This window comes from Pelobates fuscus, chromosome 5 (assembly GCF_036172605.1).
Source record: "Pelobates fuscus isolate aPelFus1 chromosome 5, aPelFus1.pri, whole genome shotgun sequence".
In the NCBI taxonomy this organism is placed as follows: Eukaryota; Metazoa; Chordata; class Amphibia; order Anura; family Pelobatidae; genus Pelobates; species Pelobates fuscus.
Genome location: NC_086321.1, coordinates 51,179,350 through 51,467,707, shown reverse-complemented (window position 1 = coordinate 51,467,707; position 288,358 = coordinate 51,179,350). Strand labels below are relative to the sequence as shown.

General features: G+C 40.4%; 1 protein-coding gene across 2 annotated transcripts; it reads right to left on the bottom strand.

Moving 5' to 3' along the window:
- Positions 1 to 145,229: 145,229 nt before the first annotated feature.
- Positions 145,230 to 280,183, bottom strand: PIK3C3 (phosphatidylinositol 3-kinase catalytic subunit type 3). Of its 2 annotated transcripts, XM_063453842.1 has the most exons (25): positions 280,015 to 280,183; positions 278,913 to 279,101; positions 269,058 to 269,201; positions 254,554 to 254,683; positions 240,950 to 241,036; positions 239,607 to 239,702; positions 228,128 to 228,199; positions 227,629 to 227,733; positions 220,670 to 220,762; positions 212,728 to 212,913; positions 209,932 to 210,080; positions 207,202 to 207,292; positions 206,573 to 206,640; positions 205,698 to 205,803; positions 204,527 to 204,643; positions 201,196 to 201,327; positions 200,639 to 200,767; positions 199,687 to 199,756; positions 198,806 to 198,870; positions 197,984 to 198,068; positions 196,830 to 196,904; positions 181,281 to 181,449; positions 173,931 to 174,021; positions 162,838 to 162,963; positions 145,230 to 145,996 (listed from the first exon to the last, which is right to left on the bottom strand). In XM_063453842.1, exons 1-25 carry the CDS (start codon positions 280,080 to 280,082, stop codon positions 145,982 to 145,984), a joined length of 2,658 nt encoding a protein of 885 aa, XP_063309912.1. In that variant the 5' UTR covers positions 280,083 to 280,183; the 3' UTR covers positions 145,230 to 145,981. The 2 variants fall into 2 exon arrangements, with proteins under 2 accessions (XP_063309912.1, XP_063309913.1); XM_063453843.1 differs by lacking the exons at positions 254,554 to 254,683; positions 269,058 to 269,201; positions 278,913 to 279,101; positions 280,015 to 280,183 and adding an exon at positions 247,005 to 247,027.
- Between the last annotated feature and the right edge of the window lie 8,175 nt (positions 280,184 to 288,358).

Here is a 288,358-nt window from a genome sequence, read left to right as displayed (position 1 = left end):
GTATAAAATACGCCATGAATCATTCAAGTCGCGAGTGTGAAGCAAGTTAGCCATGGCCTGGCTTTGCATTAGGGATATCGGAGTAGGGCATTTGTCATTTATGTGTTTGATGTCTAACGAAGGGTCTAGTGTACAGTTAAAGTCCCCACATACTATTGTGTGACCATGTTTCATTCAAGTGATTTTCTTCAGCGCCTTGCGGATAATGGCATTTGTTCACCATTTGGGGCATATAGGGAAGCAATCGTGACTTTGCAGTGGTTCAATGTGCCTGTTAGAATAAGGAATCTCGCTAAGTCATCTGTATAACGTTTAGGTAGCTGGAACACCCAATCAGCATGGAAGTATATAGGGTGTGGAGGGCTTGGGGGTATTGTTTGGTTTGGAAATGACGAAAATTGCTGCTTTTGAGGCTTTCATTTCCTGAACCGCAAGGCACCTTTTGTGTGGGATGTTGAGGTCTTTCACATTTAGGTATAGGTACTTAAACGAGGCAACTGCCATTGGTAGGCTTAATTTTTTGGTTATGGGCAGAGAGGGCAGACGCACACTCCCCTTTGATAGGTATAACTTTTGCTAGCCCTTTTGTGGTGTTGTCAATGTGAGTCAACTGCCAGGTGGTTGTAGAACGACTAGAGTCTCGTGTCAGAGTGATTTTGCCTTGTGGACACTGTTGGGAAGGGTAGGGTTACTGCATAGAGAGATAGATTATAAACTTCTTATGTGAAGTTTGTTGGGGAGGGTAAGAACAGTACCATATATTTACATGAACTTTGCCATTATAACAAAGAATGTGACCAGGTTGTGGGAGAAGGGTGTCTCTGCCCATTAGGCCGGTCTTTAGGGTTGTGGGAAGTACCACAAAAACATTTAAATGCCCAATTTATCACATACATAGTTATCTAATGTAACCAAATTTTAATTGCTATTCCGTCGCCAGAACTTAGTTTTGTCAGATTGAGCTTTTAAGAACTCCTATTTTAAGGAGAGTGTTCTGAGGGGAACATGCTTCCTTACACATGCTTAGTGTTTAAGCGATTTCATTCTACTGTAACTATACTTTAATATATGTGACAGTTAGTCTTGACAGTTAGGACAAAGGACATAGATCAGTATGACATTACTTTAGTAGCTTAGAATATTGCATATTGATTCCATGCAGTTTTCTCATGTTCACCACTCTTGTTAACCTCCAGGTACTATATTATTGTTAGTGAACATATTTAATTTTTTTAAAAATTTAATTTATCTAATTAACGTATGGACTTAGCGTAACTTAAGCACCTATAACAAGTTTGCGTCCTGAATGTACTTGGGCTTGGCGATATGGGTATTTGCCTGGGTGATCTTACGGCCCTTAGGGAATCTCACATTTCTCAGACATTATACCACAGTGGTAAGCGCTCTTAAAGGTACACTAGGACATTTTTGGAATATGTTCAATGCCAAATTGTGATGGGTGTTAGGCGAGTTAGCCATGCTTGCTAGTCCTCAGGGTAGTCACGCCACTCTCCTTCTACTTTCTAGGGGTAACTCGCATGGTGCATTGAGCCTGTGCCAGTGTGTTGTGGAAACTCATGTGTTCCCTAAAGGTAGGCTACTGGCACCTATACAGTGAACCTGCATTGCTGCTAAACAGTTAACAACAGATAACAACCTCAGATTAGATCATTAGTAGCAAGGCTACAGTCTAAAGCTGTGCGCAGAAGCAAGCCTTAAACAGAGCAATAAACTATAACACAGTGTGATTTAATCAGTGGTAAATCTCAAACTCAGTTTGCTGCAATCATTTAAACCGGTGTGTTAGTTATGTTTCAATGGTGAGCCCACCATCTGCAATTCCGGTTATGCTTTCTTAGGCAGTGAGCATTGAGAGGAACCTTGTGGATAGAAATAGGCCCATTCCTTCAGTTTGGCTAAGCCCACCTCTGGTGCCAGAATTGGCACTGTCGTGCCGACCCGCCAGGCCAACAATGTACTCTATCTTGTTGTTGCGGAGAGTCTTGGTAATGGTTATGAACTCTCTTCTTCTTGCCATCGTGGCTGCCGATAAGTCAACAAAGATTGCAATGTTCTGGTAAGGCTCAGTCAGGGTTGGGAGTTTTCTTGCTGCTGAGAGAAGTAAATCCTTAGATTGAAAGTAGTGGAAAAATGCCATGGTATCCTTTGGGGTATCGCTGGGGAAGCACTGCGGTCTCGGTAGTCGGTGCATGCGATCAAAGGCCCAGGCAGTATCTTCTAAATCAGGGACCAGAAGCTTGCAGAGAGTTTTAAAGGAAGTTTTGTAGTTCTTCATGGGTTACGGTGTCTGCTATACCTCGAAAGCGGATATTGTTGCCTCTGAACAATCTTCCATATCAACTAGTCTGAGCTGCATCATAGTTTGTTCTACCTCTAGTTGTTATACTCTATCTGCTACTTCATTGTGGGCTGCGCATAGCTCTTCTGCTTTGTGCTCCAGGTGACTTGTTCTTCCCTCCAAGTCAGCAATTTCTTTGTGGAGCTCTGTTGCCAGTCTGCGAAAATCAGCTTGCAGTGTTGATTTCAAGTCCTGCAGCATTATAGAGGTGCTGTTGTCCGTGACCGGAACGTCATCCAGAGAGAACTGACTAATCATTATCTCCAAAGGCCTGTCTGATGATGGTGAGTACGCTGGGTCATCACCATCTTGCATCTGCTTTAGGCGATCCTTTTTGTTCTGGTGCATAGGATCTGTAATTTTGAGCTGTTTATATGGTGCTATCACAATAAGGGTAGTCCAGACTTGGTTCTGTCACACTTTTTTTTGTAGCGACTCGGCCACTAAGTCAGGCTTTTGGGCTTGGTGGATGTGGAGCTCTCACTCCATGCGACTATTCCCACTGGAAGTTGTCTACGCCCCCCTTTTTTATTACTTTTAATACCACTTACTACTTTTCATGCTCCGGGGTCATATATCACTTGTGGTGAATCACTGGTACTGAGACATTACAAGCTGTCTATTCTTTATATAATGAAGACAGGCGGTATCTGATGGTACTTAAATCCCTATGTTTCATGTGTGCTAGAAAATCTTGCTAAATATATGGAAAAATTCCCCCACCCTAATTTTTGTTTATTTTTAATTTTATCATTTTCTTGTCATTTTTTTTCTCCTTTATGTTTTCATTTTGTTTAAAGTTTACTGTTATTTGTATAATATTTTGAAAAATTCTCTAATAAAAATCATTTTTAAAAAATCATATAAATACTAACTTTCACAAAACTCAGCTATTATTTTGTAATTTCTTCTAGTCAGAAAATATATTCTGGTACTTTAGCCCTGTCAATTCATATACTTATGTTGATCTGTTAACATGACCTTGGCTTGTCTGACTATTTTAACCTGTTTGTAGTTATTCTGTTTTTTTTCAGACGTGTACCTGCCTTGTATATTTCTATCTGGTGCTTCTGTATTTCAGGCCTTGGTACTCTTGTCATCATAAATATCTCCTCACTATCTCCTTCTCCTCCTAGCCCTTTGGTCTCATATCCTTTCTCAATCTACTTCATTCTTTATGTCTTAAATTTATAGATGGTGAGATATAAAATATAGAAGGGATTAACTTAATTATTCATATACTATTAAACTCCACAATCCTTCCCACCCAAATCCCCCCTACCCATGTTTTCCAGTCTTCTATTTGGGTGTATCTGTTTCCTAGATTCACCAACATATCCTTTGCATTTTTAACTGCCATATGACTAGTGTTATTAATTATTGAATATATGGGATTTTCCCTGGTCTCCAATTTCGTGCCAAGAGTTGTTTAGCTGCTGTGATGATATGGAACATTACCATTAGTACTTGTTTGTCATTTTAGGCCCATTCAGGTCGAACAGGACCACTTCAGGCTTGAAGACTAGTTTCATTTCTGTTATTTGATATATTACATTGATTACATGTTTCCAAAATGGATTTATGGATACGCATTGCCACCAAATGTGGATCAAATTACCTTCATTGACATTGCATTTCCAACACCTATCTGATGACTCTGGAAAGATTTTTTTAAAACATTTCGGTGTAAGTTACCATCTGTTTGAAAGTTTGAATTATGTTTCCATAAGGTTTAGGCAGTGTATATGTTTATGTAGTTTATTTAGAGAGCTTATCCACTCTTCTTCTATATGTACTTGTAGGTCGTTTTCCCATTTGTTGATTATTCCTATATGTTTATCATTTCTCTACCTCTCTATAACTTTGGTGCATTTTGCCAGTAAGTTTTTATAGTTCTTTAGTTTGAGAAGGTGTCTGAGATTTGTGATTTTCTCCCTCTTATTTTTAAGAAGATATTCTGAAATAAAACCTTTAATCCGCAGATAATTAAAAGTTTCATTAAGGGGAATATTAAATTCCTCCATAATTTGGTTGAATGACTGTATGGTATGTTTTTAAATTCCCTTATCCCCCCTAGTCTTCCAAGTATCGTTTTTTATATTATCTAACATATCTGAAAAGGTAGAAAATGAAAGCACATCTATTATTCTATTTCTGAGTCCTATGTCAATTGTGAATTTATCCCACCATCTCATTCTTTATATTTTTTTTTTATATATTTTATTTTTCTTAGTTTTTTGGTCTTGGAGAAATTTCTCCATAGTTCAATAACCATAGTAAAACAATATCCTGTAAGTATCTTGTAACATATGCACAATGAATACAGATATCAAATATAAGAGAAGAGAAGAAAGGAAAAGAAAAGAATAGAAAGAGAAGAGAAAAAAAAAAAAAAAAAACAATCAAGAACTAATTGTCGCATCATCATATACAGCTAATACATTTTCAGTAACAATCGTGTTTGGCCTAGGTCACATATAACCTTCATATAAATCAAAAAGGAATAATGAGTATCCTCCTTTGGTGTCTATGTTAGTGCACTTAATCTATATCACAAGAATGACGTTCTCTTCTTTCTGAATCTCATTTAGTTTCCTCAGTCTGACTTATCTATGTTAATTACCTGCTACAGAGGGGAAAGAGAGAGCAACCCTGGTCCTCCCGTACTTATCCTTCGTTATTCCTCGGCCCCCTCCTAACTTGCCTCCCCCTTTCTGGTCGCTCGAAATAGCACTAGTTTAAGTCTGACTTCTTCCCAGGAAATCTTTCCACGGTTGCCAAATTTCTTTATACCTATAATATTTGTCTAGTGATCCCCATCTTAGTTCCTCCATCACATGAAATTGTTCTATTCTAACATACCAATCTTTGGTATTGGGCTGAGTCGTTGACTTCCAGCGATTTACCAGTGAGCTCTTAGCTGCTATCAGCATGAAGTACACTAGAGAGTGTTTAAGTTTACGTTGTGGTATATTAAAATGGTAGAGGAGAAGAGCCTCTGGGCCGAAGGGTAAGGATGTGTCTGTTACCAGATTGACAGTGTTCCAGACCTCTCTCCAGAACCTAGACACTGCCTTGCATGACCACCATATGTGTTGGAAAGTGCCTTTATCTGCATTATACCTCCAACACATAGGGGAGGAATTAGAGTCAAAGCGGTGGATTTCTACTGGGGTGGTGTACCACTTGGAGATGAATTTATAATTAATTTCCTGTAGTGGTATGCTAGAATGTGCGTGAAAGATTGTTCGGAAAATATTTTTCCAATCTCCTTCTTCTAGGTCTATGTCTATGTGTTCCCTCCACAGTCTGGTAAAATATGGTAATTGTGTACAAGTCTGGGTCTGCAGCAGCTTGTAGCAAAGGGATGTTGGCTTAGAGGGCATTTTGTCCCCCAAGCATAACAGTTCAAACTTGGTCTTTTCTCTCGGGGTCCAGGTTAGTAGACCCTGCGCGAATAGGAAATGTCGTATTTGTTCATATTGAAACCTCTGCATGAGTGTGGGATCTTTCCCATTCGTCAAGGATGTAATTGGCATCAGTCCCCCTTCCTTCATCATGTCAGTCAGAGTTATGTGCATCTTCTTGTGTTCCCCTCCCTGTGGTGATAGTATTAGTCCATGTTTCCCTGCTATGAAAGTGGGGTTATTTGTGATAGGGTAGTTCGGGGATGGTGTCGGAGCTATGTCTGGGAGATTGTTTACCTTCTTCCAGATTCGTGTGGTTGGAGTCACTGTCGGATGTGGTGGTGTCGTCCAGTCAGTGACCGATGTCATCAGCCAAGGTATTGCCTTCAAAGATTCCCCAACCTGAGTTTGTTCTAATGTGACCCATAATTTGGAGGCAGGCTGGTAGGACCAGTCTATGATTCGTCCAATGTGTATTGCCTGATAGTATAGCCACATGTCCGGCAATCCTACTCCCCCCTTCTCTTTGGGTCTAGTGAGTATGTTATATCTTATTCTAGGGCGTCTTTTGGCCCATATGAAACGTGTAAATAAGGTCTGGATTTTTTTAAAGAAGGTTCGCGGAATAGCAATGGGGAGGGCGTTCAATAAATATAGCAGTCTAGGAAGGACATTCATTTTGAGAATGTTAACTCTTCCGAACCACCGGAAATGAGGTTTATTCCAGGATTCCAGGTCTGCACTGATGGTTCCCAGTAGTTGTGGAAAGTTAGCTCCGTATAGAAGTTTGTTGTGGGGAGTGATATTGATTCCCAAGTATTTGATGGATTTTGGCGCCCATCTAAAAGCATATTGTGCCTGTAGTCGTGCTTTGTCCACGTATGGCAGTGTGAGATTTAATATTTCACATTTGTCTATATTTATTTTAAAATTTGACAGAGTACTATAGACGTCTAGGAGTCCTAATAGCTTGGGAAGGGACTTGTGTGGGTTAGCGAGTGTGAGTAACAAATCATCTGCAAATGCCGATACCTTGTACTGGAGTTTACCTACTTCTATCCCCTCCACGTCCATATTATTCCTAACCGCATTCAATAGTGGTTCCAAACCCAGAATGAACAGCAATGGTGACAGGGGGCACCCCTGTCTCGTGCCGTTTGTTATTTGGAAGGGGTCAGACATTACACCATTGATCTTCAGCCTTGCTGAGGGGTGAGAGTAGATTGCTTGGATCCATTGCATCCACCTTTTCCCAAAGCCTAATGCCTCCAGCGTTGACAGGAGGAAATCCCAGTCCACCCTGTCGAACGCCTTTTCCGCGTCAATAGCTAGTAAAATAGATGGGGCTCGGTTTCCATGGGCTCCATGGATTAGGTCGATAATTTTCGTAGTATTATCTTTGGCTTCCCGTGAGGGGACAAATCCCGCTTGGTCAGGATGTATCAAGGTTGGGAGCATAGGTTTTAAACGCAGTGCTAACATTTTTGTAAAGATTTTTATATCTACGTTAATTAACGAAATTGGCCTATAATTACTGCACATATCAGGATCCTTCCCGGCCTTGTGGAGCAGAGTGATATTGGCTTCCAGGCTGGGTTAGATGTTTTTGCTATCTCCTCGTTTGATTGTACAATATTGTGATTCCCCGTTCTGATTTGGGGGGTGTAAGTTCTCACCTGCTGGCGCTTTAACGCGTTAGCCAAAAGCTTCCCACACCTGTTCCCGTGAGCATAAAAGGTTTGTTTAGTCCATACCAGTGATTTTTTGGCCTGTGATTGTAACATGATGGACAGTTCCGACCTGAGGGATAAGAGTGTTCGATAGACAGATTCAGACATAGAATTCTTATGTGCTTCCTCTAAGTTTTTGATATCCGCTAACAACTCCGTCTGTCTTTTAAGTTTTAGTTTTTTAAGATATGAGCCCCATTTTATTAATTCCCCTCTTACTACACATTTATGTGCTTCCCACTGGAGAAAAGGGGTTGTGTCTTGTGTGGCATTTTCTTTGAAGTATTGGGAAATGGTGTTGGCAATAGCCTTTTTCACTGTTGTGTCCTGTAAGATTGTTGTGTTTAGCTTCCACTGACCTTTGCCTTGAGCTAAGGAGGGGATTTTAAGTTGTATATGGATCGGTGCATGGTCCGACCATGTGATATTGCCAATTGATGCTAAGGTTATCAGTGAGAGGTCTCTATGTGCGGTAAGGAAGAAGTCTATCCTTGTGTACGTGGAGGCTGGTCTCGAATAGAATGTGTCACGTCTAAACATTTGTTATGAAGGAACACAACTGCAGATTTCGTATAGTTTGAATATTTATTATAAAAAGTAAAAGGTAATGACTTTAATTCCAATTTACAGGTACTGTTGTTTTAAGTAATAAATGATAACTGAAGTCCACAATTATAAGCACTGTAGCTTTAAGTAGTAAATGATAACTGAAGTCCACAATTACAGGCACTGTAGCTTTAAGTAGTAAATGAAAACTGAAGTCCACAATTACAGGCACTGTAGCTTTAAGGAGTAAACGATAGTAAATTGCAGACACTGAATCAATAAAGAGTCTCTTAGTAGAATCAACGGCTTAGGTGATAAGCAGTCACAATAGCTGTTCCATAGACTTTAACCGAAGCAAGACAGATGCAGCTAACTGAGATAAAGTATGAGTTGAAGTTAGCTGTAACGGTTTTGTATTATCGAAGGATTTTGGAGACAGGAAATAACAGCTTGAGATGCAATGCTTATCACAGAGGTTTTACTTAGCTTCCGGCACATAGAACACTGGTTCCCGAGATCTCCTCAGAGGCGTTTATCCTGGATGGAGAGTGTTAAGCTTTTAGTTATGGATTAGGAGAGGTGAAGGGAACTTGCAGAGTCTTTCAGTCCGGTCTGGTAACAGAGGTTGTCACAACGAAGTTGTAGCCGGGTTGTGAGTAAGGAACGTAGTTCAATAATCCAGCCTTGATCAGCTGGTGCAGTCAGATTAAATAGGCAGACCGTGTCATACAGGGGTGTGGCTAGGCTCCGTGGAACCAGGAAGTAAGAGGATACCATAGTTAAGGCATTACAGTACCCCCTCTCTAATGAGCAACCTCTGGGTGCTATTGAGTTGGCTTAGAAGGGTTATGCTTGTGAAATTTGGAAATCAATTTATTAGCATGAACAACAGAGGAGTTTTCCCATGTATCTTCATCAACACCATATCCTTTCCATCTGATGAGGTATTGTAAGGAGCCACGATGGATCCTTGAATCCAGTATACTTTGAATTTCGTATTCTTCTTCACCCTGGACCAATATGGGATCAGGAGAAGTAGTGACATTTCTTTGGAAAGGGTCGGGATGATAAGGCTTTAGCAAGGACAATTGATTGGATCTTTGGCATACAGAACAAGATTTGACATAAGATTCGATAGTTTGGTCTTGACAAGGCCACCAACAGTATCTTTTAGACAATTCAAGGGTCCTTTTCATACCTGGATGACCTGCCAGAGGAGAATCATGAATAAATTCAAGTACTTTAATTCTGAAAGAGGGAGGTACATAAATCCGGTCTTTAAAATAGTAGAGACCGTTTTTCTTGGATAATTTCATTGATTTAGGAAGTTCAAGAGCATCTTCACTGAGACCTTTAATCTCGTCAATAAGAGAAGATAAGATTCCAATGACTTTAGGCAAAGGAGGTTCTTGAGGAGTTTTGTGTTGAGAAAGGACAGCTCCAATTGCAAATTCCGAAGCATCCGTTTCAAGGACATAAGGATATGAAGGATTTGGAAGTTGAAGGATAGGAGCTGTTGTAAACTTTCTCTTTAATTCACCAATGACTGTAGGAGGAGGAGACTCCAGTTCGGTGTCAGAACAACATGAGGTTTTAGCTGGTTCTTTCGTAGACTGAAGAATTGGAATTTGCTGTAAACATGTTTCTTTACAATAATGTGAGTTAAAGGTGAGAGAGAAAGGAAACCATGAGATTTGAGGGTTGTGGTTCCTTAACCAGTTGATCCCTAATATAATAGGAAAAAATGGTGATGAGATAACATCAAATATAAGACTTTCCGTATGAGTATGATTGATGGTTACTTTTAGAGGGATGGATTCATGAAGTATTGGTCCCGATGAGATGAGGGACCCGTCAATCACTTTAACAGGTACAGAAGTTCTTTTACGAACACAAGGAATTTTATTCTTTGTTACAAAGGCTGAGTCGATGAATACTCCATTTGCACCGGAATCGATAACAGCCTTGGTTATAATTCTTTTATTGTCCCACTGTAATACAAGAACGATAGGGGACATTTGAGTATTTGCTGTAGAGGGAAGTACACTTAGGATGGAAGAGGCATGAGACTGCCTTCTGCCTTTTATCCGTTTCAATGAAGGACAATCAGAGACTAAATGAACTTGAGAGGCACAATACATGCATAGGTTTAATTGACGTCTTCGATTTTTCTCTTCAGGAGTGAGGGGACTTCTTATTATCCCTATTTCCATAGGTTCACTTGGTATGGAAGTCTTATCTGGAGCTTTTGAGGGAGTGAAAGGTTTGCGGTCTTTTGAATGTGAAAGGGCTTTTTCGGCATTTCTTTCTCTTAATCTTCTGTCAATGCTGATTGATAGGCGAATTAGAGCGTTCAAATTAGTAGGGAGTTCTGTTCTAGATAATTCATCTTTTACAGCTTCCGATAAACCAATTCGAAATTGGTTGCGCAATGTGATGTCATTCCATTGCGTTTCTATAGCCCATCTTTTGAATTCAGCAATGTAATCTTCAACGGGTCTATTTCTTTGCTGTAGTGTTCTGATTGTTAAATCAGCTGTAGCTTGTTTGTTAGGATCTTCATAGAGAAGAGACATGGCTTCAAAAAATTCATCCAGTGAATCTAAAATGGGGTCATCGTTTTCCAGAAAGGAATGAGCCCATGACATAGGTTCACCTCTTAGAAAGGAAATAACCGAACAAACTTTAGTTCTTTCTGTAGGATAGGATCTAGGTTTCAAAGCAATTAAAAGTTTGCAAGAGTTGAGGAACTCCCTGTATCTGGAACGATCTCCATAGAACTTTTCAGGGTTACACACAGCAGGATCACTAGCCGAGTGCAGAGTAGTATGAGGAGTATGAGTTTGTAAATCTCTGATATAAGTGAGAAGTCTTTCATTAGTAACTTGCAGGTCTTGCACACTTTGGGCTAGTGCATTAACTCTTTGATTCAGCGTAGCTATAGTAGAATCGAAATCTGCTGGATCCATTACAATGGCTGGATTATTCTGTCACGTCTAAACATTTGTTATGAAGGAACACAACTGCAGATTTCGTATAGTTTGAATATTTATTATAAAAAGTAAAAGGTAATGACTTTAATTCCAATTTACAGGTACTGTTGTTTTAAGTAATAAATGATAACTGAAGTCCACAATTATAAGCACTGTAGCTTTAAGTAGTAAATGATAACTGAAGTCCACAATTACAGGCACTGTAGCTTTAAGTAGTAAATGATAACTGAAGTCCACAATTACAGGCACTGTAGCTTTAAGTAGTAAATGAAAACTGAAGTCCACAATTACAGGCACTGTAGCTTTAAGGAGTAAACGATAGTAAATTGCAGACACTGAATCAATAAAGAGTCTCTTAGTAGAATCAACGGTTTAGGTGATAAGCAGTCACAATAGCTGTTCCATAGACTTTAACCGAAGCAAGACAGATGCAGCTAACTGAGATAAAGTATGAGTTGAAGTTAGCTGTAACGGTTTTGTATTATCGAAGGATTTTGGAGACAGGAAATAACAGCTTGAGATGCAATGCTTATCACAGAGGTTTTACTTAGCTTCCGGCACATAGAACACTGGTTCCCGAGATCTCCTCAGAGGCGTTTATCCTGGATGGAGAGTGTTAAGCTTTTAGTTATGGATTAGGAGAGGTGAAGGGAACTTGCAGAGTCTTTCAGTCCGGTCTGGTAACAGAGGTTGTCACAACGAAGTTGTAGCCGGGTTGTGAGTAAGGAACGTAGTTCAATAATCCAGCCTTGATCAGCTGGTGCAGTCAGATTAAATAGGCAGACCGTGTCATACAGGGGTGTGGCTAGGCTCCGTGGAACCAGGAAGTAAGAGGATACCATAGTTAAGGCATTACAGAATGTATAGTCTTTTGTGGTGGGATGGAGCGCTCTCCAGCAGTCCACTAATTGATGGTCGTGTAGAAGTCGTTTGAGTTGTGTCCTAGTCGCATGTAGATGGTTGGGGTGTCTTGCAGTGCTGTCCTTTTGGGCGTCTATAGAAATATTAAAGTCACCTCCTATGATTAATGTCCCTGTAGTGAGTTGTTGAATTTTATTTAATATTCTACGGAAAGTATAGCTCTGGTGCTGATTTGGGAGGTATATGTTCACTAATGTGACTGGAGAATTGCTAATCAGGCCTTGTAAAATAATGTATCGGCCTGAGCCATCTATGTAATGGTTGCTATATACGAATGGTATCGTGGCCCCAATTAAAATTGCCACACCACGAGATTTGCTTTGTGTAAAGTTGTTGTAGTAAGCTTGGGGGTATTGTCTGTTGGATAGTTTGGGCGCTCCTGAACCCTTAAAGTGCGTTTCTTGCACGAAAACCACATCTGCTCGCATTCTGTGGAACTCCCTAAGTGCCATATTCCTTTTTTCAGGAGAATTAAGTCCCCGTACATTATATGAGAGTATTTTTATAGTGTCTATTAGAGGTGGGTTTGTTGTGAAGGTGGTCATGGTAACCACCTTTGTGGCCTTGGCCAATGTCCAGCAGTAAGTAGCTTAGCGATGTATGCGAAATGAAGTAAAGAATAAAAATAACAAAACTAATATGTAATATAACCGGTTAACAAGGAATTTAAAGAACTGTGATTTCTAAGTCCTGAAACCACTGATAACAATTAGTATATCCACTAATTATCTAGGAGTCGGTGCTATATGACTTACTCCGTCAGCCTCTGTAGCTGAGTCGGGATTACGTATCCGAAATTTTACTGTCGTTAATGCACCGCTCGTAACCTTGAGCGGTTACCAGGGGTATGAGAAAACAAGTTTTGTAGAAGCAAAGAGTGAAATTGTGGCTTCTAACTGTATATGCCTGTTGATTTATAAGTTTTGTGTAACGGTTCTCTGCAACCGTTCTAATTACACTTATATTTTAGCGCCGCCAAGCGCGTGAAATGACGTGTTTGAGTCTAGCAGTGAGTGGTTTAGTGAATTACATCCGTTAGTTAGGGCTGTACAATGCAGTAGTCTTATCAGAATCATATATAGAAATACGTGTTTGTTTGTTTTTTTTTTGTTTTTTTTTTTGTTTGTTTTTTTTTTTTATGTGTTTTGTCTTTCCGTATATGACCATTGTGCATAACATGTGCAGCTGAATATCTCTGTCCTTGTAACAGTAGCGAATACCAAAATATTTACCAAGAAATATAAAGTAATATAAACAAATATGGAAGGTATTTTCTGCAACTTCTTAACTGCGTCCCACATTCCCCTACAGCCTTATTTACTAAAGCAGCATAGACAAAGGGGAGTTTAACTCTTCAGTGCCCTCACTCCAACCCCAACTGCCCCGATCTTCCCTTCCTTTAGGTTATATATTACTGTAGTGTGCCCCACATAAAAATGTGATGTAAGGTACAAATGCCCATTCCCCACCAGATAGCACTCTGTGAAAGGATATAATACTTGCGTCCATAGGTGCATGCCCCTCGAGGGTCGTTGCTGATGGGATTACAGTAAGTCCGAATTTGAGTCCGGGGGCCTCCCTCTGGGGGGATGGTAGAATGGGAGAGAGTTCTGTACTGAAAGGTGTCTGAGTGGGTAAATAGTGGGTAGATCATAAGTTCCAGATGAAGAGTGTGCCATTCATGTGTCGTGACCCACTGGTGTAAAAGGTAGCCTTTTCCCGGGTGTCCTCCTCTTCTCCACCGTTCCCCTCCATCTTGCTCGTTGAGGTAAGGCTTGTGTAGCTCCTTGCGACCAGGGGTCATACCAGTCCTGGATCTCCATATGTGGAATATCGAACGCTTTTAGAAAATCAGGCACGTCTTGTATAGTTGCAATGCTGTGTTGCACTCCTTGGTGTGAGACGTTCAGGGAAAACGGGTATCCCCACCGGTACCTAATGTCTTTGGCCTGGAGAGCTTGGACGATAGGCCTCAGTGCTCTCCTCCCTTGGAGCGTCTGCCATGCCAGGTCTGGGAGTATTTGTATACGGGAGTCAGACATATTTAAGGCGGGTGAGTTCCTCGCTTGTCTAAGTATGTCCTCTTTTGTGGTGTAGTAATGCACTCTGCATACTATATCCCTTGGGGTCTCTTGCGGTAATCCCCTAGGTTTTGCTGCTCGGTGTGCCCTGTCCAGCAGCAATGGAGTTTCTGGGGCCCTCTGTAGGATATCATTGAAGAGGGTTTGGAGTATGCCTTTAACATTTTCAGAGTCCCCTTGCATCTCAGGCACTCCCCTGATACGGAGGTTGTTTCTCCTGCTCCTGTTATCTAAGTCTTCTGTGTGGCGCATTATCTGGATTATTTTGAGCTCCTGCGCTTCTTGTCTCTGTTCAATGTTGTGTATCTTAAGCTGTATGTTATCTCTATCCCCTTCTAGGTCTCCCACCCGGAGCCCTATCTGGAGTCCACAATTACAGGCACTGTAGCTTTAAGTAGTAAATGAAAACTGAAGTCCACAATTACAGGCACTGTAGCTTTAAGGAGTAAACGATAGTAAATTGCAGACACTGAATCAATAAAGAGTCTCTTAGTAGAATCAACGGTTTAGGTGATAAGCAGTCACAATAGCTGTTCCATAGACTTTAACCGAAGCAAGACAGATGCAGCTAACTGAGATAAAGTATGAGTTGAAGTTAGCTGTAACGGTTTTGTATTATCGAAGGATTTTGGAGACAGGAAATAACAGCTTGAGATGCAATGCTTATCACAGAGGTTTTACTTAGCTTCCGGCACATAGAACACTGGTTCCCGAGATCTCCTCAGAGGCGTTTATCCTGGATGGAGAGTGTTAAGCTTTTAGTTATGGATTAGGAGAGGTGAAGGGAACTTGCAGAGTCTTTCAGTCCGGTCTGGTAACCCGGAGCCCTATCTGGCGTACCTCTGTGGCGACCGAGGACAGCTTCTCATTCATGGAGGATTCCATCTTCGCTAGCATGGATGCTATGTCCTCTTTCGAAGGTAAGATTTGTAGTAGATCTTGAAGTGTCGTGGGCCCAATCGGGCAGAGAGATTCGGAGCTGGCAGGGCTTGCCGGCGGAGAGACACGTGGCGAAGATGGCGGCGCCTCTGAGTCCGTCTCTGCTAGCGCTTTCACTTTGTCTCGGAAGTATCGGTCTAGAGCTCCCGTTTTTTTGTTGGAAACAGAGCCCGGTGTGTCCACGGAGGCTTGCTGCTTCTTTTTGTTACCCATAGCTGTATGATTTAGTCGCTCGGCGGCTTAAATTTACTCGGAGGAACGGGAGCTCTGCAAAGATGCGACCGTTCACATGTAGAGTCAGGCCACGCCCCTCCATCTCATTCTTTATATATCTGTGATTTACTTCATGCCTCTTTAATACATTTTTTATTCAAGTCTAAGACCCAAAATAGTGAGGATAGATTACCTACCCCAGTTTGAGTTTTTCCATTTTGTACCATATTTCTTGAGTTGCCGCATTGTTTTGGGAGAGCAATATGTGGAAAAGTCTGCTAGTCAGATAACATTGCAAAATTTCTGGGCACCCCCAATCCTCCATTTTGCCTTGACCCAGCCAAGTTTTTCATTTTAACCCTTGCTTTCTTGCCGCTCCATACAAATTTTTAATGAATGAATGAATGAATGTAGTAAAGATAAGCAATTTTATGGGAATTTTGAGGGGGATCATTCTCCATAAATACAGCCATTTTGGTAAAATATATGTTTTTAGAATATTGATTCTACCCAACCAAGCCAAATCCTTTCCAGTCCCTTAGGGTTTTATTGGTTTGTTTTAATAAGTATAAGAAGTTGGCTTCTATTAGGTCTTTTAGATCTGAGGTAATGGTTATGCCTAAATAATTTTGCCTGTTCTTATTTTCAGGAAGCCTGATATTTTGTACAAGAAAGTTAGTTAATCTTTTGTTCATATTTTACCAATGAATATTGATTTCTCTAGATTAATTTTATATCCTAAGACTTTTATGTATTTATTTATCGCCTTCAGTAACTCTGGGACCGAGATTGTTGATTCTTCTAATATTAATAAGATATCGTCTGCATAGATATTTAGTTTTATTTGTCCTGACATGCTCATAAAGCCTTTTTTTTTTGTTGGGTCTTATTCAAATTGCTAGAGGTTCTAACACTATTATGTACAATAAAGAGGAAAGAGGGCATCCTAGTCTTGTCCTGTTTTTTTTTATATTGAAGTTTTGTGATGTAAATTCTGACCCTGAGACCTTTGCTGATGTTATAGAGAGTGGATATAGCTTGTAGTATTAAACCAGTAATTCCAAATTGCTTTAAGGTAGCAAACATGAAACCCCAATCAACCCTGTCAAATGCTTTCTCTGTGTTTATTGACAGTAACAGTAGAGGGGTTTCATTGTTGTCTCTAATATATTTAATGTTTTTATGAGATCGTTAATTGAGGACCTCCCTGTTATGAATCGTCCCTGCCGTATATTTCTTCTGGTATGTTATATGGATCCCAATAAAAGTTTTCAAATGCTTTTCCTAGTTTTTCTGGGGTCATTAAATAAGTTTCTTTATCCTTTATTTTATATATTGCTCTTTTATGTTTTTATTTTTTAGGTTTATTAGTCATTAGTGCTTCTGGCTTGTTGCCCTTTAAATACCACTTAGATTGTAAGGATTCAAACTGTTTAACTGCTTTATTCATTAACTGGTTGTTTATCTGTTTTTCAGTTTCTGCAATCTTCCTTGCTATTTGTGTGGAGGGTGTTAATTTGTTCTGCTTTTTGTAATCACTTAGTGTTATATATAGCTTGGAAAGAGGCGGTATTCCTTTTTTATTTGCGTTGGATGACATTTTTATCATGTGACCTCTAACTACACTTTTACCTGTGATATCCGTGACCGTGATATCTGTGTCGCTTTATTTTTATTTTCTAAAAATAAAACATTGGTTATTTTCTTAATCTCTTCAACATTAGCATGCATTAGCATTAGCGCACCCCATAGGAAAGCATTGAAAATGAATTTCAATGCTTCCCTATGGGGAATAGAGCGACGCTGGAGGTCCTCACACAGCGTGAGGAAGTCCAGCGACGCTCTAGCACAGAAAACCTGTGCTATGAAGCAGGAAGTGTCCTCTAGTGGCTGTCTAATAGACAGCCACTAGGGGAGGACTTAACCCTGCAAGGTAATTATTGCAGTTTAAAAAAAACTGCAATAATTACACTTGCAGGGTTAAGGGTAGTGGGAGTTGGCACCCAGACCACTCCAATGAGCCGAAGTGGTCTGGGTGCCTGGAGTGTCCCTTTAACTAGATATAGCATGGTCACATTTCCCAAAATAAGGTCAGTTCTGGAATATGAGTTAAATGTTCTAGAATAGCATGTATAATTCCCAGATTTTACTATTAACATGACGTAAAGTCATGGTTTTATTAAAGACACAGAGGCGAGTATTATGCATATCTCTTTCTTTATTACTCTCAGCAGCAAAGATAGAGAAATATAAATACATCAAATGAAAGAAAAACCTGTATAGGCACACAGGCAACCAATCAAATAACAGAGGAAGTGACTATAAAAGGCCTGTGTCTCCCACAATCCCCCTCTTTCTTGCGAACCGAAGACCAGGAAACATGAACCGACATCACACACACCGATAAGAACAGCAAACAGCAACAAACTGAACTTCAAGCTACAAATGAGAGAGAAATATTTTAAAATCCAAACTCCAAACTGAAACTCACCAAATAAATTCATCAGGAGAAGTCTAGGAACTCAAACCTAGAATATAGAAAATTACCGTTAATACCAAACCATGGAAAAATTGAAACTGCTTCAGTAAATATACACAATAAACACATACAATAAGCAGACTGGAATGCAACATACCTGAAAGTCCAACAGCATCTCATCCCAAAACCCAACACCGGGATGGTTCGTGGGAATAATACTCGCCTCCGTGTCTTTAATAAAATCATGACTTTACGTCATGTTAATAGTAAAATCTGGGAATTTTATTAAATACACGGAGGCTCCTATTATGCAAGTTCAAAGCTGAGCCACCATATGAGATGCAATGTGATCAACGGCCTGAAATAGAGAATCACGAAACTCGACATTTGCCACCGGACAACAGCCGGTAAGGTTTCCTCCAAACGACAACCATCCTCTGAGGTCCTGGACATCATACCTCCATGTACCAAGTGGGATGAAACAAACGACATGTCGATACCAGCCAACATAGTAGTCATTAAACCCATTGCGCCAATGTAGGAGTGGACACCAGTAGGTGGGGAGCGCCATAAGGGTTCGAAAGTGAGGTGGTCCTGGAGACGTAGTCCGGATGGAAGCCATAGGCAGGTCTGGTACCCTCACGAAATGCCTGATCACCAGGTCCTCTGTTCTAAAAGTCCACATGACTACCTTCGACATGGTTTTCATCTTGGAGCCAGGGAGGAACAGAAACAGCCTGATAGAATTCCATCGTGAAACCCAAGAAAACTCCACCGTCTGTGAGGGATACAGAAAACCGACTTCCCAACTGCTCACAATAAATTCAAACTCTAAAGCACCGTAAACGGTTAGTTGATATGCAACCGTAACTGGTACCTGAACAGGGACATGACCAGGACGTTGTCTAGGTAGATATTCAGACAGGTATCCCTTGTACCTCATGGTGGGATACCCAGAGGCCGATGAGAGACCGAACAGTAGCCCTAGAAAAACCTTGAACGTTTCCTTCGCCAGGCAAAAACAGAGAAAAAAAAACTGTATTCCGTGCCTATAGTAACCGCTACAGGATATTCCTCCAATCCCAGATTGGCCATCTAATCTGATGCCTAGAGATGATCCCGGAGGCAGAGGATGCCCATCAATGGAAGTGTTGGTACCAAAGTAAAAACAGAGAGGTCGGGGAAGTAGCGAACCCCTCCCCGCCGTTTAGGTACCAAGACTAGGCTAACCTGAAGCTCGGTAACCACAGGGCAACTCTTGAATTGCCCCTAAGACGAGCAGATCGCGGATCTCCGTGGAGCACCACGATTCCAGTCCCCCTGACAGGCAAGTGCAATGGGGCCAAAAATGCTGAACAGGCTAAGATAGCCAGAAAAAAGTCCAGACGGTAGCCCCTCACCGCTTGGAGAAACCATGAGCCTATAGTCAAGGCAGCATCCGTAGTAGAAACTGGGCCAAACCTGTCTGCCACCCGTCCTCGAGGAGGAGGGGAAACAATGGGTATTCATCAGAAGGGCATCCGCCAGATGTGTTACCACGTGGTGGTAGGGACTTAAAATATATTCTCCCCCATGCTGGGAAGGAGAGTGGAGGATAGAGTTCGTGGAAAATCCTGCATATGGAAGAAGGAGCTTTGGGGTGTTCGGAACGAGTCCCATAAATCACGGCCAGACGGGCGGCTCCCATTACGCCCGGCCCGATCAAAAGAAACCATTCTGATTTACTTGGGGCTTATCAATCGCCGTGAAAGTCTTCAAGGAGAACCCCAGTACCTTGACAAAAATTCTGCACCTGAACAGCCTCCCTTCAGCTAAAGGAACCGGTCCGGAGATGGCCACATTCGCCAATCGGGGGTCAACCTTCAAAAGAATCGCCTTCTGGCATTCGGCCGTTACGGCCACAGCAATCTTGCCAATAGGCGATGCAGCCGGCCTGTCAGATTCCCTGAGTTTGTAGCGGAATCAAGTAGAACATATACGTTGTACAGAAAAAATGGGGGGGGGGGGGACCCAGTGCATCCATAAATAAATCCTGAAATTCTCCAGGGAGAAGCCCAGAGCTATTGAGGTTATCAGCCCGATTCATGAAGAAAAACTGGGGACTACCCAGAAGGGATCGGACCCCTAACACCTACCATAATCCTTCTCCACACTCCAGTCAGTAACTGACCTCTTAGTACGTGGTCTAACCCGTATCCACAGTTTGGTCTTTTTAGGCCGACCAGGGGCTCTTATGCGCGGTGGGAGCGCGCCGTCTTTGACCGCCTCAGCGAGTCCGTTATAGCAGGCAGGACCTGCATCAATGAGTGGGAGATGAGGTGATAAGCCTTTGCCGTAGCCTTACGTGCCCCGGGTGAGGCGGGGCAGCAGGGGGTTCCCAATCCCAGTAGAGTAGGGGTAGCCGCAGGGGGACTAAGGGAGCTTGTGTCAAAAAAACTCGGAAAGCGAAGACGACTCTACTCCCAGGGTAGAGATAAAAATATTTATGGCATGGACCATGCCATACTGGAGACTAGTAAGGTCTGACAAAAGCTCCCAGGGGTCACAGACTGCTCTGTTGCCCCTGGGGGAAAAATCATTAAAACGGCCTCCAGGCCAATCACCTTCAGCCTGCATAGCAAGAAGGGTTAGTATATAAAATGAAAATGTATTGTCTACTCAACAAAAACAGACTTGCAAGCCTGCTATAACACATATAGATCCAAAAGGAAAAATATATAATTTATTTAAGATAAATAAAATAAACAGTCAGATACCTACAGCAAGATCAGGTCCCTCTGGTAAGAAAGTTAACTTGTAAATTAAAATCTTAAAATGTACGCTGATGCCCAATAAGAAAAATTAAAAGTATGAACCTAGCAGGACAGGGTTGAGTAACCCACAGTAGGATAAAATGGTTAATTAGACAATATACATATATATAAAGATATAACAGCAAACAAAAGTACCTGAATGGAGGTGTGCACAGTAAAAAAGAAAAAAAAAACAGAGGCTGACAGGGTAAGGGGAGGCCGGCCGGGTATGAGGAGAGGGAACCCAGTAAGCCCGCGGTAAAATCGCGGCAATCCCTGATCCAAGATGGCCGCCGCACGAGGCAGTGGCAGGAGCACCTCGTATACAGCAGAAAACTGCAGGGGAGGTACGTGTGCACAGCACCCACGCGCTCCAACCCGTCTGCACCCGAGGAGCCACTGCTGGCTGGAGCGGAGGCTCGCAAGTGCCTTCCCGACTGCAACACACATGGCCACCCACCAGGAGGCCACCCACAATAAGAGGAGAGGGGTATGAGAGGTAGGAGAACGGCGGGGAAAGCCTGACCGGACAGCAGGGAAGAAAACCAGGCAGGGACACACCACTCAAGCACAGGATAGGGCAAAGGTAAGCAAAAGCCCCAAACAGCACAGCAAAATATATAAGATATACAATTAAAGAAATTCAATAAATTAAAGATTAGACATAGAGTTGAGCAAATGAGTACTTAACTGGTCTGGAGAGCAGCAAAGAAAGAGGGGGATTGTGGGAGACACAGGCCTTTTATAGTCACTACCTCTGTTATGTGATTGGTTGCCTGTGTGCCTATACAGTTTTTTCTTTCATTTTGATATATTTATATTTCTCTATCTTTGCTGCTGAGAGTAATAAAGAAAGAGATATGCATAATAGGAGCCTCCGTGTCTTTAATAAAATCTAGATCAGAGGGATGAAATGTTCTCCATATTTCTCTCAAATTATGATTATTCAGTAAATTTTGCATTCTATTCTCACTTGCTTTCCTACTCTTTCGATCATTCTGGCTTTTTCTATCTTTCAGAGGGTCAACTACGCAGTTAAAGTCCCCCATGATTAGTACCAACCCTTGTTTAATCTGCTCTATTTTCTTAAAGACTTTTGTAATAAAGTTTATTGTAGATTTGTTTGGTGCATAGATGTTAGCTATTGTGAATAGCTTATTGTTTATTTCACATACTAAAATGATGTATGGACCTTCTGGGTCTAGTTCTTCATGTTTAATATTTAGGGAAACATTTTTTTAAAACATGAATGCCACACCTCTTTTATTTTTTATTTTTTCAACGCAGCACTTATAATGATGGGGTATCTCGTTGAACCTATTGCATTTGGGTTTCTTGAAGGGCACAGATTTGTACCCAATTTTTTGTCAAGAAATCTAAAATTATAGACCTTTTACAGGGTGTGCTGATTCCGCGGGCATTTATTGGAATTAACTTAAATTACTTTAAAACAAACGGTAATTTAACATATGCCGAAATGAATGCCCTTAAATCTCTTCGTGATAATCCGCATATTATCATTAAACCCTCGGATAAGGGCGGTAACATTGTAATAATGGACCGCCCTTATTATATAACTATGGTTAACCGACTATTGAGCGATACTAAAACTTATCGCACTTTACAGACGGACCCCACGGGGGAATATATCCTTGAGGCGAAGGGCCTTTTGTCCCTGGCATTTGACAATAAACTTATCACTAAAGATGAGCTTGATTTTATGTTTACTAGGCACCCTACGATATCAACTTTTTATAGTTTGCCAAAAATCCATAAATCCATGACAAACCCTACGGGACGACCAATAGTCTCTGGTACAGGAAACTTAACTCAAAATATGAGTATCTATCTTGATAAAGTAATGAGTCCCTTTGTTTTAGCACTTCCTTCGTACGTAAGGGACACCAAACAGATGCTTCAAACTGTGGAAAGTCTAGTAGTACCCAAAGATGCAGTATAATGCAGTCTGGACGTGGAGGCTCTCTACAGCTCCATCCCACATAACTTGGGTATTAAGAACTTGAGACTTATTTTACAACAACAGTCCAAATTTGCTCAAGAATATATCGATTTTGTATGTGCTATTTTGAATTTTGTACTTACCAAAAACATATTTTTGTTCAATGGGACCATCTACCATCAAATCGTTGGCACAGCTATGGGCACATCTTGTGCTCCATCTTATGCCAATTTATACCTGGGCACCTGGGAGCACAGACTGTCAATAGATGTTCGTCTGACCCAATATATGACTCTGGTATATTGTTGGAAACGCTACATTGACGACGTGCTGGTAGTGTGGCTGGGGTCTACAGAAGACTTTAACAAGTTCGTACAACTGCTTAACGATAATGACTTAAATCTACATTTCACTAGTGAAATTGGGGGTAAACATTTAAATTTTCTGGACATTACATTGTCCCTGCAGGATGAATACATATCCACTACCCTGTTCCGTAAAAAGACTGCCACAAACAGTTTTTTGAACTGGCAGAGTCATCACCCCTACCCTTCAAAGGCTGGCATACCGACTGGACAGTACCTGCGTTTACGCAGGAACTGTTCTACGGTGGATGATTTTAAAATCAAAGCAGCCAACTTAAGAAAATCATTCAAAGATAAAGGGTACCCCAACAGGGTATTAAAAAGGGCTTACTCAAGGGCCTTAAAGTCCGAAAGAAGTGACCTTCTTAAAGACAACAAACCAATTATTAGTCACCAAATCCGTTGCATCGGAACTTTTGATGCAGGTTGGCATACCATGCTGTCGATCCTTGGCAGATATTGGCCAATCCTGACGGCAGACGAACAACTAAAATCAGTGATCTCCCCCTTTCCGTCAGTTACAGCTCGGAGGGGGAAAAACCTTAGGGATTTATTGGTACCTAGCCATTTTGGACCAATTGGCAATTTAGCCAAACCATATCTTCCTAAAGGCACGTATGGTTGCGGACACTGTAGTGCCTGCCAATTTATACCCAAAGACACTAAGATGTTTTCAGATAGTTCCAATCACGAAGTCCATCATGTACAATCTTTCTTCAACTGTCGTACGGAGGGGGTCATCTACCTTCTGACGTGTTCATGTGGAATTAAGTACGTGGGGAAGACCTTCCGCCCCTTTAAATTCCGCATTAGGGAACATGTGAACTCTGTCAGAAGGAGACTGGAAACCCCTATCTCCAGACATTTGAAGATATATCATGCTAATTCATCCAGCAGATTACGTTTTATGGGCATAGAACTTATACCCCAGCCCCAACGTAAAGGTGACTGGGACCGCAAATTGAGACAAAGGGAGTCCTATTGGATTTACAAATTAAAAACACTCTCCCCTAAAGGACTCAATGAGGGGTTCTCATTTACTCCATTTTTATAGTTTAAAGGGTACTATAACATCCACGATTAATAGGCTAGTCACCCTCTTAGAACTATTTTTAAATCCTTAAATTGCTGACTGCGCAATGGTGTATATATGTAAATAATAAAGTTTTTTTGTTTTTTGTCATCTGTTCTTTGGAACAACATTGTGTGTAATCACTAGCTCTTTATCTGACTTAATAGTACTATCCCTTTAATTGAGGGACTGTCATTTAACGCAGTTTAACTAATGGCCCCTCTCTCTGTCTTTCTTTGTAGCTCTTTGCAGCATATGGGTTTGATGTATTAACCCATGTTATGCATTAGCATAACCCTCTAAGATAGTGGAGTTATAAAGTTGGTCTTGCAGCATTCATCCCACCTTTAAGCTTGGGTTAGATGTCGTAATATGATCTTCCATCGTGGGCACTCATAAGTGGTTTGTTTATTTATCTATTAGCCCTCGTTAAGCACCATAATCGGTGTATGTGCGATGTGCTAGTTTAGTGAATAATCCCCTTTTACCAGATTTGAGTGATTGACATGAAACCCCGCCTCTTTGACGGAGCTTCACACTCCCACTTAGCTGGACAGCCCAGCATTGAAGGATTCAGGGCGATTGGATTGCTAGTTACTGCATCCCCTCCCCCTTGTCCGCCTACATTTGACGGACATGCTGTTGAACCTATGACCGCCGCCGAGTGTGTGCAGCAATGAGGATAGGCGGATCCGTTGTGGGATCACCTTATGATTGACCCACACTTCCACCAATGCATAGGCACTACTCGGCTATGATGCGGCATAGGAGGTGGGACAGAATGACACCTTCAATTTGCCCCGATCAGCTGCAAGCCATCTGGTCATGATACGTCGGCTATTTAAGAAGCCTGGGAGCACACAGTGTTTGACTAGCTCCTGACGACGGCGTGCATACACGCTGAAACGCGCGTCGAGCGTTTCCTTTACTTTATTTTTCTTATGTTTGTCTCACACTTTTAGGTAGCACTTTATAGTTTTTTATTAGGTGACTTTTCGGTTTGCCAACGGTAGCAGGCATTTAGTGTGTTTGCCCTAGTTAAGGTGGTTGTATCCACATATTATACTAGGCAGCTATTGGAGAGATATTTTTGGGGGTTCTCTTGTTTGTTACTCCTCTATAGCCCTCGTGCGGGGCTATTCATCTAGTTTTACTATTATTTTGTACTAGTATGATATATCAAGCAAGTTGGGGGTACAGGTTATGATTCATTATCTCTCACCTGTTCATTCTCCTATTACTCTCTCTCTCTTTCCTGTTACCGGGCATTCAAGTGCCTTTTCCGTGTCCAAAGTTGCTTCTCAGGATCCCCTTGTTTCAAGGGTCTCCTTTTCTGTGTAACTTAAATTACAGTTTTCTATCAGTTCTCGGGGCTCTCTCTCCAAAAAGAAAATACATAAAAAATGCGACGAGTTGTTCCAAAAATTTGGAGTCAACCTAAGACATAAATTTTGTATGGCAAAAAAACCCTGATATACAGTATCTCGAGTAATACAGAACATTACTCGGATATGGGTCCCAGATGTTGTGTGGGAAAATCTGACTGAATGTATACGATCTGTGGAGGGCCAACCTTAAGGCACTCCTGGAAATAAAAAAAACTAATGGAAAGGAGTAGGTACAAAAGAAGACCCCACTAATCTAAACCACACACCTTTCAGTTTATTATTGACTCAATCATTATATAAGTGTTTCTACTCACTATTACTTTATTTCCTCATTGTGCAAAACTTATATTATTACTAATCTAACCTCTCTATTGAATATTGTTTTTTCTTTTTTTTTCTTCCTCTTTTTCTGTCCCCTTTCTGTTTCCTTTTTTTAGGTTTTCCTTGTATAGGTGTGTACCTTTCTGTGTCACTATATCTTCCTTTTGTTCTTAATGTTTATTTAGTGTGCATTTTGTTTGATAAAGTCTTCGATATATGGCTCCAGATTTTTTGAAATTATTTGTTCTGATACTCCTCTGATTCTTAAGTTGTCCCATCTTGACCTGTCTTTCAGGTCTATCAGATTATTCTCCATGTCAGCCAGGGACATTTTAGCCGTGAGGCAAACAAGGCATTTGCCTTGGGCGGCATTTTCCAGGGGGCAGCAAATGCCCAGGGCACATTTCTTGTTAGCCTTGCGGCTAACTGACAAGCCGGGCGGGCAGCGCTGGTGGCGCTGGCGGCGCTGGCGGCGCTGGCGGCGCTGGCGGCGCTGGCGGCGCTGGTGAGGGAGCACTTTCCCCTGATCTGTCTGCTCAGCTCCCTCGCGCACCGCAGAGTGATGCTGGGAGCCGGAATATGATGTCATATTCCGGCTCCCGGCATCACTCTGCGCACACGAGGAAGCTGAGCAGACAGCTCAGGTGAAAGTGCACCCTCGCCAGCGCCACCCGACAGACTGCCCAGCAGCCCCACTAGACCCCAGGGAGAGGGAGAAACCCCCCCCCCCCCCAGCATTCCCAAAGGTAAGGAGGCTGGGGGGTCAAATTTTAAAAAAAAGTGAGTGTGTGTGTGTCTGTTAGTGTGTGTCTGTGTGTGTCTGCTAGTGTGTATGTCTGTTAGTGTCTGTTAGTGCGTGTGTGTCTGTTAGTGTGTATGGCTGTTAGTGTGTGCCTGTGTGTGTCTGTGTGTGTCTGTGTGTGTCTGTTAGTGTGTGTGTGTCTGTTAGTGTGTATGTCTGTTAGTTTGTGTCTGTGTGTGTCTGTTAGTGTGTTTGTGTGTCTGTGGGTGTCTGTTAGTGTGTGTCTGTTAGTGAGTGTGTGTGTGTGTGTGTGTGTGTGTGTCAGTGAGTGAGTGAGTGCATGAGTGTGTGTGTGTGTGTCTGTTAGTGAGTGTGAGTGTGTTTGCCTGTTAGTGTGTGTGTGTGTGTGTGTGTCTGTTAGTGAGTGTGTGTGTGTCTGTTAGTGAGTGAGTGAGTGTCTGTGTGTGTCTGTTAGTGAGTGAATGTGTGTCTGTTAGTGAGTGTGTGTTTGTCTGTTAGTGAGTGTGTGTGTCTGTTAGTGAGTGTGTGTGTGTATCAGTGAGTGAGTGAGTGAGTGAGTGTCTGTTAGTGAGTGTGAGTGTGTTTGTCTGTTAGTGTGTGTGTGTGTGTGTGTGTGTCTGTTAGTGAGTGTGTGTTTGTCTGTTAGTGAGTGTGAGTCTGTTTGTCTGTTAGTGTATGTGTGTGTGTCTGTTAGTGTGTGTGTCTGTGTATGTTAGCTAGTGTATGCGTATCTGTCAGTGAATGTGTGTGTGTGAATTTAGAAGGCGGGGAGGGGGGAAGGGTTGGGTGGGGATGGTGAAGGAGGGAGGCACCTGAGTTTTGTCCTCCCTAGGGCAGCACAAAACCAGGATACACCACTGATGTCAGCTATTGATTTTTCTAGTGCTAGATGTTCTTCTTTGTGGACTTTTTCCTTGTATTCCATCCCATTTAATTTCTCTTCTATACCTTGTATTTGTAGATTAAGAGTCAGCAGTTCTTTCGTAACATCCAGGGTATTAACTTGAATTTCCTCTCTTAATTTCCCAAATTGTGCATCAAGATGTCTGAGTAGGTGGTCATATTAATTTCTTCCTTCTCTTGACTCTTGATTTTCCTCCTTTTGTCCTTTATTGATATGTCCCTCTATTGGGATATTTGACAGGAGAGATTCCTCCAGGTTTGACTTATTACCTGGAGGATGTGGTGAAAAAAAGGAAAGGCATTTTTCTGTTTAGTTTTCGAGTTTCTATTCTTTTTTCAAATGCTTGCCATTTTGTGTCTTTTTAGTGGTCATTTTGTTTATTGGTTTATTTACTCTCTCTCTGGAAATGTTAAACTCTTTGGAATAGTATGATATTCCTTTTGTCCTTAACGTTTTCTCCTGGACCCCTCTCCTCTTCACCTTCCTCCCCTTTTTGTCTCCACTTTTATACCCAGTTATATTTTATCTTTCTTTTTCCATTTCACGTTCACTTACTCCTGCTTTAATGGAGTAGTGAATTCAGTGCGAAAAATAGAAAAAATAAGGATGGTGTACAAGGGGTCTGGAAGGAACAGCAAGAGAGAAAAACGGAACAAACCCAAAAAAATATAAATAAGTAAATAAAATAGAAAAAAAAATAAATCAAACAAACAAAAACCACAAGGAAAATCAATCCAACCCACTTAAGACTGTCAGGCAATCAGCTCAGTATTGTGAGCAAAGTTGAATGAACTTTAAATCATATTTTGCCCACTGAGTTCTGCTCTTTATGTTGTCCTATATTTTCCCCTCTTTCTCAAGGGTCCTTTAGTATTCAACTGACCAAAAATGTAAACTGTATTATTTGTACATTCCCCTACTGACTATACACATGCATTTTAATATCATTGGGCTTTTTGAAATATACTCAGGATCTGGTGTATTGCAGCTTGCCGTTTCCTCATGCTGTCTTTATTCATAGAGGAGCTAGCTGTATTGCATAGCTCTGTCCGGCACAAAGGTAAGTAGCTACCTTCTTCTTAGCTCGGCATTGGGTCCTCTTTATTCGTTATGTGGGGATCTGTAAAGCACCCCAAGTAGCATGCCATGTAGATCGAGCCATCTCCTCAGCTCTTGGTCGGCTCCCTCGATCGCCCCCTCAGCCACGTTCCACGAGGACGCACGCTACGCACGTTATGTCATCGCTCCACCCCCAAGTGATACATACTTATTAACACTACTTACTGACCTGTTATTCTGTTTTTTATCTCCTTGTATTTTGTGTTTGAGTCAACCAATGTAAGGATTGTTATTACAGCTTCCTTTCCAACTTATCATTTATCATTTATATCTTTCTTGTAGTTTCTGAGTTATGCTTCTGTAGATAGGCAATCCCTCCAGAAAGTTCTTACTTTATTGTAGGGCCAAGGACCACGCAGCTTTATGTCAGAAGTTTTTGTTTTGTAAAGAGTGTGTGGAATAACTTGACCACAGAATAGACCAGTGTTCCTTAGTATTGCAGATGTTACTGCTCCAAACTGCAAATCTATCCCAGAAACCGATTTAAATGCATACAACAAATGTCTTAAATAAAATGATATTAGGTTTTTTTTTTTTTTTTTCAATAAATAATGTTTTCCTGACATTTACTCTGGGTCTCAGATGCGATTGACAATGATTTGTTGTACTATTTAGAGTGAGTTGTTAACCAGGAATGCTAGATCCAGAAAGCCCTCTGAACACATGAAATGTATGTATTTTGAAACAATACATGAAAAATGAGTGCTTACGTGAAAATTAAATAAGTGAAAATAACCAATAATGATGTGCTGCCCTTTTCTAAGCTGCTGAGAGGTTCCAAGAGTTCCCTGGTGCCATTTGCATATGCAAATTGTTTTGACAACTTACCTGGTGCCAGTTGTCTCTTCATCTGCAGACAGAAATTGCAGCACTGTACAAAGTCCAGCAGTGCAGGGAGGCATACATTGGCTGAGACCACTTAGCTGAGACTCTCAGCCAATGACTCTGGACCTGCATGGCAGGGCTTACCAAGAGGAGCTAACAGAAGCTCCTATCAGGAGCTTTCAACTCCGGAACTAGCTGTGACTTGCACCCAGTGGAACCTATGTAAGTTGTCAAACCATTAGAAAATGGTTTTATTGCTCACCATGGAGCACCAGCAAACTGTAGTAGTTATGGTGATGAGCGTGTGCCTTTAAATACAAATTGAGTCTGTGGGTCCTTAGTATAGAGAGAGATAAAATGTTCTATCTCCCAAATCAACTGTGCAATGGTTGGGAGATTTTATATAAAAATATGAGGAAGGTTCTGACAAATGGTTAAGCTCTATATGTTTGGTTTGAACTGTCTAATAATAACCTGATTAAAAACAACATTTTGCTTAGCTTTTCTTTAATATTAGAGAACAAATGAAGGATAACACAAACCTATGGGCAAATTCTCTTATTTTATGACTTCTAATTTACCCTAAGCCTTTACAGGTTCTATTTGCATTTTCCCTAAAAACTATTTCAGGAAAATATGGCTCTTAAATTATTGATCTAAAAACATTGCAGCCTATAAATTTCCATTCTCTTCCTAACCCCCCTAGCAATGAGTCAGTCATACCAAAGCATTCAATTACTTAGCTCATTTTCTCTATGCATCAGAAACCCATTTCATCCTGGTTAGTTAACTTTGCTGCACCTAAATCTGTTATCTCACTCGGCAAGCCCTCATTAAAACTGCACACCTTGCCCAGGCAATATGAAGAGCAATTAGTTGGATGACAGAATTTATGGCCGCATAATATTTATATCTTGGCAGACTGATTTGTTTTCACCAGAGTAACAGGGATTTTTCAGAAGCAACCCTCATCATTCATTGTTGTCAAATTGGACGACAAATAATGCATTCGTTGATCCAAGGGGTATTAGATTAGGCACTTTCTTGTGTAAACTCTGCTTGTTGCGAAGAATCTAATGTAAAAGGCATATACGGTCAAATATATAAAACTCTAAATTTAAAGAACAAAATGTTTATTTAAAAATGCCTAAATACTCTGTTTTTGTTTTTTTCTTCTGTTTTAGACTTGGGATTTAGACAATAGGATCAACTCTTGAATGCCCGTCTTGCAAAAATACAGTTAGTAGCACACAAAAGCGAAAACAAACTTGCAACATTCCATTATTTTGGCCATAGGGAGAGATTAAAGTGTGGCATTTTTTCTAATCCAATATTTGGAACATCTTTCTAATCCTGTCAGTTTAGTGCTGGTGGCTGGGAATTATAGACATAATATAACTATACATGAACATCAAATAATATATATATTTTTTGCACCGATACACGCAAACATAGTTAATAATTAATTAAATTTAACTGCTTGGAAAAGAAGAAAGTAGTTATATTTGTATAGTTTGCAGATTTTAAAAAAAATTGTTTTATGGGAACTGAAATAGTGCTATAAAATTTAATGATGTAACAGAACTCTTATGAGAAAGCTGTTGTGAGCTGCAATTTATTAAAACCAATAAACAACCTACATGAACTCATAACCTGATCGTGTTTCTTTATTTTTGTGTGACTTCTGAGATTAAAAGATTCTGATATCTAATTGCTAAGGAGAAATACCAAAGCTCCCAGACTGGAAGTAATTAAATCCAACGCTTGCTTTTCTTTTGATTTTTTTATGTAAAGGAAATTTAATCTAATCTGGATAAATTACAATAGGAATGATGGTGCCCACTAGAGGAATGCATACTGAAAACCAATGTAATACACTGTCTTCTTATGATTTTAGAAATATATACTTTTAATTAAAAAAATTTGAAAGATACGTTTTCCATTATATATTTAATAAAGAATGAGCGTTCATAGAAGTAAAACTGTCACAGGGCTCAGTTTACTATATGGAGTTAAAAAAAAAAACTGCCGTACTCGTAAAAAGGAATTATGCTTAACGGTAAAAGATGTGCTATTCATTATACACACCACCATACAAGTCTTACAATCCAACCAAGCACAGTCTACTGAAGGATTTCAAATTATCATATATAAAGCCTCTATGGCTTAAAGAGCCTTCGGTCGTAAGGGTTTTGATTATTTTTATATTGTGCAGAATATTTTTTGGACACCGTTTCTATTTTATTAGAATTGTGGAAGTATGATAGATTTTATTTAACTATGATGCAGAGAACAGAGTAGGAGCATTTGTCAAACCACTAGTAGGAAGAATGGAGACCATTCACTTGGCCTTCTCCGATTAACAGTGGGAATTTAACAGACTTTTATTTCATTTATTTTTTTTATGTAGAATATGAAAGAGAGCCGATTACCTTACGCTATGGAAGTTAGAGAGTCAATTGTCTCTCTAGTAGATCCCAGCATGTATTTTAATTGTTTATTTCTCTTTCAGTACCACAGAAGAGAGCAAGAAACATGTGTCATACAGCTATTGTGACCTGACAGCTTGTTACATTAGGCATAAGATTTAGAGAAGTCATTTTTACACCAGTGAACCACAACACCACCTAGTAAATAGCTAATAAAGTTGCTCTATCTATGATTTCCTACAAATCATTTGTGCTCAAATCTGCAGCCTTATTGTAGGGGACATGAATTAATTACAGCTGATAAATAGCATTTTGGTGTAATTTTTGTAATTTTAAATGTATATTCATGTTACCATATGTATAATTATATAATTATAATGATACTATATTGGGGGAACTGCCTGACAACACAGGCAGCCCCCTGCCTGGGGGGGAGCTGCCCATCAAGCATACCTGGGTCATGTGACACAATGATCACATGACTCTGATTGGCTTGATTGGCTTCAGGGGGACTTCCTGGGTTGTCAGGAGGCCCCAGGATTGTGATCGGCAGCTAAGGTAAGTATTCTGGCCTAGATAGCCAGATTGTTAAGGCATGCTGTACCACTCTAACAGCAATTCAATCCCTTCTTTTGTTTGATGACATAGCACACTCTAACATCAGAATCAGGTTAGGAATGGAAGCAATTGTCCATTTCCTGAATAAAAAAAACGAAACCCATGAATTTGAGCTATAGGTTTGTTCAATCGTAGTATAGTGGATTTCCTTTAAGTACTCCCATACATATTATATATAATCTTTTAAAAGACAGAAAGGGCTTGTATTATCATCTTATTTGTATACCCAACACAACACTACATATGAACAAAATAATAAAAATCTATAACTATATACTAACTATACTAACGGCCACTGACGCTATACCAACCGTACCCTTACCTGCTTATACTAGCTCTAACCATATGCGTACCCTAATCTTACCCTTAACCTCAACCATATACTATATTTAACCCTAAAATAGTATTAACCTATACTCAGCATTAATCCTTACCGTAACCCACTAACCCTAACACTAGCTGTAACCCTACCCTACTCTTACTCCTAAATCTATCCCTAACCCTACCTTAACCCCACCACTAGCCACAACCCTAACCCTAAGGCAATCCACTGCTTATATCAATTCTGATATTAGATATTGGTTTTACCATTTAACACAGTAGATGATGGTAGGTTGCCACTATCTATTGGCCATTTTCATAATTACATTTGACAATTCTGCGTATAATTCTGAGCCCTGGTTTCCAGCCAATTATACATTGTTGCCCACCACCCAAAAGTCTCATCAATTGGTCTAGGGTCTCTGAAAAAGGCTCCAGCTGACTAACAGGAGCCCCAGGTATCCATTGAAACTTGGGGTTAGTGGTGTGATCAGAGAATTAACTCTGCTCACACCGTGATCTTTTCACTTGATCGTCAATTAAAAGGCTAATTAAAGAGCTGTTGGCAGTGCTGGCTTCCAAGCAGCTCATCTAAAAGTCTAGGACCACTAAAAAAAAGTTTGTGTCAATCTTTCTTTTTTATTAGGTTTTCAAGAGAGAAATACAGAAACTAAATCAAAAGTTGGTTCTTGATAGTCGTTAATTTGCATGCATCTGCACATGAGCATTAATAACAATAATTTTTGAAAATATAATTGCGTATTAGTGTCCAGCCTCAGCGTATTAGTGGAACAATCGTTAGGCCATGTTTGTACAAAGTCAGGCATCTGGTCGGCTTTTGACAGTTGTTTCCTAGTGGACCCCAACATATAGGTTTGTATATCAATATATTCTGGGAAAATGTTGCACCGTGACCAAACTCGGTGTTACATAAGGACAGACTTTATGATATTTTTGTGCTGAGTTTGGCATCTGGCGGGACATCTCTACCCCCTGGATTGCCTGACATCTTTTATATGGCCTGGGTAGTCATGTAGTGTACAGCGTGTAACTGTTATCAGCAATTCGATTGTGTTGAGCGGCTTTTGAGGATTGGTGTGTTGCACAGCAGACATTTAATACTGCTCACACCTAATCTGCTTTGTGTTCTAAGCTCCCCTACAGGCATTTAAGCTCACTCTGTGTAGTACAGCACAGAATGCAGTAAAGCCCACAAGGGGTTAAATCCTCTGGTATAATTTCTGAATGAAAAGAATCCTGAAAGATAAAAAACTGTGATATGGATATTTTTTCAATAAGCTTTCTAAGCACTCATGGCCCTTTATTTAACTGTAGCAACGTATCCTGTGTTTATCCTATGTTAACCAATCATCAGTTTGTGGTAAGACTTTTGTCACAGGGATTTGCAAATCTTCATCCATAGATTTATCTTTCCTATATAATGAAGGGAAAAAAAATATTTAGAATTTCTGCCTTTTCCTGATCCTTCTTGATTAAGACACCCATCGCAGATTCCAATAGACCAACTCTTATACTCTTTTTCACCTTTTTGGCATTATCATACTTAACCTTTTGTTTGGTTGGTCTTGCTCTCTTTGGCAATGAGCATTTTCATGTTCAAGTGTAGCCCATCTAATTACCCTTTTGCAATCCCTATTGGCATGCTTATATTTGTTATATGATGCGATTGACCTATCTGATTTATATATTTGTAATGCACTTTTTATATCATATTATTTGACTGTCCAGTGTAAAGCACATATACATTTGTTGTTATGTTATATTGTTTGTTATAGCTTGTTGGCGTTCAACACGGATGGCGAACATATGCGATGTTCGGTCCGCCCCCTATTCGTCATCATTGAGTAAACTTTGACCCTGTACCTCACAGTCAGCAGACACATTCCAGCCAATCAGCAGCAGACCCTCCCTCCCAGACCCTCCCACCTCCTGGACAGCATCCATTTTAGATTCATTCGGAAGCTGCATTCTTTTTTTTTTTTTTTTTTTTAAACAGAAGTGTGTTATATTTGAGCATGCTAGGCTGAACGTGCGTATATCATGGCTAGTTGCACTGAGGGTATGAGTATATAGCAGTACATTGTTGTGAAAGATGGCTGTCATGTTTAGGGTGTAGCTTGCACGTTATCAACTGTGTATTTATATCAGCAGCTCCACCACTAGTTATAAATCAAGTGTGAGTCGCCCCATGAGATGAGACTAGTGAATAACATAATACATGAATGGTTAAGGTAAAGGCATGTAAGGAACTACGACAATAAACTCTTTAGGAGGTGAAATAATGACATGTTTAAACGCTTGCTACTTTACGATTAGTTAATGTGCAGAGAGCAGTTAATGTGATCAAAGGCATGGTGTGGAGGATCGGCTATAGTGGGACATGCTTGGCATGGTGCTGTTTACTGCTTTTGCTCATCCGATCCCTTCTGGGCGCCAGGTGCAGACCCTGGGAGTCCCTGATACCTGAAACAACAAAGGCAAGTCTCTGGCTAAGTGCCGGGTTCGCGGCTTGAGGTGGTGGAAGCTTGTTTTGTCGGGTGGTCAGATCTGTCCCGGTGGTGCTTCACATCCGGTGCGGGATTGTGGTGGCTTAAGGTGGAGGCGAGTGCTTAACGTGGGGCAGGCTCTGCATTTCTGTTTGTGCCTCCGGTCCCGTCTTTGATGCCTTTTGCGTTGGTGGATTTTAATGGGGACTGCTTCGCTTAGCTGTGGTGGAGCTTGTTGGGGCTGTGGTGGAGCTTGTTGGGGCTTCCTGCTTGTTATTTGCTTCCAAAATTGATTAAAGAGTCTGTCCAGCTTAGACTCAATATCCTGCCATGCTTTGCTGGTACCAGGAGGACACGCGGCTGCCGCCATATTGGGAGAGTCGCAGATGAATATGTCAGCCTGGGCGGCTGTGCTCTGTGCGTCCATTAGCTCCAGACAGCCTCTCAGGGGTGGACCGGGATAACCCCCACTGGTCCGTGGGGGGGGGGGTTACGGAGCTCCTGCCGGGAAGTAGCTGCTCCTGGGCATCCCAGGATCGGGAGATCGGCCACCTCTCCCGCCCGGTGAGCACCAGGCCACACTTGCCACGCGGAGGTAAGTAAGACTCTGTCGAGTTGCTGACCGCTATTAAGCATGTCAGGTCGGTCAGGTAGGAACAACATTGCTGAGTCATCCCCTTCTGGGGTGAAATTCGCTTGTTGATAGCTGCTTAAAGTGAGATATTGAGGGAGCTCACACGAAGTGCGTCTTTCCTCCATGACAGCTAGGCCCCGCCCCCCGGAAGCTGCATTCTTAGTGAGAGGAGGGACAGTGTAGCTGCTGCTGATTTAATAGGGAAATCGATAGCTAGGCTAGTGTATTCAGTGTCCACTACAGTCCTGAAGGACTTATCTGATCTCTGCTGTAAGGACAGCACCCCAAAAAGCCCTTTTTAGGACTCGAACATCAGTCTGCTTTTTTTTTCCCCTGTGTAATCTAATTGCAGTTACCTGCTTGCCAGCGTGTGTGTCAGGCTCACAGCGTATACTGTGCCCACTTGCCCAGTGCCACCACTCATATCTGGTGTAATATAATAGCAGTCAGTTTCCTTTACACGTGTGCGTTTCAGGGCCTGCCAGGGCACAGTGTCACACCAGTGCAACTCATATCTGGTGTAACAGTAGTGTACATTAAAAAAAAAAACTAGAAATTTGACTGTGAAATAATAGCACTCAGTTTCCTTCACACGTGTGCGTCTCAGGGCCTGCCAGGGCACAGTGTCACACCAGTGCAACTCATATCTGGTGTAACAGTAGTGTACATTTAAAAAAAAAAAATTTTTGACTGTATTAGATTGAATAGCAGTTAGTTGTCTGCAAGCGTGTATGTCAGGCCTACAGCGTCTACTCTGCCAACTTCTGCCAGTGCACAGTGCCACTCATATCTGGTGTCACAGTAGCTTGCACGCATAGTACCACTAATCGAAAAAAAAAATGACAGGCAGAGGCAGGCCACCCCACAGGGGCCGCCGTGGTCGTGGTGCTGTGATTCCCTTTGGCCCTAGAATAATGTCGACATTGACACCTTTTTTGGTCTCCCCAGAGGGTGTTACCTTTCGAGTATCGCGTCGTACGAAATCGGACTCCACGTCGGTCTTCTACCCCTTTTTCCCTACTGATCCACAACTTTGCGACGTTAGACCTCATGTACCCGTCTCGGCTACCACCATCGCCAGATGGATAAGATGGATTCTATCACTTGCCGGAGTGGATGAGGTCTTCGGAACCCACTCTGTTCGTGGGGCGGTGGCTTCTTCGGCTTTTTCGGCAGGTGCGTCACTGGCGTATATCCTACGTTCCGCGGACTGGTCGCGAGAATCGACCTTTCGAACTTTATACCTCCGCCCGAGCTTGGGGGCGGCCATGTCTCTCCTGCATCAGTGTTAAAAATGCAAAATAGGAAGCCTCCTGTCATGTGGTAAAATTAAAGATTATGCTAGCGTTAGTGTACTTATAATCTTAATTTTAGTAATGACAGGAGGCGAGTATTTTCCCACCCTTCCCACCCTTGGGGAGAAGGGACTCACGTAAGTATACTTGTCTTCTATGTATTCCTTCCTTACCTCTATCTTCCTTGCTCCTCCTAGATATGGGGATATGTTCGGATTTTGTTTATTTCTAACATTACTTGTCGTTTATCGTCAGTTGTTGATAATCAATAGTGTGACATCCCTGTGAAATTGTGTCGGGTCGTTAACATTACTTCAAACAGTTTCCAGACCGGTACCTAACCCATTTCACGTTATTTTTCAGCGTAAATTCGTGGTGTTACAGTTCATGCTCAGGATGGACACCTTTGGACCTTCCTTCAGCAATTAAAGTTTTGTTTATTGGAAAGTCACTCGTTGGTGCATGTTACAAGACCTTGGACCTTTTGGGAACTTTATCCATGATGTTGCTTTTGAAAGAGGGGGAGGAGCCTCACCACTGTGAATACCATACTTCCTATTGCATTTTGATTGGTTAATGTTTTCACTTTTCTTTACTGCTATGTGGAGCTAGTAAAGAGAGTTTAATGCAAAAAACTCGCCTCCTGTCATTACTAAAATTAAGATTATAAGTACACTAACGCTAGCATAATCTTCAATTGTAATATTGTATAATTGTAATATTGTAAAGATAAACAGTACTTTATAAATCACCAAAATACACACAAGTTCAGCTTTAAATTAAATCAGATATGCTTCAATGATATGTGGATCATCGAACAGGAAAAATAGACAGCTTCGCCACTTGCTCTGCTTGATGCCACCTCCGGTGTTCAACTCCTTCCTCCCAACACATTTCTTCAAAACTTTGAATTAAGACAATCAACACAGAGATCTGTGAGTTTTGTGAAGAAAAAAAAAAAAAGACAATTCTTTCATACTTATCCTTAAGTGAAATGTTTCCTGCCCTTTCCTGGGGTTTGGGGTTGGATAGACACCAGATATCATGTGAGTTATCTCTACCGCTGCTTTAAAGAAGGAAATTGTACACTGTAAGGCACTGATTTTCATGCAGCTTTAGAGAAAGCATTTTTTTAATAAAACGTGAGAAATTGTTACATTAACAGGGATCTCAGAGCTGCTTCTAAGTGCAGAGTGTGTTGTTGAACATCATTCCTATGCTTTCTACATGCTTGGTAATTTACGTGTGGCAGAGTTAAAACGTTTGCCTAATGCAGGTCTACATTCTTCTGCTGTTACCATGTTAGAAGAAATAGCCAATGTGGAGTTTTATGAAGATCTACAGCTGTGATGTTGGTAATAATGTAACTACTCAATTGAATTGGGTAAATGTCTAAGGGTACATGGGCTGGTAATATGATCAAGATCTGCACTATATCGACTAAAGAGTACAATTGACACTAGACTAGAACAAGACTATATCAGAACATTGTCAAAAGCAACATAACCATAGGATGAGATTAGACATCTGTTCATGATTGAGTGCAAATAAACACAGTACAAATTCAAAGTACACATGCACACGTAGGCGTTCAAGAATGCATGAATTATCAACAATGTGAGCTTCAAAGACAATTTAAAGGGACACTCCAAGCACCCAGACTTCTGCCCATTGGAGTGGTCTAGGTGCCAACTCCCATCACTCTTAACCCTGCAAGTGTAATTATTGCAGGTTTTATAAACTGCAATAATTACCTTGCAGGGTTAAGTCCTCCTCTAGTGGCTGTTCCTCTATGGAGAGGTCTAATGCATGCGGGCAGCCATTGTCGCGCATTCACATTAGGTCTCCCCCTGCCGGCGTCGGGGGATGAGCATGGGCGAAGCCTGACCCAGCGCCGAGGGACATTGGCGCTGGATTCAGGTAAGTCACTGAAGGGGTTTTAACCCCTTCAGCAACATGGGATGGCAGTGGGAGGGAGGGAGGCACTGCAGGATTGTGCAGTGCCAGGAAAACGGATTTGTTTTCCTGGCACTGGAGAGTCCCTTTAAGTTTGGTCCCTGTACTAATTTAATTCTAATTCAAATTTAATTAAATAACTGTGTAAGTACAATACATTGAATACATTAAATGCATATACATATTGTTTTCTGTAACAATAAATGGGTTAAAACATATTCTTACCTAGACATGTAATACTTCAGTGACATAAACTAATCGGGACAATCTGTTTATGTTTTACCAAAACATGACATTTACCTAGAGGGTTTTGTGAGCTATTTGTTATTATAGTTTGTGCGCTACAAGCTGGATCTTGCTCGTGTTCTTGGAAACATGAAAAAAAAATATATATCAAGCCAGAGGAAATCATAATCAACACATCTGCCAAAATGATTTTGTTTGGTCAGAATCCCCAAAGGTAAATCTGTTTACAAAGAAATGTTTGCATTACATAATGCAATTTCGCTTGCTTTATCTCTTAGCATTTAAAAATATATTTATTTATTTTGTGTTTAAAAAAAGAAATTAAAGGGGCATTCTAAGATGCAGTGGTTATGGTTCACATAGGCCCCTGGCACTGTCTCCCAGTTTGTCTCACACAATTCATGTTATAAGCTTATATCAGACAGTAACATATACTGAGGAAGAATGTCATTGTATGGGTAATAACACTATGGATTGAAGTCAATTGAATCAAATGATTGAGGAGATGCCGGATCACATAACACAACTACAAGAATCACCAGAGGAAGTACAGAGGTATATAATGATGAACTTTGAAGCAGATTGTTTTCTTGGATTTAAAACTTGGTGGTTGTGCTTCACATGAAGTCCTCAGCAGACGAAACATGCAGGTTCAGCATTTGGTTGATGGACTTGGTGGTTGTGCCATAGAGGAAGTCCTAATGAACGAAATATGTAGGATGGAGCATCTGGTTGTTGGATTGGAGAAGGATCCTGTGTGACCTCCAATAACTTCATGTGCTGTATTATTATTTTTTAGGTGTGAGTGAGGACTGCAACTATTATATTTCTTTCTCCTCATTTATGTGTGCTAATGGTGGAATACAAGGCTGATTAAAGGTGATTTATGATATGGCATTGGTTTATTCATTATGTTCATTCAAGGAGCTCTTGCCCACTTGGCTTTTAAATTCAGTTGTTGCTTCCTTAACCCCTTAAGGACCAAACTTCTGGAATAAAAGGGAATCATGACATGTCACACATGTCATGTGTCCTTAAGGGGTTAAAGGGGTTACTGAACTCTGTTTTTTTAGTTTTTTTCCATTTCTTGTGGAAATGAAGGCTCTAACTTTAGAGCAGTATTGCATGTTTTGTTTTCACGTTGTAATTTTCTCAGATGTATTTTACAACGTGTATAACAGTGTATACAACAGTGCAGTTGATTATTTACATAAATTGCAATAATTAAAACAATATATATCTGAGAAAATTAAAACGTGAAAACCAAAACATGCAATACTGCTCATTTCCACACATACATACAGCACCTTCATGAACTACCCTAAGCTGATCAAACACAATTGTATGAGATCCCCTTCTCCCACACCTTACAACAACAAATAAAATGCATAAACCAATAGGTGAAGCACACAATACTTCTATGAACCAGCTGCAATAAAGCCTACAAGAAGCAATAACATGGAGAGGCAATAGTGCAGATTGTACAAATGTTTAAATTATATATACTAGATATACTAGTAGAGAGCAAAAAAATGGGTCACAAGAGAATACTGAGAACGTGCAGCAACTGAAATAGCCTGCCCTTCGGTGGGTCCCCGCTAAGTTCTCAAGCTGGTTTTTGCTCATCTTGTGCCATTACAGAGAGAACATCTCTGAAACATATCAGACTGGTCCCACCCATACGGGCAGTCCAGATCCGAAATGCCAGCAAGTTCCCTCTGCACGAGAGATACAGCAACCCCAGACGATCGTTTCAGCCTTGTTAGGCATCATCAGTGAGGCATAGCTGATATCTCCCTAGTCCCCGTGAGCAAGGGGTCCATGTCTGGATTACCCTTTAAACTTGTGGAGAGAAAAAAAATGGGTCGCAAGAGAATACTGAGAACAGGCAGCAGCTGAAATAGCCTGCCCTTCGGTAGATATACTAGTAATAAGCTTAGACACTGGCTCTAGTGCAGGAAGCAGTAGGATTAATAATGACAATTCTGATCCCTCTACAGGAATAAAACAAGGCTCCATAGCATAATACTGTATTAGTATAAAGTGTATATGTATAAAATGCATATGGTGATGAACCTTGTTGTGACCAGCAGGAGGGGAGAAATGTGCAGTACGCTCCCTTTCTGCCATTTGCCATGAAGCGACCCAGTCGCAGCAATGACTCCTGAAACTGTGGTAGTTACACCACTCCATTTAGAGTTTATGTGGCTTGTGCATTCTTTATCCCAAAGTGCATAATTTTTCTACATTAAATGTAATCTCTCATTTGAGTGCCGAGTCCCCCAATCTATCTAAATCCCTCTGCAGCAAAGCAATATCATGTGCACATTGTATTACTTTAAAGAGTTTTGTGTCATCTACAAACAATGACACATTACTTCCGATGTCTATTTCAAGATCATTTATGAATATGTTAAATAGAAGCATTCCCAGAACAGTACCCTTAGGGACATCACTTACCACATTTGTCCAGCTTGAAAATGTGCCATGTACCAACAACAACTCTCTGTACTCTATCTTCAAGCCAATGTTGTACCCAAGAACAAGAATTCACATCTAGACCAATTTCTTTTAGTTTGAATATTAACCTATTGTGAGGAACCGTATCAAACACCTTGGCAAAATCCAAGTAGATCATATCCACTTCAACACCATGATCTATATTTCCACTTACTTCTTCACAGAATGCAATTAGGTTGGTTTGACATGACCAATATTTTATAAAACCATGCTGATTTTTGATAATAACAATGTTCTTTCCAATGAATTCCAAAATATTATCTCTTAATATTCCTTCAAATACTTTCTCAGTCGCAGGAGTTACGCAATATGTATATCGTTTCCAGACAAAGCTTTTGAACCCTTTTGGAATAAAGGAACCACATCTGCCTTCTTCCAAGTCCTGAAAGAAAATAATCTTGACAGATTAACTACAAAGGTGTCAGGATCCCGCGGGCAGCTGTGAGGGGAGGCTGCAGTCTGCTCGCGGCACTCACCCTCCAGCCGTCCGCGGTCCCCTTCCTGGAGTGGGCTCGGCGGGCGGCATCCTCCCAGCCATGGATGCCACCCGCGTCTTCCTCTACGTCCCCCAGCGGCAGCATGCATGATGCTGCACGCTGGGAGACCGACCATTTTAAGAAACGCCTGGGTCAGCCATCTGACCCGGCATTAAAGGCACAGTGCTTCAATCACAGTGGGAGGTCTAGATATCTCCCACGTGTGATTGTTAATTCTGATTGGAAATTATCCAATCAGAATTAACCTATGGATTTAAATACTTACCTTTCCTGTTCCTCTCTGCCCTGTTGTGGTCTTTGCTTGCTAGTATTGCTACTGAACTTGTGTTTCTGGTTACGTACTCTCTGGCTTGTTTATCTGACTTTGTGACTTTCTCCTACCCTTTGACCTCGGCTTGTTTCTCGTTATTCTGTCTTCTTGTTCCCCTTACTCGGCTTGTCTCTTGACTATTCTTTGTGTGCTTAGCCCGGCCACTCTAAGGTCCGGTACTGCACCTTTTGTGTGTGTGTGTTAGCGTGTTTGGTTCCCGGAATCGTGACAAAAGGTTCACTTATTTCCACACTTAGCTCCTTAAGTACTCGTGCGTGAATACTGTCAGGCCCCGGAGCTTTATTTACAATAACATTCTTTAGCTGCTGTAGCACATTGTCTGGAGTCATCCACCCACAATTTTCTGCAGGTTTTTGCAGCATTCATTTGCATATATATTGCCATAGGATGCTCCTTAACATATTGAGAAAAATTTGTTATTTAAAATCTCTGCATTTTCCTGGTCATCATTAGCTGACACATTCATCTCTGTATTCAGTGTACCTAAACTTTAACTTTTTTTTTTTTTTTTTTAAGAATTTATGAAATTGAAAAAATGTATGAGGTTGATTTTGCAGTCTTTGTGTCAGGATCTTATCTGATGTGGAGTCCGACGTGCAGAGTTATACGCTCACCCTTGCAAATAAACACAGACCAAGGTGACCAGGTAAGAAGCCTCCTGGGCCTTGAGTCTGTGCACGTGGGTTGTGCAGGAATATGCTCAAATTCACAGTACAGGCAAGGACAAGTAGAAGAGTAGTCATGGAAAGCCGAAGTCAGGGGAAGCCAGAGGTCAGAGTAAAAGAATAGAGTTGAGCGGACACCTGGATGTTTGGGGCCGCCCGAACTTTGAAAAAAAGTCCGGGTTCGTGATCGAACTTGACTCCAAACTTGACCCCGAACTCGAATCCCATTGAAGTCAATCGGGACCCGAACTTTTGGCCACAAAAAAATCTTTAAAAGTCCTGGAAAGGGCTAGAGGGCTGCAAAATGAAGCAAAATGGGGGTAAGAGAAGGACAAGTGCCCTGCAAACAAATGTGGATAGGGAAATCACTTAAAATAACATCAAAATTAAAAATATAGCTGAGCCATAAAATAGCACTAGATGGAATCTTTGATTTTAGTTTTGTAAGAACATAAATCAAAATCTAAAGCATGGCTGTCAGGTGGATCACCAGCATTATCCATTTGAGAGAGGGTTGGTGTGCAGGGTATTCTCTTTCATTGTTCAAACTGAGCTCAACTCCTGATGCATGGAAAGAAAGCCTTCACAAGCCCCTGCTATTGTGTACATAGTTTATACTAAGTGACCCATAGGTTGAGGAGGCGTGACCATGGAGGTGTAGGTGGAAGCAGCGGTGGAGGAGGAGGAGGTAGCCAACACTGTTTATATATATATATATTTTTAGTTTTAATTGGGGTAGCCCCCAAAATATTGGGACATACAAAAAAAGAAAACTGTTCCGCAGAGCGACTGACCCGTGCGTACTGCATCTGAAACTCCACTATCGCCTGCTGCTGCTCGCACAGTCTCATGAGGCAGTGAGCGGGAAGGCCGAAGTTACGCTGCAGCACAGACAGGCGAGCAGCAGCAGGGTGAGAACGCCAAAAGCGCGCACAGACGGCCCACACTTTCTGCAGCAGCTCTGATATATCTGGGTATACACAGTGGCATCACAAGGGCCACCTAAAACTCTCTCAACTCACATAAAGCCAAGTTTCCGGAGGAGATCACCCAGCTCGTCATGCTAGAGCACTTTTTCAATGTGCTCCCCAACAAGAAGGCGACAACGCATTCGTATGTCAATCCATATCAACTTTCGATGCCATTGACTGCGCCTACCATGGTGACCACGGGTAATGGGGAATCAGGGTTCGATTCCGTACAGGGATCCTGACAAACGGCTACCAAATACAAGGAAGGCAGCAAGCGCAAACGACCCACTCCCGACGCGGGAAAGTAGTGACGACAAATAACAATACAGGACTCTTTAGAGGCCCTGTAATTGTAATGAGTCCACTTGAAATCCTTTAACTCTGATCAATTGGAGGGAAGTCTGGTGCAGAGCCACTGACCCATGCGTGCTGCAGCTGAAACTCCACTATCGCTTGCTGCTGCTCAAAGAATCTCTCCAGCATGTGCAAGGTGGAGTTCCACCTTGTGGGCACGTCGCATATGAGGCAGTGAGCGGGAAGGCCAAAGTTATGCTGCAGCGCAGACAAGCGAGCAGCAGCAGGGTGAGAACGCTGAAAGCACGCACAGCCGCTACAGTGAATGTCACATCCTGTTCCAAGTTGCGGATCAGTCTGGTGATGGCTTCTGGTATCCAGTACTCTTTTTACTGAAGCTGCATCAGGGTCCTGGTATGTGGCCACACAAACGCTGGTGCTCAACACAAGGAGGCGTGCGGTTACCCTGCACCAGACCCTGCTAATCCATTTCACACTTTGACTCCTAACTTCTACATCAGGCATACTGGGTCCCGGTTGTCCGACCACCGCCTAGACAGTGTCTGGGTCCCGGTCACCAGACTGCGAAACTGCGAATGGCTTGTTAAATCTGTTATGGTTCTTTTTATCACTTCAACTGTTACTTGGATAACTGTGGGAATTCTAAAGATAATACATGCCGACGAGCGCTAGGGGACGGCCGCTCCGCTTTTGCACCCTGCTCCCTCTTATGCTGTGCTGGTGCCTCTGTGCGACCAGCACCTCTTCCTCCGAACTGCACACGTCACTCGCATGACCTTGATTCCATGTGGGGTCTAGGACCTCATCATCCTCCACATCATCTTTCACCCACTCCTCAACCCTGCCCTCCTTGCCGGTATGCACACTGCAGAAAGCCACAGCAGTTGGCACCTGTGTTATTCCAGCATGTGAAGTCTGCAAAGGACATATGGAAATTGTTTTAGAGTTGTATCCAGGAAACATTTTTGCAAAGTAAGAGCCTGGTGTAGAAAGTGTCAGGGCAGTGAAGGGGTTAACCCTAAGTAGAAATTGGTTGAGAACAAGAGAGGATGGAACACTGCCTAGAAATTATACATATATATACAAAAAATAAACAATTTTTATTAGTGAACGAGATACAACGTGAATATTTCGCACATCAACTCTTACACCGCCTGTATAAATACATACAGGGGCATACAGAGATACTATGCAGAAATAGAAGGTTTAAAAAGAGAGACAGACGGCACTTAAATCACGATTGTTATAAAGTAAATCGTTGTTGCAATATCTCTACTGTTACGATCAGTAGTATTTTGTTGCAGTTTGTCAGGCTGCAAAAGATATTGCCTGTGACTAAAGTCAAAAAAGAAAAAAAGAAACCAAGTGCTGTCTGAATATTGTCTTAGAGTTGTAATAGACTACGAGCTATAGTAACGGTATATCCTATTCCTGAGAGGACATCTACACTGGTCTGTAAGTAATCTGTAAACCCAAATATCAGTGAAGAAAGAAAGCAGATAAAAAAGTATGTATCTGTGCCTTCAAGGGCACCTACCAGGTAGGAAAGCTAACTGCAGGAAATAGAAGTACAGAAGAGGAGAGAGGCACTAAATCCTCAAACAATAACTGTGCCTTCAAGGGCACCTCCCTATTGAAACAACTGGCTAGCTAGCGTCTAAACAACTAAGATATTAGCAGAATAATGTGTTGTCTGATACACATTAGCTGATGTCCGTGCGCTAAAAAACGCAGGCAATGTTATAACCACGATTAGTATGTGTGGCTACAACCTCGGTATCCCTCCCGACGTACCCACAACCTATGTGGTTGTTAATAATAATCGGAATATCCCAAAAAGTTGGCTGCAAGTGCTGCAAGTGCAGAGGGTATAGTACTGGGAAGGACCAGAAAAACCCTGATGCGCGTTTCGCCGGTAGGGCGGCTCTTCAAGGGGAACGTGATCATTACGAAGTGGGCTTTTAAATAGGGCGCCCAAACCTTTCATTGGAGTCACGAGAACGTCGACGTCATCAATTAATTCTGACGAGAGACGGTGGTCCAAAGGGACCATATTACTTCGTTCATATTCTGTTGCCAAATTCACAGAAAGTGAAAAAACTTCATGTATCCACTGAATATATACATGGTGTACGGGATCCGGTGGCATGTATAGAGTAAGTGGCATGCCTAAAATGAGTTAATGTGGTTAAACAGTTATGTGAAGAACATATAGTGCCCGATCAGAATATGAACACGGATTGGATTTCATAATACTCTATTATGTGTGATAAGTCAAGTGCATGTGTTAAAAAGGTGTATAAAAGAGCTATATTATACCACTCATCTGATATAGTATTCACAGATTACGTCGCTGGTAATGTATATAACTCTTACACCGATTAATAACTTCATATTCCATCTAGATATAATAGTAAATAACACCCCATTTCGACATATGATACGTCTGAATGGCGGGGGGGGGGGGGGGGGAGGAATTCGTATATAATATGACACTCCTATGTATGTGCATAGGGAAGTCGTTTTATCATGGGAAATAAATCTAGATGACATTCAGAATGTCTTCTCAATAAATCCTTTAACGAACTGTGCCAACAACACTGATATTAATGATGCGTTTTTCGAAATACAGAAACTATAACAACAACACATCAGGAGCTTCTGGGAATTAACAAGTCTAAATCAATATATCCAACAGAAGTTGGTCCCTAGGGGTCTCCGACCAGATATTCTCCTCCCAGATAAAATTCAAACGGAGGAACAACAAAACGAATGGAATGCCATTCTGTTGGATTGTTCTGCCAGATTAATGACCTTTCTGGTCAAACTAGAAACTATACATCTAGAGGAAACTAAGACCAATTTGCAAAATGAGATTGTACAAATAAAAAGGTTCAAAACGGATAACCTCTTTTCACCGATGGAAACAAAATTACAAAAAAAATATCGAACATTTTAGACAGAATCTAAGAATAAAAAAACATACTAAATTCCAAAGAGACTATAACGACTTTAAACAGGGTGAAATTTTCCGTACAAAACGTAAAACACGGAGGTATACCAGCAGCCAGAGAGGCTCTACATCCGCAGACACAGACTGGTCAGACTCTGATATAAGCTCTTCCAGGTCTAGACAAAGACAATACAATAAGAGTGTGCGTAATAACGACCCAGTTCCAAGTCATTCACCTACTAGGGGCATCCTTAGGAGCACTGACAAATCAGTTGCATTTCTAGATGCCCCTATTTCCTCTGATAACATAAACTCCACTGTCTCTAAGACTTTTTTAGGACAGGATCTCCCTCGAGAACAGAGGGGGCGCTTGAGGGACAGGGATCGCTGGGCCTACAAGCGACAAGGACGGGGTCAGAGATCTTGACGTGTAACAGGATCATCAATCTCTCTGATTTCCCATTACAACCACGCCACATCTCTCTTTTAAGTAAAGGCCTCACTTTTGTACCTACTCCAGGTTACAATAAATGTGAATGGTCAAAGGACATCAATCTATTTGGCAGGAAATTAGCACTAAATGTAATGCATTCCAAAAAGGATGCACTACTGGCAAATGACCTTGGTTTAAGCTTGGAGGATTTTGAAGCCTCAAAAATACTGACAGGATTACTTGAGGAACAGAATCCTTCCAGACCCCTGACAAAACTAAAACCTCAGAGTTGGTTTACCCCCAACTTGAAGGATACTCCACACGTAGATCTGTTTGTAGAAATGACCACTAGCGATTTACAAAAAATGCATTTTGAACGCCCACTGGACAATAATTTGTCGATTATGGAACGGAAAGCCCTCAAAGAATTGACAATGTTGGATAACGTTGTCATAAAACCAGCAGATAAAGGGGGCAACATCGTTTTACTCAATCGTGATATGTACATCGATATGTGCATGACACACCTTGATGACGAACTAAACTATAGTGTTCTCCCTGCGGATCCCACTGAGAAGTACATTAAAGACTTTGACTCCTTACTCACTAAAGCGCTAGATAATAAAATTATCAACATAGAGGAATACAAGTACCTACTACTGCACAAACATCCAACGGTAGCCACTCTATATTGCTTACCGAAAGTGCATAAGGACATTAGAACACCCCCAGGGAGACCAATCATATCAGGCAATAACTGTCTGACCGAGCGAGCCAGTAAGTTCGTCAACGAAATCCTACATCCATTTGTTATAGACCTACCATCCTACATACAGGACACCAAGTCCACATTACTGATTCTGGAAGGGCTTCAGGTACCACCGTATACCTTACTAGCGAGCCTGGATGTTGTATCCTTATATAGCAATATCCCGCATAATATAGGTATACAAGCGTGTCGCTCATTTCTTGAATCAGCATCATACGATGAAGCACAGATCTCCTTTATTCTGTCTCTATTGGAATTCATCTTGACCCATAACTATCTTATATTCAACGGCAAATACTATTTGCAAGAGACCTGTACTGCGATGGGTACGACTTGTGCCCCCACCTATGCAAATCTCTTCCTAGGGTGGTGGGAGGATAAAGTATGGAAGGATCCACAATACAGTCTGTACCACAAATACATCCTAAAGTGGTACAGATATATCGATGATATGCTTATACTCTGGACAGGTTCGGTTAAAGTATTTGAAGATTTTGTTAAAACTCTGAATGACAATACAATTAACCTATCACTTACACATGTCATTGATGAAAAAGAACTGATCTTCCTTGACCTAAAGATTCTCCTGATGGAGGATGGTACTATCCAAACTGAACTCTTCAGAAAGCTGACCTCAACAAATAGCCTCCTCCATTGGGAGAGTCATCACCCATACAGGTTGAAAGCATCAATCCCATACGGACAATATCTGAGAGCGAGGAGAAACTGCTCGGAGGACTCGGCATATTACCAAGAATGCCAATCTCTGAAACTCCGCTTCAAGGCCCTGGGATATCCGAATAAAGTTCTCAAAAAGGCATACCAACGGGCCAGTGGGACTAATAGACTGGAAAGCTTAAAGACTACACGCCCAAAAACTAGTTCTTTGACCCCGAGATGTATTGCCACTTTTGACAGTGGCTGGGGTCAAATGACACAGACCTTTTCCAATCACTGGCCTATCCTTGTACATAACCCTATTTTGAGTAAATCTCTACCAAACTATCCATCCATCACGGCCCGGCGTTCTAGGAATCTGAAAGACCTCCTAGTTCACAGTTTTTTGGCTCCTACTCCAACTGAGCCTAATTGGCTCACAACCACGAAGGGAACATACAGGTGTGGCCATTGTAAAGCCTGCCCGTTTATAACCCCTTCAAAATCTACTACATCCACGCAATCAGAAATTATCATTAAAACCAATGCACTGGTCAATTGCAGTACCACTCGGCTAATATATCTGATCACGTGTAAATGTGGCATTCAGTATATTGGCAAAACCATCCAACCTTTTCGTCGAAGGATCCTCCAGCACATTAATTCTGTAAAGAACACTATCACGCCTACTCCTGTGGCAAGACATGTCATAAATTTCCATCATGGCAATACTGACAATTTAAGATTCCAGGCTATTGAGAAACTGACTTTTAACCCTAGAAAAGGGAACTTCAACCAGCAGTTACTTCGGAAAGAATCTAAATGGATATATTCCTTTAGAACCCTCGCCCCACAGGGACTCAACGAGGAGTTCAACTATACACCCTTTATACACTAATAATATACCTTAATCTAGTTCCCATATTTAATAATCTTCTCTGTCGTCATTACTGGCATTTCTTGATCACATGATATGCACACAGTACATTTTCCAGTATATTAATTCTAATCTCCAATGACCATCTGATTATCAATACTCCTTCTAACTACAAAACATTGCAGAAATTGTTAACACCAAGAACGTCTACTAATTCATTCAATTGCATTAACATGCTCTACACTGTACATCTGTTAAGAAACTTTTTTCCATACTCTCATCGTAAAACTAGTTTGCATTGAACATGAGGAAATACCTTTAATGTTCTCTGCATGTGATTTCAGTATTGACCATTATGTCAATGGTCCATCTGTATATTATATTTTCCTCTATATAACAAATAGGACTATTTTTTACATTGTCTTGGTCCTCTATAAAGATATTTTCCCATGATAAAACGACTTCCCTATGCACATACATAGGAGTGTCATATTATATAAGAATTCCTCTCCCCCCCCCCCCCTCCGCCATTCAGACGTATCATATGTCGAAATGGGGTGTTATTTACTATTATATATAGATGGAATATGAAGTTATTAATCGGTGTAAGAGTTATATACATTACCAGCAACGTAATCTGTGAATACTATATCAGATGAGTGGTATAATATAGCTCTTTTATACACCTTTTTAACACATGCACTTGACTTATCACACATAATAGAGTATTATGAAATCCAATCCGTGTTCATATTCTGATCGGGCACTATATGTTCTTCACATAACTGTTTAACCACATTAACTCATTTTAGGAATGCCACTTACTCTATACATGCCACCGGATCCCGTACACCATGTATATATTCAGTGGATACATGACGTTTTTTCACTTTCTGTGAATTTGGCAACAGAATATGAACGAAGTAATATGGTCCCTTTGGACCACCGTCTCTCGTCAGAATTAATTGATGACGTCGATGTTCTCGTGACTCCAATGAAAGGTTTGGGCGCCCTATTTAAAAGCCCACTTCGTAATGATCACGTTCCCCTTGAAAAGCCGCCCTACCGGCGAAACGCGCATCAGGGTTTTTCTGGTCCTTCCCAGTACTATACCCTCTGCACTTGCAGCACTTGCAGCCAACTTTTTGGGATATTCCGATTATTATTAACAACCACATAGGTTGTGGGTACGTCGGGAGGGATACCGAGGTTGTAGCCACACATACTAATTGTGGTTATAACATTGCCTGCGTTTTTTAGCGCACGGACATCAGCTAATGTGTATCAGACAACACATTATTCTGCTAATATCTTAGTTGTTTAGACGCTAGCTAGCCAGTTGTTTCAATAGGGAGGTGCCCTTGAAGGCACAGTTATTGTTTGAGGATTTAGTGCCTCTCTCCTCTTCTGTACTTCTATTTCCTGCAGTTAGCTTTCCTACCTGGTAGGTGCCCTTGAAGGCACAGATACATACTTTTTTATCTGCTTTCTTTCTTCACTGATATTTGGGTTTACAGATTACTTACAGACCAGTGTAGATGTCCTCTCAGGAATAGGATATACCGTTACTATAGCTCGTAGTCTATTACAACTCTAAGACAATATTCAGACAGCACTTGGTTTCTTTTTTTCTTTTTTTACTTCAGTCACAGGCAATATCTTTTGCAGCCTGACAAACTGCAACAAAATACTACTGATCGTAACAGTAGAGATATTGCAACAACGATTTACTTTATAACAATCGTGATTTAAGGGCCGTCTGTCTCTCTTTTTAAACCTTCTATTTCTGCATAGTATCTCTGTATGCCCCTGTATGTATTTATACAGACGGTGTAAGAGTTGATGTGCGAAATATTCACGTTGTATCTCGTTCACTAATAAATTTGTATTATTTTTTGTATATATATGTATCCAGGAAACAGTTTTCCCTATCAACTGACCTCTCAGTTTGACTTGTGAGGGTATTGCCCCAGAATTACAATATTGTTTAAGTACCTCTTAGCTATTGATAACTGGTTTAAATATAGCAGCTTGTTATCTGGTAGTTTCTAGTATAGAAAATATCAATCTGTTTTCTATCACTTAGATCTGTGTAACAAGTGTTGTAGGTGTGAAACAATATTATAAGTGACCGATATAGTAATTTTGAATCAAAGTTACGCTTCGATTTGACTCTCGGATATGAAGAGCAGGCCCCAAAATGTACTATTTAACAGATTAGCAAACAGAAAATTAGAATGTTTACAACTGCGCTGTAAGCGCACTATTAGATGCTTTTATTTGACTCTCAGATATGAAGAGCAGGCCCCAAAATGTACTATTTAGCAGATTAGCAGCAAAACAATTAGAATGTTTACAACTGCGCTGTAAGCGCACTATTTGACGCTTCTATTTGACTCTCAGATATGAAGTGCACCCCACTAAAATATTATTTAGCAGTTTAGCACCCAAAAAATTTTAAGTTTTAAAACTGTAATGTGACAGCAGTATTTGACGATTCTATTTGACTCTCAGATATGAAGTGCACCCCACTAATGTACTTTTTAGCACCCAAAAAATGGACTTTTTAAAATTCTGATGTAACCGCGGTATTTGACGCTTCTATTTGACTCTCACATATGAAGTACACCCCACTAATGTACTAGTTTGCAGAATTCTTTCCTAAGCTGTCCCTCACAGCGTCAGCATTTTCTCCCTACACTAATAAGACCTCATGTGCGTGCTGCGCTACGTGACTCCAGCTTATATATAGAGGCTGGGTCACATGCTGCACTGGCCAATCACAGCCATGCCATTAGTAGACATGGCTGTGATGGCTTCTAAGGGCACACAAGTCAAACGCTTGTTGATTGGTTGCCCTGCAGCCTTTCAAAACGCGCCATTAAATCGCCGAACACCGAACTCCAACCCGAACATACAGTGATATGTCCATGTTCGGGTCCGGGATCCAAAAAACGTAATGTTCGGTACGAACCCGAACTTTACAGTCCGGGTTCGCTCAACTCTATAAACGAAGAAATAAGCCAGGGTCGGATGCCGGAAGCAGTCTGGAGCACACTGGATCAAGATACACAATAACAGGAACCAGAGTCAATGAACTGACACTGCCCTCAGAGAGAGCTTACACAAAGAGGCTATTTTTGGTCCCATATGCTAACAAGCTAGGAAATCTAAAACAATATATCACCTTCCATTCTCTGAAAAAAACTGTGGAGGTGCTAATAGATACAGATACTAGTAATTCCAGGGAACAAAAGGCTGCATACAGCATACAATGGGCATTGGCCTTATATCTCTCTTCATAACTGTAATATTCAGATAGACTTTCCATTAGCAGCATTTCTTTAAAAAAATGGACACAAACAACTTACCTGGATCCTCACCAATGACATCCTAAATATGACCTAATTGTCATAAAGAATCCCACAAATAATTAAAAGGGAAATCTGAAAAAATAGAAAACACTATACTTTAACTAAACAGTTATCTGAACTACTGATGTACTTACACGAGATGAGAGAAATAAAAAGTGTTGTAGAGGCAGATGGCCTGTATTTCATTGTGTAACTGACAGCCTAATCTGATTAAACTCCCCATTTGCCATTTATCATCACTGCAGATTTTAGATTTCTTTGCATTAGACCCCAGTTACTAAAAGGTAGTGTGCCACTTTTACATGGGTGCTGCTTACTAAATTTTCAGGAAAAAGTGTCTGTAAACCTACTTTGGGTCACGCGTCCCATGTACTATATGTCATCTCTAAAGAGAGGGAGTTTAAAAGCAGCTAACCATTGAAAGAACACTGCCATAGCTTGATCAGAAATAAAAATGAAATAGAGAGTAAAAAATAAAGTGAGAGGATAAAAAGGTGTGAAAAGGAGACAAGGGAAGAAGAAGAGATGGCAGAGGAATAAACAATGGTTAGAATATATTAAAAAAGAAAAGAAGATGAGATATATAAAGATTAAAATAATTGTTTGTAAGAGAAGGAAAAATAAAGAGACAAGTTATGGGCCATGAACAAAGAAGGATGAAAACTGGTGCAGAACACAGGAATGCTTAAACATGTCATAATAATTGCTTAGCCACCGGCTAATGCCCCTTAATGACATGGTTCACTTTATGTAACCTATAACATTTAATTTATGCAATAGCGATTCTAGCAACAGATAAAGATTATTGGATTAAATTCTAAAAAGGTGACATGATGAATTGTTGAAAAAGGCAAAATTTATGCTAAAAAAAGCCCAGCTGTCAACATTTTATAGTTTGAAAATGTTTCACCGAGACAGTTGCTTTTTTCTGTAACGTGATTGTCCGTTCACCAAAATATGTTTAGTGAAGAAAAAAAAAATCTTTAGTTTCTAGAAATTTGAATCCATACCTCTGCTGTTGGCTATTTCGCTTTTCCATGCTTGTCTTCAGTATCCCAGTGTCTGGCCACATGTTAGGCACCAGGCAGGGACATAGGCAATATAAAATTACACTTAATTTACTAGCAATTTGGCCATTACAATGTACATTTTAACGCCCCGTTCTGTGCCAACATGGAACATTAGCTTAATAGGTGCCTTTTAAAGAAAGTGCAGAAGGCAATCTAATGTATTTGTCTTTCCCAGATTAGGTGAGTTGATGTAGTGTTAAATATTCAATATCCTTATCTAGAATATATTTGCAATTTAAATGCATTGTTTTAAACCCTTCTGATTTGAATTTCTGCACTTAAACAAAATGCCACTTAAACTAAACCTGCTCCTTGTTCATTAGTTCGAGTATTTACTGATCCCCTGCTTGGAGCATAACCGAGTGTAATAAGCTAGGGATACGCTACAATTATATCCCTATGTACTGATTATACACTGAACAGATGGATTTTTAAATGAAAAACAAATTGTAAAGAAAGAAAGTCTGCTCGTTCCTAAGCAAGAGTCCTAAATAAGGAATTGTTTTCAACAAAAAATTTATAAATATGTTTTTTTTTTATATTTTGTTGTATTCTCACCCCAATAAGATAACCCTCAGAATCTCCTGTTGTTAAATACTCATTATGTACATCATGTTTGACTTTTTTTTTGTTTCTCTTGCTGCTGTTAAATCATAAGAATGCACATAAATAATAATAAATAAAGATCATTTTATTCACCAAAAAACTTAACCAGATTTCATTCTGGATCTCAATGTTATTATTATAATTATTTGACGTGTGCATGGACAGAAAATTCAGTTAATCTAAATAAACCAAAACTGTTCAGCCAAACCAAATTTCTTTCCTAGTTTTATTTGGTTCGGCTGTATTTCATTTGCAATTTTTGTTTGTAGACAGAATTCGGACAAACCAGTAATATTTGTAACTTCTCACTCATTACTGGCCAATGATGCGTTAAAATTGGAAGCGGCTAAGAGCCCCCCCCCCCCCTCACCCACTTCCCACCTATCTCCTGGTCTAAGAATGTGGTGAATTAGTTTAATATGGAGAAATTCAATGGAGGCTCCCCCATCCGCTCACACGTGGCTTGTTGGATGCTGTAACTAAGCTTCTCACAAACCTGCAATGGTTGAGAGGCATGTGGGTAGACCGCACAATGTCCTCCTTCATTGGAATCCCACATGCCAGGAGACTAGGCGAAGGAGGTAAATCAAAGAACTGATTACATGGACTAATTTTGTCCAACAAGCTATTTGTTTTTTAATTTGGTTCATACTTCAATTTGTGAATTTGTGAATCTGACAAATTAACCAGTTGCGTTAAATTTAGACAAATTCACATTCGTCTAAAAAGAATGCACAATTCTAAAAACCTTTATTATTAATAATATCCATAAACTGGTTATTTAGTAGCAGCTCCTATATTTACGTAAATACATTGGCCATAGACAAAAATATATAAATCCATAAAGTTTAACCTTTTACTGATTATATTTCTGTTGATCCATGCAAACAAAATACAGTAAATGTTTCAGAAATCAATTTCAATTTTGGCTCTAAATGGGAAAAATCCATTGTGACTCTAAAAGTCAATTGAATCAACATCATGCTTGGGTTATGTGTAAGTTATTGATATTAACTTTACCCATCGATCTTTGTTAAACTGATGTGTTAGAGATATCTACTGTATTTGCCGAAACAGCTCAATCTGGATTCTTCTGGTTGTTGAGCTTACGCATACACCATGTTACTATTTACAAAAGATGTGAAATGTTCTGAAAGACATATTAGATAGATTAAATACAAAAGAGTTCAGACCTAAGTCTGTCACTCAATCTCCAATTAAAAAAAAGCATAAATGTTTTGTTGTCACTCCTTCCAGTCTTCATAAATCCAACTGGGATTTTTTTCGTCACATAGAATTCTTCTTCTTATGCTTTCTGGGTTCATGTAACACTTCACAATACAGAAATGAATAAACTCTTTTGGATCAGAATTATAGATTCAGACAGTGCCGAAAAATCCAAAACTGATTCTATGTATTTAAAATTTACACTGATCAGCCACAACATTAAAACACTTCTTCATAAAAGTGTATCAATTAAACTGTTAATAGCTCCTGACTGATTCCTCTTCTGCAACTGTCACTAGTCTAATACTATCCTCACCTTTTTGTGTCATTTTACCCCACCCCCTCTAGCATGTAAGCTCATTGAGAAAGGCCCTCAACCCCTCTGTTCCTGTGTGTCCAACTTGTCTGGTTACAACTACATGTCTGTTCATCCACCCATTGTAAAGCGCTGCGGAATTTGATGACGCTATATAAATATCATAATAATAATAATAATAATAATAATAAAAAAAACAACTGCCTAATATCATATAGGTCCCCCTTTTGCTGCCAAAACAGCTCTGATGTATCGAGGCATGGACTCAAAAAGAAGCCTGAATGTGTACTGTGGTATCTAACAGCAGATTCTTTTAAGTCCTGCATGTTAGTAGGTGGGGGCTCCATGGATTAGATTTGTTTGTCAGCACATCCTACAGATGCTCAATTGCATTGAGAACAGAGGAATTTGGAGGCCAAGGCAACACCTTGAACTCTTTTTCATGTTCCTCAAACAATTCCGGAAAATTTTTACAGTGTGGCAGGGTGCATTATCCTGCTGAAGGAGACCACTGCCATCAGGGAACACCACTGACATGTAGGGGTGTACGTGGTCTGCAACAATCTCTAAGTACATGGTATGTGTCTAAGTAACATCTACATAAATGCCAGGACCCAAGGTTTCCCAGAAGAACATTGCCCAGAGCACAACACTGCCTCTGCTAGCTTTCTTTCTTTCCATAGTGCAACCTGCTGCCATCTCTTCGCCAGATAAATGTCACACATGCACCCAATCATCTACCTGTTCTAAAAGAAAGCATGATTCATCAGACCAAGCAACCTTCTTCCATTGATCCATGGTGCAGTTCTGATGCTCATTTCACTGTTGAAGTGGCTTTTGGAGAACTGGGGTCATCATGGGCACTTTGGTTAGTTTATGGCTATGCAGCCCCATAACACCAAACTGCAACGCACTGGGTGTTTTGAAATCTTTCGATCATGGCAAGCATCATTTTTCTGTGTGATTGGACCAGTCAGGCTTGCCTTCACTTTCCAAGTGCATCAATGAGCCTTGGATGCCCATGAACTTGATTCACCAATTATCCTTCCTTGCACCACTTTTGGTAGGTACTAACCACTGCATACTGCACCCCACAAGATCCAGTTGTCTAGCCATCACTACTTGGCCCTTGTAAAAGTAGCTCAAATATTTTTGCTTTCCCCTTTTTCCTGCTTCCAACATATGAAATTCAAGAAATGACTGTTCACTTGCTGTCGAATATATGCCTTCTTGATAGGTGCCATTGTAATGATATAATCAATGTTATTTACTACATGGGACAGTGGTTTTGGTATTGTGGCTGATCATGTAAAGGTCTACTATTAACATGTAGACCAATTTTCCATAAAAAATGAAGTTGGGGTAGCCCAGGAGCAGTTCAGATCATCTCATTTGTGGCTTCTTCAATAGTTAGTAGATAGCATAGGTGTATTGAGAAGCTGAGTATTTATTTATAAAATATTTTACCAGGAAAGATACATTGAGATTTCTTTCGTTTTCAAGTATGTCCTGGGTCCACAAAACATTGCATTGATACAATAGGGTACAATAAAATACAAAAACAATATTAATACACAATACATACAAAATTTAACATAAAACAGGTAGGAAATATAGAATACTTTGATAGGCACAAGGACCTACAGAAGAAAGACTTAAATAAGCACTTAACTGGTAACCAAAATGAGGCTCTACCTGGACCATTCTCAGGGAGCTACCTGGGACACACACTAAATCCGAAATAACAGATATAAAATTAAGATTTAAGGTAAAATTATATTAGGATGTTTCTCTAAAGCAGCCCTGTCACTTTCTCTCCTTTCTCTCTCCTGGCATTTCTTTGGGTCCCCTATCCCCCGAATTATCATAAGTGACCCTGACATCAGTATAACATACCATTTTTCAAGTACTACAGGTCCCACCAGTCTTTCTTCATGGTGCTGCCAACTTTGGGTCTCCTGTATTTCACTCACTGGAAATGTCCATCTCTGCCCTTCCTAGGACATGCACATTGGACCTTGCATTACTCTGTGTTGACTCTTAGGATCTTGCAAGAGTCAACACAAACAGAGGGTGGCACAACGCTGCAGGAATTGCCTCAATGTTGGAAGGAGGAGAGTAACAGTTTGATAGATAATGACAACATTGATGACGACAACGTTGGAGATTGTCTAAAGCACCACTCTTTGTCAACTTCTGTCAATCTACAAGTCTCTATATTTCTTTATGTATAACTTTTCAAATAGTCATAATATTGCACGTAAAAACACAGGGCTGTCCAATAGGACAAAATACACCATTCAACAGACAATAATCCAGACTCGCTAAAATAATACAAATATAGCACTGCACACTTATATTTCCTTTTTCTAAACTTGGATTCTATATTTGTTGATGTTCGTTTATGCAGTGTGAAAATATATTTTCCTCTGGGTCATGACTTTGCTAATTTATCCAGGATACAATATATTGAATTTTATTGAATAAATTGAGGATCCACTAAACCATTAATCCCCAATAGCTTAATTAGAAGTGAAGACATTCCATAATGATAAGTAGAAATGCAGCTCACAACGTAACTATGCGACAATAAGAGAGACATGTTAAAAAAACCACAGCAGTAATGAACGCGAAAGTATATTTCTGTCAGATGAAGGTGATTTAAAGAGAAACATAATAATTTGCACGATTTAAGGGACAATCTGGACTCCAGGAATCCCCAATTAGGCTGATGACTTTTAACCAACAAATACTGGTTAAACCTGGTATGAACCTCCACTTTGTCAGAACAGCTCAGACCAGAAGGACTGCAAGGAATCTGACACAGTATAGCAAGTTTCAGATCATTCATAAACGGTTTTAAAGCCAAGAGATGGACAATGCCTGGGAAATCCTTTCACCATTACAACTATAGCATGTTGTAGTGGTTATGGTACCCAGAGTGTCCCATTAAAAATACATGCCATAGAATGATTTTGTTGAGAAGAAAGGTTACTTCCCAGCCCAACTAATTATTTATTTAGAATACATTGTATTGTGGTGGAAATTATTAAAGGGACACTATAGTCATCAAAGCAACTTTAGCTTAAATGAACACTATAGTCACCTAAATTACTTTAGCTAAATAAAGCAGTTTTAGTGTATAGATCATTCCCCTGCAATTTCACTGCTTAATTCACTGTCATTTAGGAGTTAAATCACTTTGTTTCTGTTTATGCAGCCCTAGCCACACCTCCCCTGGCTATGACTGACAGAGCCTGCATGAAAACAAAACTGGTTTCACTTTCAAACAGATGTAATTTACCTTAAATAATTGTATCTCAATCTCTAAATTGAACTTTAATCACATACAGGAGGCTCTTGCAGGGTCTAGCAAGCTATTAACATAGCAGGGGATAAGAAAATCATAATTAAACAAAACTTGCAATAAAGAAAGCCTAAATAGGGCTCTCATTACAGGAAGTATTTATGGAAGGCTGTACAAGTCACATGCAGGGAGGTGTGACTAGGATTCATAAACAAAGGGATTTAACTCCTAAATGGCGGAGGATTGAGCAGTGAGGCTGCAGGGGCATGTTCTATACACCAAAACTGCTTAATTAAGCTAAAGTTATTCAGGTGACTATAGTGTCCCTTTAATGAAGACGTTTTTGTGTAAAGATCATCCCTCTGAAGTTTCACTGCTCAATTCACTACCATTTAGGAGTTGGATAATTTTTGTTTCTGCAGCCCTGGTTACACCTTCCATGGCTGTCAATGAAACAGCCTGCATGAAAACAAAATGGATTCCTTTTTTTAATCAGATGCGACTTACTTTAAAATATTTTATCTTCTGATCTGTAAATCCTCAGGATCTAGCAAGCTATTAACAGAACAGGAGATAAGAAATTCTGAATAAAACAGAATGTGCAATAAAGTGTAAACATTAGATGACTATTTCCCCTTTGCATTAAGAAAGGTTGTGTAAGTCACATTCAAGGAGGTGTGACTAAGGTTGATTGGCTCTCAGCAAATTAGTAGTGCCCCTGCCCAGCGTCTTTGCACACTGCCTGAATGCAAGAACGGTTTAAACCCTTGAAGTAAGAGTACCTCCAGGGGTCTCCTGCCACCATAACAACTATATTTAGATTCTATATTTATATTCTTACTACACATCCCTTGCTTCAAATACATTTTATGCTAATATTTTTTTAGTCAAAAAGTGATCGGTAATGAAGAGGTTAAAAAATATATTCTGTGTAACTTAAAAAAGGTAACACAAGAAAAGTAGAGTGATTCTAATTATATTCTTAAACATGTTTATAGATGGAGTACATTTCATCACTTACAAGGTCTCACAATATGTGTATATGGAATAGAGAAAGACACAAATAACTATACCAGAAAAAACAGAAAAAGAAAAGTTTGTATCTCCAGGTTACTAAAAGAGAATCTGGCTTCATGTGTCCTTCCAGTGCGATGTCATCTGCTTTTGGACATTATCATAAAACAAAATGGAGAAAGACGATACAGGCAATGGCGTGATATTGTTTACAAAAAAACAGAGAGAGTTGGCTTTTTACGTAAATAAATTATGAGAGTGCTTCTTATGCTGCTTCAAACATTTAAAATCTTATTTCCTTCTATGTTGAGAGGAATCTGAATTTTCCTGAAATAACAACTGTTGTTTCAATGTCAGTCTTGCTGTATGTTGGCTGCTTTGTCCTTCAAGACAAGACCATGCACAATGTGTTTCACTTGGAATATAGTTTTCTTTTTGCTGAAAATCTGTAAATTATGACAACTGTAGGTTCATCTAATACTGTCACAATATGATTTAAAGATCACATTAGTGTTTACAGTTGGACTTAGGACATAGCATAGGGCTACTTTTAAGAGGTGTTTAAGTTAACCCCTTAAGACCGCAGCCAAATGTACAAGTTGTGATCCAAAAAAACGTAAACAAAACCTGGCATTTGCGCTATATGTCTGTCCAACCATAATTCACCTCTTTCATATTAAATGCACCCCCCATTATTATATATCATTTTATTCAGGGGAAACGGGGCTTTCGTTTAACATCAAATATTTAGGTATGGAACATAATTTAATATGAAAATAATATTTAAAAAATGGGAGAAAATAAGATTTTTTTAAATTTTTTTAGTTCTACGTGACATTCTAACTGTGAATGTCATAATACTGTTTGCTTTTACTGCAATACAATACACATATTTGTATTCAGCGATGTCTCGCGTGTAAAACAGTACCCCCTATGTACAGGTTTTATGGTGTTTTGGGAAGTTACAGGGTCAAATATAGCGTGTTACATATTTCAGTTTTTTTACTTTGAAATTCGCCAGATTGGTTACGTTGCCTTTGAGACCATATGGTAGCCCAGAAATAAGAATTACCCCCATGATGGCATACCATTTGCAAAAGTAGACAACCTAAGGTATTGCAAATTGAGTATGTCCAGTCTTTTTTAGTAGCCACTGTGTCACAAACACTGGCCAAAGTTAGTGTTAATATTTGAAAATGCGAAAAACTAATTTGAACGCAAATTTTGGCCAGTGTTTGTGACTAAGTGGCTACTAAAAAAACTGAACATACCCTATTTGCAATACCCTGGGTTGTCTACTATTGCAAATGGTATGCCATCATGGGGATAATTTTCATTCCTGGGCTACCATACGGTCTCAAAGGCAACCTGGCGAATTTTAATGTGAAAAAACTGAAACGCAAACCTTATATTTGACTCTGTAACTTTTGAAAACACCATAAAACTTGTACATGAGGGGTACTGTTATACTCAGGAGACTTCGCTGAATACAAATATTAGTGTTTCAAAACAGTAAAACGTATCACAACAATTATATCGTCAGTGTAAGTGCCATTTGTGTGTGAAAAATGCAAAAAATGTCACTGTCACTGACGATATCATCGTTGTAATATATTTTACTGTTTTGAAACACTAATATTTGTGTTCAGCGAAGTCTTCCGAGTAAAACAGTACCCCCCATGTACAGGTTTCATGGTGTCTTGGAAAGTTACAGAGTTAAATATAGTGCTAGACAATGTAATTCCCTGAACTTTTGGCCTGGGTTGGCAGGCAGGTCCTGCAAATTGTAATTAATAAAAGGACCTCGCGATCACATGGCCCTGGGCGGCTGAAGAGGACGCAGGGGGACTCCCTGGGCTCCCAGGTAAGTCCCCCATACCGCGATCGCCGGCGTGGGATCTCCGGCGACCGGGTAAGTACATAAGATCGCAGGACGTACTATGCCGTCCTGCGGCTTTTAGAGCCACCAAAATAAGGACGGCATAGTACGTCCTGCGGTCTTAAGGGGTTAATATATGTAAGAGAGGAATTAAACACAACATTAAGCTGAAGCCTGTAGTCTTTATGCCACATAACTGCCTACAATAAAATTAAAAAGTTGGAATAGTTGTAAGTATTTGTGTTTAAATAAAGTTTTAGAATGTTGGTATGCTGGGAAACAACATTGCAATCCACTGTATTATTGTCAACTTCTAGAAACATAGGCAAAGTACAAAATTGGATGATAAGGAATAATTTTAACAGCATCATCAGTCAATAAGAATGGTACAAATAGAGTAAGTCCCCTATGTGTAAATACCAAGAGAAATCAGAAGCACTGCTTCCAGCCTGACCTTGGTTTTGATAGAAAACTGAGACATGGAATGATTATAGATCCCACTTAATATAAAGGAAAATAGAACATTTTTATCAGCAGAATATAACTGGAGCAATAACAGAGGTCCAGGAAACAAACTTCCGAAGGTCATGACTACTCTAAAAAAGAACAGGTGCCAAAAAAAAAAATAACTTTGTGATGTGGTATGAAACTTTTACTATAGTTTATTCATACAGAACATGATTTATCGGATTTCAGTTAATATTAACATACTGATCTACAAGGAACTTTTCATAAAATAACCCATCTCCTGCCCATCTCTGCATTTAAATAAACAATCTAAGCATGACCACTTCATTTGTTAACTTAAGTGGTTAAGGTGCAAAGACCATGTCCCAGCAGTCTATTCTATTTTCTGTGTGTAGGGCCGCCTCCCTGGACTATCAATCAGCCAGCTGGAATACTCTACCATGGTTGACAAAATGCACTGCGCAGCTCTGTTTTTTTCTTGTCTGCTCTTCCTAGTATCAAAAACACAAAATGGAAAGTGATGTCCCATTAAATGTACTAAAAATTGTTGTCTACCAATGCTGGGCATGCTAAAGGGCATGGGATTCAGGTGGAGAGAATGGTGTGATGAACAATTAAGTAGCTATTTCATGAAAGTTTTTTTATTTTTACTTAAATACCAAAGACTCATGGTAACATTAATTCTCCACATGCTAATGCAAGGAACCTCAATAACAAAATGGTAGAGCTAGTGACATTGGCACATGTTGAACATAACTGGCATTTCTGAAACACGAATGAATAAAACACATGACATTATAAAGGATGTATAATATGTAAAGGTGATCAATGTGGTTATATGCCAAAAACTTAAAGGGATGCTCCAAACCACTAAAGTACTTCAATATGCACTGCACTTTTAATTTTAAAAAAAGGGGCAAATTTAACTAAAATTTAACTTTTTTAACCCCTTAAGGACCAAACTTCTGGAATAAAAGGGAATCATGACATGTCACACACGTCGTGTCCTTAAGGGGTTAAATTATATATGATAACACACCACAGCACTCCATATTTATCCAAAATATCTTTATTAAATTACAGTCAAAACGTGTTGGCTTTCTCTGCCTAAGATCGTAAATTCTTCACAGAATATTCAGTTTCAGGAAATATTGCCAAGTTTAGAGTTGTGGAAAAAATTGATAAATCTTTTTACACACTGAAAAAAAAGTGTGTCATTCAAAAATTATGGTTACGGCTCAAAAGAGGCAGCAGCTCAATAAATTGAACTAAAAAAATGTTTAAAAACAAAAAAAAGGAAAATCTGTCTGTGACACTGTGTGTAATGTAACATTGAGCCGGCAGCAATCGACATCAGGTGCAGCTTTCCGTGATTACTTTCTGTTATCTATTAGCCTTTATTATTTTTACTGGTCAATTAGTGTGCTCACAAAATATGATGTTATGAAATTATATCAAGAAATATTGAGGAGTAAGAGAACAAGATCTCGGTATTAGTATACACCGTTAGAAAAATATTGCTTGTTGCCTGCTCCTGTGATGATCTTGAGCAGGTCAGAGAGGAGACTTATGCCAGGGTTGACTTCCGGTACTTTATTCGTGCTCTTAGACATAGTATGAACAGGATATCCTATAATGGAAATTATAGCAAAGAGAGAGAGAAACCAGAAATAAAGGGTCTTATGCAATATGCCCTAAATAGATTATAAACAGGAATGAAAGCAAATAATAAGAAAATCTATAGGTAAAAGTATAGGTTAAAATAGAAGGGCAAATAAAACAGAACAGAACAAATAGGTTGCAGGATTACAGGGAAAGGAGAAATTTAGTTAATCAGTTCCAAATTAGAAGCAGTATTGATCAAGCAGGAAAATAGCACCATATAATATTACTTTGAGACAGAGTCCAGATTGCAGGTAGGAATGGACCAGACACGTTGTATGGATCAGGCTGGTAGAAATCAGGTGGGTAAGATAAAGCGTAGTTCAGGCTGGTATTGAGCAGGGTTTGAAGTAAGCAGGATTGAGGAGTAGTTTAGGTTGGTATTGAGCAGGGTTGAAAGTAAGCAAGACTGAGGAGTAGATCAGACTAGTATTGTGCAGGTTTGGAAGTAAGCAGGATTGAAGCCAAGAAGGTAAGTCCACAGGAGCCAGGATATGAAGTGTTTCAGGATGAGCATCAACTTCAATCTAAAGGCTTTGTGGGGAGTTGGGTGAGGCCTTTTGTAGGTCACTCAATTAGTCCAGACAGGTGAGGATTATAAGGTACGTTTTCAGAACTAGAGGCAAGGGAGGACACTAGTGGTCAAACATAATCAGTGCAGGAACTTTGTTTTAAAGGAACAGAATAAACAGAACAAAAAAAAACCTGACAACTCTATAATAGCTTACATTCTACAAAATGAATTTCAAGAGATAATGATATAATGAGATGATTATAATGTGATGATTTCATGCATAGAAGACTGGATCATTGATCAAAACATATAGAGTCAGTCATGACACATGAGATCAGCATGGAAGTTGAAGAATCAAACAATCATACAAGCAAGAGGTGGGGATCATGTCAACAAATTACAAACCTAGTCACTTGCAACTCTTACAATTGTGCAGACAGGGAGAAGACCATTACAAAAGTAAACTGTCTCCAGTGAAATAAGTTTGTATATTCTTTCAATTATCAAAGAAACAGTAAAAACATATTGCATGAGAGCCATATGTTGGCATGTATTTAATGACAAGGAAAAGAGAGATGAAGGCAATATGCTACATACAAAAGGCATACTTTTGGTCTTTCTAGAACTCCAACTATACAGATGGTTGGGTTCTATGTAAGATTCTGACTACTGTTGCCAATTAGTAATATTCAGGATTCAAGAATACATATATGAAAGTTATGGAGGTGTCCTAAGATTAATCAGTATTAATCACACTTAATAGGTGGCCATGAGATAAAATTGAAAAGGACATGTGAAATGAGGGGAAGGTCAAGGCAATGGAAGTAAATGATATTACTCCTCTACCAAGAGGTGTTGGGAGCAATAAGACCTTTGGCTTAATTTTAGTGAACAAATCTCATCTTACCAAAATGTTACATTAACTGAACATAATAAAATATTAAATTAATGTAAACTTATATAACAGAATCTGCAAAAGAGAGACAATAAGGGACACTATGTGCACCATATCCGCTGTGGGTTGCTCAAGGATTTTGGCAACATTAATCTGTAATTATATTCCTATCTGTGCTTCAGATCCTCAACTTGGCAATTTCAAAAAACATTTTGGACATTGATGTGCCACTTACATAAACTTTGTGTGGCAGATAGGACGATTATGCCTTTGATCCTAGTACAAAACGGGTGAGGTAGTTAGGTTAGAGGTGTGATCAAAGAGCAGCCCCATGCCCTCTGATTAAGGTTTACCTCTCTTCTAGCTTGACTGACTGAGGCCTGAGGCAAGATGAGAAATAGATGGATGGGGATATGGATGGAGGGAGGAGAAAATAGAATATTGCTGGGAGTGGTAGTAGTGACTGAGAGGAACAATAGCAGTGGTAGTGCTTTGCTGTCTGTTAATCTTTTATTTGATTTTTACACTCATTAGGTAATCATCATAATTCTAGATCAGGGGTAGGCAACCTTTTAGCAGCACTGTGCCGATATAGGATTGTGATGTCCCGTAGTGTGCTGATCCTATTTTTTTAAATTTAGGTGTGTATGCTGCCGTATTCTGCTTGTGTTATTTTTACTGTAATTGCTTTGTATCGTTGTATTTGTGCGTATATGAGCTATTATATTGTATATGTTCAGGAGTAGTTTATGGTATCGTGTATGATACATATGAATGTGGGCTGTGTATGAGGGCTGCTTGTGAAATTGTGTGTTTGGTAGTGTGTGGGGGCTGTTTGGGGCATTGCATGTGAGAGGCTGCATGTGGGGTTGTGTACATGTATGTGGATTGTTAGTGGTGTTGCATTTGTGGGGATTGCGTGTGTGTGGGCTGTTCATATTATTTGTATGAGGGGAGGGTTATTCTGCATGTCTGTGTATTTCTGTTTCAGTGGGGACCAGGCTGGCCAGGTACAGGTCAAGAACAGGAGCTGTGATGGCTGTCGAGGGCTGCTCTACTACAGTGTTCACAAGTGCTGGGAGGAAGTGATCTGAGATCACTTCCTCTATGTGCTACAATGCATAAATTGAGGATTGTCCTTCACCACCTCTTCGTATTAGCAGATATCTGAAGTATTACTGGGACTCCTGATAGGCCAGAGTGTGTTTGGCTCTAGCAGCCTTGAGTGCCGTGCAAAGACACCTCGAGTGCCGTGCATGGCACTAGTGCCGTAGGTTGCCTACCCCTGTTCTAGATCATCGAGGATTTTGTGTTGGTTCGATTTTGTGTTTGTCTCAATATGTTGCTTAATTTAAAGGGATACCCAGAGAGCCAAAACAACTTTAGCCTATTGAGAGGTTTTAGTGTATAGATAGTTCCCCTGCTTTACCACTGCTCATTTCTCTGTACATTGTCTTGAACTTTCTATCCGCAATATTTCTGTAAATAAAAAAATGCATTGTGTAATTTAATTAATATTATTAATATCTCCCTAGCATTTTATACATAAACAAGTATTTGCCATGCATGTTACAAATAATCCATGCAGTGAGGGGGTTAAAAAACAAAATCAACTGAATATTTATTTTTTGCAAGTTTACTCCAAGTAATTTATGTTCAGCTGTGTGACTTGACAAGTTAAGATGGAGCTGGGTATCGCGTTGACACCATCATTATTAGGAGGGCAATTTACTGTTTATATGCAGATTTAAAATGCATGACTTTGTCTCTACAACCATAAGAAGAGTAATGAATACTTTCAGTGTTTGCAGACTGAAGTGCTCTCACCACAAATAGATTTCAGGATTCACAAGTCACTCCACTCAAAACTAGAATGCTTCTCTGCTTTTAATCAAAGCTCCCTTCACCAAATCTGTCAGGCTAATAGATTGTTAGTTTTTTTCTTTTCCACTAGGCTTGCGGATTATGAAGAGATTATGTTCTTCAACAATGTCCAAACCAGAAAGTTATTATGGAAATCATTTTATGCTCGTTATAGGTTTTTCTCCAAGAGCAGCGTTTTATAAATTATATTAACTACAAAAATAAACACTAACCCAAACAAGATGCTTTTTTTTTTTGCGTGTTTAATTTGATTAATGCTGGTCAAAGTTTAACAGCGCCTTTTGGATAATTAGTCCCTGCTTCTAATGGGTAGTAAATGTCCAGTAGGAGGTTGGCAAAGGAACCACAGTCAAAAAGTGCATTGGATGTGCATTTGTTTAAAACTTGGCTGCCACAATGTATTGATAGATTAGTACTATAATAATAATAATAATAGAATATGGAATTATTTTAAAGATAAAGGTATATACTTTACAATATAATTTTCTGCAACCCGTCTACCTGAGGCTGTTTTTTAATTATCTCAAGTTCCAGTTTGTTTTTGACTAGCATTCTACCACAGTTTCCGGCAAATTTCCATAAATTGTCTGAATCTGAACAGGCCATGGCGTTCAATTAAAGAAGAGTTTTCTAGATAGAGATCCTTTGAACTGTCCCGATTTAGTGGCAGGAATTAAGAGGGTGGTGTTACCATGTTTCATATATTTATTTCATGCAATAATGTTTATATTACATTTGCCCGTGTTGTCAAATTTACCACTATAAATTCTGCAAATCAGCCCTGACTTCAACAGATCCTCAGAATCTGCATTCAAAGATTAGCTAATCACTCAGAAAAATATCACAAATTTACTATATATAGATATGCTGTTGTTGCTGTTCCCCTGTTTGTCAATTATGTTTATTTTTTATCTCCAGCCAGCTGGTTAGTAGAGCCCATGGGCTGTCCAACCTGCGGGCCCCCCAGATGTTGCTGAACTACAACTCCCATGATTCTGTGGCTATCTGTTTTATTGAAAGAATCATGGGAGTTGTAGTTCAGCAACATCTGGGGGGCCGCAGGTTGGACAGGCCTGGTATAGAGAGTAAGTAAACCTCCAGTGAGATTCAGATATTTTTTCACATCTAGATCAAGACCTAGTGCAGTGGTTTCCAAACCAGTACTTCAGTCATGTTTACAAGTGCAGGATTTAGGGATTACCCAGTTGTGTCTAAGGTGTTTAAAAAAAAAAAAAAAGAAAAGAAACACCTTGACACAAGTGGGTAATCCCTAAATCCTAGGACTGGTAGGCATGCCTTGAGGACTGGTCTAGAAACCACTGGTCTAGTGAGTCAATTTAGAGTAAGATTCTGTATATCTCTAACCTATTCAAAGTTCAGCTGGACAGTCTGGAGTTCTGGGTATTGCCCCACTGTTTGAGGACATCAGAGACCATAACATTGAGCATATCATTGAACCTGTTCATGCTGTGCAAACTGCATTAAGTAAATGTGCAGAGCACTTTAACCGCATTCTGTGCATTTGCTGCCTTCAGCTATGCCACCCACCTTTATTGGAAGTTAGCCTGGTGTGCATTCAAACCAGACTGACTTTCCTCTTTTTTTTGGATGGGATCACATCTCTTCATGCAGGCACAAACCTTTCTGTGTTGACCTTCCCTTTTGGGTGTCACCAGTGATGCAAGCCATTTGCCGCCCCCCCCCATATTGTGACATCACAATGTCCGACCCATCTCATCCACCCATGTCATGACATAACATATGCCCCCATCGCTGCCTCTACAGCAGTCTGGCCAACCGGCCAGTATTTAGGCTCTTTGCCGGGTCTGCCTGGGCAACTCATTTCCCCAGACTCCAGTAAAGCCACCACGTGCTACACATAGGCGTGCACAGCCCATTTCATTAGGGTGTGCATCAGGAAATTCTTCTATGCCATATTTTAACGTAATTTAAAGTGAATATTTATTAAAACGTTAAGTGGATGTGTGGTGTGGGTGTGTGTCTTCTGTAGGGTGACTGTGTGTTGTAGCTACGTGTGAGGTGTGTAAAGTGACTGACTTTACTGACTGTGTGTAAAGTGTGTATAGCTGTGGGTGGCTGTGTTTGGGTAGCTGTGAGTGTTATGTGTAGCAGTGGGAGTATCATAGCCAGAGGAGGTGTGGCAAGGGCAGAATAAACAGAAACAAAGTGATTTAACTCCTAAATGACAGTGAATTGAGCAGTGAAATTGCAGGGGAATGATCTATACACTAAAACTGCTTTATTTAGCTAAAGTAATTTAGGTGACTATAGTGTTCCTTTAATGCAATACTAGTTCTAGTTCATGAAATGGAATTCCTTGGATATCAACCAAATTCTAACCTATAATTGAATGTCTTACATTTAACTTTACCTTATTTTACACAAATTATTTTACTAGGTTTTTATCCTAAACAGATTACTTCTGTTAATTCTAAAAATTACGGATTAACATTTTACGGCTGAAAAATTAGTGGTCGCAAGCAAAGGAAAGTCACCGGTACTTCCAACTTGACCTGAGATTTTAAGAGATCTATCTTGCACTGAGCTCTTGGAGACCTTAATTTCTTGCTCCATCTCATCCAACACAACCAGTTAAAACGTATTCATTTTTTCATTTACTCAATACAAATGGTTGCCAATTCTTCCCTTCTTTTTTGAACCTGGTAATTGAGTATTAGACACCCTCATGCCATTTCTTCTTCCTCTTCTTTCTTCTCTCACTTTATATCATGTTCCTGCACTTCTAGGTTGATTTTTGCTTTGGTGCTATGGAATAATTCCCTGACAGTCATATGACCAAATCTCCCCATACGTATACTTTGACATGTTACTCCTTGCACAGCTTTTCATATTTTGTGTCATTTGCATTGCCATATGCTTACTTCCCAACTTGTTCATGTTCCAGAATAATGTTCACCTTTCTTCTATGAAAATGTTATATTTGAAAATAAATTCAATAAAAATTTGAATTGAACAGAATATGTATATTTTTCAAATTATAAATCCTCATGCCACAGTTGCCTGAATAAATTACATTTACCATCGCATTTATTACACTATTCTGATTTTTTATTTTTTTTTTTTTATGTCTTGATGCACGGGGCTAGTTCTCCATTATCTCAGTAATAAAAAAATGTATCTAGAGTGTTAGAGCTGAAATCCATTAGGATCTCTTGCTCGACAATGTTATAATGTAAATATTTCCCTTGTACAAAAGTAACATTAAAAAATCACTTAAATCTCTTTCAACTCAGCTTGTGTAGAAGTCAAAAAAGCCTTTAGTTTAAACACATACATTGATGTTCATTTTTTAGAGAGACGTTTTATTAGTAGAAGTATTATTAATATAGCAGCATCATATTCTGCAGCCTTTAAAATTAGAAAAAGGTGTAAGGAAGGCCCTGATCAAACATGCTTACAATCTAGGGTATTCCATGCAGATTTTGCCCCATTCTTTTATAATGTATTATGTATAACACAAAAATAAATATTATAATAGACAGATCAGTCTCAAAGAGTTACTCCAGCCACCATGACCACTTCTGCTTTTAGAGCAAGCAATCTACATGTGCAATGTTTCTGCTTGAATAAATAAGCACTGCACAGCACACAACAAAATAACATAACAAACCTGATAGCATAACACTATATCTGAAAAAAGTCAGGTTTAAACATGCTTAAAGAAACATACATGCGTATCAGGTTAATACCACACATGCCACTCTCCAAAATCGTAATGCCAGTCATTAACCTTATTTGGAGTAAGTATCAATTGTGATTAAGTTTGATGGCTCAGTTTAACCCCTTAAGACCGGAGGGCGTACAATTACGTCGTTTTTTAAGCAGCTCTAAACGCCGACGGGCGTAATTGTACACCCTCCGTTTTTTTTTTACTTACCCGGTCGCCGGCGATCCCACGCCGGCGATCGCGGTTGGGGGGACTCCCAGGGAGCCCCCCGCGGCACCTCCGTCCTCTTCAGCCCCCCCGGGCCATGTGAGAGTGAGGTCCTTGCGAGGACCTCACAATCACATGGCCCGGATAGCTGCCTGCTGCATTGCCAGCAGGGGGACTGCCTGTAATGACAGGTAGTCCCCCTGCTGGCTGAAATCAAATAAAAAAAAATTAAATTAAGTGTAAAATTAAATAATTATATACTTAGATCATATATATATATTAGATATATATGATGTAAGTATATATACACATATACATACACACACATACACTGTCTTGGTGTATTTTAATATTAATATATATATAATTATATATATATATATATATATATATATATATATTAATATCAAATTACACGTAGACTGATACTGATTAAATATATATATATATATATATATATATATTTATTGTTATATATATATTTATATATAATATAAAAAATATGTAAATACGTAAAAAAATAAAATTAAAAAAAATTATTAAAAATAAATTATAAAAAAATATATAGATGTGTTTTATTTAGTTCTAACTGCATTGTGATATTAATATATATATATTTATATCAAAATACACGTAGAACGAAATAATATATATATATATCTATATACATAAGTATATACGTATATATCACTATATATATACCTATATATAAATAAAAATATTTAAAAAAATTATATATATATATATACATATATTAATTCTACACATATATTTATGTAATATTTTTACATATTTACCCATGCCGAAAGTATAGGAAATTTAATTTGCTAGCACTATATTTAACCCTATAACTTTCCGAGACACCATAAAACCTGTACATGGGGGGGTACTGTTTTACTCGGGAGACTTCGCTGAACACAAATATTAGTGTTTCAAAACAGTAAAATGTATTACAACGATGATATCGCCAGTAAAAGTTAAGTTTTTTGCATTTTTCACGCACAAACAGCACTTACACGGACGATATTATTGCTGCAATACTTTTTACTGTTTTGAAACACAAATATTTGTGTTCAGCGAAGTCTCCCGAGTACAACAGTACCCCTTATATACAGGTTTTATGGTGTTTTCAAAAGTTACAGCATCAAATATAAGGCTTGTGTTTCATTTTTTTCACATTAAAATTCGCCAGATTGCTTACGTTGCCTTTGTGACCCTATGGTAGCCCAAGAATGAAAATTACCCCTATGATGGCATACCATTTGCAATAGTAGACAACCCAAGGTATTGCAAATGGGGTATGTCCAGTCTTTTTTAGTAGCCACTTAGTCACAAACACTGGCCACAATTGGCGTTTTTTGCATTTTTCACACACAAACAATACTAACGCTAACTTTGGCCAGTGTTTGTGACCAAATGGCTACTAAAAAAGACTGGACATACCCTATTTGCAATACCTTGGGTTATCTACTTTTGCAAATGGTATGCCATCATGTGGGTAATTCTTATTCCTGGGCTACCATATGGTCTCAAAGGCAACGTAACTGTCAGGGTACCTGTTGTCTCTACCTCTGTGGAGGTGAGACACTTGGACGTTCTTCCTCGCAAAAGGGTTGAATCACTCGTTCCTCGCAGTTCCCTCGGTCGTTTACACGCCGGCCGCGAGGGATCCACTTCCTTTTATGACGCGGCGTTCAGTAGCCGACGTCATGACGACAACCCAACCCGATCTGTCAATCAAGCCCCAAGCACGAATGAGGATTCGTCGGGGGCGTGATTACCTGTTTGGAACCAGTGTATAAAATAGGGCTTTCTACATTTGTTCATTGCCCTGTCGTGGTTCTAGCTTGTCTAGTCACTCAGTGCTCTTGTATTCTGTTAGTTTCTTTGGTTTTGACCCGGCTTGTCTGTTCTACCTTGTTTACCTCTATTACCCTTTGACTCGGCTTGTCTCTCGCTTTCCTGCTCTCTCGTTCCCTCGACCTCGGCTTGTCTCTAGACCATTCTTTACTTAATACTTACGTTAGTCCGGCCATTCTAAGGTCCGGTATACGTACCCTGTACCTGTTTGTACTCTGCGTGTTGGATCCCTGTCCCGATCCTGACATTACGACAGGGCCAATGGATCCTGCAGGTACAAACACTCAGGTTGGTCCTTCCGATTCTAGATTTGATGCCATGGATCACAGAATGGACCAGATGGCTCTAGCGCTGCAAGCTTTATTATCTCGATCTAGTAATCCACCGGAAGAGATGCGAGCCACGTCCATCTCCTCTGTAAGTTCAGGTCTAGAAGTAGCCACTGTAGGTGCTTCTTCCCGTATTACACCTCCTGTTCGTTATGGTGGTTCTCCGGAGAAGTGCCGTGGTTTCTTAAACCAAATTGGTATTCATTTTGAATTACAACCTCGCTCTTACCCTACAGATAGGGCAAAGGTTGGATTCATTATCACACTCCTCATTGATAAGGCTCTGAGATGGGCCAATCCTCTGTGGGAGAATGATAACCCGTTAGTCTATAATTATAATGCCTTTGTCGCTGCTTTTAGAAGAACTTTTGACCCTCCAGGTAGAAAGGTCCATGCAGCTAGATTACTATTGCACCTTAGACAAGATAACCAAACCCTTGTGGATTATGCATTAGAGTTCAGGTCTTTGGCGGCAGAAGTTAAGTGGAATGAACAGGCCTATATAGACGTATTTGTAAACGGATTATCTGATGTAATTCTAGACGAGGTGGCTACTAGAGAGCTTCCTGAAAATTTGGAGGATTTAATTTCTTTTATTTCTCGTATTGACGAGACAGAACACTCGAGATAATATTCATAGACCTTCCTTTAAACTAGCTCCTTTATTTCAAAGTCCTCAAACCACTATCCCAGTTTTTTCTGAACCTATGCAGATAGGCAATACTCGCCTCTCAGAAGAAGAGAGACAGTACAGGAGAAAGGAGGGGTTGTGTATGTATTGTGGAGTAAGAGGGCACCTTCGCCTAAATTGTCCTAATCGTCCGGGAAACGCTCGCACCTAAGTTTCTCTAGAGGACAGGCCTTGGGTGTTTCTATTTTGTCCTCTATACACAATTATAAAGATCACAGGCTTCTGCTACCTGTTTCTTTAGCATGGGAGAAGGGAGTAATAAAGACTATGGCATTGATAGACTCCGGAGCTGCTGAGAGCTTTATTGACAAAGTTTTTGTTTCTAAACACACTATCCCATCTCAGCTAAGAGACACCCCCTTGGCCGTTGAGGCCATAGATGGTAGACCATTATCTGAACCTGTGATTTCTAATGAGACTATACCTGTTATTTTGACTGTTGGTATCTTACACGAGGAAGGTATATCCCTTATGCTTATCTCGTCCCCTTCTGTTCCTATAGTTCTGGGGTATCCATGGTTAAAGAAACATAACCCTATTATTGATTGGGAGCTAGGGGAGATAACTTCATGGGGTCAGGGTTGCCAGGACAGGTGTTTACAGAAAGTCTCGCCACTTTGCGTAGGTAATACACCGGTTAACCCCACCCAGTCTACAGACTTACAAATACCGTCTCGGTATATAGATTTAAAGGCAGTCTTTGACAAGAAGAATGCTGATACTTTACCTCCACACAGGTCCTTTGATTGCAAGATTAATCTCCTACCTGGTACTATGCCTCCGAGGGGCAATGTATATCCTTTATCCACTAAGGAGAACTTAGTCTTAGAGGAGTATATCCGTGAGAATCTAGACAAGGGATTCATTAGGAGATCATCCTCGCCTGCCGGGGCCGTTTTTTTTTTTTGTGAATAAGAAGGATGGCACGTTAAGCCTTGCATTGATTACCGAGGTTTGAATAAAATAACTATCAGAAATGCATACCCAATCCCTTTGATTACTGAGCTCTTTGATCGTTTAAAGGGTTCCAAGATTTTCACCAAGTTAGATCTCAGAGGGGCGTATAACTTGGTGAGAATTCAGCAGGGAGACGAGTGGAAAACAGCGTTCAATACTCGATATGGGCACTATGAGTACACGGTAATGCCTTTTGGGCTCTGTAATGCACCGGCAGTATTTCAGGATCTGATCAATGAAGTTCTTAGGGAATTCAACAGGATTGTGTTATTGTATATTTGGATGATATACTAATACACTCTAGAGAAATTGAGACCCACCACAGACAAGTCAGAAGGGTATTGCGCAAACTCCTACAACATGGGTTGTACTGCAAATTGGAGAAATGTAGTTTTGACCAATCTCAGATAAACTTTATTGGTTACGTGATTTCTGGGGAAGGCTTAAAATGGATCCGGATAAACTCCAGTCTATTTTAGATTGGCCATTACCCAGGGGTCTCAAGGCCATTCAGAGGTTTATTGGATTCTCCAATTATTATAGGCGCTTCATTAAAGGATACTCTTCCATTATTGCTCCTATTACCAATATGACCAGACAGGGGGCTGACACTAAGACTTGGTCTACTGAAGCTCTCGTTGCCTTCAAGACACTTAAGGAACTTTTTGCTTCTGCACCAATTTTAGTTCACCCCGATACAACTTTAGCTTTCCTACTCGAGGTAGACGCCTCAGAGACAGGTATAGGTGCCATCTTGTCTCAAAGGTTAGGCGTAGATAAACCATTACATCCATGTGGTTTTTTTTCCAAGAAACTATCTGGGACTGAAAGCAGATATGATATTGGTGACAGGGAACTACTAGCTGTTATCATGGCTTTAAAGGAGTGGAGACATTTATTGGAGGGGACCTTGCATCCTGTTACTATTCTGACGGATCACAAGAACTTGTCTTATATTGGGGAGGCCAAGCGCTTATCCGCCAGACAAGCTCGTTGGTCCTTGTTCCTCACCCATTTCAATTACGTGCTCACTTATAGACCTGGTTCTAAGAACTCTAAGGCCGATGCTTTGTCTCGCCAACATGAACCTTCTACTATATCTGAGACAGTTTTGTCTTCTATAGTTCCCAAGTGCAATATTATCGCCAACACTAGCCTCAGGATTCATTCTCCGTTGCTTGCCGAGATTATGAAGCTACAACATCTGGCTCCTAGACAGAGTCCTGAGTCAAGGTATTTTGTTCCTGCTGAACTCCAACTAGAACCGCTACAATGCTTTTACAATAGTAAGGTGGCTGGGCATCCTGGCATTCGTAAGACATGCTCCTTAATAACCAAAGATTTCTGGTGACCCTCCTTACGTAAAGATATTAGGGATTTCGTCGAAGCATGTGAGGTCTGTATGAAGACTAAACGACCTCAGATGCTTCCATGTGGGCTTTTGCATCCCTTGGAAATTCCCGAGAAACCGTGGACCTGTTTAGCTATGGACTTCATTGTCGATTTACCTGTTTCTAAAAAACAGACTGTGATTCTCACGGTGGTTGACAGGTTTATTAAGATGGCTCATTTTGTGCCCTTACCTAAACTTCCATCTTCTCCTGAATTGGCTGAGATATTCGCTAAAGAGATATTTCGTTTACATGGGATACCTTCCGAAATTGTTTCTGATAGAGGTTCCCAATTTGTTTCCCGTTTTTGGAAGTCATTCTGCTCTCAAATGGGTATCAAATTGAATTTCTCTTCTGCCTATCATCCCCAGTCTAACGGAGCTGCTGAACGCACTAATCAAAAGATCGAACAATATTTGCGTTGTTTCGTTTCCGAACACCAGGACGATTGGGTTGGTCTGATTCCTTGGGCAGAGTTCGCACACAACAATCTCGTTTGTGATTCTACTCGTTCTAGCCCCTTTTTCATGAATTATGGCTTTCATCCCTCCATTCTTCCCTCGGTTCCCAAGGAGTACCGTCGGTTGATGTTCATGTTGCCAATTTGAGGAAGTTGTGGGATCAGACTCGACAAATTCTTCTGCATAATTCCATGTTGTTCAAGAAACACGCTGATAAACATAGAAGGGCGGCTCCAGTCTTTGTTCCAGGGGACAGGGTATGGTTGAGTACCAAAAACATTCGCTTGAAGGTTCCTTCTATGAAATTCGCTCCTCGTTACATTGGACCTTACAAGGTCCTGACTCGAATTAACCCAGTTGCGTATCGTCTGGCTCTTCCATCTGCCTTACGCATTCCCAACTCCTTTCATGTTTCCTTGTTAAAACCCCTAATATGTAACAAGTTTTCCTCCACTGCATCCTCTCCTCGCTCTGTTCAGGTTGAGGGACAAGAGGAGTATGAAATCAATTCCATCATCGATTCTCGTATCTCCCGGGTGAAGTTACAATATCTGGTTGATTGGAAGGGATATGGTCCTGAGGAGAGGTCTTGGATACCTCAGGAGGATGTGCATGCGCCTCGCCTCCGCAGGGTTTTTCACTCCTGTTTTCCATCTCGTCCCGGTTCCTTCCGCCCGGTGGGCGTTTCTGAGGGGGGGTACTGTCAGGGTACCTGTTGTCTCTACCTCTGTGGAGGTGAGACACTTGGACGTTCTTCCTCGCAAAAGGGTTGAATCACTCGTTCCTCGCGGTTCCCTCGGTCGTTTACACGCCGGCCGCGAGGGATCCACTTCCTTTTATGACGTGGCGTTCAGTAGCCGACGTCATGACGACAACCCAACCCGATCTGTCAATCAAGCCCCAAGCACGAATGAGGATTCGTCGGGGGCGTGATTACCTGTTTGGAACCAGGGTATAAAATAGGGCTTTCTACATTTGTTCATTGCCCTGTCGTGGTTCTAGCTTGTCTAGTCACTCAGTGCTCTTGTATTCTGTTAGTTTCTTTGATTTTGACCCGGCTTGTCTGTTCTACCTTGTTTACCTCTATTACCCTTTGACTCGGCTTGTCTCTCGCTTACCTGCTCTCTCGTTCCCTCGACCTCGGCTTGTCTCTAGACCATTCTTTACTTACTACTTACGTTAGTCCGGCCATTCTAAGGTCCGGTATACGTACCCTGTACCTGTTTGTACTCTGCGTGTTGGATCCCTGTCCCGATCCTGACACCAATCTGGCGAATTTCAATTTCAAATGTAACACGCTATATTTGACCCTGTAACTTCCCAAAACACCATAAAACTTGTACATAGGGGGTACTGTTTTACACGTGAGACTTTGCTGAATACAAATATGTGTATTTTATTGCAGTAAAAGCAAACAGTATTATGACATTGACAGTTAAAATGTCATGTAGAACTAAGAAAATTTATTATTTTCTCCCATTTTTTTCATATTAAATTATGTTTCATAGCTAAATATTTGATATTAAATGAAAGCCCTGTTTCCCCTGTATAAAATGATATGTAATAAGGGGGGGTGCATTTAATATGAAAGAGGTGAATTACGGTTGAACAGACATATAGTTTTGTTCTGTTCACAACTTGTACATTTGGCTCAGTCCTTAAGGGGTTAAATAATAAATCCTGAAATGTTATTGATTGGATGCCAATGTTGGACTGCACATAATCCCAATGTGCTTGACTTTATGGAAATAGTCCTCTCACCATAAAGTATGTAAGAAATATAACGTATTATATAGTGTGTAGTATCTGTTTTATGATAGGTCACTACTCCATTTTATACTAAAATCTTTTATAGATCTTTTTATACTATATCAGTGGTGGAACTACAATGGTCAGTGAGGTTGTGAGTGCACTTATTCAACACTGCTGAAATATAATGGGGAGGAGAGAAGAGGCAGGCAGCAAGGGAGAGCTGATGTTCATGCTCTTCCAGCACTTCTCCCTTGTGCGCCCTACAGCAGAGCTGTTTTTACAGCAAGGCTAACAAGTAGTTTTGCCTGGGGTGGCTCTTTCCAGGTGGGCAGCAAAAAATGCCAGCCCCCAAAACCCTGGAAGATGCCCCATGCCATGCCAACAGCCATACTGGATCCCAAGGAAAGAAACCAATCTAGTTCTCCCAAAGGAAGGAGGCTGGGTGGATTAAAATTAAAAAAACAAATTGTGAGTATGTGAGATAATGTGTATGAGAATATGTGTGTGTGTGTGTGGGTGTATCTGTCTGTCTGTCATTGTATGTATCTGCTACGGTATCATACTAACTCTACTCAAGTAATATTCTAATAAAATTTATATTTTTTGCTTTCTCTTTACTTCCAATTCTTCCGTCTCTTTTTTCTTTTGGGAATAAATGTGTTCCTCAATAAGATAATGAAAGGTCCCATTCTACATTCAATCCTAGAGGTGATCTAGTGGATAACGTAAACATCTCTCATATGGATAACTTTTGGTGGAGTTCACCTCCTCTGAGACGTCGTTGGACAATCTCAATACCCTGGCATACAAAACTGTCCAAAGACCGATTGTGGCATTTAAAAAAATGCTATCCACTGTGGTAGGTCTATTACCCGTTCCTATATCATTTAAGTGTTCTTTGATCCTGTCTTTAAATTTCCTTCTTGTCTTTCTTAAATACTGTACATTATACTGAGTGCATGTTATCTAATATATAATGAACCTGGTACTGCAGTTGGTATATTTCCCAATCAGAAAAACCTTTCCAGCAACTCTAGAGTCAAACCACTGGCTCCAAACAATGTATCCACAAACTTTGCAAGGGGAAGAACCCCATTTTAAAAAAAACCTGTGTATCTTAATTTTTATTGACATCGGCTTTCACATCATCACTAAGAAAAATATTTGGGGATAACCGATGTGCCACAGTTGATGCCTTCCTAGCAACATATTTAATGTTATTGGAAATAAGCAGAGTAAAGAATGGTGACTCTAAAAAGGAGTTGATACATCTGTATCTTCCCTATAAGTGTAGGTCAATATAGTACCGTCCCATGCATGCTCGATGGTTAAATCTAAGAAATTAATGTATAACTGCATTTCATGGTGTTGTTAACATATGGAAAATAATCATCCAGAACATGTCAGCCCTCTGTCCACACAAAAATCAAATCATCTATATATCATACCACTCCATATGAGAACAATACTGGTTACTAACTACAAAAGTGTGACTCCTTCCAACAACCCATGAATAGTTTGGCGAGCAAGGGCGCAATCTTAGCATCCATCGAAGTCCCATGCCTCTGGAGGTAGTAAGACCCATTAAAGAAAAATAAATTGTGTTCAATCCAATATTAGATCGCTATCATAAAGAATATCCAATACATTTATCAAGATGATAACGAATTGTCTGTCAACCAAGAATATGTGAAATGACAGAACACAGGGACAAGATACCCATGAAGAAGAGGCTGGAAGGGCCTAAAAGTAAATTAAAACTGCAGTAAATAAAATTAATGTGTGAGTGTATGTGCAAGAATGTGTAAAATGTGTAAGTGTGTCAGTATCAGTGAGTGTCTCTGTTAGTGAGTGTCCGTTAGTGAGTGTGTGCGCGCCTGTTCGCTTGTGTCAAATCAGTTAGAGTATCTGTGTATCTGTCAGTGAGAGTGGGTGTCTGTCATTGAGAGGGTGTGTCAAATCAGTGATTGTGTGTGTCTATCAGTGAATGTGTGTCTGTCAGTGAGAATGTGTGTTTGTTAGTGAGTGTGAAACTGCCAGTGTGTGTTTTTCTGCCTGTCAGTGAGTGTATGTGTCAGTGAGTGTATGTCAGTGTATGTATATGAGTGAGAGCAAAAGGGGAGCCCTTCTCTGATTCTTGCACTTGGTCCCTATGATACCCAGTTATGTCCCTGTACTTTACGCACCTATTTCATTGACATATTCATCCATCACAATCAACCAAAACACCGATTTAAATATTAGTTATTAGTTCAAGCAAAAAGTAAGCTGTGAGCATAACAACAACTTTACAACACCACCTTATACTGAAGAAGTTTGTCTACGCATCTACATGACGTTTTGAATAGAATATGAATTCTTGCATCAAATGCCTATACTTGTTTTTATAATTATTTATCTTTACCTGCCATTTGCCTGAAAATCAATTTATATAAGTAATTCTACAGAAAGAGTATTTTTAACTATACATTTTGGGTCATTTGCAAGAATGTTTTCAATGCCCACTTCAAATCCAGTTAAAAATAGACCAATAATTCAGCGTATAGGTACATCACTGTCAACTGTAGCAGTGTGAGAGAATGTTCTGTTAATAAAAATCCCATTGTCTCAATTGTTTGATCAGCTTTCTATCCATGTACAATTGATTTCCCCTAGGCCATGTTTTCATTTTAACTCTCCTGTGTGACAGTATAAGATAACTTGGGGAAAAAAACGCATTTACAGCATTGCCGTGATTTAGGCTCAAATGTTGGTTATATGATGAAGGTTTTTTTATTTCATAGAAAAACAGAAATGTACAATATTTATAATGGAACAGAATATAGAATAGAATAGAATTTCAGAAATTTGGATTTTACACACTATATTCCACCCTAGCATGTCTTCTTAGAATTCTGGTGAGATTTAAGATTCCACAGGGAAACAGGCTCTAAGAGCAAGCAGGTGTGAAAGGTTCTATGAAGTGGTCTGGGCGCAGTGTCCCTTCCGTTTTAACCCTGCAATGTAAAACATTTATGTTTACATTGCAGGTTTAACCCCTTAAGACCACAGCCAAATGTACAAGTTGTGATCCAAACAAAACGTAAACAAAACCTGGCCTTTGCGCTATATGTCTGTCCAACCGTAATTCACCTCTTTCCTATTATGTGCATCCACACTTATTATATATCTTATTCAGGGGAAACAGGGCTTTCGTTTGACATCAAATATTTAGGTATGGAACATAATTTAATATGAAAAAAATATAAAAAATGGGAGAAAATAAGATTTTTTAATTTTGTTTTAGTTCTACATGACATTTTAACTGTGAATGTCAAAATACTGTTTGCTTTTACTGCAGTAACATACACATAATTGTATTCAGCAATGTCTCACGTGTAAAACAGTACCCCCTATGTACAGGTTTTATGGTGTTTTGGGAAGTTACAGGGTCAAACATAGCGTGTTACATATTTCAGTTTTTTAACATTGAAGTTCGCCAGATTGGTTATGTTGCCTTTGAGACCATATGGTAGCCCAGGAATAAGAATTACCCCCATGATGGCATACCATTTGCAAAAGTAGACAACCCAAGGTATTGCAAATGGAGTATGTCCAGTCTTTTTTAGTAGCCACTGTGTCACAAACACTGGCCAAAGTTAGTGTTAATATTTGAGAATGCAAAAAACGAATTTGAACGCAAATTTTGGCCAGTGTTTGTGACTAAGTGGCTACTACAAAAAACTGAACATACCCTATTTGCAATACCCTGGGTTGTCTACTATTGCAAATGGTATGCCATCATGGGGATCATTTTCATTCCTGGGCTACCATACGGTCTCAAAGGCAACCTGGCAAATTTTAATGTGAAAAAACTGAAACGCAAACCTTATATTTGACTCTGTAACTTTTGAAAACACCATAAAACCTGTAAATGAGGGGTACTGTTATACTCAGGAGACTTCGCTGAACACAAATATTAGTGTTTCAAAACAGTAAAACGTATCACAACAATTATATCGTCAGTGTAAGTGCCATTTGTGTGTGAAAAATGCAAAAAATGTCACTGTCACTGACGATATCGTCGTTGTAATATATTTTACTGTTTTGAAACACTAATATTTGTGTTCAGAGAAGTCTTCCGAGTAAAACAATACCCCCCATGTACAGGTTTTATGGTGTCTTGGAAAGTTACAGGGTTAAATATAGTGCTAGAAAATTTAATTCCCTGAACTTTCGGCCTGGGTTGTCAGGCAGGTCCTGCAAATTGTAATTAATGAAATGACCTAATTACGTAAAATTATTACATAAATATATACGTAGAATTATTATTATATATATGTGTATATATATATATATATAAAAAAAACTTGAAAATCCCCCGCACTCACGCTTTATTGTATATCCAATTTGCCGGGTGCCATGGCATGAACTCCATTCGAAATATTGTTGCAAAAAACTGCCGCTCACCGGTCTTATAAAAGTCCAAATTTTATTAAAGTAAATTTAAAAGAGAGACCAACGTTTCAGTCCCAGCTCGGGACTTTCCTCAGGGTAACAAAATAATCATTATTTTGTTACCCTGAGGAAAGTCCCGAGCTGGGACTGAAACGTTGGTCTCTCTTTTAAATTTACTTTAATAAAATTTGGACTTTTATAAGACCGGTGAGCGGCAGTTTTTTGCAACTATATATATATATATATATATATATATATGTGTGTGTATATATATATGTATCTAATTTTTTTTATTTTTTTTATTTATATATAGGTATATATATATAGTGATATATACGTATATACTTATGTATATAGATATATATATTATTTCGTTCTACATGTATTTTGATATCAATATATATATATATTCATTTTAAAATGTTTATTTTTTAACATATTTATATATTTATTTATTTTTTATTATATATAAATATATATATAATGAAAATTATATATATATTTAATCAATATCATTGTACGTGTATTTTTATATTAATATATATATATATAATTATGTATATATTAATATTAAAATACACGTAGCCCGTGTATGTATATTTATGTGTATATGTGTATATGTGTATATATATATATATATACTTAGATCATATACATAATAAATATATATATGATCTAAGTATATATTATTTAATTTTACACTTATTTAACATGTTTAATTTTATTTTCAGGCAGCAGGGGGAGTACCTGTCATTACAGGCACTCCCCCTGCTGGCATTGCTATGGACGGCTATGCCGTCCATGTGATCGCGGGGTCCTCGCAAGGACCTCGCGATCACATGGCCCTGGGGGGCCGAAGAGGACAGAGGGGGACTCCCTGGGCTCCCAGGTAAGTCCCCCATACCGCGATCGCCGGCGTGGGATCGCCGGCGACCGGGTAAGTACATTAGATCGCAGGACGTTCTATGCCGTCCTGGGGCGTTTATAGCCACCAAAATAAGGACGGTATAGAACGTCCTGCGGTCTTAAGGGGTTAATCAATATCATTTTACGTGTATTTTGATATTAATATATATATATATAATTATGTATAAATTAATATTAACATACACGTAGACAGTGTATGTATATTTAGGTGTATGTGTGTATATGTGTATATATATACTTAGATCATATATATAATAAATATATATATGATCTAAGTATATATTATTTAATTTTACACTGTTGTAACATGTTTTTTTTTTCAGACAGCAGGGGGAGTACCTGTCATTACAGGCACTCCACCTGCTGGCAATGCCTTGGACGGCTATGCTGTCCCAGGTCCCCCATACCGTGATCGCCGGCGTGGGATCGCCAGCGAATGGGTAAGTACAAAAGATCGCAGGGCGTTCTACGCCCTGCGACGTTTAGAGCCACCAAAATAAGGACGGCATAGAACGCCCTGCGGTCTTAAGGGGTTAAAACACACCTTTAGTGGCTGTCTTCCACTTCCCCTGTGAGAACCGATTCAGACTCAGTTCTTTATCAAATGCTGCTCCTACAGAGCATTTGATGTCAGCATTAGCCTCCCAGTGCTTTCCTATTGGTAATAATTAGAGTGGCATCATTTTTGATAATTTCATTTTTGAAAATCTCAACCAGGGTGTCCCGGTAGCAGGACAAAGACCAACACACATGAAGTTAATAATAATTGTATGATTCATTTGGTTCGTGATTCGGCTCCGAGTTCAGAAATTTGTACACGTGCCTAGCATTTTGCGTACGCGTTCCTGGAGTTCCTAAAGCCATTAATATTCTACAATTGTACAAATGTAATGCATCAACTAGCAAATCAGTAACACAACTGTTTTTCGGTTTTGTTTTTGTTTATTTACTCTTAGGCAAATACCCCATTCAGATTAAATTACAATTGATTTGCATCACAAAAATACTGCTTGTTTAAATGCGAATAAATTTGAAAACTAACCACACTTGGAAATGCCACAAACTAATTCATTGCTGAGAGCTAGATCCCAGTGTGAGCCGTCAACATGTTTCTAATAGAAAGAGAAAATAGCAGGTCTATGCGGAAAATGAATCACTTACAGAAGGAGAGGAAAGGTGCAGTTGGCATTTCTCTCCAGTGCAATCATTCTAGTGTGCTATGAAGCTGGTTTATGAAATAAATATTGTCTATGTACTCACTGACACTTTATACTTCTACGATGCCATTTAATATGTAATGTTATGACATTGGTTAGAAAGCCTCTATAAAATTTTACTGTGCATTTTACAATTCTATGAAATCTAAAAAGATACATCAATATACCTTAAATAGATAAGTTAGCTGCAACATTTTGCCCCCAAAGAAATGTTATGTATCCTTCAAAATAATTGCCATCCAATTACTGGCTAAAGCTCCAAGTGACCGAGAAACTTGTTCATTTTCCCTGTTTAATTTATTGTTGTCCTTGGACTCAAACACAACTTGTACGTCTCAACTGAAAGGAAAGCAAGAAATCCAATTTCATGAGCTAAAACTAATATTACATAATTAACCCGCGGACCTAGAGCCTCAGAACATTTCCAGCATCTGCCTAACGTGTCCCACCTGCCACCTACAGCTGTATTACAAACACCACCATCTAGAGTTATTTGAACACGTTTGGGAGTTTTGGAGCAAAAAACATATTTTGTTGATTTATTTAGTGAAAAATGTTAGTATAAACTCTTTAGTAAACTAATGTAAATTCAACATATTTCTGTAAACGTTATTGTACAGTTCTTATTTATTTGCTGAATTTAGCTGACAGAAAATAAATGATGTAAAATAGTAAATGGTGTATCTGTAAAAATGTTGACCTATGAGTAAATCCACAAGTGATTTATTTAATAGAAGTTTTAAGAATAGTATATCTTAACATTGGGAGGGAGCTAATGGGACACAGATGGGCATATTAGCAGGAAGCATGTCAGAGGTATGGCTTGCATCACTGGTGATGCCCAAAGGATGTGCCTGCACACAAATGGATGGTCCCATCCTAAAAAAGGCTCATGGCAGCCAGGTATGAATTCACCCCAAAAGCACAAAGTATAGAGGATGCAGATGTAGATCTACAAGGAAAACACTTACATAGTGTAATATAGAACACACCAATTTGTGCTGATAAAAATTCACTCACAGAATTTGTGATGAGTGTGACGCTGTAGTTGAGGACCCTGCTCAAACGAGCAGACAAACTAGAGGAGGTGGGGTATAAAACAAAATAGGAAGGGTATTGAGGGAGACAGCAAATAGACATGGTGGGAATGTGAGTGGAGTGTGGCCCTTTAGGAGAGAGCAAGAAGAAGGTTTGAGAGATAGAAGTTACTCTTGGAGGCCACAAGCAATCCTGAAAAGATGGGTTTAAAGGGACTTCTCAAAGGATTGAGGATTAGGAGAGAGACTGACAGGCGTCGGCAGGCTGTTCAAAAGGAAAGGAGCAGCCTGTGAGAAGTCTTGCAGGCGTGAATTTGCAGTAAGGGTGCGAGCCAGCAGACAGGAGAAGGTCACCAGTAGAGCGGAGAGACCGAGAGGGGCATACCTATGAATCAGTGAAGAAATATAAGAGGTTATGGCTTTATAGGTAAGGATTAATATTTTAAATTGACACCTGTAGTGCACAGTAAGCCAGTGTAAGTATTGACAGAGGGGTGAGGTGTGAAGAGCGACAGGAGAGAAAGATCAGCCTGGCAGCAGTATTCATCACAGATTGTAGGGAAGCAGTACGGCTTTTGGGGAGACCAATTAGGAGGGAATTACAATAGTCCATGCGAGAGATTATTAGAGCATGAACAAGCTCCTTGGCAGCATCTTGCGTAAGAAAGGGGCATATGCGGGCAATGTTTTTAAGCTGTAATCGACAGGTTTTAACAACAGACTGGACATGAGGCGCAAAGGTGAAGCCAGGATAAAAAATGACAACAAGACAGCGAGCTTGAAAGGATGGGGTGAGGCAGGTACTGTCAACCTGCAGGGAGAGTGAAGGAGGAGGATCAGTGTTATGAGGAGGAAAAATAATAAACTCAGTTTTAGAGAGTGAGTTTCAAAAAGCGGGAGGACATCCAATCAGAGAAGAGAGGCAAGTAAGTAAGTTAAGGGAGCGTGAGATGAATAAGTCATGGATGGAAGTAGATTTAGTTATGTTACACATAGAACATGCATTCCAGAGGGCAGAATGGAAGGAGGGTTTAAAGGGAGAGTTACATGGGATGGATATAATATTGGAGAGGTTTCTATGGTGGACACAAGGTAGGTAGGTAGAGGCGGGACCAGGGTTTGGAGAGACATCTCCAGCTGCCAGGAGAAGACGCATAGAAAGTAAGAGAAGGTGGGAGAAGGATTTAAATGTTTTGGTTGAATATCTGTATTTCAAGGGTTTACAAGGAGTTGCAGGAGAAAGGGTGGATAGGTACAAGTAGAGTGTATGGGATGAACAGAGAGAGGAGGGAAGTAAACCAGAAGTAATGCAGATGGTGTCAGTAGAGACAGGTAAGCAGAACGATAAAGTGATTTTAGAAATGAGAGAAGTGAGGGTAAGACAGAAAAATACTAGAGAGAGCAGTGTTTTCTTATAGATGAGGAAATTATAAGGGCAGCTTGGACCACAGGAGATGATGGAGGAGTGAAGGGTTAATTTGTCTTTGGTGTGGGAATGGAGATATTACAGTGAGGAGAAGATGATATGCATGATTGGTGTGTATGGAAAACCAGATGATTTGAACTATCTATAAATTAAGTCAGTACCATGGGGAGGGTATAGTGTGGGGCAGGGAGGTTGGGAAAAATGTTTCAGAGATGCTACCTCAGCATAAGGCTTTTGAGCTGCAAGATGGGCTGGCTGTGAATCTTTGGGAGCAACTTCTAAGTACATAAAATATATATAAACCCTCCCTGCTTTCAGTTTCCACTGTCCAAAATGTCATGAAATTTGGAAGTAACGAGGACCTGTTGAAGTCACCTTAAAAAACCCTTAAAGGATCTGCAGGAGTATTTAACTGGCACTGGAAAAGGCATGCACCAGTCCTATCAGAGCTTTTTCATGTATAGAATTTTGGAAAGCAGAAACAGAGTCTAATTAAGAAGAGAGAGGAAAGTAGTCGGTTAAAATAAAAATTCTATTTGGACATTGAACAACTCTATTAAGCAAAATTTACAATTAATGATGTACTGTTTGTTAAACCAATTAACCTAGAACTGAGTCATAAATCTAACATTTGCAGATGTTCAAACAGGAGAAGGAATTTATAGACCGGTAAAACCATTCTAAAGCAAGCACACTAAAGCAAGTGTAAACAGAGATTGATAACCTATAGAATTGGTGACTGTGTTGTGCATTCACATAAGTGGGGATACTCTATAAATTAAATAGTGTAGTGAATGCACATATAAATGATCAGTAATCAAGAATATGGGACCACTATATTTTAAATGTTCTCTTATAGTTATATAATGCATAACGGAATTATAAAATGTTATATTGCATTTACCTTAATGCAATTTTCATAAATTCAATGTCTCCATTTAAGTTTCAGCAATGAAAGGTACAATGCAAATTTTAAAAAAACTGACTCGACCACACATATAAACATAAAATAATCTTAGTAATTGGGAAAAATGGGAGGAGACGATAAACAGAGACTGTATGGCTTGTTGAGAAGCTTGGAGCCCAGCCTCCCTTCTCGCAACTGCAGCCTTGACTCCAGATATTTTGGCCACCCATCAACAGAATCTTGAAATGGTTGAGATATTTTACTTTTACCTGTGTTCAGCATCCACTGTGTATGTTATTGTTTTACAAGCACAGCATTTTTCCAACACAGGACTTTCAAGGCCAGCTCAAATTGGCTTATCCTTCCCTCCCTTAGTTCTGACCTCTAGTTTCAATATCCTGGAAGAAGGGAGCTGCTCTATTATTTTAGGCGAGGGCTTCCAAATTAGAGCAAACTGCAAGCCTTGCTGCTGCCTTAAAGGGGCACTACAGTGTCAGGAACACAAATATTATCCCAGATGCAGTAATTCTAAAACCACCATTTAGGTGGTCGGCCTCCCTAAACTCAGGTTAGAAAGGCGATTTACACACCTTTTTCCAGTGCTGCACGGGGCTCCTCAGAATTGATGATCTCAGACAACTACAATGCTTCCAATAGGATATCAGCCAAGAAGGCAAGGCAGGGTGCAGACAGCCAAACACTGCCCTGGTCAATCAGCATCTCCTCAAAGAGATGCAATAAATCAATTCAGTGTCAAGTTCAGTGTCTCCATGCAGAGGGTGGAGAGTGGAGACACTGATTGTCAGTGCTGCACACTGTGCAACACTGACCCAGGAAGCACCTGTAGTGACCGTCTGAGGAGTGATCAGTGTTGGTACCCCTAATCTGTAATGTAAATAATGGCTTTTCTCTGAAAAAACTGTGTTTACTGCAAAATACCTGAAGGGAATGATTCTACTCACCAGAAAAAATACAATAAGCTTTAGTTGTTCTGGTGACTATAGTGTCCCTTCAAATCTTCCATATAGTCCACAGTTCACATGTGCATTGAGTGCTAATGTAAAAATGATGGTGGAAAGGCTATTATTCAAGAAGTTCAAAACACACAAAGATGTGGAATAGGTGGCGCTTATGTATTTGTGTATAATTATATAAAGTAGCCGCTAAAAACACTCCGTGGGTACTCCTAGAAACCCACCACACATAAAAGATCACCAAAATCAACAATGAAAACCTAAGTTTTCTTGAGTGTAGCGCTGGGTGTAATTGGAAATATAAAAGTGAATAGTGCTCTAATTGCACTTACCCTCTTTATCACACTTGTATATATGGAAAAAAAGAGAAAATATACAAATAATTGTGCAGTATATTAGAGTGAATCAAATTATATAGTGAACTCTGGAGATAGAATCAAATCCACTCACATTTTTTAGAGCCTTTTACAGATTTAAGGCTCTAAACTTCCTGGTGTCTGTGTCTTTTTGGGTAGACCACACGACCCCCCTCTCATGATATACGTATGTGTATTTTCCTCCACGTTTAGATAGAAAAAAGACACAGGTAATCCAATCTGAGCGTAGTATTTCAAATACTATAAATATCAATGTAAATAAAATATAGTATTGCTCACCTTCTTTAGAGCCTTTGATAACCGGCTCTAAGTATATTGGCCTAGTGTCAATTTGTGGGGTGACAAATGTGAGTGGATTTGATTCTATCTCCAGAGTTCACTATATAATTTGATTCACTCTAATATACTGCACAATTATTTGTATATTTTCTTTTTTTTTCCATATATTATTCAAGAAACCTGAAGGTGCATTTCACCTAAAAGGACTTTGAGAATGAGAGTGTACAAAAAAGAAAATTCCCCAAGAAATCAAACTGAGATGGACAAAATATATAACACATCATGAGCACAGCAATGCTTCCCCTGTGCTTACTCAGAAGATGAAACACAATATGGCTGATACTGGACACAGCTTTACACAGTGATGTCGACAGCTCTTGTTCCTAGAGGACATGATGCAAGTTTGCTACATTTTACTGGCCAATGTTGCACAAAAGCATAGGAATGATCTTTAAAAATGTAATTGAAGACTTACAGGGTTGTGAGAATGGCTGGAAATTCAAAGTTAATTCAATGTAAATTTCAATTTTAGTGTCAAAATTGACAAACTAATAACAGAAATGACCCTGTAGAAGCACAGAACATGGACTACATCTGATACATTTTTACAATTCTCTTACCTTTTTTGCCTCAAGCATCTATCAACCTTTACATGGCAGCTTGTCAATATAATACAGCCTGTTTACAGACCTGTTAATTACTTACATGTTCTGTTAGTTATTATTGGAAGTTGCTAAAATTGTTGTTATTTGCTGTGTACATGTTTAACAGAATGATAGTGGATGCTTGCCCTTTGGTGGGTCTCACCTCTATTCTCAGACAATCGACATTAACATTTGTTTTTACATTTTCTTTCAATCTCATGCGGAGAAAAAAGATCTTTGGAAGAAGTTTGTCAGATATGTACTTTGTCTAGAATTATGTGTCACATGTTATATAGCAGTTTAATAAAAGTGCCACTTACTAGTTGTCTGTGGGGTGATTGGAATATTAGTATTACAGATGGAATGGTCTCTTCAAAATATATCTGTGACATCCCGACCTGCCGAAGCATCCACAGCATCTTAAATAAGTGAAGTGAAGTGTGAAGTGGTGACCTCCACGTGTTGGTCTTGAGTACACAAACAATATACACATATTCTTTTTAAATTGTCCTTGTTTAATCCTGAAAACTGTTAAACTATTATAAAACTGTTGATCTAAGATTAACCTCTTTACAGGCATGTCTCCATGTTATTGTAGTCATCATCTGCCTGTTTGTACAAACTGTCCGAATTCATTGGATATACAGGTAAAAACTATCATATAATTCTCTGCTCAATGCTTGCTCTGCTCATTGTCATAAGTATGGATCGTCCCCTAAAATAAGCCCTTTGTGGGTCTTCCCATCTGTGTATCTGTTTACAGTTTCCTTTCTACTTCGAGTTACCCTCACTAGATCCACTACCATTCTGTTAAAACCCAAAGTCATTTACACTATCTAAACAAAAAAACAGAAGATGAAGATACAAAGCTCATTAGAACAACCTTTCTGACTCCCATTGCATGTGGTTTTGATTTGCATTTAATAATATTTAACAATACCACTGTAACATCTTGGTTTTAAAAGTTTAATGGAATACACAAAAAAAAAAAAAACGTTTTTATTTTTACAGACTAACAAAAACAGAGTGCAAAAGAATACTGCTGACATTGAACAACAACTCAAATTACTTGACCTTTGGTGGATCAACGTGTAACTTTCCAATTAGGTTTAGCTATTCCTGCACCATTACAAAGAGAACCTGGACCATTGACATATCAGACTATCACTGATCCCACCGGAAAGAATGGCAGAGATCCAAAATGCTGGTGGGTGCCTTCTGCATAAGAGATATAACAACCCCATATAATCACTTCAACCTTGGTGGACCTCATCCCTAAGCTGGGGCTGATACCCCTCAAGGCAAAGCAGGCAATGGGGTTTCATGTCTGGGTTACCATTTTAGCTCAGGGAGAACTTTGCAAACAAACCAAAACAGAGTTAAAGAGAGTACTGGGAATGGACTCTATCTAAAACAGCTTGCCCTTTGGTGGGTCACACCTCTGTTCTTAGACAATCAGCATTAACATTTGTTTTCACATTTTCTTTCAATCTCATGCAGAGATGAAAGGTCTTTGGAAGAAGCTTGTCAGATATGTACTTTCTGTTTTGATGATTTCTTTTTTTTTTATAGAATCTAAATGTTGACTCTGTGGGTCTATCCACTCTTTAATGATTGTGTGTCAGCTATGTTGTCACATAGGTGTACATAGCAATAATCAAATATACACAGTATAAACAGAAATGAGAGTCTGTATTACCTAGCTGATTAATTGTAGAGAGTATGCAGATGTCAGCACTTTAGTAGAAATCAATGTCATTATTAAACAATATAATTATCTCTAGGACACCCTATTGAATTTCAGGTTTACTTCTTAATGTGGTCATTATATGTTAGACCTTTAAAGGCTTGTGGGAAAAAGCACAAAAAGTACCTTATGAACACAAATACCTGCTATTTTGCATGACAGTGAACTATACAAGAATGTCACAGGTTTTATTTCAGCTAGAAAAAAACAACAGAATCTATTTTAATAAGCCAAATGACCTTTCATGCATGCCTTCTCCTTTGCAGTTAACATTTGTTTTTAAAATCTATTCTAAAAATCTAGTTTTCTTGTAATCAGATAGCAAACACAGACAATTAGCAGGATTTGCCCGAAGCTGTCTCTATTAACTGCAAACAACAGATGTAAAAATCTAAATACTGAATATTTAGGGAACAGTTTAAAATGCATAGTAAATGAGTAGTAGCTAATGCATATCAAGAGGATTTAGAAGCACAGAAAAGGCTCCAACTCATATTTTGGCATGGGTCTAGAGGTATAATGGCATGCAGTCAAAAAAAATGTATTTTGATTCATGAATCAGATAATAAACTGATTGGGAACACCGTATGCTAAGAGGGTACAAACATTAATTTCACGTTTTATAACAGTGTAATAAAAAGCCTTCTTTACACCTTTGTTAGCAAGCAAAAAGTGTAAATCTGACACCTTTACTTGAGAACTAGGGTGACGGATGCCAACTTAAGAAACCGCTCCGATTCAATGCATTGTGAGAAGAATGTTTGCCCAAGTGATACTATAAAACTTTTAGATGTAGAAATTGATTTATTTTGATTTTTTTCAGAATTCAAAATTAAAGGAGTTTTTGCAGCTAAGTAATAACAAATCAAGGAATATTTGATCGGACATTTTATGCCTAAAACATTGGCATCAAAGGAATACATGCAATAGTTAGGATAATGGATTCAGTCCTATATATATATGGTTATGGTATATATATATATGGTTATATATGGTGTAAATAAATAACTGACCCATTGCATTTCATGTCTGACACACTAGTAACCTGTCCATACATGAGTGGTTTGATCTTGGAAGATTTCAACAGTGTGATGGTTACATCAATTCTGCAGACAAGATGGTTCAATAGGAATGCAAAATAAGGTGGATTATATAAATAGAATTCAACATAAAATGAATAGGGATCCAGCATCTGAGATCTCCCAGCTAATCACTGAATTAGCCACGAAGGCATTAACTGACAATATAATTACAAAGGTTGAACTATTTTCTTACATAACAATAATCCAAAAATGCCTACCTTGCTTGAGCTACCTAGGTACACTGATGTCTTATTAGTCCAGCAGGACCACCATTACAATTAGAAATGCTCTCAGCAATAACATTTTGCATAAGTCCCACCTCTAACACCAATGTCATTCACACAAACACATACATGTACTTAGCCACACACACAGACAATGTTTACCTTGATGGGTTAATCCAGTATCTAGTAGCTGCCTGCTGAAAGTCACTAGAGCTGCTTCCGGTGCACTGATTGAATAAAACTTGGTCATGTGATGCAGAAGCTCACAAAAAAGCACTTCGCTCACCACTCATATGCATCAATTCTACTATGCTCCTTAATGAGCCTTACACTTGTTTCCTGCATCCTATAGGAGTCAATTAAAAATATTAACCCTTACCTATAAAGCTCTAACCAATTCTAGCCCCTCTTACATTTCTTCACTGATTCATAGATATACCCCTTCACCACTGTTCCCACCCTTACTGCTAACTCACGCTTGCAGGACTTCTCCTTTTTTTGGAACAGCCTGCCTACCCCCATCAGACTCTCCCCTAGTCTTCAAATGTTTAAAAAGTCCCTCAAAACACATCTGTTCAGAGATGCTTATGGACTCTCAGAGTAACATATCTATCTCTTGCTCTCCTAAAGAGCCACACTTTACTCTCACCTCCAGCTCTGCTACTTTTCCATCTTGTTTGGTGGCTGTCACACCTGCTGCCTGTCAGGATTACTGTTTGATCCAGCACGTAGAACTGTATAGCACAGATGACAAATAAGTAACGTATTACCGGTCCTTAGAATGGCCGGATTTAACATACATAGAATAGTCAAAATACTAGCCGAGGTCATGGAACACAGAAAGGGACGCAGCGATGAGGAAAGCCAGGAGTCAGGATACCAGAATATAGAGAAGTCAATAAACAAAGTAAAAGTCAAAAAACAGGTAGAAAACTAATAACAGGAACGTGCTCTCGGACAACCACAAGGGAAACCACGACAGGGCACTGAGCAGGATGAGAACTGGGCCTAAATACCACTCCTTTAGTTCTGATAGGCTGTAACCGGCCTTTGACCCCAAAGTCAGTTACCAGGTTTCATTTGCATAATTTCTGCTCAGCAATAACCCTTCTGTGGATTAGGTTGCTGCTCCCAGGGCCGGCCTTAGGGGTGTGCGAGCTGTGCGGCCGCACAGGGCGCCATGGAGCAGGGGGCGCCCTGCGGCCGCATAGCTCACACGGCAGGGGCGTATTAGCCGCAAGGCAAACAAGGCATTTGCCTTGGGCGGCATTTTCCAGGGGGCGGCAAAAAAAAGCCGCCCCCAAATGCCCAAGGCAAATGTCTTGTTAGCCTTGCGGCTAACAGACATGCTGCTGGGCAGTTGGGCGGCGCTGGCTGGCGGGCGGCTGGCGAGGGAGCACTTCCTCTGAGCTGTCTGCTCAGCTCCCTCGCGCGCCGCAGAGTGAGGCTGGGAGCCGGAATATGACGTCATATTCCGGCTCCCAGCCTCACTCTGAGGCGCGCGAGGGAGCTGAGCAGACAGCTCAGAGGAAGTGCTCCCTCGCCAGCCGCCCGCCAGCCAGTGCCGCTCGCCCAGCAGCCACTGGACCACCAGGGAGGAAGAGACACCCCCCCCCAGCATTCCCAAAGGTTAGGAGGCTGGGGGGGGGGTGTTTAAAGAAATTTTTAAAAAATGTGTTAATGTGGGTGAGTGTGTCTGTGTCTGTTAGTGTGTGTGTATGTTAGTGTGTGTCTGTGTCTGTTAGTGTGTGTCTGTGTCTGTTAGTGTGTGTGTCTGTTAGTGTGTGTCTGTGTCTGTTAGTGTGTGTCTGTTAGTGTGTTTCTGTGTCTGTTAGTGTGTGTCTGTTAGTGTGTCTGTGTCTGTTAGTGTGTGTCTGTTAGTGTGTGTCTGTTAGTGTGTGTGTCTGTTAGTGTGTGTTTCTGTTAGTGTGTGTTTCTGTTAGTGTGTTTCTGTTAGTGTGTTTGTCTGTTAGTGAGTGTGTGGCTGTCTGCCTGTGTGTGTGACTGTTTGCCTATGTGTGTGTGTATGTGTGTGCGTGACGGTCTGCGTGTGTGTGTGTGTGTGTGTGTGACTGTCTGCCAGTGTGTGTATGTGTCTGTCTGTCTGTGTGTGTGTGACTGTCTGCCAGTGTGTGTTTGACTGTTTGTCTGTGTGTGTGACTGTGTGTGTGTGTGGCTGTTTGCCTCTGTGTGTTTGGCTGTCTGCCTGTGTGTTTGTGTGTGGCTGTCTGTGTGTGACTGCCAGCCTGTGTGTGTGGCTGTCTGCCTGTGTGTGTTTGTGTGTGTGACTGTCTGCCTGTGTGTGTGTGTTTGTGTGTGTGACTGCATATGTGTGACTGTCTGGGCAGACTAGATGGGCCGAATGGTTCTTATCTGCCGTCACATTCCATGTCTGTGTGTGTGTGTGTGTGTGTTTGTGTGTGGCTGTCTGTGTATGACTGCCTGAGTGTGTTTGTGTGTGTGTGTGTGTGTATGGCTGTCTGCCTGTGTGTGTGTGTGACAGGGTGTGTGGGAAGGGGGAAGGAGTGGGGGAGAGGGGGACGGGAAGGGGGGGCGCTGTGAAGATTTTTCGCACAGGGCGCCCAAATGCCTAAGGCCGGCCCTGGCTGCTCCGCACAACTTTTCCTGTGTGGACAGTAAATGTAATTAACCACATTTCTATAAGCGGATAAATACGTGACACTGCCCTGTTGTGTATTTGTACCTCACCTCCTCTAGACTGTAAGCTTGTTTGAGCAGGGCCCTCATCTACCTATTGTTCCTGTGTCACTGTTTAATTGTCTCATTTATTGTAAATTTCCCCCCCTTTCATAATATTGTAAATTATATTATTGGAATTAGTTGGCGCTATATAAATACCACTAATAATAATAATAATAATAATTGGACCATCACTGGAAGAAGCCATGCCACGATCATGTCTAAAATAAGTACACCTTCTTATGGAGGTCCCCAGAGTTCATTGGGGAGCATATCTAAGCAAACAGCATCATGCAGACTAAGGAGATATAAACACAAGTCAGGGTAAAATTCGGTTATAAAAAATATAAAAACTAGCCAGGTTTGAAGGCAAGATGTAGTCAGACATAAGGGAATTCTATAGGAAAATTTGTTTTTGTCTGCAAGATACCTGAGTCTAGGGCAGAAGTCCATCTTTTAGCAGAATAATTATCCTAAATTCACAGTCAAAGTTACTCCAGAATGGTTTAAAATCTTAATGGGTAAGGAAGACCATTAATAGCCCAGACTATAGATTGAGAATTTGTCACAAGACATGAATATTGCTGTTCATCAATATTTCTTGGCTTTTGTCATTTTGCCAAGAAAAATTATCACAATTCGAGGAACCAGATGTGAAAGGTATTATCATGAAAGAGTCATAGGTGGAAGTACATCTAAGTAGGTACTTATGTAAACGACAAAAATGTTTTTATAATAACATGAAGCATTGTTTTTTTTATATATATATATATATATATTTTTTTTTTTTTCAAAATTTCCATAGAAGGTGTGAAAGGAATGAATGAATTGTATGTTTATATCCAGTCAAACAATTAAGAGATAGAGAGAATGCATATTAACCATTTGTAATCACTATATCTATGGTTTTCACTTGGTAGTGACTTTCTATCATTCACTTTAACAGTTTGAATAATGAGATCAATATGTTCCTAAAAGCAGCCCAGATCTGCAAATGTGTCTTTAATCTCATTAGCCTTTACGTATGAATGTCCTTATCTTAATTATTGTGTATCAGACATAGTAATTGGCTGGAAAGTGAGTTCTCTGATCTTTAGGTTTCAGATTTGCATCCCAAGAATGCAACATTTACCTTCCCAAAGAAACCTGCATTGAGTCTACCTTAGTCAACTCTCAGCCCACAATGTCTATTATTTTCAAATCACTGTATGTTGTTTCAGAGACTGTAACTAGAGCTAAAATTTAAAAAAAAAAGAAAAGAAAAACTATTAGCCAAAAGAACAAGCTGAAAATCAATTGTTGATGCAAATTTTATAATAAATATCCAGTGGAAATATAGTGAACTGTAGATATGCAGGACCATGTCATTATACCTTATTGTTCCCCCAGATTTATTCTCAAACCCCCCTGGTACAGTACCTTCCCTTCTACTGAATGTACTACACAACACATGCTCCCTGGCAGATTGCCGGCATTGTGTTTGCCCGAATGAACCTAGGCGGGAGTGAGCCACGAACGTTGTGAAACCCTATTCGGCAACTAGACCATGTTGTATCCTACTTGCCGACCTGCCAGGAAAGTGCTATTTGGAGTGAAGGTACTACAGAATTATGAGAACAATCGCTCCCCAAGAACCACGGGGAGCGCTCTTTCGTTTGACCACAGGAGCTCCAGATGTTTGACCTGCCAAGGCCACTTTTCTTCTGGAACTGTTTTGGGCTTCACTCACACGTGTGGCCGGTCAAAACTTTATTCCGTGGCAATTGGACAATTTCTTAGTGGATCCAGGTGCTATTCGGCCAACTCGGGTGCTAGAGCAAGAGCTATCTGGGAATGTATGACATGTGGGGTTCATGTGGGTTTTTCATGTATTTTGGGATGTTTTTCTTGTATTTCATGTTCGGTTGTCTGTGTCTGGGAGTTAATTAATTTACTGATCTTTGACTCAAGTATCTCCCAGACACAGCGACGCATGAGTGGGATCACTATGTAAAAGAATTAAGACCCCATGCTGGTGGTCTGGGCATAAAAGGCTGCATCCAGAGCAATAAACTCATATTACTCCCAGAACTGTGTCTCATATGGTTACTGGGGGGAAGAGAGCAAATTCACAAACGGTCCCAGATTGGCTGAGAGAAGAGTCTAGCAGAGGTAACTAGTTGGGTTACCGGTGGTCTGCTACAGTGGATTTTGTCCACTATTTTTGGAATAGACAGTGACATTGTAATACAGATTAACCTTTAAAACCTATTCCTTTATGCTGTTGATCCAAAAAGAGTCAAAACATGAAATTATTGAAGCGATTTCCGGTAGAACCCCCTGATTTAAATTTCTACTAACTTCTTCAAAGAACATAATTAAGTTGATTTGGCATGACCTAACTTTCATAAAAACATGTTGATACATGCTAATGATATTGTTATTCAAAATAAATTCTTGAATATTATCCCTTATCAGCACTTCAAATAATTTCAAAACCTACGATAAGTTCACAGGTCTATAGTTCCTGGGTTGAGCTTTTGAATTACTTTTAAATATAGGCACCAAATCTACTGTTCTCCAATCCTCTGATACAATTCCTGGAAGATTAAAAACAGTAGTATAGATATTTCTACAGTAAGCTCCTTAAATACTAATGTGTGAATACCATCTGGCACTGGTGTTTTGTTTACATTAACTTGATCTAATTGCTGTAGCACTTTATCCTGTGTTAACCAATCACCTGTTTGCTGTAAGGCTTTTGTAACAGGGATTTGCAAATCTACAGACATAGATTTGTTTATATTATATACTGAGAAAACTAAATATTTAGAATGTATGTCCAGATCCTCCTTGATTAACACATCCATCTCAGATTCTAATGGACCAACACTTTCACTAAGAAAAAAACCTTTTCCGTGTTAATCTTGCTCTCTTTGGCTATGAGCAAGCCCTTGGAATGTTTAGAATTTTTATAAAATGCCCATTGACCCCTCTGAATAAAATATTTTTAATTCCTTTTTCTTATTGTTTATTACTTGACTGACCATTTTACTCTTGCAAAAGATATGTATTTAGAAATGTACAATTGTAGAATTACATTTATCCTCTTTTTTTTTTGCCAGTGAATAGTTGACTTGGGTGCTAATGAAATTTTAGTTTTGTTCGAATACATTCAACGAAAAAAAAAAAAATTTCAGACTAAATTCGCCCATTATTTTCATTTTGGAATTTGGACGACATTAAATTCCAATCTGTTTTGCGGCCCATGGCTGCATGTTGCAGCCATTAATAGATAACTCCCTAAATTGGTACCGCTGTGGCATAGCCATATTTCAGGGTACCAAATTAGGCAGCTCTTTAGTAGATATCTCCATTTTGGTATCCTAATGACAATCCCACAAGGATTAGAGAGCTATCTATTAAAGACTCAAAGATCAAAATTACAAAAAGTACTTCCTTTACTAATACTAAGTAAAAACACTTTGTTTTAGTAAAAAAGGGAGGTTATATCCTCCCTCCTGCTGTGCCGTGCGTAGCTGCCTGTTGTCATAAGAAAAGACTAGCAACTTAGCAGCTATTGCTGTCCAATCACTAATACAATAAAAGAGGACCTGGCACAGGTCTCCTATGCTCTCATGGTGGGGCACCTATTTAAATAATTAACTTAAGGGAAACATAGTGCACCCCATGAGTAAAGGCTATTAAACTAAATGGGAACATAGTGTCCCCCTCCAGGTATGGTATTTTCATTGAGGGGTGACTTAGGGCTTGGGGAAAATTTGTTTTATTATTAGCCACCAACCGCCGCCAACGGGTGAGGGCTTGGGGGGAGGACAATAGGGCCCCTTTCTTATTATTTAGGGCCACACCTGCAACCAATTGGTGGGAGCTAGGGAGGGACAATAGGTTCACCGCTCATTATGATTTAGGGCCCTACCCACTGACAATGGGTGGAGGCTGGTGGGGACAATAGGTGTTAGTTTCAGTCATTGTTATGTCTATTCATGATTTATCTTTCAGACTAATGGACAAATAGTTGAAATTCGGATGTAAATGTGTTTGTCTGAAAACAAATGCCCAAGTCTTTTGAATAGTTCCTGTCAGTCAGTTTTCTTGTAAAGATACTCTTATCCTATTGAAAGTATTCTTATAATTTTCTTCTTTTAGTTAATCTCAAATTATGCTCTATTATACTCACCATTTCCCATGTGCTCTCTAACTTGAATTTTTGAAAATAGGTTAACATTATTAATTACAAAATCCAGATAAGCATCTATTCTAGTCGGGGCATCTACTAATTATGGCATGAAAGTGTGTTTCATGTTTACATGTTGAGAAGACATGGATCAATATTAAGTAATCTGCACTTAAAGAAACACTCCAAACATTATAATCACTACAGCCTGCAAACAATCTCACAACTTACCTGGAGTTTGAAGATCATTGGATGCTTCCCCCTGAACCTTCGAAAGCTCCCTGGCACTGCATAGCTGACGCATGCAACTAATTAACCAGCTCAATCAAGCTAATGGAAACTCCTTGCTCCAAGGTAATTGGCGACAGGCACCTCTTGCCCTCACAACAGCACATGTGGTCAATGTGTTATCATAACATTTCCCATTAAAAAGAATGTTACCGGGGGCGTGTCCTGACCGCGCATGGGAGCAGACGTGTAGGACTGCAGCTCCTCCGAGTGGCAATACTAAAGCGTGTAAACACCGGCGAAAACAGCGACAAATATTTAGTTTACCGAGCAAAACGAGTTTCGGACGAGATGGCGACAAAATCCATAAAAAAATTCAAACAGAAGACCCTGCATTCTCATTTAGAGAAACAACTAACCTCAGACTTGGGCGAACAAGATGGCGCCGACAGGCCGCAATCACCAACGCAAGGCTCTGATAGTAGAGGGAGCTTTGACACCGGAGACAATCTCTCCAACCCTGCAACCGATCTTTCGGTAAGAAACAACATGCTGGAACTAAAATCCTCATTTAAAGCAGACCTTCTGCAAATGACGGCGGAAATTAAAGCCGACATACAAAATATAGGTGAAAGAACGGCGCGGCTGGAGGATCGCACGGACGAGCTGATCGACGCTCACAACTCAGTGGCTGAGGCCTATACCGCGCTGAAACAAAAATTACACTCCTTAGAGGAGAGGGTCGCAGACCACGAGGACAGAAACCGAAGGAATAATGTCCGCATAAGGGGCATTCCAGAATCAGTGACAAATGCAGATCTCACCCGGTATGTACAGGACTTTTTAAAAAAACTTATACCGTCATTGAACAGCCTGGACTTAACCCTTGATAGAACCCATAGACTCCCTAAGCCCAGACACCTACCGAAAGACACAATAAGGGACGTAATCACAAGAGTCCACTTTTACCATATAAAAGATAAGATCCTGCAGACCTCCAGGACCATGACGCAATGGCCTGAACCGTATAGTCACCTTAAAATATTCACGGACCTTTCCTCTGCTACATTACTGAAACGACGTACCTTCGCCCCCCTCACAGAAGCCTTACGGAATGCTAATATTCCCTACAAATGGTGGTTCCCCACCAAATTACTTGTCAAAAGGAATGGTGAAGTCAGACCGATACATGATCTCGCAGAGGGCAAGAAACTCTTTCAGGACTGGCAAATACCAATCCCACAAAGTGAGGTGGCACAAGTGGCGGATACTTCAGCTCTGAGATCCCTGGCTAAAGACTGGGCGCATAACCGCAAAGATGCTCACAAATCAACGGTTCCGAACAAACCCACAACTTGACCGTCCAGCATAGACGAGACAAATTGAAACATCAAGCCCTCATCTGTTGCCTTGGAAAGTTGTGATGTAATGTATATGCCGAGCTGGGTTATTGTTTAGTGTTTAAGGTTGTTTTTTCTCTATGACTATGTACCATGCTCCCGCACACGTTAGCCGATTTATTGACACCACAAATAGCCACACGGATGAGCTCCTGCTCGTCTTTCCCCCCAACCCGCAAGATCTGCCAACCTAAGTGTACTGCGCTTATGGAACAACCCCATGGCCATACTCTGGCCAACGCAACCCGTTGCCGTGAGTGGTCTCACGTTACCCTAGGTGACGAACGAAAAATGTATATAGTTTACCCCCAGTTATCCCCACCTTTTCGAGTGTACTATTTACTTATCGTGAGACTTCACGAACTAGACAACCACTGGCGATGTACAGACAGACTGTGAGACCACGCCTGGGGATACCCCCATGGCCCCGAATACCCGAAAGCCTGCATTCAAAGAAGCATACACTTAACTGACTCTATGCCTCTGAAACTGATGTCATTAAACACTAAAGGGCTTAACTCCCCTACAAAGAGGCGACTAGCTATTAGCGAGGCCAAAAGACATAAAGCACAAGTGGCGTTCTTCCAAGAGACACATTTCACTTGGCAAGGCAGACCTAGATTTAATTCTAAAGAATACCCCCATGATTTCCAAACGTGTTATACAACCAAAAAGAGAGGTGCATCTATACTAATTAGTAGTGATGTTGCGTTTTCCTTGACGCGCAAAATTGGTGATAAAAAAGGTCGCTACTTGATACTTCAATGCCTAATTAATAATATTCCCTATACATTAATTAATATCTACACCCCCAATGATAGCCAACATGAGTTTCTAGTCATGGTGTTGGCATTGGCGGATAAGTATAAATATGGGGAGGTAATCATTGGAGGCGACACCAATTTTTTACTAGATAGCACCGCTGACTCCTCTACCACAACAACAATCTCTGCGAAATCGCAGAAACAGCGGGCGGCTCAGACAGCGCACATCTGTGCCACTCTTACTGCCCAACACATAGTAGATCCATGGCGCATACACCACCCAACAGAAATTGATTATACGTGCCATACAATGGCACACAAGAGCTACTCGCGGATAGACCGCTTGCTAATTCCGGCCACATTTTTACCCAATATAGAAGAATCAACTATTGGCCTCATTTCATGGTCGGATCATGCCCCCATCACGCTCACAGTTAAAGAACCCTTTCCCAACAAAGGCACAGGCACATGGAGGCTAAACGACACTTTGCTAGCGAATCCTAACGTGGTGGATCAAATCTCTACCGACTTAAACAATTATTTTAAGGAGAATGATACTGCCGACGTCTCCGCTGACCAACTTTGGTTAGCCCATAAAGCCTGTATTCGGGGAGCTTCATAAAACATGCTAGCCACGCAAAAAAATTAAGAATAGCCGAATACAGTGCACTTATGGCTGAGATTACGCAGTGGACACACTCTAATAAGCATGATCCGACTATCACTTCACGTGAACACCTACTGAAACTACAAGCACGTCTTAGAGATGTGGAATTGGAAAAAAAATTTTTTTGCTAAGAAAAGCTAAATATAACTTTTTTGCTAATGGCAACAGAGCGGGTGCCAAGCTCGCTACTCAACTCAAACACAAAACAGTCGCCTCCAGGATTGCCCACCTGGAAGATGGGAAGGGGAAATATATTCTAGACCCGCAGGGTATTGTCAACCAGTTTGCCAAATATTATGAGGAGTTGTATAATCTGAAAGATAATCCTAACACAAAGATTCCCACATCTGAGACAATTGACAAATTCTTGAGAGACATACAGCTACCCGCACTAACAATAGAAGAACAAAATAGCCTAACAAGACCCTTCTCCCCAGAGGAACTCTCGGTAGTCATTTCACAACTCCCAACCCGTAAATCCCCAGGGCCTGATGGCCTTACCAACGCATATTACCAAACATTCTCCACCATCTTATCCCCTTATCTGCTAAAGACCCTCAACCAAGGCGCAGAGAATGGTGCTCTCCCAGCATGTTTCCACTCTTCCTAAGCCTGGCAAGGCCCCAACTCATTGTAAAAATTTCAGACCTATCTCACTGTTAAATGGAGATGCCAAAATATACGCAAAACTCATTAGTAATAGACTTGCCCCAGTTCTCCATAAACTGATACATAATGACCAATCGGGATTTATACGGGGACGACAGGGCTCCGACAATACTAGGAAAATTCTAAACATTGTATCCACATTAGAGAGGTCGGGTCAAGTAGGCCTTTTCCTTGCGCTGGACGCGGAAAAGGCCTTCGATCGGCTAAACTGGGTATACCTAACCAAAGTATTAGAAAAATACCATTTCCCAGACGCGGTTATAAGAACCATCATGGCCCTCTACAGCACCCCTACGGCAAAAGTATCTCATGGAGGTTTTGTCTCGGCACCTTTTCAAATCACTAACGGGACCCGGCAGGGCTGCCCGCTTTCACCTCTCCTGTACATTTTATCGCTAGAACCCCTGGCTCATAAAATACAAACACATCCTAGTATCCATGGCATAACGATACATAACAAATCCTATTGCTTAGCACTCTTTGCAGACAACATATTTGTTGCTCTTTCCAACCCCCACCAGTCTTTGCCCCCTCTAATGTCGCTGCTAGAGGAATTTGGAGGTATCTCTCACTATAGGTTGAACAAAGACAAAACACAGGCCCTACCGATAAACCTCCCTAAGACCTCCATACAATCACTACAAGACGCATACCAATTTGACTGGAGGACAACCTCCCTTACATACCTGGGAGTTAAAATAGCGACGGCAATACCCACCATAATCAAACTGAACTATAACCCCCTAATAACTCAATGTAAACAAGAGATAAATGGGTGGAGGCATGTGCTGCTGTCCTGGCTGGGAAAAATAAATGCCTATAAAATGATGCTACTTCCACACATCCTTTACGTTTTTTGGTTGCTTCCACTAAAGATCTCCAAAATATTTTGTAAAGCCCTACAAAAACCCTGTGGCTCCTTCATATGGGGGGGTAAGAAACCCAGAGTCTCACTGGCCCTTCTCCAAGCTGCAACCACACAGGGGGGCGTGGGGCTACCCAATCTCTGGCATTACCATAGAGCCACAGTATTAGCGGCTGGCATCCTAGTACACACCCAGCCCAACCTTATACAATGGACAGACATGGAACGAGCCCAAGGCTCAGACTTGACTCTTATTGACTATATGTGGACGCCCAGACGTCTCAGAAAACAACGACCCGCCCTATTCCCGACTACCCAATACATGGTGGAGGTGTGGGATAATTTTCTCCTCACCCTAAACAAAAACCCTACATTCCACCCCAGAGCTCCCCTCTCGGCCTTGAAGGCTGTCTCCAAAGAAGTACCGTTAAACGACTGGTTAGCAGCGGGCATAACGCATATATCTCTCCTGATAAACGACAGGGGGATAATCCCATTCCCCGAGTTACAAACCAGATGGCACATACCAAATCGAGCCATATTTTCCTATTTACAAATCAAAAGCATCATTTCAGCCTACGCACTGCCCATACCTGGCACGCTACCACAAGACCGTATTAATTCGCGTCTAGTTATAGATAGATGTTGGTCATCACCTTGTGCTATAAAGCATGGCATGAGTCCTTGCCTCCTGCACCCCAACCACATAAGGCTCAATGGGGAATAGACTGTGGCGTATCGCTCACCAATAAGGAATGGCTACAAGCACTAAATGGTCTGTCTAGATGGACGCGTTGCTTCTCACATGTGGAGGCACACAGGAAACTTATGTACCGGTGGTACATGACCCCCCAGAGACTCCAGCACATATTTCCTACTGCATCACCCCCTTGTTGGAGATGCGGTTCTGAGGTGGACTCTCTACTTCATGTATGGTGGTCGTGCAGAGATATCAAGCTGCTGTGGGATGCGTCGCGTTCTATTCTGGACACATTAAAAATCCCAGCCTTCCCGATGACCGCAACTACATGCCTGTTGCTCCTTCTACCTGACCAACTAACCCCAGGTGAAAAACAAATTACGGCAATACTGTTCCTGGCCGCCAGGAACCTCCTAGCTCAACGGTGGAAAACCACTGAATGCCCCTCCTGGCCCCAACTGATAGATAAAACACACCAGTTCTTCACATACGAAAAGATGTCCATCACATTAGCGAACAAACTTACCCAATTTAAGGAGGCATGGCAGGTATGGGACAAAGAATTTGGGAAACGCACTGTTGTATAGGCTGAGGAATCTCAGGGAACACTACTCAAAAGCGTCCCTTTAATAGGGACACATCGCACTACCTAACTACTTTAACTACACTCGATTCCCTCTCCCTCCCCCCAGTTATAACCCCTGATTCAATTTGGTTGCTAGACTACTAGCTTTAACATATGTTTTCTTTACTACACTATATATAAAAATTTACGACGAAAGGGATCCATGATAATGCAAATGATCAACTTTCTCAACATGTCTCAGCAGAGAGCAAATACACAGACTATAACTTGCTAATCCAGATTGCAATAACGGTTGCCCAAGGGTCAATAACCTTATGGTTGAAGTTGATAACATCCTTGTTCGTAACGTGTGATATGGTTGTTAACACTTCCAAGTTTTGCTATAAGGATTATCTTAAATGTCGTGGACTGCTGAGAATGTGTTCTTTATTGTGACTTGACTTGAATCCCCATACCCTTTTCTCTTCTGTACCCCCCATTCATGCTATTAAAACCAATAAAGAACAAATTTGAAAAAAAAATAATGTTACCAACAATATCAATGCATATTTGTTTTCTGACTATTGAAATAGAAGAAGAAAAAAGAAAATGGCACAAAAAGAATTTCAACGGCACCCTTCCCTAAAAATGGCCGCTATAGAACAACCTGATCAACTAAAAATGATGGCTCAATAAAAGCAAGATTACATATTGCCATAAAATGTTTACACTGCAATTGACATTTACTGGGTTACCTGTAAAAATATAGACTTTAAAATTATTATTTTTTACTATTTTGGAATAAACAGTTCATCCATTATATTTTTGAGCTTTTACATTACATACAATAGATACCCATTTGCCTATCGTAATGTACAGATTAATAGGGTTACTCATGAAAGTAAGAATTGTCAGGAATTCAAAGTGAATTTAATTGAATAAGGCCAAAATAGCTAAACTAGAAAAACATTTAAATTAGTCAATGCTTCCAGCTCACCTCTTTTGGCCTTAAATTTAAGCTTCACTTTTAGCTCCCGACAACTGTAGTTTCAGTGAATAACCCTGGAAATGAATAGAAAATTAAAGAAGGTTGCGGTCAAATTATGTATGAGAGTATTCCTTTAAAGTGTCTTACTTGAGTTTATAATGGTAAGTATTCATACCTCCCATCGACTGTCCCATAATCGGGATACCCGTGGGAGCCAAGTAAAGGGGCCTGGGAACTGATGGAATTTGGGGCTCCACCCAAAAGGCTGTGGAACCATCATGAAAGAGGCATGTCCACCCACATGTGGCAGGTAGGTACACAACGGACTGCCTGTCCATCATTTTAGCCAGCCTACTGAGGACCTAAACATGGCACGGACACTTCTAATTTATTTTGTAAAATGCTACAAAGGACCAAGCTTATATCAGCATTTGTCTCCATATTTTGCCATTTCCTTACAGCTGTTGCCTATGGCATGTCGTTCTGTGTGTACTGGTGTAAGAGGTTCAGATAAGTAAGTGGACGTGTCACTTTGATGATGTTGTTAATAAAATGCAAAGTCCCTATGAATGACGTTCTTGCTTTACGTGGTTGTGATAAGCTGGATAAAAACTTACAAAGCCTTGCATACAATTCACTTGTAAGCCTTACACACACAATTCTCTTGTATGCAGATTTTACACATGACAGGAGGCTTCATATTTTGCATTAAATGTTCTTTACTTAACTCCAGCAGCACATATCACGGATAAGACAAATCATAAAAGAGATAACAGAAGATATAAAGCCCTGACAGCCCAAGTCTTTCTTTGATGCTCCTGCCTGATGCACATGTTCAGAGTGTGTGTTTCTATCATTATACTGTTGTTTAGTGGGATTTAAATTGCCTTTATTCTTTCCAATTGATATGTTTATTGTTCTCTTCACCAGTCTATCCGCTGCCCCTCTGGTATTTGGTCTGTGTGTTGATTTTCTCCTACTTTAGAGCTCTTTTAGCCCATTTTACCCTTTGCCGAGTGTCATGGTTGACTGTGGCATGACCACGCTGGTATTTCATTTGTTTTTCACTTCTGCATGTTGATGGGGTCAGTTGGGTCCTGAGGGTGGCTGCAGAACGTTTACCTTACTTGCTTCTTGCTTCAGCCCAGCAAGAGCATGTCTTTCACGTGATGGCCATCGTGTGTACATCTGCACACAGAGGTACACCTCTGCCATACAATTGGGGTGAGATCCCATTTATCGGCACCTGGCCACTCTGTTGGTAACAGTTTAAAGAGTGAGTTTAAAGTTTAAAGGAGTTTAAAGAGTGAGACATTTTCTGGTACCTTCCCAAATTCTACTAATGAGACTTTAAGCATATCCTGTACTACATTCTGATTACAATTAACCATTCATACTGACTATTTATTGAAGGTGAAGCCCTCATTTCACTACCACCGGTACGTGTTCCACTGATGCAGTTACTACTCTGCCTCCTCTCTGGGTGAGCCCCGTTGTACTCGGAGGGCAGGCACCATGCATGCTTTTTCCCTTATTTCCTGGTCCCACTGATTTATACTTTTTCTCCAGACAGGCCTTTGATTATCTTTTATCATGGGTGAATCCCTTCAACAAACATATGATTTACATAATTAACACATAATTAATGCTGCAGTTGCAGTCTCTGCAGAGCAAGCATTATCTAAAGTGCTGTCCCAGTTAACACATTAAGCTTTAGTTCATTGGAAGGCCCCAATGCCCAACCTGGACGACGACATTGGATCGGACACTTCCAATAGGGATCATTCCTTTTAGACCAAATGGCATTGAATCTTGCATTTTGCAGACCTGGCATTTTGCAGACCACAGGGCACTCAGCTTGACCCAATAGCAATACGAGAATGGGCCCAGTGCTCTATCTGATTGCTTGGCAATACTAATGCAGTCCTGTGCCGAATGACATAAGGCCACACTCCTGTGGATAGACACCAAACTGGTGGATTTAGTCTAGTAGGAGCTGGGACCTTTGGCCAAGGGACTTCTCTTTGGGGAGCCCTTCATCACTGAGCTGAAGCTGCACATGACCCTATTTGTATTCACTACACTTTTTTATTATTATTCTTTATTTAAAGATTTTCATGGTAACATTACAAGGTACGTAACGGTAAAGGAAATAGAATATAGCCATGGTGAACGATACATAGATAATGTGGACGTCATGCTTATTAAGTATTAGGTATGGGGGAAAAGTAGCGGGGAAAGGGGGCAGCCCTGCCGTGTGCAGTTGTGTAACGCGAACGTAGGAGATTATGTATTTGGTGCCAGGAGGTTTGCCTTCAGGTGAGAGTTGGTGTTGTCACAGGCCTGCCTTGAGCGGATAAAGCCGACCTGGTTGGGGGGATCAGTTTGGGGAGGAGAGGATAGAGTCATTTTGCCAGCAGTTTAGTAAATAGCTTGATGTCTACATTTATGAGTGAAATGGGTGGAAATGGCCTGGTTCCAGGTGGTTCTTGTGAGGTTTCAGGACGAGGCATATATTTGACTGGGGAATCTCCGGAACCCAAACTGTGCAATGGCCCTCATTCACTACCACTCCACAGCTACCTGCAATTGCGGACACATTAGTTCTTCTCACGAGGCTGAACCCTTAGCGACCTTGTGGCAAAACCCCATTCTAGGAACCCTCAACCCATAGCCCCATCCCCAGTTCATCACACAATCCCATCAAAGCCAGCACAATTAATACCTAACCCCAACCCCAAAGCCCCCAACCCATGGACCTGTCCCCTGTGCACCCTGCAATCCCAACACATTTAGTATATTAAAAGCATATAGGGGGATCCCAGCCAGTAGGCAACAGGAAAGTGGTAAAACCTGAGCTTTGCCTGGACTGTGAGTAAGTTTCCATCTGTGATGGGCCAATTTCTCTGGGGGAGGGGAATTAGGTGGGTGGCCGGTTCCATTCTCCATGGGCCAGAGGCACTCTCTTCCGCTGGGTCCAACGAGACAAAAATGCCCAGCTTTATAATTGGTCCTATTTTGTGTCTTGGGTGTTCATGTAAGGTTGAAGGTGGTGGTAGCAGGGTGCTCTCCAGGGAGTCCGCAAATGGTGCAATCTCTGCGACAGATGTCAGGACATAAGTCTGGTCATCTTTTGGACTACTATTTTGAAGGGGTGTTCTCACATATACTTTAGCCCATGATGATTCAAGGTGTGGGTAAGTTGCTTAAGATCCCTTCTCTTCTTTAGGGTTGAAGAGGTTAAGTCCTGATAAAATGCCAGCCGGGTATCGTGAAAGTGTGGTTGGGTTTCTCTGGACAAATGGCTCAATCTTTTATTAGTGGCAAAATAATGCATGCAGACTATGACTTCCCACGGGTTGGTCGGGTTGAATGTTGGTGTGTGCAAGGCTCAGTGGGCCCTATCTATCATTAGATTTTGTGTCAAGGCCATTGGAAGCAAGGATTGGAAGCAAGGCCTTTGAGCGCTTTGTGAAGGTCCTCAAATCTGAGAGGCCCTAAATGCGCATGTTATTCTACCTCAATCAGTTGTTGAGGTCCTTGAGGAATAGGACTTTCTCATGCAGGTACACTATATCCTGGGCCTGGATGTAGTGGTTAGGTGCAAGATTCTGGTCTCTGCGTAATTTGTGCGATTATCCAGGACCTCAAGATCCTCTTTCAGACCCGAGATCTTCTTGTCCAACTCGGCAGCCATGTGGGATTTTATTTCTGTAGTGGCTTCTTTGAGCATGATTTGCAGGTCCCGTTTGGTGAAGGGGGCAAAATAATGTGGCCACTGAGGGGTTATGCGCCTTCTTCTTTTCACTGCTGCACGTCTCTTGGGGTGATGGATGGAGGTGATGGGGGTCGGGTACGTTTTTGGGGTTGTAAGGATGTGGATGTCAGTGGATTTTGTGTGCGGGGGAGAGGGAGCTACAGACTTAAGCATCCATCTCCTTTGAGGTTCAGGCTCACCCCTCTATTTACCACACTTAACATGGTTAAGACCTCGATGAACCAGGTGTTCTAGTCATCACCCAAAAGGGGTGTTTTCAGGAGGGCTGGTCAGCAGAGGGGCTGAGCCACCAGCTGACTCTGGACATCCAGTTCCAGAACCAATCCTCCATCCTATTCTTCCAGGCTGTTCCACCAGGGTACAGATAGGACCAGAAGTACTAGAGGCAGAGGTCAAGCATGCTTTAATGGCATATATTAAAACGATTTTACTGCAAGCAGGTTGTCCCTCTTTTTGCAGAATTGGATGGATTTTTGCGGACGCCTGGTTTCTCCAGATGGTACAGGGCTATGTCATAGATTTCCATTCATCACCCAAAGGGCATTTCCTCTCCCTCCATTCAGTGTCTCCAAGGAATATGAGATCCTCATTTATGTGGAGATGGATAACCTTTTTTACAAAGATGCTGTGCAGTTTTCTCTGGAAAATCATAGAATTACATAAAAGTAAATAAAACATCTATGGTACTACTTACAATTTCTTCATCTTATTATGGATTATCAACCCGTCATCAACGTCAACTCAACGTGTTCATGGATTATCAACATTTCAAAATGTTGGGCATCCATATACTATGAGATAGATAAAAGGATAAAAAAGGATTAGCGCTTGTACACCAAACTAAAATATATATATAAAATTCAAGTAGGCGACACACCATAAAACATAAGGGTCCTGTAACGGACCGTTTCAGCATAAAAGGGGAAAAATCCGTTTAGGCGATAATCCCCTTTCCTAGAGACAGGCACAGCTACTGCAGAACACCAAACTCCCGATCTGGATACGAAATAACACTCCGAACTGGAACAGCTGAACAAGAAAAGCATACAATCCGCTTACACTCCTGGCAGTCAGCTTACAATCCAATTCCCCCCAAGAACGAGACGACACTTCATTTTGAGGGTTAAACAGGAACTCAGGACTGGCTCATCCAGCCTTCACTTCACACTGCCTTCTTGGCATATCACTTTGCTGTTGGGGGGCAGGAACAACTACCTCTGCCCCCTGTAACTCGGCCTGCCGCTGGGGAGGAAGGACTGCACCTTCGGCTCCCTGGGACACACACGACCGCTGGGGAGGATGGACGACACCATCAGCTCCCTGGGGTACACACTGCCGCTGGGGAGGGAGGACGCTGCTCTCCTCTCCCTTCACTTCACACTGCCTTCTTGGCATATCACTTTGCTGCTGGGGGGCAGGAACAACTACCTCTGCCCCCTGTAACTCAGCCTGCCACTGGGGAGGATGGACGACACCATCAGCTCCCTGGGGTACACACTGCCGCTGGGGAGGATGGACGACACCATCAGCTCCCTGGGGTACACACTGCCGTTGGGGATCTGGGCCGACTGCCCAGCATCCCTGTAGGGCCGGTAGAGAGACCTCGGTCCCATCTCCACCTGCCTGCTGGGGGCCTTTCCAGTACCACTCCATGCAGTCCTCTACTTTGGGTTTCTCTGGTTTGTGTTGGAGGAGGATATCGGCTACCTCATCTTCTTGACCACGACTCACCATTAACAGGATGAAATCGTGCTCGAGATCACGTGACCTCTGGTTCTCTTCAAGCAGTTGCTGTATAGCTGCATCAACAATCACCTTCAGGGGATTCGGGCCATATTTGGCTATTCTCCTCATTACCTCAGTAGCAAACTCTACGCCTTCATATCGATAGAACATGACTGCTGGTGGGGACGCTGTACGAGTACTGGCGTTGCCCTTACTTTGTAATCCAGGAATGGTGTTGTCTGTAGCTGTCCCTCTGGTTGTAGGAACGATCCCGCCGCTTGCCACCAATTGTAACGGACCGTTTCAGCATAAAAGGGGAAAAATCCGTTTAGGCGATAATCCCCTTTCCTAGAGACAGGCACAGCTACTGCAGAACACCAAACTCCCGATCTGGATACGAAATAACACTCCGAACTGGAACAGCTGAACAAGAAAAGCATACAATCCGCTTACACTCCTGGCAGTCAGCTTACAATCCAATTCCCCCCAAGAACGAGACGACACTTCATTTTGAGGGTTAAACAGGAACTCAGGACTGGCTCATCCAGCCTGGCTTTTATTTCCAACTCACACATACAGGCCACACCCAGGGGGAGGCATAAAAGAACCAATGACATAGATGTTACCTCCCACACATCCCCTCCCCTTAGTGTGACACATAATCCCATTATGCATACAGAGTAAAATATACTTTTACACAACTTTCATAACTTTAAAACCATACATCACATTCACATAAAAATACATATCCACAATCAATCCATTCAGGGGAACAACATATTAAAAAATGGCATGAATCCGACCAGGGGTTTAAAAGTTACTAAAAGTATATTTTGGGCCCTGGCTTGCAGCATGGCACAATCTGGCTCAAACAGAAGTAAAACATCCCCCACAATGCATCCCGGCTTCCTCCCTTCTGCCCTGGAGATAATTGGAGAAGTAATCCAATTATCTAGGACTAGAGTCAGACTCCATTAACCACATGGTTGCAAAAAGACAGTAAAAGACATAAAATTACATACTGATACATTTAACACATAAAACACACATTTCTACATATCCCCAGTTTAACTGAACACATAAATACCTACATAATATTTAAGACAGTATTACTGTGATATGTTACAAAGTCTTAAAGGGACATTAGTCCCAATATGTCCATCGCTGATTTTAAAGGGCCAGTAGCAGCAATATAAATTATTACATGCCCAAATATAGTGTTTATAGAGCAATATGTCCATGGGCCGTAGTCGCAGGGCAGGAGGCTAGCAACCAGGCTTCTCCAGTTCACAGTGGCGAAGTTGGTTTCGCCACAATTCTCCCCTTTACCAATTAGACTAACAGGGTATCTGACCTCCTGCCGGTCAGTGCCCTGGTTAGTCCAGCAACCCACCCACAAAACAGAAATAGTAGAGCAGCCCACCCACAATAAATAGTTACTACACCTGGGTGAGGGAGGATCTTGTCCGGGTTCAGGTGCCTCACCACGGCTGTGTGGGGGGCTGGTAGGCTGCCTTGGTGGGTTGCTGAGGGGGCAGAGACCAGCGGTACTCTGTCCTGTTGCCAGCACTACCACGGGAGTAGTCTGGTTGGAGCCTGGTTGCTGGAGACCGACTGTCTCCCCTTTGGATATATCGCTCTGTGGCTGGGGAACAGGACCGACCGTCCCTACCCCTGGTGCTGTAAGTGCAGAGACTACGGTCCCATCTGCACAGCTGTGGGGCTTAACATCTCCCCTTGGTGGGTTAGGCTGCCGCTGGAGAGAGGGTGTAACAAGCTCCTCTCTCTGGATGGTAAACTGCCGCTGGGGAGAGGGGTTAGCAGGCTCCTCTCCCTGGCACTCTCTCTGCTGGTGGAAAGGGGAACCAGCTGTCTCCCCTTTCATTCTCTGGTCCGGCTGCTGGGGTGCGAGACTGACTGTCTCTGCTCCCTGCAGGACACACTGCCGCTGGGGAGGATGTACGACACCATCAGCTCCCTGGGGTACACACTGCCGCTGGGGAGGGAGGACGCTGTTCTCCTCTCCCTTCACTTCACACTGCCTTCTTGGCATATCACTTTGCTGCTGGGGGGCAGGAACAACTACCTCTGCCCCCTGTAGCTCAGCCTGCCGCTGGGGAGGAAGGACTGCACCTTCGGCTCCCTGGGGTACACACTGCCGCTGGGGAGGATGGACGACACCCTGGGTTACACACTGCCGCTGGGGAGGAAGGACTGCACCTTTGGCTCCCTGGGACACACACGGCCGCTGGGGAGGATGGACGACACCATCAGCTCCCTGGGGTACACACTGCCGCTGGGGAGGGAGGACGATGCTCTCCTCTCCCTTCACTTCACACTGCCTTCTTGGCATATCACTTTGCTGCTGGGGGGCAGGAACAACTACCTCTGCCCCCTGTAACTCGGCCTGCCGCTGGGGAGGAAGGACTGCACCTTCGGCTCCCTGGGACACACACGACCGCTGGGGAGGATGGACGACACCATCAGCTTGAAAAAAGTACACTAATTTACATACACAGTATGAAATAGTGAGAGTGTGTAGCGCTTAGTTTAGTGAACTTACTCCACAGGAGATCCCTCAGAGTATAAAGGGTTGATAATCTATTTAAACAAAAATAGAGAAAAAAATATAGTGCACACTGTGTAAAACGTAGTATCAATACACCACACAATAAAGGACACACTCACGTGGTTTAGAGCCTATTAGGATTGGCTCTGATCACTTGCGCCTTGTGTCCTTTTAGGTGACACACACCTTACTCTCCAAACGAAATTTTTCCTCAAAAGGGAGAGATAAAGACAGGGGAAAATCGCCCTAGTATTGAAATCTTTAACGTACTCTGGTAGCAAGTTTAAAAGCACATAGGTGAAGATTGCTTCTCACCTGGAAGAGAGCCTGTGACCTGGCTCAAAGTAGATCAGCATATGAGTCCTTTTAGGGATGACTCTTACCCTCTTTGATAGGATGGAAAATGCACCAAATATGTATTCTAATAAAAAACTATTTATTTCACAAATTATAAAATCAACTGATACATACAATATGAGGTGAATCCGAAACGCGTTTCGCCGGTTCCGTCCGGCTTTCTCAATCGGTATTTTCCATCCTGCTTACTTCCTGGTTATAAACCCCGCCTTCCGTCCTGATTGGATGCCGAAAATTTGATGTCATCCAATCACGGGCGTCGCTGCGAGGGAGGGCAGAGTATTTCCAGCTGTATTAATTTATCCCTTAATGCGGACGTCATCACGCACGCACGTATAATCGTGCGGACGGCGTCACTTCCGGGAATGTGAAAGGGTTGTATTTCTCCTGTTGATCTATGAGATTCAATCATTTTCTTCTATACGTGTCACTTCCGGTCTCGTAGGTTCTCTCCTTTAATCAGTTTATAACAGTTCAAACGTCCATTTTAAGTGATGGCAAAAGTCCTGGAAGACCGGAAAGGTCATCCATAGCATTATAAATATCCTTCAATCCTAGAAATATGCTCATAATGAGCATAGGTGACAGACAATAAAGTGCATTAATGGATTATAAATATACCAAGGTGATACTACACATCTATACATAGAGGGGGACATATTACAAGCTAAAAGATTAAAAAAATTCAAAAATGCATAAAGGGGGTATATTAAAAGATTAATAATATGATACATATGTGTTAATGATGTTTTAAGCCACTAAGTCTTAAAAATGTAAAATATATATAGTAAAGTATCAAATATGTGCAAAATAGCAATTTTCATATAAATAATTTATATGTAAAAATTGTACAAATTATAAAAAGTGGCATAGTTCGAAGTCATCATTAAGACCATATGGTTGCATAGTGTTCAAGTTAAAAATCCATTTCATCTCTGTTTGTCCAATTTGTTTATTGAGATCGCCCCCTCTCCAATTACCTACTATTTTTTGAATTCCCATAAACTCCATTAATTGGGGGTTACTGTTATGTTGATTCTTAAAATGCAGGGATACACTATGGTTCAGGAAACCTTTCTTGATGTTTCTGATGTGTTCCTGAATCCTAGTGTTCAGAGTTCTATTAGTTCTACCTACATAGGCTAATCCACAAGGACATGTGATCATATAGATTACTCTGGTGAATCAATCCATTCAGGGGAACAACATATTAAAAAATGGCATGAATCCGACCAGGGGTTTAAAAGTTACTAAAAGTATATTTTGGGCCCTGGCTTGCAGCATGGCACAATCTGGCTCAAACAGAAGTAAAACATCCCCCACAATGCATCCCGGCTTCCTCCCTTCTGCCCTGGAGATAATTGGAGAAGTAATCCAATTATCTAGGACTAGAGTCAGACTCCATTAACCACATGGTTGCAAAAAGACAGTAAAAGACATAAAATTACATACTGATACATTTAACACATAAAACACACATTTCTACATATCCCCAGTTTAACTGAACACATAAATACCTACATAATATTTAAGACAGTATTACTGTGATATGTTACAAAGTCTTAAAGGGACATTAGTCCCAATATGTCCATCGCTGATTTTAAAGGGCCAGTAGCAGCAATATAAATTATTACATGCCCAAATATAGTGTTTATAGAGCAATATGTCCATGGGCCGTAGTCGCAGGGCAGGAGGCTAGCAACCAGGCTTCTCCAGTTCACAGTGGCGAAGTTGGTTTCGCCACAGGTCCCTCTAAGCCTTATAAACCACAGGGATAAGTCAAACAGGGGGGATAAAGGTAGTGCCAAAAAGTTTTATGTATATAAGAGGACAAACAAATAAAAAGCAAAAGAAGGTTCAACTATAAATCCAATTGTGAATCCAAATGTAGAAAGCTAAAATCTCAAGAGTCAGGGTAGTTCCTCTGGAATGGGGTCAGATCAGAGTATTCTTGGCAGCCATATATGCAACAGAAAGAGAGAACTAATGGTGCAGAAAATCATAGAATAACATAAAAGTAAATAAAACGTCTATGGTCCTACTTACAATTGATAGAGCTTAACCTAGCTCTAGTCTGAATGGCGTACAGTGGTACAAACCCTACTCATAGGATACGTAGGAAGGCAGATGTATCATCGGTATGAAGATCATAAAAAATATAAAAGAGACAGCAGTAGTGCTCACAGTATAAAAGGTACCAGGAGTATAAAATAATGAATTGGTTCTCACATTTAATTGGGCATACTAACTGTTCAATGTGTAGGCGTAAGTGGTATAATCCCCACTGTGGATTATTTTGGAGTTGTCCTCACTGGAACTTAAAATCGGATGCCATGCAGAAAAAAAAAATGTAAAATGGCACACTCACAGTGGAAAGGGGCCAAAATACCATTATTAAAATACAATGTAAAACAAACAGTTAAAATATCCACAACACGTTTCACCAAAGTGGCTTTCTCAGGTGGAGGCAGAAAAATTTTACTTGGCAGGCTTAGGTTTATATAGGGAGTGAAGGTGTGGTCTAAAGGATGTCATAATTGATATGATGATATATATTTTTATTTTTTTTAAAGATGACAAAAAGGTCTAGAATGGTAGTAGTGAGGACTTCTTTGCCGAGATAATCCATCCACCTCACAGGTGTGGCACATCAAGATGCTGATTAGACAGCATGATTATTGCAAAGGTGTGCCTTAGGTTGGCCACAATCAAAGGCCTCTCTAAAATGTGCAGTTTTATTACACACCACAATGCGACAGATGTCGCAAGTTTTGAGGGAGCATGCAATTGACATGCTGATTGCAGGAATGTCCACCAGAGCTGTTGCACATGAATTGAATGCTCATATCTCTACCATAAGCTGTCTCTAAGGGCATTTCAGAGAATTTGGCAGTACATCCAACCGGCCTCACAACCGCAGACCACATGTAACCACACCAGCCCAGGACCTCCACATCCAGCATCTTCACCTCCAAGATCGTCTGAGACCAGCCACCTGGGCAGCTGCTGCAACAATTGGTTTGCATAATCAAAGAATTTCTGCACAAGCTGTCAGAAACCATCTCAGGGAAGCTCATCTGCATGCTCGTCGTCCTCATCGGGGTCTCGACCTGACTGCAGTTTGTCATCGTAACCGACTTAAGTGGGCAAATGCTCACATTTAATGGCATCTGGCACTTTAGAGCGGTGTTTTTACTGTACAGGGCAGATGGCAGCCATGGCGTTGTGTGGGTGAGCAGTTTGCTGATGTCAACGTTGTGGATCGCGTGGCTCATGGTGGCAGTGGGATTATGGTATGGTCAGGCGTATGTTATGGACAATGAACACTGGTGCATTTTATTGATGGCATTTTGAATGCACAGAGATACCGTGACGAGATCCTGAGGCCTATAGTTGTGCCATTCATCCACGACCATCACCTCATGTTGCAGCATGATAATGCACTGAAAACATCCCAGTTCTTGCATGGCCAGCAGACTCACCGGACATGTCACCCATTGAGCATATGTGGGATGCTCTGGTTCGGCATATACGACAGTGTGTTCCAGGTCCTGCCAATATCCAGCAACTTCAGCCATTGAAGAGGAGTGGACCAACATTCCACAGGCCACAATCAACAACCTGATTAACCCAATGCAAAGGAGATGTGAGATTTGTGCGGCAAATGGTGGTCACACCAGATACTGACTGGTTTTCCTCATGCAGAGTGTATCTAATGGCTGTCTGGTAGACAGCCACTAAAAGCAGTCTTAGTACTGCAATGTAAACATTAAAGTTTCTCAAAAACTGCAATGTTTTACATTTTATAAATAAGGGGGACTGTGACACTGTACACAGTCCACTTCAATGAGCTTAAATGGTATGGGTGCCAATAGTGTTCCTTTGAGTTGTCCTTGCCCATGGCACCAAAATATTCTCATCTTTGGGATGAGAACTTGGTTCTCTCTTTCATTCGCAATTGGCTGGACAATTCAGCCTTATCACTTCGGCAACACTCAGCAAAGCTCACACACATGCTATGTCTCATCACGTCCCGTAGGATTGCGGATGCGTGAGCTGTTGACGTTGACGTTTTCTCCTCCTCTCCTCAAGCCATGTTGTACTCGATCTTGTGGCACACTTAAATGGACACTTCTGCTTTTTTATCCATTTTTCCAGGTGATACCTCACCTGGAGGTTGGGTCAATGTCTCATTTTGTATGTCAGACCATACAAACCTGTTTCAACTAATAAACTGGCTACGTGGATTTACTGGATTCTTTCATTGGCAGGGATAGATTCCAGTTCTAAAGCCCACACAGTAAGTGGTGCAGCTGTGTCGAAATTTTTTGGCAGAAGAGCCTCTTCCCGATATTAGACGTTCTGTGGATTGGACTCGGGAAGATACTTTCCTAAAGTTTTATTTTTGTCAGTCTTCTCATGCTTCTTTCACTTTCCTCCCACAACATTAAAAATGCAAAGTTTATAGCCTTCTGTCACGTGGTAAAATTGTAGATTATTCTAACATAGTGCGAATATTTTACCTCCCTTCTTTGTCCGACCCTTATTTCTTTCAATATGTTTTTTTTTTTATGTCTTTATTACATGTTGTTTGTTTGATAATGTTTGCATTAATGGATGGTCTATGTTGATTTATATGTAATTGCTCTATTTCGTTAGAATTGATTTGCATTGTGTTTGTGTTTTAAACGGTTACATTGTTATTGTTATGCTGACAATGTATCATATGCCTTTCACTTATTTTTGTTTCTTTCAATGTGACCTTCCATGTTCCACCTGGAGGACTGCTCTACATATTCTTTCCAAATGTACATCCCTTTGATCTCAGGATTGCTGTGGATGTGTTTTGTTGTTGTTCATGTTCCTTGTTGCCTGTTTTTGCACATATGTTTTTTGTTAGTCCCTGTCAAAGAAAGATCAGGTGCTTTGGCTGCCAGGGTCTTATATCTTTTTTCTGATTGGCTGTGTGTTGTTTCGGTGATCTGTGCTGCTGGTGTGCAGTAAAGAGAGTCTAACGCAAAATATTAGCCTCCTATCATTACTGAAATTAAGATCATAGGTATACTACGTTAGCATAATCTACAATTAACAGTTAATTTCTGTGCTTTTTTTTCCAAGTATTGGCGCAGATCAGCATTTATCCCCAAATCTTTATAGCAAGTGACTGATACCGGAGAAACTGACGGAAGCCAAGCACAGAGAGATGGACACAGGTTTCTTCAGGAAGGAAGAGATTCTTTATTGGATCACCGATCGGGACTCAGAGGGACTAGCGTCACCAAAATACAGCAAATTCTGAGCCCCGGACAATAGTGCAGGCTCCTTATATAGGCACATAACTCCTCCCATATTAAGCTCCACCCGCACATTCTCTTAACCAATCAACACAAATAAGAATTAACTTCCTGTTTGACCGCATGGCTTGTCCAGCACAATGGAGGAGGGGGAATACTACATCCTGTATTCTTGCACATGCTCCGTACACTACTGATCGTATCTTGCCTCGTGCAACCAACTGATCGATACGTCAGCATATGCACGTACACATGCCACGTGGTAATCTCGGCCTACTAAATTTATTTTTACCGAGATTCCACCACATTCCCCCCTTTGATGCCTCTTGATATTTCACAATTACTTGAGGCATCACTTAACCTTGGTTTGCATACACCGCAAGTTACCTTGAACCAGACCAGACTTATCTTATGATGTGAATCTTCAACACTCATCTTCTTGCATTGGTTCTCCCTGATCTAGAGCCTTATACTTATAAATCGCCATTATCTGTGCAGCAGCCTTCCTCTCTGCTATATTTCCTATCAGGCTTTGCACAGACCTAACTACTAAGGGTATAAGACACGGCAGGAGTAGACACAACATTAAAATCAGTAGGACTCCACCTACCACTGCCTTAAGCCCTCCAAACCACTCATACCAGCTACCAAACCAACTACTTGGATTATACCCTTTCCATACCTGAGTAGGCACATGCGCTAGTTTAACCATATGGCTAGTAAGCTCAGCTATTGCTTGCCCTTCGTCATCTATTTGAAGACAGCAATTGCTCAGGTTAAACTTCCCACATACACCTCCCTCTACTGCCAAAAGGTAATCCAAGGCTAATCTATTCTGGTAGACTGCTGTCCTCATCCTGGTGTTATGCTGCGCTAGAAGATTGAGCGCTTGTGATGTTTCGTTAGTGATAATCTCAACCACCGCCTGTAATCTTATAATTCGGTTGAGCATATAAATAGGGGTTCTGTAACCAAAGGTACCATCCTCAGCCCACGTGGCTGGCCCATAATAATCTATGATACGCTGGGGAGGCCATTCATTATCTTCCCAGGCGCCTATCTCTATGGGTCCCCTTTTCTTCCTATGATTCACATCATACACTTTAACACCTAAAGTCTCACCTGTTTCAATCGGTAACAAGAAGAAGGATGGTTTGAGCATACCCAACACACATGCCCCTTCCCAGTCCTGTGGCAACTCCGAATAGGCTTTCTTACCACAGATCCAGTACAAATTTGCTGGGGCTCTCCAGGTAGATGTGATGGATAAATCAAACCACACATCCTTTAAATTGGCGTATCTAGCAAACGGGTTAGATGGTTCTGAGACATTTGAAGCCGACCACCAAGTTGTATTCTTTGTATCATCATCATAAGCTTTTTGCCCTAGACAAGTTAATTCTCCTACAGAAGTATTATACATTATTCCTTTCCTTGCTATGCAAACATAACCTATGATGGAGGTCTTTAATCTCCACTCAGATTTACCTCTAACACTCATATGATAATCGGCTTGTGTAGATATTAATTGGTCAACTGCCTCAGAACCGGACATTACCTCCTTTGCTTCCCAAGGCCATTGGTCTCCCATGTTAGTACCTCCACACACATAGCAGTTGGTAACATTAAGACTACCGGCAATACTTTCGGCTAAATCAATAAACAGGTTTTTAGCATTATGGGGGATCTTATTATCTATGCTCATCTCTTCATAAAAGGAATGGTATACTTGATGAGTTTGGGTGGATACCGTATCAGTCTCTATCCCTATGAACAATACTGTCCCAGGATCTAAACCCGTCCCGTATATCTGAAACCCAAATAAATTGCCATATATGTCTAAGAACTTATCGGGGTTATTTATAAGTATATGGATGGGATTACATTCCATAGACTTACAATATGGGCTAGTCGGCAACTTAGTCACTATCATGTCTTTGTCTACTGTCTGTCCCCAAGTCGCCCACCCCACACAAGACCAATATGGGCAAAAGTTATAGTCTTTATTTGGGCATCTAGGACTCACATATTTATTTTTACTACTGGGACAAATATATTTATCATTAGACCCATACGTCCTCTCCCATCTAAGATCCCCACATACATTCCACGGCTTTCTACCACTCGATATCACTTTACACGCATCAAATAGCAGAACACCCGAAGAATGTACGGATTCTAACACCGTCTTATTAATTAGGGTCCCCTGAGGATCTCCATTCCTGAGAGTCAACCAGATTGTACGAGGTTGATACTCCGGACTGAAGCACTTAGGTTCTCCTACTCCTAAATGGCACACACTATAGTCTATATTTAGGTATCTACATCTCGATACATCTCCTTTACACTCGTATTGTGAATGCCAAATTAGGGTTTGGGAAATATGGTTACCTGTTCTCGTAGTCTTAATGCATACCTCACAGCTAGGAGTGTCGGTACCTCTACCTTCCTGAATATAAAAACACATATAAATAAACACTATCAAAAGCACATCTTTCGCCGTCATCCTCAGTCTTCGTCCGTGCGAAGGCGCCTCAGCTTCCAGGATGTGAGGGCTGCAGGGAATGGAGTTCTGCTCGTCTTCACAGGTGTCCCTTCGAGACTTTCCTGGCTTATATACTATGTGTTGGTAAGCGGACAGGCTTTATTATGGCCTTCTCACTCACGCACCAAATCCCTGTAACAATAAAATTTGTAATCCACACGATTCCTCGTTACTCCGACTGAGTAGTGCGTTTTAACCGGATCTTGCAGGGATTCTCTGGATCTGCTGTAACTTGCCAAGAATCGACTGCTGCTGGTTTAACCCTGGAGTGATGTATCCACGGAGTCACTTCGGCTACTTTTATCGCTGTAGGGGTAGACAAAAGAACAACATAAGGACCTCTCCACTTGGGCCCTAACGGTACATTATTCCACTCTTTAATCCACACTTGATCTCCTGGATGATAACTATGAACAGGGGGATAAATATTCACAGGTAATCTATCTTGTACCCATTTCTGTACCTCCTCCATAGTCTTACCCAACTCTACAACCTGCTGCCGGGTAATTCCTTCTCCCAACTGACTCAAATCCCCCCTTAAGTTACCAAGTACGGGAGGTGGTCGCCCATACATGATTTCAAAAGGAGAGAGGCCCATCCTTCTGGTAGGGGTACTGCGGATTCGCAATAGAGCTATGGGTAAGAGAACGTTCCACTTAAGTTGGGTTTCCTGACACATTTTAGCCAACTGGTTCTTAATAGTTCTATTCATTCTCTCTACCTTACCAGAACTCTGGGGTCTATATGCAGTATGAAGCCTCCACTTTATACCAAGCATATGAGTCAGTTGTTGTAGGCACTGATGAACAAAAGCTGGACCATTGTCCGATCCTATAGAACAGGGTAGTCCATATCGGGGTATTATTTCTCGTAGCAGGAATCTTACAACTTCTCCTGCTTTCTCTGTACGAGTAGGACATGCTTCTACCCAGCCTGAATAGGTGCACACAATTACCAGCAGGTAACGATGTCCACCCGATTTAGGCATCACTGTAAAGTCTATTTGTAGATCGGACATGGGGAGTCCCCCCATAAACTGGACTCCTGGTGGCTTTACTGGTCCTTGTCTTGCATTATTTTTAGCACACGTTACACATCTTCGTACAATGGCCTGAGTCAAGTTGGACAATCTTGGTATGTAGAAATGTTTTCTAAGAGATTCTTCAGTACTGTCTCTCCCAGAATGTGTCCCGTTATGATAATTTTGGACAATTTCTACCGCTAGTGATGCTGGTATGACTATTCTTCCATCTTCTAGCTGATACCACTTGTTCTCCAAATACTTTCCTGGTTCAGTCTTTAACCACTCCTCTTCTTGAGCTGTATAAACTGGAGTCCATTGGGACAGTGGAGTTGGTATAAGAGCAGCTATATGCCCCACATACTCCTGTCTTCCTGATTCAGCAGCACGCTTAGCTGCACTATCTGCCATCCGATTTCCCTTGGTTACATCACCATCTCCTCTCAGATGCGCTCGACAATGTATGATACCGACTTCTTTCGGCTCCCACACTGCTTCCAATAGTTGTAAGATTTCAGCTGCGTATTTGATTTCTTTGCCTTCTGAATTCAGTAGTCCTCTTTCTTTATACAAAGCTCCGTGGGCATGAGTGGTTAAAAACGCATACTTAGAGTCCGTATAGATATTCACTCTTAAACCTTCAGCCAATTGTAACGCTCGTGTTAGTGCTATTAATTCTGCCTTTTGTGCTGATGTTCCTTTCGCCAGTGGCCGAGCTTCTATCACCTTGTCTATTGTTGTTACTGCATATCCTGCATAGCGGATCCCTTCTTTCACATAACTACTGCCGTCGGTATAATATTGAACATCGGGGTTCTGGATGGGAAAATCACGAAGATCTGGTCTACTTGAGAATACTTCATCCATTACTTCCAAACAATCATGTTGACTTTCAGTAGGTTGTGGCAAAAGGGTAGCTGGATTTAAGGTGTTTACAGTCTCTAAATGCACTCTTGGGTTTTCACACAACATTGCTTGATACTTGGTCATACGGCTGTTACTAAACCAATGATTTCCTTTGTAATCCAACAACGTCTGTACTGCATGTGGGACTCGTACATAAAGTTCTTGACCCAGAGTGAGTTTATCGGCTTCAGCTACTAGCAGGGCGGCTGCAGCTACGGCTCTTAGACAAGGTGGAAGTCCGCTGGCCACTGCATCCAATTGCTTAGACATGTAGGCAACAGGTCTTTGCCATGATCCCAAGTACTGTGTCAATACTCCCACAGCCATTCTTCTTTGCTCGTGTACATATAAGTAGAATGGTCGTGTGTGATCAGGTAGACCTAATGCTGGGGCACTCATCAAAGCCTTCTTCACATCTTCAAATGCCGTTTGCTGTTCTTGGGTCCATAAGAAGGGGTCGTGCTCTGTACCTTTGATAGCTGCGTACAGAGGTTTTGCCAGTATCGCATAGCTGGGAATCCATATCCTACAGAAGCCTGCTGCCCCCAAGAATTCTCGCACTTGTCTTCTATTCTTGGGTATTGGTATTTGGCAGACAGCTTCTTTTCTCTCTGGCCCCATAATTCTTTGACCTTCAGAGATATGGAAACCCAGATATTTGACAGTTGGCAAACACAACTGAGCCTTCTTTCTAGACACCTTGTATCCTGCCTTCCAGAGAATGTGTAGTAGATCGTGCGTTGCTTGCTGACAGATTTCTTTTGTAACTGCTGCTATCAACAAGTCATCTACATATTGTAACAATACACACTCTCCTGGGATGGACTCGAAATCCAGTAGATCTTGACTTAGGGCTGAACCAAATAGGGTAGGTGAATTTTTAAACCCTTGGGGCAGTCTTGTCCAAGTAATTTGGCGTTTTGAGCCCGTTACAGCGTTCTCCCATTGGAAAGCGAAAATACATTGACTTTCTGCGGCAATTCGGAGGCAAAAGAAGGCATCTTTGAGATCTAAGACTGTGAAGTAAGTAGCCCCGCCCGGAATTAAAGCAAGCAGGTTATATGGATTGGGTACAACTGGATGTATACTAACAACCGCATCATTGACTGCTCTCAAGTCCTGCACAGGTCGATACTCATCTGTACCGGGCTTTTGAACAGGCAGCAATGGGGTGTTCCAGGGGGAAGTACAGAATTTTAGGATACCATACCGTATGAACTTATCCAGATAGGATTGGATGTTCTTCTTAGCCTTCTGCGGGATGTGGTATTGTCTTAGGCTCACTGGATAAACCCCAAGTTTTAGTTCAATTTTTATAGGTGGAATATTGCGGGCCAGTCCTGGTGGGTTGTTCTCTGCCCAAACTCCTGGTATGTTAAATAATGTCTCATCACTCCTAGGGTTTTGGCTAGTCAACACTGTATAAAGTCGCCACTCTTCTTCCTTTGGTACGGATAATGTCATGATACCTGAAGGTCCATTAAACTTTAAGGATGTTGTTCCATTTGGTAGGAACGTAATCTGCGCTTGTAATTTTGATAGCATATCACGTCCCAGCAATTGGACTGGACATTCAGGCATATAAAGGAATTGATGTTTTACTACGTGGCCTCCCAATGTACAGAGTCGACTTTTAAGAACCGGTTTTTCAGCACTTCTTCCAGTTGCTCCTATCACAGTAATAGTCCTTCCAGATGGAGGAGCAACTAGATTAGTCACCACTGAATGTTCAGCACCAGTGTCGATCATGAACGCACTCCTTTTCCCCCCTATTGATACATCGACCATAGGCTCCGCTCGACCAAGGGGGATGGAGCCCGGTCGGTATCAATAGTCCTCCATGACCGTGTCAGCCAATCCTACGAAGTCCCTGCCTTCTCTATCGCGGGACCTTTGCGCTGCTGGAATATACCTGTCTTCCCTAACACTTCCTCTGTTCCCATTACTCCCTCTATAACCATTACTCCCTCCGGGGCCTCCTCTACCTCTCGCTCTGCCTCTAAAGTTTCCATAACCTATCCTAGGTCTGTCTTTCTCACACTGTTCTCTTCGAGGACACTCATTTCTCCAATGCCCTTCTTCCCTACAGTATGCGCACTGATTTCTACTTAGAGGTTCCTCATTCCATCTACTATCGCCTCTATCTGGGCCCCGTCTATCTACGCCTGCGATCGCTACCGCTAGCATATCAGCCTTTTTACGCATCTTGCGCTCTTCCTCTTTCTTACTTTCTGTTTCCCTATTCATATAAACCTTATTCGCTACCTCCATTAGTTGGGTGATTGACATACCTGCAAACCCTTCTAACTTTTGTAGCTTGCGCTTAATATCTCCGTAAGCTTGGCTGACAAAGGCGGAGTTCACCATTCGGGAATTATCTGCGTCTTCCGGATTAAAGGGGGTATACAAGCGGTATGCCTCCAATAATCGGTCATAAAAGACACTGGGCGCTTCATCGCTTTTCTGAATCACCTCAACTGTCTTCGACATGTTAATAGCTTTCTTTCCTCCGGCTTTCATGCCAGCAATTATAGCGTCTCTATAGGCTCTGAGTTGGACCATATCAGCACCATTTACGTTCCAATCGGGATCGGTGTTGGGATAATGTGTTGCGGCCCATGCTGCTGGATTAGCTTGGTTCAAAGTACGGGCTTTATCCTCTAGTGCCTTAATGGCTGCTTGATTTATTCTTGTCCTTTCCTCATTGTTAAACAAAGTCATTAATAACTGCTGGCAATCAGCCCATGTCGGGTTATGTGTCTGTACTATTGAGGTGAACAGATCAGTCATAGCTTGTGGTTTCTCAGTATACGAGGAATTGTGGGTCTTCCAGTTTAAAAGATCGGTTGTCGTGAATGGGACATATACAAAGACTGGGTCAGCATGTGCCATTTGGCCTGCGGCATCGATATAGGCTGACCCAGGATTCAGACGAAGAGGCATCTGATAGTGTCTTAATTGTTGGGCACCGGTCAACTGTCGGGTCTGTATGGGACTACGTGGAGGGGCGTCAGTCATAGGTTCCAGTCGGGGAGAAATAGGGTATGGGGATGTGGGAGCTTGGTTTTGGGAAAAGGTGGTAAATAAAACACTTCGAGCCGAGCTAGATGAAGCTTGACCGGAAGTCTGAAGTGGCGCCAAATCAGGATATTCGTTTTTAATGGGGGTTGGTTCTGATTCCGGAAGGGGAGATTTAGTACGAGGGGGGGTGGATCCTGTACTGGAGGAGGAAGCGGAAGTGGATGGGGGTAATGAGGGGAGGGTTGCAGGACTTCCTGCGTTTGCGTCACTTCCTCTTAACGGAAAGTAAGGGGGCGGCAAAGGGATCTCGGACTCAGGGGGCGTGTCCAAAATGGGCCTAACACCAGTCCTAGTGGACGAACAAGTCCTAGCTACCATGAGGCGACACTGCTCCTCGTGGCATGTCCGGAGCCATTTTGGCGAGTCATTTACGGCCTGTCTCCAACAATCAATATAAGGAAACTGGCCGTAAAGTTCAGGCCTACCCGATACAGCCACGTGTAAGCGCTGTACCAGAGTTGGATCCAAACTGCCACGTGGCGGCCATGCCGCAACCAAAGTAGGCCACTCCCTAGTACACAAAGTGACCAAACGTACAGGAGACATTTTAACCCCAAAATCACAAGTTTTGAATCCCTTTTTAAAATTCTTCACCATACAACCTAAGGGATCCGGAATCGTTGACTGCGACGCACCCATACTTAACAATGGAACGTCGTCGACAACGAATACTATACACGCGTACTATTCAACAGTCACACCCGTTTCCTCTGGCAACAGCACCACGTGGTACGGTTACCAAGTGAAACGTACACAATAACAATAAACACTCAGGGAATTCCCGTACACACACAGCTGCTACACCAGTCACTATATAATCAATATTATGCCCTTTGGAGTAACTATACAGTCACCCACGCTATAATTCTCTATATACGAATTACCCGTCTATAACACACCCCAGTAACATCGTCTTTTACAAATAGCGGTTACAGTACGGTTAGCATAGGTCAAAGCACAAGTTAAGGTCACAATACAATTATTAGTGGTTATGGTGTTAAACATGCAATGGACGACAATGATTAGTACTTATATACAGTGTCAGTAAATATACAGGGTTATGGTACCGTGCACTATGATACAGCAACACACTATTAACACTCTCGCTAGACGGCTGAGCTTGCGCTATCTAACAAGATATACACTTTACTAACAATCTTTAACACATTTACAATTCCCAACTAAACTATTGGCCAGTACCTTGAATGGACTACCTAAAAACAATCTACATACGTTTTGGTTAGCCACACTGCCCAATCACCACATATATAGCGAGCTAGAGGACCGAATTTACACAGACGCCTCTTAGTCGCACTATCAAAAGTCTAGTGGGTTCCAAATTTACACGCCTTCCCACTTAGCCCAGATAGGATGAGAGCTAGCGAACCGAATTTACACAGACGCCGCTTAGTCTCCCGGTCCCTCCGACCTAGCGAACAAAATATACACCCTAGAACGCTAGTCTAGACAAGACACCGGTGTCCGGCTAGGGCTATTTACACCAGAGCCCCGCCTGACTAACAAAATCAAACGGTCTGACTAAAGAGCGTTCGATCGAGCGGTGCGCCTTCGCTCCTTCCCTCCGACAGAGGGGGCAGATACACAGATTCAAAACCCCTTTGGGCCTACCGCACAATCGGTATACCCCTAGTGGGTCCTGCCGTCTAAAACAGCAGTTGTCTTACCTCCTCGTTCCTGAACCTGAGTTCACACTCATCGACGGGGACACCCCAGCACTTCTTACGTAGAGGCCGATGATCTCCTGGACAACAGACCAGTGGCGCCGAGACGAAGGGAGGTCCACGCAGAAGTTCAGGGGTGCAGCCGTAGAGAACGTGGGCAAAGATAGACCGTCTCACGCCTCTGCCTCTCAGCTACCGTTGAACGATGAGCTTCCCGGCCAATGCACCAAATGATACCGGAGAAACTGACGGAAGCCAAGCACAGAGAGATGAACACAGGTTTCTTCAGGAAGGAAGAGATTCTTTATTGGATCACCGATCGGGACTCAGAGGGACTAGCGTCACCAAAATACAGCAAATTCTGAGCCCCGGACAATAGTGCAGGCTCCTTATATAGGCACATAACTCCTCCCATATTAAGCTCCACCCGCACATTCTCTTAACCAATCAACACAAATAAGAATTAACTTCCTGTTTGACCGCATGGCTTGTCCAGCACAATGGAGGAGGGGGAATACTACATCCTGTATTCTTGCACATGCTCCGTACACTACTGATCGTATCTTGCCTCGTGCAACCAACTGATCGATACGTCAGCATATGCACGTACACATGCCACGTGGTAATCTCGGCCTACTAAATTTATTTTTACCGAGATTCCACCACATGACCTTTTACCATTATAGGATTATTTTTTCTTTATTGCTCTTATTAACTTTTTTAATACCCAGGGACGTATATTGCAATTGAAATAATAAAAAAATAAAAACATTAACAATCAGAAAATCTTGTTTTTGAAAGGACACAAGGGAAATTTGAATCCATGGGTCATTAGCTATAGAATCTAAAGTTAAAAAAAAAAACAATTGTTTGCACATTGAGATATCACAATCTCTACTTGATTTGTAGAGCTAATAGAACAGTCAGTGACTCTGCAATTAAACCAAGTAAAGTGTTTGTTGTAAACCCACCCCCATGCATATTAAGAAAAGGATACAAATGCACCATCAGTTTAAACGATTGCCTTACAGGCTAAACTATGTGGATTGAGTCCAGCTTTGAAAATTAGAAAAAGAAAGCCAGGCAGTAAACAAAATAAAAATCTCTTTTTAAAAACTTCCTACAGGCAAAGCTTTAAATTACGTTCTTTAATCATTTCAGGTTCTTTAAAGATACTTTATTTGATTTTCTTTTTTTATGTCTGCTAGCATTAAGTTTTAAATTATCAATAAATAAATAAAAGTTTGCATGATATAGATATGGTGGAATTTACTAGTAATGAAAAAGCACACCTTATGAATGAAGCCAGTTTAAAAGTCGAAGTATATTTTATTCTTATTTTTATTTGACCGATATCTAAAGTCACATCTAAAGTGATTCTGAGAGAGGAAAACATTATTCTTAGGGGTCTATTCACTAAATGTCTAACTTACTAAGCAACTGCAGTTTCACCTAGCTCAGTTCTATTCAGATCAGTTATTAGTTTTTCTTATTTTGGAATATTTTATATTATCAGATTTAATACACCAGATATCCTAAATAGTTTTACCTTGTAATTGCTAAGTAATCTGGCACATTATCTGAAAGCACTTTAAAGTTAAATCTAATGGATGGGCAAGCAACCGATCATATTACCATTGAATACCAAGGAAATGTTTCTGTATGAAGTCTCAAACATGAAGAAATTGTAAAATGAAAAAGATAAAGAGATAAAGGATATATTACGCTCCTGTTCTGTAATTCTGGGATGGTTCATTAACAAAACAAATTTCTTTACAAACAAAAGAATGGATTCATAACAAACAAACTTAATTTGTCTTTAACATCTATTTGAGTATTAAAATATTCTGATAGTTAAAAATATTAGTTGTAGTTGATTTAATATATTTGTACATTAACAAATAATATTACAATGTAGGATAAAATAGCTTTTACACTGTGTGCCAGGAATTCATATTTGCCCTATTTGACATTCAGTCTCTGTAATAAAAGACTAGCAACTGGACAGCTATTGCTGCTTAGCTGCTAGTAATGTAAACTCCCACCCCCCTACTTGTGGGCATCAGGTAGGGTCTTCAACTTAAAAGGACACTATAGGCACCCAGACATCCCAACATGCAAAAACTCATTTCAGGGAGTTGGTCCCCTCATTTTCAGGGAGGTAGCTTAACAAGCTACTGTGCACCCTGATACAAACACACAGCCAAACATGTCTGGGGTGAAGTTCATTTTGTACTTTTTTTTTTTTATTTGGGCACTACCATGGTGCTGCAGACACTAACTAAACCGAACACTGGAGAGAGGTCGATTGTAAAGCCCGCCTCCCGAGAAACATGATATACTTTGTTTTTTTCTCATTATATGGTAAAACATATGAATTTGGAAGAAATACTTACCTATCATTCATAAGAAGTTCCAATGCCTTTTATTTAACCCCTTAAGGACACATGACATGTGTGACATGTCATGATTCCCTTTTATTCCAGAAGTTTGGTCCTTAAGGGGTTAAAGGACCACTATAGTGCCAGGAAAACAAACTCGTTTTCCTGGCACTATAGTCCGCTGAGGGTGACCCCACCCTCAGGGTCCCACTCCCGCCGGGCTGAAGGGGGTTAAACACTCACCTTTCGCCAGCGCCGGGCACCCTCGGCGCTGGGGACTCTCCTCCTCCTTCTGACGTCATCGGCTGAATGCGCATGCACGCCAAGAGCCGTACGCACATTCAGCCAGTCCATAGGAAAGCATTCTCAATGCTTTCCTATGGATGCTGGCGTTTTCTCACTGTGAAAATCACAGTGAGAAGCGCGGAAGCGCCTCTAGCGGCTGTCAATGAGACAGCCACTAGAGGCTGGATTAACCCTAATGTAAACATAGCAGTTTCTCTGCTGGCAGAGTTAATTCTAGATGGACCTGGCACCCAGGACACTTCATTAAGCTGAAGTGGTCTGGGTGCCTATAGTGGTCCTTTAAAGATTTAGAGTGAGTTTGCGTTTTACTTGCTCACTTGATGTACTTTTGCACAGTGTACATTGCACTTTGGTTATACATACATACAGTTGCAAGAAAAAGTATGTGAACCCTTTGGAATGATATAGATTTCAGCACAAATTGGTCATATAATGTGATCTGATCATCATCTAAGTCAAACAATAGACAATCACAGTCTGCTTAAACTAATAACACACAAAGAATGAAATGTTGCCATGTTTTTATTGAACACATCATGTAAACATTCACAGTGCAGGTGGAAAAAGTATGTGAACGCTTGGATTTAATAACTGGTTGAACCTCCTTTGGCAGCAATAACTTCAACCAAACATTTACTGTAGTTGCAGATCAGACGTGCACAACGGTCAGGAGTAATTCTTGACCATTCCTCTTTACAGAACTGTTTCAGTTCAGCAATATTCTTGGGATGCCTGGTGTGAATCGCTTTCTTGAGGTCATGCCACAGCATCTCAATCGGGATGAGGTCAGGACTCTGACTGGGCCACTTCAGAAGGCGTATTTTCTTCTGTTTAAGCCATTCTGTTGTTGATTTACTTCTATGCTTTGGGTCATTGTCTTGTTGCAACACCCATCTTCTGTTGAGCTTCAGCTGGTAGACAGATGGCCTTAAGTTCTCCTGCAAAATGTCTTGATAAACTTGGGAATTCATTTTTCCCTTAATGATAGCAATCCGTCCAGGCCCTGACGCAGCAAAGCAGCCCCAAACCATGATGCCCCCACCACCATACTTCACAGTTGGGATGAGGTTTTGATGTTGGTGTGCTGTGCCTCTTTTTCGCCACACATAGTGTTGTGTGTTTCTTCCAAACAACTCAACTTTGGTTTCATCTGTCCACAGAATATTTTGCCAGTACTGCTGTGGAACATCCAGGTGCTCTTGTGCAAACTGTAAACATGCAGCAATGTTTTGTTTGGACAGCAGTGGCTTCGTCTGTGGTATCCTCCCATGAAATCCATTCTTGTTTAGTGTTTTACGTATTGTAGATTCACTAACAGGGATGTTAGCATTTGCCAGTGACTTTTGTAAGTCTTTAGCTGACACTCTAGGATTCTTCTTCACCTCATTGAGCAGTCTGCGCTGTGCTCTTGCAGTCATCTTTACAGGACGGCCACTCCTAGGGAGAGTAGCAGCAGTGCTGAACTTTCTCCATTCATAGACAATTTGTCTTACCGTGGACTGATGAACAGCACGGCTTTTGGAGATACTTTTATAACCCTTTCCAGCTTTATGCAAGTCAACAATTCTTAATTGTAGGTCTTCTGAGAGCTCTTTTGTGCGAGGCATCATTCACATCAGGCAATGCTTTTTGTGAAAAGCAAACCTAGAGCTGGTGTGTGTCACGATTCGGGAACGTAACACGCTAACAGGTCACAGAAAGTAAAGGGTGCAATACCGGTCCTTAGAATGGCTGGGTTAAGCACACTAAGAATAGTCAGGAGACAAGCCAAGTAAAGGGAGCCAGAAAACAGGAGAACGAGAAACAAGCCGAGGTCAAAGGAATGGAGAATACAGGAAAATCGGAATAACAAGCCAAATAATCAGTAACCAGAGAGACGCACGAGCAGACTGCAATACAGGTATCACAAGACCACAACAGGGCACTAAGAGACAGGATAGGTAAGTATATAAATCCTATGGTTAATTCTGATTGGATAACTTCCAATCAGAATTAACAATCACACGTGGGAGATATTTACACCTCCCACTGTGATTATGGTACTGTGACTTTAACGCCGGGTCACGTGACCATCCCTGGCGTACGTAAAAACGTGCGGGCTCCCAGCATGCAGCGTTATACATGCTGCCGCTGGGAGGCGAGGAGGAGGACAAGAGCGGCGCCTGGAGCTGAGAGGACGCCGCTCGCTGACAGGTAGGGGAAGGGGAGACCGTGGGCGGCGAGGGACTCAGGGTGAGTGCTACAAGTGGATTGCAGCCTCCACTTACAGCCGCCCGCGGTGCCCTGACAGTGTGTGTTTTTTATAGGGCAGGGCAGCTGTAACCAACACCTCCAATCTCATCTCATTGATTGGACTCCAGTTGGCTGACATCTCACTTCAATTAGCTCTTGGAGATGCCACTGTGAATGTTTACATGGTGTGTTCAATAAAAACATGGCAACATTTCATTCTTTGTGTGTTATTAGTTTAAGCAGACTGTGATTGTCTATTGTCGTGACTTAGATGAGGATCAGATCACATTTTATGACCAATTTGTGCAGAAATCCATATCATTCCAAAGGGTTCACATACTTTTTCTTGCAACTGTATGTATGCTTGCATTTTTGCACTTTAAATGTTTACAAGGTTGCACAGTGCACTGTCTGATAATTGCACAATTATATTTATCACTTGCACTTATTGTGTAAAAACTAAATTCATAGCGCACTTTTTGGAATGACCTTCTCATAGACAATAGAAGAGAGGGACAGGTAGAGAACATTGGTTTTGAATATGCATTTAACACACAAAATAATTCTAAAGCATTTGACATCCAAAGTATACTTAGTAAACATTGGCCGTTACTTCAGGAAGATGAGTTCTTAAAAAGTGAATTACCCCCAATTCCAAAAAAAACATTTTTAAAAAAGGGACAAATTTTTACAGGGAGTGCAGAATTTTTAGGCAAATGAGTATTTTGACCACATCATCCTCTTCATGCATGTTGTCTTACTCCAAGCTGTATAGGCTCGAAAGCCTACTACCAATTAAGCATATTAGGTGATGTGCATCTCTGTAATGAGAAGGGGTGTGGTCTAATGACATCAACACCCTATATCAGGTGTGCATAATTATTAGGCAACTTCCTTTCCTTTGGCAAAATGGGTCAAAAGAAGGACTTGACAGGCTCAGAAAAGTCAAAAATAGTGAGATATCTTGCAGAGGGATGCAGCACTCTTAAAGTTGCAAAGCTTCTGAAGTGTGATCATCGAACAATCAAGCGTTTCATTCAAAATAGTCAACAGGGTTGCAAGAAGCGTGTGGAAAAACCAGGGCGCAAAATAACTGCCCATGAACTGAGAAAAGTCAAGCGTGCAGCTGCCAAGATGCCACTTGCCACCAGTTTGGCCATATTTCAGAGCTGCAACATCACTGGAGTGCCCAAAAGCACAAGGTGTGCAATACTCAGAGACATGGCCAAGGTAAGAAAGGCTGAAAGACGACCACCACTGAACAAGACACACAAGCTGAAACGTCAAGACTGGGCCAAGAAATATCTCAAGACTGATTTTTCTAAGGTTTTATGGACTGATGAAATGAGAGTGAGTCTTGATGGGCCAGATGGATGGATTGGTAAAGGGCAGAGAGCTCCAGTCCGACTCAGACGCCAGCAAGGTGGAGGTGGAGTACTGGTTTGGGCTGGTATCATCAAAGATGAGCTTGTGGGGCCTTTTCGGGTTGAGGATGGAGTCAAGCTCAACTCCCAGTCCTACTGCCAGTTTCTGGAAGACACCTTCTTCAAGCAGTGGTACAGGAAGAAGTCTGCATCCTTCAAGAAAAATATGATTTTCATGCAGGACAATGCTCCATCACACGCGTCCAAGTACTCCACAGCGTGGCTGGCAAGAAAGGGTATAAAAGAAGAAAATCTAATGACATGGCCTCCTTGTTCACCTGATCTGAACCCCATTGAGAACCTGTGGTCCATCATCAAATGTGAGATTTACAAGGAGGGAAAACAGTACACCTCTCTGAACAGTGTCTGGGAGGCTGTGGTTGCTTCTGCACGCAATGTTGATGGTGAACAGATCAAAACACTGACAGAATCCATGGATGGCAGGCTTTTGAGTGTCCTTGCAAAGAAAGGTGGCTATTGGTCACTGATTTGTTTTTGTTTTGTTTTTGAATGTCAGAAATGTATATTTGTGAATGTTGAGAAGTTATATTGGTTTCACTGGTAAAAATAAATAATTGAAATGGGTATATATTTGTTTTTTGTTAAGTTGCCTAATAATTATGCACAGTAATAGTCACCTGCACACACAGATATCCCCCTAAAATAGCTATAACTAAAAACAAACTAAAAACTACTTCCAAAAATATTCAGCTTTGATATTAATGAATTTTTTGGGTTCATTGAGAACATGGTTGTTGTTCAATAATAAAATTAATCCTCAAAAATACAACTTGCCTAATAATTCTGCACTCCATGTACAATATTTTGAGTTCCAGTACTTTTTAGAGAAAAAAAAAGATTTTGAATACCAGCCACTAAGGTTTATTTTTTCTTAACACTCTTTAGTTTTTGCCAGTGCATAGTGAAAATGTACAAGTGTAGTAGAGACATTTCAATTAGAGACTGTACATGCAAGATTAGAACAAGATGCAGCACGAGATGTCTATTATTCTGCACTGCTAAGAAAAAACAAAGTAGCGTTATCAATTGCCAGTCAGGACATCAGTGGAACATAATACATTAAGCTAGACAAAGTGACTACACAAGACAGAAAACATGAAAATAAGATCACCAAGTTGTTTACAGATTGAGCTCTTGTCGCTAACCTAAACACTTTTTAAAAGAAGGATCACAGGGTAGGCAACCTGGGATTCTGTGAAAGACAGAAGCAATGTGATTTAGAGGCAAAAGGCAACATGCTAATAGCTAGATTTCCCACCCAGACCAGTTGACCTTGTGAGAGTAGGTTAGTCAACCTGTGCCGGTATCAGCCAGACGGAGTCCAGACAGGCATAGTAGTTGATTCAAATCTCCCAAGGTGCCGCAATGAGCGCTGACACCACAACCCCAGGTGATGTCACGAACCAGCTTCCAATGTCCACTGGCCTCTCCCTCCTTCCCTTGCTCCCCGTATTCTCAAAAATCTAGGAAAAATGCGTTCACATGCATTTATGTGAATATTATCAACAATCAAACTATCTGACCCCTAATCACTCAGGCTTTCGTCCAAATTACTCAACTACAACAGCCCTCTTAAAAGTTCCTCCTATAACCTCCGATCCAGTACTAGCACAATATTTAGCAAACTGCAATACAAAAATAAAGTGGCTCGATCCTCATTTTTGTACAAAGCACCGTGATTATGGAATAACCTCACAGAAACAGTCAAATCTTCATTCAATCTAAAATCTTTTAAGAGATTTATGGCAACACACCTCAATACAGAATGCACCTGTCATGGTTGACTATATTTATTACCTATATGTTCAATTTATATATGTGTGTATGCATATATATTTATTGTATATTGTATTCTTTTTTTGTAATATTATATTGTACTGTATTGTAACATTGCAATGTTTGTGGGCCCTGGACATATTTGAAAATGAGAGACATATTAATGTATCCTTCCTGGTAAATATTTTTAAATAAATTTTATTCCATTTTATTGGTGTTTTGTTTCATATTTTAGTTCGTGGAAGAAGGGGTGTTTGGAAGCTTCTAACCGGGCTTCATCCCTTATGGACTCCGGCCATATTTTGATGTGCTTAAATATTGCTTTTAATCTTGTAAGTTGAACCAGTATTACAGTTTGTCATTATACTAGAAACTCTGCACCATGATTTATTTTCTTTTTTTTTTCCATGGGATATGCCTTCAGTCAATTTTTTGTTTGTAAGTGCATTGGTGTCATCCTTTATTTTATGGTGTGTTTGCAATACTATTCTATGATTGTTTTGTCTCTATTATATTTGTCTGTAGTGTTCCTTTAATGCATTGTTTCAGTTTGCATAAATAAAATAACCAATGAACTTCTGCATAAAATACAATGTAACATTATATATATATATATATATATATATATATATATAGGGTACTCAAAATCATTCAACCCCCATTTAAAATCAGGTTTATTGTCAAAATGTACAGACGTTCAGCTGTTTGCAGTGAACAAATCAAACAAAAGCATGGGATTCAATAATTGGAGAAGTCATTATAGTTGCATATTATATATTTTGACAATCAACATGATTTTTAATGGGGGTTAAATAATTTTCATTACAACTATACATATAAAAAACATATCCAGTGCACTCACTCATTTACTAAACAGCAATTTCAAAGCTCACGTAATGTAAGTTATTTATTTTTTTTTTTTTTTAAACACCTAACCAAGGCAAAGATAATGGGGTTTAGTTACAGTATATGATCATACATTGCATAAGCCTGCCACAAGGACAATGTACCCCATTTTTAGCGGGTCCTATGATAGCAGCCAAATTGGAATACTACTGCCTTCACTTTCCACATCCTTTCTGACTCTTTTTTCAGTCCTTGATATTTGTCCGCCTTCCTGATGTTATAGTCACTGGGTATTGTCACATCCACCACGACTACAGTCTTCCGTTCAGCCCATAGTCTGTGCAGATATTTCCGTACACAATCCCAGCAACTTGGTTGTGCCTCTCAGGATAGGCCAGACCTGCACAACTTGAGGCCTGCCAAAGGATTTCAGATGACCCCCAAGGAACTACAGCTGGTGCAGCCAGTCTGCACCTTGGGTATACATATGAAACCAAGGGTGCTACAGGGGCCAGTTTAAAAAAAAAATCCAGTGCACTCACTAATTCACTAAACAGCAGTTTCAAGACTCACAGAATGTAATAGGTGTTTAAAAAAAAAAAAAAAAAAAAACAGGCAAATTTATGAGAGTTTAGATACAGTATGTAATCATACATTGCATAAGCCTGCCACAATGTCAATGTACCACATTTTAGGGGTTCCTTTTCAAGCAACCTAAGGCCTGATAAAGATATATATAAAAAAATAAAATAAAAGATTTTCTCACCCCTCCTGGGTGGTATATTTTATTTCTCATTCTCGGGTCCTCTAGAAGAGGCCTGGGAGTCAGAGTTCTGCACAGTATCTCAGCTGTTCCTAGTACTGGTGAGCGATCTCAGATTTCCCACCTGGAATCTGTCAAAGCCACTTCCCGAACTTGGGAGTCACAGCCCCAAGCATTCCTATCACAACTGGGACTACTACTGCCTTTACTTTCCACATCCTTTCTAGTTCTTTTATTCCTTGGTATTAGTCCATCTTCTCATGTTCCTTCTTCGGGATGTTATTGTCACTCAGTATTGCCACATCCACCACTGCTGCAGTCTTCTGTTCCTTGTTTACCATCACAATGTATATATTAACACACACAAACAATCAGGGCACTCTGAGGATGTGTAACAACTGATCGACTCGGAGTCTCACAAAAGTGCTTGTGACTCTATAATTCCCTATAATTTAGTTTCAATTGTAGAAAATATGCACAGAACATTTACTAGAATATTTATCATGAAATGTATTTACCAGATCTCTGATTGACAGGGTTGCAAGGTAAAGCTACAGGCTCTGCTTTCAAGCCATGTAGGCAGCAAATTGAATCAAATTCTGAGATTGGACAGCAGGGACCCAAAAACCACATTAGTTAAAATGGTTATGGGGCCTGGAATTTCCCTTCTAATACTTTAACAGAAAGAACATTTAGCTAGTTATGGCAATAATAATAATTAAGGTACAATATAGTCAACAGAACAACTACAGCCTACTTAAGTTGTTTTGGTGAATATAGCCTGTCCGTGCCGCCTTTTTGCAGTAAACACAGTCTTTTCAGAGAAAAGGCAGTGTTTTACATTGCACCCTAGGGACACTTCCAGTGGCCACTCCTCAAGCAACCATATAAGGTGCTTCCTGGGGCAGTGCTGCACAGTGAGCAGTAACTGTTAACATCTCCACGCTCTGCATGGACTCGTTAAACTTTCCCCACAGAGATGCATTGATTCAATGCTTCTATATGAGCAGATGCTCATTGGCCAAGCCCCCGTTTAGCCCCACCTGCTTGATGATCTCAGCCAATCCAATGCTTTTCCTATGAGATCACCAATTCTGATGTCAGCCAAGGATGCAGAACCAGAGGCAGTGGATCAGTGTGGCGCTGGAACTAAATTTTTTGTACTTTTTAAGAATGGCAAAGTGGTGGTTTTAATGTTTTAATGGTCTAAATGGTGGTTTTAACACTATAGGGTCAGTAATGCACATTTGTGTTCCTGATCCTAAAGTATTTACTTTTAATATATATATTCTTTGAAGACCTACTTGAAATAGGTCTTGAAAGCATGAGAAGGTTTATGATAGTAAGTATCCTCAGATTTAGTATATGCTTTTTGCAAGCCATGTTTAACAATAAATATGGTTAAAATGTATAAAGTCAATTGCCATGTTCATCAATAAATGGATGAAACATCAAAAAGGCTGAATATGAATGAAAAACACACACACTAAAAAACTCCTTATTAAAATGGATTTATTGCAAATATCTCATATTCATAACAATGTCAAATCTTCAGCTACACTTTACAGATAGATGAAAACAAAAGATAAACATAAAAACAAATTCTTATTCTCATATTCATAAAGAGATGTTTATTCTATATAACAAACATTTCACTTATGTGACACCTACAGGAGAAAATAATAATAATAAAAAAAGTAAACGCTGAACAATAAACTGTATTTGACACATTAAAATATATTCATGGTTACATTGCAAGACTTGTAAAGTGACAAGTGTAGAATTGTGCCTTTACAAATTGTAATACACACAAGGTATTTTCAACCAACTATAACCTATGAACACTACACATAATGCAATGGATACATTGGCAGTTATGAAGGGAAAAATAATGTGACCCTGCATGTTTTTAGTACAGTTGAATTCCATCAAAATACCTTTATAAGACCCATGTTTAGAATAAGAATATAACTGAAGGAGCATATGAATTATTGGATACTCATAGCACTTGGGGTTCTTAAATGGACAAACGAGATTGCAAGTAGCACATCAAAGCAGTATATTAACAATGCACATATTAAAAAAAAAAATAAAAAAAAAAAAAAAAATGATTTCACATTAGCAGTTCCTACATTCACTGTAAAGCAGCTTCTATAGGGAGCTTAGACCAGGAAGTGGCTCTCCCAATCACGATGTTCCTTCCACTTTCTAAAATAGTTTTGAGTGTCCCTGCCCAGCAGGAGCTTTTGAGATTTGTAGTTAAGTTGTTGGGTCACTAAAGTAAAAAGCTAACAAATTAACTGCAAATCACAGAAATTGAAATCACTACTTACAGGTGTATTACTGGAAATAAGGAAGGCATTGCAGATTACAAAGGAGAAGCAAGAATGATCTTGGTCTTATAAAACAAGGGTAAAAAATAAATACGGTATATATGAAAATACAAATAAATCACCGAACATAATGTAATCTAACACAGACAGGGACCTTATGTCACTGCTAGTCATTTGAGAACATTCTGTACTTGTATTTGCAATGCCCCTTTAGTTAAACACAACCCTCGCTACCCCAGAAAACAAAAAATGGATGCCAATTATATAACCATGGTATATTAAAGCATTTTTGCATTTGCACTTTGGTTCACTGTCTATGGGTAATCTTTGTAGAAGATTGCAGTACTAATGAGGGGGAGACAACCTAAAACACAAGCAATACGCCTGTCTTATCACTTGATGCTTTATACTACTATACCTTTTTACGGTATGGATAGTACAGGAGCAGAGTAAGGTGGAACCGTTATCCACAGACAAAAGGGTGACTTCAATTCACTGCCACAGTATTAATACAGTTTTGTAACTGGGAAAAACATTGCTAGAAAAAATATGCACATGCTTTTATCCTGCCAGGTTTTCACAATGAAAACATTTGTTTGTGCTTGCTTTGGCTGCAAAACAGTGGAGTTTATTTCAGTTTGTAATTGAAAAGAAGAAAATGAACCTAAAGAGAGTTCCAGGGGAATTACAATTGCTTTAGGATTCAAAGATTCCCCATTGATATCCCAGTGAGGCTATTCATGTAATCTGGATGGTTGGGGTCACAGGAACTGGAATAGGAACTGCCCTAAAGGTCAAACCGTTTTTTGGAGTTCCAAGTGCTTAACTTAGTGCACTGAACAGGACTAAAATGCACTAGAATATCTAAAAATATATTTCAGATTTCTGCGTTTTGTACATTTAAGCCATTTTTGTCTTCTAATAGTGGACTGGATAGGACACTTTATCTTAAATATATTTAATCTTAGACACCCATTGTAACCCAGGCACTTTGTAAAGATTTTTTTTTAAATTCAGAATTTAAACTTTGATTAGACATCTAGAACAGTTTACATGTAATTTCATTCAGATTACCTAGAATGGAATTCTTGCAACCAAAGACCGAGTGATCTAGAATTGTTTCAGGTATGAGTTCTACCAGGTGGGCACTGTAGGTAACATACCACCCACAAATCATTACTATTATATCCACTTACATAAGTGTTTGCAAACACTTTTCTCCATTCCTCGTAAAAACAGAACATGGGAGATTTCTGGCCAATATTAAAGAAGGGAGAAAAGGGGAGAAAATGAGAAAGAGAGAGAGGAAAAAAAGATCCCCTTTGTAAAATAAAACCATCTGTGTTATATATCAACTTGTTTTAGAGGGCAATATTTAGAGCTACATGGAAACTATTTCCAATAAGGAAAAAAGTAACTTGCCAATTATTCTTTTTTTTTTTTTTTTAAATCCCATTAAGCGTAATGTATAGCCCTTATCTTTGAGACTACACACAATAATGGTGGAATACTATGGTTTTGCATAATCTTTCTTCTTCATTAAATATCATTTTTTATTTTTTTATGCAAGCAATACCTCAAATAAAAGCCCATAAAAATAAAATCTGACATGTTACATTCTTTGAAGTACTGTGGATGAGAGCCACTGGGATTACCACCATATTTCCGGCTTCCATAATTCATCAAAACGTTATGGTTTCTGAACTTAGGGTGTTAATACTTAATGGAGCACAATAACAAACTATCTTCTAATTAGTTTTAGAGGCCATCACTTTCAGAATGCATGAAAGATTGTTTGATCAGAAAAAAACAGAAGAAAAAGTGAGGTATATTTACAATACAACCCCATAAGGCGTTTGTATCGGTGTACAAAGTTATAGCATGTATGCTTATTTATTAATAAATGTTTTATGCCTTGGCATAAGATAAACCATTCAATGATTCCTCCACCAAATCAGCTCAATTAAATTCAATAAACACAAACTGCACCATAGTCAAATACGTTGTGTGTAAGCTTATACATTGCTACATAGGATGAACCAGGTGGCAAAAGAAACACATTTATTTTGTTGAGAAGATATGAAGGAGATGATTTGGTCTTCTAAAAAATTCACATGAGATCTCTGTTCGACACAAATTCTTTTTCTCCAAAGGTACATAATGTTTTTCATAGAAGCAGGGCTCTTCGTTTGTGATCTATCTTCTCCAGTACTGTTAAGAGACAGAAAATGATAATCCATTAAATACATAAATTACTTTTAAATTGCCTCTATTCTTATTTTGAAAACTAAAATATGTCCAAGGGGAAAATCAATTAGTGACCTTTTCAATAGGATTTTGATTTTATTTTGAGAAAGCAGTTTGCATTTGATATATAAAGTAAAAAATGAAAGATCTGATTGTTATTTTTCCTATTATAAGACATTAAATTAAAACAATATACCTAGGCCAAAGTGTAATACGATAGTGAAAATTCTTTACATGAAAGAAGTAAAGTATTTTATACTAGGAACCTGTCACATGGAACTCGTTTAAATATTTTCTGTTTAAAAGATTATGCTTTCACTCTGCCAAGAAAGTGGAAAAATATTTGCGAAACTGAATCTGCCTCACAGAGTATAACCAGTGAAAAGAGATTATAATAAATAGAAGAGTACAAAGCACTTTTCCCCCCTGCCCCCCTAAGTATGTGAATGAATAATTCATGTTATACAGAGCCAAGATAATGGGACTTTCACATGTGCCAGCTTTTATAAATATATTAAAGGAAGTTCTGTAAGACACGCTAAAATTAAGGAAACATTGAAATAATAGAATTCACGAACTCTCCTTAATAAATACTTAAAATACATTGTAATTTGTGTTTTTCCAAAGGTAGAATGTTTATGAAAAACCCATACTGTAAAAATGTGAAAGACGGCAATGAAAATTCAATTGAAATAAAAAAAAAAAAAAACCTTTATAATTATCACAAAATAAAAGCGATGACAATTTTGTTTTTATGATAAGCCAACTTGGGAGAAAAAAATAGTAGTGGACTACCACTATCGGCTGCATCTCAATGTGCACACAAAAGATGATCTACAATAGATCTTGGAAAAAGAAGAGACTGAAAGAGAGATTACAGAGAGGTCCTCCCAATTATCAGTCTCTATACCCCAGGACAAAATTGTTCATAATCATGGCTAAAAATTGCCAGTATAGAACATGAATGAAATATATGTATAATAATACATTTTTATTAGTCCCTCTTAGGGAAGATAATGAACGACAAAATTAATAGTAAAAGTGTATATACAGTAAAAGGGTGTAAAAAATAGGAATCATCTGTAATGTACTAGGTATACAACACACCCTAAAGAAACACAGCTCTTAAGCAAAAGAGTGGCTGGGATAGAGGTATAGATTGTTGTTATTGATATAATTGCAACAATGTCTCAGCAGCCAATGTAGCTATTGGTGTGTATAGTGAGAGAAAATAAGTATCTCCCTAATTTGTATCACTAAATAGCAAAGTTGCTAAAAGGGGGGGGGGGGGGAAATCCAAAGATAAAAAATAATAAACTGCTGAACTAGTCCCAACATGGACAGTAATAAGAAATATTAACACCATATTTCAAAAGTAGATTTGAGCAGATCACTGCAGTAATATATATAAATGTATAATGGTTCGTAATTAAAGATGCAGAGTTTCTTTTTTGAACATTAATCAAGTGAAAAGGAACAAGGGTGAAAGATATGCAAAATAAAGTAAAATAAAAATGAAAAATAGAACTAAATATATAAATATATATATACAGATGCATGCAGGGAATTTTTCTCAGTAGATAGTACATTGTCTGAGTGGCATCTAAAAGTCTAGATGGTCAGTATTTAAAGTGCTATTAACATATCCCAAAGAGTGTTAATTCTCATAGGAATGTTAGATCACCAATTAGTCAGTTAGTAGACATATGTAGATTATGATTAATCTTAAAATTGTCATATTGCCAAGATAATGATCATATGAATAGTTAAACAGATGATCACATTTCTGGTGTAGTGGTGAGGTGAATATCCTCCCATCTCCACTATCTGAGAGAGACCCGAATGGGGTCTGAATGGCCACAATGTATTAAATGAATGGTGCAAATGAAAATGAAAACCCTTCATTTAGTCCCTTTGGTTGTAACGTCTTAAGCCTGTATATCCAAAAACTTTCACGTTGCCTTAGGAATCTGTCGTAGTCACCTCTATACAATAGATCTTGCCGTCTCGTGTAAACCTTTATTGACTCCCATGCACAGAAGTACAATAGTGAAAATAATAGCAATGTGGAAGGGATTGCTATGATTTTCACTATTGTACTCCTGGCAGGTGAGACTACCAAACACTTAATCTTGCAATCAAGAAAATAACAATGTGAAATTGATCAGAAGACAGATTTAGGCAAGTACATCTACTTCCTCTCTCAAATCACAAAGTATTGCCACGTGACTGGACATATGCAATTTGATGTCTTTGCAAAGCAATGTATAGAGTGCAAAATTTAGAAGTTAGATCATGTGAATCAAAACAAAGCTTTATTGATATGGGAACAAAAAAAATACCAATGTATTCCTGACCCTATAGTACTAAACCCACCATTTAGGTGGCTTGCCCCCGCCCCCCCCCCCCCCTTAGCACCCTCAGAATGGTTAAAACTCACCTTACTTTCAGCTCTCCACAGGTCCGCTGGCACTGGCCCCACCCCCTTGGTGACAATCAAAATTGCCATGGGGATAGCATTGGATTGGCTAAAATCGGCAAGGGGCAGGGCCAAACACTGTTTTGGCATATCAGCACCTGCTCATAGAGATGCATTGAATCAATGAACGGCAGTGCTGCTTACTGTGCAGCCCTGAGCCAGGAAGCCCCTCCAGTGGCCACTTGTGTTCCTAGGCCACTTGTGTTCCTAGGGGCAATGTAAACACTGCCTTTTCTCTGAAAAGGCAGTGTTTACATGAAAATGCATGAAGGGAGCTATTATATTCATCAGAACTACATTAGGTTGTAGTTGTTCTGGTGACTATAGTGTCCCTTTAACTTACCAATGATAAGACTTTGAATTTAGGGAGTGTATATGATTATTTCTGAAATCTTCATAGCAATTAAAATTAGTAAACAATGTTTTTTAGATACTTGTTACACTACCATACTTCATAAGCATCGTAAAAGGCAAACATTTTGGGTAGATTTTTAAATTATTTATACCCAGAGGGTACATTTCAGATATAACTCATTTTTTTTGGAGAAATATAATAAAACATTCTACCCTTCAAAGTGTAGATGACCAGTGATTCAAGGCGGAAATAATGAAAATAATTTAAAAATAAATAAATAAAACAATAAATCCGTACATATCTGTCTGAAAGAGTGCAAACTGGGCACAATAACATGGCTGCAAAACCCTCTCCTTTAGTGGTTTGTTATTCTATTTATAAAAATGCTCACTATCAGAACTACAATGAGAATTGTAGTCAAACAGGACTCTTCTTTCTTGTAAATAACATTTCAATTGTCAGGAATGTGGTCTTTAAGTTATTTTGAGTCATGCAGCATACATTGTACATATGACAATTTTCAGGTTTTTATTTTACAAATGTATAACACTCCAATTGTTCAACAAAAAAGGAAAATCTTCACACAAATATTGACATCACAAATCAATAAATGCTGCTGTGCAAGAGTATGTTCTTGAGGATCAAAAGCATTGAATTTTTCTCATCCACATGTTCTAATTATCTTCCAGAGTGTTGGCAGAAGTCCCCATTTTCTACTTTGTAGTCTGGGAAACATGCCCATTTCTTGGAATCAGGCCCAAACAGAAAACATCAACTCTGAACAGATCAAATATTTGGTAAGATTTGATGTATGCTTAACAAACATTAAAATAGCTTTTCTGCAGACTCAGAAATATGGTTAAACCGGACAAGTGTTTGGAGCTAGGACATAGGTGATGGTGCCTTTGACAAACACATTTTAACAATAAACAGGACATGTAATCTACTGTTCGAAAAAATAAAAGTGCAATTATTTTTGCTTCCATTTGTTTACCTAGGTGAATTAATAGAGTTGTAAATAACCTCTCTTCAATATGAGAATCAATATATAAAAAAAAATACAAAATTGTGTATTTGTGGTTGAATTAAGACAACTAACTTATAAATCATAACCTTCAAAAATGATTACATGAAGAATTGCAAGAGAAGTTAAAACCAGATGCAAATATCTTTGGAATATTAAAAAAAAATATATATCTGAATCCCATGGATGTTTTTTTTTCTGCCTAGATTACATACAGACACATCAATTATATTATTCCATTATTTTAGGGTATAACAAGCATGATTACATCAGCAATATTATCTCAATGTGATTAATAGGCTTTTATCTTTCTGTATGTTCAAAGGAGCCAGAAATGGTTAGAAATTGGCAATAAAAAAATTGACATCCTAAAATCAAGGTCCAGAACACAATCTGTCCAAAATACGACAAAAGTGGAAGCCAGCAGCATGACAAATTACATTGTATGTCCAAAAACAAAAACTCCACCTGATCCATATATAAAACATGATCAAAATATTGCGATGGTAGTTTCATAGGACATATTAAAAAAAAAAAAAAATAGATGACATAAGACAGCTCTGGGAAATTACAAATGGATATAACTTTATTACAAATGGATATAAAAACGTCAGAAATGGACCTGTGTAAATTTGTGAGGCAGCTGACCCAGTTTTTATAATTTTTTTTATTTTATGGAGACAGATGTACATTCCACAATGTAGTTGTTGCACATTACACAGAGCCAGAAAAACAAAGGTTTCTGGAATGAGGAACATGGGTGCATACGATTCTAATAAAATATAAAATCTGTAAATATTTAGTGTTTTAGGTCAGCAGGGAAGAGCTTTATTTCTGAATTCAATGTACTAGACTTAGAAGTCACATTCAGTGTACACTTAGGTGAGAACTTAGCAAACTTCAAAATAGAGATTTTGTTTTGTTTCTTTATATTGCAAACACACTTTTTAGCCAAACAGTTTCTTTGTTCTACTATAGGCTTTACTGAATTTAAAGTGGTTTAAAAAAAAAAAAAAAAAAAAAAAAAAAAGTATTTTTCTTTTAAGTCATTACTAAAGTTACATTTGAAATGGATTTTATTAAAGACACGGAGGCTCCTATTATGCTTCTCTTTCTTTAATTCTCCCTCAGCAGCGAAGAGAGATATATGCAAAAGAGAGAAAAAAAACAAAATAACATTAGCATATTGACAGTGCTATAATTGGTAGCCACCCCCTTAGTATATAAGGTGTAGCACTCCATGCTTCTTCCTCTTTCTTCGCTGCTCCCTTAGACCAGATAAGTACACTCTCCTCTTACCTATAGTGTGCTCTGGTGGGATTATATTGTATTTGCATTATTTGCTCTGTTTATTTGCTCTGCTTATTGGGATACTCTATTGTTTAATCCCTTCCCACTGCATTTGCTCATTTATCTGTTTTTGCTGTACATTGCAATTTTCTTGTGTGACCGTTTTATTCTCAGTTTCCCCCTTTGGGCTTTTCTGTTTTCCTCCCTCCCTCCCCCCCCTCGGGTTCCCCGGTCACACTGACCGGTATTGTCGGCGGGGTTTGTCCTGCACCCCCGCGGCGTTTCCCGGCACTAATTTCTTCACCACCGGCGGACATACTTTCGTCTGCACGGCAATTTCAGGTTACTTTCAGTTTTGCCGCTTGCGAGCGGCGCGTGAAACTCGCGGCGGCCATTTTGTTGGTTTCTAGTCGCCTATTAAGGCGGCGGCCATTTTAAAGAACTAGTACATTGTGGGTTTTTCCTCTCACACGATCTGGGAATCGATCCTTTCTCTCTCCAGACGGGTACAGTCTATTTATACCAAATATTTACTTTGGAGCTATCCTCCATCTCCCTGTACCTTTTCCCATCCTGTACCTGGGTTAATCAATCCTCGTACTCTGTCTTGTTAATTTATTATTTTTCTTACTTGCACTCAGTTATCTACCATGCAGTCTGGTGATAACTTCCCTGGCAAACATAGTCCCCTCAATGGCCACTACTAGCCCTGACCCCCAGGCTGACCCTGGGCTCATGGGCTCGGAAGAATTCCAATCCCTTCTGGACACCACCATGTCCAACTCTATTTCAAAGGCCATATCGTCAGCCATGGGCGCTATGTCCTCTACCATCTCGAACTCCATTACACAGGCACTCAGGCAAGTCCAACCTCACGCTACCCCTGCCTTGACCCCTAACCCCTCCTGAAGGGACACTACCAGGGCGCAAACACTCTCAAGACCCCCCCCATGCAGGTTAACCATGCTCTGATTGACACTCCTCTGGCTGTCCATGATGGCACGCAACAACCGCGCAATAGAGCTTCTGGGCGAGCTACGGCTACCAGAGACTGGAAACGGGCAAGAGCCCAAGATATACTGTCTGACTCAGACGAGGAGGGGGATGAGGGGTTAGACGTCCCGTACGAGGACAAGCTCTCCGAGGGCGAAAGCCTCCAGGGAAAACAATTCCCCTTGGCACCGACACGTGCCTCGACACAATCAGGGGCGCCCGGGGCAGAAGCAACCCGCGACCCTAAAGATATACCTCTATTTGACCCTGACCACTTAAGACACCCACGCTCTGCTGATTGGGAACCCTCTGAACACATCACCCAATACCTGGCCCTCAGGGTACGCAAGTCCCTCTCCCAAGAGGGCCGTAATAAGTGGAGAGCGGAATGCCCCCGACCCATAATACCTGATGCTGTGGCAAAAATCCCAGAAGTAGACCCTCAGATAGCCCAGTTTCTAGCCAAAACCGGCTGGAAACCTAAGAGGGGACTAGACTATTCCCTCCGCAACTGTCAGGACAAGTTCCTAGACACACTGGGTCCTGTCACTAAGCTGTATGAACTGCTGGAAGCCGCTCAGTCGGGTGAGGCACCATTGGATTTTGACGTGGCGTTTGGCTGGCTCCAACGCTTGGTCTGCATAATCGGCAATGCCAATACAGCCATGTGAACGGAACGCAGGAAAGCTATCCTGCTGAAGATTGAGCCCAAACTGGCTAGCATGGCCTCATCTGAACCAGGGGCCTCGGCCAAGGGTATGTCTTCTACCCACGACTTCCAAATCAGCCAAATCTGTGCCCGATACGGTGCTTAAAAGAATACGAATCCCATACTTCTCCCCTACGACCATCAAACGACTGTCCTTTGTTTATTTCACTGAAGAAACCGCACCTTCCAGTAACTACACCTACTCTCGCCCGTTGGGCCAAAGGGTTTTAGCTTCGGCCGGGATAGACGTCACAGTCTTTTCAGCCCACCCTGTCAGAGGTGCTACGGCTTCTAAAGCATCGACAATAGGATGTTGATTGGAAGACATCCTGAAGGCCGCAGACTGGTCTACGGAATCCACATTCCGGAATTTCTGTTTTGAACCAATCCAACATTTCTCGGAAAAAGTTATTGCTCAGCTTTGAAAGAGCATAATAGGAGCCTCCGTGTCTTTAATAAAATTCCTAGATTTTACTATTAACATGACGTAAAGTCATGATTTTATTAAAGACACGGAAGCGAGTATTATTCCCTCCTGCCCTCCCTGGGTGGAGGGATTGGATTTCACACTGGTATCGACCACAGATTGGGTGGGTCTTTACGATCAGATTACCTTATTAGAATGTTTCCGTACGTCACTCAGGTAAGTGACTATAATGTGATGTAAGTAGACATAATCTTAACTAAAATATCATATGTTATGACGACATGACAACAATTTTGTCCATAATAAGTTAAAGGCCTATGTTGGGGTATATGATACAACCAGTTACCAGCCAAATATTACCATATTTTCTCCTCTCATTTTAGCCTGAATTATTCTATCAAAGTGTTGAAGTTTCGATACAAGGTGCTATAGTCCACCCATAAAGAATGGACATTTGACTATCGCCCACTGTTCCTGTTCGGGCCAAGTTTATCGTTCGGTTATTGATCTGGTCTTCGGATCGCTACAGAAAGAGGAAGAAGCATGGAGTGCTACACCTTATATACTAAGGGGGTAGATACCAATGATAGCACTGTCAATATGCTAATGTTATTTTGTTTTTTTCTCTCTTTTGCATATATCTCTCTTCGCTGCTGAGGGAGAATTAAAGAAAGAGAAGCATAATAGGAGCCTCCGTGTCTTTAATAAAATCATGACTTTACGTCATGTTAATAGTAAAATCTAGGAATTATGCATTCACAAAACGATGTGTTGACTCATTATACATAGTGTCGAAAGTGATGCTATAATGTCCAATTTACCCCTCCAAATTGTAGGGCTTGATATCAGACAGAAATTACCCAACATATATCCAAAATGGTTTGCTTAAACTCTCAATACATTCTACAGAATTAAGGCAAATATAGTACATACTTGGAAGTTATATGTACATAGGATATTTACGGTTGATGGTTTATTTCACAATGCCTAGTTGCTTTTAGGTGCCCAAGAGTTCTGCATTTAATAAAACTATCCTTATCCTGCCTATATTTAAACAAGCATAGGGGAGGAAAGCATTGGAAGTCCAGTCCATTTGAATCCCTATCTAGGATGTTTTGTAAATTTGCTAGCAACTTTTATGGTATCCGTTCTGACAACTATCTATTTAAAATCAATAGGGCCCTACTGAAATTATCAGTGGGGGCCAAATTTGCTTCCTAAATCTGTGATCTTTTCATCTTAATTACTCAGAGGTATATTTTATTTTGGTTTTAAATTAGTTTAATTTTAGATTTGTAATCAATTAGAAAGCCATCAGTCCTATTACCCCCCTATTAGATCAATATACATACAAATGTAAACGCTATAAAGTAAGCAGAGGCTGTTTAGATTTAGAGTAGAGAAAGAACGCAGTAAATGTTGTTCATTCTCCTCCACCAGACATTTTGTACACATCTGCTCGCCTGTGAATGACCTAGATGCTTAGAAAAGAGCAGTATGTAAATCTTTACTCAGAAATTGGCAAATAAGTATTAAATCCCTGACGTTAAGGAACAATACTATGCATCGATCCATTCATAATTCCTCCTATTCTCTCCACTTAGTTTCACTACATCCTATTTATCAATCTATGAAAAATACAAAAAAATGGTTTGGCTTTGGCCCCATGATCCTTGGAAAAATGTGCTAAACTCTGCTCTAAATTTAAGGACTACAGAAAGAAGAAACAAGCAACTCTGACTAGCTCAAGTATATATGCATTTTATTGCTGGTTCAGACAAAGATAGAGCCAAAATATACACACACACCTATACTTCTTCTATGGCACAGGGATTCCAATTTCCAAGTATGCTATTATTGCTAAAGAACACATACTAAGATTTGCTTATATTTCATAAAATCTGTGATGGCTTATTTGTTATTGTCAATATTTGAAGAAAGCTACCATAACGTGGATTAAACCAGTAATCAGTATGCGGTCTCGCTGCTCTATAATAGTCAAAGCATACGTTTAAAACAGATTTGTCATGCACTAACTGTCTGCTCCATCAAGCGTTTGGTTTCTTGATTGCAATTTTTATATCCACGGTATATCATATATATCAATCTTGCACATATGGGCATCATGAAATTTGCAATAGATTGTTTGCTGTTGTTCCAAGGTAGCATTGGCCGCATAATTATTAGAAGATGAGGGAAGGGGATTCAGATTAAAAGCAAGCATGTACAATGTATTTTTGGTTTTATGCTGTGCATTCTGCATTTGTTGTTGTTGGAGTTTGCTAATCGAAGATCAAAATACATTAGTCATAATTTGCAATTTATATGGTACTTTGGGGGAATTTGGGTTATTTCAGTATAAATCATCAATTCACAACTATTGTAGACCTCTAAGAAGAACAGTCTTTATCATTACGTACCAGAAAGTACTTATTTACAAGTTATGCAAAGATTTACGTAAGGCCTGTTAAACATCAATTTGTTTGTAAATCTTTTATCAATACGTTACAGAATCTGCTAGTCTTCCAGGAACATAAATGAAAGCTTCAGTAAAGTTTGTTTTCTTTTTTTTTAATACACACGGTTTTAAGAGATACACTTTCAGCAGAATGTCTGAAAAGGTGTAGAGTGGCATTACCCTTTTACCATAGGCGTGTGCAGCCTATTGTATAAGGGTGTGCACCCTAAAGCACAACACACACACGCCGCGTATATATATCGATATATATATATATATATATATATATATATATACACACACACACACACACACACATATATACTGCTGTGTGTGTGTGTGTGTGTGTGAGTGTGTGTAGGCGCTGTGTGTGTAAGGGTGCTGTGTGTATGTAAGGGTGCTGTGTGTGTGTAAGGGTGCTGTGTGTGTGTAAGGGTGCTGTGTGTGTGTGTGTAAGGGTGCTGTGTGTGTGTGTGTAAGGGTGCTGTTTGTGTGTGTGTAAGGGTGCTGTTTGTGTGTGTGTAAGGGTGATGTGTGTGTGTGTGTGTAAGGGTGATGTGTGTGTGTGTGTAAGGGTGATTTGTGTGTGAGGGTGCTGTGTGTGTGTAAGGGTGCTGTTAGTGTGTATATGTGAGGGTGGTGTGTGTGTGTGTGTGTGGGCGCTGTGTGTGTGTGTGAGGGCGCTGTATGTGTGTATATGTGAGGGTCGTGTGTGTGTGTGAGGGTGCTGTGTGTGTGTGTGTGAGAGGGTGCTGTTAGTGTGTATGTGTAAGGGTGCTGTGTGTGTAGATGCTGTGTGTGTGTGGGGGTGCTGTTTGGGTGCTGTGTGTGTGTAGATGCTGTGTGTTTTGCGTGGGGGCCGTTTAGTAAATACCCCCCCTCCCTTCTTACCTTATGTAGGGAGGGAGGACCTTGCTGCTGCTGCCTTCCCTGGTGGTCCAGTGGAGAGTGAACTCTAGCCTGCAGGGCTAGAGTTCACTCTCGCGAGATCTGAGCATTGCCACGGCAACGCTCAGATCTTGCGAGAGGAACCCGGCGGAGCTGCTGGTTGAGCTCCCCGGGTCCTCTCCTGCCTCCCTCCCTGCCTGTGGGTCGGTGGGGAGGGAGGCTTAGAGCAGAGCCGGCGCTCGGATAGTGCCGGCTCTGCATGAGCCGACAGGGGAGATCCTGAGATCTCCCCTGCTGGTCTCAATGCATAGGCGTGCCGATGGGATTAGGGTGTGCCCGGGCACACCCGGCACACCCCGTGCGCACGCCTATGCCTTTTACTATTCTAGAGCTCTCCTGCTCCCCCAACCACTATAATGTACTCTTGTACTTTTGGTTGATACAGCCTCTTATAATATGCAGGAGTGGAAAGGACATTTAGTGTCCCTCTTCATGATGCAGAGAGAGTCCTAGGAGTCCTGGCATTAAAATTATGTTCCCCATATGAAGTATGGTGTACCAGTCTTTATGTCTACACAAGCCTGGAGGAAAATGTGCAATATGCCATCTTGATGCACAAGTAAGTAGACATTATTAACCTTAGTATTTTTATAGTAATTTAGCCGGTTTCTTGAGTAAGAGAACAAAATCTATGCATGTGATATTAATTTTCTTCTGTGTTATTACAAACCCATAACTTTTGCGAGAGGTCTTTCCAGTGGGGGAATAAAATCTATCACAACAGTTATTGCTTTGTGAACTGTCACCACATCAGGAATAAAATATAAAATACACAGAGAAACTGCAAATTAATATTGCTGAACTAAATGTGAAATCGTCTTTCTGATCTATTGGTGTGCACTGTGGAATCTCTATAAAAAACACAGAGAGCTGTTCCATCAGTGAGGATAATGGATGACCAAGAGGGTAGGAAATGCATCTGAAGAGGGTAATGTAATCACATGTTTTGCAAGCTTCTGAAATATGGAATCACTGAAAAAGTACTGATAGTGTATTGATAAATCAAGTTAAGCAGGTATAAGTCAGGATGAGGAAATGGTTGAAGTATTTAGAGCTTTACATAGCATAGACAGCCTAACTGAATGTGATGGTTGGTGGGATTAGGGAGATGAAGAAGTAACAAACACTTCAAACCTTGAAAAGAAAAAAAAAAAAAGAAAAAAAAAGAAAAAAAAAAAAAAAAGGAAAAAGGAAAATTCATTATTCCAACACAGCAGTTAGAGAAATGAAACAGTCAGACTTGGGAAAATTAATGATTGTGATCTTCTAGAGATTAATGGCCTGCCTGGAAAATACTTTACAAACGAAACACGAGTAAGATATATTCCACACCTTGAAAAGCCAGTGATCTCCATTATAAAATATAGAATGAGCCAATAAGCACAATCATCCGTGGATTATTAGTGGATATTCATATACAAAACGAGATTTTAAATACACAATTAATCAAGTCAAGTTTTATTTTATTTATGTCAATGTACCGTACTTCGCTATTTTCTTTAACTCATATAGTGCATTGCTTGTTCACCAACTGTCATGTTTGCTCAGTACACTTATGATTGTTAGGGGTTTTGGCTATCTCTTGGGACAAGCCAGAAATCAAACCTCTAAAAAAAAATAAATTAATAAAACAACAAGACTATCAGTCTATGAAATATCACATTCAATTAGTTTGCCTTATGGTAACACTGCATGTCTGCATGGGACAGTCACAGATAAATAATGAAATTCCATGCGGTCATAAATTATCTAGGGGCACAATTGTGAGGAGTGCAAAATAGAACATATGGGTTTTAAAGATGTTAATGGTTGATAACTAGGTCTCTGGTGTGCCCTCAGCTTCGTAATAGTCCCTATTAAACAGTTACTATTTTGTAGAAATTAGCGGTTCCAAGTCTGACTTGTTGCACCTTACATCTTCTGATGTTTGCTACCAAACCCAGCACAAGTCATTCCCTAATAAAAAAATTTTGGGGGTCATACCAAGTATCCGCCAATGCTCTACAGTGGCACAAACACAGAGCAGTAAGCCAGAAACCTATGAGAAACTACAATTTTCAAACACTATGGCTTCTTGTACTCATGTTCTCGTTTTTTTTATTTTGCAAAAGCATTTCTCATACTATGGAGTGTGATAGGGATAAGATATAAACTTGCATTAAATGGGATAATGCAAACCGTGAACAAATGCATAAATAAAACACATTTCAACAGGTTTTCATGCAAGTTAAAAATGTTTAATCCTTCACATAAACAAAAAAAACAACAACAGCTATTGCTTCCTAGAAACCCCCTTCTCTCCAATAGCTGCATTCTGTGAAGTAGCTATGTTGCTCATATTACAGAAATAACGACCTAAACACTTTTCTTTTTAACCAATATAAAAAAAAGACAATATTTACTTTTTACAGATAAATATACAATGCCATTTGCAGAAAGGAAGATTTTTTTTTGTTTTACAAAATCTGCACGTTGCCAACTATATTGTTTGCACTTGATATTTACAAACATTTATATTCTGCTGATGGGTTGGAGCCAAAAAATAGCTTTTTTTTATTGCAGTCTCAATGAATGCAATGTCACTGACAGAGCTGAATATGTTTATATTACAGAGACACGTTTTATATCATTTATTGCTATCCATGAAGATGTACATTTAAAGTCAAGTTTAACCATAAATAAGGTTTAGCAAAAAAAAAAAAAAAAAGCACATTAACTGGAAATGTAAAAATATTGGAGGAGATTAACGCTTTCTGGGATTTCTTGTTCATTCAATAGAACCAGAGGCAGATATTTCCTGCAGTAAAAATGGATATGTTTAGGCTAAATATGAACAGATCTTTAAAATACCATTAAAAAAACAAAAAAAAACTAATAAACAAATTAAACTGTATCTTGGAAAAATACTATGCCCAATAAACTATTGTGGGTATAAATAAAATGTTTAAAATCTGCTACAAATTTTTAATGAGATATTTAAAATGAAGTACAAATTATTACTATATAAAAGGGAACCAAGGTATAAGTGCAAGTCATTATTAAATCTGGCGACCTTTAACAATTTTAATGCCAGAATTAAAATTTTTCCTATGATCATATTTTAGTCACGACTTTAAAGATTTCTATGAAGAAGGTGCTCTTGTACGTCTTCTTAGAAAGTTATATTAAGTTATATGGAGAGTTTTAGGTTGTAGTAGGCTGGTTAAATTTTGATATTTACGAAGGAAAGTAAGGTCGAAATTCGGTTATTTTGACCAAATGAACAGATCCCATTTCAGTAGAATTTGGTGTATGGCTTAATATCTTTAATTCTCATGTGACTTCTATAAAAAGTAAAGGTTTGCATACTTTCCACCATACTAATTATGCTGAAATATCTGCCAAATACATCTAGAATCTGTTTAAAATTAGACTATGAGAGCAAGTATTTATATATAAAAAAATAAATATATAAAAAAACACCCAAAACACTGGCAGTGTGAGTGTGAGTCTAAACTAATATGGCAGCTAGCCAACTCATACAAGCAGCCTTGATATATCAGTAAATAAAATCACAATGACCTGCTCAGCCACTGATACCCCACACTTGAACAGTAGGATGAGATACTACAAAACGTATACATCTGGTCCCACCTTAAACCTCCCCCACTACACAGAAGTTGGGGGATTAAACTTACTAGTGATTGGGCAGCTACAGCTGCCCAGTCACTAATGATCCCACAACCTATTACCAGTGGAATAAAGTCTGTACAGGCTGTACCTGCCACTATCCCCCTTCCACAAGCTGCAATCCATGTGGCAGTGGGTGGGGAGTTAATAACCCAAACCTAACTGACATCAAGGAGGGTATTAATAATAATGGAAATGCAGGGCCCAATAAGGATTGTAATGCAATAAGAGGTGCATTTTAAATGCATTGCATGTTTTGATTAAGAGTAACGTCACACAATGGGATGAAAGCAGAAAAGCATTTTTCTTTTCAACAGTTAGTTGAAGGTGGAGATAAATACAGACACCAAAGTTAAAATTTCAGGTAGAAATGGGCCCCCAGAATGAACATATGCTCTACTATGGGTCTGCTCTTCTTCCTCTCTACCACTGCATCATAGCCCCTCATATCTCTTCACAGATCCATAGGTATGCCACTAAGGGCCCCCGCTCAGCCTGTTACCTGCCCGTTGCTCGCACCCCTACGGCCAACTCACGCTTGCAGGACTTCTCTTCCTATGGAATAGCCTGTCTACAGCCATCAGACTCCCACCTAGTCTTCAATCATTTAAGAAGTGCCTTAAAAACCATCTCTTTAGGAAAGCTTATGGCCTCCCAGAGTAACCTCTACCCCATATACCGGTCTCTTGCTCTCTCGTACTCTCTCCTCCAGTTCAGCTTCAATCCCACCTTATTTAATTGACATTTCCTGTCCTAATGTGTTTTATACCCCACCTCCTATAGACTGTAAGCTCGTTTGAGCAGGGTCCTCTTCTTATCGTTCCTGTAAGTTTTCTTGTAATTGTCCTATTTATAGTTATATCCCCCCTCTCATAATATTGTAAAGCGCTACTGAATCTGTTGGTGCTATATAAATGGTGATAATAATAAATGATTATTTTATGTTAGATTATGCTCTGTTCTCAACATTGTATTCTCAATATATGAAAGTCACCACACATCTCTGATGCAGGTATTCGAGGATCCTCATGGCCAGGATGATTAGAAAAGGCAACCTTTATCACCCATACTGGTGTGTACCAACTTACAAATGCTCTGGACCTGGACCAATTATTAGTGCATCTCTCTCTTGAGAATGTTGAAAGCAATACTTGTTCCTACTTTTATGATGGCCACATAGAAGCCAATTCTTGTTCCTACTTTTATGATGGCCACTCAAGTCAAATGCAATTAGGTGGGAATTTGGTGGTCAGAGGTCAGGCATTAAGACCATGAGTAGTAGCCCCCTATGGACAATTATGAACTATATTAGCTGGGAAGTTCCTACAATTAAAACAAGTACTAGTGTTCTGAAAACATATGGGCTCCTGCTTACAAAACATTGTCAAAGACCATGATGGACTTAATGAAAGTGCTCACCAATTAACAGAAGTAGACTTTGTAGGTTTTTGAAGACTTGGCGCCTTCCAAACAAAAAACAAACCTCTGGATTTACTGAAGAATTTAGTGCAATAGAGTGCTACTTTGTCCCTTGCCTCCTTGCTATCCCCATTAGTAGACAGGTTTCTTATGCAGATTCTGAGCTCTGTGTTTGGCTTCAGACTTTTAGAAAGAAAAATGAAATAGACACTCCAAGATGGAGTTGAATCTCATTTTACTGTGTAATGTATGTAACGCACTAAAATAAGGAAACAAAGTAAATCTATTTTAAATGAAACTGCTGCTAATTCAAGCTACCTAACAAAGGCAAGCATAATTATTTATTATCAGATAAGATGCATTGAAGTGCTACCTAAACAGACAGTAGCAATGTGGCTACCAACAGCTCCTTTTACAGTTTTGAGAGTCCAGCGATCACACGTTTGCGGCTCAAATTCCTTCACAGTAAGCAACCATACAATTCTTTGTACAGCAAAAAAATTATAAGCTTTTTCCATTGACATCTATTAATGGTATATTTTGTAGATCTCTTCAGTTACAAACAAAAGCATGTTGGGTGAACAAGGGGCACAATTTTCATCATACCTGATGTAAACAGTAGGGATATCTGCTTGGAGTTTTCCTTTGAAAAAAGTATGGGGAGGAACACAGACTTTGAAGCCAATGTGGTACTGCATTAGCAAAAGCTGAAGGGAGGTAACCTTTTCCATACAGCTCACACAAAATATTCATGCCACATGCACAAACAAGCCTCTTCTAGATTGTGGCTTTTAAAATAAAATATATTTATATTAAACATACTACATTATTCTGTTTGTATGAAATTTTTTTTTACCATCCACAATATTTAATTTTCTTCTAAAGGAAGCTAAAGTAGCTCTGAATATTATTCTTTTGGGAGGTTTTAAAAAAAATAAAAAGCCAATCCATCTCTGTCAATGTTAACATAGGTGGTTTAGTCAGAAAAGAACAATAATTTGTTTTGAGAAAGTCAGCAGAGACCAATACCTTACCTGTGCAAACTTGTGTATTTGTTCAACAACAGCGGCAAAAAGAGCGTTAACACTATCATCGATGAGAGTCTGCATATAATGCACAGCTTCTTCATCAGAGAGATCTAATCTAAATTTATCCTGTACCTGGAGAGAGAGAGAAAAACAATATATAAATAGGATATTAGGAAGAAATAAGAAAACAGAACACAACCAGAAACAAATAAAATTACAGAAGTGGTGTTTATGTAAAATTTCAGATTGTATTTGTGGCTAATCCTGAAAGGAATGTAAATTACAGAATAAGATGGTAAAATTATATATTGCATACCTTGTTCAAAAAGAAACTAGACCATTGTAGCTCATTAATAACTGCTCAGGATTAAAATGATACCAATTTTGTCTACAGCATGATAACGTGGTTTAAACTCTTTTGAGGGAAAATTATTCTTATTATATACTTATGTGGAGAAGTGGATGATTGCAATGAATTTGCAGATTAACGGGGACCCTTATTAATTACAGCAAACGTATTAATTTTGAAGTAGGTATACTATTTTAACAAATCACCAAAACCAACCAAAGAGTCCACATTCAAAACCATCTCGGGAAAATCCACAAGGTATTTCATAGGAAGTGTGTACTTTATTGTAGAAAACAGTTAGCATGTCATAAAAATATGCACAGGCCATCCAAAATCTTAAAAACACATGTCAATAAATGCAAAAGGTTGGAAAATGCAATAAATAGCAAAAACACAAAAAAAAGAAATACCGGCACCTGCCAGAAAAAAATCCTCTTCTCTACAAAGACCTGTGAGTTTTCTTTTCTTTGGTGGGGTGGGGTGGGGTGGATGTGTACCAAATTTAATTCTATGTATATTTATGTAATGTTTTTACATAATTGATTTTATTAGTTATATATTGAAACCAACCAGTCTCAAAACCCAGACAGGAAGTCCAGAGAATTTTATTTGCAAGCCCTATATTTGACCCAGTAACTTTCCAAAACACCCATAAAACCTGTACATGGGGTTACTGTTATACTTCATTGAACACAAATAGGAGTGTTTTAGAGCAGTTAAAGCTTATAATGACAATGATATCATCAAGAAAAGTTTGGTTGAAAATTGCAAAAACACAAATATTAACACTAATTTTGTCCTGGGTTTTGTGACTTAGTGGCTATTAAAAAGAAAAAAAAAGAAAAAAAGACCGGACAAGCCTCATTTAGAATACCCTGGGTTGTCTACTTTTGCAAATGCCATTTTCATTACTAGTCTCAAAAGCAACCCAGAAAACCAATCCGGCGAATTTCAATGTGTAAACACTGAAATGGGCAAGCTCTTACTTTAACCCTGTAACTTTTCAAATCACCATGAAACCTGTACATGGGGGCATCATTGTACTCGTTGAACTTAACAGCATACAAATATGTGAGTTTTACTGCAGTAAAAGCAAAAAATGATGACATTCTCAGTTAAAATGCCATGCAGAAATTCCTTTTTATTCATATTCTATTGTGTTCCATATATAGATATTTGATGTGAAATTAAATCCTTATTTCTCCTTAACAAAATGATATCTAATAAGTGTGGGTGCACCAAATATGAAAGACAAATTATGGTTGAACAGACATAGCTCAAAAGTTTTAGATTTTGTTTCAGTCAGAACTTGTAAAATTGCCTCAGTTCAAAGGGGTAAAGGTTCAACATAGCACAGGAACCTACAATCAAGAGTTATTCCTGGAATTGGTCCATCTCCATGTATTAATACATGAACACAACTTCTAGGTAGTGTGACTTCATGCGGTCAGTACATTTGTGATCTGTCATTGACATTAAACTTTTAAGGTTTATTTATGCTTATATAAAATCAGACACTGACCGGAAACTCTTCAATTATTCAGAACTGTCATTTCAATGTGCGCACCTGCCTTTGCAATTGCAAATTAGAGAACCATTAGAGGAAATGTTTGTAACAGCAAGGCACACTGAGGCAGAGTGAAAGTGTGCTGGTCTACAGAGAAGAGCCTTCAGCAAATGGAGACAACTATTGTATGTATAAGAATTCAATTATTATAATTTTTTTTAATTGGCTGTGTATAATGATAGTTTTTCTGTAGGTATTTATACCACATAAGGTCTCTAAAGGGGAAAGGTCTTACGGAATGAAGTCCGTGCTAACTGGAGAAAGTAGAAACACACTCCTTCCTCTCTAAATGCAACTTGCAACATTTTCAGTGCTATGTACATTCACGCAGAAGAGGAAGAAATGCAGGTGGAAACCAAACAAAACCAAAATACAGAGCAGGGCAGTCGATGCACGTCTAGGTAAAAATACGCAATGAAGGAAGGGTCCATGCAATCCACAATGAAATTTACATTGTCTGGCAAGACAAAATGTTTTCCTTCCATAGATGAGAAATAAAAATAAGATCTTACACTCACATGAGGCCACCTCAAAACATTGGCCAATGACTGACTAAACAGGAACAACTGCCTGGAACACTGTTCTTCCAAAAGCAGCGTCATAGGAGGCAAAAATATCAAAACTATAACATTTGCAAAAGGTATGCAAGTGCAACAAACTCACCAGGTCTTTAAAAATTAACATTCAAAAACACTTCCTAAAGGGCCTAGTGGCCTCAATATAATACTCTAGGGCACAAAAAGCAACCACATTATGCAACAAACTCTCCTGATCATTAGCAGATGAACGAAAAAAGCATGGAACAACAATATCCTGAATAATAATAGTGAAGACCACCATTGGCAAGAAGTAATAAGTCCTCATGACTGGGTGATCTTATATTGAAATATCAAACAAAAAAAACCAAAACAAAGTATAGAGGGATTGCAAAATAGTTGACAAATTAACTCTTATGGAAGAGAAAACTGCCAAGACAAACTATACATAATTCTGGAGAATGCCCTTTTCTTTCTAGAAAAGATAGTGTGCAAAGCAACGATTTAGGAAAGTTAACTAATCTGAAGAGGTTCAATGCTGTGCACAAAACACCCATGACTGTATGTCTCTTGACTTAAAGGCTTGGGTGTAACTAAAGGAAGACTCCAAGCTTCAGAAAGACTTTAGCACCCTATTTGCCAATGGCTCCTGCAAGGACTTCCATGAGCTACCCTGAGTATAACCCTGTAGTGCAAGGATGGCTCATTGGGTGAGAGAGTCCCCTGAGTCGCTCAGCTAATGAGTTGAGTCCTGCACCACTTTAAATGCAACAAAGGAGATGAGCAGACCCTAGGTAAGTTTCAAAAATAGTTTGAATACTTAGGGTAGGAGGGTACTAGCACACTCCCTGCAGCATAAACACAGCATAGTAGCTATGGTGTCTCTTTAAAGGCACTAATCGGGCATGTGTATGTGTATGATTGAGCAAATGTAAATGTATATATGTATTTGTCTGTTGGTCTAGTAATTTAGACAAAACAAAACTGAAATGCATTTTGCCTAAATTGGGCATGCACTTTAACTATAAGCAGTTTTGTAAAGGCAGGTAACTTCTAGTCCCGGCTAGATTTATTTTTCTTATATGAAAATTGTTTTCTTCAGGAAGTATTTTCACATTACAGAGGGTATTTTTTGTCGGCAAAGTAACATTTTTCCTTGTAGCAATATCAAAATGTGAATTAACTTCTTCTGTTGTGTCATGTAATGTATGGTTGAGCTTCCCCTGAGGACAATCAACACTCATCACACACCGATTTGTAGGGATAAATGGTGGAAGGGTTACTTTGCAGTAGAAGTTAATCAAAATTCTGATGTTGAAAATGAGAAAAAAAAAAAAAGTAAAATAATTTGCCCTGAAAAGGGTTACATAAGAAGTACATACAACTAATAAAATCAAAGATTGCACTTTAGAATGTGGTTTTGTTGCAACAATCTGAACATATTGTGTAATCAAGTTGTACAAAAAAAAAAAAAAGCATATTCATTTTCCAACCTTTCATTTAATGCTTTTTCTCATGGGCTTTGTAGTATCTAATTTATTCTCCTAAATGACAAGGGCACATTAAACATCTCCCTTTTCCTGAATATGTTCCAGAAAGTTACTGAAGAAAGAAGGTTAAACGTCTTAGGATGACAATTAAATAAACATATGTGGCAGTAAGAGACCAAAAATATGATCCACTAATGCATTGTTAGTGACTGAATTTCACATAAAAGCAATGGGCAGAACGGAGTCTGAGAACTGCTAAATAATAAGTGAGCATTGTGAGGAAAGCTGCAGGGAATGGGGAATTAATATGTTTCTGAAGGTCAATGCGTTGAGAACGAGAATGTCCTAAGACATCTTATGCAAAAGAAAAGTAAATACACCTCAATGGTTTATCAAAACAAATTACCAACATGTACACACTTTTTTATATTAATTAGCACAAGAGAGAACTGGGGGTAAGCTCCAAGTAAAATAAATAAATAAATAAAAATAGATTGTCTAATTACAGTAATAGATTGACAGAGAGAAATCTTGCATAATACTTCAAGGGGCAGATGAGAGTGGGTGACTTCTTGTGCAATAAAAGCAGAGATGCAAGAACCCTCTTCGAACATGCCCCAGTTAAGACTAGTGAGAGTTACACTATTTACAGCTGCTGTAATTCAGATCCTCTTGCTTTAATGACCCGGAGAGCTTATAGGGAGAGATAATCACACTGTTTCTGTCTCCCAGCATATCAATAACATGAAGTGCTGTCTTAACCCCTTAAGGACCAAGCTTCTGGAATAAAAGGGAATCATTACATGTCAGACATGTCATGTGTCCTTAAGGGGTTAATTTATGGATTTAATTAACAGGAGTGAAGTTGATTTAAAGGTGGTAAGTACTGCTGAGAAAGACACCTTAAAGGACCACAATAGTGCCAGGAAAACATACTCGTTTTCCTGGCTCTATAGGATCCTTGTGTCCCCCTCACCCTCAGGGCCTGCCTCCCGCCAGGCTCTAAGGTGAGGAAGGGGTTAATCACTTACCTTCTCTCCAGCGCCGGGCTCCCTCCTCCTCCTTTCCCATCATCTGCTGAATGCGCATGCGCAGCACGAGCCGCGCGCGCGCATTCAGCCAGTCCATAGGAAAGCATTCTTAATGCTTTCCTATGGACGCTGGCGTCTTCTCACTGTGAAAGTCACAGGGAGAAGCGCGGAAGCGCCTCTAGCGGCTGTCAATGAGCCAGCACTAGCAGGGGTAGGCATCCTTCGGCACTCCAGATGTTGTGGACTACATCCCCCATAATGCTCTTACACCCATAGTGCTGGCAAAGCATCATGGGAGGTGTAGTCCAAAACATCTGCAGTGCCGAAGGTTGCCTATGCCTGCACTAGAGGCTGGATTAACCCATTTGTAAACATAGCAGTTTCTCTGAACATTAAGCTCTAGTGGTTCTGGTGACTGTAGTGTTCCTTAAAGGAACACTACAGTCACCAGAACCACTAGAGCTTAATGTAGTGGCTCTGGTGTCTATAGCCTGCCCCTACAGGTTTTTCAATGTAAACACTGCCTTTTATGAGAAATAGCAGGGTGTTTGAGTAACTACATTGCTGCCTAATAATACCTCTGGTGGCAAACGGCCACTAAAGTGCAATATCTCAGTGCATTCAGCATCTCCACGCTCTGCATGGAGGCACTGAACATTCCCCATAGAGATGCACTGATCGAATGCATCTCTATGAGGGGATGCTTATTGGTGCAGAATTGGTGAATGCTCAATAGCTTCCAATGCTTTCCCATTGGAAGGATTGATCATCTCAGTTATGGAGATGTGCCAGCCGCAGGGAGACTAGCACGGCCTAAAAAACAAAAACAAAACAAAAAAAAAAAAACACCATTCCCATACACAATTTTTTTTTTTATTATTTGATACACTCAGATACACACACACACACACACAAAATATTCCTAGATGCATGCAGTCAAATACACATACAGTCATACACACACTAATAGATAAAACACACTCTCACAGATGCACACACAGAAGTAAAAAATAAATAAATAAAAATATATTTTTAGCCACACTCCTATTTTCTACCCTTTGGGTGCAGGAAGGTAGCTTCCCCCTGGTCCAGAGGGACTGGGCAGCATATGGTGACAGTGGGGTTGGCTGCAGCAGGTGGTATTGGGCTGCCGCTCTGTTCAGACTAACCCCCCTCCTCGTGAATCCTGTGCAGCTCTCTGTCCGCCAGTGCGGTAGTGAAGGGAACTAATTATTTCCTCCTGGCACGGAGGCCACGCAGGAGAAGGGGCGGACGGATCTGGGGAATTCGGGAGGCGAGCAGAGCAGTCTTTACTCAGCGGCCTCAGCACCAGGAAGAAGTAATTACAGTTCTCTTCACCTCCGCACCGGCAGACAGAAACCTGCAGCGGGATTGAGACAGGAGGAGAAGGGAACAGGCAGGTTAATCCCAGGCGCCAGACCAAATTCTTAGTCGCCATGGCGACCTGGGATTTGTTGAGCCCTGTTTTAATGTGAGTTAAAAGATAGTCTCCCTGACCCAATGTACTCATACACCAGAAATATTTTGCCTCTGTGTATAAACACACATACACTGCTCCTCAACCCAACTTGCCTGTTGCTGAAGAAAAACAAAATGCAAAAAAAAAACCAAAAACAAAAAAAAACAATAAATATAAAAAAGTGAATTAACTATTCTTTAGCATTTGAAAGAACTACCACACACATAAATAAATGAAAGAAATGAAATAAATAAAACAATCCAAACTTTGTAGAAGTAAAGTTTGTTTCCTAACTAATAAGTACAGTATAATACCTTGAAACTCATTTTAAGATACTTTGAACATTTTTTGTTTAAAGAATGTAATTTATGACAATCTCAAAAGGTGAGAAAATTGACTTTTAAAGGAGGTGATGAAATGTTTTTAACATAAAATTAACTTAGAATAATTGTGTAGTAAAAAAAAAAAATTAACATATAACCCTATATTACTAGCACTTTATTACATTTCCAAACAATAAGTGTATTTGATTGGTCTTTGCTCAGAAGATTAGAAGGAAAATTACAGTTACAGCTCTTCATGATACAATAATCTTAGCACATCTTGCAGAGATTTTAATGGAGATGAAAGATCTTCTCTGATGCATAAAGGGAGTTAAAATTAAGAAACCGGATGAAAGCACAGTAAAGTGTGAATATTTAATAGCGGTAATATTAATAAATGCAATACTACCAAGATATTAGATCATGATATAAACTACATATCCCTTGAGGGGATTAATTCTAGGTTCATCAAGAAACTTCATTTATAACTGGTGTGTCCAGCCTTGTCTTATAGTTTTCATAATTCTTTGACAGCGGTTTAGGATATTTTTTAAATCAACCTCATTTGAACAGAGCTGTCCATCCTTTATCAAATACTTACACAGTATGTTCTGTTCGATTTGCCTTCGGCAGATATAATTGGCAGATATTGGGCTAATCTTTTTTAGGTCTGTGTGAGATATGGCAAAGGGATTTTTTTTTTTTTTTTTAAAGTAGCATAATATAGGGATAGTCATGTTTGAGAAGCATTAAGACAATTTAAATGTATTCATACAAGTGTATTGCTATGTGGTTTGAGCAGGCCCCAGCTGGGGCAGAGGGAGCTGCTGGGATTGCTGTGTACTAGAACCCGGTGTGGATGATGGGAGTCGGGATGTGAGGTCACCCCAGCTGTGGCATTACCACAGAGCAGTATGGAGCTGAGAAATCAGTGCAGAGTGATCCCGGCAGCTCCCCACTAGATCCCATTAAGCTTTGATCCAGTTCTCCAAGTAATATTAAGACAAGGGGGGATGGTGGACTTCACTGTAAATGTCTGAGTATAAATGTTTTACCATGTTTATAATTAATAATAATTATGATAACTAAAGCATGCTCACAGCCTACTTTAACCAACAGTGAGAGCAGAAAAACCAAGACCGTTATCAGATAAAGTCATGTTCAACACTCATGTCATCTCCCCAACAGGTAAAAAGCCTTACAGTGATGCTTGGCAACAAACACATTTTATCTACAACAGCTAATTAGAGTGACATTGAGGATGTTGCACTTTATACTGCACCTGTAACATCTCAAGCACCTCAAAAAAGGTTCAATAATGCCTCGTTTCCACTGTGAGGATCAGTTCGTTACAGTTTGAAAGGTTTAGAATGGTCCAGCATATTCTGGTGAGCGTTTTCACTGCAAGTCAGACCTTCAGGGGCCATGTGGGGTTTAGAAAAAATGCTTTTCCTGTCCACCAATCAATGGATTGCATAGTAGCTCCGCCATAACCGAACTGTACCATTTCCTATGGCCCTACATCTGAAGCAGGACCCTGAATGGTGCAGTACGGTTCGGTTGTATGGGCCACTTTCATAATGGAAACACTCAAAATAGCGAACCGTACCGAACCGATCCGCTCAGTGGAAATGAGGCATTAGTTGCAAGGCTAGATCACAATAATGTTATGCAGGCATGTACACCAGATAGCCTGCAGATATTGTGGTCTGCTGAGAAAAGGTTATGATGTGTTATCCTCTCGGGTTCTCAGCAGGAGCAAAGTGCACAAGATTAAAGACTTTCTTTTGAGAAATGAATTGTCAGGAATTACTGCCTAAAATAGCCAAACTGAAAACAAAGCCAACTTGTAGAATTCTTCCAGTTTGGTAAATTTGGCCTAGCTTTAAATTCACATTTTAGTAAATAAACCTTGCACAGCTTACTAAATTCCAAATTGTAATGAACTGAATATATTTGCAAATCAAAGCAAAACCAATTGTCATGCTCTAAAAAGAAATCCACATAAAACGTATGGACAGATCCAAATCAGCACATTTTTATGATATTCATATTCTTTCCTTTTCATTTTACATTTTGGAAGTAAAGATGCAGAGTTAATAACTCTATTCTTTACTGACCAGAGTGTTAAAGTGTGCTACAAGTCATTTCTTGAACAGCAATAACTCAAATAGATTGATGCAAAATCTGGCCAGATGGTCCCGAGTAATCAAATACGTAATACGGATATAGGTTAAGACCTTTAATTCGCCCGGAACAGCCAAAACAAATGTTTGTGCAAGTCAGCTCCCAAATAGTTAGTATGTATCCATGTGAGGAGTCGATCATCTGCTTTTATGCCAAAGAGTGATTGGTGTCATACCTAGCAGTCTAGATAGGCACAGAGTTATGAATTCGGAATAGGTTTTTTTTTTTTTTCTCATGAGAGCACCATTATTTCTGAAATCACTATTGACTCAATCCAGACACAATGTATAACCTTATTTTACAGGTCAATCCAAATAGATCTTTAGCTAATTTCAGTTTTTTAAAATCAGAAAAGATTTTTTGCTTAAAGCTTAGAGCAATCAATGAAAGGTTTGAAACCATCCATTGAATGTACCAAAATATATAGTATTGTGGTGTTAAACAGCAGCACACTTTTCCACTTTTTAAAATGTGTTCAATGTTACTCCATAATAAAACATTGTACATGTAAAACAGTTAGCAAATATGAAACCTCAAAATGCAACTTTAACCCTTTAAGGAAGCATTCTGAAAGTATTTGGTCATGGTTGTCGTTCACTTAAGGACGCATAGCCGATTTCCAACATGCAGCATTTTACAAGCAGGAACAGTTTTTTCCTGCTAGTTACTGAATATGGTTTGATTCTTGGGGCCCCATTGTTTTAGGAGTTTCCAGAATTAGTGGCCTCAGACTGACTGCAGTGCTAACATTAACCTTTGCAAACAGAGCATCAAACAGTCATTTAAATACCCATTGTTGCAACGGTCTTTGTCAAAGCTCTGACAAAGACCATGTAGGTTGAAATGTGTTACAATGGGCTTCAATAAATTGCCATTTCTGAACCTTGGTGTGCCTAAACCGGTTTGTACTTTATGCATATTGTTATTGGGACCTGGTGCTTGGTCCTGGTTTGATTGCACTCTGGCTTAGAATGATGGAAGAGAGTGCAATTCCTTATTGTTTCTTGTAAAACCCTTTGAAATCTGTTTGACAACTTTCCATGGGAGGGTGCTATGGCTCTATGGTGTTTGGATTGTTCCAATAAATAGTCATTTGAAAAGCTCACGGAAAGATGACTGAACAAGAATTACGGTATATTCAGTTATATAGAGATTAAAAAAAAGTCTCAAATATCCAAATAGTCAAAAAACTGTAATTTTATCTCTAGATACATTATACTTCCAATGTACAGGTATGTCATGGTCAAAAGTTAAAGGGATACAGATGACTGACGCACTACTTTACAGCTTGGTCAGATGTTCTGATTGTTTGGGTTTTTTTTGTGCAGTAATAAACACTGTGTTTAATGATACATCATTGTCCTGTTTCTAACAGTTGGATAAATATTAGGAAAATGCACAGTTGTGTCCAAATGTGTACTTTCCATCTTTTTTAATGTCAGAGTTTCCCCATTTCATCGACTGCATAGAAGCCATTTGATTCAGAAAATCGCTTTGCAGAGGTTTGATTGCTAAATTTTAATCACAGCCACACACAAAATACAAGCTGCCATGGCGTCTAATACGTCTACTAATGACTGTTTATATCTATCTGTTCTGAATTACATTGGATGACTGAGTCATGTATTAAAATGATGCTACTACTCTTTACAATCTTTAATCCAACATGCTCTCATAGGCTTAGGTTTATGTACAACTCCGTTTAATATGCAGGCCTGGTAATCACAGATAACATTAGGTGGCAATGTACAAGTTTAACAATTATTTTCTGGCACCCTTTTTGCAAAGCACTACATACCCGGTTCGTGCTGCCCAGTGACCAAATGGACGCATCCATTATGTATTTGGTTTAATAATAGGTCATTAAATTGAAACTCCAGGTTCATAAAGTGCAGGTATACAAGTGAACAATATAGAATAGGAACACACTATTCTAGGTTTACTGCATCGTGTCTTGCTCACTGCGTGAGTATTCAGACTATGGCCAAGTCTAGCATTGTCTAGAAAACATGCATAGTTGTAGAAGGGAGATCTTTGACATTAGGATATAGACAGAGAAAATAATGGAGTGGAACTCATTCAGGGATAACATGAGAATACATTACAAGTCATCTACATTAAGTACAACGTCCTTACCTTTTTAACGGTCTTATCTGGCTCCAATGCAATGTCTGGGATATTTGCATCCACCATGAGAGAGAACAGGTTCAAGATCAAGTTGGAATACCTAAAATAACAAACAGGCTCAATGCAAAAAAGTGTTTTCCATTTCAGACTGAAGGTCAAAGACAATGGAATAATTTTCCTTTAAAACCGTGCATGGTGTTCACATACAATAATTGTTGAAATTTTAAAGCTGGACTTCCCTACATCTAAGCAACCTGGGAGGAGCTCTTAAACTCATAACACAGGGCAATGTTATTAGGGATAACTCAATACTCTTTAAATGGAGCCATCTATTAAATCTGAACCATTGATCTCAACAGTGTGTTAAAAAAGGGTTAAAAGGAACATAACTACTTTCTCAATTAAATGGTTTTGGTGTGTGCAGTCCCTGGGTTCTGCCCCCATTTCACCCTAAAACCATTGCAAAGAGTTTAACAATGAATCAGGGCTCCTTTGTGCCGCAGCCCAGCCTTCCTAGGGAAATGTCCAAGGAAGAGTATGTCATACCAAAGCAAACCAGCTATAGTGGTTGGTGATAGGCAGAAAGTCAGTCAGCGGAGAGATAACAGTGAATTGAGGGAATGCACATGGAGATACCAAACATCATAAGAACTTCAATGATATGAACTAGTTATGGTGGACAGTATCCCTTTAAAATGTTGGCAGTCCACAAATGATTTTGGACAGGGCTCTTAAAACCTTGTTATGTGGTTTTGTTAGTATTGGATCAACAATTTGTTGCCACTATGCAAATATTACAAGGGTCGACTACTGTAAGAAAGCAGTTTACAGGAGAGAAAATAAAGAAATAAAAAATACAAAGTCTTAATTAAGTGGTACTGGTGCATAGACCCTATGGCTACTAGAAAGACTTCCTCTTAAAGTGTATTCCTAATGTTATAGTGCCTTTCTAGTCAGATGACAAAGTTACAAAAACAGTTACAAAAACTGATATACATGCAGATAGACACACACGCAGATGCATAGATACAAACACTGACACACATACAAACACTGAAACACAAACCCGAACAATGGCACACTGACACATACAGATACAAACATTGATACACACACACTGACACATCCAAATACAGATACAAACACATACAGATACACTGCATATGCAGATACACAGGCACAGATGCAAACACTGACGCTCACTGATGCAGACATTGACACACACATGGATATACGGTATAGATAAAAAAATAACAATGGGAGGTGGAACCTGCAAGGAGAGCTGGTAGGAAATGCCCGGCTTACTCACTTCCTTCCAGCTCTCTTTGCAGGTTAGAAGGGACCCAGTCACACTGTTAAAGTGTCACAACACATGACCGGCCCCCCATGGCACATGTTCATCTGGTGGCCCTAAAGGAACGGGCCACCCGAAGGACATTCACATTGTGGTTCTCAGCCCGTGCAGCAGGCTGCACTGCCACCATTACACATTTTGGTTTTTCACATACCCTTGGAGACACTGGCACTACAAAAACTTTCCAAAAAATAAATAAAATAAAGTCCCTGCAGTGTGATCCAATAACTTTTTGTACTATCTGCAAAATTTTAACACAGGCCTAATTTGCATTTTTCTCCACTACTCGAGTGCAAGTCATATGATGCACAATGTCATACTAATAGTCACACTGGCTTTATGAATTCTCTAATTCATACACAGTCCAGAAATCAAGCTATTAGCCATTTACTTCAATGGCTTGCCAGACCAATCATTTCAGGTCTACGCTACATAAGGCAATATTTCAATAGAAATACAAAGTTAAACAAAATCCTTTAAAATATGCTGTTTAACTGTGAAAGTAAAAGCTGAATTGGTAAGATTGACTACCTTCTGTTTCTCCAAAATGGTCACCGTTTGATTAAGAAGGTCAACTGGAAGTTGACGTAACAAAACAAAACAAAACAAAAAACAAACTAAATTTATAAACTGGAATAAGTTTGGCATGTAAACTCCCACACATTTCATCTGTTAGCCTCTGGCTAATTGCCATGGTGACAGCTGATACTGTTCAACACAGTAGCTTATTAAGCTGCCCATTGATCTAGTGTAGATAGTTTGAAACCCTTATAGCAATTTAATACAAAATATGTGAATATACTTTCAAAAAAAAAAAAAAGAAATTTCAGGTATGTTCCAGAAAGCAAAATATAAAACAAAAAATAAAAAAAGTTTTAACGGTTTTATTGTCCCCACCATTGTTAAGCTCTTATAAAAGTATTAAACCAACGATATAGGTTTCTGACAATATAAAACACTGTTCAGATTTAAAAATGTAGTGATACTGTATCAAAGGAAATCTCTAGGAAAATATAAAGCAATATTAACCTGTACAACCTGTTTACACAGCTGGGGATTGTATGAATAATCCAGTAATTGCATTAGTTACAGTTTTTCCTCCTGTTAGTGATATCTTCCAGAAATGATGGACCAAAATCCTTAATGTAACTTTTCCCCGTTAACCCATGCACTGCATACTCCTATATTAAACCCCTTCCTTCCAGTTGAAGAAAATGGGTAAAAACATCCTTTCTAATATTAACAACTAGAACATGATTATAGCTGCTGAACAAAGTTTCTGCAACAGAAGCATGAACTGCAGAGGACTCAAATTTGTGACACTCTAAGCCTGTTTAAATTTCCTTAATTCCTTTACAAACGCTATGAATTGCAACAACGCCATCCACCAAACTGCAATAAATCCACAAGACGCTCACTGAATAAAACTTACGAGCAATCGAAATCCCCTCTGTAACTGCGTGGTTTCCATAGTTACCCAAAGCTTTAGAGGATTTATCCAATCTTCACATAATCTCTTTCATTATAAAGTTGTTAGAAGAACTTTGTATCTACAAACTAACAGTTGTTCCTCATAATATTTAACCCAGTACTTTGTGGTAAAAAGCGTGTGGTAAAAAACTTTACTTTGTGGTAAAAAATGTGTTTTTTCTTCTGTGACAATGTATTCGGTTTCCCCAACTTTACTAAAGTAAAATATAAAACAAAAAACAAACAAACACAACTATTTCCATTAATGTATATTAATTTTGCTTTTTGTTTTTTTTTTAAACACGCATTGCAATTAACTAGGTGCACTTCTAGGCTCTATCACACTAAGCATCAATCTTTCACCCATAAGTCCATCTTTAATGTAATGTGGGAAATCTTAAAATTAATTATTCATCATCTTAAAAATTTAGGTTCTAGTGAAGACTCTGCACGTAGCTCCATTTCAGAAAAGTCACAAGGTAAATGTCTAGTGAAATGCCACTTGGTTTCCACCATGTAGGGAGATATATTGCAATGTAATCCTTGACTGCAGATGTAATCTAATGCAGACTGAGGAATTCACCAACACAACCCAAGGATAAAATTCTTAAGAGGCTATCCAACAGCCCATTTGCTGAATTAATCTACCCCTTTAAGATATCCAAGACACACACACACACACAAAAAAAGAATTATAGTTGAGCAATGAGGTGTGCAATAAACATACAATGGTAGAGGTTTATAAAAGGCCCATGTCGCATATTATTCCTTAAATAATGCAGTTATTAAACATAATACATTATATATACACAAGACCCTTGACACCACATTCAGCATCCATGAGTTCCTGAACTTGCAAGCTTTGTAAACTGGGATAAATTTTAATTGTTTATATCATGCATCTGATAAAGAATCTATCAAGAGAAAAAGATTCTGGTATGCATACACCATCTAGATTACAATCCTTTTGTTCTACAGCTTTCCAGTTATCTGTCAAATATAGTGTTTTAGTTACATTATTTACACATATCTAAAACAAAAAACACAACTGACCATTCAGACAAGACTAGAGACTAGAGTTATTTGATGAAAAATTGTTTATGTGACAATCTCTCTGTCTGCCAGAAAACCCACACTTCATAGGATTTATCATGGATATATAAAAAAAAAAAAAAAAGTGTGGCGGACTGACTGACAAGTCACAAAATGTAAACACGCCAAAACACACACAATATTACAGGGGACCCCCACAAGTCCAAAGATATATCCCCAGATAGCCTGGATCTGAGCGCCCAACATATCCAAAAAGCACTCAGATCCCACGAACACAGCCAAATCGTCACCGTGGTAAAGTTTTGACCGACCGCACACCCAAAATAGTTCCATAAGAAAAGTGGTAGCGGCCGGTCACTTTAGGGAAAAAAAATGAATAAAAACACCGAACTGATTTTCTGGCTCCTAGGTAGCGATTGTTCACCTAGTTCATGCGAACAATCAGACCAAACAGCTCTCTCCTATTATGTGTAGAAAAGAAGCAGGCTTTTGTCAAAGTTTAGTGGTGTTCACGAGTTTGTCCGATTTCAGTTCCATACACTCAACGTCCGAACACCGCTGCCTGGGTTCGTGCGCAAAGATGGCCACCAATTCAGTTCCTACATGTTCAAAACAGATTTGACATACAGGGACTGTAGGTGAAGTCGGCCCTATTAAATATGCTTACAATCTAAAAGGATAAGAGTCAAATAAACAAAGGGAAGTTAAGTAATTAATAGTCTGGATGCACCTTAAAGGATGAGGTGCTTGGGAATAGACCACAAAGGAAGGTTATCAGGGATGACGATTTAGGAGCTGATAGGCTTTTCTAAAGAAGCATGTTTGTAAGGTTTTTTTGTTGTTGAAGAACTGTAGAGATGGGGAGAGTGGAATGTGACGCAGGAGGGCATTTCATAAGTCCAGGAAAAGTCCTGCAGGTTTGACTCAGGGCGGGTTGGTATGTGAATGGACCAATAGCCGATCACCGGTGGAGCAAAAAGGCCATGCTGAAACATATCTGCTAATGAGGGAGGATATAAGCAAGAACACAGTTATGCAGAGCTTTTTAACTAATCTCAGAGTGGTCAGGGTTGAGAAATGTGGAACAAAAATTAGTCCTTATGGGATTATTTAACTGTAGAGGGGCAATCTGTGCACATTTCAGGACAATACGTAATGGAACCAGACAGAGGTGTCCCATGTCACCACTGCTCTATCTACTCAAATACTTCCTGAATGCATTTTGACAATCCAGACATTCAGGGAGTTCAAGTTGGCTATCAACACCATCGAGTGGCAGTTTACGTAAATGATTGATGGTTAGTTTTCAACCTTAAAATAAAAAATAAAATAAATAAAACTTTTCTTTTTTTTTTTTTTTTTTTAATTCTTTATTTTGGTTGTGCATGTGGTTACAGGCTATTAACGGACGCCACAACAGCGTATTTAAAGATTAACAGTAGTTACGTAGTGGCATAGAGATTCGCACATTTTTTTTTTTTTTTTAGTTGTATATCATGTATGACTAAACAGTTATGTCGTCGAAATATGTTTAGCTCGAATAAAATAAAATAAAACAGCAATGTTTCCACAAACACCACAACAGCACATATTAACATATATCAACATAGACGAGGAGTATGACAATGGTTTGCATGTTCGCACATTTTCCTATAGATAAGTATGGTTATGCTGTTATCGCCTGTGGTACATTTATCGGTTAGCCTTAGTATTAACAGACTCCACAACAGCATATTTCAAGATTAGCAGTAGTTACGTAGTGGCATAGTAATTCGCACATATTTTGTTGTATATCATGCATGACTAAACGGTTATGTTGTCGAAATATGTTGAACTTGAATAAAATAAAATAAAACAGCAACGTTTTCACAAACCCCCCAACAGCGTATATTAACATATATGAACATAGATAAGGAGTATGAAAGTGGCTTGCATGGTCGCACATTTTTCTATAGATAAGTATGGTTATGCTGTTATCGCCTGTGGTACATTTATCATTTAGCCTTAGTAATTTAGGTAAACAAAGCATTAACTCGATTTAAGCGTTATGATAGTGTAGTTGCATGCAAGAGGTTCATTACATGGCAATTGCCAGTGACGGCAGGCTAGGCAGCGATTTTAAATGACATCTTATTTTGTGCATTGTATCCTGAGTGTAACGAGTTTGGGTACATTAACGCTAGGACATATTTATGTTTAGTGCCATATAAATGCAATAGATAGTGCTGGATAAAACAAGAAAACGTCCGCTTGTATTAACACGAGAAAACAGTAATATCTAAACTTGCTTAGTGTATGACCAGTGTCCCTGCATAACTGCATAGCGTCCTTTGGTGGTTGTGGGAAGGCAGGCCGCCTGCCCGCATGCCGATAGGTCATCCTATTCCTCTGAGGGGAAACTGTGGTGACGGTGTCGGGTAGTACTGGAGCATATTACCCTGGGTATAAGATGCTGGGGTCTTTGAAGGGCAAGTGAATCGGGTGTACAGGCGGGTTTCGCTTCGGTGCTTGGCGTCCAGGTAGCCTTGTGCTGTTTCCCGCCGCGCTGATCTGCGGCTCCGGCACCGTCGCGGAGTTGTTCTGGAGCCTCGGGGTGGATTTACTCCCACGTGGCGTCGGATTGCCGGGCGGATCCATTCCGCTACTGCTCGCATTACTCACTTGAAGAGCAGTCTCTGGGCGTGTAGCTGTATCCATATGCTGGCTCGGAGTCGTTCATAAAACTCCAGTGCATGCTCGGGAGGTTCGGTAAGTGTGTGTATTGTTGTGGGCTGCTTCCTAGCCGCCATCTTGGTCGGGCCATGCCCTCCCCGCTTTACTCTGGGCTTTGTCGCTTGGTCAGACTTTAGTGTGGGGGTAACCGGGCCCAGCGAGGACCGGGATATCCCCCGCCGGTCCAGAGGGGGGGTTGGCAGGGCAGTATTTGATTGCCGCTCGTGAGGAGGTTCTGTGCTGGGAGAACGGCCGCTTCCCCCAGGCCTCAGGCTCCAGTCTGGTGTAGGCCGCGTAGCTGGTTCAGGCGCTCTTGTTATGTTTCGTTGCAGGACGGGTATCTCCAAACATTAATCTGGTTAAAACAGACTGTCAGTTGGAAGCTTAGTCTCCAAACCTTTCGTCCACTCTACATACACTCGATTTCCCCTATGCACATTGACAAATGACCCAGACTTCCCTTCTGGACTAGAGGGTTGGCCATTACCTACACCTATCACTACTCCCACTCTGCAAATCCATTATGGAGTCTCCATGGACAAGAGTGTACCTCTGTAAAATTGGTGGCTCCCCAGCTACCCTTATGACCAAGTTCATTCTAAACTGAGAAATTGTTGAGACCTGATGAAAAAGGAAAGCTGTTTTTTCTTTGCCAGATATGAACAAAAGAATGACAAAGATGAGTGAGCTGCAGAAGTTCTTGTGGACCTGGAAATCACTTTCCATTTCAGACACCATAAAATACAGAGAGGCACATGAATATACTCTACCTGCGGAGGTGCAGGAAAGCAGTGTAGCACTGCTTGCGGAATGCCTGATATTGCTCACTCTGAGTGCCTCCCATGCCTTCTACCATTTCCTTATTTAGCTTCATGGGAGGCGGAAGGGGCTTGGGATCTCTTCCCAGAATGTATCCAAAATCAATGTGGAAGAGTTTCCCTACAAGAACAGAAAAGAAAAATGTGGTTTGAGTTAAGAGAGTAATTATACACATTTACAATCATTTAAAAAATACAACTCATGAGCAGCTATTATCATTACTATAAAAGAGAGAGAGAGAGAGAGAGAGAGAGAGAGAGAGACAGACAGAGACAGAGCGCGAGCGTGCATGCGCATATCATCTTCCGCGCTACATTCTAACTGCAAATTCCCACCACAGTTCTTTCAGCTTATCATTGATCTCCATGGCTGGAGGGATTTGCACCAACGTATAATTTCTGCATTATCATTGCAACTGAATAGTAGACCAGGTACAAGTGTTGGTGAGAGCCCATTTTTTTGTAAAACTGCTTCAAAAGCAGTTTGTAGAGTTTATGGAATCTATTAACTACGACAACTAAAAATAAAAATCTAAAGGGTTGTGACAAAGGTGTTTTGATAAGTACACGTATATGAGGGAGGATTATTATGACATTCCAATTATGCTTCCTGACATTCCAATTATATCATAGACGTTAAATTGAACAGCCTTCCATGTAGTATTAGCAGGGAAAGTTGAACAATTCTTAAAGGCTCGGTTAGTCACACTATCATATGAAAAAAAGTTTCATAAAAAAAATTTATGGTCTCTAGACTTTTGTCTCTTCTTATAAATAACATTTAAAGCCATGTTAGCCAATGTCTTCTCTATTAAAATAAACATGAAAGCTCAGATTTTAAATGAAGACATTTCCCATTTTAGATGCAGCAGAAAACACTACTGAAGTAGTCAACTTCAAGTGTATTTTACCGTGATAGAGCATACTCTGGCATGACTGGCATTATCAGAAGATTCTTCACATTCAGAGACTCAAACAATTCAGCTGCAATGATATTTAAATGAAAACTCCAGGCACATAACTTAATCTCAATGAAGATTATCTTAAAGGACAACTGTAAATCACCCAGAGCACTTAAATAAGATGAAGTCATCTGGGTGCAGGGCAGGTATTCTCCCGCAATGTAAAACATTGCTGTTATGGAAATACAGCAAAGTTTACGTTGCGAGGTTACATAGCTCAAGTACAACGATAAGCTACTGATAGCCAAGAGCTCTAGCACACTGTTCTGGATGCTGAGGCACCATCTAGTAGCTATCAGAGTCTGACTATGTTCTTTGATGTTAGAAGTCAATGCTTCCGAATTTTCCAAGAAGCATTTAACTGGCGGAGCAAATCGCTTGGGGTTAACAGATATACAAATTTGTAAAGACAGTTGTCAGTTGTAAAAACGGCGTTTGTTTCTCTGTGCCCAATTTAACCCCTGTAAAATGATGTTCAGGACCTTCTGCAATACAACAACTTCAGTGTGATGAAGTTATGTTAGCAGGAATGTTCTTTTAACTCTATATACATAGGCCCCTTGCAAAATTCAGGGAACTACACAAACTAACTTTAAGGCCACAGTTATATTATTAAATAAGCAGTGCACTTTATTTTTAATAAATGGAGATTAAGTTACAAATGATCATACAATGCACAAGCCTGCCACGCCAATCTATTTAATTGTACCAGATTAAAGGGACCCTATAGGTACCCAGACCTTCATCTCAGTATAGTGGTCTGGGTGCCATGTCCCTGTAGTTTTTAAACCTACATATGATAACATTGCCATTCTGCAGGAACTGCAGGGTTTAAATGCTTCCATTCAAAAAACGGATGAGTGAAACTTCAACCAGAAGAGACTTCGCACAGCAGCATTTTGCTGCACATAATACAAAATAGAAGATAGTGAGTAGGCGCTTCTCAAAATGGAATAAAGGTGAATATAAAACAGTGATTGATACAGCAGTGTTTCCCAGACACTAAATCAGAGTAAATATTGGTAAAGAGTGTGTATCAAAACCACATAGGGAGGGATAGTCCCAAAAACAAGTGTAGTGGTAGTAGACAACCATCATAAAATACAACCTGAACGTAGGCAGATGGCAGAATATTATCTACAAGATATAAATTAAAGACATAACATAGTGTATACTGTGTAATACAAATGTATACTGAATAAAGATGGACTACCACTCACATTTGACAGAGCCGTATCAGGCTCTGTATAGCAGGCTCAAAGGTGCCAATTCAGGCTAACGAAACTCCAAGGAATGAATGGAATAATTCCGTGGTGAAAAAAAGTATATATTTATTTAAATGGAGATAAAATAATAGGCAAACTCCTGGTTATAAGGGGGTGGAACCCTTATAACCATCTGCCTACGTTCAGGTTGTATTTCATGGTTGTCTACTACCACTACACTTGTTTTTGGGACTATCCCTCCCTATGTGGTTTTGATACACACTCTCTACCAATTTTGCTGCACATGTACACTAGACTCTAAATGCTTTACTATGAGAAAGCATTGGATTGTCAGAGATCATCAAGATCTCATACACTACATGGTATGACATTACTTCAATGGGCAGATTAGGTTTTAAAATCTCATACAGCAAAGATGGCAACATCATCTGTGTATAATGCCCTGTATGGAAGGGGTAATAGTGCCCAGATCACCTATGTGCCTTCTAAGGTTTGGCACAACTGGGACATGTAGGTCTGCCCAACATTAACAGGAATTTTATGGCAAGACATATTTGCTTTACTTTTTTTTACTGAAACCTCCAGGAGCAAAGGAATAGTAACATAACTTTTAGAAACAACCAATCAGAACAAAAGAACAATATAATAAAACGCTCAGGCAGACCCTCCCACTTCCTCTTTCTTTGCTGCTGCCTCCAGGTGAGGGTTATTTTTATTCTTGCATTATTTCTTGTTTTGATATTGTTTAATGTGTAAAGCTGTTGGGGCTGTCTCTTTGTGTGTGCCCCTTTGTTTTCTGGTTGGGGTCTGGTCTACTGGGGTCTTTTAGGGCTGCTTTTCACTTGCTGAGCTTCCCCTCGGGATCCCTCGTGCTGTCCGTGTCTGCGATGCCATCCTGGGCTTCACCACAGAACAAAGACTAATTCTTGGTCTGTGTCTGTGTTGAAGACAACTTCTTGGTCTGTGTCGTATCCTGTGATGCCATCCTGGGCTTCACCACAGAACGAAGACTAATTCTTGGTCTGTGTCGTATCCCTATTTTCCCAAATAGACTACGTCTCTGAATGGTTCGTTGTCTATGGACGTATATCTCCGTAACTTTTTTTTTGTAATGTTTTGATTACATATTTGATTAAAGATTTTCCGTGATCTGGTACTGGTTGTCTGAGTTTATTCATTATGTTTTATGATGTTTTAGTTCCAATGTGTTTTTATATGACATTCTGCTTTGGCAGTTTACTTTTACAATGTTTCTTTTTCCTTACAGTGTAATCGGGATCTTTTCTGGTTCTGCCGGTTTCTCGTTTGTTTCAACTTCCGGTTGGATTTCCTGCTCTCCTGCTAGACCTCAAAGAAAGAGGAAGTGGGATGGTCTGTCTGAGAGTTTTATTATACTGTTCTTTTGTTCTGATTGGTTGTTTCTATGAGTCATGTTAAATATTTTATTGTGGCTGGAGGTTTCAGTAAAGAAGGTAAAGCAAATATTCCCTCGTCTTTAATAAAATTTAGATTATTCCCTCACCGAGGATAGAATAACCCGGATTATACTCCTGAGTGGCAGCTGACCCTCCCTTTTTTAATGGTGGCAGCTGAAATACCTGCCCCCCTAGGAATATGACTCCTACTAACCTCCGGCAACAGTAGGACATGCAAGTCTCAGAGCTTCCTTACACTAAACCAACACTAAATATTATCATGTACAATATGCTTTTACATTAAAGGAACATTATAGTCACCTAAATTACTTTTGCTAAATAAAGCAGTTTTAGTGCATAGATCAGGGGTAGGCAACCTTTTAGCAGCACTGTGCCGATATAGGTTTGGGATGTCCCGTAGCGTGCCGATCCTATTTTTTTTAAATTGAGGAATGTATGCTGCCGTATTCTGCTTGTGTTATTTTTACTGTAATTGCTTTGTATCGTTGTATTTGTGCGTTAATGAGCTATTATATTGTATATGTTCATTAGTAGTTTATGGTATCATGTGTGATACACATGAATGTGGGCTGTGTATGAGGGCTGCTTGTGGAATTGTGTGTGTGGATGGATATGTCACATTGTGTGTTTGGTAGTGTGTGTTAGCTGTTTGGGGTTTTGCATGTGAGAGGCTGCATGTGGGATTGTGTGCATGTATGTGGATTGTTAGTGGTGTTGCGTTTGTGGGGATTATGTGTATGTTTGTGTGTGGGCTGTTCGTATTATTTGTATGAAGGGAGGCTTATTCTGCAGGTCTGTGTATATCTAGCAGTGTGGGTGGCATCCCTGGGTTCCAGTGGGGACCAGGCTGGCCAAGTACAGGTCAAGGACAGGAGCTGCAACAGCAGCTGCAGGCTGCTCTACTACAGTGTGGATTCCCATTCATAAGTGCTGGGAGGAAGTGATCTGAGATCACTTCCTCTACGTTCTGCAATGCATAAATTGAGGATTTTCCTTCACCACCTTTTCGTATTAGCAGATATCTGAAGTTTCACTGACTCCTGATAGGCCAGAGTGTGTTTGGCTCTAGCAGCCTTGAGTGCCGTGGAAAGACACCTCGAGTGCCGTGCATGGCACTAGTGCCGTAGGTTGCCTACCCCTGGCATAGATCATTCCCCTGCAATTTCACTGCTCAATTCACTGTCATTTAGGAGTTAAATCACTTTGTTTCTGTTTATGCAGCCATAGCCACACCTCCCCTGGCTATGATTGACAGAGCCTGCATGAAAAAAAACTGGTTTCACTTTCAAACAGATGTAATTTACCTTAAATAATTGTATCTCAATCTCTAAATTGAACTGTAATCACATACAGGAGGCTCTTGCAGGGTCTAGCAAGCTATTAACATAGCAGGGGATAAGAAAATCTTAATTAAACAGAACTTGCAATAAAGAAAGCCCAAATAGGGCTCTCTTTACAGGAAGTGTTTATGGAAGGCTGTGCAAGTCACATGCAGGGAGGTGTGACTAGGGTTTATAAACAAAGGGATTTACCTCCTAAATGGCAGAGGATTGAGCAGTGAGGCTGCAGGGGCATGTTCTATACACCAAAACTGCTTCATTAAGCTAAAGTTGTTCAGGTGACTATAGTGTCCCTTTAATCCTAAAAAAAAAAAAAAAAAAAAAAAAAAAAGACAACCCACATACTTAATGGCAAAGTGTATTGCATTAAAACAATGGCATTGTGGGGTTCTGGAAACTTTCAGTCCTGTGAATTATGAGGTTGTCTCCCTATAATACACTGTTCACTGTTATGTATCCATACACATGGTTATTAAATCCAAGCTGGCAGTTTCACTTTAATATGCACTTAACAGGCATATGAAATTAAAAATTCTAAAAGGGATAGGAGGAAAAACCTACAGGGATTAAACTTTGACATAGTGAAGAAATTAAAGCTTGTGCTTTCAGGAAAGGAATGACCAGACGAGTAAACTAAAGCAAATCTAATACACTAACATTCTTCCTCTAACTAATTTGCATATAAAATACACACGAACAGGATGAAATTTTCAATACGCTGGTGCCGCGGCAGACAATATATACATTACAGTTTCCAAAATCGCCCTAGAGACAGAGGCAGAGTTATCCCTGCTAGACATTGTGTCAGCATTTTCAAATGCCACTGTCATCAGCTTTAAAAATGACAAGACGTTGGAGGCCCCATGTCACAGTCATTCTTTTTTTAACTCAACTGTGTTCACAGAAACGAATATCAAACAGGACATCGTGCTTTATAATTTATATTCTGTTCTCCTCAGAAACACGCAATGGATTTTAATATTTTCTTCAGCCAGTTTACACATATTTCAGGGAAAATAAAAAAAGTAGACATCCCTTTATATTAAATAGTATCAGTTGTCAAAACTGTTGTTAAAAATGGCAATAACTGCTTGGTTCTTTTTTAGTGCACCAGGGCAATGGGAGATATTTTGGCATTAAAATGTTTTTGCTTCAAATAGATCAAGTGGCTTTATGAAAAGAAAATCACAGTAAAATCATTTGCATAATGTTCACACTTTAAGGAACGGGTGGAGCAGGAAAAAAACTAAACTATTTAGTAGATATACCGGTACTCCAAAAAAAAAAAATAAAAAAAAAATACATGCATTTTTTTGCTGCATGTTTTTATTTGGGGTAGATCTCTTCTGACTGCAGCATTGGCAAGCAGCCTTCCTTTTCCCCACTGTCTGTGCCGGGAAATGATTTGAAGTTTCTCATTGAGAAGTCTTTGATTAAGAGATGTGAGCGTGCTCAGTGAAGGGGTAGCCAGGGAGGACACAGGGGCAAGGGGTCGACATGAAGGAGGATGCAGCCAAGTAAAACAGAAACCTGTGGGTATGCTCACAGGTGTTTTGTAGCTAACGATACACCTCACTGGCTGTCAAAGTGCGGATTTCACTGTTAAATAGACACTTTTATAAAGTGATATTAAAGCGGCACTGTCGTGCCGAATTCCGTTTTTTTTTTAACCCCCCTCCCGCCTCAACTACATCCAATCGACCCCCTAGTCACCCCCAAATGCCCCTATGCCCCCCACAGTACCTATTTTTTATTCTTTATTTTCTGCCCCGATCTATATTCAGGGCGCCGCCATCTTTGTGTGGGTAGGTGAAGTCCCTGTGGGACACGTCATCTACCCACACTAGATAGCCCTGAGATTCCCGCACATGCCCAGTGAAACATCTGGACATGCGAACGGGAATTTCACCTATTCATTCATTCATTCATCAGACAGACGAATGAATGAATAGAAAAAATCAGACGAACAAACTAACACTGTGTATCAGTGTTCGTTTGTTTGTTCGGTTTATTACAAGGAGGGAGCTACCGGCGTGCAGCTCCCTCCTTGCAATATGTAAAGACAGAAGCGGCAGGGAGCAGTGCTCCCCACCACTTCATAAGCCCCCCAGGTCCCCTCCTCACTCTATGGGGGTCAATATGACCCCCATAATAGCACAAGGGAGATTAAAATCTCCCCAATGCCCCTACTCGCTATACCGCGAGTAGGGGCATGTCCACTAAACAGTGAGCAGCCTGTGGGTGGGGGCCGGGGGGGGGCCCCTCCTTATTACTATGATGGCCCCCACCCGCCGCCCAGTGGGGGAGGACAGTAGGTCCCCCCCCCTCTTATTACCATTATGGTCCCCACCCGCCGGCCAGGGGTGGGGGCCGGGGGGGAGGACAGTAGGTCCCCCCCCCCTACTACTATTATGGCCCCCACCCGCCGCCCAGGGGTGGGGGCCGGGGGGGGAGGACAGTAGGTCCCCCCCCCCTACTACTATTATGGCCCCCACCCGCCCCCCAGAGGTGGGGGCCGGGGGGGGGGGGAGGACAGTAGGTTCCCCCCCCCCTCTTATTACCATTATGGCCCCCACCCGCCGCCCAGGGGTGGGGGCCGGGGGGGGGGGGTTGGGTGGACAGTAGGTCCCCCCCCCTCTTATTACCATTATGGCCCCCACCCGCCGGCCAGGGGTGGGGGCCGGGGGGGGAGGACAGTAGGTCCCCCCCCCCCTCATTATCTTTATGGCCCCCACCCACCGCTCAGGGGTGGGGGCCGGGGGGGGGGGGACAATAGGTCTCCCTCCCTTATTTTACTTTACAGCCCCCACCCGTCGTTTAGGGGTGGGGGGCAATATTTTTTTTTTTTTTTTTTTTTTTTTTTACAGTGAGCAGCCACAGGCTGCTCACTGCTTACTTGACATGCCCCTACTCACGGTATAGTGAGTAGGGGCATATTATTTACTAATACCAAGTCATTTTTACTTAGTGTTCGTAAATTTGGCTGAAAGACCAATTTAGGTCTTTCAGCCTTTTAGTAGATCGCTCCCTGATACCGTGGGAATTAGGGAGTTATCTACTAAGCGGCTGCAAGATGCAGCCAAAGCAATGAATAGGATCGGAGTTTCATTCATTTGAATGAAATTCCGATCCGAACAAAGTACCGAATTGCATCCTAACACCAATGGAGAAACAGTGCTCATTCTGTAAGGATGCAATTCGGCAATTTTGCCGGCGTTCTGTCTAAGTGACAGGACGTTCGGCAATACTGACAGGAAGCATTGTGGGAACTGGGAGGAAAGCTAGGGATCATGGGAAAATTGGTCTGACCAGCGGAAATGAAGCACACTTTGCTCCTCCGCTGGTCAAGCGGAGGAATCCTCCATAAGACAGAGTCCCTACTTTGTCTTATGATTTTAAAGAAAACTAAAGAAGACAGGAAGAAAAGAATAACAGATCCCGAGAGAGGGGGAGAAGAGGAAGAGATTGAGGAAAGGTAAGTTCGGCATGACAGTGCCGCTTTAAGTTAGCATATTTCATACCCAGAAAGCTATTGAGGAAGTAGAAGTGCTTTGTGTGTGTTGAGTGGTAGGAGGCATGTACAGTGTGTAAATGCAGCCACCAGAAATGGCTATAATCTACTTTGTGTGTATATATATATATATATATATATATATATATATATATATATATATATATATATATATATATATATATATATATATATATATATATATATTCAGCACACAGCTCGTGAGACATACAAGTCAATATTAACCTGCACAGCATACAATGTCATCTATACATTGTGCTGTCAGAAATGTTAGCGAATATATCAAGTAAATATCTTTTAAAAATGTGGTCCCTCCACCAACCTGTCAATCAACATTGACATAGACATACCAAAGACATATGGGGAAGTTGGGAAGAAGAATTCTCTTACAGGTAGTTCTCTAGTCTCAACAGATCCAGCGGAGCACAAACTCTCTGTGACTTTTGTCTAGTGAGTATGTCTCATGATTTTTGGGAATGTGAGACAGGATTGTGTTTAAAATTGCATTTGGAATCAATTATAATTTTTGCCTTATTGTCTCGCATGTTGCGATCTCTAAGCAAGAAGACATTTTAAATAAAGAGACACTGGTGTAATAACCACATACAAGCACTACTTTTTGTTCAGGTGAGATTCACGAGTTCCCACAATATTACCCCAATGGTCCTCAGGACAGTCTGGGTAATGAGTATGGTCAAGGTGTAAATCCTTGCCTTCACTCTTGCAAAGTTGTAAACTTTCACTCCATATGTAGAGCGTTTTTATGGAATGTACTAATCGCTGTTAATACAGCCAGTATTAGCCATCTAACAACTGATCCCAGCATGCATGGCTGGCTCAACATCCACTGTCAATTGTCATAGAATCATTCTGACTTGTGGGGATATTAATCCTATGGTGGGTGGCAGCCATCTTAGTCTATTTAGAGGATAGCCTCAATCATCAGGATTCCAAGAACAGTTAGGTACACACTAATCATGGTGTGTACAGTCTGCAATGAAGGGCCACAAGCTGCTTAAAAGGGACTATATAGATGCCTCTCAAGCTCAGCACAAAACAAGCACCCTGGGCCAGCTATCACAGTCCAAACCCAGCGAAACCAGCACCACAGACCACTGTCAACAAAATGGGGCAAAAAAAAAAAAGCCCAAGCCTGGCAAACCACGGCAAAGCATGAGAACTGGAGACCTCTGGAGACAAGCGTACAGCGCTCAGGGCCCAAACATGGCCATCTACACTGACGGATGCTCACCTGTCATGGTGGCACCTCTCCCCCACAGCCAGACTCATCAACGATATGCACAGCGGTCATAAAGGAACGGACACGCGGCTCCAGTTCACGATACAGGCTGACATGGCTTAACTTCGCAAGGACCTGCAAGGCCTGACAGGCTGCCTCAGTACTCTGGAGGCGGATTCCTGCCAAAATACACAACAGAACCAGCTCCCACAAGACCTGCAACAGCAGAACCTCAAATATTACCAATGTTTTGCAGCACTGGTAAGGCGACTCATGCAGGCCCTCTTGCCTCCCAAGCAAGTGACCACGGAGGGGGATGTTTCGTTTACCGAGACCAGCCAAGGCCCCAACCTCGGCACCGAGAGATCTCCTGTTGCACTTCCAAAAATCAGCGGTGACACAAGCCACAAGAAACCACTCACCATACCTATTTGAGAACATTCAGCTCTTGTTTTACACAGACCTGTCGTGGTCAACACTAGCATGGCGACGGTCAATCCAGCTCTTCACAACTCTTACGCCAGCACATTAAATACAACTGGAGGTGGCCTCAGACACTGTTGGTCCACCACAGGGACTCTTCCTCAACCATACAGGATATAAAAGAGGCAAAATAACTGCTGCCTACCTTGGGGCTCCAAGGGGACTTCCTACCCCTCGTAGGGAAAAGTACCACAACAGTACAATCCTGCGCCTGGGACCCCACAAGCTTGGTCCCGTTCGTTCGCAGTCGGACCGGCACAGCGGCTTATGCAGCGGTCACTACCTCAAGGAATCCAGCCTCAAGCGCCAATCAGCTCCCAGACCTCCGGTTCTGTGCAGAACTAACTCTGTTTACCTTTGAATGCATGTTTTAATGTTATGTTTATTCTCTCATGGTAACACTCACCACTGCGAGCCAATTAATGCACCATCATGCATTACATTACGTAGCTCCCTCTAACTCCCTAGCAAACTGGTCAGCCCTCCCCCTCACCCCGACCCAGGGTAAAAAGGTCAATTTAAACAGCGTTGGATCCGGGTATCTGTGCCCCAACCTCAGGCAAGACTTAGCCTAGCTGCCCTAGGAAGAACATGTACTTTAACTATCGTCTTCTCCCACCTCCACCGCCTATAGCTAACCCACACCATTAGTCCCACTGGAAATTACGCTATAATCCTAAGCCAGAGAGGCATTAGACCACGCACAGGCACCACCAGTATTAAAAACACAACAAATCCTTGGCTCATGGTCCACTATTATAATGTGACAGATGTTCAGTTTAACATGTACAACTGGTTGTTCATATTATCTCTCACCTATGCATGTTATGTACCAAATTAAACTGCGGCTATGACCAGAGACAAAAATAAAGATTTAGATATAAAAAAAATATATATATATATAGGCACTTAGACTACTCCATCTCAAAAGTGGTCTGTGTGCCATGTCCCTGTAATTTTATACCTGCAACTGAAAAAAACAAAACATTTCCCAGGAACAGCAATGATTTTGATGCTGGGTTTACATGCCAAATCGAAGCACTTCCACAGATCTAACAGAGTTACACTCTGTAATAGATCAAATGTCCTTCTAGAGAGCAATTGAATGGCACAGCTCTCTGCCATGCATGCACACTAGCCTCCCATTTCTTCCCTATTGAGAAGCATTGGATTGGCTGGGATCATCAAACGTTATGTATGGTAAGTAAATATTCCCTTTAAAATCGCTGCAAGGCACACAGGCACCTACAAAGATAGGAAAATGCTATAGTGCTAGGAATGCATGTTTACTATGCCTATAATCTTAAAGGAATGCTATAGTACAGCGATAGGCAACCTTCGGCACTCCAGTTGTTGTGGACTACATCCCCATAATGCTGACAAAGCATCATGGGAGGTGTAGTCCAAAACATCTGGAGTGTTGCCTATGCCTGCTATAGTATAAGCAACGCAATCATTGGGACTGGTGTCCCAGTGATCGCCTGACTGAGTAGCCTACATTGTGCAACTATGTGGTGACTATTTTGTGAGACATCCAGAAATAGCGCAATAGCGCTAATCTCGCTCCAAAACATTAGCATATCGGTTGTCATTAAGGGGTTAAGTGAATACGGGCTCTGCTCTGTTCGGTTAAGTGAATAGACCTACAATCTTGGACAGCAAAACAGGAGCTTTAGTCATTTTTACCATAGACACAGCAAGTTTATTCATCCTGTATTCATTATGTTTAAAAGATCACATGGAGACATGACATGCAGGCGTTTTGATGAACAACTAGGGAGATTTCAGTTCCCATAGAGCGACACGAAATCCAAAATCTGGAACTTCATGAAAATAAACCTTTTTGACTATACCCTCAAACTGCAGTGATATATCCCCTCTAACTGTATACTACAATGTAGCTCAGAGATCAATGTTTTCCCTCACAAACTGACCATGGGAATTTAAGTCAGCAATAACTTTTACATTTTAAAAGTCCAGAGGCAACACGAGAATTCTGTGGGAACGGTCTTGTTCATAGCCCTGGACTGTTAATATTGTTCCCATGATATGTGTAAAAACATACCAATAAGGGATTCTCGCCTTGAAACATGAAATACCAGCAAACTTTCTAAAGGAACAAAGCATGAGAGACATTTTAGCTAGGAGTTTCTGCTAAATATATTAGTTATATAAGCCTACTGGGTTATTTAGGTCACATAACATAAGCAAATCAGTGGGTCAGGTGAAAATATATGGATAATCTACTTACTCCCATCAAAATCCTGAGATAAGTGTAAAAAAACACTCAGACCACAGACTTATTGACAAGAATGCTGTAGCAGAGCCCTAGTCCTAGCAGGGACTTTCTCTCCGCTGGATCACCCAAGAGTAAAATCAGGAACAAGAAAAACACCAAGTAGATACCCCACCTCCTCCCCTGCAAATGGACGACACACAGTTCTGGGAGTATCACTCGTTTTATACCTGCCACGCATGGCTTTTATACATTGCCCTTAGAATGGCGTTTCTTATTCACAATTACAGAGCTTTTCTTCCCAAGATCCTCTGTGCCTGAGAGATAATTATGTGAGAAATAAACCTCCAACTTAATTATCTCTCAGGTACAGAAAAATCTACAATATTTTAAAACATCCCAAAAATCCATTTTAATAACTTCAGAACCCCACAGAAGTCATTTCACAGAATAGCTTGGATCTGAGCGCACAATTTGCCAAAATATCACTCAGATACCTTTGGTGGTTCGGGAATGCCATTCGAATGAAGTATATATATCAAATTTATTTATTTCAATTTAGATTTTTTAATTATTATATGTTATTTTACTACAACAGAAATTGGGAGGTATGAATAAAAACATAATACATACACTACACAGTAAATTAAAAATTGTGCACATCATTTAAACCCAAAGTATGTGTAGACAACGTGATAATCATCTATATACATACTATATATAGCTTTCAACTATTCTGAGATAGAAGATATGTAATGTAGAAAGAGCTTTTCCTCGGAGCACTTAATTACTAAAGAAAAACAGACTGTCCTCCATGTTCTGAAATTCTGCATTACAGGTTCGGATGGATTTCCACTGCCCCCTGCTGTCACTCTAGAGTAAATTACAGTTGTTTGTTTTTTTCATTTTTTTTTTTGACAGTCTCACAAGCAGTGTGTTAAAACTGAAGAGTCTGAATACGTGATGAGGCTGTTTTGTGTAAATAGAAAAGACATGGTGGTAAGGTAAAGGAGCGTTAATGCTTGGAATAGTATAAACTAAGTTTGATCAACATGTTGCACACCAGTCTCCAGATGGAAAGACTGCAGAAATAAGCAAGGTCTTGACTGTTCAGGTTTGGCGACTGTCCTGTACATGCCAAAATCAAAACTAAACGGATTATAACTCTAGAATCCTGTGTTCTTGAGATTCACTGGAGCAGGTGGTGATACATGATCATGCACAACACCTCTCTGTTCATCATAAGAATTTGGAAATCTAAGTGATCATAAACATCCATGTTGAGTTCTGTTTTTAGGTCTTCTCTTGAGCTGGCCACTGCAGAGTCTTCTAGCTATATATAACTTTTAATAGAGATCTACTAAACATAAGCAGTTATCGGCTTTCCAATACAAATGTCTTTCATGTTAAACTGACTAGTAAAAGTTAATATAAGCGAAAAAGAGATTGTTTATGACATGCTTCTGATCATACTAAACGTTTATGGGCAATTTGTAATCGGCCAATAATTTCTAAACTGCATTATTCTATCTTTTAGTCTTCCCACTCTATTTCATAATTAGGAATTCGGTTTTAGTAATTTCCCAATGCAGTTACAAGCAATGCTATTTAGCCTTTAATACGCACTGTTTCCCTGGTTTGTTTATAAGACATCAATACAAAGAATTAACTTGAAAAGCCAGCATGAGGCACATCACAATCAATGGAGTAGACAGACTGGTGACGGGTACATGTTCAGAGCAAATGAGGACTCGCTATCCCCACGAGTAGAATTAAGAGTCAACAAGCTGCTTGGAGGCAATATAAAACTATTTTTTAAAAAATAAATATATAAAGAAGCAATGCAAAATAGAAGCAATGATGCTATCGACCGTAGTCCCGGCTAATAGCTGTTAGAAAAACAGCAGCAATCTCAATCTTTAGAACATTACAGTATTAACATTTTTTAAAAGGACCTATAAGTGTTTGCCATTTTATTAAGAGACATTGCTCTAAAGTTTATTTCATTTGTTAGAATAAGTGTAATGTAAGCTTAAGTGCAGAACAATGGCTCTAAATGTTTTGTTGACAGGGACATAAATTATGTAGAGCTTAAGTCTTGCAATTCTTCAGCTGAACTATAAACTTAAATACATTTGAAAAAACAAACAAGCCTTTGTTAATTAGAGCAATTCACAAATACAGACAATGTTATTACAGTAAACAATGTTTAGAGTCAGTTGGCTAGGAGCGGACACATTTTATGATATGCTTGTTTCAACAACTGTAGACCATGTGTTTTTCCCACCTCCAATATGCACAGAATTCACATAAGACACCTACATCAACTATAGTTCTGAATTGGTGAGTAACTCTACTGGAGGTGGAGTTACATGTCTTGTATAAGAAGGGTTAAACTCAGCATCTTTATACATGAAGCATTTCACTATGAAACTCTGCACCTACTAAGATCATGTGGTGTTTCCAGATCCAGACAGACAAGCAAGTACTGGCCAACCAACCGGACATCGTGGTGACAGACAAACACTACAAAAGACTGCAGTGGTGGTGGATGTGGCAATAACAAGTGACTACAATATCAGGAAGAAGGAAAGTGAGAATGTGGACAAATACAAAGGACTAAAAGAAGAGATAGAAAAGATGTGGAAAGTGAAGGCAGTAGCAGTTCCAGTAGTGATGGAAGCACTTGGGGCTGTGACTCCCAAGTGAGGGGAGTGGCTTCTACACAAGACAGACAGACAGACAGATATAGTGGGGGATGAAAAGTTCAAAATGTAGAGAAAAATGAGCAGTGATACTGCAGTGGCATGATCTACAGTTGTTAGCAAAATTATTCAAACCTATTGAAAGTCAGGTTTATTGTCAACATTTACAAACTTTCAACTGTTTGCAATGAACAAATCAAACAATAATTTTGATTACAACGGTGTACAAATACACACACACACACACACACACACTTCAGGATATTAAAGCAGATACAAATAAATTGCAATTAAATGTTGCATTTCCACTATTAACAGCTTTAACACAAACTCATACTGACCTGTTTTTGTTAATAGGAGATTGTCCAAATGTCTGTCTCCTACTCCCAGGATATATGTAATTACACAGTAGCCAGCTGGAGAGAAATAAAATGCACGGCTCCTTTTAGGTGGTGGTCACATGCAAGATGTTCACAGATTTAAGAATCAACAACATTTATTTTAGTCTCAAGACTACTGAATCATAGTACACCAGAACTGTGAGACCTCGCTAGACATGAGAAATTTCCGTATACTATTGATGGCTGAATATTGCGCAATATGATTGCAGACATGATCACCGTCAGTACATTCTACTAGAGTTCTATACAGAGATATTAACAGAATCCTAAGAATATAAATCATACATATAGATCAAGTGCTGGATACATTTTTTTCAGATCAGAGAGATAATATTGATATTGCAAAGAAAGATATTGAGGATGTTGTAGAGCCAATCAGAACTTAAAGGCTTATATTAGATATAGTATATCCAAAAGGATCACATCTGTAGATTGGGTCAACACACCTGTGACACTGAAAAGGAATACAGACTCTATGTTGCCAAAAGTAGATTTGGAGAATTGAAAGCCGTGGAAGGGAGTGGGTGCAATTAACAAAACCCCGAAATATGTAGGCAGTTAGACTTCACTAAGGAATAAGATCATAGAGGTTGCCAAGGATAAACACCTATGGGATTAATTATTATTTTATGGTAGGAGGCTGACCAGTCATTAAGACCAAAGCATCTTGTTCTTGTAATAAAAGCAATGTTCTTTTTCAAACATTTTATTTGCCGATTGTAAACGAAAACAAACATTCTTAGCAGATTGATTTGCATTTTTACTTATGATCTCTCTACCCAGCAAACTCATTTCAATTGAAAAATTGTTTATATTGTACAAATAACTGTGTTGCCTATGGCCATTACAAGTGTACACATTCATCACTTTCCTCTCATTAAAAGACAATGGCTGTGCATTCACTATATTGCATTAGTTTGGTCTATGATGTGAAACACAAATTCAGATGGTGCAGATGGTATTAAATCACATGAATGAACAAGGAAGTCACAGACCGTGACAACAGTTCTATTGATCAGAATAACAGCTCAACATGGTAATCTGAAAAAAAAAAAATGATGATACATAAAAAAAAAAAAAAAAAAAAAACTTACCACAGCTTTTTACATATGTGTCCATAACTTCTGCACTTATTCCATAAGGTCCTTTGTCATTAGGCGAGTATTTCCTGAAAAAATTCTTGCAAATAAAAATAAAAATAAATAAATAAAAATATCAGTATAGGATCAGCCTCTTTTCTTACATGTCTGAATATAGTGGTAATTGGCACTTACTTTACTGATCACTAGACTACTCCTTTAATTGTAGAATATTTGAGTTTCTGTGGTTTAGCTTGTACACCACCCCCCACCCCTTCAATTCCCAAACATGTTCTACTCACCTTTTATCCAATGCCTCTGCCGAGATCACCCGTCTCTCTATGAGAAGCTTCCCTATTAAAAGCATTCACAGTGTCCTGTGGCATCATGTTGTACATGAGGAGGCTAAACATGAAGATTTTAAATATTTTAGAGTCTTCACGAGGAAGTCCTTCTTGTAGGCATGTTCCTGATAGCCATTAGATTAATTCTAACTGACAAAAGTAAATATTGCTTATTTTTAACAAACAGCAATGTTTACATTTGTCAGGCTGCAGGAACAGGATCAGTGCATCAAAACTGCTACATTAAGATGATGAGATTTTTGAAGCTTATGGTGTCCCTTTAAGTGTTAGCTTAGCGTAAAAAAAATATTTAAATTAAAAAACATAGAAATAGATTTAAAACATTATATAAAAATATAAATAACCCCCTCCCCCCAAAAAAACAAAAAAAAAAACACCTTCGTGAGTGAGACCATTATAAATGAGTGTCAGCAACACATGCTCTCAGTACTATAATGTAAGTAGGCTACAGTCATCTCTAAAGAAACTATACCTGTATACTTCCTTCTGTGGCAAGTACTTCTGCAACTGGTACAGACTGAATAAACTGCATGAATCCTGGAACAAAAAAGTAGAAAGCTCTTAAAACAGGTTTCTAAATATGCAATTTTTTTTGTAAAGAACTATGCACAAATACTGCAAATGTCCTGTACTATATGTATAATGGCTTTTTCAGAAAGCAAACTATTCCCAACCGGGGAGAGAGAAAACAAAAACACCCCCCCACCCCAATATGTTCACATCCACAATGTGACTTTCTACTTTTTCCAGTTATGTTCTTTCAAATGGAAACGGTTATTATTAGAATAAATACAGTATTTTAACAACAAAAATGGCCCCCGGCAAAGAAGCTGCATACCAAATCACAAGAAATTTTATTTTAATCCAGAAAATGTTGTCATGGGATGGTAAAATAACATTTACTTAAGAACATCTAGTGAAAAAAAAAAAAAAAAATCTCAATCAGATTAACTATTTTACAGCATAGGTTGATTGGTATTGATTGGCCAGGTAAACAATTCTCTATAATATATAAAGAAAAGAAAAAAAAAAAACGCAAAAAAAAATTGCTCCATAAATGCTAACTATCTAATGCAGATTCTCACAAGGTATAGGGTTTCTTTTTTTGCTCCAATAATGCAATTGTAAGTGATGTCACAAGGCTTCATAGTAAAGTTTTCTGTTGAAGTACAGGTACTAATGGCTACTGGAAATTTTGAGCCCTGTGTATGTATAATTATCAATGATGGTTACAGCAGTCCAAATGATAATGACAAATCGATCATTATGGAGTTTTTCTTTTGTGACCTCATTACATTTGAGTTACCGAGTGAGGATACAACACGTTAAAACACTTTGAAAATTTGATTTTACCATGCTTCGTGCTAGTAGCCAGAACTTTGTAAGGAGTTAATTTTAGATCCAGGTTCTCTTTACGCAAGAGCTGCAATATAAAGAAATACATGACTTTATGGATGTGGAATTAACCAGACTAATTGAATACTAGAGACTGAGCATGGACACCATGCAATATGACTGTATTAATTGAACATCAGGAAACGTATATCAAAGTTCTGTCATGGGAACAATGGGAAATATGTAGTGGTAAAAGGGGGTGGGGAGTAATCAAATGGCAACAAATCTGGTACACTGGACTAATACTGGAGAAAGATTAAAAGGGATCATAGGGCTGAGGAAAAAATAAACAAGTATACCAATTACAGGAAGAAAGATGTTAGATTGGAGAGGAAAATAACTTAAGGTGTAAATGGTGGGATGAAGAAATGCTGGAAAAGATTCCCAGGGTTATTCTTTAAAGTTAAAATTGTCAAGAATGCAGTGAACTTAATTCAAAATTAAAAAGGGACACTCCAAGGCAGCTAAACAAGTTAAGCTTAAATTAAAACTAATAAATTCAAATGTCTGTGGTCAGTGCCTTTTAATTCTGTGTAGTTTGCCTGCAGTGCTGTACAATGTTTTGCGGTTTTCAGCAGTGTAACCCAGCCTCCTTAGCCACCCCCTCTAAACTTTCTGCATGTTCCCGATTCCCAGTCTAGGTGTGCACACCCAGGTGCTACCACAATTTATTTAAGTAAAACTTATTTAACTTTGTCCTCAAATAAATTGTGGTAGCACCTGGGTGTGCACACCTATACTGGATGCGCAGGACTCATGTTTTTTTTTTTTTTTTTTACCAATGCAGTTCCTTTAAGGTCAAAGTGACTTGAATACTTCCCCAACCCCCCATTTTAGCCTTCCATTTCAAATTCACTTTGAATTTCCAGAAATTCTCAATTTAATGAACAACCCTGTAAATGTATGTTACCTTGTCCATAAGTGAAATAATTTGCAAAACTAGTTGATCCTGACGCAAATCATCTCCATTTTTGAATATTACGGGATATTTTCCTCCATCTTCGGTCTTGAAATATAACTTTGCAGGCATAAGGGCACTCTAAAAATAAATAAATTGATTATCATGAAATGTGACCACACAGATGAAAATTAGTTACTTGTGAGATTTATTATCCCAACTTGAGAAGCAGGATCAACCCCAGAATGCTTTGAAATACCACAAAAAAACAAACAAAAAAAAACACCAGTTAGTTTAGTTTTGCTAGAAAATCTTAATCCAGTGGAAATTAAATCTTGCATACAAAATAAAACCAGATCCATGAAGTTCTATCATCTCTGTAAGAATCGGAATCAAAGCATTTTGGAATCGATTCTACATCTTCAGATAAGGGGAAGGACTATCCCACAAGGAAAGTATACGTGTAGACTGTGACCACTTTATAATAAAAATGTATGTCATTGAGCAGCACCAGGGGCTACAAAGTACATCAAACTTTTACCGGACAATATGCACGTAACAGACTGTACCTTAAATAGGGTGGCTTTTTCTGGAATGATCCCACGGATTTTCACCTGGGGTTCCAGTGGCAAAGGTATCGGCTCAATTTCAGATAGGTTCATTCTTTCATTATCTCCTAGCAAGGCTTGAAGACGCTCATTCTAGAAATGAGAACAACTTATTTCTTAAGGAATGAGAAAGCATGTATAAATAAAAATCTAAGAGGGCAAAAAAATATATATCCCGATATGAAGGGAAGGATATTACTTAACCACCCAAATCACAGGGCGATGGGAGGTAAACAATAAGATTCAGGATAGACAGAACCTCCGTTCTCTTCATATGGCTGTCACTTGCAGGTCTGACACATTGCAACCTTATGTGATGGTATCAATTTCTCCAGTATGAGGGAACTCTAGTTTTCATTTACATTTAATCCACAGACTGATTCACAACGCCAAGAGCCAACCATTCTGTTAGAAGTAGAAGACTGACGGCTCACAGACAACACGGGATCACAATTGCACTAAAGGGAAGGATCATAACATACTATCCCACATTCACAATTACAGACTTTGCTATAATCCAAATAATGTTACACCCACACCATTTTTTTTGCGAAGACTTAACCCCTTAAGGACCAAACTTCTGGAATAAAAGGGAATCATGACATGTCATGTGTCCTTAAGGGGTTAAAGGAACACTATAGTGTCCGGAATACAAACACTATAGTGCCAGTGTGGCTGTTTAGGTCCCCAGACCTCTTGTCAGAGCAGTAAAAAAAAAAAAATTGATTTTACTCATCTTTTCTCCCTCGTTGTGGCTGGTCCCATCTGACTCCGCTTCCTCTTGAGCTTATACAAGCCAATGCTTTCCCATGGGAAAGCATTAGAAAGCTATTGCGCATGCGCGGCAAAACGACGCTCTGCGCCAAACAGCATCTATTCATAGAAATGAATTGATTCAATGCATCTGTTGGGAGCGTTCAATACTGCAGACTGTGGCCGTCCTCCTCTAAATTAAGTTGTTATGATGGTAAATGGCCCTAGAATCACTATTCCCTACAAACATTTCTCAAACAGTTTAACCCCAAACCTGACTCCAGCGGTGATATCCACTCCCCCAGACAACATCCGGCTTCTTAATTTTCTGTTTCATGAAGCACGGAGTGCAGTCAGCTGACACCCTCAGCCAATCAATGACTCCCCATAAACTGGCTTGGAAATGATGAGTTGTATTTTTAAGCCAGTTTAGTAGAGCTTAGAGAGGGAGGCAGGCAGGCGGGCGGCCGGCCCATGTAGACCTAAGAGAGGGAGGCGGCCGGCCGGCCGGCCCGCCCATGTAGAGCTTAGAGAGGGAGGCGGGCGGCCCGCCCATGTAGAGCTGAGCGAGGGAGGCGGGCGGCCCGCCCATGTAGAGCTGAGCGAGGGAGGCGGGCGGCTCGCCCATGTAGAGCTGAGCGAGGGAGGCGGGCGGCTCGCCCATGTAGAGCTGAGCGAGGGAGGCGGGGGGCCGACCCATGTAGAGCTGAGCGAGGGAGGCGGGTGGACGGCTGACTTAGTGCTGTGGCGATGGAGGGAGCAGTAATCGCCTTGTTCTGCTCCCTCACGTGCCTTTCAGTGATGCCGGGAGCCGGGTTATAACGTCTAAACAGTGCGCGAGAGGGAGCTAAGCAAGAACATGACAGCAGCCCCACTGGACCCCAGGGAAAGTGTATCCACTCTAGCTCTCCAAAGCTAGGTAATTACTTGGAGCGAGTCTGAGCCTGCGAGTCTGCGAGTCTGAGCCTGCGAGTCTGCGAGTCTGCGAGTCTGAGCCTGCGAGTCTGCGAGTCTGCGAGTCTGAGCCTGCGTCTGCGAGTCTGAGCCTGCGAGTCTGCGAGTCTGCGTCTGCGAGTCTGCGAGTCTGCGTCTGCGAGCCTGCGTCTGCGAGTCTGAGCCTGCGTCTGCGAGTCTGAGCCTGCGTCTGCGAGTCTGAGCCTGCGTCTGCGAGTCTGAGCCTGCGTCTGCGAGTCTGAGCCTGCGTCTGCGAGTCTGAGCCTGCGTCTGCGAGTCTGAGCCTGCGTCTGCGAGTCTGAGCCTGCGTCTGCGAGTCTGAGCCTGCGTCTGCGAGTCTGAGCCTGCGAGTCTGAGCCTGCGTCTGCGAGTCTGAGCCTGCGTCTGCGAGCCTGCGTCTGCGAGTGTGAGTCTTGACGATCTCAGCCAATTCAATGCTTCGCCATAGGAAAGCATTGAGAAAGGATTGTGCATGCACGGCAAAATTGCCACTGCGCAAATTTAACTTCCCTATACGGATGCATCGATTCAATGCATCTCTATGAGAACTTTAACGTAGGTGCTGCACAGTGTGAAGCACTGACCAAGAAAGCACCTCTAGAGGCTGAGTGACTGTTGCTAGAGGAGTCACCAGGCAGCAATGTAAACGCTGCCTTAGATTTAAAAGCGCTCGGGGACAGGATATAGACTTCAGAACAACTGTAGTGGTTCTGGTGACTATAGTGTCCCTTTAAGAATTGCATTTTTGCCATTGATTTCTCTGGCTCCTAACTTTTCTAGCTGGCTCTTAGATTCAAAACAAATTTGTCAAGCCCTGTTCTAAACTATCCTTTCTAGTTTGGTAAACTCTTGCCAGATTAGTAGCATTTCAGGTCACCAATTACCTTTTACAAAACTATCAGACCTTATTTGAAATACAAAGGCAAGTTGCAGGCAATGAAAAAAATGAATTTTGATAGAATCACATGTTGCTGAATAAGGCAGTTTTCTGCAAGGTTACTTGAATAAAGTAGCAGCACAGCAGGAAACGTGCCAATTAAATCTCTTTTACAAACATTCCTAGTAAAAATATAACCTTGTGATGCAGGAAGTAGGCAGAAAACAGGTTTTATCTACTAAACACAAAACAAAACAAAAAAACAACAAACCATACCATCAACTGTTGATAGATATTTCAGATGTACCAAAATTCCAACTCAACAACTCTTCACGGTTTACAGTGTTTTTGTCAGACAAATGTCCACCAGTTGAATACCCTTAATTCAGAAATAATTTTTTATGCTATCTGTAAATAATACAGATTGTTAAAGCAGGGCAGTGAATATGATTAATGTGTAGTAAGAAACAAATTCTACAAAATGTTACTGCTAGCATCTATTTTCAAATTGCATTTTGTACACATACTCTGCAGGGTATTCGAGACAGACATTTATATGATTCATTATCTTTCTCCATGCCACAGGCTGACAAAGACACTGAAAAAGCACAAGACACAAAAAAAAAGTTGGAAAAGGGAAATAATTGCTTACAAACTGATCTAGAGATAGAAGAAAGAATAAAAGAGAGCATGAAAGCAGAAGTTTACCTTCTTTTTACGATTTCCACTTTCACGCTGCACTGCTTTCATTAGATGAACCAGTCGATCTACAAACGTCTGCTGCGTTGCCAGCAGTGAGCGCATCACCCTGACAGACTTATCGCCCTGAGTCAGGAATGGAAAAGCAGAAATTGGTTCTTCTAGATTTTTATGCTTTCAGACTAGGTACTGTACATTTTGTATAAAACTCAAAAACACAAATATGCAGAAGTTATTCACTTTAATGATTTGGCTGTTAGCACACATTAAAAAACGGAGAGGGATCTGTCTCTCCATGGCATTAGAGTGGGAGGAACTAAGCAGAAAACTAGAATATTTAAACTTTTGAAAATGTTATACATCCATCCAATGATTCTCAACTGTGAAATATTCTAACACTTTTTAACAACCAATGACTCCTTAAAATAGGTAAAAGAGAAAGCTAAAAACAAGGAGTGGTTCCTTCACAATGGTTACATTACAGTACAGAATCTACCACTTTCTGGTAGTGCACTGTAACAACTCAAGCTTTAGGTATTTATTTTTAATTTAAATTTAGAAAAATGCATACATCATGGCTACACTCTACTATATAATAAATCAAAGTTTTACTATCACTAATGAACATATACTTACATGTTCTATTGTACTAATATTTTACATACGCAGAGCACTTGGCTGGACAGACAATTAGTAGCTTTTTAAATTTCCAATCACCATGACCATTTCAGTGATTTGTTACACAGGTTAACCCCTCTGCTGCTGGAGGGGTAGCTTTACCTCTGGCAGCCATAAATCATTTCTATGCACAGAGTTGCATTCATGGGGTGAAAGCAGTCAGGTGATGCTCTTAGTCAATGAATGGCATCAGGCCTCTGAAGCTCTGCAGTTTATGCCATACTGGGAAATGGGACACAGTACTCGAAGCATCATAACTACCACAACAGACTAAAATGAACATGATGCTTTGCCTAACCTTGGACATAATGCAAAGTAAAACATTGTTGAATAGGCTGCTATAATAGAAGCAGAATGGCTTGGTCATTTTGGAATTCTGGCTATATTTTTACATATCTAGGGCAGGAGGACAGATTAAGCCATAATGCTCTAATTCGACTGTGTGAGGGACTTGTGGACCCCCCCAAAAAAGAGCGAAAAGATACTGAACCACGGGGGTTACCTTTAAAAGAGCTTGACTAAACCGTCTCATTACATTCAGATACATTTCATGGGTCTTTGGATCTCTCTGCTGAGTGTCCTGGTCTTCACATTCCACTATAACATACCTTAATGGAAGGATTAAAATTAGTTAACACACTAATAACTACCCATTGGATAACTACCCATTTTATGTCTGGAAAAGTAAACATCAAGAAGCATTATTACTTCAGGACCAACATTACAATTGGCAAAAAAAGACCACACCCATCTCTCCTGTAAATATATTGGCAAATAACTGGTTAAACAGGGGTACAGTAGCAGATTACCAGCCTGTACATGTATTGGCAGTGCAATGTATTCGAAAATACATTACTATTGTTGTAGTCTACTAGAGAAGCAAAAGGCTGCGATGTAGTTTAGTCACCCAGTTAAAACAGGGGATGCAATGTAAAATAAAATATTTTGTTGGCATATTCAGTCAATATTATTGGGGAGGAGTGGTAATAAGTTTATACCAGGTAACAGATACATAGGGTTAGAACAATTAAACACTGACTTTGCAACTGAATGATGAGATTTAGAAAAGGAGAGTTGCAAAAGATTTGTACCCGTAAAGCAATTTGTTAAATTCATTCAATATTCACGATTAGGAAACCGAAAATGTCCTTTGGTTATGTATATAGAATGAAAATTGTAAAAGACATCTAGTCACCTAGTGGACGGCCTTCTGAAAGTAGCCCTTCGAGAGTAATTCAAGAAGATAACGTGGTGGCAGCAGTTTGGTACGATTACAATGGAATTGTGTCAGTGGTAATAAAAGTTCACAACTAGGGTTTGTGGCACTGTGGGTGAATTTGAGCTTTAAGAGAATCCACTTTCTGTATCAATACAAACCAGTATAAATAGTTTGCCAGGGTGGAGTTCTTGCATGCTCTTGAAATCAGGAAGGTGCAAAGATCTTGCTGAAGAAAAAAAAAAAAAAAAAAAAAATTGGGATAAGCAATCATTCATAAAACAAGAAAACACCAACCACTAAAAGCACATATAAAGCAATCATTCCGACTGATTATTTACCAATTTATTCATTTCATACTATTTTTTTCTACTACAAAGGTTTGCCATTCTAGAAAGTCATTATATTGGAGGGAAAATTACTTAAATAATAATAGAGTATCCTTTTACAAAGTAAATTAAAGGGAAATCTAGTTGTCTGCCAATCCATTAAAGTATGTATGATAAAAAAAAAAAATATATATTTTTTTTTTTTTTGTATTATACGGTTTTGACTAAAAACATAATATTTGAGAATATACAAAACATTTTTATCAGTATAACTTCAGGAGGTATGATTTTAATCAAAGGGTTACAACCCATGCAGCTAAACCCTGAAACATGAATACTTCATCATTTTTGTGTGAATAGCTGTATAAACAAAAGATTTATATCTCAAATTGGACAAAATGGAGTATACCATGATACAAACATACTTGTATTTAGAATTTGAGACATTAACGGTAACTTACTTCTAAACTGTCAGCATCCAATCCATCTTTGGCTTTAGATGAAGGTCCAGGAGAGGGAGAAGTTGGGAGAGCACTGGTTATGATCTGGGAACTGTAACAAAAACATAATCCAAAAAGGTTACTCCATTAAACAATGGTATGAACTCTTGCTTACAGAATCTAAGCAAAAGGAGGAAATCTAAAATAAAGAAAGAATAATAATAATAAAAAATAAAAAGTCAATTGGCCCAATACAGGTCAGACTTGGACCTCTGTTTACAGTTAAGTTATAACTAATTTTGTTTTCCATACTCCACAAAACTACTAACCACCACTGCCCTAGCAACAACATGAAAAACAAACAAAAGCTATTGTAATAACCAAATGGCAGCAAATGTACACTGATCAGTCAGAACATTAAAACTAGGGATAGACCGATTAGCAGTATGGCCGATATTACCGAGTGATGTTCAGGATTTTGACAAATATTGGTACCGGCCACTATTGATACTGGTAATGCGAGAGGCGGCGGTGGCCCAGCGCAGGCAGGGCCGGCCACCTTAGGGCGCACTGGCTGTGGGGGCGCAACAACCGAGAAACCGGCAGGAAGGAAGCGCACAGCGCTTTCCCCTACCAGTCACTCAGTTCTTGAATTTCATGTGTTGGAAGCAGGAAAAATCTGAATGATATTGACAAAGGTCAAATAGTGATGGGCAGACAACTGGGTCAGAGCATCTCCAGAACAGCAAGTCTTGTAGGGAGTTCCGAGTATGCAGTGGTTAGTACCTAAAAAAGTGATACAAAGAAGGACAACCAGTGAATATGTGACAGGGTCATGGCCCCCTAAGGCTCACTGAAGCACTTGGGGAGCGGAGGATCTCTTATTTTGCTGAAAAACGTAATGCTGGCCATGATAGAAAGGTGTCAGAACACACAGTGTATTTCTATTTAGGGGTCACAGTGTCCATGAGGACTCCTGTCCCACTGCCAAACGTGCCCTCAATGGGGACGTGAGTGCCAGAACTGGAATATGAAGTAATGGAAGAAGGTTGCTAGGTGGATGGCTGGGTGCACGTGCATAGTTTATAAGATATGTAACAGGGTTGATGTTCCAGGAGGGATAAGCCAAATGGAAAATGATTTAGGTAAACTAGAAAAATGGCCAGAGTTGTGGCAACTGACATTTAATGTGGATAAGTGCAAGATAATGCATCTTGGACGTAAAAACCCAAGGGCAGAGTACAGAATATTTGATAGAGTCCTAACCTCAACATCTGAGGAAAGGGATTTAGGGGTGATTATTTCTGATGACTTAAAGGTAGGCAGACAATGTAATAGAGCAGCAGGAAATGCTAGCAGAATGCTTGGTTGTATAGGGAGAGGTATTAGCAGTAGAAAGAGGGAAGTGCTCATGCCATTGTACAGAACACTGGTGAGACCTCACTTGGAGTACTGTACACAGTACTGGAGACCCCATCTTCAGAAGGATATTGATACCTTAGAGAGAGTTCAAAGAAGGGCTACTAAACTGGTTCATGGATTGCAGGATAAAACTCACCAGGAAAGGTTAAAGGATCTTAACATGTATAGCATGGAGGAAAGACGAGACAGGGGGGATATGATAGAAACATTTAAATACATAAAGGGAATCAACACAGTAAAGGAGGAGACTATATTTAAAAGAAGAAAAACTACCACAACAAGAGGACATAGTCTTAAATTAGAGGGACAAAGGTTTAAAAATAATATCAGGAAGTATTACTTTACTGAGAGGGTAGTGGATGCATGGAATAGCCTTCCAGCTGAAGTGGTAGAGGTTAACACAGTAAAGGAGTTTAAGCATGCGTGGGATAGGCATAAGGCTATCCTAACTATAAGATAAGGCCAGGGACTAATGAAAGTATTTAGAAAACTGGGCAGACTAGATGGGCCGAATGGTTCTTATCTGCCGTCACATTCTATGTTTCTATAGTTTAAGCGGGGAAGAGATTGCAGCGGGACGCACTATAGAAAGAAGGCAAGCTTGCAAAGACAGTGTTATGCTCTGGGTAACGTTCTGCTGGGAAACCTTGGATCCAGGCTTTCATGTCGATGTTAGCGTGACATGTACCACCTAGAAATTGATGTAGACTATCAACACCCCTTCATGGCAATGGTGTTACCAGATGGCAATGGCCTCTTTCAGCAGGATAATGCACCTGTTCATATTAGAAAAAAAGAAAAGTTCAGGAATGGTTTGAGAAACATGACAAAGAGTTCACGGTGTTTACATGGCCTCCAAATTTTCCAGATCTCAGATTGAGCATCTGTGGGATATGCTGGAAAAACAAATTTGATCAATGGAGGCCCCCATCTTTCAACATGCATGACGAAACGATCTGCTGCCAAGGTGCCAGATACCACATGACATGTTCAGAAGTCTTGTGCAGTCCATGCCTCAAATGCGTCAGAGCTAGTTTGGCTGCACAATGAGGGCATACACAATATTAGGCAGGTGGTTTTACTGTTGTGGCTGATCGGTGTGTACTAAATGTGACAGAATCATGCCAGAGTAAGTGGACAAATCTAAAAACACTCAATATTCCTCTAATTGCTCGGATGCACCTTCAGCAGCAAATTAGGTCAATACCAGGAAGTAGCTCCTGTACTAGTCTGTGGAGTCTGAACTTATTCTAATAGCTCCTAAACAGGAGGAACATCATGGGATACATAGTTTGGTACTTGAATATATAAAAGAAAACAGAAACATACCTGTCTAAGTCAGAAGGATTTACAGCAGAGGTGCTATCTACCATGAGGCCTTGACTGTCTTTTCGTGAAGGTTCTAGTCCACTTTTTATGTCATCAAAATTTTCATACTTCAATGCTTGCACCAACTGTAATAAATACATCAGCAAATCCTGCAGAGAGAGATAGTTATTTTATTATCTATTCCATTAATTATGTTGGAATGTATTTAACCCCTTAAGGACCAAACTTCTGGAATAAAAGGGAATTATGACATGTCACACATGTCATGTGTCCTTAAGGGGTTAAAGCACACACACACACACACACACACACGTCAAAAGGCTTAAATTTTACCCAACACATTCCAATTTTCCTTAAAGTAAATATTCACATTTTCTAGTGTCACCAATTCAATATTATGCCCCCATTCTTCACTACATCACTACCTGCCATACATGAAAAGAGTTATCAAAGAATGAGTACCCAAGCCAAACTGTTTAACCAGCTATTTTGCAGAGATACAGTGATTGAAAAAGAAAAAACAGAAAAAAAAACCACCATTTATAAATGGCAAGTATAATTTTTTTTGCATGGGTTACACTTTCCTTCGTTTAACACAATTCACCTCTGTGCGTTTTCTATTCCAAGTCTGGAATGGTAGTAAATAACAGTTTTATTGCTTGATTTATTATACTATTGATTTGTTTAACTGCCCATTAGCTCCCTATCCATCTTTATCTTGTTTATCATTTATTACACTGCCATTTTTATTATTATACACTCAAACATGGCATCTCATGACAGAGCAAAGCTCCCCTTTTTAGAACTGAAAGGATAAGTTGGACATACTTTTAAGGCCACTTACATCAAAACATATTTATAGAACCAATATACATAGGTATTTAGGTGTACAAGAATAAAAATTCCCCCCCAAAATGTTTAGAAAATAGGAGTATAATTAAACTTTAAACGCCGAATACCAATAGTGCATTGCAGTGGTTTCCAACCCAGTCCTCAAGGGATACTAACAGGGTGTGATCTAGGCCAGGGCTGGGCAACCTTCAGCATTCCAGATATTGAGGTCTACATCACCCCTGTTTATTTGCCAGCATTATGGTTGTGGTTGTAAGAACATTAAAAGGGAAATGGAAGTTTGTGTACACCATGGATGGTGCTAGGAACTATTGGTGTATGGTGTGCAGCTGCTACCACTGCTGTTACTACTACTAGTCAAAAACAATCTACTAATTTTCCCATTTTCAATGACAAAGCAGCGATTGATACATTACTCGAAGCAATAAATTGATCTACATCAAATGTAGTGTAGTCCACATATTATTTTGTATAACTACAAATGTCAAATATTTTGAATCTCATTCAGACAAAAAATAATAATTTTAGTCTTGGCTTAACTTAGCATTCAAGTGTCTAATAAAATTGCACCAACAGGCTATAGATATGCTGTGAATTGAGGTATAAAGATTCCTAAATGTAATTTGAATTTAATTGGACTTTGTATAAATGTTTAACCTCCTATAATAGCTGCACAAGTCAGACATAATTAGTTGTGCCTCACTTATCCATAAAAGGCTACAAAGTGGAAATGGAGCTGTTGAACATCATTGGACTTGTTCAGAACAGACGATTTGTCTTCAGTCAATATGCTCATAAAATTATAAGCTGGATATACCTTCTGCTCTGTGTTTAATATTATGCAATATCTTGTTTTCCCAGCTGGTATTATCAAAACAACAAATATTCCAGGTTTCATCTCATCTTTCTTTTTTAATGAACCATAATACTACTTTATTTGAAGACTGACATAGCTCAATATTTATTTTTGCCAGGATGCATTTGGAAAGGAAGAAGTGGTAGCAATCTATAGTGTGTCTTAGTAGGCCTTACATTTACACAGTATTGGATATTAGGTATAATTTCTTTATTACACATTATATTTTGTACATACCTTTCCCTTTAAGTACTTTCCTTTTTTTACTTTGAAAATATAAATAGGCATATCTTCAATTTCCTTAGATGTTTTAAACTACTTTATTCTCCCCAGACTTTTACTAAGAGAAATGGCCTATGAACCCTATGAAAAGCTGTTCTTTTTTAAGCAATTCAGAGCTCAAAAAAGGTTATGACAAAAATGTGAAAATAAATTGAATCTTACTGGCTACTTGCGAGCAAGAGAAATGAGAGACCTGACCCATGCGCAGTGAATCGATATATTCTTCAAACAAGTAATGGAATTTCTATCAGATTATCAAAAGAGGTCACTGTTTGACAAGTAAAGCAGGTCACATCATTCTGACAATGCAGTTCTCTTCTAACAGTGGGGTTTATCCTTTTATTTTCCTCATGGCTGAGCAAAGACAAATATCCAAAAGCAGTTCTTTCCCTACTCATTAAAATCACTTTATTTTCTAAAGAAATAAAGTTTTATGTGAACTGATAAAACATTTATATATTATTAAATCGTAAATACACACACAAATATATATATATATACACACACACACACACACACAGACACACTATTATTTTATTATTTATATAGCGCCATCAGATTCCGTCTACACACACACACACACACACACACACACACACACACACACACACACACACACACACACACACCTGTTTAACTACCCTCACCAAATTATGGAATTATTGATGGTCATGGGTACTGGAGAGAAGAAGAGATCATATGGTATGTATTTTCTTCAATATTTTATGAATAATATGAATAGCAGAGGTACAGGCCTGTACGTGTAACCTTGCTTTTTACGCATCTCACATTTGTGAAAATCTTACTTCGTCATCTGCTTGCTGAAGTCTAGCAACTGCATAACGTCGCACAGTTGGATTAGTGAAGTGAGAGGACAAAAGTTCCAGAGAATCTTCAACATCCATCGGCTTCCACTTTCCCAACAGTTCTAGAGCTTGTTTAGCCTCTTGTGGCAAGTCCCAGTTGACGCATTTGAGAAATTTTGTTAAAGCCTAATATGGAAAAAACTGGTTAACATACTAGTAACATTAACAATGATTTTAAAGTCTCTAAAAATTAAACACATACAAAAGCTAGCACTTCGTGGGTAAAACCTAGACTTCTATCAACAAATTTATTTATTTATTTATTATTATTATTATTACTATTAAATCTGTGCCCACGATTCATTTCACTTTTGCGTCCCTCTTTTACAACTAAATGAATGCTAATGACCCTTAACTTACCTTTTTTTTTTCCAGCGCCAGGACACAGTCCTTCCTGCGGCACCCTCTGCCTCCTTTTTTGTCAGCGCAAAAGAGGATGTTGTGGCAAACCCAGCCACTTCTGACTTATATGTATCGTATGTTGTCCATAGGCTGAATGTATACTGCAAGTCGTTACCTGTGATAATACTATGTACAGCCGTTCGCCGTACGAATGTGGGCTCCCCAGGTAGACCACACCTTCACCAGTCGTGTGGCACCAAGTAACCGAGTGCATCCCGGTTGCAATCGGTATTTCAAGGCTCTCCTAGGTGGCCGCCGATCGGCTACCGACCATGCGGCGGTCGGCCATCTTGGATCCTTTGTCTCTGCAGCGGTGTTCGGTCGTCGAGAGCCTGGAACGGAAAACGGCTACTCGATGAGTGAACACCGCTGGACTTTCAGAGCGTTCGGGAGTCCCGCGTTCGGGGCATCCTATGCCCTGTACTTATTCGGTGCTTTTAAAACCACTTGAATGTTTTATCGTATTATGTGCGGCGTTCGGTCAGTTCAGCTGGGATCGGAGCGGTATTCTCCCAAGGTGTGCGCCCCGACCCCAGCTATCTACCGAACGTTCAATTATTATAAAGTACCGAGTATTGTGTGAATTGTGTATTTTAAGGTCAATTGTCGGTTTTGCTGCACGAGGAGATAATCCACTTAAGCGTCCATTTTGGTAGGAGTATCCTTCTCGTGCAGCAATGCCTGTTGGGAAAGTCGCAGTGTATGTTGGGAGAAATCCCCTGGAATTACTGTCTGGAAACCCCTTGCATGGGGAACTGTATAAATATGCTACCTGCGAATAAACCGAGTTAGTTGACTCCCAAACTGTGTTTCGTCCGGTTATTGGGAGGATGGGGAATATTGCCGTGCTTTCTGTCTTGACTGTGGATTTCCTGAAGATACCAACGGATATCGTGGACTAATATACTGCGTTCCGTAACAATTGGTGGCAAGCGACGGGATCCGAACCTTACAGCCGAAAAACGGAGTTCGTGTAACTGGAACTACCGAACGAGGAAAGCAAAGGCAATTCGTATGGAGATTGACTATACCATACTGAAGCGACAGACGTTAAAGGAACTACTGGAAGCCAGAGGGAAAGTAGCCAGCAGCAAAAACAAGGCGACAATCATTGCCGAGCTGATGGAGGGAGACCAAGCCCGCAGCGCTACCCCCCCGGTAGTTATGGAGGAAACGCTCTATGAAAGAGAGATGAGGACCAGGCTAGCGTTTTTGCCGCAACCGATATCAGATGCCATGTTAAATATGGTAATGGCAAATGTGCAGGAATATGTTATGGCACACAGCCCGCAACACACCCTGGCTCGAACCGAGTCAAACCCAGGGTCCCTCTACAACCCAGTAAAGCCCAAGATCCCGTACCAGGCCTTCAGGGCTTTTTGCGAGGAAAAGGACGAGATAGACGGGTACTTGCAGGACTTTGAAAGACTGTGTGATCTGCATGAGCTAGAACGGTCCGTATGGGTGCAACTGCTAGCAAGCAAACTAGCAGGTCGGGCAGCCGAAGCGTACCGTGCTGTACCCAGTGAGGACAGCAAAGATTATGCCAAAGTAAAGCGTGCAATCTTGGAGAGGTATGCCATTACCCCGGAGGCTTCCCGGCGCAAGTTCCGACACTTACGAAAACCGGAGCGAGATTCGCACGCAGAATGGGCACACAAATTGGACCAAGCCTCCCAAGGGTGGATCCAGGCCAGCAACGCCACCACCATGGAGGAATTGCGCCAGCTGATGTTGTTGGAACAATTTTTTAATGGACTATCCCCGGAGACGCAAGAATGGGTACGGGATAGGAAACCCCTTACCCTAACGGAAGCGGCTAGATTGGCCGATCAACATTTTGATGCCCGGAGGCCCCAGGGACCCGTAGCCAAAAGCTACTCCCGACCCCCAGGACTACCTAGCGCTACAACACCCCTAGCGCCCACCGCTGCCCCGTTCCGTCCCTCACAAGGACAGATACCGCCACCGTCCAGATACAACGGGCGGGCCAACATCCAATGCCATTCCTGCAAACAATGGGGGCATATGGCCCGAGAGTGCACCCAGAATCGCAGCAGGCCCACCTGGAATCAGGGCCGTCCAAACCCCGCACCCAGGGCGGGTGCTCACCATTACCAGAGGGACCCCGCCACTCAGGATTTATGGAGTGTACAGGCGGAGGAACCTCTGGGCATATTGCACGAAGTCATGTCGGTCCGAGCCACTGATAACCGGCAACATCACCGACAACTGGTAACTCTTGAGGGAACCGAAGTGCAGGGTCTGCGAGATTCGGGAGCTACCTTAACCCTGGTAGCCCCCCATTTGGTTTCGGAGGGCACGCATACCGGCGGATCTGTGGCCGTTCGGGTAGCCGGGGGAGCGGTATACCGACTACCCACGGCGAAAGTACATTTGAACTGGGGTGCGGGAGAGGGGACAGTAGAAGTGGGACTCATGCAGAACTTACCAGCAGATGTTGTGTTAGGGAATGATTTGGGTCAGATGACCTCTGCCTTTGTTCCACAGGCACCCTACCAGGAAGCCCATCCAGTAACCACACGGCAACAGGCACGCACCACGGCTACACCGATACACTCTGAGGCTCAGGTAAGAAACCACGACCCTTCCCCGACTTCCATATCCTGGGATACCCCGACTACCTTTATCACCGAAGTACAGACCGATCCCACTCTACAAGTCTATAGGGACCGGGCACAAGCTGTCCAGGCCGGGCTAGAGGGAGAGCATTACACGTGGGAAAAAGAGTTACTGTACCGTATCACGGCCAAAGACGTAGGGGGGTCCGTCACTTTGACGAACAAACAACTAGTGGTACCCCGGAAGTATAGGCAGGAGCTGCTCAGAATTGCTCACGATATCCCCTTATCAGGACACCTAGGGATGACCCGTACCCGGTACCGCCTAACGCACGCGTTTTTCTGGCCCGGGATCTCACAGGATGTGCGACAATATTGCACGTCCTGCGACGTCTGCCAGAGAGTAGGAAAACGAGGGGATCGCCACAAGGCCAAGTTATGCCCCCTTCCCATTATCGCCGAACCCTTCAGCAGGGTCGCAGTAGATATAGTAGGGCCCCTGCCAAAACCCAGTCCTTCTGGGAAGAAATACATTTTAACTGTGGTGGACTACGCCACCCGATATCCCGAAGCGGTAGCCCTCTCTAACATTCACGCTGAAACCGTGGCGGAAGCTCTAATAAAAATATTTTCCCGAGTAGGGTTCCCCCAGGAGATAATATCTGACCGGGGCACCCAATTTACTGCTGAGGTTACCCAACAGATGTGGAAAGTGTGTGGCATTAATCCCATAGTCAATTCAGCCTACCACCCCCAGTCCAATGGACTATGTGAACGCTTCAATGGGACGCTGAAGCAGATGCTTCGGACGTTCGGGGAAACCCACAAAGACTGGGAGAGATTTCTACCTCACCTGCTCTTTGCGTATAGAGAGGTTCCCCAAGAATCGACCGGGTTCTCCCCATTCGAACTACTGTTCGGGAGAAGAGTACGGGGACCTTTAAACTTAATTAGGGAGCACTGGGAGGGGGAGAGTATCGCTAGCGAAACCCCTATAATATCATATGTACTGGAGTTCCGAGACCGACTGGAGGCGCTAACCCAGGCCGTACACACCAACCTCCAGGCGGCCCAGCAACGTCAGCGGCGATGGTACGATAGGGGAGCCAGAGACCGCAGCTTTCAAGTGGGGCAGAAGGTTTTAATTTTAAAACCTGTCCGCACAGATAAGCTGCAGGCCATCTGGCAAGGCCCATACCAGGTAGTGGAGCAGCGATGCGACACTACCTATGTGATTGGCCCCTGCTCCGGGGTAGGGAAGAGACGCATGCTTCACGTCAACCTGCTCAAACCCTACCACGAGCGGATAGAGGATGTGACGGCAATCTGTGCCTCAGCCATGGAAGATCAGGAGAACTTACCACTACCTGATCTGCTAGAACAGGAAGAGCCGGTAGAGCCCTCCCGGGGGGTTCAACTGGGGGAGCGGCTAAGCCCTCGCGAGCGTGCCCAGATACAGGCGCTGATCGTAGCTTAAGGGGCTACGTTCTCTAATTTACCTGGGTACACTCCGCTGGCCACCCACCGAGTTGAAACCCCGGGACAGCTACCTATGCGGCAGGCACCATATAGGGTCCCGGAATCAGTCCGGACTCATATGAAGGCCGAGCTGGATGAAATGCTGCAGTTAGGGGTTATCGAACCCTCAGATAGCCCCTGGGCATCACCGGTAGTCCTGGTGCCTAAAAAGGACGGCACGACCCGATTCTGCGTTGACTACCGGAGGCTGAATGACAAGACCGTGTCTGACGCCTACCCGATGCCCCGTATAGACGAACTGCTAGATAAAATGGCACGGGGCCAGTATCTCACTACAATTGACTTATGTAAGGGATATTGGCAGATTCCTTTAGCCGATGATGCCATCCCCAAGTCGGCGTTTGTCACCCCGTTTGGCCTGTACCAGTTCAAGGTCATGCCCTTCGGGATGAAAAACGCTCCGGCTACTTTTCAGCGGATGGTAGATCGACTACTGGACGGCTTCCAGGACTATGCCTGTGCCTACCTGGACGACATAGCCATCTTCAGCCAGACTTGGGAAGATCACCTCCAACATATAGGGGCGATCCTAGATCGTATTGGGGGAGCGGGGTTAACGCTGAAACCGAGTAAGTGCCACGTAGGGATGGCCGAGGTGCAGTATCTAGGACACCGAGTAGGGTGTGGGCAGCAGAGACCCGAGCCAGCCAAAATTGAGGCCGTGGCCAAGTGGCCTACCCCCAGGACCAAAACCCAGGTGCTAGCGTTTCTAGGGACTGCAGGGTATTATAGGAAATTTGTACCCGACTACAGTACCCTGGCCAAACCCCTGACGGACCTGACCAAAAAGAACCTTCCCCGACTGGTTGTCTGGGCCCCAGAGTGTGAGCAGGCATTCCAACGGCTCAAGACTGCACTAACTAATGCTCCTGTGTTAATGGCTCCTGATCCAACTAAAAGATTTCTTGTCCACACAGACGCTTCAATGTTTGGATTGGGGGCAGTGCTGAGCCAAGTGGGAGCCGATGGCGGAGAACATCCCGTAGCCTACTTAAGCCGCAAGTTATTACCCCGCGAAGTAAGCTACGCCGCCATTGAGAAAGAATGCCTGGCCGTGGTGTGGGCCCTTAAAAAGTTACAGCCGTATTTGTATGGACAACCCTTTTCCTTACTCACAGATCATAACCCGTTGGTGTGGCTAAACCATGTATCTGGAGACAATGCCCGGCTGTTGCGCTGGAGTTTGGCGCTGCAGCCCTTTGACTTTACCATCCACTACCGACCAGGAAAACAAAACGGTAACGCCGACGGGTTATCCAGACAAACAGAATTAGAAAAATGATCTGTGAGTACTCCCCCGGACATCCCCAAGCCGATCCGTTGGGATCAGACTGTGTATGCCGGCTTGGTTCTGGGGGAGCATTGTGGCAAACCCAGCCACTTCTGACTTATATGTATCGTATGTTGTCCATAGGCTGAATGTATACTGCAAGTCGTTACCTGTGATAATGCTATGTACAGCCGTTCGCCGTACGAATGTGGGCTCCCCAGGTAGACCACACCTTCACCAGTCGTGTGGCACCAAGTAACCGAGTGCATCCCGGTTGCAATCGGTATTTCAAGGCTCTCCTAGGTGGCCGCCGATCGGCTACCGACCATGCGGCGGTCGGCCATCTTGGATCCTTTGTCTCTGCAGCGGTGTTCGGTCGTCGAGAGCCTGGAACGGAAAACGGCTACTCGATGAGTGAACACCGCTGGACTTTCAGAGCGTTCGGGAGTCCCGCGTTCGGGGCATCCTATGCCCTGTACTTATTCGGTGCTTTTAAAACCACTTGAATGTTTTATCGTATTATGTGCGGCGTTCGGTCAGTTCAGCTGGGATCGGAGCGGTATTCTCCCAAGGTGTGCGCCCCGACCCCAGCTATCTACCGAACGTTCAATTATTATAAAGTACCGAGTATTGTGTGAATTGTGTATTTTAAGGTCAATTGTCGGTTTTGCTGCACGAGGAGATAATCCACTTAAGCGTCCATTTTGGTAGGAGTATCCTTCTCGTGCAGCAATGCCTGTTGGGAAAGTCGCAGTGTATGTTGGGAGAAATCCCCTGGAATTACTGTCTGGAAACCCCTTGCATGGGGAACTGTATAAATATGCTACCTGCGAATAAACAGAGTTAGTTGACTCCCAAACTGTGTTTCGTCCGGTTATTGGGAGGATGGGGAATATTGCCGTGCTTTCTGTCTTGACTGTGGATTTCCTGAAGATACCAACGGATATCGTGGACTAATATACTGCGTTCCGTAACAGATGTCTTCCCAAGTTCTTGACCAAACCAATGCCTCTCAAAGAAGCACTGAGGACAAGAACATGCATGGCATACACCACGCTGTGCCAATCGAATGCTTTTCTTAGAAGAGCACGGAATCCAATGCTTCAGAGGACGTTCAATATCCTTGTGAAATGAATTGGGATGCGGATTATCAAGAACAGAGTCTGATTGTTCTCACGTTGAAAACACTATTTATTGACTGTCCGTGTTAGAGTCACAGGATGCATGTTTAGCCCTACAATGAAAAAAACTGTTCTATCGCCAAAACATCAATGCTCGACATTGCAGAAGCAAAATGCCAGGGGCAATGCACACAGTCCACTTCACTGAGATAATGTGGTCTGTGTGCCTATAGTGTCAATTTATAAATAGTCTGGAGGCTTAGCAGGGCACTATTCAAAAACCAGTCATTGCCTTTAGAGAGGTTCTGAAGCTGCACCTGCATAAAAAGAAACTTACAACGGCACTGATGCCAAACAGGTTTTCAAATGAACAATGTGTCTCAAGTCTTCTGCACAGCTATATTTAATTAGGGGACTGGGAAGTCTAAAAGGACAACCATAAAGAGTCTGGTCTGGGTTAGAAGGAGAGAGTTTGCAAAGGCTGCAGACAAGAGAGCTGAAGCTTTTGCAAGCTGTAATTAGATATACATTCAATTATAAAATGCATGCGTGTTTTGATAAGGAGTATATCCACTAAACAGTGATTTTTATTTGTATTTGGAAAGTGGGTTGTCACTATAAGGAAAAATGTGACTACGACCTTCAGGCACCATTTCAACTTTATTGAGATTAAGTTGTTATTGAGTTCCGAGTGTTCCATTAAAGTGGATCTGTCACTTCTGAGTATTTCATAAACATAATCTTTATGAAAAATATCCTAACCGATATAGTTTGAATGTCCTTGAAAATACAACGCAGTCCAAAGACATAAGAGTTAAGACAAAACAGAGACAAGCCTGAGGTTGATAAAAAGAATGGACATTTTAGTAGTTCTACATTCCGGAGCAGTAGCTACAATTTTGTCTACTGTGTTTTGGAAAATAAGGAAAGAGACTTCCCTAAAGCAGCAGGTTACAAAAACAGCTCACCTTTTCCTGGTTTGTGAGGTAATATCTGAACTTCCACACCAAATCTTGCTCCTCTGATGTTAATTGCTTGGTTGGTGGGTAGCTGACTATTATCTAGACATACATATAAATAGAAGGGTTAAAAAACACTTCAACATTAAAAAAAATAAAAGCATACAGGTGTTTTTTGTTGCATAAGATAGAGCACTCCATGCACCATACCCACTACAGCTCAGTTTATAGAGGAGAGTCTGAGAATGTGGTTTAACATAAACTGGAGCTGTCCCTGGCACCAAGTGGCCAACCCCTCAGGAGAAGAGCTAATATGAAATATATGCATCTTCGTTACCATTCGTTCAAGAAAAACGTCAATGATGGCGTAATTGCACTGGGCTAACCAGACATCAGCTAGTCAATGCTCAAGTTAGATCGAATCGATATACATAATGAACTCTGCATTATCAGCATGGAGGAGGCCATTTTTGAATGCCAAGGATTGGGTGCCCCTGTTTTTTGCTAAATTGCTCCAAAACAGTTAAACAAAAAGAAAGAAAGAGGTGAAACAAAAAGAAGAAAAAGTGGGACAGCACTCTCAGACTATTTGCACCATAACTACTATAATACACTATACAGAGTTCTATTTATTATAATGTATAAAGTGCCCCATTAATATTTGACCATTTTTAGGAACTAGAAGAGAAAGTTACGTGCTTTTTACCCTTCTGGCAAGAATTAACCCCTTAAGGACCGGACTGTTTTGGCCATATTGTACGTTAAGGACCAGGGCTGTTTTAACACTTGTGGGGTTTGTGTTTAGCTGCAAAATTATATATATATTTATTTATATTATTAAAATATATATCATTTTTTTCCAGGAAAAGAAGGACTTTCTTTACATACCATTATTTGTATCATGTCATTTTACTTTACAAAAAAAAAAATAAATAGGGTGAAAAATTAAAAACAAAAACCAAAAAAAAACATGTTTTTTGACTTTTACTTGAAAAATATTTTACTTCTCTACAAAAGCTAATAAAAAAAACTGCTAAATAGATTACATGCTTTTTTTGCAAGCTATAGGGCTATAAGTACAAGAAGAAAATTGCGGTTTCAAAATATATATTTTTGAAATTTACCAATAGTGACATTGTAACACTTATCATAAATCTCCGAATCACACCTCACATGTACATATTTGTTTTTAAAGTAGACAACCCAGGGTATTCTATATGGGGTATGTCCAGTCTTTTTTAGTAGCCACTTAGTCACAAACACTGGCCAAAGTTAGCATTTACATTTGTTTTTGTGTTAAAAATGCAAAAAACAATTATGAACGCTAACCTTGACCAGTGTTTGTGACTAAGTGGCTACTAAAAAAGACTGAACATACCCCATTCGCAATACCTTGGGTTTTCTTCTTTTGCAAATGGTATGCCATCATGTGGGTAATTCTCATTCCTAGGCTACCATACGCTCTCAAAGGCAACATAACCAATCTGGCAAATTTCAATAAAAAAAAAAAAAAAAAAAAAAAGGAAAATCAAGCCTTATATTTGACCCTCTAACTTTCAAAACCAATATAAAACCTGTACATGGGGGTACTGTTATACCCAGGAGACTTCACTAAACACAACTATTTGTGTTCAAAAATAGTAAACCGTATAACAACAAAATCAACAGTGAAAGTGCAGTTTGTGTGTGAAAAATTCAAAAAACTTCTCCTTTCAGTGACAATATCATCGCTGTGATCAGTTTTACTGTTTTGATAGGGATCGACCGATTATCGGTTTTACCGATATTATCGGCCGATATTCGGTATTTTCGGCAATATCGGTATCGGCCAATATAGCTACTGATATTGCCGATAATACCTCCTAGGACCGCCGGGCTCATTACAAGCCTGGTGGTCCTGGGGGGGCCGGCAGCAAGCGCTGACTTACCTTTCCAGCAGTTCCAGCAGCTCCATGTCTAAATCTCGCAAGACCCGCGGCCGCAGAGCGTTTCCACGGGTTACCATGGCAACGCTCCACGCGGCACTAAGGGCCGCGAGATTTAGACTGGGGAGCTGCTGGCAAGGTAAGTCAGCGCTTGCTGTGTGCCCCCCAGGACTTAACAAGCCACCGGACCACCAGGGAATACTATAACCCCCCTCCCTGGTAAGAAGAAGGGAGGGGGGGACTAAAAGAAAAAAAAAAAAAAAACAATTTAAATATAAAAAAAAAAAAAAATTAACAAAAAAAATGCCCCCCCCATTTTACACAAATTACATCACTACACACTGCATTACATACACACACACACACACACACTACACACACACACACACTACACACACACACACACTGCATTACATACATACACACTACACACACACTGCATTACATACATACACACTACACACACACACTGCATTACATACATACACACTACACACACACACTGCATTACATACATACACACTACACACACACTGCATTACATACATACACACTACACACACACACTGCATTACATACATACACACTACACACACACACTGCATTACATACATACACACTACACACACACACTGCATTACATACATACACACTACACACACACACACTGCATTACATACATACACACTACACACACACACACACACTGCATTACATACATACACACTACACACACACACACACACTGCATTACATACATACACACTACACACACACACACACACACACACACTGCATTACACACACACACACACACACTACACACACACACACACACTGCATTACACACACACACACACACACACACACACACACTGCATTACACACTACACACACACACACTGCATTACACACTACACACACACACACACACACTGCATTACACACACACACACTGCATTACACACTACACACACACACACACTGCATTACACACTACACACTGCATTACACACTACACACACACTGCATTACACACATACACACTACACACACACTGCATTACACACATACACACTACACACACACACACTGCATTACACACTACACACACACACTGCATTACACACTACACACACACACTGCATTACACACTACACACACACACACTGCATTACACACTACACACACACACACACTGCATTACATACATACACACTACACACACACTGCATTACATACATACACACTACACACACACTGCATTACATACATACACACACACACACTGCATTACATACATACATACACACTACATTACATACACACTACATTACATACATACACACTACACACACACACACTGCATTACATACACACTACACACACTGCATTACATACATACACACTACACACACTGCATTACATACACACACACACACTGCATTACATACACACACACACACTGCATTACATACACACACACTGCATTACATACACACACACACACTGCATTACATACACACACACACACACACACACTGCATTACATACACACACACACACACACACTGCATTACATACACACACACACACACACACTGCATTACATACACACACACACACACACACTGCATTACATACACACACACACACACACACACTGCATTACATACACACACACACTGCATTACATACACACACACACACACTGCATTACATACACACACACACACACTGCATTACATACACACACACACACACTGCATTACATACACACACACACACACTGCATTACATACACACACACACACACTGCATTACATACACACACACACACACTGCATTACATACACACACACACACACTGCATTACATACACACACACACACACACACACACTGCATTACATACACACACACACACACACTGCATTACATACACACACACACACACACTGCATTACATACATACACACTACACAAACACACTGCATTACATACACACTACACAAACACACTGCATTACACACACACTACACAAACACACACACTACACAAACACACACTGAATTACATACATGCACACCACACACACACACTGCATTACATACATACACACACACACACACTACATTATATACACACACTACACAAACACACACACTGCATTATATACACACACACTACACAAACACTGCATTCACTATACACACTACACAAACACACTCTGCATTCACTATATACACTATACAAACACTCACTGCATTCACTATATACACTACACAAACACTCACTGCATTCACTATATACACTACACAAACACTCACTGCATTCACTATATACACTACACAAACACTGCATTCACTATATACACTACACACTCACTGCATTCACTATACACTCTGCATACACTATACACACTACACAAATACACACTGCATCCACTACACACATAGCTCCCCTGTCTAAATACACTTCATCCACTACATGTGGCATGTATATTTTGTGCATTTACCGTTAGAAATAGTTTATTTTTTTCAAAATGGTAAATGTACAGAATATCGGCAAGTTATCGGCCTGAAAGTTCACAGATTATCGGTATCGGTATCGGCTCTAAAAAATCAATATCGGTCGATCCCTGGTTTTGAAACACTAATATTTGTGTTTAGCGAAGATCCCTGAGTAAAACAGTACCCCCCACGTACAGATTTTAGCGTGTCATAGAAAGTGACAGGGTTAAACACAGTGCTAGCAAATTCAATTCTCTGGACTTTCGGCCTGGGTTGGCAGGCAGGTCCCTCAAATTGCAATAAAAAAAATGTACTTAATTATGTAAAAGTATTACATAAATACGCACGTAGAATTTAAATATATGTGCATATTTATATATTTGAAGTCTATGTGTATATTTATGAAATTTTGTATATGGATATATATAATTCTAAGTTTATTTTGAATATCTATATATTAATATCAAAATACTGTTAGAATTTTTTTTATATTTAAAATCATTTTTTTACAATTATTTTTACATTTTACTTATTCTTTATATTTTATTATATATATATATATATATATATATATATATATATATATATATATATATATATATATATATATATATATATATGTATTTATTTATTTTATACACTGATTGCTTTTTTTAAACTTTCTTTTTTCATTTTACAGCCGCAGGGAGTTAGAGCGATCACAGGGCCGCGGGGGCCTAATTTCGCTGAGGGGGGACTGTCTGGGCTGACAGGCAGTCCCCCTGGACTGGGAGCGGCGGCAATCCGGTAAGTAAATATTTCCGTTATGACAGTTCAGAACCATCACCGGTCCTCAGCAGGTTAAACCAAACATTATAATAAGCATTTCAACAAACTGATGATGGGATCATTTCATTTTGCAACTTTGTGCATGCTGACGATTACCTGATAATGCCAGTTTAGAATTACGTTTAAAGGGACACTATATGATCACCAGAAAAACTACAGCTTAAAGAGACACTATAGTCAAGGGGATGTTTCCGGTGACGGTCCTGAACTGTAATCGGTCCTTTAGGGGTTAAACCAAACATTATAATACGCATTTCAACAAATTGATGATGGGATCATTTCATTTTGCAAACTTTTTGCATGCTGACTATTACCTGATAATGCCAGTTTAGAATTACGTTTAAAAGGACACTATATTGTCACCAGAACAACTACAGCTTAAAGGGACACTATAGTCACCCAGACCACTTCAGCTCAATGAAGTGGTCTGGGTGCAATGTCGGTCAGGTTTTAACCCTTCACATGTAAACATAGAAATTTCAGTTTACATTAGGGGTTAAGCCAACCTCTAGAGGCTGTCTTGCTGACAGCCGCTAGAGGCGCATCTGTGACGCTGGACGAAATTTGCATCCATCGTGCAGAGTGTCCATAGGAAAGCATTGAGAAATGTTTGCCTACTGACAGCTTGAATGCGTGCGCGGCACTTGCCGCGCATGTGCATTCCGCTCCACTCTGGAGCCTACGTCGGTGGGGGAGGAGATGTCACCAGCACTGAGGGAGCCCAGGCTGGAATAAGGTAAGCTGCTGAAGGGGTTTTAACCCCTTCAGCGCCACGGAAGGGGGACCGTGAGGGTTGGGACACCCTCAGGGCACTATAGTGTCAGGAAAACCGCTTTGTTTTCCAGACACTTTAGTGATCCTTTAATGTAGTTGTTCTGGTGAGAAGAATCATTGACTTCAGGAATTTTTTTTGCAAACACTGTCTTTTCAGAGCAGGAGGCGGGGCCAGCACTGGCAGAGCTGAAAATAAGGTTTCCTTTAAGATAAATGCCTCCTTGACTATTCATGGCATTATTAAAACAAACTTTAGTCTAGACAATCTAAGAGCTTCATCTAATTGAAGTAGTTATAGTGCTTGCAGTCCCCCCCGGCCTGGCTGAATTTTGATTTAGCGTCAAACTATTTTTATATTTTAATGCTAAATAAGAGAACCAAGCAGCCTTGATGCTGCTGGGGCTGAGGAAGCATTAGCCTATGCAGCAATGGGCAGTTGTGATTTCCTGAGAGTATCAGCTGACTGCAACTGCTTTAATCCTACAACTGCTCCCCTTTGCTGGTATGAATGATTAAGGCTAATAAAGAGTGTAAGATCTGCCTTATCCATACCTCAAGTGGGGACTGGGCTATAAAGAGTCAGTAAAGCTAATCCAGAGTGTGTTTCTAGGCACTATAACCAATTTAATTAGATTAAATTGTTATAATGCCTACAGTGTCCCTTTAATGAAAATAAGGTTACAGGAATTGATGATTTATAGTAAATGCTGAAAGGGAAATGAAGAGTCAAAAACTAAAACAACCAGAAGCAAGAGCAGTTCACAAAATTCCACGAAATGTAACATGACTGGTGCCCATATGCATAGAAATGGAGTGTAGGTTAGGGTATTCGTTTCACTTGACAGCACTATATACATTAAATAATCCCCCAAACACATTTCTTGGGTTCATTTTAACCTGAACAAAGACAGCAGATGTAAATAACTTACATTGAGTTGATCTCTAGTAGCAGCATTTGGTTTTAGATCATGGTCGGATGGGCCACTTCTCAAGCTCCTGGCAAGTTTATGATGTTTGCTCTCTACTAGATTTTCCTGTAACACAATTTAAAGATAATTTCTCAGGCTTTAAATCCCAATATACACATGCATGGAATTATAGCAGAAATAAAAGTCATCTTAAAAAGTAGGATTTGTGGTTTGAAAGACATATGGAGGATATGTATAGAAAATTTAAGTTGCAAAGCGTTTCTTAATGTCCAGCTTGAGATCACTTAAAGACACAAAGCCAGAAGCAAATTTTAACATTAAAGCATTAAAGATTTCACACAGAATTAAGTTGTAAGCACCATAAATTAATGGATCAACTGATCTTGTGCTTACCGGCAGAGACCAAATACAGGAAGTGTACTTTTATCACTCAATTAGTCACTGACTCTATAGATCGAAGTAAAATTATATTTCATGCATGCTCACATAAACTACTTACCATGGACATCTGGGGGTCTGGCACTTTAACAATCTCTGCACTTGTTGAGATCTGAGTGGATTCATCCCCATCCTACATAACAAACAAAACAACATTTGTATATTTTGTGACCACAGTATGTACTCAAAGCTGAAAGAGAGAGGGATTTACAATAACAGTACAAGGTATGGATTATTGTGAGGTACAACAAATAATGACTCCAAGAACAGGACACCTCTCAAATACATTGCTCACTTAGTATGTGTAAAGGTCAAAATTGCATGCAGGCTTTATAAAAAGGCACCATTCACCCACACCCCCCCAAAATACAATATAGGTCAGATAATTAATATAATTATGTAGCATTCTTGACAAATAGGAACCGATCCCCTTTGTTATTTTTTTTTATTATCACTAAAGATAGAATCTTTACTTTAAAATGTTTGCTATATACCATCATATTTTAATAAAACGTCAAAACTGGTCTGTTTTCAATATAAAATTATAACCGGTTTCTCTGGATTTCATAGACCATAAATTTCCATTAACCAGGCAACACTATCCTGATTAACTCCACATTAGTGGTCCTGCAGATCATTGAAAAAGTGCTCGGCTTTGTCTTAAAACAACTTTTATTACTTTTTAATGGTAATGTCCAGCTCAGATATTTATTTTAACCCCTTCAGGACGGAGTCAATAGTGCACGTTCTGATCAAAACAAAATGTAAACAAAAACTGGAATTTGCGCTATATGTCTGTTCAACCGTAGTTCCCCTCTTTCAAATTATATGCACCCACACTTATTATATATCATTTTGTTCAGGAGAAACATGGCTTTAATCTATCATTAACTATTCATATATGGAACATAATTTATTATGAATAAAATAAAAAAAAAGGTGAGAAAATAAGATTTTTTTTAAAATTTGTATTTCCGTCTGCCATTTTAGCTGTGAATGTCATAATACTGTTAGGTTTTACTGCAAAAAAATGCACATATTTGTAATCAGCGATGTCTCACGAGTACAACAGTACCCCCCATTAACAGGTTTTATGGTGTTTTGGAAAGTTACAGGGTCAAATATAGAACGTTCCATTTTCAAATTGAAATTTTCCAGATTAGTAATGTTACCTTTGAGACGGTGTGGTAGCCCAGGAAAGAGAATTACCCCCATAATGGCATACCATTTGAAAAATTAGACAAGCCAAGGTATTGAAAGTGGGGTATGTTTAGTCTTTTTTAGTAGCCACTTAGTCACAAACACTGGCCAAAATTAGCGTTCATATTTGTTTTTGTGTGAAAAAAGCAAAAAACTAATATTTGGCCAGTGTTTGTGACTAAGTGGCTACTAAGAAAGACTGGACATACCCCACTTGCAATACCTCGGGTTGTCTACTTTTGCAAATGGTATGCCATCATGGGGGTAATTCTCATTCCTGGGCTACCATACGCTCTCAAAGGAAACATAACCAATCTGGCAAATTTCAATGTGAAAAAAATGAAATGCAAGCCTTATATGTGACTCTCTAACTTTCCAAAACACCATAAAACCTGTACATGGGGGGTACTGTTATTCTCGGGAGACTTCACTAAACACAAATATTAGTGTTTTAAAACCGTAAAACATATTGCAACAATAATATAGACCATAAAAGTGCCGTTCGCTTGTAAAAAATGCGAAAAACGTCACTTTTACTTAAAATATCATTGTTGTAATACAATTTACCAGTTTGAAACACTAATATTTGAGTTCAGTGAAGTCTCCCGAGTAAAACAGTACCCCCTATGTACAGGTTTTATGGTGTCTTGGAGAGTTACAGGGTCAAATATAGTGCTTGCGAATTAAATTCTCTGCACTTTCTCCCTGTGTTGTCAGGCTTGTCAATCACATTTTAATTAATCAAATGACATAATTATGTTAAAAAATTACTTAAATATACACGTAGAATTTTAATATATATGCATTTATAGGTATTTAAATTCTACGTGTATACTAATGTAATCTTTTATGCAATTATATGTATTTATCTATATATATATATTTGCGGTTATTTGTATTTTATACATAGATAGATATATATAGAATGTCATTCTAAGTGTATTTTGTTACCGATATATATATATTAATAACAAAATACAGTTAGAATGAAATTACATATACATATATAATTTATATTAAATTTTGTTTCAATATTTTATTTATTTATTATTTTAATTATACGTATTTATATATAATATATATATGTACATCTATTATATATATAATATATATACATATTATATATATGTAACGTCATTCTAAGTGTATTTTAATATTAATTTATATACTTATATTCATATTAAAATACACTTTGCATGACGTTACATATATATAATATGTATATATATTATATATATAATATATATACATATTATATATATATTAAAATATATTTAATTTATTTTTAAACATGTTTATTTTATTTTTTTTACACCTCCTACCAGCAGGGGGACTGTCTGATATTTCAAACAGTCCCCCTGCTGGCAGATCCATAGCCAGCTATAGGGGGCCATGTGATCGCTCTTTGAGAGCGATCACATGGCCCCCGGGGGCCTCATTTGCCGGAGGGGGGCTGCCTGGGCTCTCAGGCAGCCCCCGAGAAGAGGATCGCGGCGGAGGTGAGTAGTTGCTGGCTCCTGGGGGCTTAAACCGTTACGGCGTTCCATGCCGCCGCAACGGCTTTAAAGCCCATTTAAAGCGCGACGGCATGGAACGCCGTAACGGCGTTAAGGGGTTAAAGACACATTTAAAACAAGCCATGCAAAAGTAGTAGTGTATCATAGTATATTCCAATTACAGCCTAGTAGTAGTGAACATAAACTTAAAAGGCTCTATGCTATAAAATTAAAAAAAAAACCCAGACTATTGTTTAATAAGGTGTAATAAAGTTTACCAGATGGGAGAAAAAGGAGAAATCTACATCAGACCTTTGAGGGCAAGGGATGGCTATATGTTGGATGGGTCCTAGCTAAGCTTCATTTGTACCTGTTTTTTTTTTTTTTTTTAAGGCACCAAGATCCATAAACAACAACTTATAGTTTACCCGTTAAGGACCTAAGCAAATGTGCAAGTGCTGAACCAAAACAAAACCTGGAATTTGAGCTATATGTCCGTTCAACCATAGAAACATAGAATGTGACGGCAGATAAGAGCCATTCGGCCCATCTAGTCTGCCCAGTTTTCTAAATACTTTCATTAGTCCCTGGCCTTATCTTATAGTTAGGATAGCCTTATGCCTATCCCACGCATGCTTGAACTCCTTTACTGTGTTAACCTCTACCACTTCAGCTGGAAGGCTATTCCATGCATCCACTACCCTCTCAGTAAAGTAATACTTCCTGATATTATTTTTAAACCTTTGTCCCTCTAATTTAAGACTATGTCCTCTTGTTGTGGTAGTTTTTCTTCTTTTAAATATAGTCTCCTCCTTTACTGTGTTGATTCCCTTTATGTATTTAAATGTTTCTATCATATCCCCCCTGTCTCGTCTTTCCTCCATGCTATACATGTTAAGATCCTTTAACCTTTCCTGGTGAGTTTTATCCTGCAATCCATGAACCAGTTTAGTAGCCCTTCTTTGAACTCTCTCTAAGGTATCAATATCCTTCTGAAGATGGGGTCTCCAGTACTGTGTACAGTACTCCAAGTGAGGTCTCACCAGTGTTCTGTACAATGGCATGAGCACTTCCCTCTTTCTACTGCTAATACCTCTCCCTATACAACCAAGCATTCTGCTAGCATTTCCTGCTGCTCTATTACATTGTCTGCCTACCTTTAAGTCATCAGAAATAATCACCCCTAAATCCCTTTCCTCAGATGTTGAGGTTAGGACTCTATCAAATATTCTGTACTCTGCCTTGGGTTTTTACGTCCAAGATGCATTATCTTGCACTTATCCACATTAAATGTCAGTTGCCACAACTCTGGCCATTTTTCTAGTTTACCTAAATCATTTTCCATTTGGCTTATCCCTCCTGGAACATCAACCCTGTTACATATCTTAGTATCATCCGCAAAAAGACACACCTTACCATCAAGACCTTCTGCAATATCACTAATAAAAATATTAAAGAGAATGGGTCCAAGTACAGATCCCTGAGGTACCCCACTGGTGACAAGCCCAAGCTTCGAATATACTCCATTGACTACAACCCTCTGTTGCCTGTCACTCAGCCACTGCCTTACCCATTCAACAATATTGGAATCCAAACTCAAAGATTGTAGTTTATTGATAAGCCTTCTATGTGCAACAGTGTCAAAAGCCTTACTGAAATCTAGGTAATCAATGTCTACTGCACCACCCTGATCTATAATTTTAGTTACCCAATCAAAAAAAATCAATAAGATTAGTTTGGCATGATCTCCCTGAAGTAAACCCATGTTGTCTCTGGTCTTGAAATCCATGTGTTTTTAGATGTTCAACAATCCTATCCTTTAACATGGTTTCCATCACTTTCCCCACTACTGAAGTAAGGCTTACTGGCCTATAGTTGCCCGACTCCTCCCTATTACCTTTCTTGTGAATGGGCACAACATTCGCTAACTTCCAATCTTCTGGGACTACTCCTGTTATCAATGATTGGTTAAATAAATCTGTTAATGGTTTTGCTAGTACACCACTAAGCTCTTTTAATAGCTTTGGGTGTATTCCATCAGGTCCCATTGACTTATTTGTCTTTACTTTTGAGAGTTGAAATAGAACCTCTTCCTCTGTAAACTCACGTGTAATAAATGACTCATTTATCCTTTTTCTTAACTGAGGTCCCTTTCCTTCATTTTCATCTGTAAATACCGAACAAAAATATTTATTGAGGCAGTCAGCTAGACCTTTATCCTCATCTACATACCTTCCTTCTTTTGTTTTTAATCTAACTAATCCTTGTTTTACTTTTCTTTTCTCATTTATGCATCTAAAAAAAGTTTTGTCCCCCTTTTTTACTGACTGTGCTATTTTCTCTTCTGTGTGGGATTTGGAAGCTCTTATAACTTGCTTAGCCTCTTTCTGCCTAATCTTATAGGTCATTCTGTCTTCCTCACTCTGGGTTTTTTTTATAATTACTAAATGATAACTTTTTGTTTTTTACTATTTTGGCCACATCTGTGGAGTACCACAGTGGTTTCTTGAATTTTTTGCTTTTACTGACAAGCCTAATGCAATTTTCTGTTGCCTTCAGTAGTGCAACTTTTAAATAATCCCATTTCTTTTGGACTCCATATAAATTGCTCCAGTCTGATAATGACTCCTTTACACATATTCTAATTTTAGAAAAGTCTGTTTTTCTAAAGTCTAAAACTTTTGTTTTTGTGTGGTGTGACTCAGTCACTGTTCTTATATTAAACCACACTGACTGATGATCACTGGATCCTAAACTTTCACCTACAGTAATATCTGATACCAAATCTCCATTTGTTTACACTAAATCTAGTATGGCCTCTTTACGAGTTGGCTCCTCAACAACTTGTTTTAGAGACAATCCCAGTAGGGAGTTTAGAATATGTGTGCTCCTGGCACAAGTAGCTATTTTTGTTTTCCAATTCACATCAGGAAGATTAAAGTCACCCATGATGATAACTTCCCCCTTCAATGTCATTTTAGCTATTTCTTCAACTAGTAGATTATCTAACTCTTCAATTTGTCCTGGGGGCCTATAATTCACACCTACACAAGTTACTGTGTGATTACCAAATTCTAACGTAACCCAAACGGACTCTATGTTCGCCTCACTAACCTTTATTAGGCTAGATTTTATGCTATCCTTCACATACAGGGCCACCCCTCCCCCTTTCTTGCCTTCCCTGTCTTTTCTATATAAAGAGTACCCTGGTATTGCTATGTCCCAGTCATTTTTCTCATTATATCATGTCTCAGTAACAGCGACTAAATCTACACTATCAGTTGCCATTATTGCCACAAGTTCATGGATCTTATTCCCTAAACTGCGAGCATTTGTAGACATGACTCTAAGCTTATTTTTTAACACACTTGCTACAGGCACCTTCTGTCCTTGTTTTGGGGGAAAAAACCATAATTTACATCTTCAATATTAATAGCAACCACACTTGTATATAATTTTATTTAGGAGAAATATGGTTTAATTTCACATCAAATATTTATATAAGAAACTATTTAAAGTTAATAAAATATAAAAGTGTGATAAACTAAGAGATTTTGTTTTTTATTTAAGTTCAATGTGACTGTGAATGCCATAACAATGCTCTTCAGGCAAATGTTTTATGGGGTTTTGGAAAGTTACACGGTAAAATATAGGGCTTGCAAAATAAATTATTTGGGCTTTTTGTCTGGGTTGTCAGACAAGTCCCTCAATATTGAATTAATATAAGACATATGAAAAAAACACTTAGAAGGAAATTTTATAAAATCGAAATACACTGCTCAAACAAATAAAGGGAACACAAAAATAACATCTTAGATCTGAATGAATTAAATATTATTCTGAAATACTTTGTTCTTTACATAGTTTAATGTGCTGACAACAAAATCACCCAAAAATAAAAAAATGAAAATCAAATTTTTCAACCCATGGAGGTCTGGATTTGGAGTCACACTCAAAATTAAAGTGGAAAAAACACACTACAGGCTGATCCAACTTTTATGTAATGTCCTTAAAACAAATCAAAAGGAGGCTCAGTAGTGTGTGTGGCCTCCACGTGCCTGTATGACCTCTGTACAACGCCTGTGCATGCTCCTGATGAGGTGGTGGATGGTCTCCTGAGGAACCTCCTCCCAGACCTGGACTAAAGCATCTGCCAACTCCTGGACAGTCTGTGGTGCAAAGTGACATTGGTGGATGGAGCGAGACATGATGTCCCAGATGTGCTCATTTGGATTCAGGTCTGGGGAACGGGCGGGCCAGTCCATAGCATCAATGCCTTCGTCTTGCAGGAACTGCTGACACACTCCAGCCACATGAGGTCTAGCATTGTCTCGCATTAGGAGGAACCCAGGGCCAACCGCACCAGCATATGGTCTCACAAGGGGTCTGAGGATCTCATCTCGGTACCTAATGGCAGTTAGGCTACCTCTAGCAAGCACATGGAGGGCTGTGCGGCCCCCCAAAGAAATGCCACCCCACACCATTACTGACCCACTGCCAAACCGGTCATGGTGGAGGATGTTGCAGGCAGCAGAACGTTCTCCATGGCGTCTCCAGACTCTGTCACATGTGCTCAGTGCGAACCTGCTTTCATCTGTGAAGAGCACAGGGCGCCAATGGTGAATTTGCCAATCTTTGTGTTCTCTGGCAAATGCCAAACGTCCTGCATGGTGTTGGGCTGTAATCACAACCCCCGCCTGTGGACGTCGGGCTCTCATACCACCCTCATGGAGTCCGTTTCTGACCGTTTGAGCAGACACATGCACATTTGTGGCCTGCTGGAGGTCATTTTGCAGGGCTTTGGCAGTGTTCCTCCTTGCACAAAGGCAGAGGTAGCGGTCCTGCTTCTGGGTTGTTGCCCTCCTACGGCCTCCTCCATGTCTCCTGATGTACTGGCCTGTCTCCTGGTAGCGCCTCCATGCTCTGGACACTACACTGACAGACACAGCAAACCTTCTTGCCACAGCTCGCATTGATGTGCCATCCTGGATGAGTTGCACTATCTGAGCCACTTGTGTGGGTTGTAGACTCCGTCTCATGCTACCACTAGAGTGAAAGCACCACCAGCATTCAAAAGTGACCAAAACATCAGCCAGGAAGCATAGGAACTGAGAAGTGGTCTGTGGTCACCACCTGCAGACCCACTCCTTTACTGGGTTGTCTTGCTAATTGCCTATAATTTCCACCTGTTGTCTATCCCATTTGCACAACAGCATGTGAAATTGATTGTCACTCAGTGTTGCTTCCTAAGTGGACAGTTTGATTTCACAGAAGTGTGATTGACTTGGAGTTACATTGTGTTGTGTAAGTGTTCCCTTTATTTTTTTGAGCAGTGTATATAAAAAAAACAAACAAAAAAATCCCACAAAGAAATACAAGAAGGGAAAAAATAAAAAATAAATATAGATGACGGCGGCAAGATGTTCTGAGTGTCTTTACATTGAAGAGAGGGCTAAGACCAGTCTAGATCATAATTAGTTGAATCAGAGTGTTACACATGCTCACGAAGGCACAATTTGTGATACGGACAATAAAAGTTGCTCATTTCTGATCCATGGCACTGGGCATGTAAAATATGATAAAAGAACTAGTAATAAATAAAACAAGAATGGGAATTTCACAGCGAAATTATGAAGAGCCAATTTAATATATGGGATTATTGTCCAAAAGTTAGAATTCGGGTTACTGAAGGTTAGGTTTCTTTGCAGGGTCTCATTAAAGTTGTATCTTTATCTCAAATATAAAAACTATAGGAAAAGAAAAAGGTGCACACACTAGCGCAGTCACATTTATCCTGTTCTCAAAACAAATGGAGAATGAGCAAAGATTTCTTTTTCCTTTACTCTTACGAACAGAACATGGCAGACTCATTATCCAACGCACAATCCTTCACCTTGATAAATGATACAAGAGGTTTTCAGGTTGTAAGCTTGTGAAGGTCAGGAAAGGTTAATTGCTGCCATCCAAGTGTCTTCTCCATTAGGTTTCCATTCTCAATTTGTTATTCAACGTAAAGGAGGGGGATTGGTTTGCAAGAGTGCATTTTCAGGTAAACTATTTTAATGTGTATAAGAAACCTTGAGATACAAAGTAAGACGTGCTCCGCTTCTAAAGCAGATTTGACATATCTGAGAATAGTACTTTTCAGTCTAGCATATGAAAGTGGCCGTCTCTAGTATTTCTTTTATTTTTTTTTTTATTTATTTACAATATAGTGTAATTGACACCTTGTGGAAAAGGGCGTAACCAAAAGCATTTTATGTAAATTAGGTAGCATAACCTGCCTGAGCAACCCAAATAAAATTATTCTAAAAGAAAAAGCCAATGCAGGCTTGAATGCCAAAATTCAATTTTTTCGAATGTAAATGATGAGTGGGTTATTTTTAGTGAAGGTAGGGTATTGTTCTAATATATGCATGCGTTTGTAATCCTTTTATAGGTCTTTTTATAGTTTTGGGGACTTTGTGTTCATTATTGCTGATTCATGAGCAATCAGTGAGTAGGATACACCGTTTTAGTTATGTACATTTTTGGAGATTTTGTTTATTGAAAGTGTGAGTGAGATAGTTGACTGCCAAACCTTACCTACAGAGTTTTCACAGCAGTGTAGGAGGATGCCAAACATTAGCTATCGCCCATTACAACTTCACTCTTAAGCCAGCTCTGGTGAAAACATTCCAATATCGGAACACAACCGTTATTTGACACAAGAACTAGTAAAGCCAAGAATACTATTAAATAGCCTAGCGATATGGGAATATTCTTTATTTTCTATGAGACTGGCTCTCTAAAATGTCCCCCATAATTTTGATGCCATTCCCTCCTCCCCCCCCCTTATTTTTTTTTTTATTTTTTTCATTTATCTGTGGCTTTTTTTGCTGATACAAGTGAACTATTCTGGCTGAAGTGGAATATAATGTAAACCTATGTACACAGAGACATTTCATTAAATAACGCATCACAACTCTATTTTACCTCCATTTATGAGGATCTGGGACCCAAGGACTAACAACAGTACTGAACATTGTGTACTGGTTATTTTCTCTGGTTGAGTTAATCTATAACAGCAAGTCTGTCTTTTTTTTCTGACAGAAAGGTTCAGTTAAATGTTAATCCTGTAACTGTTAACATTTGTACAATAATAATTTTTTATGATTTGCTTTTTATATAGTACCATATATATGGTACCACTTAGCTGCTTTAAGGTTAAACAAATTTGTGACAATTATCTAATATTTTCTAATATTGATGGCTTTTATTCACACATGGTCACATCCTCCTGCATTTTGGTACCATCAAATTGACTGAATTAAGACAAATCCTAACATTTTTGTCTTTTTGTTTCTGTATTTTTTTGCAATATTTATACAACAGGTTTTTTCTACCCTTGGAGTTTATAACAGTTTAAAAAAAAAAAAAAAAAAACGCTTTGATTGCATATAGTTGAGTGTGTATGGTTCACTTTGGTTTGTATGGCTTTGTATGATTTTTTTTGTGGGGTTTAGGGACTTCCCCGGAACCAGGTGCACCTCCATAATGGTGAAGTGCCAGGGCCTACAATACATTTTTCATAGTACATATAGGTCCTAGTAATTATATCACGGTGGTTTTTTTTGAACCGTTACAATATTTCAACTAAAGCCTAGTTGAATAATATAACATGGATAGTGTATCTAGGCTTATTTAAATCAACTTCAATTAAAGGACCACTATAGGCACCCAGATCACTTCAGCTCAATGAAGTGGGCTGGGTGCCAGGACCCTCTAGTGTTAACCCTGCACCTGAAAGGGTTAATCCAGCCTTTAGTGGCTGTCTCACTGACAGCCACTAGAGGCGCTACCGCGCTTCTCACTGTGAAAATCACAGTGCGAAGATGCTGGACATCCATAGGAAAGCATTGAGAAATGCTTTCCTATGGGCGGTGTGAATGCGCGGGGCGGCTCTTGCCGCACATGCGGCGCTAACGCCGAGGGAGCTGGAGAAAGGTAAGTGTTTCAACCCCTTCAGCCCAGTGGGAGTGGGATCGGGGGGGGGCTAAAGACCCTATAGTGCCAGGAAAACAAGTTTGTTTTCCTGGCACTATAGTGGTCCTTTAAGTTTATATAAGAGCTGCTGGTATTTATTTCAGACCTTTTCTTTTGCTATAAAGAAAACAAAACAAAAATGCTGGGGCCGCACTGAAGGGGCCCATCGAGTGGCTCATGCTGTTAGGGCCACCAGATGGCAACCAATTTCCAGGGGGCCAGGTCAGCATTGCGGCGCTTTAGCATCGTGACCGGGCCCCCTGAGATTACATCAGAGCTGGGAGGAATGGACAGCCTCGGTCACTTCTCCCAGCAACCACTAGGAGCTGCGCGGGAGGAAGGAGAGGAGCGAGTCATAGTGGGATCTCTGACTCCCATCAGGCTGAGCCACCACTGGACCCAAGGGAAAGTCACCCTCCTGCCTCTAACAGGTAGGAAACAGGAGGGTGGCTAAAACATTTTGTATATGTGTGTGTTTGCATACATGTGTCTGTGAATGTGTGCCTGTATGAATGTTTCAATATATATGTGTCTGTATATCTGTATGTGTGTGTGTCTGTCTGTCTGTATAGGTGTGTCTCTGTGTGCGTGTGTCTGTCTGTCTGTATAGGTGTGTGTCTGTGTGTTTGTGTCTGTATGTATGTATGTGTCTGCATGTGTATCTGTTTGTCTGCAGGTGTGTGTGATGGATGGAATGTATGGGAGGGGGAGGAGCTAGATGTATGGGTGGGGGGGGGGGCAGGGGGAAGTTAACTCTCTGCCGAATACAATATTTATTAAATAAAAAGGCCCACAATATGACTAGGATCCATACTGTACCTTCTCATAGTAAACTATTGCAAACTCCTTATCCCCAGATTTCACACAAGGAAACTCCACCATTAGATACATGAAATTAGAATTCCGTTTCTCTCTCTGAAAAGGAGAAATTAAATAAAAGCAATGTTGAGAAAAACCCTAGAAAGAAAATAAGCATGGATAACTCAGGTGTATTATAAAAGAAGTTTAGAATTACTTTTGTTTTTCCTTTGGAATCTACAATGGAAGCTAGAGAGAAAATGTACCTAAAACACCACACAATCTTAGTATTAATTTGAACAGACACTGGATTTGATGACTGAAAACTCCTACACATTGTATGCCAGGTCCTGACAAATTTCCTAGAATTTAGGGCCCGAAGCAAAAGATTAGGAGAAAGTTAAAAAAAAAAAAAAGAAGGAGGATAGCCATACTCACACAACATTAAAAGGATCACTCTTTATAATGTAACCACTTAAATCAAGCATGTCAAACCCAAAGGTTAACACAGGCCAAATAAACAAAGGTTTAAGTTTATTTCGGCCACTAAAAAAAAACAACAAAGTATAGTATATAAAAAAAAAAAAAAATCACCTGACACTGGATGTCTTCATGCCCGTAGGGCTTCAGACTAACCAAAAGAGCAAAATTATTTTCAAGAGACGTGCATTTGCATATAACTAATGTTTCAGGCCAACTACCTTGACACATTAAGAAAGGTTTAGGACTGAAATGGTGAATGTATGCTGTTGCCCATCTGTAAAAAACAAATTACTTTATCTTGTTGATTTTTAAGTCCTATGAGTGTGTTCTTCAAATTTTATGATCGTAGCCAATCCAATTTAGAGGCTACTGTGCATGTGTGGCAAAACGCTGGTGGCCAATCAGCATCTCCATTAGCCTCCATGCAGACCCAAATATAATATATAATGCCCCCTCTGTCCCTATTTAAATATACTGCCCCCGATCAAATACATTGCCCCCAAAACCTATACACTACCCCTCTCCCAGCACTCTAATACACTGCCCGCTCTCTTCCCCAATGTAATACACTTCCCTCCCCCTAATTTAACACACTGCCCACCACTATAACCTATAACACTGCACCCCCCCCACCCCCCCCTGGAGCACGCGATTGGCCATGGCAGGGCAAACAGGAAAGATCTTTCCTGTCTTGCAGCTGGTCGCAGTCACAGCAAAAAGCGGCCCTGGTGCAGACAGGCCACAAAGATATTCATTGTGGGCCGCAAGTTTGACATGCTTGATTTAAATTAACAAACCAAGCACCATACAATAATTTTGACAGATTTGATACATTTAGACAAACTCAGATTCCACAGAAGGGAGGGTGAGATGACACTCACCTCATTAATCATCTCAATCTCTCGGAAGGTTAATCTATCCAACCAGTCTACTTTGACCATATGTCCCTGTCGATGGGCTTTGGTGAGCTGCAAAAACAAAAAACAACCAAACAGCAAATGAATAGGGAGAATAATTAAATGTTGTAAGAAAAATAAATAAATTTAAAAATAAAACACCATCCTGTACACAAGCACATAATCATGCAGATAGATTAGTTAAAATGTAGCACATACATTAAAGAATTAAAGAGGATAAAAAATGTCAGATCGACTAAGATTATTTTGTAGGAAAAAGGTGCACAATAGGTATCTCTCTAGATCAGGGGTGCCCAAATGGTAGATCTCCAGATGTTTTAAAACTACAACTTACATGATGCCTTGTCATTCTCAAGGCATGCAAAGACACTCAAAGCATTATGGGAGTTGTACTTCTACAAATATCTGAGGATCTACCTTTTGTGCACCCCTGCTCTAGATGCTGCTAATCCACATTTTCTTGGATACTTTGGTGTTAAAATAAATAAATGACAACAAGCAACCTCCACACAAACCAATGTTATTAGGAAGAACCTATGAATTAATGTATTTTTACAGAAAATATAGTATTTTTGTCAGGAGAAGACATCATATCCCTAGAAAATAGTAGGGGGAAAAAAATTAAAAGTGATTATTGTACATACAAGAAGTGTAAATACTCTCCATTCTATATTATTAATGCACTATCATATTAAAAATCTTGGTGTTGTAGAATAACAGATTTATGCTCAGTTTGACCTTGTGGCTATACATGAAAAAAAAATCCTACAAAACATTAAATGAGATCAACTTAAAGGATCACTATAGTGTCAGGAAAACAAAGCGGTTTCCCTGTGCCCTGAGGGGGCCCCCCCACCCTCGGGTCCACCTCCCGTGGCGCTGAAGGGGTTAAAACCCCTTCAGCAGCAGGTTACCTTATTCCAGCGCCGCGCGTGACCTCCCCTCCCCTGCCGATGTCAGCTCCCCTGTCTGACGTCAGTGGAGCGGAATGCGCATGCGCGGCAAGTGCCGCGCGCACATTCAAAGTGTCCATAGGAAAGCATTTCTCAATGCTTTCCTATGGACGCTCTGTGCGATGGATGCGAAATTTGCATCCAGCATCGCAGGTGCGTCTGTAGTGGCTGTCCAGAAGACAGCCTTTAGAGGCTGGCTTAACCCCAAATGCAAACATAGCAGTTTCTCTGAAACTGCTATGCTTGCATCTGAAGGGTTAAAACCTGAGGGACCTGGCACCCAGACCACTTTGTTGAGCTGAAGTGGTCTGGGTGACTATAGTGTCCCTTTAATTTACAGAAATCAGTTTAACCCCTTAAGGACACATGACATGTGTGACATGTCAGGATTCACTTTTATTCCAGAAGTTTGGTCCTTAAGGGGTTAAAGAACACACCGTAAACCAATGCCACATTGCTCAACCATGGAAGATATAAAACACGTAAGTAAGATTGAAAGTTTTTTTTGCTGTGTGTTTTTTTTTTTTTTTTAAATATAAATATATATACAACCCCTCCTCAATACTCTTCAATAGTGAATAGATCATAGACATACAACACTCCAATCCTCTGGGCTTGTAGTATTGCACAGCTTCTACAAATGTATTTGCTTGTATGAATTTGGGGGGGAAAAAATACAAGCAGCGAATCATATCTTGATACTCCAAACAAGAGCAAAATAAATACCCTAATAGCTCTGAAGTTAGGGATTTATCAGTAAAATACTACTGATAGAACCTAGGATTTTTAGGGGTGGGATGACTGGCAGCACTGCTCCATAGGACTTGCAATACCATTTGAAGCATCTGTTAATGAATAGTCAAAATATTTAATGACATGCAAGCAATTTTAAAAGGAAGACTATAGTCACCAGAACAACTACAGCTTATTGCATTTGTTCTGGTTAGTATAATCCTTACCTTCAGGCTTTTTGCAGTAAACACCATCTTTTCAGAGAAAATGCAGTGTTTAGATTACAGCTTCGTGGTAACTCCACTGGCCACACAGATGGCTGCTAGAGCTGCTTCCTATCTCATTGTGCATTGTATATAGCTTTGTGATTGGCTCGGACTACCACTTCTGATGTCAGCAGACCTGGGCAGTTCACAGGCAAACGTGGGCAGAGATATGTTTGTTAGGGATGTGCATGGGGAAAATATTCGGTTTGGCACTTCTCTTGCAGTCGCTTAGTAGATAATTCCCTAATTCCCACGGTATTAGGGAGTTATCTAGCAAAAGGCTGAAAGACCTAAATCAGCCTTTCAGCCAAATTTACAAATACCAAGTAAAGATTACTTAGTATTAGTCAATTCTGCCCCTACTCGCTATACTGCGAGTAGGGGCATGTCTATTAAACAGTTAAAAAACAAAAACACCTATTGTCCTCCCCCCGAGCGGCGGGTGGGGGCCCTAAAGAAGAATAAGGGGGGGGAGGGTGGAAACCTATTGTCCTCCCCCTGGCCCCCACCCCTGAGCGGCAACCTGTTGTCCCTCCCCCTGGCCCCCAGCCCTGTGCGGTGGGTGGGGGCCCTAAATACCAATAGGGGGGGGGGACCTATTGTCCTCCTCCCTGGCCGCCACCCCTAAGCGGTGGGTTGGGTTCCCACCGGCTATTGTCCTCCCCCCCTGAGCGGCAGGTGGGTGCCCTAAATAAAAATGTAACCCCCCCAGGGGGTTCCCAACAAAACCCCCCCAGGGGCCTCCCAACAAAATTAACCCCTGCCTACCCCCCTCACCCTAAAAATAGTGAGGGGGGACCAATAACTAGGTACCTGTAAAAAAAAAAAAAATTACCATTTGAGGTAAAACATGCCCCTACTCGTGGTATAGCGAGTAGGGCATAATTTACTAATACTAAGTAATCTTTACTTATTATTAGTAAATTTGGATGAAAGACCAATTTAGGTCTTTCCGCCTTTTGGTAGATAGCTCCCTAATACTGTGGGAATTAGGGAGTTATCTACTTATTCATTCCTGTCATTCCATTGACTGGCTAAGTAACTTACATTTTATATGAATGTGTGTTACTTGATTGAATCCTGGCTGAATCCTGGCTATGTTTGTATACTTTTTATTTAAACTTGTATACAGTGTTACATTCTTCATTCATCATTCTTCCACTGGGTAGGTATACGAGTACTTCGGCAACACTGTGCTTCGGAACTTCGGAAGTCTCCGAATTGCCCGAAATTCGTCCGAATTGACATTCAGAACGAAACAAATTGCACATGTCTAATGTTTGTGTTCCTGACCCTATCATGCTCCTTTATTTAAGCAGTTTTGTTGTATAGCTCATGCCCTTGCAGTCCCACAGCTCATCTCTCTGCCAAAGGATAGTTAAATCACTTTGTTCATGCAGCCCTACTCACACCTCACTGCATGTGACTTGCACAGCCTTCCTAAACACTTGTAAAAGAGTCATCCAATGTTTACATTTCCTTTATTGCAAATTCTGTTTAATTTAGAATTTCTTATTTCCTACTCTGTTAATGGCTTGCTAAACCATTCAGGAGTGTCCTGTGTGTGATTAAAAGGTTTTTTTTTTCTGCTCGATAAGCGTGATTGAAAATTTTTCATGAAGGTGTGTGAGTCACAGACAGGGGAGGTGTGTCTAGAGCTGGGTGGAAAGAATCAAACGTGAATTAACTCCTAAAATGGCAGTGAATTGAGCAGTGACACTTCAGAGGCATGATCTATACCAAACTGTTTCATTAAAGCAACATTAGTCATCAGAACAACTACAGCTTATTGTATTTGTTCTGGTGAGTATAATCAGTCCCTTTAGACTTTCTGCAGTAAACACCATCTTCTCAGAGAAAAGAGTTTACATTACAGCCTAGGGATACACCTCCACTGGCCACTCCTCAGATGGATACTAGAGATGCTTCCTGGGGCAGTGCTGCACAGTGTGCACTGACAGTGTCTCCACTCTATGCATGGAAACACTGAACTTTCCTCATAGAGATGCATTGATTCATTGCACCTCTATGAGGAGATGCGGATTAGCCATGGCTGTGTTTGACTTGTGCTGGCTCTGCCCTGGATATGCCTCCTTGACAGATTTAGCCTTTGATCACCAATTCTGATGATGTCAGTCAAGGAGATAGAGCACATATGAGGAGCCAGCAGCAGCAGACTGGAATAAAAGTAAGATTTTACTATATTTCAAGGGGATTTTACTATATTTCAAGGGCCAGATGGTGTTTTTAACCACTATAGTGTGTTTCACACACTATAGTGGTTTTGTGGTCTATAGCGTCCCTTTAAGGTGAAAAAGCTTGAAGTCTTAACATTTAGATGAGCAAAGGGTAATTGGCACTTATGCACAAATCTCCATAATAAATAAATAACGGGTCAAGACCAGGGGATAGATAGTCAGATTGAGAAAATTCTTCAATTCAGTTAATTTTATAATTGAATTATATTTGTCTAGTTTCTCCCCCCCCCCCTTTCAAATATCTAGTTTGTTTACATTAATTCAATTTATTCACTTTATCTATAATTTGTGATGCAAAAGCTCATTTATACCGAGGAGGCATATCTGTGCATATAGAAGCAAAATCCACCAATTGAATATGATAAATTAAGATTTTAGTTCCAAAAGTTAGTAGTTTACAGAACACAAACAGGGTTAGACTGTTTTTCATTTAAGGCAAACCAATGCAGAAAATGTATTAAAGTTCTGGACACTGTTGTAGTAAACATTTATCATTACAAAATTATCTAAAAAACGGTTCCCTGGACACCAGTTGGTAAAGTTGTGTTCATTTTCAAATCTGCAAGCATACGCATGACAAATCAAAAGACACAAAGTCACAGCAAATCAGCATTGCAACAGAATGAAGTGTAAAGTGAGATGATACTAAAGGAGCAAATGTGTACAGTTGTTTGATTTTAGGTGTATAGGATTTAGACTTTTTTTTTTTTTTAAATAAGGCTATATGAGGGGTCTTTATAGCAACCAATAAAGATAATTTAGGAATACAATTTTAAAGCAAAACAGACTGCATTTATTCATAACACTTGTACATTACAACAACACTAGTATTTTTTTGACCAGTGAATTGTACTTCTATACAAAATAAAAAGTAGTAAATGCGACATAAAAATAGTTGTGTAAACCTCCTTTACAAGCTCTCAAAGGGATATGGAGCTAGATCACACAAACCGCACACAGCATAAAAAAAAATATATATATCCTCTACCAAGAAGTATTGTTAAAACACAGAGAAATGGGGATAAAGTGTATATCAAAGCACCTCACACATTGAAATTAACAGAGTTGTTCCCAACAGTATTTAAAAGTACATCTTTAACTTTTAGGATTCTCATCAGTTCATGAACAAGAAGTATTCTGGCCAGGGGGTGTAGTTTGGGGATCTTTTACTAGAGTTGGAAAGATCTCACAACCTCTAATGATGCATTTGACTTTATTTGACTTTGGTTGGACTTAAATATAAATGTAGGGCGAAAGCTAAATTTAGTGAGCACTCAGTCTATAAGTCTTATTGGCCCAATCTGGGATCAAATGAATGTTGGGGTAGGATCAAAAACATGGTACCTTAAAAGTGTTGATATATGAACAATAAAAATAAATAAATAAAAAAAACCTTGAAGAATCACAACCACTGCCGTCCACCATCTGCCAGCACTCCCAGGGTAGGATGGTTGAGAATGGCATAAATATGCTAAACAATCTCAGGAGCTACAGCTTTCTATACAGCCTATTCTAACATAGCTAGATCTTCCACAATGCACATTGCTACATTTGGTAAAGCACAGTGTAACCCAGGACCACGAGAGCTGACCACAAATTTTGTTGTAAAAAAGGGAAAAAATTGTAAGCGTGTTCAAGTACAAAGATGTGGAAACAAATGAATAAAATCCTAGCATACTTTAATTTTTATTTTTGGGGCATAATTTAAAGTTCAAATGGGTTATGCTTTACAATTCAAACTGAAAGCCACAGCGATAAGCAGTTGTGGACATGCAAACTCTTTGAAACCAGGAAGTGTGTGAGTACTTACTTCTTCCATGTGTTCCTTGTTGGGATCCTGCATTAAAAACGAGTTCATTAAATCAATAACAGATGTGCTTATGGATTTTCACTGGTTGTCTTTCCTTGCTGGCTATTTGTACTGCATGGTTTGCGGTATCGGTTACTTACCTACAAATACATTACAAAACCAGAGACGCAAATGATAGGGTCCAAATGTGCACTACATTCTATGAAGGGCAATATATAGATGTTTCAGGATGCACATCATAAAACTTTTAAGTTTCTTGCCCATTGCATGTGGGTTTCATCAGCGGGCCTTACAATTAGCATAGATTGTTTTTGGTACCTGTGATACCCACAAGGGACTGGCTACGAATACGACAGGAGTAGAAGTGATCAAAAGGTTTATTTTTTTATTTACAAGTTTATCAGTAAATAGGTCTACGAGGCAAATTAACAATTTTGAGATCGAACCTGATTTGACTTGAAATCAGGTAATGTATGGAACATCAACTGTGGATCCCATATTACAGCATTAGACCTGGGAGCAAATATACAATTAAAGTGACGTGGTTTATGGAGAAAGTCAAGTACAACCGAATACCGAACTAAAAGTTTGCTTTCGGACAGGCAATTGTTTTGTGCTAGTTCCATTGTTTTGTAACTCCTATGTAGTGTCTGAAATACAAGGTATTGCATGCAAGTTTTGTATCCGAACACTATAGTGTTCAATTAAGTACTCTTCTGAGGTATGAAACAGCTCCGATTAAGATATTTTTTTGCAGATAACTATTTTCACAACACAAACAGACTTACAATGACAGGAAAAATTATACCACTACTATACCACAAGACTAATATAGTATGAAGTCTGAAATGATCCCGGCCAGTGCTCACTTGCATGTCAAGCCGGGAACTCTGGGATTATTCTGGAAACGTAATCTGTCAAGATGTCATGTCCAAGAAGGACTTCCCAAAGTCCAACTTGAGATATGCAGATGATGCTTAACAATTTGTGGATTGGAAGTGCTTTAATGTCTTCCCAGTTGGAGATTAGAAGGAGGAAAAATGCAATCTGAAACATTAAGGGTATTTAGAAGATTATGATTTTTTTTTTAGCTTATTTTTAAAAATCCAAAGAGCATCAGGGTTGTAGAGATCCTACCTAGATTAAAAAAAAAATAAAAAAAGTGACCGTGGATTTCTCTGCATTATTTCGTGACCATTGCTATTCTTAAAGGTTTCCATGGAATCCAAGGCCTATAAACAGGAACCATTAATTGGGTTTCTAGTTAATATGAAGGTGAAGTGGCCTTATAAAAGGCTGCTGTTTCATGACAAAGCCTTTATTTATAGATATAATAAATCAGGAGCAGAAAGGTTGGGCATATTTATAGCATCAGGCAACCTCCATTTGTTTTTCTAAACTTTCCAAGAACAATAAATTAAAACACAAAAATGGTTTTGTATTTCAAAATGTCAAATTCACATAACCCTCTATAAAATAAAAATAAGCTTCCAAGAATGAGGGGTACGGTGGGAAAATACTGGTTTACTAAAGCAATCTGTAATAGCCTTCCAGTGGAATAAGTAAAGAGTTTTTTTGCACACTCGAAATTAAATTTTTCACAGGGTTAATAGCAATTCAACAGTTGTGTTTTGTTGTGTCTCCAGTTTTCTGAAAGGTCATTCAGGACTCAACATCATAAAAAATTTCCGTCATGCAGTATTTTTCCAGCATGGTCCTTTTCCCATCTGGTATCCATTTCATTTCTTGGTCTCCCCTCTGTCACCTGGGGGCAGAATTAGGGGCCAGACTGAAGCTTGGTTTGCAGTGCTCAAAGTGAGCACTCCAAACCGACATTTATATGTGGATTTAAATCCCTATAGTTACAATGTAGCGTGCGTAGGGAATTAACCCTGCTCACAACAGGGAGTCACAGGTAGCAATGGATAGCTGTGGCTCCCCTCCATCAGCTAAGGCCATTTTAGTGACCCCAGGGTTTTTTTTGTTTTGCTTTTTTTATAGGTCTTTATTTGTAAATTTTCACACAGTTTTGGGGATAAAACGATATTACAATGTAAACAGTACATGGTTTCATCAAACAGTACAGGAAAGGAATTGGCAGTTCACAGATTTTGTTACTATGAGTTTTTTTGGTATAAAATGTAGATAGATATGGTTGTGCAGTATTTCTGGTGCAGTACAAGGCACTTTATTTTGTATGTGGCTCTGTGGTGTACAATTACTAAAATTAAAGATGTAAACGAATAAAAAACAAACAAACGGAAGAACAGGAAGAACATTGCAAGGTGTAAACCAGTATCAGTGTACCATGGGAAGTGCATGGGTGTAGAGAGAGGGGAGGGGGGAGGTGTGGTGGAGGTCACTGCGATTTTGGTAAAGGGAGATTCCGTTGTTGTTCTTTACTGATGGAGTTGTGCATGTTCTCCAACGGACCTCGTCTTGATTGATTATGGTCCGTTGTGGAGCAGGTGTAATGGGTGGCATGTTGTTTGTCTGGCCTGCGATAAGATTGTGCTGCAAAGTGTGAACAGGGATTCGTTATGCCCTTGGGGTGTTCGTTGCCTTATTATTATTATTATTATTATTATTGATATTTATATAGGGCCGTCAAATTCCGCAGCGCTTTACATACGAGATAGGGGTTGCTTGTAAGGACCTGTTGGTTAAACGTGCTAGCATGTGCTGAAAGGTCATTTGGAATGGGCCATAAAGAGGGTAAGAGTGAGGGGGAGCGAGGAAAGATTAGCCGGTAAGGTAGAGTGTTAAAAAAAAAAAAAAAATTGTTTTTAAATTCTCTCCTCACACCTCTTTTTTGTAGTTAAGGGGGAAGGAAAGTTGAAGGGAGGTACAGTTTGCTTCGGATGGTCTATTCCCAGCACTCCCTTTCAGTATGTCGGAATCTTTTAGTTTCGGTTGATTATCGTTGTGGTGAAATGGGGATGAGAATTCGTGGAACCATGGGTCCCAGATTTTGTGGAAGTTTTTGCTGACATTTTTTATCCTTTTTTATGGTGTCCAGGATTTAGCATTTCACCGTTTCTATGGAAGGGGTGTCTGGGTAACCCTATTTTCCGGCAATGGCGTGTTTTGTAGCCAGTGCGATTCTGGACCTAAGGTTTTTTTTTTTTTTTTTTTTGAGCTACATGCAGTGATGGACGTCCGCACGGCATGTAGCTTCTTAAAGAGACATTTAAATGCCTATATCGAGGGGTGGAGTTAGCAAGCAACCTATTCAGAAGCCATATTAAGCAGCTCCTGAAGATCACCCTAAAGTCGACCTTATTTGAACTCATCCAGCTCTCTAGACCAGATATTCCTCACCACTGCATTAACCCGACTCGATACATGCATTTTTTCCAGCCGCCAATACAATCTAAACCACAGCGCCGGTCCGGGGCCTACCTCACAAACCTAGCCACACTCCTTGGCGGCTCGCTGCTCGAGGAATCAGGTGAAGCAATCCTTCCTGACGCTACCCACGCCTGTTCGTGTGCCAGCCATGGGATGCCGCTCACAAAAGCCGGCTGCCATGGAGGACAGCCGGGACATCGGGGTCATGTTGACAAGACCCGCATAGCCTAGGCTGACTCACGTGGAACTCCCGCGCACCACTACACCACCAGAGAGCATGGCGACAGACACCTCACCGTACCCCCAGCCCATACCACAGCACCCTCCTAACCCCTCTGATGGCTCGACGCCTACCACTAAAAGTGAGTCTTCTAGCAGACATCCAGAGAGTCTGGGCAGCTGATGACACTTATTAGATCTGACATGTAAGCGGTCAAAGCACGCATAACCTCAGCAGAGGAAAAACTCTCCAGCAGAGGAAACTCTCCAGGACACTTAGAACGACCTTACAGTAGACAAAACCTACATGCAGCAACTTTAATCACAGCAAGAGAATGACGGCCATGGAAGATCAACAGCACCAAAATCATTAAAATTAGAGGCATCCCGGACAAAATCTCAGCAGAAGAACTCCCACACTACCTCAGGAGACTGCTGGCAACTATTCTACCGCACCATGCGGCCAAGAAAGGGGCAGTAGATGGAGCGTACCACATAGCTGGTCCGGTCACATCCTCTAAGCAGAGATGTCATCCTTCGGTGCCAATCCTAAAAAGATGAAAAACCTAATCATGCAAGCCCTGAGAGGCAAAGCACCATTTGTTTTCGAAGGTACATCTCTCTCCTATCAGGATCTCACAAGGGCCACACTGCAATGGCACAAGACCCTCGTGATGGTCACAAAACTGAGAGCCGCAGGAATAGCCTATAGATGGGGTGCTGTAGTATGTAAAGTTCTTGTTCCCTCCTCACTTTATTTAGACTGTGAATTTTCCTTTCATTTACTTACCTCTCCCGAATGTCGGGGACAAAGAACCGACAACCACAATACCCAACACATGACAGACGGCCTCACCTATATAGACAGACAGACTATGGAAAACACTTCCCAACCACTCCCCTCTGGTTGGGGGCAATTGAAACTACAGTTGACGCTTACTTACAACACTACTAATCCAGACTAGGAACTACCACTCACACACTATCTTGAATATTAAATTCTGCCTCACCTTCACACCACGCACCTCATGGTACGGGGTACAATACTCCTTCAACTAAGCTCTGTAAAGCACCAATAAAGTTACATCCATCTGTTACCTTCACAAGCATAGCTCCCACATCACTAGGGATCGACCGATTATCGTTCTGACCGATATTATCGGCTGATATTCTGTATTTTCAGCAATATCTGTAACGGCCAATAAAGATACCGATATTGCCGACCAGGGCCGCCATCATGCTCCTGTGGGGCCCAGCACAGTCTTACTTACCTTCCCAGCAGCTCCCTTCAGCACCCCTGTCTAACTCTCGCGAGTCCCGAGAGTTAGACAGGGGTGCTGAAATCAGATGCTGGGAAGGCAAGTAAGAATGTGCTGAAAAAACTGAAATGTTAAGGTCTATGTTATGGCACTGTAACTTCACAGGATAGTGATAAAGACGTACATTGTAGGTATAGTTTTATTTAAAAAGAGCATGAAGAGCATAATTTGTGGATTTGAAAATGTAACAGTGTATGTAAAAAAAATAAAAATTTAAATTGACAAACTGGTTGAAAATGTAATCACGTTAAGGCACGGCACATTATACATCATGTGAGATACCCTGAAGTGTCAACTTTCACTAATGGAAGGCCTTTCTGGGGTAATTTCAACAGTCAGACTGCTACAATGCCCCAACATAAAAAACAAATACCCAACTTCATCTATCAAAATTCTAACTGTAAAAACGGAAATGGTCAGGTGCAAAATATAGTTAAACATACTGGTGACTATGAACTTACAACCAATAGATGGTGATGTGGCATCCAATGTTCCTGTGGATGATTGTGGTTCCATTACAGTCCCCTGCCACAAATTTCCTCTGCCAGCTGGGAAATCATCAGTACTGATTATCTCCCAGCCAAATTGATGCTTCTTATAGAGGCGTACTGGCAGACAGGGCATATTGACAGAAAACGCCATGCTGCTCCTGTAAATGCTAATCTTGCAGAAGCACTGCTTTTCGCTTTGTGCCCCAAAGCATATGGCAATCAATCAACCACTTTTAAAAATGGTGACCGATGGGAATATCTGTTAACGCCTAGAGCACTACGTGATCATACTATACAATACACTATGACCATTGTGGAATGCATTACAGCCAGTGTGTGCATGGCACTGCCCCTTCTAGTGAAAGGCCAGTTACTCCTCCTTTCTGACACCCATCAGGATTTGTAGGAGGGATAATTGAGAGCCCACAAAGAATACAGGCACCAATACTGTAGGTTCCAACAACTGCAAGTTCTGAAACGTAGTCGTGATCATATAAAGGGTGTCAAACCTTTCTTAATCCTAGAATAAATGGTTAAGGTACACATTCATAAACATTTTCTAGTGAGACAGGTTGGACTTTAGACATGGTCATTCAGGTGGGAAGGAAATTTATTTGCATATGGTAAGCCATATGGATGCTTAACAAAAAAAAAAAAAAAAAGAATCTTTAAGAATGAAATATCTAGAATTCATAAGCTGCAGTGGTTTTACTGCAGTTGACAAAATAGATAAAGCTTGCTGGGTCTTATTGGGAATATAGATCAGCCAATGTTATACTCTGCCTTAAGGCAAAGCAGCAATAGACAGATGTATAATGCAGTCTATTGGGACTACAGTATTGCAACACAACTACTAAAAGCCACAGACTCACGCAGTCTATTACAGCTGTAAATATTATGTGTAAACATCTGCTTAAAATGCAATACATGGCTTGACCAACTCTTTCAAACAGAGGATTTCCAGCAACAGAAAAATTAATTTATTGTTAACTTATAGAAACAGAGCCAGAGAGTCCTTCCGGCACAAGATAATTAAATATTTCCTGACAGGAATGTAATTATACCATATGATGGAAGAGAAAAACAAAATATAAAGACTGGATGGATGGTTTTCTTGAAACCAATTATGTAGCATCCTCAAGGTAAATTACAATAGAAAGGTTGTAATATTTTGAGGGATGATCTAAACCTCCAAATTAATATTAAAAGAACTCATGACTGTTTAGCAACACTGTATCCCTGTTTCCCTCCAGAACAAACTCTTAGCAAATCTCATGTAGTTGTGATAAACAGCGTTTCAATTAATAATTGGGAAAAATCCATTCTACCAATATACTGTAAAAAATAAGTAAGACTTGATGAACATCTATAAAAAGAGGAGGTAAATAATACTATGTAATAGTTACCCCAAGGGGATGCCTTTTTAGGGTGCAAAGTGTTTCAGTACATTGTACACTAGGCCTGGTGAAAGTGTAGCTGTATGTAAGGAAGTAGAGGCTTGTACTCCTTAATTCCTAATTAACGTTATGATATGCCTTTATGTTCTACAACCTAGACTTTCAGTTAGGACAAGATGGCATGTCGCAAGTTTCCCTGCTCACACGCGGGATAACCAGATATCAATCAGAAAAAAATAAAAATAGTAGATTTGGAGAATGTATACATCTTGGCTGTTCGAATGCAATTTGATATTTTTGGTCAAGGTTTAGTGCCCTCAGTATATGTTTATGCTCAGTTTTTGGCTTTACATGTTGAGGAACAATTTATGTTAAAGGATGTGATCATTCCCTATCAGAATGAAGAAGGGATTACCTTGGAAATACATGTCTTAACGCCCTTATGTGAATAATGGCATAAACTCTATCCTAAAATTGAGAGAGAGACATCATAAAAGTTGAATAAAGATATGACGAGGCCCTACTGCATGCCTCCAATAACCAAATTTGCAAAGTAGGTATTTGTATAGCAACTACCTAAGGTCAGACACAGGACCTCCCTCAAATCAAAAGAAGGGCATACTAGCTTTTACAGTAGATCAAAAAGTTTAAAACATTAGAGATTAGGCACTTTATAGTTTAGGCTTGTTTTCAGGACAAACAGCATGTCTGGAATGTCAAAAAATAAGCTGCCTAAACAGGATACCAAGGGGAGTAGAAGACCCATTGTTACCTTGGCTAGTCTGCTCATTTGGTCTTCAGAGACAGAACTACTTGTCCGGCCAGGCGTTGTGGTTGGTTCTGACCCATCTGCCTCAACATTCGGCCATACTTTCAGATCGTGCATTCCTTGGCGAAACATCCTGCAGATACAAAAATGTGTATGATTTATATATTTGCATGCAAATTCTAAAGAAATGTACTATTCTACTCCTTACACTGCCCATTCCTTGTTACTTAATATAAGTAATATGGGGGGCTGGGGAAGGAGGGGTGAGAGGATGCAAAGCTACAATTTACTCAAACATTTAATCTTATTACAAAGTTTTCCCATTATAAGATGTTGCACACTAATTTTAGAAACTGTTGTATTTAACTGTGTACATAGATATACAGTTTGCAACACAATCTAAAAAGCACAGGTTATGGTGCATGGAATGACTATGCAGGTAGAGTTGATACAAAAAAATATATACAAATAACGAAATAGAAACATAATGGTGGATTCCAAATCAATGGAGAGGAGAGCGGAAAAAAATGAAGATAAAAGAAAAAAGAAAATGTAGACAAATCTGTTTTTACTTGCATGACTCCACGTGTTTGCTGCATAGTCAGCATGGATAATGCAACCCAATTTAAAAAATGTGGAAGTTATCTAACATCAACCACAGTCAGTCTTCCTAGCTAGCTATCTTGTTCATTATCTTTTATTATTATTATTATTATTTCATTATTTATATAGTGCCATCAGATTCTGTAGCGCTGTACAAAGGGTGGACTAACAGACATTTAATTGTAACCAGACAACTCGACGTACAGGAATAGAGAGGTGGAGGGCCCTGCTCAATTAGCTTACACTCTAGAGGGAGTGGAGTATAGTGACACAAAGGGTAAAATTAGGGGAGATTTAAACATTTTAGAACAAACATTTAATGCCAAGTGGCAAGTGTGTTAAAAAGGATTAATTGGAGCACAATATTTCACAAGATGGATGCAGGTTTCTTAGTACATAGTGATACAATGCTATTAACAGCACAAACACATGGAACCTATTGCTATTAGATATGGTTTTCAGGTCATTAGATTATATCTACAAATAGGTTTACATATATATTTTTTTAAATGTTGTTGCGGAAAGAGAAAGTAAAACATCATTAGAAAATACTTTAGCTAAAGGTTGCCAGTGTTTCTATAACAAATTCACTCAGCATTGACTGGTGTTTGTGCTCCCTCTAGTGGCACTAGTACTTATAGCATGACATGCAGCAGAAGTCAAAGGGAAGCTCCACTAATTATGAAGGGAATTGGGGAAACACTCACTTTTGCTGCGATTGAACAGTTTTTTTTGGATTTAAAGAGGGACCACCATGGACAACAGAGCGGCATATTTTAGTTGTCTCAAAAATGAAGACAGTATGCAGCCAAAATTCAGCTCTTTCGGCATTTTTTGTAAGAATCAAATGTGATGATCCTCTTCATTTAAGAAACAGAAAGCTATATTAATCACATACTGGGCTCTTGCAGGGTTAAGAGTGATGGGAGTTGGCACCCAGACCACTCCAATGGGTAGAAGTGGTCTGGGTGCCTGAAGTGTCCCTTTAATGTTTTTTAATGCAAATAGTGATCTATTTCAAGATTTTGGTGAGGTTAACATTTCGGATTGTTCGATGATCAATAATGAGTAATATATATATATATATATATATATATATATATATACATACACACACACACACACACACACATACACATACACATACATATACATATACACACACCTATATCTACAACATTCAGTGTTTCCATGCAGAATGTAGAGACCATGAATGTCAGTGCTGCACTGAGATAGGAAGAATCTGTAGTGGCCATCTGAGTGACAGCCACTTGGTGTTCCTAGTCGACAATGTAAAAACACTATATTTTCTCTAAAAAGGCAGTTTCATTGAAAAACCTGTGGGAACCTTCTATAGACACCAAAACATTAAGTGGTAGTGGCTCTGGTGACTATATTGCCCCTTTAATATAGTGGTTTTGGTGTCTAAATATGGTAATATCCTTAAACACTGAAAAGCATGGTTTCTAAGAAACGCCAAAGTTAACGTATTTTTCAAGAGCACAGTCAGCCACTAGAGTCATTTACTCCTTTGGGACACAGCTTCAGGTCACATAAAGGAACATTCTGTATACATTAACTTTGAATCTTGTTGAGGAGGTTATAGCACCTGGAGGCAACTGGCGCTGTACTTTCATTTCACGCTAAATGCTAAACAAGAGTCCCCATCAGTCCATCCCCTCTGTGCTGACTGGGCTAATGTGGAAGCTGTATCAGAGCAGCAACGGGCAGCTGTGATTGGCTGAGACTGTTTTCAGACTATCACAGTGCCGATCACTGGTATTCGTTGGTATGGCTTGAAGACTGCATATAATTTCTGCCATAGTCATCTATCCAGTGGCAGGAGGCATTGGGTGGCCACGGACACTTGAAGGGTTATTTACCAAAGTGAGAATTCAAAGTGAATTCAAAGTGAAAGGACCACTATATAGTGACAGGAAAACAAACTCATTTTCCTGGCACTATAGTGCCCTGAGAGCACCCCACACTCAGGGTCCCACTCCCGCCGGGCTGAAGTTGGAGGAAGGGGGTTAAACACTTACCTTTCTCCAGCGCCGGGGACTCTCCTCCTCCTTCGGTGGCCATCGGCTGAATGCGCATGCGCGGCAAGAGCCGCGCGCGCATTCAGCCAGTCCATAGGAAAGCATTCTCAATGCTTTCCTATGGACGCTGGCGTCTTCTCACTGTGAAAATCACAGTGAGAAGCACGGAAGCACCTCTAGCGTCTGTCAATGAGACAGCCACCATATGTAAACATATTTTCTCGGAAACTGCTATGTTTACAGCAGGCAGGGTTATTCCTAGATGGACCTGGCACCCAGACCACGTCATTGAGCTTAAGTGGTCTGGGTGCCTATAGTGGTCCTTTAATTTCAACTTTACCAAAAAAGCTGAACTGAAAGCAAGCGGACTTGGGCAATTTTTATGACCAAAATAGCTAAATTCTCACTGTAATGAATAATCATGTAAGTGTTAAACTGCTTGAAAGGCATTGTAACCTTTTCAATTAGATGGAACAGTTCTAGAGCCTGCAGTGTCCCTTTAATGACACAATCAGTTTTGCTATTTTTGCTATCCGTGTGTTAAACAAATTTATTTAATATATCTATTATAGCCTTATGCCTATCCCACGTATGCTTAAACTTCTTCACTGTGCTAACCTCTTCCACTTCAGCAGGCTACTCCATGCATCCACTACCTTCTAAGTAAAGTAATACTTCCTGAATATTTTTTCAACCTCTTAGTGACCAGACGCTTTTCAATTTTTGTGTTTAGCTGTAATTTTCCTCTTATTCATTTACTGTACCCACACATTATTTTCATCATATCATTTAATTTACTATAAACATTTTTTTATAAAGTATGATGAAAAAAAATAAAAAAAATAAAAAAAAAAAAATTTTTTTTTTTAAACTTTGATCCCCAAAATCTGTTACGCACCTACAACCGCAAAAAAAAAAAAACACCAAACAGTTTCTAAATTTTGTCCTGAGTTTAGAAATACCCAATGCTAACATGTTCTTAGCTTTTTTTGGAAAGTTATTGGGTTATAAGTACAAGTACTTGCTATTTCCAAACCATTTTTTTTTTTCAAAATTAACGCAAGTTACATTGTAACACTGATATCTGTCAGGAATTCCTGAATAACCCTTGACATGTATATATTTTTTAAAAGAAGACAACCTAAGATATTAAACTTGGGGTATTTTGACTCTTTTCATGCAACCATTTTACCAAATTTAACACAAAAAAAATTAATAATTGCTTATTTTGACACATAGCAATTTAAGAATACATGCAGTGAGAACTTTAAGGATTAATGCCAAAGAACACCCAAATAGGTGTTCAGCAACATCTCCAGAGTACAGTGATACCCCCCATGTATAGCTGTGGTGGGTTCTCTGGGGGCTAACAGACCTTATTTGGAGGGTGTGCCCAAGAACTCAGGCAGGCCCCATGAAGGCGCTGCACATGCCAGCTATTCCGGCCATATGACCGTGAGGACCCCGCAATGACTTGGCCTGGGAGAGCCGGATCGGGCCTTTTTTTGAGGGCGGGAATGGGTTCAACCTTGGCCCCTCTAACTTAAGACTACTCTCTTGTTGTGGTAGTTTTTCTTCTTTTAAATATATTCTCCCTCCTTTACGGTGTTAATTCCCTTTATGTATTTAAAGGTTTCTATCGTTCTGTCTCGTCTTTCCTCCAAGCAGTGGTTAATTTTGGACATGTGCTACCCTAGGCATAAAGAAAATCTAAAATTTGCTGTGCCCCTCCCCGTTTAAAACAAACATGTAGTTTGACTGACAGACACACACTGACACTCCTACTCAAAGACAGGCGCTCACTCCCAGATACACACAGTGACATACATTCACTGACTGTTACACACACACATACAAAAACACACACACACACTCACGGGCATGTGCAGGCAGGCTCGCAGGCGTACAATGGTGGCGGTGAGAGAGCTGTAATCCTCCTGCTCAGCTTCCTCACGCGCGGCTTAGTGGTGCTTTTTTTGCTCTTACTGACAAGCCTAATGCAAATTTCTGTTGTCTTCAGCAGTGCAATTTTTAAATAGTCCCATTTCTTTCGGACTCCATTTAAACTGCTCTAGTCTGATAAGGACTCCTTTACACGTTCTAATTTTAGAAAAGTCTGTTTTTCTAAAATCAAAAACTTTTGTTTGTGTGGTGTGGCTCAGTTACTGTATTTATATTAAACAAGACTGACTGGTGATCACTAGATCCTAAACTTTCACCTACAGTAATGTCTGATATAAAATCTCCATTTATTAACACGAAATCTAGTATGGCCTCTTTACGAGTTGGCTTCTCAACCCAGTAGAGAGTTTAGAATATGTGTACTCCCGGCTCAAGTAGCTATTTTTGTTTCACATCAGGAAGAATAAAGTCACCCATGATTAGAACTTTCAATATTATTTTAGCTATCTCCTTAACTAGTAGACTATTGAACGCTTCTATTTGTCCACGGGGCCTATAAATCAGACCTAGACGAGTTACTGTGTGATTACTAAATTCTAACATAACCCAAACAGACTATGTGCACCTCACTAAATTGTATCAGGCTTGATTTTAGGCTATCCTTCACATACAGGGCCACCTCTCCCCCTTTCCTGCAGTCTCGCTCTTTTCTATAATAAGAGTACCCTGGGATTGCCATGTCACAGTCATTTTTCCAATTATACCACTAAATCTACATTTTCAGTTGCCACAAGTTAAAAGGTACACTATAGTCACCCAGACCACTTCAGCTTAATGAAGTGGTCTGGGTGCCAGGTCCCCCAGGTTTTAACCCTTCAGATGTAAACATAGCAGTTTCAGAGAAACTGCTATGTTTACATTGCAGGGTTAATCCAACCTCTAGTGGCTGTCTACCTTACAGCCGCTAGAGGCGCTTCTGAGACGCTGAATGTGAAAATTGCATCCAGCGTGCAGAAAGTCCATAGGAAAGCATTGAGAGATGCTTTCCTATGGACTGTGTGAATGCGCGCGGCTCTTGCCACGCATGCGCATTCCGCTCCAGTTAGGAACTGACTTCGGTGGGGGAGGAAAGGTCACCAGTGCTGAGGGAGGGGTTTTAACCCCTTCAGCGCCATGGGAGGGGAGCCCAGGGGGTGGGGGGGGGTCCTAAGGATGATATAGTGTCAGGAAAGCAAGTTTGTTTTCCTGACACTATAGTGATCCTTTAACGGATCTTCTTCCCGAAAATGCAAGCATTTGTAGAGATGACTAAGCTCGTCATTTTTTAACACACTTTCTGCCCATGTTTTGGGGGGCAATTGGATTGAAGTTTGTTTAAATACTTATGAGAACATTCAATCCTTTTTGAGAAAGATGAAACAAATCTTTTTTTTGTACAGTTCATTTCAATTCCAAATAGAGCTACCATGAGAAACAAAGCGAAATCATTGCTCCCGACACCATTCACGAAGCTACAAGTCTAATATGCATCCGTCTCTTATTCTGAATGTTATGCATAGGCAGAACTTCAGAGAATGACAGCGTGGACAAAACCTATGTAATACTATTGGCAAGAACAAAAAAAAAAAAAACTCCCTTAACCTCTGAAACCTCATTGCAAGTCAAATAATTTGTCCCTAGACGGACAAGAACATCCAATTCCCTTTCCTGCTTTGCTTGCTTAACAATATTACAAATACGTCCCCTGTCTCTGCGAGCAGTAGCTCCAGGAAGACATCTCACAAAGCCACTATTGTCCAGTTTCACACTTTTTAGGATAGATCCCCAACAACAACAACCGCCAACTCAGGCCTCACCCTGTCCTTTTTTGTCATTGGCTGCAGTCTTAAACACCTTAGACATAGAGGACGGTGGTTGCTCAAAATTGTTGCCAGAGTTGGTCTCCATACCACCACTACATTCTGAAAGTGCCGAGAACTAATTATGAAGAGACAGACTGAGCAACATGCCTTCTGCTCACAAGTTCTAAGTCTACCAGATCCTACAGCATTCTGCCATTCCCAGGAAGCCTCTGCAGCAGTGGTTTTGCAACATAGAAACATAGAAACATAGAATGTGACGGCAGATAAGAACCATTCGGCCCATCTAGTCTGCCCAGTTTTCTAAATACTTTCATTAGTCCCTGGCCTTATCTTATAGTTAGGATAGCCTTATGCCTATCCCACGCATGCTTAAACTCCTTTACTGTGTTAACCTCTACCACTTCAGCTGGAAGGCTATTCCATGCATCCACTACCCTCTCAGTAAAGTAATACTTCCTGATATTTTTAAACCTTTGTCCCTCTAATTTAAGACTATGTCCTCTTGTTGTGGTAGTTTTTCTTCGTTGTTGTGCAACAGTCCCAGCCTGAGTTTGTTAAACAGATAATTTACATTTCTGTATAGCTCAGACAAGGGCTCAACAAATTCCAGGTGCCAGGTCACCATGGCGACTAGAAATTACGCCCTGGCGCCAGGGATTTGTCAGCCCTTGAGCAAATGGGAACAATGGAGCCAGCCAGGGGAGCAGTGCAGGCGGCCACCCGTGGGAAGCACTGCGGGCCTCCACACTGAAGCCTGCCTCCATGGTGGAGATCATCAATCTTTATGATCTCAGCTAAGCCAATGCTTGCCCATTGCTCAAGTTGTTACTGTATTGAAAGTGGTTTGCAGTTCTCGGACTAGATCAAAACCTGTGAACGTAAACCGTGAAAGAAACACTTAACTGTATTTTTATGAATACATTTGTAATAATGAAACAATAATAAATATTACTCGCAATATTTTAACACAACTCTCTGTACCGGCCGGTTCCCTTCTAACGGGACCGGTCAGGTGAAACGCGGCGTCAGGGTTCTTGTTAGTGCTATTCTTTTGACAGCACACAGATTCACTATCAAGCTTTTATTTTTATTTTACTTTAATTTTATTTTCACCTTATTTCTTTATTAAGCGATCATGCTCATTACTTTATGGTTCTGTACCCATCAGAGGGACTAGATTATAGGTGCCCTCTAAGGCACTTTGAGCCATTAGTTCATCATCATGGAGTTTAGACATTCCCTCGCTATTAACTCGGGCACCGCTGCCAACTGAACTTTTTCCAATTAATCTTTCCAGCATTGACTTTAGCCAACTGTGTAAGGGTTTAGGTTGAGACTCAGACCTTTTACCTTTTGACCTAGTGTCTCATTTATAGTGCGGCAAATCTTACTCACAGCTGACTCGGGCAATTTTGTTAAAATATCAAATTTAAAAAACTTCTTTATATTTTCACTTAAGAGTTGGTGGTCTAGACATTGGGTGATGTCTTAGCACCAAGTTAATCTACAGGGATTACTCTAATAGTTAAGACCTAGGCTTTAGGTGTCACTTTAGCACCAAGGGAATTTACTATGATTAATTTAATAGTCTAGACCTAATTTCTGGAATATACTGTCTGGTTAATCCTTATCACATCTACTATTTCAGTAAGCATATGGACCTTCGCTATTTCTTCTGACAGAACCCACCAGTGTATAATTACGGTTTCATATACACTGCAACCTAACCGTTTAGGTTACCTCTCCCTCCCTACATTTACTTTCAGTACTAATCTGTGCCCTCTCGTTAAATATCCTGACACAGACATGTGCAGAGTTATATCTATTCCAGTATTAGTTTCGGTTTACCTGATTCCCAAACAGGTTGCATTGCTAACCCACAGCAACCAGTAGTATCATATTCTACATTGGCAACTACGATCAGAATACCTTTTCTTAGATTCTCTGTAGAGACAGGTCTTTACAATGTTCTATTTTCCCGATCAGACCACTCACCTGTTGTACAGAAGCACGCTTGCAATATACTAATACATTTGTTTTATTTTATTTCCCCAATATATGGTTTTAAGCTGACACTCTTATAAGAGATTGTCTTTTCCCAGTTTCCCCCCTCAGCTACTCTATTTCTTGTGTATCCATTTTCAGTTTCTATTTGGGGTTACCCCCTATTTCAGCGTACTATTTTTGACCTTAGGCTCATTCTCTTTTTCTTACATGGCAATATGGGCACAATTTTTAAGCACCACTGAAACTGCTAACTTTCTGGCACTTTTTCCACAGACCACAGCACTTCTTCACATTTGTGGGAAAGTCTAGGCTGCTTAGTTGAGTAAGATGGATGTTAAACACCCCCCAACCCCTCACCCTTTAATGAAAACAGTTAGAAAGAAGTAAATTTCCCTTAAAAACATTTTCTACACTTTCTTGGTAACAGGTTTTCTAACCAGTATTTTAATACTCAATGTCTGCTGTTGGAGCATGCTGCTGTTAATCAGGTTGAGAAGTGTTTATTTCCCTTATTTTGCAACTTTTGAGACCTGTGAGTTTTGCCGTGTATAGGTCACCATGTCTCTTATAGAACCTGTGAGTCCTGTATGTCTTACGTGTTCTTTAAAAATCCTCTCAAGGAAACAATAACAGTTATGTTGAATGTATAGTTTATTGAATTTTGCAAGAAAGGTAAACATTAAGTGCATAATTACATTTGTGTACAGAATGGAAAATCATAATTGGTTACACAAGAATACAAGTGGCTTACTGAAACAAGCATTACACTTGGGTAGCATAGTTCAACCACTATTTGGTGCAGTACATCCATTTATTAAAGCTACTGTAGAACACATAAAAGTTTTTCTTAATGTTTATTTTGGAAACCTGATGTGTGCTACACCTATATAAAACCCTATACGGTGTGCAGCTACATTGCCTGAACACAACAATCACCCAATATATGCATTTGCCACCATCCAGTAAAGCTAGTGCCATATAAGAGACATGACCTTTTCAGAGTTTTAGGTTACAATTTTGATAGATGGATTTAAATGGGCCGATGTCTCAATTTGGGGGCATTTTAGCAGTTTGACTTTTCATAGGATCACAAAAGGTCTACGGTTTGTGAAAGTAAACATTCCAGAGTATCTCATATGGTACATGTTGTGCCTTAATGTGCAACCATATCTCCATCAAACAGTTTGTCAAGTTTATAAAAAAAACAAAACACAACCACTTTTTCTCTGCCCCAAATGATATACCCAGCCATAACCTGTTTGAAGCCTCTTAAAATTGAATCCCAGATTTTCTTTAGATGGTCCAGAGAAACATTGAAATTTCATTCTGCCATAATGTTTACTTGAAGACATTCTCGTTTTTGCCCAGTTTACTGCTGGAATGGCCAATATCATAAGGCCAGGAATGTTTACACTTTTCTTATGGTACATAGTTTCTTTCCCCTAAAAGAGCATTCTTTAAAAATGTATGTTTTTTTTTCCCCAGGAGGTAAAATAATTAAATGCATTCAAAACGCAGTTGAATACAGTTTGTAGAACCATGAGAACTGAAGCCTGTTTGAAGGAGTTAATTTTGCAAGTTGAGAATCAATCTACAATTTTCCAGTCATAGTCGTTTGTATAGCTTAAAAGAATCTTCTCTTTTTAGGATGCCTTTAGAAGTCAGTCATCTGGATATGGAATAATATCAAGGCCTGTCTTCCTCAGATGAGCTACAATTACTACCAGCACTTTTGTTAAGATCAGTGCCCATGAAAGCCCAAGGGGGGAAGAGCTCTGAACTGGAAGTGTCAAAAGGTGGTTTTGGTCCACAATACAGACTTTCACAATTCTATTGCTTGATTCTTTTATTGGAATATGAAGGTATGCATTCTTCAAGTCAAGAAAACCCATCCAATCCCCATGCTTCGAGATGCAGTCAAATTAGTCTCCAATCAAAATCTATTCCTGGAAACATGAATATTACATCTAGCCCAAAAGAACCATCTGGTTTGTGAACCAAAAAGATTTAGGAATACGTACCTAGGAAGTAATTTGATTTTGGCACATCTTCGGTGACTCTTGTTTAGTAAAAAGTACAGCTCATGTGAAAATGACAGATGCCATATTCGAAGATTGCACTGTGGATCATTAAAATCCTAGAGCCTAGCTCTAGATCATCCTAGCTCAAGTTAGGAAAGCTGAACTTGATGGACTCATGTCTCTTTTTAGCCTATTATACCACGTAATGTTTAACCCTCGGGCATCTTCAATGGTTAGTTCCCCTTTAGAGTCATCAACACACTGAGAAAAGCTCTAAGATGTGCTACTGATGATAAAGATAAAAATAAATAAACAAACACCCTTTTCAAAAAGATAATTCAGCTCAGTCAAGTTGAAGATGGTGTTTAAAAAGAAAAAAAATAAATAAATAAAATAAAATAAAGTTTGCCGGATTTTAATCTCTATGTTCATGTATTTTTTAAAAAATTCAGATTGAAGATAAATGCTCTAGATTTTTTAGGTCTGGTCCCTTCTTCTTGATCTTCATTAACTGTTGAAACTTCCTCAATAAGCTTAAGAAGAAAGGTTTTCTTCTGAAGAATCCAAGGATTCGCTGGACTTTGAACTAGAATCCGATTCCTCCAATCTCCTCCTCCTTTCCTTTATTTAAAGAAGTGGTAAGGTTGCATGGTACGCGATTGAAGAGCTTCAGTTGTAACATTGAGAAAGGTTTGCTGGAAGTTAGACTGAAAACATGCCAAGAATGGACTGTAAGCTTGTTTGAGCAGGGTCCTCTTCATCCTATCATTCCTGTAAGTTTTCTTGTAAACCCCCCGCCCCCCCAATAATAGTATAAAGTGATACGTAATATGTTGGCGCTATATAAATGGCAATAATAATAAATCAATGCGTTGATTACAATTTGTGCATATAAAATGTTTAGACTTAACCAAAAACGCTTTATCAAAAGACCTTTCAGAGAACGCAGTATTGGACATCTGATAAAAAAAAAAATATATATATATATATATAATAACCAAAGCAAAAAAAAAAGTAAGACCATTTAGGTAAAAGGAGGGTCTTACCTTAACCCCTTAACGACCAAACTTCTGGAATAAAAGGGAATCATGACATGTCACACATGTCGTGTCCTTAAGGGGTTAAAAGGCCTAAGGGGTGTGCTAGAGGGCTGGTGAGAGTACACAAGTAGATATACTGCCAAGCACCAAGCTGTCATTCCTGCTGGGGTTTAAACAGCCTCTACAGATTCAGATTTAAAATTTGGTGCCAAGAATTCCAGGATCGCATAGCACTCCTCAATCTCTTGGTGAAACGCTACGCCACCTGGTTTTGTTTTCCATTGCTGAACTCTGAAAGCTGTGCATAGACAGACTCTTGCTTTTCTGGTACCCTGCAAGGAATTTGGCAGAGATAATAAAAGGCTTGAAGACAGGCTTCCGCCACGCGTTGCAAGGTGGAGGAAGACCAGGACCCACTGCTTGAATCCCACCTTCATACCACCGGACAGAGATCCCCATTAGCCACAGCTGCCTCACCTGGCACAAAAAGGAAAATGGAAAAGTGACACTATTCTACAGAGAACTGGGGCAGTTTACATGACAAAGTCTTTAATACCCTATAGGGGAGGAGGTAAGGGACAAGTCTAAAAAGTTTTATATTTCTACAGCAGTCCTGTCTTGGAAGGTGGAAATCCTATGGTTCTTGTACGGTTTCTAACCTGTCTGTGGGAAAAGGTTCTTTCAATAAGGAAACACGTGGTCTCACTGGATCCTGCATAGACATCAATGCTGTACTCTTGAGTATGAAAGTCAAGCGAGGTCTTGAAAAGGGTGAAATGGGGGAGGGGTTGGAAGGGAGTGGCGCCAATGAGGGACAAGTTCAGGTAACTAAAACCTACCTTCCCTGCCCCAATGGCTATAAGACTCCTCTACCCTCCCCCCACAGTGATACTTCTGTTAGGGGTGTTTGCATATTATGCAAGACGGTGACAGAACAGCTTTAATTTTCATAGATGGTTTGAAAGGTTATCATTGTAGCACTTTGCTAGTGAAAATATCCCACAAAAGGCCTACAATTTCTTAATGCAGGCATGCCATGGTATCTCAGAACGGCACATTCTGAATGTTACCATGGGCAATTTTTCCACCAATTTGTACCAAGTGCAGTGATAAACTTTTTTCCTGTTTTTTTTTTTTTTTTTAAAACAAACACATTAAGATGTTGCTGCATATTTTGTAATTGCTGCGTGTGCTATATAACACTTAATAATGTTGCTCAGCTATGTGTTCGGAGTACAGCAATATCCCCATGTGTACCTTTGCTAGATATAGGTTTATTTCCAAGGGACAAATTTTAGACATAGCCAATTTAGTTTGCTTTTCTGTGTCACCACTTTGCACTGTGTAGAGTACATCTTCAAGTAATTCCAAAAGCAGGCTAAGAGTGGCAATTTTCCCATTGGTTCACATTATGAAAAAAAAAAAAAAAAAAAAAAAAAGCTTTCGTGTGTTAATTTATGTCTATACTTGTGTGGGCGGACAGCCGCAGACCCACTCCGTTTCTTTTATCGCACCTGCTGCTCGGACTATCTCCTTGTACGGTGTTCCGGATCTCCAATGGCGGTGGAACGTATACATGCGCTTCACCGAGGTCATCGTTGTGGGCCTCATGTTAGTCTTCAACTGGAACGCACGTGCGTTCCAGTACTCTATTACCCAATGAGTTCCTTTTTTCCTTTCTAGATATTTTTCAGTTGTATTTTAAGTACTTTATACAAATCAATTAGGGTTGAAATTTTAGGGCATAAACCGCAGTACGGGTACTGTAAATACGATTTTTGGACCAAATAACCCATTGATTGGCTTCTTTATTATCACCATTAGCATTGTGAGTGCCCAGAATTGCTGGTGGGTTACCATCTCTCTTTTCTACCTGTAGGAGTGTCTGGATTTTGAGCAAGATATTGCATGGCAAAAATGTCTGTCTTGTTGACCATTTCCCCTAAAATATCAAACATCAACCGGCACTGGCTATCACAGAGACCACATGTGCAATTACAGGGCGGTTTGCTGTTGCTTTTTAAGACACAGGAGGAACCAAGCAACAGGATTAACCCCGCAATCTCAGGTGCCATGAATATCTAGGACATGATTCCATCATGGGTCTTTAAAGGACCACTATAGGCACCCAGACCACTTCAGCTTAATGAAGTGGTCTGGGTGCCAGGTCCAGCTAGGATTAACCCTTTCTTCGATAAACAGAGAAACTGCTATGTTTAGAATAGGGTTAATCCAGCCTCTAGTGGCTGTCTCATTGACAGCCGCTTCCGCGCTTCTCACTGTGATTTTCACAGTGAGAAGACGCCAGCGTCCATAGGAAAGCATTGAGAATGCTTTCCTATGGACTGGCTGAATGCGCGCGCAGCTCTTGCCGCACATGCACATTCAGCAGAGGACGACGACGAGAATGATGAGGAGGAGGAGGAATAGAGTTCCCCGCCCGGCGCTGGAAAAATAGGTAAATTTAACCACTTCCACCCCTAGAGCCTGGCGGGAGGGGGCCCTGAGGGTGGGGGCACCCTCAGGGCACTATAGTGCCAGGAAAACGAGTATGTTTTCCTGGCACTATAGTGGTCCTTTAAGGAAAGAACATCATTAAGAGCTCTAATATTCGAAGGTCTTCATGCTTGGTTTCATCAAGCAAAGCTAATGATTTGCATAAAGAAGTGTTGGATTCAATGCATTGCAGAAATTTCCATGCATGCGCCATAGGTCCACTATGTTTCAGAGACCTGGAACAGAGTTTTTAATTTCAAATAAACACATACACAAAACGAGAGCCCAGGAACCAACACACAAAACAAAAAACCCATACAGTTCAACACCAGTAAATATATTTTTAACGTTGGAGTGTTTTATTAAAGAAGTTAATTTAAATTAAAAAAAAAAAAAAAAAGACTGCATCCATGAAAAGAATACAATTTTACTAGGAGATTTATAAGCAGTATTTGCGAAACCTTTTATTTATTTATTTTTTGGATTTCACCATGTTATTCAGTAACCATGAATTCATTTTGTAAGTGGACTTACCCATACTTTCCAAATAAAGACACTGTAGTTCCACCAACAGGAACGGATTTTCCAGGACCATAGATATCCCAAATGGTCAGTGCCACCTGTGCATTTCTTGGTAAGTCAGGGTACTTAACAGGAAGTGTTAGCCATTCGTTCCAACTGAAAGCAAAGAAAAGAATAGTAAATACAAACAAAAGCAGAAATAATTATTCTGGAAAATGTATCAGCCACAAAACAACTCAGCTAAAAACATGCGTTTCGAAGAAAGTTTATTTTAAAAGGGACACTATAGCCATCCAGACCACTTCAGCTCAATGAAGTGGTCTGGGTGTCAGGTCCCTCTAGGGTTAACCCTGCCTGATGTAAACATAGCAGTTTCCAAGAAACTGCTATGTTTACATCTGGGGTTAAGAGCCTCTAGTGGCTGTCTTCCGGACAGTCACTAGAGGTGCATCTGCAATGATTGAGGCATTTTATGCCTCAATCACACAGAGCGTCCATAGGAAAGCATTGAAAAATGCTTTCCTACGGACACTTTGAATGCGCGCGCACGAAAGGATGCTGACGTCGGCGGGGGAGGAGAGTTAAGGGAGCACGGCGGGGGGGAAAGGGTGAGAAGCTGAAGGAGTTTTAACCCCTTCAGCGCCACGGGAGAGGACCCTGAGGGACTATAGTGTCCCTTTAAACTTTGGCCCATAAAGCAGTATGCCATTTCTTAATGGGTCACACGTTTGATGCAATGTATAACTTGGGTTACAGTTCATTATGGTGAGATAGAGAATATATATACATATATACATACACATACATATACATATACACACATACATATACATAGGAAACATGGGGGGATGGTTGAACTCACCTAAACATGCTTAAATGGGGTGCTGCTGGGGGCCATATTATACAATAAACAATACACAAGATCCAGCGCACTCTCCTATCTACTAAACAGCAACTTCAATGTTGACAGATTATTAGTTTGTAAAAGTTTTTTTTTTTTTTTTTTTTTAAACACCTAATCTAGGCAAAAAAAAAAATAGGGATTTAGTTACATTATATGATCATACATTGCATAAGCCTGCCACAACGTCAATGTACCCCATCTTTGGCAGGTCCTACTCTCACAGTCTAATGTCTGCTCTTATGAGATTAACCACTTACCGTATATACTCGAGTATAAGCCGAGTTTTTCAGCCCATTTTTTGGGCTGAAAAACCCCAACTCGGCTTATACTCGAGTCAGAGTCTGTATTATGGCAATTTGCATTGCCATAATACAGACTGGGGGGAGAGGGGTGCTGGCAGAGCTGTACTTACCTTTCCTGCAGCTCCTGTCAGCTCTCTCCTCCTCCGCGCCGTCCGTTCAGCACCTCGGTCAGCTCCCAGTGTAAATCTCGCGAGAGCCGCGGCTCTCGCGAGACTTACAGTGTGAGCTGATAGAAGGAGCTGCACGGACGGCGCAGAGGAGGAGAGAGCTGACAGGAGCTGCAGAACAGGTAAGTTACAGCTCTGCCAGCACCCCTCTCCCCCCACTGAACTGCCACTGGACCACCAGGGAAGGAGAGCCCCCCTCCCTGCCATGTATCAAGCAGGGAGGGGGGACGAAAAATAAATACAAATATAAATAAAAAGAAATAATAATAAAAAATAATACTAATAATAATAATAAAAAAAAAAAAAAAAAAAGGGGGTATAAGGACCACTGTGGGAGGGGAGGGGGGGTATAAGGAGCACTATGGGAGGGAGGGGGTGGGATAAGGACCACTATGGGAGGGAGGGGGGTATAAGGACCGCTATGGGAGGGAGGGGGGATAAGGACCACTATGGGAGGGAGGGGGGGGATAAGGACCACTATACCACTATGGAAGGGAGGGGGGGATAAGGACCACTATCGGAGGGAGGGGGGTGGGATAAGGACCACTATGGGAGGGAGGGGGGGAGAAAAGGACCACTATGGGAGGGAGGGGGGGATTAGGACCACTATGGGAGGGAGGGGGATAAGGACCACTATGGGAGGGAGGGGGATAAGGACCACTATGGGAGGGAGGGGGATAAGGACCACTATGGGAGGGAGGGGGATAAGGACCACTATGGGAGGGAGGGGGGGATAAGGACCACTAGGGGAGGGGAGGGGGAAGTAAGGACCACTAGGGGAGGGGAGGGGGAAGTAAGGACCACTAGGGGAGGGAAGGGTAAGGACCACTAGGGGAGGGGTGAGTCAGGACCACTGGGGGAGGGGGGTGAAGGAACACGGGGGTGGGGAGGTAAGGACCACTGAGGGAGGAGGAGGGGAGGTCAGGACATATGGGGGGGGCAAATATCCTTGCACCGGCCCTGCACACACTGCATTCATACACACACTGCACTCATACACACACACGCTGCACTCATACACACACACGCTGCACTCATACACACACACGCTGCACTCATACACACACACGCTGCACTCATACACACACACGCTGCACTCATACACACACACGCTGCACTCATACACACACACGCTGCACTCATACACACACACGCTGCACTCATACACACACACGCTGCACTCATACGCACACACGCTGCACTCATACGCACACACGCTGCACTCATACGCACACACGCTGCACTCATACGCACACACTGCATTCATTATACACACACTGTAAATAAATATTCAATTAATATATTTTTTTAGGATCTAATTTTATTTAGAAATTTACCAGTAGCTGCTGCATTTCCCACCCTAGTCTTATACTCGAGTCAATAAGTTTTCCCAGTTTTTTGGGGAAAAATTAGGGGCCTCGGCTTATATTCGGGTCGGCTTATACTCGAGTATATACGGTACTTGGGAAAAAAATTCCATCTGAGGCTCTCTGCAGTACAAGGCTAAATAGGGACCTGAGATGAGGCACCTGTAACAGAGGTTTTTTTGCCTAGATTAGGTGTTTTTTTTTAAAAAAACACCTAATCTAGGCAAAAAAAAACCTCTGTTACAGGTGCCTCATCTCAGGTCCCTATTTAGCCTTGTACTGCAGAGAGCCTCAGATGGAATTTTTTTCCCAAGTAAGTGGTTAATCTCATAAGAGCAGACATTAGACTGTGAGAGTAGGACCTGCCAAAGATGGGGTACATTGACGTTGTGGCAGGCTTATGCAATGTATGATCATATAATGTAACTAAATCCCCATTTTCTTTGCCTAGATTAGGTGTTTGTAAAAGTTTTTTTTTTTTTTTTTTTTTTAAAACGAATAATCTGTCAACATTGAAGTTGCTGTTTAGTAGATAGGAGAGTGTGCTGGATCTTGTGTATTGTATATATATATATACATATATATATATATATATACACACACATACATACATACATACATACATACATACATACATACATACATACATACATACATACATACATACATACATACATACATACATACATACATACATACATACATACATACATACATACATACATACATATATATATATATATATACACACACACACATACACATACACATACACATACACACACACCCTGTTCCAAATTATTATGCAAATTCTATTTAAGTGTCACAAAAATTAAATATTTTGTTTTTCAGTTTAACTCATGGATGGCATTGTGTCTCAGGGCTCTTTTGAAAACAATCACTGAAATCACTGAAAACAATCTCGGACACCTGTGATAATTAGATTACCAGGTGAGCCCAATTTAAGGAAAAACTACTAAAGGAGGGTGTTCTACATTATTAAGCAGAGCACCATTTTCATGCAATATGGGGAAGAAAAAGGATCTCTCTGCTGCCGAAAAGAGTGAAATAGTTCAATGCCTTGGACGAGGTATGAAAACATTAGATATTTCACAAAAACTTAAGCGTGATCATCGCACTATTAAGAGATTTGTGGCTGTTTCAGAGCACAGACGGGTTCGTGCAGATAAAGGCACATTGAGGAAGATTTCTGCCAGATCCATGCATCGGATCAAGAGAGCAGTTGCTAAAATACCATTACATAGCAACAGACAGATATTTGAAGCTGCTGTCCCACGGACATCAAGGTGTAGAGTCCTCCTGAGTCTTGCAACTGTGCATAAACCTTCTATTCGGCCACAACTAACCAATGCTCACAAGCAGAAGCGGCTGCATTGGGCAGAAAATTACATGAAGACTAATTTTCAAACAGTCCTGTTCACTGATGAGTGCCGTGCAACCCTGGATGGTCCAGATGGATGGAGTAGTGGATGGTTGGTGGACGGCCACCCTGTTCCAACAAGGCTGCGACGTCAGCAAGGCGGTGGTGGAGTCATGTTTTGGGCCGGAATCATGGGAAGAGAGCTGGTTGGCCCCTTTTGGGTCCCTAAAGGTGTAAAGTATGTGGAGTTTCTGACTGACCACTTTCTTCCCTGGTACAGAAGGAAGAACTATGCTTTCCGTAATAAAATCATCTTCATGAATGACAATGCACCATCTCATGCTGCAAAGAATACCTCTGCATCAATGGCTGCTATGGGGATAAAAGGAGAGACAGTCATGATGTGGCCTCCATCCTCCCCTGACCTCAATCCTATTGAGAACCTTTGGAGCATCCTCAAGCAAAAGATATGAGGGTGGGAGGCAGTTTACATCCAAACAGCAGCTCTGGGAGACTATTCTGACATCTTGCAAACAAATTCAAGCAGAAACTGTCCAAAAACTCACAAGTTCAATGGATGCAAGACTTGTGAAGCTGCTATCAAATAAGGGGTCCTATGTCAAAATGTAACGTGACCTGTTAAAACGTTGTTATAAGTTTGATTGAAATAGCTTTTGATTTCAGTAAATATCCTGCAAACACAACAAGTGACAATTTTCAGTTCTTTACAACCTATAAAGTGTTTTAAAACTTACTGTGCGTAATAATTTGGAACAGTGCATTATAAGTTTATGTTTAAAAAAAATACGGTTATCATTAAAATTTGAATTGTACTCTTAATAGTTGATAAAATAAGTGTGGCGAAACCGACCTCGCCACGTGTACTTGGAGGGGGCTGCTTGCCCGCCTCTTGCCTTTGGACTATGGACCCGACTTTATGTGAATGTGTTAACCCAGATAGCTATGCCATGGAGCCCATTCGTGTAGTTAAAGACTTCGGCTCCATGGCAATTGAACTGTGTGAATAGGATCTGAGCGCTATTTGGTAGTTTTGTGCGCTCAGATCCCAGCTATCTGGGGATATGTGACATGTCTGTGTTTTATGTATAAAATGTGTGTGTATTTTATAGTATTTTATTGCTTTGTGCTCACCATGTGCATAATGGAGTCTTGTCTGTGTCCTGGGAGATAATTGAATTACTTCTCAATTATCTCCAGAATAGAAGACTCTGAAACTGGTCTGGGCCGGAAAGCCATGCTGGCAGGGGGTTTTAAAATATATTTTACTAACTTCTGAACCCCTGGTCTGATTCATGCCATTTGATATGTTGTTCCCCTGAATGGATTGATTGTGAATATGTAATTTTTATGTGAATTGGATGTATGGTTTTAGAGTTATGAAAGTTGGGTAAAAAGAATGTTTTAAACTGTATGTATAATTGGATTACCTCACAGGCTAAGGGGAGGGAATCTGTGGGATGTAACCATTGTGTGATTGGTGTATTGTAAATCCCTCCCTTGCATGGGAGAATCCTTCATAAGACAGTGTGTGAATAAATCTAGGAGTTCCTGCTTAACCCTCAAAGTTGGGGGAGGTTTTATTGTATGCTGTTCCAGTTTGACTGCTAGGAGTGTAAACCTATTCATATGGTTTCCTATTCAACTGTCTACAGCATTCATATGCTTGAGGATTTACACGCTTCTCTGATTCGTGGTTGTGGTGTCTGCTGCAGTGCTTGGAGTCCTCAGGAAACGCTAGGAGCATCCATTAACGGAGGCACCCAGTCGGGGTGCCCGTCGATCCGTTACAATAAGAATTATGCTGACTTATTTACATCAATTATTTAGGTAAAGGAGAAAAATATAATTTGCATAATAATTTGGAACAGGGAATATATAATTTATATTTGATTTTCTCACCCCTCCTGGGTGGTATATTTATTCCTCATTCTCGGGTCCTCTACCAGAGGCCTGGGAGTCTGAGGGTTCTGCGCAGTATCTTAGCTGTTTCTAGAACTGCACTTTTCTGGACAGCGATCTCAGATGTCCCACCTGGAATCCAGTGAAGCCACAGCACCAAGAGCTCCTATCACAACCGGGACTACTACTGCCTTTACTTTCCACATCCTTTCTAGTTCTTCTTTCAGTCCTTGGAATTTGTGGTTATACCAAGGACTGATAGATAGATATAGAGAGTATAAGAGAGAGATGTCTATATCTATCTCATTTATTTTTTAGGTTGAGTAACCAACCTGATGCTGATGAGTTGCATTAACAACAAAACAGCTGTTTCCTGAGTGGTTTCAAAGCTGTTGTATACAGCAAACACAAACCCCAAGTAATCCATGTTTAAAATGGAATGAGGAGGAAAATGTGTGATTCTTTGTTGAACCAGTTTGCATATGCCCACCCAGAATCCTTTGCAGTAGTAACATCACTGCAAATTCGAGATTTCTGTGGGAAAATCAAGTCTTAGCATGACTGGTGTTGCATATCTGTGTTTAACAATGCATTGACTATATATATATATATATATATATATATATATATATATATATATATATATATATATATATATATATATATATATGTGTGTGTATGTATTTATAAAGGCGTGCCTGGAGTTGTGGGAGGGGCCAGTGCTGATATAAATCCTCACCCCCTGCCCTATACTCCTCCTAGGCTTTCGTTTCATTTCGAGTCCCACCCACCACTCCACCTTTTTTTTAAATTATTATTATTTCACTTAATCTACCTTCCTTGGTGGGCCCACTTTATTTACAGGTCTACCAATACGTTGGTTTCAGCACACCTCAACCTAATTAGTCATACTCCTACTAGTATGAGAAGGTATCAATTATACTTATGGCTGTTATTGTCCTGACCACAAATTATATATATTTTCTCACACACACACACACACACACAATATACATATACACAAACTTTATATGTTTAGAAAATTAAAATAAATTAATGAACAGGAAAATAACTGTTTTTGGTTATCAATCTTTGCTCCGCCATGAGGAGTAAATAAATCAAATATACATACATATCCCTAAATCCACCCTCTCTGCTCTCCTCCCAACTCAACAGGTTTTCCTTTATTGTTCCAAAAATATGTTTGTACCTGTCATAACTTATAAAGGAACACTTTATAAGAAGAATTCAAGCATTTAAAACCAAACCTGATATAGAACTTAATTTAAAACCTTTACTAGGAAACAACTCTAGTGGCCAGGGCTCTAAATGTTAACTTGCCCCTAGCGAGTGAAAATTTAGTTATAATGAGTAGAAATCAACTGCACTGACTCCATCCAGTTTCTTTTATAGCATTGTGGCTTTAGAGATCACCAATTAACAGTTTAATTACCTCATGAGCTACGATGTGTTTGCATATAACCCCCAAATCTCTGGTCACTACTTCAAATATGCCCTGCAATCCTTTTGTCTCAACTCCCCGTGACCACCTTTGGATTCTAAGCTCAAGAATTAGATTTGAATAAAAAGTATTGTATTTGCTTTTCTCTAGTCTTGTGGTGGGTTTCAGGTCAATAGTATTTTATTAATTTTAGTACTTTTGTTTTGATTTTTGTTGGTTTTTAATTTATGAATCAAACTGTAGAATACAAACTTCAGTGTTTCTGTACAGAGAATAGAGCTTGCAAAACACTTGTGACTGGAGGCAGAAGGACACTTTACAAAGGTCTCTAAATAGCTACTATGTCTAAGTCATCCTGTGCTCATTATAGGTGCGGGGTGCTTTTAATGTGTTTGTACACTGTTAGTGGTTGTGTGCTCTCCTGTCCTGCTGATGCTTGTAACAAACTAAGTGGATTTTGAGCCTGTATAGCACCCTCTGTTGGTAGCAACAGCAATATGCACTACTTGAATAGCAAAGCTAGTTACATAGCTGAAAAGAGACTTGCGTCCATCAAGTTCAGCCTTCCTCACACATGTTGTTGCTGTTGATCCAAAAGAAGGCAAAAAACCTAGTCTGAAGCGCTTCCATTTTTGCCACAAAACTACGAAAAAATTCCTTCTTGACCCCAAAATAGCAGTCAGATGTCTCCTTGGATCAAGCAGCTATTACCCCACTAATTAGAAATTATATCCCTGTATGTTATGTGTTTATAAGTATTTATCCAATTGCAGTTTAAACATCTGTAGTGACTGACAAAACCACCTCTTCAGGCAGAGAATTCCATACCCTTATTGCTCTTACTGTATAAAAACCTTTTCTTTGCCTTAGATGAAGTCTCCTTTCTTCCAACCTAAATGTGTGACCTTGCGTCCTATGTATAGCCCTGTTTATGAACAGATTTCCAGATAAAGGTTAGTACTGGCCCTGAATATATTTGTATAAAGTTATATCCCCTCTCAGGCGCCGTTTTTCCAAACTAAACAGATTGAATTTTTTTAACCTTTATTCATAGCTAAAATGCTCCATTCCTTTTATCAATTTTGTAGCTCGTCTCTGGACTTATTCTAGTGCCATAATATCTTTCTTTAGAACAGGCGCCCAAAATTGCACAGCATATTCAAGGTGTGGTCTTACCAGCGATTTATAAAGAGGCAAAATTATATTTTCATCCCGAGAATTTATGCCCCTATTTATACATGACAAAACCTTTCTGGCCTCAATTGTACATTGAGGCCAGAAAAACCTTTCCCTCAATTGTACACCACTGCAGAATATGATGGTGCTATACACATACCAAATAATAAGTAGTACAAAGAAACAACTCAAAAAAACACAAGAGACAAACCAAAAAAAGGCATTCCTTGCAGCAAGATATTAAAGGACCACTATAGGCACCCAGACCACTTCAGCTTAATGAAGTGGTCTGGGTGCCAGGTCCACCTAGGATTAACCCTTTCTGCTGTAAACATAGCAGTTTCAGAGCTAGGTTTACTTTATGTTTATGCTATGTTTACTTTAGGGTTAATTCAGCCTCTAGTGGCTGTCTCATTGACAGCCGCTAGAGGCGCTTCCGCGCTTCTCACTGTGATTTTCACAGTGAGAAGACGCCAGCGTCCATAGGAAAGCATTAAGAATGCTTTCCTATGAGACTGGCTAAATGCGCGCGCAGCTCTTGCTGCGCATGCAGCCGATGACGGGGAAAGGAGGAGGAGAGTGGGAGGGGGCTGGAGAAAGGTAAGTGTTTAACCCCTTCCTCTCCATCCAGCCCGGCAGGAGTGGGACCCTTAAGGTGTGGGCACCCTCAGGGCACTATAGTGCCAGGAAAACAAGTATGCTTTCCTGGCACTATAGTGGTCCTTTAAGGATGAATCTGAACGGCTTTAAAAACCATGTAATTTCAACGCCTTGTTTGAAGATTCACACGGAGTCTACAACCCCTCACAAGTAACAGAGGGCAAAAAAATAACTAGTAAGAAACCAGGTCGGATCACAAATGAAAGAGGCAGAAATAATGGAATAGCTAAAATAGAAGTGCCCTGGTTGCCCCACCACTGTAAGTACTCAGACCATTTTAAAAAGGACTTTAAATAAAAGCAAGAGGAGAGAATCAACCTGTGTGCGGTGATATGGAAATGAGTAGATTCTAGGCAGTGGAGAAAAGATGGATGAGAGGATTGGCTGGACTGTGAATTCTGGGAAGGATTGAAGAATGTCAATATGGATGATATTTTCAACTTGTCAAAAACTCCACAGAATTGTAGCTCTTAAAACCTCTACCATTGTATACATAGTACAGTAATGGTAAGGAATAGCTGTACTTACTTCCATCTGGTACTGAAAGCTTTGTAAGATGTCCTCACTGGCAGAGCCAAGGGCTTCCCATCAGCAAAAACTTGGCAGGTAACATAGAGATCGGAGCACTGGTCTTGGTACAGCCCTGAAAACCGGAGCATTGGATCCTCAAGCACTGCTCTGTAACTTTTTGGCTCTCGTTTTCCTTCTAAACTCCCTCTGCAAGCACAAAATAACAGGATTCAAATTTATCAATAGCAACAATGTTAGAAGCAGTCAAAGCAACATTGTTCTACTACAAATTATTATTACAAAATAACAAGGTTCACTAGAGGTTAGCATTATAATGACAGGCAACAAAACCTCAGGGTGATTCATTTTGCAGTATACCACAACAACCTCGAACACTCAAAAGAGAGAAGCCACACTCCTAAATTGGCGGTCATCACCAAGGGATAACAGATCACTGTCAGCATAGCCTATAAAAGGCTATATCATTAGTGCTGCCCTACTTACACGGACCAGGCTGGCATATTCTGGGTACCACAAAACACTAAATCCAGATAAAAACTAACTGGTAATCTGGTCAGTCTTCTAGAAAGAGATAAACAATACATCATGTAGATATTGTAAAGCGCTACGGAATCTGTTGGCGCTATATAAATGGTGGTAATAATTATTATTATTATTATTATTATGTGTGAAGAAATCTTATTACATTACAACCAAAATGTGTGCTTGACAAAGCCCTGTACATAAATGATCAGCAACAAAACCCACAAACACATTGAGGGAACTGGATTTCCAGAGTATGTAATCATGTGGAAATAAGAGCAATTACCACAGAGCTCCAAGACAGAGCTCTACCAACACAGAGCTCCACCAGAAGCCATTACCACAGAGCTCCACCAGAAGCCATTACCACAGAGCTCCACAAGAAACCATTACCACAGAGCTCCACCAGAAGACACCAACACAGAGCTCCACAAGAAACCATTACCACAGAGCTCCACCAGAAGTCACTCACACAGAGCTCTCAGTTACCAGCACACTACAAGTCCCAGCATGCCCTAGTCCCATTGCCCCCATGCAGGAAGTTCACAGAGGACCCGCTCACTGCCTGCAGACTCACATTTTGAGCTCCACGCTGACGTTCAGCTCCCAGCTGTACACATAGTTAAACCTGTCAGCCTCCGCCATGCTGCTCTGACAGCTCTACCCGCGAGTTCCGGCTCCGGCAGGAAAAACAACAACACCGCAGACCCGCAACGACCCGGCAGCTTTCATCTATTGTCTGCCGCGGGACTTCACGGGACTTCCGCTGTAACTAATGGCAACGGCGGATCGAGACCAATCATCGACCAGCGAGCGCACCCGGCACGCCTCTAAGGGCGTGGCCCTCGAATACTCCAATCACTAGAGACATAGAACATCATCCGCGAACAGACTGTGCCTAATGCAGGGCATTGGGTTGATGGGTCGGTGGCCATTTTATCGGAGCCCAAAACTTATTGGGCGGAGAGTTACTGTTACAGTTGTTTTCGAACTCTCGTGGTTTTTTTTTTACACCATCTGCCTGTTTACAAACAGCGGAAACAGCTGGTGACGCCGCCATGTTGTGGTTGGACACACTGGGTCAGACTTGGTGTGTTATTACACAATAGAAGTGAAGCCCAGTCATTCGCATGTTCACAATTAGAATGTAAAAGTTACATATCAACATTTATTGCAAATACACATATCATGTAATTGTTTAGAAAATGAATTCCATTTCTTTCATATTGGGGATGGGGAAAAACAGATAAAAAAAATAAATAAATAACTTAGTTGACCAGATCAGGAGGAATTTTAAAATACTAGAAAGTATAAGGACCTGAGAGACCCACCCAGAGCCAGAGGGGGAGGGTGGGCTCCTGACTGACAGATGGTCCATCCTGGTAACCAGGTTTCAGTACTGGTAGCCGAACATTCAATATGCTCTGAAAAGTCTTTTCCAAAGATCTAGTTAGAGTCCGGAGTAGTGGAAGTAAAGGGTCCCGTCTTTATTCCAATAGAGAGAGAGAAGCGGTCCAAACTGATTCTGAGAGACAGAGAGCTTGGAATGTTGCTTATATACAAGTTATCAGTTACAAACAAATGGCGGTTTAGCTGCCATCCCACAGTGTCTCCCAATATTATACACATACCCTTGGTTAACACTTATCTTGCAGGAAGGTTTAGATAAGGGGAGCACTAACATCCGTTGGCCTTGAGTTAAAAATGTTTTGCTAAACAAGCTACAAGTTAAAATTATATTGCTGATACCTAGGCAAAAAATTCGGTTCGGTTTGGCACTTCTGAAATGCGGGACCTCTGATATTCGGCGGTTCGGCATTTCCGAAATTCGGCAATTCCATAACCCTACCCCTAACCCTACCCCAAAACACTACCCTATAACCCTTCCCCTTACCCTAACCCTACCTCTATCCTTAACCCTACCCATAACCCTACCTCTATCCCTAACACTACCTCTATCCTTAACCCTAACCCTACTAGGGGTAGGGCAAGGGATCAGGTTAGAGGAAGGTTGAGGCTATGGTTAGGAGTAGGGTTAGATTCCTGTCATCATTCCCTTAATTTTACCTCCCTCTCCTGTTTTGCCACTTTTCAGATATCCGAAGCACTTCTGTTCTTCCGAAATTCAGCAATTTGGTTCGGTTCGGAACTTCCCAAATTCGGGACTTCAGCATTTCGGGACTTCGGACATTCAGTTCGGTTCGGCACTTCCGAAATTCGGACATTCTGAAGCATCCGAATGTCCTAATTGCCGAAATTCGTCTGAATTTAAATTCGGACCGAAACGAATTGCACATGTCTACTGATACTTTTGCCTATTAACTCTTCTCTTACCAGACAGCAGGCTTATCCAATATTATCAGTTGGGTTTGCATTTCAGAGTTACATAACTATATGGATATTCGCCACAATACTTAAAGGGACACTATAGGTACCCAGACCATTTCATCTAATTGAAGTCCCAAGCACACCAGACTCACAGACAACATCCTGACCAGCCCCCTACATAGCGTTTTCTGCATGGTCCTAGAACCCACTGCATGCCCTTGCACTGTGGTGCCCGGAGACAGTTCCCTGGTGGCCATGAATGTAGCACACCAGGAAACTAAAGCGGCACAGGACTCCAAAATCAGGAATGTCACCCCAAAAGTTGGTAGGCATGCATATGTTAGTCACACTGGGCAGCCAGTAATGGGCTGAGAACATCAGCTGATGTTCCCTGCCAATGACCAGTGCCCAATGCTTTCTAGTACTTTACTTCCCTGCTCAGTGCAGCAGCTGAGGCCTGAGTGGACAGAACGACACACAGAGGGACATGTAGGGGGTAGCAAGACACACAGATGGGCCTGGGGGTAAGAAAGATGAACTGGGGATAAAAGCAACACACAGAAGGGCATGGGCGAGGAAATACAAAGGAGCTGGGGGTGAAAGAGACACAGAGGGGCTGGAAAAGAGGAAAAAGACACAGAGGGGCTGCGGGGAGATAGATGGTCTGGGAGTGAAAGAGAAACATACAAAGGAGTTGGAAAGAGTAAAAGACACAAAGGGGCTGGGAGAGAAGGAGACACACAAAGGGGGGTTGTAAGAGATACACAAGGGAGGTATAAGACACACAATGGGGAAAAATAGGGGACAAGATAAACTAAAGGGGATAAGAGATTTAAAAAAGGGGATAAGAAACAAAAGGTGGGTTAAGAGGCACACATATGAAGATGCTTTGGGGGGGGGAGGGGGATAAATTTTTTTGCGGGGGGAGGGGGATCAGAGCTCTCAATATAAATAGGAGATTAAATATGTCTTACCATATATCTCACCATGCATAAGGCAATCCAGAAGGGACTTTAGCAGGTAAAACACATTGTCGTCCAAGTAAATGACAGGTAGGTGACAATACATGTCTGCACTCTGTAAGCTGAAACTGTCTCCGGTGAAAGGTTACGCAGTAATCTACATTAATATATTTGCAAACTCCTAAAATTCACTTACTGATAACATCCCCTTTAGTTCAATCCCTTTTCTCACCTCGACTCCTCTTCCTATTGTTTCTCACTCTGATCAATCTATACTTTCTCTTTTATTCCTTTATACTAACATTATTTTAGTCATTTCCTAAGTCACTAATATTAATAGTAATCTAAAATAATTCCTCATAATTACAATGTTAAAGGGACACTATACTCACCAGAACATCTAAAGTGTAATGTTTAGGAAGGATAGGAAAAACAAGAAGAGTGGTGGGGTATGTTTGTATGCAGGGCTGGCCTTAGGCCATTAGGCGCCCTGTGCGACAAGGCTTCACGGCGCCCCCCCCCCCCCCCCCCCCCCCACTCCCCACCATGTTGCCTGTATACAGTCACACACACAGGCACAGGCAGACAGTCACACAAACAGTTACAAGCAGACAGTCAGACACGCTCAGTTACAGGCAGACAGTCACACACACACACACACAGTTACAGGCAGACAATCACACATGCTCAGTTACAGGCAGACAGTCACAGAGCCAAACACACAGTTAAAGGCAGACAGTCACACACAGTTACAGGCACACAATCACGAACAGTTACACACAGCAGACAGTCACACATGCAGGGAGGCAGTCACACACACAGGCAGGCAAACAGTCACACACCCCCCCACACAGGCAGGCAGTCAGACACACACACACACAGGCAGTCACGCAAACAGGCAAACAGTCACACACAGGCAGTCACACACAGGCAGGCAGGCACACACACACAGGCAGTTAGACAGACAGTCACACACAAGGACAGGTAGTCACACAGACAGTCACACAGGCAGGCAGTCACACAGACAGTCAAACACACACACAGGCATGCAGACACACAGGCAGGCAGATAGTCATACACAGGCAGGCAGACAGACAGTCACACACAGGCAGGCGGGCAGACAATCACACAGGCAGGCAGTCAGACAGTCACACACAAAGGCAGGTAGTCACACATACAGGCAGGCAGACAGTCTCACACACACACAGGCAGTCACACACACACAGACATACAAACTTACCTCATTCCATTTTGGCTGGAAGGGGGAGTTGTTGTCCTTCCTTCATCCCTCTACCTGTGCAGGGGCTTCGGGTATGTATTAGCCCTGCCTCCGCCTCGTGATAAGCCCCGCCTCCGCCGGTTGTTAAGCCCTGCCCCCGCTGCCGCAATTTATTTTATTTTTTTAATAGATCCTGGTGGAGAATAATTAATCCTCCACCCAGGTACCTATTTTAGCTCCCCTGACACCGGCCAAGTGCAAGCTGTGTCGGCCACAGGGCGCCCCCTGTTCCATGGCACCCTGTGCGGCCGCACAGCTCGCACACCCCTAAGGCCAGCCCTGTTTGTATGTCATCCATGAGTTAAAGTCAAATCTTAGGCATGTGGAGTGTGACAAGGAAAATGTGGAAGCTTTATGGGAAGATATCTGCTTGGGGCAAACAAAGGGAAATCAATTATTGGTTGGGATATGTTATAAACCACCTAATGTAAATATTAAAGGAACACTATGGTCACCTAAATTACTTTAGCTAAATAAAGCAGTTTTAGTGTATAGATCATTCCCCTGCAATTTCACTGCTCAATTCACTGTCATTTGGGAGTTAAATCACTTTGTTTCTGTTTATACAGCCCTTGTCACACCTGCGCTGGCTATGATTGACAGAGCCTGCAGGAAAAAACAACTGGTTTCACTTTCAAACAGATGTGATTTACCTTTAAAAATTGTATCTCAATCTCTAAATTGAACTTTAATCACATACAGGAGGCTCTTGCAGGGTCTAGCAAGCTATTAACATAGCAGGGGATAAGAAAATTTTAATTAAACAGAACTTGCAATAAAGAAATCCTAAATAGGGCTCTCTTTACAGGAAGTGTTTATGGAAGGCTGTGCAAGTCACATGCAGGGAGGTGTGACTAGGGTTCATAAACAAAGGGATTTAACTCCTAAATGGCAGAGGATTGAGCAGTGAGGCTGCAGGGGCATGTTCTATACACCAAAACTGCTTCATTAAGTTAAAGTTGTTCAGGTGACTATAGTGTCCCTTTAATGTGGAAGAACAGCTGTTAGAGCAAATTGGGAAAGCTGCAAATTAGCTTAACACGTTAATTATTGGAGATTTTAATTACCCGGACATAAATTGGGATAGAGTGACTAGTTCTTCAGCAAGGGGAATCAGGTTTTTGAATGTGTTAAATTACACCTTCATGTCACAACTGGTACAATCACCAACTAGAAAGGATGCTTCTCTGGATTTCGTTATAAAAACAATGTTGATCTTTTGACCAACATTTAAGTAGTGGAGAATTTGGGAAATAGTGATCACAATATGGTAATTTTTTTAATACATTCAAAAAAGCAAAAGCATGTGGGGTATACTAAAACACCAATTCAATAAGATTAGGGCAGCTCTACAACATATCGACTGGCATAAACTCCTAAGTGAAAAAAAACACTGAGGATAAATGGAAGCTCTTCAAACAAATACAGGGAGTGCAGAATTATTAGGCAAATGAGTATTTTGACCACATCATCCTCTTTATGCATGTTGTCTTACTCCAAGCTGTATAGGCTCGAAAGCCTACTACCAATTAAGCATATTAGGTGATGTGCATCTCTGTAATGAGAAGGGGTGTGGTCTAATGACATCAACACCCTATATCAGGTGTGCATAATTATTAGGCAACTTCCTTTCTTTTGGCAAAATGGGTCAAAAGAAGGACTTGACAGGCTCAGAAAAGTCAAAAATAGTGAGATATCTTGCAGAGGGATGCAGCACTCTTAAAATTGCAAAGCTTCTGAAGCGTGATCATCGAACAATCAAGCGTTTCATTCAAAATAGTCAACAGGGTCGCAAGAAGCGTGTGGAAAAACCAAGGCGCAAAATAACTGCCCATGAACTGAGACAAGTCAAGCGTGCAGCTGCCAAGATGCCACTTGCCACCAGTTTGCCCATATTTCAGAGCTGCAACATCACTGGAGTGCCCAAAAGCACAAGGTGTGCAATACTCAGAGACATGGCCAAGGTAAGAAAGGCTGAAAGACGACCACCACTGAACAAGACACACAAGCTGAAACGTCAAGACTGGGCCAAGAAATATCTCAAGACTGATTTTTCTAAGGTTTTATGGACTGATGAAATGAGAGTGAGTCTTGATGGGCCAGATGGATGGGGCTGTGGCTGGATTGGTAAAGGGCAGAGAGCTCCAGTCCGACTCAGATGCCAGCAAGGTGGAGGTGGAGTACTGGTTTGGGCTGGTATCATCAAAGATGAGCTTGTGGGGCCTTTTCGGGTTGAGGATGGAGTCAAGCTCAACTCCCAGTCCTACTGCCAGTTTCTGGAAGACACCTTCTTCAAGCAGTGGTACAGGAAGAAGTCTGCATCCTTCAAGAAAAACATGATTTTCATGCAGGACAATGCTCCATCACACGCGTCCAAGTACTCCACAGCGTGGTTGGCAAGAAAGGGTATACAAGAAGAAAATCTAATGACATGGCCTCCTTGTTCACCTGATCTGAACCCCATTGAGAACCTGTGGTCCATCATCAAATGTGAGATTTACAAGGAGGGAAAACAGTACACCTCTCTGAACAGTGTCTGGGAGGCTGTGGTTGCTTCTGCACGCTAAGTTGATGGTGAACAGATCAAAACACTGACATAATCCATGGATGGCAGGCTTTTGAGTGTCCTTGCAAAGAAAGGTGGCTATATTGGTCACTGATTTGTTTTTGTTTTGTTTTTGAATGTCAGAAATGTATATTTGTGAATGTTGAGATGTTATATTGGTTTCACTGGTAAAAATAAATAATTGAAATGGGTATATATTTGTTTTTTGTTAAGTTGCCTAATAATTATGCACAGTAATAGTCACCTGCACACACAGATATCCCCCTAAAATAGCTAAAACTAAAAACAAACTAAAAACTACTTCCAAAAATATTCAGCTTTGATATTAATGAGTTTTTTGGGTTCATTGAGAACATGGTTGTTGTTCAATAATAAAATTAATCCTCAAAAATACAACTTGCCTAATAATTCTGCACTCCCTGTATTAGAAAGGTACATTTATCCTTGTGTACCATTGGGTAATAAATATAAAAGAAACAAATTGAAACAAACGTGGCTTAGTAGACAAGTAAAACAAGAGATTAAAAATAAGAAAAGGGCATTTAAAGCATTTAAATTGGACAAATGAGAGGCATCCTATATATTTGCAAGCCAATAATACTTGCAAAAAGGCAATTAAAGTGGCTAAACTAGAAAATGAGAAATTGATAGCCAAAGAATGCAAAACCAACCCCCAATTTTTTAAAAAATGAAAGTGTGGGTACACTGGAAACAGAGATGGGTCTATTAGTTAATGAAGATCAGCAAAATGCAGAAATTTTAAATAACTATTTTACTTCAGTATATATTAATGAGGATCCTATGGCAAGAGATATGCAAATGATTGCTACAAAAAACTTGCAGATAACTTGTTATTGGATGACTTGAGACAAGGTGCTACAGCAGTTAAAGAAAATTAATGTAAATAAAGCTCCGGGGCCTGATGGTGTTCACCCACGAGTACTTAAGGAGCTAAGTGCAGAAATAAGTGAACCTCTGTATTTAATATTTCAAGATTATTTTGTTTCAGGTATTGTACCAGAGGTTTGGAGGAAGGCAGATGTTGTGCCTATATTTAAAAAGGGTTCAAAATCCTTTCCTGGAAATTCTAGACCTGTGAGCTTAACTTCTGTGACTGGGAAAATATTTGAAGGGCAATTAAGGGATAATATTCAGGAATTCATTGGGAAGAACCTTATTAGCAATAATCAGCATGGTTTTATGAAACATAGGTCATGTCAAATTATCCTAATTGCATTCTATGAAGGTGTAAGTAGAAGTATAGATCAGGGTGTTGCAGTGGATGTGATCTGCTTGGATTTTGCCAAGGCATTTGATACAGTTCCTCACAATAGGGTTGTCTTCAAACTAAGAGAAACTGGTCTAGATGAATATTCTTGTTCTTGGGTAGAACATTGGCTTAAGGATATGGTAGAATTTCTCCACTTAGTTTAACATTTCATGTGTAGCTGCAGCTTCACTGACAGAAAGACTGACCAACTAAAAGCTTATAGGGCCAGACCAGTTTAAATACACATTCATGTCAATGAGTAGATAGATATTCATGCTATGTGCAAGGCAAAGCCCTAAAAATGAATCAAAGTCATAGAGGTATATTTCCTTAGATGGTCAGGATTAATAAAAAAGAACCTGTAGAGAGGCAAGTAAAAAACTAAACAGTGTAGTCAAAAGAAAGCCTAATTTCAGGCTATGCCAAACAGTATTATTATTATTAGTAGTATTTATATGGCAGCAACAAATTCCACAGCACTTTTCAATGTTATTATGAGGACTTGAACAACAAATT

Coding starts and splice junctions, on each gene's coding strand:
- PIK3C3 (XM_063453842.1), bottom strand. CDS start 280,082: ATGGCGGAGGCTGACAGGTTTAACTATGTGTACAGCTGGGAGCTGAAC. Junction 241,037..254,553: donor AAATGAGCAGACTAGCCAAG/GTAACAATGGGT, acceptor TTGTTTTTGCAG/CTCACCAAAGCCCATCGACA. Junction 181,450..196,829: donor TCTCCTATTAACAAAAACAG/GTCAGTATGAGT, acceptor CTGTTCTTGTAG/GGAAACTCTTCCACATTGAT.